The sequence below is a fragment of the Microcebus murinus genome, chromosome 1 (assembly GCF_040939455.1).
Source record: "Microcebus murinus isolate Inina chromosome 1, M.murinus_Inina_mat1.0, whole genome shotgun sequence".
Taxonomy (NCBI): Eukaryota; Metazoa; Chordata; class Mammalia; order Primates; family Cheirogaleidae; genus Microcebus; species Microcebus murinus.
Window position 1 is genome coordinate 99,347,554 of NC_134104.1, and position 288,358 is coordinate 99,635,911.

At 37.6% G+C, this 288,358-nt stretch overlaps 4 protein-coding genes, 2 non-coding genes and 1 pseudogene across 7 annotated transcripts; 4 read left to right on the forward strand and 3 right to left on the reverse strand.

Moving 5' to 3' along the window:
• The first annotated feature begins 15,435 nt into the window (after positions 1-15,435).
• On the forward strand, positions 15,436-15,499 carry LOC142875400 (U7 small nuclear RNA). Its single transcript, XR_012922758.1, has one exon. It is a non-coding gene; the product is annotated as a U7 small nuclear RNA (small nuclear RNA).
• Positions 15,500-33,021: 17,522 nt separating this feature from the next.
• TRIM59 (tripartite motif containing 59) lies at positions 33,022-47,415 on the forward strand. Its single transcript, XM_012782766.3, has 3 exons — positions 33,022-33,181; positions 34,161-34,238; positions 42,292-47,415. The coding sequence occupies exon 3, from the start codon at positions 42,295-42,297 to the stop codon at positions 43,504-43,506; it is 1,212 nt and encodes a 403-aa protein (XP_012638220.1). The 5' UTR covers positions 33,022-33,181; positions 34,161-34,238; positions 42,292-42,294; the 3' UTR covers positions 43,507-47,415.
• A 153-nt stretch (positions 47,416-47,568) lies between these two features.
• On the reverse strand, positions 47,569-82,934 carry SMC4 (structural maintenance of chromosomes 4). 2 transcript variants are annotated; one of them, XM_076004246.1, is made up of 24 exons: positions 82,605-82,934; positions 81,345-81,485; positions 80,241-80,419; positions 79,573-79,764; positions 77,898-78,074; positions 70,091-70,255; positions 69,722-69,849; positions 69,065-69,205; positions 68,227-68,377; positions 65,976-66,140; positions 64,482-64,715; positions 62,918-63,103; positions 61,332-61,493; positions 58,317-58,542; positions 58,157-58,236; positions 56,812-56,964; positions 54,863-54,989; positions 51,308-51,497; positions 50,158-50,302; positions 49,701-49,874; positions 49,344-49,526; positions 48,957-49,189; positions 48,271-48,454; positions 47,569-47,833 (listed from the first exon to the last, which is right to left on the reverse strand). In XM_076004246.1, the coding sequence occupies exons 2-24, from the start codon at positions 81,478-81,480 to the stop codon at positions 47,681-47,683; spliced, it is 3,864 nt and encodes a 1,287-aa protein (XP_075860361.1). In that variant the 5' UTR covers positions 81,481-81,485; positions 82,605-82,934; the 3' UTR covers positions 47,569-47,680. The 2 variants fall into 2 exon arrangements, with proteins under 2 accessions (XP_075860361.1, XP_075860364.1); XM_076004249.1 differs by lacking the exon at positions 81,345-81,485.
• Positions 82,935-83,085: 151 nt separating this feature from the next.
• IFT80 (intraflagellar transport 80) lies at positions 83,086-206,356 on the forward strand. The gene is made up of 20 exons (XM_076004253.1): positions 83,086-83,224; positions 97,999-98,080; positions 100,057-100,279; positions 109,561-109,671; positions 113,407-113,475; positions 127,290-127,399; positions 131,555-131,644; positions 132,389-132,526; positions 157,489-157,668; positions 168,153-168,271; positions 169,873-169,947; positions 174,113-174,276; positions 179,308-179,372; positions 182,820-182,955; positions 183,366-183,513; positions 184,665-184,836; positions 186,002-186,091; positions 186,197-186,369; positions 195,677-195,800; positions 204,773-206,356. Exons 2-20 carry the CDS (start codon positions 98,045-98,047, stop codon positions 204,881-204,883), a joined length of 2,334 nt encoding a protein of 777 aa, XP_075860368.1. The 5' UTR covers positions 83,086-83,224; positions 97,999-98,044; the 3' UTR covers positions 204,884-206,356.
• On the forward strand, positions 150,205-156,989 carry LOC142871500 (small EDRK-rich factor 2-like; annotated as a pseudogene).
• A 10,406-nt stretch (positions 206,357-216,762) lies between the features above and the next one.
• Positions 216,763-230,883, reverse strand: C1H3orf80 (chromosome 1 C3orf80 homolog). Its single transcript, XM_076004269.1, has 2 exons — positions 228,938-230,883; positions 216,763-217,014 (listed from the first exon to the last, which is right to left on the reverse strand). Exon 1 carries the CDS (start codon positions 229,824-229,826, stop codon positions 229,080-229,082), a length of 747 nt encoding a protein of 248 aa, XP_075860384.1. The 5' UTR covers positions 229,827-230,883; the 3' UTR covers positions 216,763-217,014; positions 228,938-229,079.
• A 17,760-nt stretch (positions 230,884-248,643) lies between these two features.
• LOC142875513 (small nucleolar RNA U13) lies at positions 248,644-248,748 on the reverse strand. Its single transcript, XR_012922874.1, has one exon. It is a non-coding gene; the product is annotated as a small nucleolar RNA U13 (small nucleolar RNA).
• Between the last annotated feature and the right edge of the window lie 39,610 nt (positions 248,749-288,358).

Genomic DNA, 288,358 nt, shown 5'->3' on the forward strand with positions numbered 1-288,358 from the left:
TTTTTTTTTTCAATTAAAAAAAAATATATATATATATATATTTAGAGATGGGGGTCTCACTATATTGCCCAGGCTGACCCCTGGGCTCAAGGGCTCCTCATGCCTCAGTTTCCTGAGTAGCTGGGGCTACAGGCGCATGCAACTGCACCTAGCCAGTAGTGTTTTTTTCCTGAGATTTATAATTTTGCACACAAAAAAGTGTACTCACTTTATCTTCAAATTTATCTAGCCTCTCGATACTGTTTATTGCATACTATCTCCAGTTTTTTCCAAGACATCCCTTCCCGAGCCTTCTAACTTCCATTCCAATGTACTCATTGCACAGCTGTAGTCCTGGGATTAATCAATTCCTTCTTGGGTCCCATGTTTTTTTCTTTCTTGTTTATTTCTTTTGTTTTATAGACATTTATCCCCAAGTGGCTTCCTCAGAAATACTTCATGAAGATAAATTTTTTCAAGTTTTATCTTTATTTTACCTTCACATTAATTTGTTCAGGAATAGAATTCTATATTCAAACCTAGAATTCTCAAAACCTTGAAGAAATTACTATCTTCTGGCACCTAATATTACTGATAATAATTCTTATGCCAATCAGTCTCTCATTCCCTCACTAGTGGTCTGTTTATCTCCCTTTCCCCTCTGAATCTTTTTATGATTTCTTTATATTTGGTCTTCTGAAACTTCAGGATGATATATCTACTGTGGATTTTGTTTCATTTATCATGTTTGGCAGACTCGTCTTTCTTCAGATCTTTTTTTTTTTAATTTCGGCATATTATGGGGGTACAGATTATAAGGTTTCAATAAATGCCCATTTCCCCCATTTCTTCAGATCTTTGAAGTGTTTTGTGCTTTCTTTGATAATTTCTTCTCCATTTCCTCTCTTCTCTCTTTTTGAAACATAAATGCTGAATCTCAGATGCAACTTTTCACCCCTTTGGCTTTTTTTTTTTTGCTCAACTTTCAGAGAGTTCTTTTCTTTCTTTCTTTCTTTCTTTTTTTTTTTTTTTTTTTTTTAGCTATCTACCAGCCTTTCTCTTGTTTTTACTTCAGCAATCATATATTTTTTTAATTTTTAGGAGCTTCATTTATATTTATGAACGTTCCTTTTTCATTGCATTCTATTCTTCCTTTATGGATTAGTAACTTCCTAAATCTCTTTAAAATATTAATTAGAAGCATATTTGTCCCTTTACTCCTTGCTCCTTGCCTTTCTTGTTTGTGATCAGGTGTTTTCTCATCTTGATCCTTTATCTTGCCACTGGTTTTCTTCATATATCCAGTGATCATTGGTTTTCTGTTCATCTTTAAGAATGAAGGACCAGTTTGATTATTTTACTTAGCTAATGTGAGTTTTCTCTGCTGTTGGATTGTTGGTTTATTTCCCCAAGGGACCTCCACCTAGACTGAGAAGACCTAGAATTATGTACCCTTTGGGCAGTGCTTGTTGACTGCAGACTTTGCTTTAAAGTGTGTGGACGGGGCCGGGCGCTGTGGCTCACGCCTGTAATCCTAGCTCTTGGGAGGCCGAGGCGGGCGGATTGCTCAAGGTCAGGAGTTCAAAACCAGCCTGAGCAAGAGCGAGACCCCGTCTCTACTATAAATAGAAAGAAATTAATTGGCCAACTGATATATATATAAAAAATTAGCCGGGCATGGTGGCGCATGCCTGTAGTCCCAGCTACTCGGGAGCCTGAGGCAGGAGGATTGCTCGAGCCCAGGAGTTTGAGGTTGCTGTGAGCTAGGCTGACGCCACGGCACTCACTCTAGCCTGGACAACAAAGCGAGACTCTGTCTCAAAAAAAAAATAAAAATAAAAATAAAGTGTGTGGACGGGATGCTGATCACCAGACTGGGAGCCTTAAAATGTCAGAATAAGGAGGGAGGAACCCTTAGTTCTCCCTGAGCAGGTCATTTTCTTTGGTAAGAGTCTACTTGCCTATTTGTTTCTTTTTCCTTTCACTTTTTTGCCCTCAAGATAAATGTCAATTGTTTTACATGCAGATATTTGTAGAGAGGGGAGTTCAAGGAGCCAAATGTTAACCTTCAGTATATTCTTATGCCCAGACCCCTTTCTCGTCTCTACCAGCCCTCTCTTGGCCTAGCGCCTCTTCAGCGTTCCACCACTAAGATAAGCTTTCTCCTCCGCTCAGTCTCTTCAGACTTGAGTTACGGGCTTCCCGCTTGCTGATCAACCTATCAACATGCTCCTATCTGCATCTCATCTTCCTGAAATCATTTGATACTTCTTGTCCAATGATTCTCCTCTTCACCTGTTCTCTTTACTGGTAAGTAAGGGTTTATTCCTTTTTGCTCTTCTGTATGGTCATTTTTATTTCAACATTTCAACAGGTTCTCCTAAGGGAATAGAGAAGACACACACGTTCCATCACCATATGGAACTGGAATCCTCTGGAGATGACTCTTATTTCTGCTTTTTTATTCCTTTTCCTCAGATCTTGTGGGTGTGTGTTTATAACAGTTTTTGATTTTCTGATTACATAAGGAATGCATTTTCATTGTATAAAATATGGAAATATGAAGAAATTAAAGATGTCTATAATCTGCCAAACAAATAATTACTGCTACTATTATGGTATATTTATTTTCAGTCTTTTCAATATGCCTATAGTGTATTTTTAAAAATGAATTTGATATTGTACCATATACAATTTTATATACTGCTCTTTTTTCACTTACATCATGAACAATTTTCCAAGGCAGAAAGTGGCCTTCTACAACATGATATTTAATAGCTACAAGTATTTCATTATATGAATAGACCACAATTTACTTACTAATTCTCCTGTTGGATATTTTGCTTGGTCCCAGTTTTGTTTGTTTGTTTCTTAGTTTGTTATTATAGATCACATCTAGCATCCCTGGCCTTTCTTGTGTGCTTATGATACCAGTCTTAATTGCAACTCAGAAATGTACTCTGTTTCATTTAAGCTGCAAAGGAATTTATTGAAAGGAAAGCAGGCAGCCCATAAAATCACCACAAAATTATACACACACAAGTTCAGGTAAGCGTTTTTCTTTTCTTATTCATTGAAAAGATTCCATCTTCCCAAGTGTGAAAGATCCACTTTTACCTTTGCATAGAGCTCACTTCATAGCATTTCTCCTAGCTGTTCTGTTCTGACCCCATACCAGTCCTTCTTCCCCTTCCCCATTTTTTCTGGTCAGGCCTGCACTTGTTGGGCATGGGGCAAAAGTACAAATTTGGGTCAATGTTGGTTATATCTAAATATTTTAGTGCTACAACTTAATCTAATAATTTTTAAAAGAAGATGTGCTGTATCTTCCTGTGTTGACCAGTATACCTTCATAACAGCCTGGAAGGCTGAGCTCTAATTTAGAATTCTTGTTCTGTGCCTGAATGTAGTAGTTCAGGAAAAGTCAGCCCCTGGCCTTCAGCCTCAGGCCCTCAGTCCACTCTGCTTCCTTTGTACCTTCTACTTAGTCCTCCCCCTGGCCATGGATGCCAGCAGAAGCTGCTTTGTACAGGCCCTTTGCCCAGAATTCTGGGGTCTCAGTACACAGAGTGTGGTCCAGAGGAGGACAGATCCAAGCTCTGGTGGGCATGTCTAAACAGACTCTTCACTTTTGTGCTAACCAGAAAAGGACCAGAGTGGGGCCCTCTAAGCAGGGGTTCAAGGTAGAGCTCTTTCTGGTCTGGCTCAGACTCCACTTCTTCTTGACACCTCTTTTGTCTCTTACAGTTTACAGTGACATCACCTTTGCCTTTCGTGTTCCCAGAGCATTCACCATTGATGTCACTCATTTGAACATCTTAATTATATATTCACTCTATTGTTACTAAGCTGTTTCCTAAAGGTATAGGCTTCCTGGCTTCTCAGGAAGGGACAGACTTATGTGTCAAATATTTCAGTTATCACAATTGATACTTCATGAATACTTGATAAATTGAATGGCATCAAAATAATATAGTAGACTAAACTGAACTGATAACTCTGTTCTCAAATTAATGCCTTATTTAATACTTGCTATGTGTTTTTGCCATAATTGTGGGATTACATCTTTTGATTATGCAAAAAAACACCCTATAAAAGCACCTTTTAATGAGTGGAACTAGCATTGTGATAAAAAATTGTTATATATCTAAAGTATAGCTCCAAAATTTAACTACTATATGGAAAAATTTAAGTAAACCAATTCACTATAGCATTATTATCTTCAACACAGGATATGCTGATAAAAAAGTTTCAACATAGTGCGCCATTTATAAAATAATCAGTTAATCAGGCCACAGGCATTTCTTGAGCACCTTCTATTTACTGAATACTGTGTTAGGCCCTAGATCCTAGGAATATTCAGCAGTAAATAAAATAAGAAAAAGTTCTTCCTCTCATGGAACTTACATTCAAGCTGATTATAACAGAGATCTACAGATACATTTACCATTAGGCATTTCAGTTGCAATGCTAAGTCTAGGCCAATGACTGTGCAAGGGCCGGAGGAAGAACTTGACATGGTCAGCATATCCTCATTGTTTCCACTGGCAGCTGCAGTCCTTCCTGATGTTCTGAATTTGCCATAAATATCAAGAGGATAACGTGAAGAGTAGCACCATTTCAAGGATCACCTGCTGGCCTCTCTTCACATCCCATCTTCTTATTCCTGTAGACATTTTATTGCAACTGCAGTTCTGTTTTGTTTTTTTTTTCTCCAATTACTATTAGGATTTCTCCATCAAGTCCTGTGGTGTCTTGGACTTGATCTTGAAGGCACTAATTAAGGCTCCTTAACATTCCTCCCTAGCAATTTGCCTAAAGGCTGTTTAGGGACAACAGCCTTGGTGGAGAACATAGATAGTCTACTGGCTGCTCTAAATGGTCTTTATTATTCCTGATTTTTCCTAAATCCTTCAAGTGAAAACAGAAAGGAACTAGAAAGGGAGAAGAGGATGGACACGAAACTTTGTTCAGGCTCTTAGAGAGCACCTCCCCTCTCAGGCTCCCACCAACGTGGGAGCTGAGCTGCCATGCCAGTTGAGTGATGTAACGTGGCTTGACAGAAGAAGGCCTTCATGTTTAGCTTTCCTGATCCACCCACAGCTCCCAAGCTTTGCAATATTGGATTAGTAGCAGCATGTCTGCCCTGAGGCCCAGTGAGGCAGAGCAAGGCAACTTACATTTAGTCAAGGAGGAGAGACTGGAGAGAGAATGTGGCAGAAACTCAGGGGCCTGCAAGCAGCAGGAGTAAGAGGAAAGCCAGGAGAGCATTGCCCAAGGTGAGGGATCCAGGTCTCCACTCACACCAGCCTCAGACTTCAGCCTCGAATACCAGCAGCACAGGGAGGAACTAAGTGGACAGTGGATTTTGTGCAGCCTCTAGGTATAAAACAAAAACAAAAACTCAACGTTTTTCCAAGGACTTTGCCTTTCCCCCAGCAAGTTACAGAAAGTCACAGAAGACCATCTCTCTCCCTATCATCCAAACTCATTTTAGGGAGAGAATGAGCCTCTGCAATTGTTTCCACAAGAGACTGATCACTACCTAAAGAGACTACGTAGGCCCGGCGTGGTGACTCATGCCTGTAATCCTAGCATTCTGGGAGGCCAAGGCGAAAGGATCGCTCAAAGTCAGGAGTTCAAAACCACCCAGAGCAAGAGCAAGACCCTGTCTGTACTAAAAATAGAAAGAAATCAATCAGCCAACTAAATATATATAGAAAAAATTAGCCAGGCATGGTGGCGCATGCCTGTAGTCCCAGCTACTTGGGAGGCTGAGGCAGCAGGATCGTCTGAGCCCAGGAGTTTGAGGTTGCTGTGAACTGGGCTGATGCCACGGCACTCTAGCCCAGGCAACTGAGTGAGACTCTGTCTCAAAAAAAAAAAAAAAAAAGACTATGTAAATTGCGAGATTGAGCTAAGCTTTAAATTGGAGTGACATTTAGTTTTAAAAATTGTTTTTGTATGAACTAGTGAGTAGAAACTCATTGGGAAGATCACCAGATTTACTAGCTCAGCTAGAAATTAAAGTAAAGAAAGTATATTTTCTCTGCACATCTAAGTTGTAGGATGCATTAATGTTTTTTAACCCTGTGACAGGGAAGCATCCACTTTGTGGTCCTTCCCCTGCCTCTCTCGCCCTCCCAATCACAAAGCTGGCCAAGCCTCAATGTTGACATACTAATGAGAGAGATGAAAGATTTTTAGATGCTTTTTTCCTCAATGCAGTGGCATAGCATGTCTTACAAGTCTATTATCTTGTTTCAGAATTTAATTTTGAATATCAGAGGCTGATATTACTAGTAATGTTCCTAATTTTCCTTCCAGGCAGATGGATGCCCAGGGCCAACTATAATGGTCATGTATTTATAAAGGCAAGGTATAATGCACATTAGTAATTTTAAAAATATATTTCAAGTGAAAATGTATGTTCTTACTTATACAGACTTCTTTTGCAGCAATTTTTGCCTTCAACAATCCTTACTCATAAACAATATTACAATGCACTCTTGAGCTGAAGGCAGAATTCTTACAAAGTATTATAGGTTGTGGAAAGAAAAGAGAGAGCATCTAAAAAAGTAGGGATTGTCCACCAAACCCCATGTACTTGCAGTCACTCAGACTCTTTGATTGCCTCCGTAGGCCTTAGTGTGGTGGAAAGAACATGGGCTTCTGTCTCCAGTAGGCCTGAGCTTTAATATCACCTATATTGTATTTATTAGATGAGAACAAATCAAAGCCTCAGTTTCCCCACCTGAGAAAAATGCATATGTTCTGTGTCCTGGGAGGATTAAATTAGGTGATAAATATCTAGAAAGTGCCAAGCACACATATTCTGGAACATAAAAGAGGCAAAAGACAAAGAGGAGAAGGAGGAGAGAAAAAAAGAAAAGATAAAAAAAAACATGAGGTGGTTACCAATAATGACCATGGTTATTCATCTCACAAAATCCTTCTGAGCAAATTATGTCTCCTTTATGTATCAAATATTATTGCTGAACTTATCTCTATATTTGCCATTTGACTTTTCTTCTTAAAACCTTCTACCCCTTTTCAATAGCATGGACCTTATGGTTTTTGGGAAATTGGATTGGGGAAGAATTATTTGGCTTAAAAATCTTCTGCCTATACAGTTGCTGAAAAATAAAATACTCCTACATAGTTCAATTAATTTTTAATTTTTTTACCAGCTTAAAGCAACATATATTTATCTCACAGTTTCTGTGGGTGAGGAGTCCGGGCATGGTTTAGTGAGTTCTCTGCTTCAGGCTGCCACAGTGTTGCTGGGCTGCAGTCTCATCCCAAAGTTGGACGGGGCAACGGTCCACTTCAAGGTCCACTCAGACTGTTGGCAGACTTCAGCCCGTTGGGCTCTAGGCCCTCAGTCCCTGCTGGCTCTCTGCAGCATCTTGACTCTTAGGTCCCTCCACAGGCAGTTCTTCAAAGCCAGCAGGAGAGCGAGAGCAAGACTGCTGGCGAGCCAGAGTCCTATAAACATCATGCAGTCACGAGAGCGACATCCCATCACCTTTACCATAACGTATTGCATGGAAGCAAGTCACAGGTCCCGCCCACACTCGGGAGGCGACGACACATGGGGGTGAACACCAGAGGCAGGGAAGAGAGGGGTTACTAAACAGTTCAACTTTTTAAATTGTTTTCACAGATAATTTCCTTCATCACTTATGGATTTTTCAAGAATCAGTTTTTAAATCATGAGTTAAGAATGGTGGTTTGCCTTAAATCCTCTGTGAAATAAGACAGGATGTCAATATAAATGAAAAGAAACAAAATAATTTGTTCTTCATATACTGAGGCACCTGAGACCATTTCCTCAAGAGGATGTGTACTTGGAGTTATTTCTCAGTCACTTTCATGCTTTTTACCACTGGCTTCCCTTGATCACAGGCACATATTTCTACAGCAACGATTTGACAGTGCTATGGCTATAAAAACAAACAAAAATGTTTCTGTGTAATAAGCATCAAGTAGATATCAAACCCCTGGCCTTGGTCTTTTAGCACCAGCTAATATTGGGCTGGTTTATCCAAAATTAAGCTGGCCACTATTCATTAGGAAAATTAAAATCCATTTGTAAAAATTTATCTAACTTATACCTTCTTCAATATTCTCAAATAGTATACAGACAGGAATATTAGAATTATTCATTTAATTATTTCCTTCAAATAAAACTACATATAATGACTCCCAAATCAACCTTGGATTCAATTTCATGAGGAATCTAATCACTGCTTATACTTAAAATATACTTTTGTATGATAGAATATGAAGAATAAACCTTTACCTGGTAAGCCCATGTGCAGGCATTAAATAACTACAATGATAAACACCATACTGGTTTAATTTTTCTAAATGTTATTATTTGTAATAACTCTTATCCATTCATAGCAGGCCTGTAATAAAAACTGCAAATTGAGTCACATAAGGTAGATGAGTGTGTCTATTCCTACTACTATATATTTGGCCTAAAAGCTTAGGTTTTAATTATAAATAATGCATGATCATTTACGAGACATGGAACAACTTTGAATACTTGCCTTTGAAATAAAGTTAATTTTAGAAAAAAATTTTAAATAAAAGTGATTTCATTAAAAAAGCTTCCTCTGTTCATTGAAAACCCAGCTCATTTTAAATGGATCTAGGGTGCAAAAAGCTTTCCCAAGGGCACTATGTGGCCACATAGATTAGAAGAAGCTCAAGGAATGCCCAAGTTCTATGTACAAAAATAGAGGTTACCTCCCTCTAGAGAGAGTTAAAATGTGGTGATAGAGATATTTTTGTAGCCTGAATTGGAAAGTTTCTTTCTAAAAAAGTGAGACTTCTATTGCACCCTGAAGAAGATGGGTAAATTAGGGAGGCTGTTCATATATAAAGAAGATTCTGGGCAATGTGTGGGTCTAGGGAAGGGATTCTGTATCCAGTTTTACCACACTGGAAATTAGAGTGGTGACTGTGGATTGCACATGCAGTGGTGACGAAGGGACACAAACCTGAGCTGTGAAAGGCTTTTGTATGAAACCAGATGGTCACACACTGTCTCAAGGTGGAGCTGGCTATGGGGCCTCCATGCAGGGTCATTAGTCAGGAAAGTAATTAAGTTGTTCTGTGCTTGGTGACCTGCTCTGAGAACTGCTTATCTCTCACCCTTCTATTATTTCTTTTCCTCAAATTGTGTAGCAGGAAATTGTTAATCCTAATTTGTTCTTATACCTAGAAACCCACTTTTTTTAAATGAGATTTTTCTTCCTCATTTCTCTATTTCTTGCTACATCCGTGGTAAAATATATTTTGATTTCCAAATAATTTAAAAGCAAACATCTGAAATATAACCAATTTAAAACATGATAATTTTCTCCTTAGGCTCAAGGAATTCATATTCTTATTTATCTTAATATATCTTTAGTCATCTTTTTATACCTATACTTAGTAGGTGTTCAGTACATGAAATAATAAAAAGAAGTAATCTGTTTCCTAGGAAATACACATGTATTATACTTTTTTTCTTTTTTTTTTTTTTGAGACAGAGTCTTAGCTCTGTTGCCCAGGCTAGAGTGAGTGCTGTGGCATCATCCTAGCTCACAGCAACCTCAAACTCCTGGGCTTAAGTGATCCTCCTGCCTCAGCCTCCCGAGTAGCTGGGACTACAGGCATGCGCCACCATGCCCAGCTAATTTTTTCTATATATATTTTTTTAGTTGGCCAATTAATTTCTTTCTATTTTTAGTAGAGACGGGGTCTCGCTCTTGCTCAGGCTGGTCTCGAACTCCTGAGCTCAAATGATCCTCCCACCCCAGCCTCCCAGAGTGCTAGGATTATAGATGTAGCCACGACGCCCAGCCACATGAATTATTCTTATTTTGCCATGGGGTTATACACTCCATGAGGGCAATCACCTCACAGCTATAATATCAAGTACCCAGTTGAAATTTTTAAAGAATTATGTTAATTGAAGTAGCACTCTAATATTACTATTACAATTACTTGCTCTTACTATAATAATTAAACATACCCCGCTCTAAAAAGGGGAGGGCATGGAAACAAGTAGAAATTCAGGGTAATGTTTTATTGGCTGCAATGTTTATGTCTTTGTTATAGTGAGTTGTTTCATTGGGACTTAATCACAGGCTTTAGGGAGGAGATTTCACCAGAGGGAGAGAAGGTGAAGGAGAGACAACCCCCGCTAGCCAACACAAGGCTCATGTGGCTCCAGGATTCTCTTCAGAGTTCTTATCCTTTTTTTCTTTTTCTTTTTAAAAAACAGAGAATGGTATTTATCTATGATAAAATGCAAAAAGTAACACCAGACTGCTTCATCTCCAAAGTCACCTTCGCCATCAACCCTACACCAAGATTTGCCACAGACTTTTGACATTTCAAATAAGTTGTTTGCTGTGTGACAGCAAGAAGTATCTGAGATCTTTAAAAACAAAACTCTCTAAATGCCTGAAGATGGGCTTGCCCATAAACCAAAGGATTTTAAAGTGCATAATTTCCCCAAAACCTCAGGGCCTACCCTGTTTAAAAGGATGCGGTCAGCCGACTGCCACCTCAAGCCAGAAAAACAATCATGTCCAATCAGTCCAATGCTGGCAATGCTGCCTTTGTGTCCCTGTGGCGTTCAGTGTCATTTTCAAGGCTGGTCCTCCATTGCCATCAACAGTTGCTGTAGCCCCCTGAGAGATGATGCCCCACAGACCCAGGTGGGGCACCAGAGTGGTGCTTTGAGGCAGGACACTTCCTCCCTCAATGCTGGGCTTAGCCTAGGAAGGCCTCGCTGGGGGTGAGCGCCCAGGGTGCCAGCCCAGGGGCCTCATCTCTGCCGATGCCTGCCAGGTCACTCCCCACCTTGGGAGCTCTGCATCATGGCCGGTTCTGGCATTCACTCCTGGAGGACCAAAACTACTGTCCTGCTCTCTTGAGTTTCTCAGCTTTTCCTTTTCAACTCTTGAAAACCAGAGGACTGATGACCCCACTTCCCAGCAAATAGAGTTGCGGGCCCAGCCTCCTGCAGGCAGCCACCCTCAGGAGGCCATGCCTGCAGCGATTCACCCACCCAGATAACTGTTGCTCTAAAGCCAGAAGATAAGTCATTCTCTTTAAGGAGCACACATGGCAAAATGATCAGCTCCTGAGGCAGGAACTCATTTTACCTTTCACTCCTCTGTCATCTGTGCTTCTCCCTCTCTCCCCTCACACTCACCTCCCACCCACGGTAATTGACATATTTCTAAAGTTTCTCCGGCCATTAACTCTGGATACCATCTGCTACTCTACCAGCTGTATTAGAAAAAAACAAATGTGAGTGAAGGTGAAATATGACAATAAGAAATAATACCTACAAAAGTAAAAGAACCATAGAAATACAAAACATTGGTCTATAGATTTAGCCTCTATACAAGCGGGGCTAGTTATGTGTATATTAATATATGTGTGTGTGTATATGTATATATGGTTACTATAGTGATAGTTTCCCTCAAACTACAGAACAAATATATAGATGAAAAAGAATACTATGCATAGGCTTCAGTTTGCCCACAATGGATACAATAACTCGATGGTTCAGCATTTGATGTCTAACATTATTAACATTATTAATATCAGCTATTAGTGAGGCCTTTGAATAGTAAATTGTCTACCTGCAGAAACCCTAATAGGAGCAATCACTTTGGTTTGAGGCTTTGTTTCAATCCTAAACACACCAGCAGAATTTCAGGATGAAAGGTCCTTGACAATGACTGAGTTTCTTATGTTCTTTTCCATGGAAAGGTTGATGTTTCTCTTTCTTCTTGAATTGGTTCATTTATTAGCATCATTTTAGAGTCACCACCCAATATAAAATGTAGCATCAATGTAACTCATTTTCCTCGTGATGACTAAAGCTTTTTGTCTGGTGACTATGGCTTGGGAAGATCAGTACAATCTTGAAAAGACTTACTGAAGAGCCTGCCTCAGACTTTGTGTTACCTCTCCACCTCCTTCACTTGGACACTGTTTCATAGGCAGCCTTGAAGCAAACAGTGTGTCTGTTCTTTCTTGGAATCAAATGACTAGGGCAGAGGAGGGAGGAGAGGGAAGAAAGGCAGGAACAGGGAATGCACAGGAACTCCGAACCCTCCCTCCTCTGCAGTCACGCGCCTTACCCCCTTATGCCAAGCGCTGGGAGAGGGATAATTCAAGATTTGCTGTCTTCTGCAAAGTAATATTTAAAATATGCTCTTTACAATTGGTTACTTCCCTATTTCTGCTGATGCAGAAATTTGTAGCAATTGTTAGAAAGGTAAACATTCACTCATTTCCAAAAGTGAAGAATTGTATAACTGCAGAGCTTCTGTGATACCAGAGCCTGGGGAGTACAGGCCTTTGGTGCTGGGAGGGATTTCAGAGGTGAGCCTCTCATTTGATGGGTAAGGAGACTGTGGCCCAGACAGAGGTGTCCAGAGTGTGTTAGCCAGTTATTGGCCAAGCAAGGATCCAAGTTTCTCCTCCCTGATGTAGTGCTCAGTCACAAAAGCTCATGTATTCATTCATTCACTCACTCTTCAAAAAATGTCTGGATTCCCATTATGCACCAGGCATGGTTCTGGGCACAGGCCCTGCCTTGAGTGAATGTATGTGTTATGCAGGGGCGAGTGCAGCCTCGGGGTGGGAAAGGGTGCTGCAGGAGGTGTAGTCCAGAGGCGAGAGCTGACAGGCCTGGGTGGGTAACAATGGCAAGTCATTCAGGTGTGACTGGAACATGGGGAAGGTGGTGCAAGGAGAAGGCAGGAGGGAGTGAGGAGGCTGGACCGGGAGGCGAGTCAGATCTTGAGGAGGTACCCAAGCTGGTGGGGAGCCACAGAAGGATTCTTACAGTGACCTGGTAAGGTCTGCACTCCAGAAAGATCGCTCTGGCTGCAGAGTGGTGAAGAAATGAGAGCAGAGTTTGCCAGTGTGGCTTTGAGCCAAGACAATGAACCCCTTAGCCTCTGGGGCAGTAGGCAGAACCAGGGTACTTCCCCCAGGAGCCTCAAGTGGTTATCCCAGTGTGCTCTACCAAAGCTGTGTGTGCTCTCGTGAGAAACAGTTGAGAAGTCACCGTCTTGGCAGCAAATAGAACTCTACGAGGGGAGACCAGTTTGATAGGAGATCCAAGTGGAAGCCACAATGACCTGAGCCAAGAGATCAGGACCTGATTCTGCACTTTGTAATTTGCTGGTTGTAGGTAGTGAAGGGGAAGTAGAGGTGAGAGCCCTAGTCTTAGACAATAGATGGGTGGTGGTGGCCATTCACTGAGATGGGGGACATAGGTGAAAATGTAATTTGTGGGAAAAGACCATGAGTTAAGATATGCTAATGATAAGGTACCTGGAGGACATCCGAGAACATTCTCTGTCCAGTGAGCAGGGGAATATGTGGCTCTGGCATGGAGAAAGAGGTCTGGGTAACAGCTATGGCTCTGGGAATGCTCAGCATTTCTAGTGACTGAAGTTACAAGGTCAGTGAGTAAGCCTGGCCAAGAGAAACGTGTGTAGTGAAAGGAAAATGGGGCTCAAGAGAGGAACATAAACATGTAGGTTTGGGCACAGAAAAAGAGCTCCAAAGAAGATGTGGCCAGAGAGGAAGGAGAAAGTTCAAAGGAGGTGGTGTCCTGAAAGCCAAAAATGAGAGCCTTTCTGAAAAAGAGAAGTGGCTAAAACCTTTCTAGAAGACAGAGGTGGTTAAGGGTGTAAAATGCTGTAGAGTGGCTGGGTGCAGTGCCTCATGCCTGTAATCCTAGCACCCTGGGAGGCCAATGCAGGAGAATAGTTGAGGTCAGGAGTTCAAGACCAGCCTAAGCAAGAGTAAGACCCCATCTCTACAAAAAATTAGCTGGGCGAGGTGGTGTACACCTGTAGTCCCAGCTGCTCAGGAGGCTGAGGCAGGAGGATCACGTGTGCCCAGGAGTTTGAGGTTACAGTGAGCTATGATGATGCCACTGCACTCTAGCCTGGGTGACTGAGACCCTGTCTCAAAAAAAAAAGAGGCCTGTTGGGTGGGACTGTAAATAACCCCAATCCTTGGCATCCATATGTATTCTTAATGTGCATGGATGGTGTTAACTGGTTTTTTTTGGCTTAAAAAGGAAAAAAATGTTTTTGCCTGGGTGTGTGGAAGAGAGAGATAGATGAAGGGATGGAGACCCCAGAAGGTTTAGGTAGAAGCTGTAAGGACTGGGTGCTGAGGGACCTTGTGAAACTTTGGAGTCTAAGGGATACAGGGCTGGAGAGAGGAGGCTCGCCTTTCTGCAATACCCAGGGCCACTGTCTGGCTAGCACAGGGGACAGCTGGGGCAGAGCCAAGACTAGCTTTTAGTGCTTGCAGAGGAATGAGCTCTGTCTAGGATCTTGGAAAAAAGAGCAAGAGTACATGTGAGTTATCGTCTGGGGCCACAAAACTTTGGAGGCGGAGAGTTTGCTTGTGTTGGGAACAAAGGACAAGTACAAATGTGGTCCCATGTGTGTCCACAGCTGGTGAGACTGGGTTATTCAGGTATCTGGGTGTAGGAGAAAGAGCAGCATTCTTGGAGAGAGCTGCGGGAGACATGGTTCCTCAGGGCATAGCCTGCATTCTGGATTTAGACGGAACTTGTAGTGAAAAGATGAAGTACATGGAGGAGTTTGTTTTCCCAGAAATAAAAGCTCCAAAGGCCATAGTTGAAAAGCAAGTTAGGAGGGAGTGGAATGGTAGAAGACTAGGTCAGGCAAAGAAAGATATAAGGGGTTGAAAGTGCATAGGAGGAAAGGTGACCAGAGATGGCAGTGACCAAAGATAATCAGGACTTCAGGGGTGGAAGAGAAGATAGGTTGTGAGGTGGGAGTGGGAAGGCACATTCAGATCTCCTAAAAAATCAGCTGTGCTTCCAAGAGGGCCTCAACCCACAGAAGTCCCAGGCCTCTTTCCATTCTTGGGAAAGAGCAGCAATCCTTGGGGAGGGTGTATGCCTTACTTCCGGGCAGAATTTATTCATGGCCTGGTCTGTGAGCTTCCAGGCAGGGTGGGAGCTGGGGTTGGGGTTGCTGCCATGCTGTTTCCTTTCCAGCATCCTGTCTGCTCCTCTGAGATAACTCAAAACCTTTAAGTTAATATCTGTTGGTGTAGGGGGAGTGCTTTTAACTTGTTCTACCTTTCAGCCTCTCATCTTGATGTTTGGTGTTCACCAGTTAATTCTATGAACACCTTCTCCTCACCTGCTGGTGCACGTGTGGGCCTATGTCCTATGGCAAATCCCTGCCTCTCAGACACCCGGAGGCTAGGCCCACCAGCTTACCCCAGAGTGGCTTGGCCACCCGGAGGATCAGGTTGTGGTCAAGAGGAGGGTCAGGTCTTGGCTCCCCCTCGGTGTTCAGTACCAAAGAAGGGAAGGTGTCTGAGCAGAGAGAAAGAGCAAGAGGAGCAAGAAGCAAATGTATTACAGTGGAGCGTTACAGCTCTTTTAGAATTTGTCTAGCAAGTTTTCTGATTTTTACTGAGGAAACCTCCCCATGGGGAAAATTGTATTAAATATTATAGTGGATTTGGAATATAGTGAGCTAGGGACATATATATTCTCTCAGGAGCTAGTGCAGAGATCCCTCTTTGTAGAAAGGGTGTGTCTCTGTTTGTAAAATTACTTCGAAGGCAAACATGGGGAAGAGTTTAAGCCCCGGGTGTGAGTGCAGAAGCTCTTAAACTTCACCATCAGACCCCTGGAGGACTTGTAAACACAGATTGACAGCCCAGCCCCTGAGTTTCTGATTCAGTAGACCTGGGGTAGGCCTGCCAGTGCGTTTAACATACTCCTGGGTGGTGCTGACACTGCAGGTGCAGAGACTACATGTTGAGGACTTCTGGCTTCCAAGAAAGAAGGCACTACCTGAATACCTGAGGGGAAGAATGTGGAGTTGGATGAAGGGGATCCAGAAGGGAAGGAGAAAAGGGGAGGCAATGCAGCCGGTGGCACGCGGGCTACCATGTGAGGCAATCCTCCCAACTTCGGTAAAGACTTCAAATGTAACATGCTTGAGGAAAAGAGATTTCTTGTGGAAACTGGAAATGGGGTTGAGCTCTGCATTCTGGGATGACAAGAGAGTAAAATAGAGACATCACCCATGAGGCCAAGAGGACTTGAAACTAAACCCATGGAAGTTTTCAGAAATCTTAAGGGAGCACTTGAAAATTTCCCCAGGTGGTACAAATTGAGGGGGATGGTAAAGAAGAATCAAGGGACAGGGGTGGCTCTGTGTACCTCTTCACTGCATATTATCTAGGAAGACATATTTGCCGGGGAGACAGAAAGATTCTGGGAGAAGAAAACATTATATATTATATATTCTGAGGAAGATGTTAAAAAGCCAAATGTTCAAAATCCATAAGATGTTAGCAATACACAGAAAAACTGGGGAAGATAGAAGGTCGTCCACTTATGAACAGGAAAGAATTCAAATGGCTTTTAGTAAGTCCATGTATTGATTAAGTCCAAGGTGACCAGACTATGCAAGGATCCACTAACTTCATCTGTTGGCAACTGGGAGAGACAATTTTTACTGTGGTGTAACTTTCCCCCGTATTTGTGAAAGTTCATAAGTAGAGGCAATTTCTCTACACACCACACTGTGAACAGTGGTTACTTCTAAAAGGTAGGATTATTACATTTTCCACTTCTTTTCTGAAGTGACAGTATCCTTTAAACAGAAAGTTTCATTCCTTTTGTAATTGGAAAATATTTTTAGAAAGCAGATTTTATTTCATACTTTACTTTTCAACTGTTTCATGAACCTAGAGGTTTTTTTATCACTTGTAAAGGGAAAAAGGATAAAACAGCTTTAGTATAAAGATAAAACAAAAATAAAAATTAACTTTACTGTGTTAATACTCCATTAGATAGAGATGATCACCATGTGTGTATTTGAAGTTGGACTGAACCAACCTGTCTTGCAATGAGTCTATTTTAACAAGCTTCCAACAGAAGCTTGTGATGAATGTGGCTGTGTGGGTTTATAGACTGCTCTTCCTGGTGGTGGTTTCACTCCACAGCCACATATGAACTTCAGCCCATCGGAACACAGGGCAGGACTGGCTGCTAACAAAGAACATGGTGCTTAAGGGAACTTGAAAACTATTTATATAGTTCTATCTAACTTCAGGCAGTTTGCATACACAAATCCAGTTCAAACAGGAATTAATGCTGAATTTGCTCTTTGTATTTCTAACACCTTTAAATCCAAGTTCTCAAAGTTGTCTTCTCAGTAATAAAATTGGTTTCATTACTTTGTTTCTTTATCAGAAGTCCAGGTAAAGTCTCATTCATAGAGTAAATAGCCCTCTTTCAAGAATCACTGTTATTTCCATTACATTGTAAGGTGTATTTTACATATATGAATTTTTAAAAATATCTTTGGCAGGGTTATCAGGACCCATCTCAGTCCTCTTGACCCCATTCTGGCTAAGAAGACATGCATAAAAGAGTGCTGAGGAGTTTCTGGAAACGCTTTTCTTTCCTGATAAAAGGGACATCCACAGCTGGTGCTGTCCCTTCTTCCCTTTTTCCTTTTCTAAACAGTAGGCTGGCCAAGCGAGGTGGCTCCTGCCTGTAATCCTAGCACTCTGGGAGGCTGAGGCGGGTGGATTGCTCAAGGTCAGGAGTTCGAGACCAGCCTGAGCAAGAGCGAAACCCCTATCTCTACTATAAATAGGAAGAAATTAATTGGCCAACTAAAATATATATATATATATATATATATATATATATATATATATATATATATATATATAAAATTAGCCAGGCATGATGGCACATGCCTGTAGTCCCAGCTACTCGGGAGGCTGAGGCAGGAGGATAACTTGAGCCCAGGAGTTTGAGGTTACTGTGAGCTAAGCTGATGCCATGGCACTCTAGCCCAGGAAACAGAAGTGAGGCTCTGTCTCAAAAAATAAATAAATAAAAATAAACGGTAGGCAGACATTATGTCTGGAGCAGGGGCACCTTCTTGCCATCATGAGGGAGAGGCCGAGAGAATTGCAGAGGTCCTGGTACTGCCAACACTGAGCTGATGAACTAAAATAGGTGACCACTTACCTGCAGATATCTTATGTGAGAAAATGAAACTCTTATTTGTCTACCTCTTGTTAACTCTTGCTTGTGAGCTGGGTGTTCAGTTTCTTGCAACCATAATTCCTAAATTATTTGGAGTCACATACGGATGTCATGGCAGACAGGCAAGCACAGTGAGAGTAGAAATGGGCAACAAATGCAGATCCAGGCAGGCAAGGAGTCGGAAGCAGAAAAGTTTAGTAGCAGGTATCAGTCACAGAATGAAAGTTCAAGGGTAATCAGCACAGTAGGAAGCACCCACTTCTCTGCAGAGCTACCATTGATGTGTTATCAAGCCAGGACCTCAGATAGGGTAAGGTAAGAACACAAGACTTGGGCTGAATCACAGGGATAAGGTGCTAGAGTGAGAACAAACAGAAAACTGAATTGGGGATAAGATCTTGAATTCTAGTTCTTTTTAAATTCTTCAGGACTTGGAGGAGGATCAGTAATACATCTCCAACTCTGGATCATGGAAAGAGTTTAGGAGTTGAGGGTCTTATTCATTAGTCAGCAGCTAGTTCAGGCCAAACATCTGATAATGTTCAACAAATTCTTCATTACATTGTAATAATCATGGCTTAATAATTTTCTTTAAGCTATTCTGCTTTCTGATGTTGCGTTACGCACATAGGTGGTATTTGAGTATAATGAAGACCATTTATGACATTTATTGCCCCACTGATTTTAGAGTTGTTTTGTGATCAGGACTCATTTGGTTGCAAGTGACAGAAACTCTACTCAGACCAGCTCAGGCAAAAAAGAAAAAATAAGTGAATTGATTGGTTCTTATAACTGAACATCCCGTAAGTAGATGCAGTTCCAGCACAGCTGGATCCAAAGATTCAAATGTTGGCATTTGTTATCTCTCCCCCATCGCCTTACTTCTTCTTTCCCCTGTAATGATTTGATTTTCAAGGACTCTCTCCAACAGAGGCAGAGAGGACACCAGTGGTGAGGAGGGGGATTTTTTCTTATGACTGACACAAGGGACAAAGGCTGAGAGAACTCAGTGAATTGATTTAGGTCTTGGGCCTACACTTGAACAAATTAGTATGGTCCCTGCTTGGGTCGGGCAGGCCTGGTTCTCGTAGCCATTCCTCTAGTACAGAGTAAGTAATCGTTTATATTGGCATTAGGAAAGAAAACAAAAACACAATTCATGAATTTACTTCTTATGCTATATTTAGTTATTAATTATCCATTTTATTTCATAGTGTTGTTCATCCTTTTTTATAGCTTTACTTTTTTTGGTTTTTGAGACAGAGTCTCGCTTGTTGCCCAGGCTAGAGTGAGTGCCGTGGCGTCAGCCTAGCTCACAGCAACCTCAAACTCCTGGGCTCAAGCAATCCTACTGCCTCAGCCTCCCGAGTAGCTGGGACTACAGGCATGCGCCACCATGCCCGGCTAATTTTATATATATATATTAGTTGGCCAATTAATTTCTTTCTATTTTTATAGTAGAGACAGGGTCTCGCTCAGGCTGGTTTTGAACTCCTGACCTTGAGCAATCCGCCTGCCTCGGCCTCCCAGAGTGCTAGGATTACAAGCGTGAGCCACCACGCCTGGCCTATAGCTTTACTTTTATAGTTAGCATGCAATAAGCAACATATATTTAAAGAATACAGTTTTTTTTTTTTTTTGAGACAGAGTCTCACTTTGTTGCCCAGGCTAGAGTGAGTGCCGTGGCGTCAGCCTGGCTCACAGCAACCTCAATCTCCGGGGCTCAGCGATCCTTCTGCCTCAGCCTCCCGAGTAGCTGGGACTACAGGCATGTGCCACCATGCCCAGCTAATTTTTTTTTTTTTTTGTATATATATTTTTAGTTGGTCAATTAATTTCTTTCTATTTTTGGTAGAGACGGGGTCTTGCTCAGGCTGGTTTCGAACTCCTGACCTTGAGCAATCCGCCCGCCTCGGCCTCCCAAAGTGCTAGGATTACAGGCGTGAGCCACCGCGCCCGGCCCAAGAATACAGTTTTAACATATAGGTAGCTCTGAAAACATCATTACCATCACCATAAAGAACAGCAAGTTGTCCTATCTTTTTAGTCTATCTGTTACAGTTCCTCGGTCTTTATTTCTCATGATGTTGACTTATTTTTTTAAGTTTTCTTTCTTTCTTTCTTTTTTTTTTAATTTAGAGATAGGGTTTCACCATGTTGTCCAGGCTGAAGTTCAGGGGCTATTCATAGGTGCTATCATAGCTCACTACAGCCTCAAACTCCAGGGCACAGCAACCCTTCTGCCTCAGCCTTCCAAGTGGCTAGGACTATAGATGTGTACCACCACACCTGGCTAATTTTTCAAAAAATTGTTTACCAAAGTTATTCAGATTAGTTCTATTCTTCCTTAATTCCTTCAGTTATTCATTTTATTCATTTGTTAGGTTATTCATTCAGTTAGATTTATGTGTTACATTTGTATTCCATTTTGAGTTTTACCCACATCTTAATTTTGTTTATTTATCTTTTGAATATGGGAAATACTAAAGTAGTTTTTTTGTGTTGTTTGTTTTTTTGAGACAGAGTCTCACTCTGTTGCCCTGGCTAGAGTGCTGTGACGTCAGCCCAGCTCACAGCAGCCTCAAACTCCTGGGCTCAAGCCATCCTCCTGCCTCAGCCTCCTGAGCAGCTGGGACTACAGGTGCATGCCACCATGCCCGGCTAATTTTTTCTATGTATATTTTTAATTGTCCAGCTAATTTCTTTCTATTTTTAGTAGAAACGGGGTCTTCCTCTTGCTCAGGCTGGTCTCAAACTCCTGAGCTCAAACAATCCATCCGCCTCGGCCTCCCAGAGTGCCAGGAGTACAGGCATGAACCACCATGCCCGGCGCTAAAGTAGTTTTAAAAGTCAAAACCACATGAAAAGATATATCCCCAAAAGTGTAACTCTCCCCATGTTTCCTATTCCTTCATTCTTTTCACCCCTTTTATACTCATCCCCTGGTGACAAGTCAACTGTTAGTTTTTGGATTATACTTAACTCTGTTTCTTTCTGTACAAATGTGAAGATTCATGTGTAGTCTTATATCCTCTTCATTCTTATATGAAAGGTAATATATTATAGATACTCTTTTTACTTCACTTTTTTCACTTAATATCATATCCTGGAAATCACTCCCTGTCAGTTCATAAAGATCTTCTTCTTTCTTTTTTATAGCTGCATGGTATTCCATTGCATGGACACGCCACCATTTATTCAGTCACTCTTCTGTGTATAGGCATGTAGGCTGTTCCCAACATTTTGCAAATACAAACAGCGCTGCAGCAAATAACCTTGTTGAAATGTATCTTTTAATTGTTGGAGGAGTATCTTCAGGGTAAATTTCTAGAAGGATTACTGGAGCAAAACGTAAGTGAATAAGTAGTTTTGTTAGATATTGCTATATTCTGCCCCCAAAGGGTTTGTATTCCCATAAGCATTGTATAAAAAGACCACCTGTTTCCCCAGAGCCTCACTGCAGAATGTGCTATCGTAATTTTTAATTTGCAATTTTCATCAATTTTTTAGGTAAGAAGTGCTATCTAGGGTGATGTTTTACTTTACATTCCCTAAGCATAAGTGAGTTTGAATATCTTTTTATATGTTTAAGAGCCATTTTTATATCTTTTTTGTGAATTATATGTGTCCTTTCCCCATTTTTCTGTTAGATTTGTGGTTCTTTGCCCCTCAATTTTTAAATTTTTTTATTTTAAAAATGAGATCTGTCTCTGTCCCCTGGGCTGGAGTGCAGTGACACAGCTACTCGCTGCAGCCTTGAACTACTAGGCTCCCGTGATCTTCCTGCCTCAGCCTCCTAAGTAGTTAGGACTACAGGTGTGTGCCACTACGCCTGTCTAATTTTTTTATTTTAATTTTTGTAGAGAAAGGTCTCCTATGTTGCCCAGCCTGGTCTCAAACTTCGCCCTCCAGTGATCCTCCTACCTCAGCCACTCAAAGTTCTGGGATTATAAGCATGAGCCACTGCGGCCCAGCTGTCCCTCAAGTTTTAAGAGTTATCTGTTAAAGATATCGGCCCTTTGTCTTTGACATATGTTGCAAATATTTTTTCCAAAATTTTTAGTTGTGTTTTGTCCTTGTTTATGTAGGTTTTGCTATGCAAATTTTTTTCATTTTTATGTAGCAAAATTTGTGAATGTTTTCTTTCATTGCCTTCAGATTTTGAGATGTAATTATAAAACTTTTCCCTTGCAGAGATTTAAGAGATATTCACTCATATTTTTGTGTAATATTTGTATGATTTATTTGTTTTATTTAGAACCTTGATCCATTTCGAATTTATTCTTGATATGTGTGTGAAATATAGATCTAATTTTATCTTTTTCCAAATGCCTAATTATCCCCCCATCATTTATTTTAAAAAAATCTATCTTTGTCATAGTAATTTGAGATGCCAACTTTATCATATGCTGAATTTTTATATGCATTTGAATCTATTTTAGGATGCTCAAGTTCAGGAATTGGCCAACTTTTTCATAAAGGGCTGTACAGTAAATATTTAGGATTGCAGGCCATGAAGTCTCTGCTATTATGGGCAACAGTAGCCATAGAAAATTTATAAATGGATGATCGTGGCTCTGTTCCGTTAGCACTTTATTTACCATGGGCCGTAGCTTGCTAACCCCCTGCTCTAGTTTATTCCACTCATCTATTTTTCACCAATAACTCATTGTTCTAATTACAGAGGATTTTTTAGTATGTTTTAATGTCTGGTAGGGCTAGTTTTCCCCCTTGTAATCTGTTCATTCTTTTTAAAAATAAATATAAGATAAAACCAGGAAATAATATGACTTTTAATTTTGTTAGCTTTTGCTTTTTGGTCTGGCTTGTAGACTAACCCTAAAAACAATTTCCAAAGAAGAGTTTCAGAAATGCTTTGAGCATGTTAGTGATTATTTTTTGTCTCCCAGTGTGTTACAACTTAGAGGGATGGCACTGATGTAAATGTATGAGTGTGGATTGTTATAAAGTTAAACCATACAAGTTACCTGATAGCTATGACTTTTACATGCATATTTTAAAAACTGAAGTGAATAAAAATTATGCTGAGGATATGTTTTTAAATGTTATAATAACCTTTGAGAAATTTAAAATATTTGTACTATTACATTCAGAGCCAGGAATGATTTAAGTAGGTAATTTTTTTCCTGTGGCAAATATCTTGTAACTTACAGATTATATGCAATTATGCACAGTCTAAGATCATAAAAGTTATTTTAAAATCCTGTCAATCATCTTTTATTTAGTAGACATTCTTCAGCTGAATAGTTTTAACCACTTTGGTACGAGCGTCAACTATAGTCGACAGCCACATATAAACGTGCACAGCGACTTTAGCTGACATGATATGAAGGCGCACAGCCAAGCGTTGACTTTAGCCGACAGCCATGATATGACTTTTCTAATTTTTCATTTATCAAAATAAAATTGTGAACATTTAAAAAATCGTAATGAAAACACATATGTATATGTTACCTATTCTGATTTACATTACAAGTAAAGCTGCCTGTAAAGTAAAACAAGCTTTCAGAGCTTTAAAGCTTTCCTCATCACACAAGAGCAAAACGGATTCGTCATCAATGCACAGCACAAACTATCGTGCGGACTAAGAGTGCCGGCTTTGGGCAAGGTTTCGTGGCCGGTGAACACCTTACCGAAATGGTTAAATAGTAGAAGTCGTCTCAGTTTTATGACATCCAGACCCTTGTCCTGTTGGAAATGACATCAAATCATTTTGAATAACCTGGTCACTAATTTGGCACTACTTACTTTGCTCAATCCTGCAATTGGCTTGAGTAGAATTTATGAATAAGAATTCAGAAGATGTGAGTAAATATGAAGCTTATGACTGACTCCCTAATAACCATTAGAAACCAAAAACACTGAACTGTAGCCAAGCAAAGTCACATCACACATATGAGTTTTATGGTTTTGACAGCTCTGCAATTTTTTCTGAAAAGGGAAGATTGTCTTTATGAATGTACGAAATCGGAAGCTCATTTTTGGTTACTATCGAGTGCGGTGGGGGATGAAAACACAGTGTCTGTCTCTTCAGTAGACATCAGAATTGCTGTTAGAGAAAGAATTATCATTCATTTTAGAAAAAACAGCTTGACCCTGTATGTATGGGGGTCAGAAGTTTATACAATGTGAAACAGCTAACCTGCCCTATATGGAAAAGTGAACAGACTGTGGTTTTTGGGTTTTTTTGGCATATTATGGGGGTACAGATTTTAAGGTTTCAATAAATGTCCTTTCCCCCTCAGACTGTGTTTTGCTCCTGGGAGAGCAATTGGAAAAGAGGTCCAGTGAGATTGAGGGAGGCAATGGTCGCGTGTGGTGAATAGTGACAGTCTGCTGAAGCCATCACAAGATGGGACCCATCTCTGCCAGCATTGTCCCACTGTAACAAACATCTTTTTGTTAAAGAGTAATAGATCTCCAATTGTTCATCAACAGGTGGTTGAGATTGTGCCTTTTGTTTTCAACACAGTGTATCTGGTAATTTTAACAAGAACATGTCAACTATGTAGCAAGTTTAATTTTGTTCTTCAACTGTCCTTTTAAAATTTATTCCCCAATGGGGAAAGTTCTTCCCCTGACCCTGGAGAGAAGAGATCAGCAGGTCCTTGACTTTTCTAGTCACTGTTTGGTAACACAAAATCCCGATGCCCCTTTAAATTGCAAAATAGTCTCATTTCAGAAATTGGTTCTATTGTCAAAGTTTGAAACTTCATTTGAAACTATAGTTACTCCCTTTCCCCTTAGATAAGGCCTACTCCAGGGGGTCGCTGACTCCTGGGAAAGATGCGGCCTTGACTTTCTAAATGACCTCCTCTCCACCCTTCCCACCTCCAGCTATTTCTCATCCCTCCTGCGCTGGAGCAGAGGGTGGAGGAAAGTAAAGAGGGACCGTTCTCACCTGACTGAGCTGTGGAAGCCCAGTTCATGTCCTCTGGACCTGCGTGATGTTAAAGCTGACTCTTTTCTTATGGGGGACCTTTTGTGGTTATTTGGAGGCTCTGAAGTTCTTTTGGGGGTTCTTTGGAGCATTTCACTAGGGATGTCTCATCTGCAGTTTGCCTGACCTAGTGCATATGCTCCCCTCAGGTTCACTACTTACTCTTTCTGCACCTCCTAGGAGAGCTATGATATGTCCAGTATTTCTCTGCTGAGGTCTATTGGCCCTGCTAGTTGGCACAATTGGGCAGGACCTTAGGAGCCCCATGCCTGCCCATGGGATCCTTGGGAACACTCAGCATCCACCGACTCTGGGAACGCAGCGGCAATGCTCCTTTACTCTGGCCTGCAGGGTGGTCAGCTGTGTCTCCCCTCTCAGATTGCCCAGGGATTTAGTAAATGCCAGTCTACTCAATCACTCCGATGCAGGGTAGATAGAGCCCTGTCTCTAGGCTTGAGGGGAGGTGCAGACCCTGGGGGAGAGGGTAGGCCTGGAAGCACCCCCATAGCTCTTTCCAGGGGAGTTCTCACAAATCCTCTCCCAACCTTTGCACACTCTGAGGGCGAGAGGTTAAGACTTTCCTTAAGACTTTCCTAAGGCTGGGGAAGTGGAGGAAGGGGAAGGATTGGTCTTATTGTTCCAGGGATGGCAGAGGCAGAAGAGGTGGAGGAGGTAGAATGGGAGGCAGGAGAGGCAGGCATACTTGATGTAACTTTATGGAAATACATTGTAATTTCTGTTGATTTTGCTTTTTCATTTCTCTAAAAATGTTTCTATGCAGTACCAATCCTTCCACTGTTTGCTTTAGTTTCAGTGCCAGTACCATAGAAGGGTCCATGTCTTAAAAGAAGTCAAAAGCAGTCTCCAATAATCAGAACCCTTCTTCCATATTGTCAAATGTCAATTAGTTTCCTGGTCCTGCTTCTCCTATGTCATCTTCCTCATGGTCTGGCACTGGTTTGGAAGCACTTATCTCCATCAAGTCATCTCATATCAAGTCCTCTGGTGTGGTGTCTATTAGCTCTTGAATTTCTCCAAGATCAATATCTTAAAACCCTTCACTCTCCACCACACCCCTTTTGCCATAACCACAATTTCTTTCACGATTTCCTTGATTGGCTCTGTTGTAAATCCTTGAAGTCATGCACAACATCTGGACACGGTTTTCTTCAGCAGAAATATATTGTTTCGAGCTTCATGACTTTCACAGTGTTTTCTGTACTGACAATGGCATCTTCAACAATGTAATCCTTCCAGAGTTTCATTATGTTCTCTATTGGGGTTCTTTTCCATAGTATTAACAATCCTTTCCATGGGGTACTGTGGATTATGAGCCTTAAAATTCCTTATAACCTCCTGATCTAGAGGCTGATTTAGAGACATTGTGTGGGGGCAAGTAGACCACTTTGACACCTTTGACGTTGAACTCATGGGGTTCTGGGTGGCCAGGGGTATTATCCAATATCAAAAGAACTTTAAAAGGCAGTTCCTTATTGGCAAAGTACTTCCTGACTTTAGTGACAAATCATTAAAGGAACCAATACAGAAAAACCGTTCTTGTTGTCCAGGCCTTCTTGCTGTACAACCAAAAGACTGGAAGCTGGTGTTTATCTTTTCCCTTCAATGCTCGGGGGTTAGCAGCTTTATAGGTAAGGGCAGTCCTGATCATAAACCTGACTGAATTTGCACAAAACAGTAGAGTTATCCTATCCCTTCCTATCTTAAATCCTGGTGCTTGCTTCTCTTCCTTACTAATAAATGTCCTTTGTGGCATTGTTTTTTTCAGAATAGGGCACTTTCATCTGCATTTGAAACCTGTTCAGCAATACTACTACTGGAGATTTACCCAAAGGAAAAAAAAGTCATTTTATCAAAAAGACACTTGCACTTGAACGTTTATTGCAACGCAATTCACAGTCACAAAGATGTGGAATCAACCCAAGTGCCCATCAATACATGAGTGTATTAATAAAACGTGGTATATGTATACCACGGAGTACTACTCAGTCATAAAAAATGGTGATATAATACCTTTGTAACAACCTGGATGAAACTGAGGACCATTCTTCTAAGTGTAGTATCAAACGAAAAAAAAGACCACATGTACCCACTATTAAATTGAAACTAATCATTGAATGCTCATGGGCACATACAGAGGTAAAACTCAACAGAAATCAAGCAATTGGGGTGGGGGAGGCAGCAGGTAAATTCACACCTAACAGGTATAATGCACACTATCTGGGTGATGAGCACACTTATAACTTTGGCTCAAATTTCACAAAAGCAATTCATGTAATCAAAACATTTTTACCCCCATAATATTCTGAAATAAAAAGAAAAAAAAATGAAACCTGTTCAGGCAGATATTCCTTCTCCTCAATGATTTTCTTAATGGTATTTGGGATCTCGTCTGCTGCCTCTTGGTTGACAGAAGCTGCTTCTCCTGTTATCTTGACATTTTTAGAAGCAAACTTCTTTCTAAAATTATCAAACCATCCTTTGCTGGTATCAAATTCTTCAACTTTAGATCTACTTTCCTTTTGTGTTAAGTTGTCATATAATAATTTTGCTTTTTCTTGAATTGTATTAAAGACTCTAAATATGCCTTTCTTATAGCAATCCTTTAACCACATAAAAGCTACATTTTTAATACAAGATAAAAAAGGTATTTTGCAAAAAGTGCAAGGTTTTTGTACCTATTGGCATAGCTACAGCAACAGCTTAATGAATTTCTTTTTCTTCTTTTACAATAGTCCTTAATTTGGATTTATTTATCTTGAAATGGCAGGCAGTCACAGCTGCAGACCTCAATCTAAGGTACATATCAAGCAATTCAACTTTTTCTTGTAATTGCATGATTTTTCTCTGCTTCTTGAGAGCACTTCCAGAATCACTAGTGGCACTTCATATGTGTCCCATGGTGTTATTCAAGGTTTATGGTATTTCACCAAACACAGTGCAAAATGTGCAAGAACCATGAGACATCACTTTTTACTGTGATAGGCAATTTACTGAAAAGAGGAACTATTCCTGCAGAGATGATTAATATCACACAGTGAAACGTACAACATGTTAGCTCACCATAATAGCAACAAGAGGTGGCAACAAAATTATTACAGCAGTACAATATGTACTACAGTTGATTCTATGCAGTTATGATTTATTACTGCACCTTTATGTTTGCTTACATTTCTCACAACTATGAATGGTGCCATGTATGGTCTGTAAGTGTTTTGGTGTGTAAGTTTTGATAAGTTTTAACTTTTATAAAAGATTTGTGTACATTTTATGGTAGTAAATGATAAAATAGACTAGCATCTACATATATTTTATACATTCATGACATATCTAACTTTTCCTTTTTTTGATATTTATAACCTTCTGTGGTTCATCTGTGAGTTTTTCAAATTGTCACAAATCTCCAAAATGTTTTCTAATATATTTACTGGAAAAAATCCACACATACACGGACCCACGTAATTCAAACCTGTGTTGTTCAAGTGTCAACTGTGTGTGTAATTGTCCACATGAACTGTTTCGAGTCCTTAGCACACACATATATTTGGTATTTTCTATTCTGAATATACATGATGACATGTATATACTGCTATGTTCCAGGTAAGAGGGTCATTGTAACTAGAAAAGTCCTAGTGCCTCTCCTTTAACGGAAAACAGGGCAGTGTCTCAGTAGAGGATTTAAACAACAGGGCTGTTCTATTCTCTCGAGTCTCCAAAATGTAAAAGGTAAATGTTTCTTTCCAGCTGTGATACCAACCGGTATTGGGTAGGTATTACCCACTCCCAGACTTGTCTTGCTGCCTGCAATCCAGCCATCCTGAATTGTAGGAAACAGAGACTATCACCATGGTGTAACACAGACATGACTAGTGGGGACCTAATTGTGAGGTGGGTAGCCACTCTGATTTGTATCAACCATAGAAATTCCTCTATGGATCTCAGAACAGGTGAAGACCACCTATGTGCATCTCCAGCTACGTGGTCATTAGTTACCAGCGATCTGAGGAATTCAGTGGCCTAAGACCTGGGCTGCTTGTCCCAGTTTGCTGTACAATCACTCTGATCTACAGGTAATCTGATATTATCATTTAACTATGCCTGTATGTTAGCTCACTTGAGTACAGGACCTGTGTTCTTTGAATCTTTAATGCTGTATATTTAGTGGGCAACTAACAAATAATTGGTTTGATGAAATGGACTAGAGAATCACACAAAACTGTATCAAAATCAAAATTCTATGAATGATCTATAAAAAAAACTTTTTGAAATTCAAGATGTTTGGATAATGAAAATAAATGTGATGCTTGCAGATCAGATCATATACACAGAACAGAATAATACAAACAGAATGTCCTAGAAAATTGGATATGAACTGCCTATAGTAAGAGATCCCCAAATTTATTTAAGATCACAGCCACCCATAACATTGAGCACTTAAAAAAAAGCTGGTGGCAAAAAGAAAAGTTAGTGGCATTTGAAATAAAATGACTCTTAATGATTGATAGTTAAGGAAAGGACAACTAGTTAGAAGGTAAAGTGTTATTGGACAGAACATCCTTATAGTCTTCCAAGTTGCCTTCAGAGATACAGTTGAAAAGGTCTGTGTGAAAATAAATTCTATATAATATGTTCTAGTTTTAAAAATTATGTAGTTTCTGTATTTTTAGGTACTAATGTGCAAATTTGGGCTCAAATTCATTTTAAGGCAACACTAATATGGTTGATAGGTTTTTCTTTTCTGGAAATAAGGTTTTTCTAGATTGCCTTCTCGATCCCTCCAAACTCCAAATTTCTGAGTCTATAAACTCCATTGTATCATATAGCTGTGTGCTGTCTTGGAAGCTTACCATTATCATAGAAGGTAAAATGACCTTCTATGAACTGTTTGGTAGATTTTCCTAGTAGCACATTGTCCCTGGTTCACTGCCACTGTAATCATGGTGTCAGTTGCTACTATGTTTTCTTTGAAGTTCTAGAAATGAGCCACAGGAACCTTCTAACTTTGGAGAAATCACATGTTCTCTTTATTATAATTATCTTGAGGCCAATGTGATGAGAGACAACAAAGGGATATTTAAAGTCTGTAGCTATTAACACCCCAAAATCAAAAACTGTTTTAGCTTGCCTAAGGCCACTCCTCTAAAGCCTCCTTTTTAGTACTTGAGACAGAAGATATCTAGAAGCGGGGAGTCTGACTTGAGCACCAAAAGGTTGTCTTAAAATTCATGTTTTATGGCCTCCTCTTCCTATATCTGGGAATTGCAAATATTTATCATCTTTTACCCTTTTCCAATATTCTATCAAAAGGAAATTAGTGGAAGTATATAAGCAAAGACCCAAAGCAGGGGAACTCTCCCCTTCCCCACCTTTTTTTGGATGGCTGAGCACCTTAGCACATGATTTTTAGGCTTATGGATTTTAGGCATGCACTTCTGCATTTGAGTATTAGTTCTGTTCCATGTTTCCAGGCCAACATTATCATCTGTAGAGTGCATGAATCGTAGGCCACAACCCACATATGCCAAGCTGACTGCCACTGCTGAGGCTGCCATTGTTTTTGTAGGGTTCTGTACTTCTCTGCCACTCTTCCCATGCCCTGTGCCCAGTCTTGCTGGGTTACAGAAATCTTTAATCTTTGTTAGGGTTGGGAACCCATGGGACTTTAAGGACCCAAATAATTTCTATTTTGGGGCTATCATACTTCTCTTTTTCTGCTTCTCTCGAGCATTCAGCCTCTTTCAAATGTTTTTCTCAACCGGCTCAGCCTTTTTGGAACTCAAAAGCCAGTAAATCTAGTGAGAGTTTCTTCCACTTGTTTTTTTGAGACAGTCTCACTCTGTCACCCTGACTAGAGTGCACTGGTGTCATCATGGCTCACTGCAACCTCAATTTCCTGGGTTCAAGTGATCCTCCTGCCTCAGCCTCTCAAGTAGCTGGGACAACAGGCACACACCACCATGCCCCACTAATTGTTTTTTTCTATTTTTAGTAGAGACTGGGTCTCCTTTTTGCTCAGGTTGGTGTCGAACTCCAGAGCTCAAGCAACCCTCCTGGCTTGGCCTCTCAAAGTGCTAGGATTATAGGAATGAGCCACCCTGCCTGGCTTTGCCTTCTTGCTATATACATAACTCTTTCGAGGTAAGGAAGCAGAGAGGGGAAAACACAGGTGGAAAAAGTCATAGTTCAAAACATTAATATTCAGCTATATTAATTCAATTCTAGAGGCAATCATACCTTAAGAAAATAATTTTATAGAAGTATAGTGCTTTTTTTTGCTATGGAAGATCTTCACAACATATTGTTTTGACAATGAGTTAAAAAGCTGTCTATCAGACACCTTCAATGTTTAAATAGAAAATATGTGTCTAAAAAAGTAGGAACAGCTATATATCACCATGAAACAGTGGGCATCTCTGGATATGGCTGGAATCCACACTTCGTAAGCAGCCTTTTAAGTAGCTGAATTGGTGAAAATATCTGAGATTGACTCAGGCCTCACTAATATTGCCTTACTTTCTGCTTTATATTCTTCTGTTTAATATTTTCTGTAATCTACTGAATAACATCTAAAGACCTGAATGTACTAAATATACAGAATATTAAGCCCATAGTTTTATTTAGCACATTAGTAAATAAAACGACCTTTAAGTATAGCTACATGAATTCAATATCTCAAACTTAAAGCTGTTGGATTTTACATTATTCTGAGGTTTGAGGAAGATTGCTATGTGGGCTGAGTCACTCTGTATGCTGCCGCAAATTCTGCCTTTTTGTCTGTAAATAATTAGGAAGACCAAAGGGTGCCAGAGATAAGACCCCCTCAGGTCACGGCCCCTCCTCAGGAAGTAATAAGGTAATCTTCCCTGGAATGTGGTAATCTGTAACCAAATGAATCCCTGGTCTCCCGTGAAAAATGTTGAGATCTTGCTACAATTTCTCTGCGTCTGCCTATCCAAGTGAAACTTCAGTATGGACCGCTGACCCCCATTCATTAGGAGACGGTGTCTCCTGGTGACTACTCTCAACTTTGTGCGCGAATAAACTCTATATTTAATTATACTTGCTGAACTGCATTATTTAAGGTTGACAGGAGGGCAAGCCGTGATTAGAAGCGAATGTATCTTGAGATACAGTTGCATGTTTTTCAGGAAAAAAAAAGGGAAAAGGACTACTGAACTGTATGTTTTCTGACTCCAAGGCGTTAGGAAGGTGAAGTAGGAACTTGGAGAAGTTGGGAAAAGTATTGAATCGTACGGCAGTCATCTCTAGGATAATTTCAGTCAGTGGATAAGTGCGGGGAGATGAGAGCGAGGAGGAGGGAAGCAGCAGAGATCGCGCCAGGGAGTCCTAAGGTTCCCACTAGCTCACAGTTATTAACACCGCCCCAGTTCTCCGGGTACAAGGGAGCAATAATGGCTTCCTGCCATGCCTAGCACTCTGATGAGTCCAGGTCTCCAGACGGTAAACAGAAGGAAACTCAGCTCCAGGGAGGGCGGAGCTTGCCCACGAGTGTGCGGGGGTCTCGAGGGCGGGTGGCGACTTCCCCGAGCAGGGCACCTGTGAGGTGAGACACTGCGCTTTTTTAAAGCCCAGCATCCGTCTCCACCCCGCCTGGCCCACAGACACCGTCGGCCGCCGGCGCTTCGGCTTGGCCCCAGCCAGGCCCCGCCTCTCTCGGGGCCATTGGCGCCATCCCGCTTCCCCAGGCAGGACCCCAGCCCACGAGGTAGCGCCAGCCAAGGCGCCCAGAGACTACAGGGCTGCCCCGGCTAAGCAGCTCCTCAAGCTTCGGAGAGGCGGTCAGCTCCCAGCGCGCAGGCGCAGAAATCGGGCGCCCGCCACGAACCGAACCCCGCCCCCACCTGCCATCCGCCGTTTACTTTCGAACAGCGGCCCCGCGTTCTTTCCCATTGGCTGACGCTACTCAGTTGAATGTTGCCTGGACACTGCGCCTGCGCCGCGAGGCTCCGCGAGGCCCCGCCCCGTCTGGGCACCTGAAGTCCTCTGGGGCGGAGGAGGGCGGGAGAGCTGAGTCGCTCTCAGCATCTGCTTAGAGCCTGTGGAGCTCAGTTTCGGCGCTGTGGAGTCGCATGGTCTCTCTCCTCCGCTCGGTGAGTCTGAGGACCTTCTTTTCGGATCTGACAAGGCGGGTCCCTTTTCTCTGGGTCCCTTTTCTTTCTCTTGTAGCACAGGCTACTATACTGGGTTTGTTTGGCGGGGAGTCGTGGGGGGCTGATGATGGAGTGGGGGGCTTTGGTCCTGCATTCTTTCCCTGTTGTCCCCGATGGAGAGTTTGGGGAACCACTTCCCCCTCCCTCTGGTATGGGACCGCATTTCTGGGAGGGAGAAGGCCCGTTGTGATGGCGAGGATGAGTTGAGTGGGACTCCACGAAACCAGTCAGCCCCAAGGGTGGTGGGAGGAGGTTAAGGGCAGGAGGGCGCCGAGGCGGTGGCGGTGGCGGTGGAGGATTATTAGGAGGGAGGCCTGGGAGATTGGTTAATAAACCTTCGAGAAAGGGAAGGGAAGAGTACTGCCATTTTGAGCTCCTTTGTGCGAGGTTCTCACAGGACTTTATTGGGGTAGGTGTCATTATGCCCATTTTACAGATGTGAAACCTCGGTTTTGAGATGTATTAGGTAAAACTGACCTAGGGTCCCACTACATTGAAATGGCAGAACTTAGATGAACAAACGTGTTTATGGGAATAACCTAACAATAGTTATAGTTTTGAGGTGGCAAAGTTTTTTACTCCCATAGATGTTTCTTGTTCAGTTAACTTTAAGCAATCTAAAGTGACCATGAACGTTTGTTCCGTCATCACCATTGTTGCTTAGTATTTTCCAGAGCTCATGAGATACTTGACGCTGTAAAAAGAGGTCCTTTGTGACTGTCTGTTTGGTCACAGGGTGGTTGGGATTTTCAAGCTACTGGTGATACATACTGCAACACCAACTGTTGGTATTTGTCATTACTTTCCTAAAAACACAATGAGGTATAGGGAAGGTAAACGTCAAAGACCATGAATAATCGTTTATATGATACGAGAAAATAAATCTGAAACATTTAAGATAAAATTATTGTGATTTTAGAATAAGAATAAAAGAATCTGGAAAAGTTGGAGAAGATAAAGTATATTCAGTCCCCAAGCCAGGAGATCGACAAAATAGGTAAGCTCTGGAAGATTAAGTAAATATGAGAAAATATTTGGTAAATTTTTAGGGTGTATGACTTAAATATAAAGTGAAATTTAAAAGTCTTTGGAAAAAGACATATGTTGGTTGTGTATAAAATTCTAGCCATCTAATGAAAAGAGCATAAAGTGAAAAGTAAACAGCTCCCTTATCTAACCTATATCTTAAAGCTAGTCACTGTACACAAACTCTTTTGTATACTCTTTCAGAAATTTTACATGTGTACATTTCAACACATACAAAGATGGTATTTTATACATACAGATTGGCAAATTGCATTTATTAAGTTTCCTGGATACTTTTTCATTATGCATTTACATATTGATCTTTTTTAATGAGCTAGTAGCTATTCATTGAAGGAAAGGTGAGATTTTGATTTTAGGTAAATGTTGCTTTTCACGTTGCCTTTCACCAAATGCATTGCTGAATGTTTTCTACCAAATGTATTTTTTTTTTTTTTTTTGAGAAGTAAAAGACTCAGTAACCAAATGTATTTTTATTTTGGAAAGTATAACGAGCAATTACATCCTTAACTTCTCAAATCAGTTCTTGGTTAAATTGTATCAATAGTTCTTTTTTTTTTTTGAGACAGAGTCTCGCTTTGTTGTCCAGGCTAGAGTGAGTGCCGTGGCGTCAGCCTAGCTCACAGCAACCTCAAACTCCTGGGCTTGAGTGATCCTTCTGCCTCAGCCTCCCGAGTAGCTGGGACTACAGGCATGCGCCACCATGCCCGGCTAATTTTTTATATATATATATATCAGTTGGCCAATTAATTTCTTTCTATTTATAGTAGAGACGGGGTCTCGCTCTTGCTCAGGCTGGTTTTGAACTCCTGACCTTGAGCAATCCGCCCGCCTCGGCCTCCCAAGAGCTAGGATTACAGGCGTGAGCCACAGCGCCCGGCCTCAATAGTTCTTTTTTAGTTTGGGGAAACAGGTTGGTACCAAAATGAAAGAAAACAGAACAGTTATACAGAGTTAAAATCAGATTTGACCATAGGATTTTTTTTTTTTTTTGAGACAGAGTCTCACTCTGTTGCCTGTGCTAGAGTGAGTGCCATGGCGACAGCCTACCTCACAGCAACCTCAAACCTCTGGGCTGAAGCAGTCCTTCTGCCTCAGCCTCCCGAGTAGCTGGGACTACAGGCATGCGCCACCATGCCTGGCTGATTTTTTTCTATATATTTTTTTAGTTGGCCAATTAATTTCTTTCTATTTTTAGTAGAAATGGGGGAGTCTCACTTTTGCTCAGGCTGGTTTCAAACTGCTGACCTTGAATGATCCTCCGCCTTGGCCTCCCAGAGTGCTAGGATTAGGATTTTTGTTTTTAATTTTAAAAAGTTATGATGATCTCTCATTTTTATGTATTTATGTGTTAAGTCTTGAATTGCATGAAATATATACTTCTTTATCAGGTAGGGCCACAAAGATGTGAGCACTAATCTGGGTGGTGACACCACTTGAATTTTCCCATACTTACAGCTGAGTCACTAGAAATCCTGAGGCAAGTCATCTAACTCTATAATGTAAATATAATTTCTTTTCAGAGGCTGTAAAGTGTAATGAATGTTTTTATAACCATTTATGTTTAGAGATGAAAGGCAGTAAAGCATATGTGAATTAAAGCTTAAAAAGTAGTTTACAGGGAGAATGAGCAATGATTTTTTTTTGTGCTACTTAATTCATCATCTATTATAATATCTGTTATCTAATATGCTGGTTAGACATTGTGGAGGCTTCATAGGGAATTGGTCCCCTGGGGAAAGACTTCATAAAAGGTTTGGAAGTTCAGAAGTGTAATTTGACCCTTAAACACAAGAAATTAGTGAAATAATTTATAGGTAGATGATAGCCTTAGGTTTCTTTCTGAGAAGACTTTTTATTTTATATTCATATGTCTTGGTGAAAAGGAAGCAGGAAATCTTGAACCAAGTACCAATTTTTACATGGGCTTTACTCACTGGAGGGAAATACATTTTACATGGGTTACTTTTATTTTACTTTTTTGCTTTTTAAAAGCATAGATAGTGCAAGTTGATTCTAAAATTCATTTGGCAGAGGAAAAGCTGGGATAATAGGCAAGACACAATTTTTTTAAAGTTTTTCTATTGTGTTAAAATATATGCAACATAAAATTTACCATTTTAATTATTTTTAAGTGTACGGTTCAGTAGCATCAAATACATTCAGATTTTGTAACCATTACCACCATCTATATCCAGAACTTTTTCATCTCCCCAAATAAACTGTACTCATTATAAACAATAACTCTGCATCCTCTCCTTGGTTTTGATAGTATGTGTGTTTTTCACATCTAGTGTGATTAGACATTTTTTTCTCCATTGACTTAAATGAGTTAATTATATTAATAGATTTTTTTGTTACTGGATTATAATAACTTTCTATTTCTGGAAAGAAACCTCACTCTCCTTTCTTTTTTTCAGAGCGACACTTTTCTAACTTGTAAATTTCTTCTATCATTTGCTTTATCTTCTTGGGTCAGTTTTGGTAATTTGAACTGACTTAGAGAATAATTTATTTCTTATAGATTTTCAAATATGTTAGCATAGAGTTATGCAAGAGATTATCTGTAATTTTGTCTTTTTCTGTATTTGGTTTATGTCCTTTTCTCAGTGCTAACTTTGTATATTTGCTACCTTTTTCCCCTCTTAATTGGATAGTATACTTGGATAGTGTATTAATCTAATGCTGTATAATGAATTATCCCCAAATTTAGCAGCTTAGAACAACAAATATTAAAACACAAATTCTATGGGTAAGGAATCTACTTCCTGGGTGGCTTAGCTCCAAGGTCTCATGTGAGTTTGCGCTGAAGCTGTTGGCAGAGGCTATAGTCATTGCAGGATTTCACTGGGCCTAAAATATCTGCTTCCAAGCTCACCTGTGTAGATGTTTGCAGGCTTACCTTCCTTGTGGGATGTTAAGACTTAAGAGCCTTAGTTCATCATACCAGATGGACCTTGGTCTGCCTACGGCATGGTAGCTTGCTTCCCTTGGTGAGAGTGTTCATGAGAAAGGGAGAGAAAGCCAGAGCACTCTAGACAGAAGGCATGGTCTTTTATTACAAAATCTTACAAGTGATACCCTGTTACTTCTGCTGTGTTCTTTGTGTTAGAAGGGAGTCACTGGGTCTACTCCACACTCAAGGGGGAGGGGATTACAAAAGTACTCAGGAGCTAGAGGATGTTGGGGGCCATTTTAGAGGCTATCACAGATAGCTAATTTATTTATTTAAAGAACCAACTCTTGGGTTTATCAATTCTAGCAATTTTAAGTTTTCTACTTCATTGTTGTCTTCCATTTCTTATTAATTCTTTTCTGCTTTTCCTAGGTTTTTTTCCCCCCTAACTTTTCTCTTTAGTTGAATCAGCATTTTATATTCCTTTTTGTTTGGTAATGAAAATATTTGGTGTCAGCGCTGCCCTATAGAATTTTTTTTAATTCTGTGGATTTTGCTGAGAGTATTTTTACTGTTTCACATGAATAGATTATGTCTTGGCTTCATACAGAATTGTCAGGCCCTATCCTGTTCCTTCCAGACCATGTGGACATTGCTACATTGTCTTCTGGCATTCCTTATTGCTGGAGATGTTCTGATTATCTCCTGCTGGGTAACAAACAGCTGAAAACTTGGCTGGCCAGATGTGTAAGATGGCTTTTTCACTTACATGTCTGGCACCTCATTGCTCCTCTAGTTGGCTTCTTTCTTCAGCAGAGTAGCTGAACTTCTTATATAGCAGTTTGTGGCTCCAAGAGGCAACAACGTGCCAGGCTAGTTAAGGGATATACCCAGAATTCACAGTGTCACACTTGTGCTGTATCCTATTGTCAAAGTAGTCACATGGCCTGCACAAATTATTCTGGGGAGGGAATAGATTTCATCTCTTGATGAGGGAGTGGGGAGTAGCAACAAAGTCACATTATAGAACAGCATATATGGCAGATAATTGTGGGCATTCTAGTTTTATTTGGAAATTACAGCCTCCCAGAGGAGAATTCTGGGACCAATATGTTTTTGTTTTCCTTTTTTCATTTTGCTTTTCTGCCTGAATGCTTTGTTTCTTCCTTTAAAATTTTATTATATTTTTAATTGCTTGTTAATAGTTAAAAGTGAAACCACTATTTATATTTGTAATGAAAAACAGATTTCTGCTGTCTAGAGGCAATCACTTTTATCTTTTTACTATTTCTTTTGGTAGTTTCTTTTATATTTCTAAACAATATGCTTTCATTTTTAAGTATGTATTGACCGTCTTAGAAGGATGTCACTCTTTTTGGCAAAATAAATATTAATATTTGATATTTATACTATTATGACTATGTTACTATGACAACTGAGCCATATAATATGGTATTTCTACTCTTTTCATTGTCACTTTTTCCTAAATTTAGTTTTCTCAGTACTTCTCAGTATGTTCAGATACATCAAGTATTCTGTCAGTTCCATTTATTTACTTAAAGACATCCCTCCTGGATCTGCTTCCTCTTCCAGACTGCTTGTTCTCTAGGCCTACACAGTTGTCCTGGGCTTTTTATTCACCATTATCCTGGTGAGAATTCTTGCTTTTCTTTTCTCCCTGCAGTAACTTCTTTAGAAAGAGTTGGCAGGGGATTGTTTAATTTTGAGACTGTTCACATCAAACTATCTTTATATCAAAATGGATTTTTTTTTCTGGATATAAGAATTTTAGGTTCCATTTAGGAAGTACATTTTTCCTGAGAATATCAAAGACATTGCTTCATTGTCCTCTGGTTTCCAGCATTGTTATTGATGTTTTCACTGTTTGGAAACTTTACAGGATAGCTAAGACCAAAATGTTCATCCTAGAAAATATACATAGGTAAAGTTCTTTGCTCGTTTTCTTCCTCTCAGGAGCCTGGGATGGTTATGGAAAGTTTCTGGTGCATAAAATTTCATACTGGTTTTTGAAAGAACTCGCTGGTAAGCATGATAGCCCCCTATAACTTCAGGAAGCAAACAGTCAGAAAGTTCCTCGACTTCCAAAGTTATTTTTCAACTAAGCTTGCTTCTTGTACCAGTTCTGATTTCTCTTGGATTTGTTGCCTGAAATCAGTGTTTATAATATTAAATCAGCAGGAAGGTAGTCTGAGAATAGAATTTGATTGCTGTGATCTTCAACTTATCCACAAATTTCTAGTTAAAAATTAATTTATTAAAAATTTTATATATGATAGCAGTTAAGTTTGATATTGTGATTTTCACTTTCAGGAGATGTCATTTTCTTTATGATATTATGGTGAATAGTCTCATTCTAAATAAAGTTGAATTTTTAGGCCCTTAATTGGATTCACAGAAATGTTGTTCCCTGGCTTTTTTACAAGGATAGAACAGGGCTTTGGGCTGTGTGTGGTGGCTCACACCTGTAATCCCAGCATTTTGGAAGGCCAAGGCAGCAGGATTCCTTGAGGCCAGAAGTTCAAGACCAGCCTGTGTAACATAGCAAGGCCCCATTGCTACTAAAAAAAAAAGGAAAGAAAGAAAGAGAGAAAGAAAAGACAAGAAAAGAAGAAAGGAGAGAGAGAAAGAAAAGAAAAAGAAAGGAAGGAAGGAAGGGAAGGAAAGGGAAAGGAAGAGGGAAAAGGAAAGGAACGAAAGAATGAATAGGGCTCTGGAGAGAAAAGTTAGATTCTGTTTTAGGGCTGGTTTTGCTACTTAATCATTAAATAGATCTAATTGTAGTATTAAATCTAGATTGAATGCTATAATTGAATGTCCACTGTTCAAACTTTATTCCTTGCAAAGTGCTATTTTGTTTATTTCTTCATTGTGAATTCTGACCCCACTGAAATACTTTTGAGAATTGCATTTGTTTTTCTTGGCTGGTTTTTATAATGACTTCAGAGCTGTCTGTAGGTGTAGGGCAGAGTTGTAAATTCTTCCCAGTGTGCAGTCACTTGAATTTATCTGCAGTGAATGTCATCTTCTGTAGTGTTGCTCAATTGCTTGGTTTCCTGGAATGCTTCATAGTTCAAGCTTAGTCTCTGTGACACATTTTGGCTCATTAGGGATCTGAATGAGTATTTTCTGATGGACTTTCGCATTACAGCTTTTCCTAAGCAAAGTAGAAATTTTGCTATTAAAAAAACAAACAAAAAAAACCCCTAAGATATGTGTTAACACTGGTCTCTTGAAAAATAGTTGTTCCTTGAACCAATAGTAAGTTAAATGCCTACTTATGTTAGGTTTTGTGTTTAGGTTATAGGAATATAACCACAGTTCAGACACAATTCCTGCCTTTATAGGTGGTTTACATTCTAATGTATACAAAAATGTCATAAAATTCTTTTAAATAAAATCCCTTTAAGTGGTATGAAGTAAAAGTGCAGTGTTAAACAAGGCTCACTGTGGAATCTGGGGAAGAGGCAGGCTTAAATTGAGAGTTGAATGGTAAGAGTTGGGCAGATGGTTAAAATTAAGAGCCAAGAGCTAAAAAGTCTACAGTGGTTTTATGTTTATTAAAAGTGCAATTTGCTGGGCAAAGTGGCTCACGCCTGTAATCCTAGCACTCTGGGAGGCCGAGGTGGGCAGATTGCTCAAGGTCAGGAATTCAAAACCAGCCTGAGCAAGAGCGAGACCCTGTCTCTACTAAAAATAGAAAGAAATTAATTGGCCAACTAATAGATACAGAAAAAATTAGCCGGGCATGGTGGCGCATGCCTGTAGTCCCAGCTACTTGGGAGACTGAGGTAGTAGGATTGCTTGAACCCAGGAGTTTGAGGTTGCTGTGAGTTAGGCTGACGCCACGGCACTCACTCTGGCCTGGGCAACAAAGTGAGACTCTGTCTCAGTAAAAACAAAAAACAAAAAGTGCATTTAGTTTTTTTTAGATGCTGTTTTCACAAATTTTAATTTTACAAGTTAGTTTTATAGAGGGTGACTTGGTAACTTTTATGTTTTACTTGAATGGCATTTGGGTTTGTTTTGTTTTAGGTTCTTTAAACAGTGGTGTAACTTTATTTTTCTCTATCAAAGGGTAAGTCAGTCCTTAGGATTGTGACATGCGTTGAGGATAGGTATGAAGGAAAAGTGTAAGAGGTGGTAGGGTGAAAAAAACTATCAGCCTTCTGTCAGAAATACAGTAATGGCTTGCCAAGTTACTGGTGTCTTGGGTGGTCTGGGAACTATTGCTGGGTTTCTTTTTCGGTCTCAGGGAAAATACTCGAGACTTTTTCATGAAGGAAAGATGACTAATGGTGTCCTTTATGTTCTTTACATTAGTGCTCAAGTTTTTCACTTAAAAATGAAGTCAGTATTCAAAGTTACCACAGTCAGACTCTTCATCTTTCATTTAATTTTTGTTGTAAGGACTAATCTACATTTTTTCCCTTTTTAAATCTTCAAGTTAGAATTGCTCTGGAAAACTATGTTATGCTGATTCTGGGCTTTAAGCATACTTGTCTTCTAATTCAAGAAGCTAAGAAATTTATAGTAACCTGCTTTAGAAACTATGATGGAGCTAACTGGGAGCATAGCATGTTTCCTTCTTTTGATTTAAAGAATATAATTTGTTAAGCCTAAATTGTGATGTTATGTAATAGAAATATTTAGTTTTGCCTATCCGTTGTATGTACATAGTTTTGATTTTGGTGCCTTAGAATGTTAAAAAGTTGCACAGACTAGTTGTAATCATTAAGATAATTTTAATAACAGACCACTTTGAATTTTACCTAGTTTTTATTATATGGAAATAAATTTAAATAACTTAAATTTGAAGCATTTTATTCGAAATTAATTGAAGCTGTTGTTTGGGATGACTTTTGTCCTAAAGGAATAAACTCTTAAAGATTACCAGTTATTCAATATTATATATATTAAGAATTGAATTACTAAGAAAGCTTCATTTAAAAAATCTTAGTAATAACCTTAGTTGTCCTAATGACAAGCATGGTATATTAACAATTTGGAGGTTAACGCCTAAAACTTTACAAAATATGTACAGATATCTTTTATATATACGTAAACTTAAAATACTTTTTTCTCTTGACAGGAAATGCACAATTTTGAGGATGAGTTAACGTGTCCCATTTGTTACAGTATTTTTGAAGATCCTCGTGTACTACCATGCTCTCATACATTTTGTAGAAATTGTTTGGAAAACGTTCTTCAGGCATCTGGTAACTTTTATATATGGAGACCTTTACGAATTCCACTCAAGTGCCCTAACTGCAGAAGTATTATTGAAATTGCTCCAACTGGTATTGAATCTTTACCTGTTAATTTTGCATTAAGGGCTATTATTGAAAAGTACCAGCAAGAAGACCATCCAGATATTGTCACCTGCCCTGAACATTATAGGCAACCATTAAATGTTTATTGCCTACTAGATAAAAAATTAGTTTGTGGTCATTGCCTTACCATTGGTCAACACCATGGTCATCCTATAGATGACCTTCAAAGTGCCTATCTGAAAGAAAAGGACACTCCACAAAAACTGCTTGAACAGTTAACTGACACACATTGGACAGATCTTACTCGTCTTATTGAAAAGCTGGAAGAGCAAAAATCTCATTCTGAGAAAATGGTCCAAGGTGATAAGGAAGTTGTTCTCCAGTATTTTAAGGAGCTTAGTGATACATTAGAACAGAAAAAAAAATTTTTCCTAACAGCTCTCTGTGATGTTGGCAATCTGATTAATCAAGAATATACTCCACAAATTGAAAGAATGAAAGAAATGAGAGAGCAGCAGCTTGAACTAATGACACTGACAACATCTTTACAAGAAGAGTCTCCACTTAAATTTCTTGAAAAAGTTGATGAGGTCCGCCAACGTGTGCAAATCTTAAAACAAAGACCACTTCCTGAAGTCCAACCTGTTGAAATTTATCCTCGAGTAAGCAAAGTATTAAAAGAAGAATGGAACAGAACAGAAATTGGACAAATTAAGAAAGTGCTCATTCCTGAAATGAAAATTTCTTCAAAAAGGATGCCATGTTCCTGGCCTGATAAGGATGAAAAAGAAGTTGAATTTTTTAAAATTTTAAACATTGTTATAGTTACACTGATTTCAGTGATACTGATGTTAATACTCTTTTTCAACCAACACATAATAACCTTTTTAAATGAAATCACTTCAATATGTTTTTCTGAAGTCTCTCTATCTGTTTACCAAAGTTTATCTAACAATGTGCATGATTTAAAGAATATACTATGTCATACTTTATATCTATTGAAGGAATTTATGTGGAAAATAGTTTCTCATTGAGAACTTACCATCTGAATTATTTAAATGGGCTTATTCTGTATAGCAGAGACTAACCATTGCTAAGTGGAGAAATAGGGGTAGCATGGACAGATAAGCAAACTAGAGCTTAACTCTGTATGGCAGAGACTAACCATTGCTATATGGACAAATAGGGGTAGCATAGACAAGTAGTAGCATACTAAGCTTTATTAGAGTTGTAACATAATATATGGAAAGTTATATGGTTTATACTTTCTGTAGGTTAGAAATATGTCAAAATTAGAAACAAGGCAGTGTCTGAAATATTCAAATCATTATTAGAAAACAAAATCTGCTAATTACTTGAATATTAATGTATTATCCCATTTTTATTGGCTTCATGGAGGTTGACTTATGTTGCTGTGACATCTAAACATTCTTGTACCAATATTTTACCATTATTATGTACTGCAGTAGGTTGGCTTTGGAGTTCTTTATGTAGTTTTTAGGTTAAAAGATGGTAAAATGCTGAAAGTGCGTATGCCTTTGACGTTGCTTGAAGCTTTTGAACGGGTGAAAAAGGATGGTAAGAGAGGTTTTAAAATCAAGCAGCAGAGCCTAAACATGATAAGGCATTATTTATTCAAAGATCTTTTGATCAAATATACCTGGACCATATTAGATAGATTCAAGAGCCCTAAAATGTTTATCAACATTCATTCAAATGAAGTGATTGCTTTTGGATAACATGTTAGGGAACAGTGGCATTTTCTAATACTTGTCATAGTCAATGATTTGTGTAAATTGATTTTAAGATTGTATTGTCCTATCAGTTTTTGGGGAAAAAAACCCAAACATACTTGAACAGAGTCATTATTGATGACATATTCTACTCTCGACAGGTTTTGATGGCATTATGTGAACTTTAGTCGTCTTAAAAACTTAAATTATCTGCCAAATTCCCTCATGCTAATGTGGAAGTACCAGCAATTTAATCTTACATTTCTTGAATTTAAGAACTTAAGTCAAAATTCTTTAGTTCCCTTTTTATTCTTTTTTGTTTTTAAATTGTATTTTAGCGTATTATGGGGGTACAAGTGTTAAGGTTACTAACATATATTGCCCATGCCCCACTCTCCCCTTGAGTAAGAGCTTCAAGCGTGTTTTAGTTCCCTTCTTAACAGAGATTGGAGTTCTGATACTTGTGGGTTTGGCCCATTCCATTGTCCATGCAACCCCAAGTATAAACTGACTTGCTTTCCAGAAATCTCAATTGGGCTGCTCTTGAATCACCATCAAAAAGACTTTCTAGGTCAGATTAGGGAATGCTCCTGGACCTACAGTAAGTAAACCATCATGAATAAATATAGTTGTATTTAGGGAACTAGTTCTAAAACTCTCCTATAATCTTATCTGCTGAGAGTTAAGTCTTAATTGTCAATTTATGATTAGAATTAGACTACCTAGCACAATTAACTATTATATGGACAAAGAACAATAGAAGGGTGTACTGGAGGTGAAGAGAGATATATTCAGCTATTAAAATAGAAATAAAATTAACTTTTGACTGGTTAGTGATTTAATTTACTTAAAATATTTGTCACACCAGGAAAGTACCCTGTACTTTTGAATAAGTGTAAATATTAGTAAGCACTGAAATGTCTGTTAGCTATTATCTGTCAAGCACTTAATCTCACATATCTGTTGTATTTTTAACCCCATTTTTTGTAGAAGAGGAAACAAAAGTAATTTGCCCAAGGCCATACACTAGTATGTGGGAGAGCCCATGCATTCTTTTTTTCCAAGGTAAAAAAACAGTTTACTTCACCTTATACTACTTACAAGGGGCATGATTATCAGAACTTTTTGAATACATGGGCAAGGTTTTTCACATTTGAATAGAGCATTTACTGTGCAATAACAAGTATGCCAGTTTTTAATTTTTATTTCAGGATATTATGAGAGCACAAACATTTTATGTCTGCTTCACCCAAGCGAGGATTAGAGGCATGCCCTTCCCCTCTATAATGTTCACCTTGTCCATTAGTTGTGAGTTTACCCCCTACAACCCCTTAATCCCTGGAGAATATTACTACTTTCTTTTCAGAGTTCATGCTGTCACACTGCCTTTAAAGGATCTAAGTAGGCCAAGATTAATATTCATAAATTAAGGTTTATAATTTGTATTCAGAATCAAGCATACACCTATTAACACCATTTTAGGCTTGACATTAATATTTTGTAACTTGCCAGTTTTTAGTAAACAAAACTTTTATTTTTTGATAAATTTTATGAAGTATGCATTAATAAAGTATCCAAGTAACTGATTCTTATACATGCTGTTCTTATGTATTTTTGCCAAAGGATGAGATTATACAGTTTAAAATATATAATCTTGAACTATTTCTAAGTTTTATGCATAACAAAAGTATATACTTTAATAAACTCATTTTGATATTTTATTTGCACTGAGTGGCTTAAGACACTCAAACTCAGGAGTTGTACCTTCGGAATTTTCATATGGGTTCTAGGTATTTTCTGTTTTAACTCTAAAACAGTACTGAACTCTATTTATTATTAATAAAAGTATTAAAAATTCCTTTCACTTCTCTCACCAATGAAAACGATAAAGGAAAAGTAAAAAATGCTATATTCTTGATTTAAAACAAAAGACCATGCTTGACTTTTCAGATCTTTATTTAAGTCCATGCTACTAACATATTTACATTTTTATGGCTGTATTATGACACACACTGTGTGGTACATTATTTTGGGGGGGAAACAGGGTATCTTGTCGCCCAGGCTGTAGTGCAGTGACATGATCATAGATAGTTCACTGTTACCTTGAACTTGAACTTGGGTCTCAAGCGATCCTCCTGTCTTGGGTTCTCAGAATGTTGGGAGCACAGGCATGAGCCATTGCACCCACCCCTGATGGATTTTTAATACTTAAAACAATGGTCCACTAAATAATGAAATAACTAGCTCTTTAATTCCTTAGGGGTAAGTATCTAGAAATGGGCAAAGAATTTTGATTCAATTACCAAAATCCCTATAGAAACCATATGGTGCCAACTTATTTTCCACCAGTAGCATTATAACATTTTTGAGGCAATACAGTGTGAAAAATCCTAACAATTCAATAGGCAAACACTCAAGACATCCTATTTTCCTAAGGAAGTTTAACCTCCATATACATATGCTTGATTTATAATGGGGCAATGTCCAGATAAAACTAAGTTAAGAACATCTACTTCATTCTTAAGAAGCAACTATAGGCTGGGCGTGGTGGCTCATGCCTATAATCCTAGCACTCTGGGAAGCCAAGGCAGGAGGATCACTTGAGGTCAGGAGTTCGAGACCAGCCTGAGCAAGAGCCAGACCCCGTCTCTACTAAAAATAGAAAAAAAATTAGCTGGACCACTAAAAATATATAGAAAGTTAGCTGTGCATGGTGGCACATGCCTGTAGTCCCAGCTTACTTGGGAGGCTGAGGCAGGATTGCTTGAGCTCAGGAGTTTGAGGTTGCTGTGAGCAAGGGTGAAGCCACAGCACCCGAGCATGGGCAACAGAGACTCTGCCTCAAAAAAAAGCAACTATATAGTGGGATAGTTTTCAAATTATGATACAGGCTAGTTATGTTCAGACATTGCTTCAGTTTAATGGCTCTATTGCAAGTAAGTTTCAAATGGTCAAACAAGTTTTAGAAAAGCATACGATATTTAAATTCACATTCCTATAACTCAGAATGACCCCGGTTTAGCAAAAAAGTTCCTTCCCATTATTTGGGTAATATAGTGATTGTCTAAATAAGCAAATAAAGCATAAGGCCTTAATAATTTATCGAGTATTAGTAGGCAGGCTTTTCTAGTTCCATGAAGGTATGCTGACCCTTGATAACAAAATCTAGTTTAGAAATTTGCCTCAGCAAACATACTTTTTGTTGGCAGGAAGTGAGAATCAAAGTCACCTGACCCTCCAGGTTATTTTATTTTTCTCATAGACTACCACTTACAAAATTATCAGATCCTTACAATCTCCTGAAGTACAGAGAATATTTTATTAGGCTTTATAAAAATGACTCTTAATATTATTTTGTGATCCAGTTTAGGAGTATGTATTTAATATAAGTCATCATCTTTTACAAATAGAAAAACCAATAATATGATACACAGAATCTATGCCATTCAATTCGAAGAGTCTTCAGTACAAAAGCTCAACAAAGTCCTTTAGATGCAATTTCTTTTGGGTTTACTGCAACACTTTTTGTTATATTGTATGTCTTGTAAATTCCAATAAGTCTATCTGAAATCTCAAACATATTATTTCGAAGAGAAATTATTATGAACTGGGCATTTTTTGTTTGTTCCTAAAAAAAAAAAAAAAAAAGTAAGTTAAAAACATTAAGTAATAATGGGAAATCACATAATAAACATGTAACCTCAAATATTTCTTGGACAATAAATTTAACATTACATTGATAATGTATAGGAATTATGGCATGGATAGTTCATAAAACAGTATTTGAGTTTGAGAGGAATTTGGTAATTTTTGGAAGTATGACTGCCTAGAAGTGTTCTAGTGGAAAAGATCTAGGAAGGAGACCTGAGATTCGACCTGTGATTCTGCTACGAATTTGCACTTTCAATTTATATTTTACTTCTCCATAGTGGAAATATTTAGTTCAAATAGAGAAGGATTTGGTCTCCATTGATACCAGAAGACATGCAGTTAGAGAATAGAGAAAATGCTCAATAGTAAGAAGTCAAAGAATTCCAGGATAAAAAATGCTAAATGATTACTTACGTATATATAAAATGCAACAATAGACACATTTTTAAAATCAAGGGCAGCATCAATCTCATCCATGAAGTAAAGGGGAGTAGGTTTGTAGTGGTGAAGAGCAAATACTAAAGCCAATGAACTAAGTGTTTTCTCTCCTCCTGAAAGATTAAAGATCTTCTTCCAACTTTTCTTAGGTGGTCGAACACTGAAATAATTAAGAAAACTCTTAGTTAAATTACTTGTAAAGCTAAAGTTAAGACTTTATGATTTGTTTTCCACACTTGACTTCTACCACCTTCCTCCTCGGGAATCTCTAATTTGCTTTTCACAAATTTCAACTATTTTTTCTGGTTATTTTATAAAAACATTGGAGGATGAACACATTTTAACACCCCCAAAATTTTAAGACTTAAACAGCAAACTAAGTATTTCTTGCTATTCCCCTTATCAAATGTAATTTTCAATCCTAATATTAAACTTGACATGGCTTTAAAACTAAAAATATTACCCAGACAAATATTCTATAAATGTTATTTGCTGTTTGCTCCTGTGAACTGTCAGCATAAATAGCATGTAAACAAAATAGCATTATTAAAACAAGCTGTAGATCTTGCCTTCCACCTCCCACCAGCCAAGAAATACTAAGAGTTTGGAGAATATATACAGATAGGTAAGAGGAGGAATAAAAACTTAGTATAATTACAAACCTGAACATGATTCCTTCAGAGAAAGGATCCAAACTGTCTACAAGCTCCAGTTCAGCATCCCCTCCCAAGGTAAGCATTTGGTAATTTTCCTTTAATTTATTTGTTATTATGTAAAACCCTGCCATAAATTCATTAAGCCTTTGTTTCCGAAGATCTTCATATGCCTGTCTAAAATTATCTCTCTCAGAAGTAATTTTGTCCAATTCTGCTACTCGTTGCAAATATAATTCTTCCTGTGAAAAGAATATTATGTTAGGAAAAAATCTACTCGGCTATAAATTTGACATGAAAATCAGCATTGCTAATTTATGTAAAACTTAAGGTCACAATTTAGGCTAAGGACTATAAAGAATTTCTGACTAAAATACATAAATAGTTCATTCATACCTTCTTTTTATACTCTGCAATGGCACCAAGGTTTGGTTTCATTTCATGACATTGAGCTTCCAAAAGTGCAATTTGATTTGTTATAGAATCTGGATTCTTGATTGCTTCGAGATCCTCTGGGTTTAGAACTGAAACCTCTTCAACAGGATTATCTTCTATGGGATGCAATGATATTTTTGAAATCTAAAAGTTTGATTTAGGTGACAGAGAAAGCACAATACTATAATTAATTGTTAAACCCAATACAACAAATCATACAGGTACAAAAACAACAGTTGTGACTAATTTGTAACTTTTTTTAATCCCCCTTTCCATAAAGAATATGTTAAAATCAAAGTTAATTGGTAACAATCTCACCTCTTTTTGCCAATATTTTATTTTTGAATTATGTTCAGCAATGTGACCATCTATCTGTTCAAGTTTCAACTTAATACTAAGTGCATCTTTTTGAAGAGCATGCTCACTTTCTTGAATAACTTTTAGTTCTTGAAGTAGATTACGATGTTCTTTCTGGATCTTCGGTAAGGATTCCTAAAGATCAAGAACTTACAAATATGATCTTCCCAAATAGAACAGGTATTTTCACATTTCAAAGAAGTTAGCAATTCTCCCAATGCTCCTTCCATTTTAAATTAGTTATAACATTCTAGTAGACAGAAAAGTTATAATATGGTACTCATATCTTTATTGTACAAATAAAAGTTTATAGTTAGAAGACATTTTTAACCTATTGAGTACTTAACTATATTCAAAGCACTGATGTCATATATCCAACTTATTAATTTCTTCAAATTTCATCCCCTCGAAGTCTTACCTTTGCAGCATTTGTGTTCTCTATGACTTCTGTTGCTCTTTCGTCAATCCTTTTTAGTTCTGCTGTTAAGTCATCTACTTCTTTCTTAGTATCTTTTATTTCTTTCTCTGTGCGAGAGACAGAGTCTTGTGCCTTTTTAAGGTTTCTAAAGAAACAAAATGACCCATGAAAAATGTAGTAATTCTACTTATGAAAATCCACAGAATTTTTCATGACATTTAATGTGAATTTTTTCCTAACAGATTTCTAAATTCATGATTTACTAAACCATTCTTAAATAAGTTTTTATAGGTTTATATAAACACTTGTGGGATAAGTTATATATTAAACTCAATATAAATGAATGAGTCTTCCTTATATAATACTAACTTCTAATATCAATCAACTCTAATGCAAAGTTGTCCAATAGATTATTCTTAAATTTCTACACATAAGAGGGTATACCTTCAAATAATTACCCCCCCCCCCCAGTTAAAGATAGGGCAAAAAGTACTTCCCAAAAGGGTGGGCCTTATTTTCCCCCTTAATAAAGTTATTTCTACTTTGACAAATATGTTTAAGCATACTTCTGGTAAAAACCAATAAAAATGATCTATTAGTTCCTAATCTTTAAGCAGAAGGCACTGAATTAACCTGATAATTTGTTATAATTTTAAGAAAAAACAAATAGCTGTTTAAATTTCCATGTTTTATACACATACCAAACTTTATTTCAGAAACACTTCAATAAACACTCTTAATTTTAAAACAAGGCGAATGGATACAATTTTTTTCAGTTTTGACAATGAAATCTTCTAGCTAACTAAAAATTAAGAGATCCCTTCCTTGACTCTTTTACTTATTCCCTTACAGCCTACATCTATTTAAATTAAGCACTAACTCCTCCCCTAAACCAGAGAAACAAAACTGATTTCTATGCCCTCCTAACAATGGAGGTGTTATATAGCATAACTGCACTTTCCCAAGGGATACCTGTTGACCAGTTTTTTAAATTGGCCATATGATAAAGTCCCACTAGATAATGTGTCAGATAGGTTTAACAATTAATAGTAAGAGAAACATTAATGGAACATTACATTTCAACATTAACCCTTTTACCATATGGAGGTAGGGAACAGAAAGACAAGTTAGGGTAGCACGTATACCCTACCTATCAGCAGTCTTGATTGCTACTTGAGCTTTAGTAATAGCAGAAGCACATTCATCTAATTGCTTATTTATTTTATCAAGTTTGTCTTGTTGGGCCTTGAGTTTATGGTTATTGATTTCTACGATGATATTATGTAAGCGTTTCACTTCAGCTTCTACTTTACCAGCTTTCTCAGCCACACCATCATATTCTGAAATTAAAAAATAAAGAACTTAATTTGTGTTTTTATGCTATTAAGCATCAGATGTTAGATGTAAATTTCTTCAATGACTTAACAGAATACATAAAAACCCATTTTAAAAATTTGGGGAAAAGCACTGTTAAAAAACCAGAATATCCTATGTCAGAACAATGTTGGAACACACAAAGTTAAATTCTCTGGCTTGGCTGTTAACACACCCATTTATTTCTTAATGGCTTCATGTTCTTAGCTTCTTTTCAAAGTTCTTTCCAACTTTTTCTTAGGGCATTTCCTGGACTATTGGCTGCATAATAATTTTTAGCCATAAATTATGTGCCTGACTCAATATTAATTTGCCCAGGGTGAAGAAATTGTGGTTATTTTCTTTTGCTAACCTAAATAAGCAGTCTACCATGTCATAACAAAATGGAGGAGATATGATGAACTGGTGCTCTTCCCTGTGACAAAGTTAACATCTTCCAGATTTCCATGTAGCTAGGGTTTAGACATGATCTGGGTCCATTCAATTAAAAATACTTGAATAATTTGGAAGGCATAAGTGATGAATTGGACTTTCTGTTGGCAAGCAAGCAGTCACACACAAGTCTGAATTTTCTGTGATGCAATTAGAGGTTCTGATGTCAAGTCGATAGCTTTGCGAGTATTGGCAGGCAGTGGCATCAACAATGATCATGTGAATTATAGTGGGTACAATGTGCTTCTGTTGTTGGTAGTGGTAGTAGACATTTTCCCAATTGCAGAGAATTCTATTTGGAGATAAGGCAATAGCTCCTTTGATGGTTCTGCAGAGCAGCTCTGGAAATTATTCTTAAATGTTCAATCTAGAAACTTTCTTTAGCTATCCCAATGATTCTGTAAACACTCTAATACCCTGTTTACACACATAACACACATGTGTGCATGCACCACACAAATCCTACTTACACCAGCCTGAGTGGTTTCTGTTCTCTCTACTTGAATCCGAATCACTATATAATATGGGAAGGATGAAGAGATGGCAAAAAGGTGGGGAATTCAAGCTATTAAGAATACCCACATCTAGAAAGGCAATCAGAATGGTGAGCTAACTGGTGGAAAGGGATTCCCACAAAGTTCCTGAAGGTATATGGGTATTTGGCACAGGAAGAGGGAAGTAGGATTTGTAGAGAGAAAAGGACTGGACAGATAAAACTACTGTTTCCTCTCTTCTGTCTTTTCTCTCATCAGGCAGATATTGGAATTTCAAGATCTCCCAAACCTCTTAACTTCCGATTTATCTTTTTGCACTACATTATCAGAGAATTCTTTAGGCTGATTTTTCAGCCCATCTATTGAGTTCAATTCCAACACTTTACTTAATTTCTGAGATCACTACCTGGGTCTTACAAACAAACAAACAAGCCTGCTTTTTTGGGTGGCTTACAGATTCTTTATTTTCCTAAGGATATTATTAATAAATATACACAAGTCCTAGTACATTGCTAACACTAATAATTGCTGTTTTTCAGGTTTACTTTATTGCATTTGTTGATGGAACTGTGTTGCTCACAGTGATGTTCTTTGAGGCTGAAATTCCATTAAGCTGTATGTGGGCTTGGCTAACCTGTGGGGTAGAACACCACCACTTACAATAATTAGAGAGTAGGTCAGGTATGCAGCTGGGAAGGCTTCTATCCTGAATATCCTCCCAAAGAGATTTAGAGCATTTTCCTTCTTGTTTTTAAGTACCCACCATATATCTATAGTAACATGTCTACCAGAAGTAGGAGGGAAAAACTGTGACACATATAGTCTGTAATTCTGAAGCCGCTATTCTATATTTAACAATTTATCTTCAAAATGTCTGTATAGATTTAGATAGAATTTACTATAGCCATTATTTAAAAATACAAATATGTTCAAGAGTTAAAAACTATACAGTCATCAGTCATTATGTTTTCCCTGAATTATTGCAATAGCACCCCAATTTCCCTGCTTTCACCCTGCCCCGCTTACTCTATTGTTTGCACATTAGCCAGAGAGATAACTTTTCAAATATAAGTTAATGTAAAAGGAAATATTTAATCTTAAAGATATGCTTGCACAAATGGGTCCTCAACAGTCTACTGATATTTAGCACTTCTATGAGAGGAGATATATAGAGTCCCTAATAAAGTCAAGGATTCCTTTTCAAATAAGAACACAGATACACACTTTTGGCCTTTCAATTGACCCTTACGTACCATCAAAACAGTCACAAAAAATACTGAGGTGATGTATAGGGAAAGCGGAATATGGGTCAAGGCCCCAGGGGATCTGGATTCCTCCATCCTTTATTCTAGCTAAAGCGGTCTCCTTTTGCTTCTAGCATACTCCTGGTTCAGAGATTTTGCATTTAATCCTCTAAATTCTTCTTGGAATGCTTTTCTCCCAAATATCCACATGGTTATTATAGCACTCACAGTTCCTCTAGGTCTCTACTCAAATATCTCTGCATCATATTAAATGCGTGCTCCTTGAAAGGAGACTTTATTTTGTTCACTCCTCTATCAACAGCACCTGAAACAAAGCTTGGCCAGTAGCAGATGCCTATTTGAGTGAATGCTTAAATACAAAAAGTGGAGACAAATATGGATACACACAAAAATGAACATGGGTATCCATTTATGATGTGCATTGTGGTCATCTGTCTACTTAACATCTTTTTACTCTTTCTTTTGAAAGAAAACTCCTCCATTATTGAAGCATTCAGACAATTGCTCCAATTCCACTCTAATTAGTTCTTTTGAATGGACAATCAGTATTTATTTTCCGTTGCTCACAAACTATAAAAACAGGGGTCCTTCTTAGAATATAATGAAGCCTCACTGTTGTTTTGGGGGGGGGGTCACTAGCTAAGATATAAGCCAGGAAGTGGCTTGTGGTATAACCCACATTTCCCCTCTCAAATAAGCAGCTTTTTTCATGTGCATACCATTTATTCTCTGTATCTACTATTTGAGTGATTTAGTTTCTCCAAATCCTCAGTTTTCTACATCTGTAACTACTATCTTGAAGGATTTTTGCAAAGATTAGGGCCAAAGTATACAAAGTATGAAATTAAGAGCATGAGCTCTGGAATCAGACCTACCACCTATTCCTATACTACCACTTGCTGTGTGACCTGAAGCAAAGTATATATATACACACACCACTCTGTGCCTCAGTTTCTTTATTTGTCAAATGAGGCTATCAACAGTACTTATTTTGTAGGCTTATGAGAATTAAGTAATAACAAAAATCATAAACTAGTGCAATGATTTGTATCTAAGATATATATATTATTATTCTACAAACTGCTATTAAACATTGGAAACTTTGACAATCTCAAAAAATGTTTCTATCTTTAAACATACCTGTTTTGAAGGCATTAACATTTTCTTCTAGCAATTTCTGCTTTTTTTTGTCAGGGGCTGTAGCAAGTACATTAGCTTCAAGCTCCTTAACTTGGATGTTCAAATACTCTTCTTGCTCTGTTAAACGCTACAGAAACATTTTAACATTTAAGGTCAATATTTTAACTTAGTAACAATATTTACTTTAAATATTTTGAATTTTAAAAAAGGGCATTTAAAATCTTTAAGAAAAAGATAAACACTAATAAGAGCAGAAAACATGAATATAAAAAATGAAAATGGCCAACAAATATGAAATGACGTATAAGCTCATTATGAAGACAAGTTAAAATGCCATTTTTAGATCACAAGGTAGCAAATTTACAACATTTTAAAGACTACTCTAGTGTTCAAAGACATGGAAAAATAATTATTTGCATATGCTACTAGTACTGCATTAAAAATTTATTTTTGAAAACAATTTGGCATTATGCAAAAAATGCCTTAAACAACTGTATGCTCACTATGTAATATATGTTATTTTAGAACTCTTTTCTAAGGAAATAATGGGATGAGTGTAAAAAGGCATACATACCTACAAGAAAGAAACATAATTTAGTAAGTGAAGAATAGTATGACATTTAAAAAGCCATATGAAGGCCGGGCGCTGTGGCTCACGCCTGTAATCCTAGCTCTTGGGAGGCCGAGGCGGGCGGATTGCTCAAGGTCAGGAGTTCAAAACCAGCCTGATACAACTCATTGAGCTGTCCAAAAAAAAAAAAAAACAAAAAAAAAAAAAAAAAAAAAACCAGCCTGAGCAAGAGCGAGACCCCGTCTCTACTATAAATAGAAAGAAATTAATTGGCCAACTGATATATATATAAAAAAAAAAATTAGCCGGGCATTGTGGCGCATGCCTGTAGTCCCAGCTACTCGAGAGGCTGAGGCAGTAGGGTCGCTGAGCCCAGGAGATTGAGGTTGCTGTGAGCCAGGCTGACGCCACGGCACTCACTCTAGCCTGGGCAACAAAGCGAGACTCTGTCTCAAAAAAAAAAAAAAAAAAAAAGCCATATGAGCCAGGCGCGGTGGCTCACGCCTGTAATCCTAGCACTCTGGGAGGCCAAGGCGGGCGGATTGCTCAAGGTCAGGAGTTCGAAACCAGCCTGAGCAAGAGCGAGACCCCCGTCTCTACTATAAATAGAAACAAATTAATTGGCCAACTAAGGGCATGGTGGCGCATGCCTGTAGTCCCAGCTACTCGGGAGGCTGAGGCAGGAGGATTGCTTGAGCCCAGGAGTTTGAGGTTGCTGTGAGCTAGGCTGACGCCATGGCACTCACTCTAGCATCAGTAGCAAAGCGAGACTCCGTCTCAAAAAAAAAAAAAAAGCCATATGTGACAGGACGAGGGGGCTCATGCTTGTAATCCTAGCACTCTGGGAGGCACAGGTGGACAGACTGCTCAAGGTCAGGAGTTCAAAACCAGCCTGAGCAAAAGCGAGACCCATGTCTCTACTAAACATAGAAAGAAATTAATTGGCCAACTAAAACTATATAGAAAAATATTAGCTGGGAATGGTGACACATGCCTGTAGTCTCAGCTACTTGGGAGGCTGAGGCAGAAGGATTGCTTGAGCCCAGGAGTTTGAGGTTGCTGTGAGCTAGGCTGATGCCACGGCACTCACTCCAGCCTGGGCAGCAAAGCGAGACTCTGTCTCAAAAAAAAAAAAGAAAAAAGAAAACATTCCATTTTGAAAAGAAGAAAAATAAAGGGTCATGTGGCTGCTAAATAAGTCATGTTTCTATGAAATACAAAACCAAGAATTAGACCTTCTGCTTTGAAACCCACCCTCCCTTCTCCCTTATATTTTAAAATTATAAGCAAAAAGCAAAGTGGTTCTGCTAAATTTCTGTCGAATTCCAATAGTTTCAGTTAATGTCTATACACAAAAATGCATGCACAAAGGGAATACCTGGATGCTTGCAGTAAATTTCTCTAGTGTATTCCTCATTTCTCGTTCACTATGCCGTAACTTGACTACTGCTTCTTCAAGTTGTACTTTTTGTTCTTGGATTTGCAATGATTTTTTAGAGTCTTTTTGCAACTGTAACTCCATTTTATTTACCTACAGAGAAATATCAGTAAAGCTTTCCCCATGAGTCATTTCAGATTGACAGCAAAGTCAATTTATGAAGAAAACTCAAACTTATGATCTTAAAGACTAGAATAAAAATAAAGAGTCCAGGCTGGGCGCTGTGGCTCATGCCTGTAATCCTAGCACTCCGGGAGGCCGAGGCGGGGGTGGGGTGGGGTGGGGTATTGCTCGAGATCAGGAGTTTGAAACCAGCCTGAGCAAGAGCAAGACCCCGTTCTCTACTATAAATAGCAAGAAATTAATTGGCCAACTAATATATATAGAAAAAATTAGCTGGGCACAGTGGCGCATACCTGTAGTCCCAGCTACTCAGAAAGCTGAGGCAGCAGGATTGCTTAAGCCCAGGAGTTTGAGGTTGCTATGAGCTAGGCTGACGCCACGGCACTCACTCTAGCCTGGGCAACAAAGCGAGACTCTGTCTCAAAAAAAAAAAAAAAAAAAAAAAAAAAAAATGGAGTCCAATTCCAATCCCTAATGCTAAAAATTCAGGAATGCTCAACTAATTTCTGTATCACCTAAACAGATGGAAAGACAACTTTAAGTGTTGTACAGTCACTTCTTATTCCAATGAAGGGATGACATTCATACACTTGAATGGAAGGATATAAACTTACATTTTGAAAATGGGGGGGAATGGGGGAAATGGGGGCTGGGGGAAATCAAGGTAAAGGAAAGTTAGATATCCAGGACATCTAAGAACATATTTTCAAGTCAAGTAAGAGAAAAGTACATATAGTTTTCTGAGGGCAATACTGGAATAGGAATATAGCAGTTTTTTTTTGACATTTTGTGAAAATATAAAGTAAGCACAAAAATAAAATATTTTGAAATTAAGATCTGGAAATTAAGATCAGAAGTGTTTACTAAACTTACACCTTGAAGAATTATTTTAAAAATGGCCACGTAAATTGTGAAATATCCTTACAATTCAAGTGAAATAAATTTTTAAAATGTTGAACAAATACTTTCCAGTTAATGTTTTATTTTTCAAACTTTAAAGGTGTTTATAAGCCCCCCAATCACTTTTAAAAAATACAATCTATTAATTTAAAATGTGAGTACATTAAACTTAAAATGGCCAAATTTTGTAATATGTATGCTATACTTCAATAAAGCTGTTTATAAAAAAAATGGGTCTGACTATAATTTTAGATATGCTGACCTCCTCTTCAGAGATTTCAACGACAACTGATGAACCCATTCTTCCTTTCATTACTTTGCTTCCACCACCAGTCATTGTACCTGTAAAACAGGAGAGAAGTCAGTCTTAGATGTCTCCCCCAACAAGATAAAATAAATTCAATGCCAGGAAAAACCATTACCTGATTGTTCTATGATCTGCCCCTGTAAAGTTACCACTCTCCATCTTCTATCTTTTTGATATGCTACTCTTGTGGCTTGATCCAAGTTGTCAGCTACTAAGGTATCCCGTAAAGCAAAGTAAAAAGCTTGGCGAATTTCCTCATCTTTTACTTTTACTAAATCAAATAACCGAGGAGTGTTTTCAGGAGTTTGAATTTTGGTCATTTTTTTTGCCCATACAGCCATCTAAAAGTAAAACCATATATATAATAAAGAACATGTAGTTTCTTCTAGGTATGATCTTATCTATTAAAAATCCTAAGTAATCACACACAAAAAAGCTATTAAAACTAATAAATGAGTTCAGCAAGGTTATAGGATCAAGATCAATATGCAAAATTATACTGTTGTACAAGAGCAATGAACAGTCAGAAAATGAAATTAAGAATTCCATTTATACTATCATAAAGAAAATCCCAAAAACATGGGAATAAATATAATGAAAGAGACATAAGACTTGTATATTAAAAGTTATAAGAATCAGAGATTAATATTGTTAAGATAGCACTATTACCTAACTGATCTACAGATTCAATGCAACCTGCACTGAATGCAATCAAAATCCCAGTCACCGGCCTCCGATACCCCTCACTCTACTTTTGGGGCAGAAACCAACTAGCTGATCTAAAAAGTCATATGGAAATTCAAGGAACACAGAATATCTAAAACCATATCGATAAAGAACAAAATTTGAAGAATCACACTTCCTGATTTCCAAACTTACTAAAAAGCTATAATAATCAAAACAATGTGTTGTACCAGCACAATAAAATTTAGAGTCCAGAAGTAAACCCTTACATTTATACTTGGCTGATTTCAACAAGAGTGCCAAGAAAACTCAATGGAGAAAGAATAGTCTTTTCAACAAATGGTCCTAGAACAACTGGATAGCCACATGCAAAATGTAAAGTTGGATCCCCATTTTATACCATATATAAAAAGTAACTCAAAATAGATTAGAAACCTAAATGTAAAAGCTACCATAAAACTATTAGGGAGGCTGGGCGTGGTGGCTCACGCCTGTAATCCTAGCACTCTGAGAGGCCGAGGCAGGCGGATTGCTTGAGGTCAGAAGTTCAAAACCAGCCTGAGCAAGAGCGAGACCCAGTCTCTACCATAAATAGAAAGAAATTAACTGGCCAACTAATATGTATAGAAAAAATTAGCCGGGCATGGTGGTGCATGCATGTGGTCCCAGCTACTCGGGAGGCTGAGACAGAAAGATCACTTGAGCCCAGGAGTGTGAGGTTGCTGTGAGCTAGTCTGACGCCACAGCACTCACTCTAGCCTGGGCAATAAAGTGAGACTCTGTCTCAAAAAACAAAACAAAACAAACAAACAAACAAAAAAACTATTAGAGAATAGAGGCAGTAAATCACTGTGACCTTAAATTAGGCAGTGGTTTCTTAGAATTAAAAACTCTGTACTTCAAAGGACCACATCAAGAAAGTAAAAATACAGCCGGGCGTGGTGGCTCACGCCTGTAATCCTAGCACTTTGGGAGGCCGAGGCGTGCGGATTGCTCAAGGTCAGGAGTTCGAAACCAGCCTGAGCGAGACCCCGTCTCTACCAAAAATAGAAATAAATTAATTGACCAACTAAAAATATATATACAAAAAATTAGCCGGGCATGGTGGTGCATGCCTGTAGTCCCAGCTACTCGGGAGGCTGAGGCAGTAGGATCGCTGAGCCCCGGAGATTGAGGTTGCTGTGAGCCAGGCTGACGCCACGGCACTCACTCTAGCCTGGGCAACAAAGTGAGACTCTGTCTCAAAAAAAAAAGAAAGTAAAAATACAATCCAAAGAATGGACGAAAATATTTGTAAATCATATTATCTGACAAGAGATTTGTATCCAGAATAAAATACTCTTACAATAATAAAAAGATAACCAATTAAAAAATGAGCAAAGGATTCAGACATTTCTCCAAGGAAGATAAACAAATGGTCAAACACATTAAAAGATATTCAACATCATTCGTCATCAGGGAAATGCAAATCAAAACCACAATGACATACCACTTCACATCCACTAAGACAAATATAATCAAAAAGATGCAAAACAACAAGTGTTGGTGAGGATGTAAAGAAATTGGAACCCTTATATATGCTGGTGGGAAATGGTAACAACCACTGTGGAAACAGTATGGCAGTTTCCCAAAAAGATAAATAGAATTACCATATGACCTAGCAATTCCACCTCTACGTATATAACCAAGAGAACTGAAAACCCATGTTCACATAAAAACTTACACATGAATGGAGGTTCATGCAGCATTATTGTCAAAGCAGTCAAAAAGTGGAAACACCAATGTCCATTAAGTGACGAATGGTTATGCAAAATACAGTATTATCCATATAGTGAAATATCATTTGGCAACAAAAAGGAAGAATTAATACATAACACAACATAGATGAACCTGAAAACCTGTTAAGTAAATGTAACTATATACAAAAGGCAGCATATTATATGATTCCATTTATATATCTAGGACAGAAATCTATAGAGACAGAAAAGTAGATTCGTGGTTGCCGTGGGAGATGGAATATGAAGAGTGACTGCTAACACCTATAGAGTTTAATTTTGAAGTAGTAAAAAAAGTTCTGAAATTAGATAGTGGTCATTATTGAATAACCCTGTGAACATACTAAAGCCCACTGAACTGTGTACTTTAAAATGGTGAATTCTATCTCAATAAAGGCTTTCTTTTTTTTTTTTTAAAGTAGTCACTGATGATGAAGTTAGAAACAAACTACCAGTCACTCAAACATTGGCAGTCACTCTAACACTGGAATATATATTCCTTTAGTGCAGGCACTACAAAGGTTTTTTTTGTAACTGCAATCCCAGAACCTAAAATAATCCTCAAATCTTATCAGGTGTTCACTGACTGTGAAGAAAAAGCTAGAATCCAGAAACAAAAAACATTTAGCACTGAAAAAGTAAATTACAAGTAACTTATTAAGAATACCTACCTTATCTAAACCTATAAAGGTTGCAACTCCAATATTTTGTCTTTTAAGGAAGTTTACGCATTCTTGGGCTGTATCAATAGAATCAACAACAATGTAGTCTAATGCATGACAACAGGATGAAACAGCAACATCGTATTTTTCATCAATAGCTCCTAAGTCTCCCTAATAATTTAGAGGGGAGAAAAAGGAATTAGACAAAAGGCAGAGAGGATCATTTCATTACTATTCATACAGATTTTTAAAATTACTTTTAATTGAAAAATTATATAAATTTGGTTTATAAAAAGTACAAAAAAGTTACACAACAAAAAGTTTTAGGTGTCCTCACTCCCAATCCTCCCCTTCTGTAGAGGCAATCACCGCAAGTAGTTTTTAATCCACCTTTTAAAAAAAGTTTATAGATATGCAGTTTGAATTTTTAATGAGCACAGAAAGAAAGAACTGTATTCATTTCATGAAAACATATAATGTGAAGATATGAAACCTAAATGTACTATAAATAAAACAACTTATAAAACTTTGACTTATTGAAAGCCATCTAAAGTCCTGATGAAGCATCTATCAACCTACTAATTAGCTACTTAGCACCATTCACTGACTTTAGTTTTCCTTGAGAGAAAATAATAGGATACAGTGTAAATCTTCAAGAACATAAGGTGCAAGTCACTTGATATAAGACATAGCACAAAAACAACTTTGCTGGGTCATTTTCAATCACCCTTTCTGTTCTCCTCCTTGGAAGGCTAAGTAACTGCATCAGCCGGCTCCTTTGGCTATCAAGCTTTAGCCCAGGGGTCCTCAAACTTTTAAAACAGGGGGCCAGTTCACTCTCCCTCAGATGGTTGGAGAGTGCGCACTGTGGGCCTGGGACAAGTCAGCTGCTAAGCAGGACAGGCAGCGGTGGCAAAAACACCCGGAGGGCCCCGGATAAAAGTGCTAGGCACCTGCAGTTTGAGAACAATTGCTTTAGCCAATATAAGATATCAGCTGGAAGACTGGAGGACAGGAGATAAATGGGGCTGAGGTATTTATTTTCCCTTTTTCCTCCAGACCACAGTGCCCCTGCCTCTTGAGGCTCAGGAGCAATAATGATCCCCACTCTTGATATTCGTAGGTTTTTAAGATTATCCCTGTTGATTTCTCTAAATCCCAGCCAAAACTTTAAGTATAAGTGTATAAAAGCCAAAATATCAATTATAAAAAAAAATTTTTTTTAAGAGAGAGTCTCACTATGTTGCCTAAGCTAGAGAACTCCTTGGCTCAAATGATCCTCCCACCTTGGCTTCAAGTAGCTAGGACTACAGATGTGCTAAATTCTTAGTTTTAAAAAAAGGATAAAGTAGTTGTGTGCTTATCATTACTAGTTTTTTTCCTTGATATGTATAAAATGATCATTATTATCCAAAACTAAGTAAATAAAACCCAAAAAACTGTAAGAGTAAAATGTTAAAAAGAAATGCCTCTTAAAACAAATATGAATGTTATTTTATGTAGAGTGACAATATACAGCTCTTTAAGTCAAGGTAAGAAAACATTTAATGCCTTTCTTAAAAAAATATAGTCATTCTCCAATAAATCTACCTTACCAATCTTCCATATATTCCTGGGATCCTACCAGATTTTTTTTCTTGAATTATCGCATCAAGGACTTTCCCCCTACTTCGATTCATTGTTAAAGAGCTCTTTGCTTCTTCAACTTTTTGGAAAAGATCATGAACCAAACTTTTGATGTTTATTTCTTCTTGTGTAAGTTTCCGAAGTTCTTTTTCATTCTAAAAATTAGAAGTAAAGAAAACAAAACCCAGAAGCATTAGCTCCTAAATATACCCAGCCATAGCACTGAATTAGTTGTAATGCTTCAACAATAATAAAGGAAAAGACCAACAATAAACACTTGAAATAGAATTGAGTTACCTTATAGCAACAGCTGGTTTGGTTTTGAAAAATATGGAAGGCTCTCTTGTTTTAAAAGGACCATAAATTATTTGGGTCAATAAAAGGGAACTTAAGTATAATACAGTTCCAGGAACAGTCTCTCCTGATAGACAAAGCAGAGCGAGGGCTGTAGAAATCCTAGTTTGGCACCACATTGTCATGCATGAGTGTGCCCTAATAATTGCTAACTTCTGCCCTAATTAAAAACACACTCAGGAACAGGACCCCAGGTATGAGTGACTAGGTAGAACTATAGTTATACTGTGATTTGCTTTTTAGTTAAATAAAGGGAAAACAAAAGAACATCTCTGAAATGAAGGGGAGAAAGAATGACTGGGTAGTCCTATTGTTATACAAAAATGTCAACAAGAAACACACACAGCACACACAAACCCAAATGCTCAGTTTCTCAATCTCCAATTTAGCAGCAGCCATCTTTTTTAACTGATATTCTCCCCTATCTCCTGGCTTTAAATTATTTCTATTACTTGTTGCACTGGCATAAAGTAAAACTAGGTTATAGATATAACTTATCTAAAAATAAACTGAATCACCAGGAAGACAGACGTAGTCACTGGATATAATTCAATTTACATTTAAATTATACATGGTCATGTAATTCTCAGTATAATTTCTCTTCAAATAGCATTTTCTACTGCCATCTTGCTTAATGACTGAGGCTTTGGAGATTAAAGTTTATGAAATTCCTTAGATATCTAACTCATTCAAGGATGGGGGAGAACACTGATGAGCTAAGCGATAGATCTTGATTACTTTATAACATTTTGGAGTACCATCAGAGAAGAAATTACATTCATAAATTTAAAAACAGAAAAAGTACGCTAAGAGAGTTGGTTGTATATTCATGATACATATATATTTATGCTTTTCATTTAGCCTTACATGAGTTGCCTCTACTTAAGATTTGGGAAAACACAAACTTTCTTTTGTTTAAATTATTTCCATGGGGGGTGCGGTTAGTAATTTGCTGTGGTGATGTTTTTGGGGAGAATATATTAATAGTTTCTTGATGGTCTCAATTCATACCACATGCAATACTTAAGTGCTGACCACATTCTTTCAAGATTACACTACATGAAAAAAACATTTAATCTATATACCAGTCACTTTAGATGCTGAGATTAAAAACACCATCATAAATTTGTAAATCTAGCGTTGACAATGTTCATATGAAATACAGAAACAAAGATTTACCTTCTTTAATTCTTGTTCAGTTTGAGGGAGCTTTGCCTCGATATCTCCAATTGCAGCTTTCCTTTCTTTGAGAGTCTCAGAAGCTGCAATTAGAGCTTCTTTGGCCTTACTTAATTGAGACACTGCAGTGTTATGACGACTGAGATAGATATCAAGTTCTGACTGGGCTACCTCCATCTTTGAACGTGCTTCGTTTACTGATTTGTTGAAATCCATAAGTTCTTTCTCTCGACTCTGTTAAAATATAAGTCCATCAAATCTGAAATATATCTATTTTTAAAATCTAAACTGACATGGAATATGACATGGAAATTTAAAACTATACATTTTAAATTCAATTTAAGAAAGGAGAATCTACAAGCATAGTATATAGAAATAAAGAATTATTACAAGTGGGCTAGACTAACATTTTTTGCCTAGTTGTCAATGTTCACTTTTTCCAATTGATTTCCTAAGAGCTTTGTGAGGTAGATCTTAGTATGCTCACTTTAGATAATAAAACAAAAATGGATTAAAAAAGCAAACAAACTTGGGTTTAAACTCTAGATTCCACATGCTTTCTGCATTATCAGGTATAATAAGTATTCAGCAGAAAGTTTCCTCAAGTTTATGTTGAAAATCTTTACATTATGCTGAGGAATTTAAATTTAAGTCCTAGCTTGTCATTAACACAGTGAGAGGCACATAAGGAATACTCAATATATATTAAATGAACAAACAGTGAAAATCCACTACCCATAAAGTATTACATTGTGAAAGCTACTGCACTATCCACTGCCACTTTATCATATAGGTATCCCACTCATAAAGGTTTGTAGTGTGACATTACAACATGGCCATACTGCAAAGCAGAGCCTATTAGGCCCGGTGACCTTTTATGCAGTCAATTTAATTATCATTATTCAAATGTGCATTTAATATGCTCAGCAAGGTAAAAAAACAAAAACGCTGTGGTAAACATAGATAACTTCATGTTTATACTCTTGTTGAGTAGATGATACGTATCAGAGTGTGACAACTTCATGTTCTCTTGTTTTATTAATAAACTGCTAAAATAACATGATAGCTAACATTTATTAATTTCTTTCTGGGTACTTTATATAAACATATATACCTATGTTTAGTGTGGCCCCAGGTTTTATAGATGGCAACCTATTAGTTATGGCAAATAATTTAAGAGATGAAAAAGAAAATGTGGGTATTATTAAACAGGGTAAGAGTGGCACATATAATGATCAAAGTACTGTATTTGACAATATTACATTTTCTGTAACCGCTACAAATTCTCATTAACTTTTTTTAAAAACCAGGAAAGTAGAAAATAAGAGGAACAAATCTAAGTCTAGGCTGACTAATTTTAAAAATGTTATATACTAAAAGTCCAAACTTTTTAACAGTTTTTAGTATTACTGAAAAAAGTTAAAGAAAGTTACTTGCTTCAAGTTAAAGAAAATAAAAGGGCCACCAAAATAAACATCGATAAAAAAATCTTACTTCTTTTTCTTTCTGAAGATCTTGTGTTTCCTGTTTAAGGCTATCCATAACTTCTTTTAATTTTTTTTCTTCTTTCTCTTTTTCCTTCTCAAGTACATTGCTTCTAGTTGTTGTCTCAGTTATGATATTCTCACTCTTGGCAGGCACACCTTTAAATTCTTCAACCTGAGATCATAAAATAGATTAAAGTTACAGGCACATACACCTTTAGGCTATCCAATACTACCGTTTTTCCCCGAAAATAAGACAGGGTCTTATATTTATTTTTCCTCTAAAAGACACCCTAGGGCTTATTTTCAGGGGATGTATTATTTTTTTTAAGTATGGTACAACAATCTACATTTATTCAAATATAATTAAGTGGTCTTCTTCTGGAACATCATTAACTCTTCAAACCCCGAATTCCATCCTGAATTTCTTGCGACTCTATTTCCTTTAGAACCATTGGCCCCAATCTCTCATGTCGAGCAACAGAGCTCTCATGGAGCACATGAGAAGGGCTGCTCACCTTCTTTACCGCTCCGAGACAAAATGCATGGGTTGTGTAGATATGCTGCGTAGCCACGCCCATCACTAGGTCTTATTTTCAGGGTAGGGCCTATATTGTGCAAATGCTTAGAAATCCTGCTAGGGCTTATTTTATGGGTAGGTCTTATTTTTGGGGAAACATGGTATCAATATCTGACTTATTCTCAGGATCTTCTAGTTGTCTGTTGCTTTCTTTGTAATTAAATTTGAACTAGCTGGCTTTAACAAATATTTTCCTAACCATTCACTGTAATTTCTATACTCTCTCAGTCTAATGGTAAAACTAATTCTATAAACTCCTGATTTCTTATGAGAGAAAATTATCCCTGGTAGGGCTTCAGGGCTGTCTCCCTTCTCCCCCTGATTTCAGATTGTAATTATCCTTCTTTAGATATATCAGCATGCTCCGATCATATGGACTTTTCCAAGCTATCTTTCATACTATAACATAACTTACCATAAATTATCTTCACTTCGTCCCTGACCCTCTCAAATCCTAAAATCTTTCACAAAATTACCCTTCTAGACACCATATAGGACAAATTCTGTCCAATTTGGATTTGGTTACTCCCCAATCTTTGTCATTTTGTCTGCTTTGATCATCTAGTATCAGAGAAGTTCAACATTTCCCAAAATATAGTGTTCATCAAACATCTACTCAACATAGTATTAGCTTACTGAGCAGAAAGCATTTTGTAAACAAATATATCTGGAAAATGCTTGTAAGGTAAAGCAGAGCCTAAATTATAACTACTATGTAACTGTATGGAATGAAGCTTTTTTGGGGGGGTGGGTTTAGGTGTCATATCTATTAATATTATATAGGGCTATGATAGCTTAAAAGACTCCAAATTAATAGATCCTTAGAGTCTGACTCCTACCATGCTTCCCCGAAAGTAAGACCTACCCATAAAATAAGCCCTAGCAGGATTTCTAAGCATTTGCACAATATAAGCCCCACCCTGAAAATAAGACCTAGTGATGGGCGTGGCTACGCAGCATATCTACACAACCCATGCATTTTGTCTCGGAGCGGTAAAGAAGATGAGCAGCCCTTCTCATGTGCTCCATGAAAGCTCTATTGCTCAACATGAGAGATTGGGACCAATGGTTTTAAAGGAAATAAGAGTCGCAAGAAATTCAGGATGGAATTCAGGTTTGGAAAGTTATGATGATGTTCCAGAAGACCACTTAATTATATTTGAATAAATGTAGATTGTTATACCGCACCTAAAAAAATAACACATCCCCTGAAAATAAGCCCTAGGATGTCTTTTAGAGGAAAAATAAATATAAGACCTGTCTTATTTTTGGGGAAACATGGTAGTAAGTTAGGCTTTTCCATATTCTAGTATAAATTTCTTTTTTTAAATCCTAAGAATTGCTAATCAACCCTCTGTTGTAAATTATGATCATCATGCCTCTTTTAAAAAATTACACTCTGATCCTGTTAAGTTTGATTTTTGTAGAAGACAGGTAATATTTTAAAAAGTCTATAATACTTAATCAAAAGTAAGTTTTTAAAACCACTGCTCTGGAAAAATTAAAATTATCACCAAAATAGAATTCCTGATTTGGTAAATGCTTTCCCAGTATCATACTTAGCATTCAGAATCCTAACACATTCCCTTAGGCAACACGGGGCAAGCACATCCATGAGAAATAATAAAAAGTAGATATGATATTCAGACATGAAATTTTAAGGATTTTTCCGAAGACCTACCTTTTTTTTATCTTTTTGAAGTTGTTGCTCCAGTATTTTGGCTTTACTCTTAGCATCTTTTAATTTTTCCCTACTTTGAACATCTTCCAAATCTAGCTGTGTATATTTTTCTTTATTCTCCTCAATAAATTTTGTAATTTTATTCAGTTTCCTTGCAAAACAAGTAAATTATTGTCATTACTTTGCATATTATTTTAAAGCCATGTTATAGATCTTTCTTAGAACACTTCCTCTATAAACATCTGAAGCTCTCTTTAGGTAGGATCCTAAAATCTTCCTACTACAAGCTGATCCTCCCCATAGAAAAGAAGCTGTTAAAACTTGTGATTATGAAGTTACCTTGCCTTTCTAACCTGGACAGGAAATACATTTTCCAGTGACTAAAATGTCTAGGCATATAAAAATTTTATCATAAAAGTAAAAATTATTTTAAAGAAAAAGAAACTTACATAGATAAGAAGAGATACTGCTGTACTCGAATATTGGCACAGATATCCAAAAATTTTATTGTGACCCTACTATCTAGAAAAACTAAAATTCCACCTCTGAATCACATTTGTGGACCATGAAAAGGTTAACTGGTCAGGTCAAATTTTACTGTTTTGTTACTGTGTTCTGCCACTAGGGGGTAGCATGTCCCATTATTTTATTTATGACTTCTGGGTTGGGCATTCAGTCTATAACATTGAATTGAATGCTGAATAAAGATTTTTTTTTTCTGCAAAAGGAGACCATTTTATATGCTTGCAAATGTACTACACTCCTAATGTGCTGGCAGTAAGTTTATATATAGACACATGTCATAAAATTGACTCAATCTTTCTAGTACAGTACTTACTTCTCTACATCCTTTACATCTTTATTCTTAGCTTTCATTTCATTTGACAGTATATTGCTCTTCTCATTAATTTCTTTGGTATCTTCATTAATTTTTTCCTTCTGAGTTTCCATTTCAGCAATTCGTTTCTGCAGATCATAACTAGAGGAAGGAAAACAAAGAAACAGGAGATACTAAACCCGCCATTTCTAAAATTATGTAATTACTTTAGTAGAATCAGCTGTTTCTAAAATATTCTTAACTACACTCAATTTACTACTATAGTCAGCCTACTACTTAGGCTATAGAGGGGAAAAAAACCCCAGAGTCAAGGTTAGAATGTAAAAAGAAAATAAGTTCATCATAAACAAAAAATTTAGATCTTCTATTACATGAATTTAAAAACAATATATATGTATGTATATATATATAAAAGTATAAAATATGGTAGTAAGTATCTGTGAAACCACCTCCCGACTTAAAGCAGGACTAAAAGTTGACTAAAAAGTCAACTTCAATGATTTGGTAATTAACCCTAATTTAATGAATTCATCACATGTAACAATTTTTAGAGATTCTTTCACTTAAGTTTTCACATTTCTAATATAGGAAAAGAGAAAGGCTTTTTACTTAATGGTTAGAAAACTAATATAAAAATTCTTAAATGAAGGCACTTACATATAATACTGACAAACATGGCTCTTCTTTCTAAATATTTCATTTTCCAAGGTAAGAAATTCAATGGCTATGTTTTTTTCTCCTTCTAACGCATCCTTTTCCTTTTCTACCATCTTAACTCTGTTTAACTAAAAAATTAAAAGTTTAAACACATCCTTTATATACACAGTCAGAATTTAAAATATACCAACATTAGATAAAAGCTATTAACAAGGAGAATGCTCATCTTAAATAGTAACATAAAAATATAAATTTCGGTATAAGACAGTAAAAACATTTCATTATAAGCTATCATAACATGAATATCTATCCGACTCTAAAATGTGTTAATCCATTCTCATTTATAAGAAGAGTCTAAAGAAGATTCACCTTCTCTCCTCTGTGTTCATTTAATATTTCAACTCTTCGACACAAGACTTTAATTGGTTCATTTAGCCGTCCACAACCAATTATATCTTCTAAGTATTCAAGCATACCCTCGTCGTGCTCAGCCTGGCCTTTTGGTTTCATCATAGCAATCTGTTCAACTTCACCCTTTAAAAAAGTCATATTTCATACTCACTGTATATGTTTAGCTAAATCAATCTTAAGTGAGAATTGAGAGAAGTCAATTAACAAACCCAGTAGTAATGAATTAAATGATGTATATTAGGTAGCTTTAAGATTTAGTAAGATACAAATAAAAGTGTTCTCTCCACTGATATTCTGAAGTTTTAATTGTACAGAAGGGGATAAAGAATGTGAATTTATACTGTTACATAAATTATAAAATTATAATATATACATATACACATACACACATATCAAGCCAAAGGAAGATCTCACTATTTAGAATGTTCTTTCAATGTAAATAAATAACACTTAACATTACTAGTAAGCAAAATTGAGCAAAGCATTCATTTAATCTGTAATTCAATTATAGTGGCAACACTGTCAACTGTTAATAACATAATTGGAGCCCGTTCTAAAACAAAGAATTTTCAAAAAGAAATTGTACTAAGACTCAAGGTTTTGAGATCTTGGAGTCATTAGTATTACTATACTTTCTCTATAAAGCTGGTCATTATAAGTTGCTCAACAAGGGATGGGGTTCATAAGGATGCAAAAACTTGGCATTTAATTTTCTAAAAACAGGAGCCTTAAATGGAAAAGGAAATAACCTATTTCTCATGGTAATAACAGAAGAAATCTGATCATCTTGGCTAGAGAAAACTAATGGCACTAGTACATAAGACACTGGAAAACTTTTGCCTGTAATTACTAATATAACAACTGTAAACTGTAATTAAAACCTTAATTAAATTTATATATTTGTATTTATGCAGTTCAATTATGAAGAGAAAAACAGAAATAAAAATTCACAATCAGTAACTGTCAAGGCTGACTGCCAGGCAGCCATTTTAGTTTGATGATGGAGAAAATTTTGCGTGAACATGTTTGGGCAAAATGCTGATATTTTAATTCACAGCATCTATAGACTACTATAACAGAACAAACAAGTGGAAAAAAATATCTCTGTTTATAGCAAAATAACTAAGATGAAGTCAAGAAAAAGAATTACACATTTAAAAAAGTATATTCAAATATCTTAAAGTAAATGAGTGAACCTTAAAAATTTGGAGTAATACTTGTTAATGACAAAGCATCATATTTACCCAAAGTCTTATTATTATAAAAAGTAAAAAGATAACAGAACTAGATAAAAAGCTCATTTTAAAATCTACTCAATGAAAGGTGTAACTGTTAATATTTTACACATCACTTGATACTTTGAAAACCTATCAGCACATGACTATCAAATATAAAGTGAAATTCTTATCCAAGAAGCCTGTTATTTTATTCACCGTAACATTTATCACATTATGTACGAATCAGGGTATAAATTAAAATATGTAGATACTTGTTTTAGATAGGATCTAAGTCTGGAAAAATGTCCAAATCTTTGGGTTATAACAGGATAAACTTCAGTCACTGAAGCAGCCAAGAATGTTATTCAAAGTTTTTATCTAGGTAGGGTTTATCGACAGTGGCACTACTGACATTTTGAGCTGAGCATTATAGTATGCTTTTTTTTTTTGAGACAGAGTCTCGCTTTATTGCTCAGGCTAGAGTGAGTACTGTAGTGTCAGCCTAGCTCACAGCAACCTCAAACTCCTGGGCTCAAGCAATCCTACTGCCCCAGCCTTCCGAGTAGCTGGGACTACAGGCATGCACTACCATGCCCGGCTAATTTTTTCTATATATGTTAGTTGGCCAATTAATTTCTTCCTATTTATAGTAGAGACGGGGTCTCGATCTTGCTCAGGCTGGTTTCAAACTCCTGACCTCGAGCATTCCGCCCGCCTCGGCCTCCCAGAGTGCTAGGATTACAGGCATGAGCCACCATGCCCAGCCTATAGTACGCTTAATAGCATCTCCGACCTCTACCCACTAGATGCCAGCGGAGTCCCCCTTCCACCAGCTATCACAACCCAAACTGTCTCAAGACACAGCTATATGTCCTGGGCGGGGTATAGAACTACCTTATCTCTAGTTAAGAACCACTGATCTAGAGGTTATAGTTTAAATCTTATGGGTTACTGTTTATAATCCAAATAAACAGTATCTGATACCTAGTATACTACCTAAATTGAGTATCTGCACACCTATTTTAAAATGAATGAAAAACCATGCCAAGAGAAGTTATATTTCAGTGAAATGGCTATAAAGTATTAGTGAAGTATACATTTTTCAGATAACTGGAAGTTGGGATTCAGTTTAAAAGTTTATACTGATAGGGCCAGCTGTGGTGGCTTATGCCTGTAATTCTAGCACTCTGGGAAGGCAAGGCAGGCAGATTGCTAGAGGACAGGAGTTCAAAACCAGCCTGAGTGAGACCCCATCTCTACTAAAAATAGAAAGGAATTGACCAACTAAAAATATATATACAAAAAATTAGCCGGGCATGGTGGCGCATGCCTGAAGTCCCAGCTACTCGGAAGGCTGGGGCAGTAGGATTGCTTGAGTTCAGGAGATTGAGGTTGCTGAGGGCTAGGCTGATGCCATGGCAGTCTAGCCTGGGCAACAAAGTGAGACTCCGTCTCAAAAACAACAACAACGACAAAAACTGTTTATACTGATAAAAAAATAAAAACACCACTTTTTTCCTGGCCAAATTACTTGAAGAGATGGGAATACAGGTATTAAGGAACAGCCTTGCACCAGGTGTAGTGGTGTGCACTTGTAGTCCCTGCCCCTTGGAAGGCTGAGACCAGAAGATTGCTTAAGTGAGTTCAGGGGTTTGGGGCCTGGGAAACACAGCAAGACCCTGTCTCTCAAAACAAATGAACAAAAATATGAAACCGTCTAGCTTTGGGTAAAGCACAGTAGTTGCTTGTTTTTGGTTATTTGTTCCTCCTTCCCCAAATAAAATGAAGGATATACAGATATGATTTCCTCTCACTCTAATAAGGTTACCCAGTTAAAAAAGACAAGGACATTTATGAATCAAAATAGTTCCATCTCAAACCCCACATAACACTGTTTTCAACTGTTTCATCAATTGTTATATGCATTCTTCTTTTTTTTAACCTGTTACTATATTATTAGATTAGCATTATTGAAACCAACAGGATGTAATTACAGTAAGGCCTTTACTTGTCCTTTGACTATGGAATTCCAATGTCAACCTAGGACTTTTTTTGTGGCTCTGTTCCTCAATGTCCTTTGCCTGTTGTACCACTTGCTAACATCTGCTTTCTTCCCTTTTCCACTTCGTGCCATCTCCAATGTAATCTGTGGGTTGACAGTCTGTGCCTAGAGGACCACTTCTTATTTTTTCAGAAAACTTACCCAATCCATGTAAAATTAAAATATGGTTTTAATTTAGGGTAACAAATAAATTCAATATAGTTAAAAAGTAATTTAAAAGTATCAACTTGAATTAAAAGTCACCCTTCCATATTAAGGCTCCAAATTATAAATAGTGATTGGCACGATGACACACAAAAAAAGTTACAAGTTGTTATAATGTTAGTATCTGAAGTTGACAAAATTGCATAGCTCCCAAATTGTTTTCTCTACTTTCTGTAACTTGAAGCATACTAAACTAGGCTTTAAACACTTTTTCACTGTTATTTTACTATGGACTTTCTATGTTTTAAATTCTATTCATACTGTATCAGGGACATTAAGCAACTGTAAAAATATTCAGTATGACTTTTAAGAGTCACAAAAACAGCAAATATGCTTTAAAGGGACATTTATAATATCAAGGGCTTAAATCTTAATATATTGAAGGCTTTGTTGGGTGGCAAACAAGGATACTATGATCCAGTTCTAATACTCTTTGATAATCTAATTTTTAGAAATACGAATTAAGACTCTAAGAGGAATGAATAGGTAAAATGCCCTTTATCCTTATTCAAATGTAATCCAAATTTTAGCAAGCATGAAATACATAAAACTCAATCATCATATAGCTGTTAACAAAGCTTTTTTTCCTAATAAGGCTTCAATGATTCTTCAGATAAATATGTGTGTTTGCATCAAAATTAAATTGTCAGAATTACTAGTCTTTCAGTTTTTATTTTACCTTGATAATCCTTTTATTTTCTCCATCTTTTACTATTCTGTAAATCATTAATTGTTCTTTATCTTTCTCTAACAGTTAGTACTCTAATTTGCTCTTTGTAAGCTACCAGGTGCCAAGAAACTAAATCACCCAGATTAGTATCTATTTAAAATAAGTGCATAAATAGGATAATACTTTAGCAGTTGGACTTACTGATATCTGTTCTGGTTGATTAGGGGCACCTTCCTATTTTTCTCCTAGTTCAGGCTGCTGAATCAGACACTTTTGGAAAACAAGTATTATCGATAAAACTAAGCATTTTTTAAAAAAAACAGCATAGACTTATTTCTACAAACTAAAAGATTAGAACTCAAATAGTTTATATGCCATGACAAGCTTAGGAGAATACTGGAAAAAGGAAGAGATGGATAGGCAACAACTAAAACCTAGGTTAATCCAATCTCCAAATTACAAAAGTAAAAAAAAAAAAAAAAAACCTTGGTTCTTGTTTTTAATTTAGTCTTTGTAATATAAAGACAAAAAGCTAATGAAGTTGAAAACTTTGACAAAAATTAAAGTTGTACTAATAGTTGCAGCTTTTGAGTAGTTTACGAAAACACTCCTGAGATAGCAATCATTAATGCAACTTTGTAATACAAGCACTATTGTTCCTCTACCTTTGAAAAGAGCAAATGTAATAAAACTAATTAAACCTAATTTTTAAGTCATAGTTACCCTTGAAACGCTACACAGACCTAATAAAACTCTACTTGTTTGGAATAGTTATAATACGACAAAGGCTCCCAAATAAGGTATATATAAAAAGAAATGTACAAACATGAAAAATAAAATGGTCAATCATAATCTAATATTTTGAGGGCATGTATAAATCTCTTGAAAGACAAGAAACAATGTTTAATCATCTTTATATTATTTAGAGCATATTAGTATAGTGCCACATTAGGAACTCATTTGAATGGTCAACTAATGAAATCTTTAATGGATTCAAATATTAAAAATGCTTGCTTGAAAAACCTAAACCAATATACTAACATTGTATACAATTTTACTCTATTATAGACTCCTAAAATTTAGTCCTTTTTAATTTTAAAAATGAAGTTTTACTTGTACTAAACTTAGATTACTTAGGCTGTCACTACCAATGCCAAATAGCCTATATTCTATTCAAAATAATCACTTATATTGTAGACAGTGATACTATGATGTTGTGTCTGATTTCTCAGTCTCCCAAATCACAGATAGTTTTTAAAATAAATGTTATTCAGTGGGAGAGAAGGTTAATGAAAACCACATTCTTACTTACCTTTAAATCTCCAGTGTAAGAGTCTAAGATTGTGATAAAAAACTGGACAAAAAAAAAAAAATCCATAGAAAAAAAACACTGCCACTTTCCCTCAAACTTTTAGTTCTACCATTAGTTCTACCTAGTTCAATCACTGTTTCCTCCTAACAGGTGAGTTCCTAAGGCCCCTATCTATAAATTTAATCGTATAACTTGGAAAATTTACCTTGGTATTATTTAGGGAGAATTGCTTTAAACAATGTAATTGTAAAGATCACATCAAAAGTTTCACATTATTACGAGGACAAATGGCTTAGGCATCCTAGGCACATATTTAACATAAAGTTGACAATTTATAAGCTATTATTTACTCTTCTGGGTAGTTATTACGTTATTAGCTTACTTTATTATTGAATTATGTACAGAGAGGCTGCATGGGGAAAAAAAGTTATCTTTAGAAGGGTTAAAATGCAGTCCATTTTATTTTTTTTTTAATTCTTTTTTTGAGACAGTCTTGCTTTGTTGTCCAGGCTAGAGTGAGTGCCGTGGCATCAGCCTAGCTCACAGCAACCTCAAACTCCTGGGCTCAAGCAATCCTACTATCTCAGCCTCCCGAGTAGCTGGGACTACAGGCATGGGCCACCATGCCCAGCTAATATTTTCTATATATATTAGTTGGCCAATTAATTTCTTTCTACTTAGAGACAGGATCTCACTCTTGCTCAGGCTGGTTTCAAACTCCTGACCTTGAGCAATCCGCCTGCCTCAGCCTCCTAGAGTGCTAGGATGATAGGCGTGAGCTACTGTGCCCGGCCCAGTCCACTTTATTTTGATGAGTTTTTCCATAAGTATAAAACTTTATCCCAGGATGATAGTAAAGAAACAGCAAATAAAGAAAACATAAACACAAGTATAGTTTCCCATCAAATGGTACCATCAAATTTACTATTATAAAGGGGCATAAGTTTTTGTCCATAATTAACCAAATCCTAGCATATGAAAGTCCATAAAACAGTTCACCTTGATTTAAAAAAATGCTTTAATTTCACATTTAAATAAATTCAAATCTTGTTTAGAAATACACCTGCAACTGATTTCCCCCAACAATCATTTTTAAATGAGTTTGGGTCATAGAAGGATTACACATGTATTATGCCTGGTAATAAAATATATTATTAAAATTTACTCCAGAATGATAATAATTTACTTTGTATACTATGTATGTCTAAAAATAATTATTTTTTAAAAAACTAAAGAAAGATTAAAATGGAAATAGAAGCTAACATTTTGTAAGTTTGTTACTGTGAACAGTCAGTCATATTAACAAAACTTTTAGTATCAAATTGAAATTCCCACTTTATTTCAGCCATTGCTGTATCACAAAATAGTTTTGCTTTTATTATTATGTTCTTGGTGATTCTGGATAGAATACAGAATACCCTCAACCAAACTCACGAATTTTAAAATGCCTGACAAAGCCATGGTTTTACACTAAATTTTTTAAAAAACTTACAACAGGGGATTTTTCTTCCCAAGCCATGCTTGTAGAATATACATTTACTCAAAAAATATAGTTTCTAATAAAAATCAACTTATTATCAGGCACTTAATTTTTACACCCCTTTTAAAAGACTTTCATTTTTAAAAGTTGTGAAACTTAAGAATGTAATACCAAAGTTACTTTGTGATCTACCAACAGTAGTGGTTCAAAAAGCAAGGCCATTTTAAACAAAACAAAAGCCAATTTGAATAAACTTTTACTTAACCATTCTAAATGTTAACACGATTAAATTAAAATTAGTTAGATGCTCAGATAAATTCGTCAAGTACAGCCAAATGTACAGACTTTTTCAGTTTTTTGCTATATATTAGGAGAGATAAGAATGAAGAACAAAAACAAAGAAAAGGACAGACTATTAAAAGATAATGAATGTTATTTAAAATGTTGTCTTAACAGGAAATACAAACAGAAATGATAGTTGCTATATCCCTGTCACACTAAAGCAGCACAATAATATTGGTGTTTAATATTTATTTCACTACACCAATATTTACGTGCTGCTAGAGTGGAACAAGTATGTCAGTCCATCTAAACATAAAATGAACATCTGATGATAAAAATATAGTTTTGAATGAATTTCCTTAAATTTCTAAAGCAGCAAATAATGATTCGCATCTTGACTGTAGTATGTAAACCATGATGTGCTGCTACAGTACTTTAAGGCCTCAAAAATACAGGATGCACCCCAGGGAAAACCTCCTAGATTTATTGGGGGAAAAAGAAAAAGTAACAAGAACTCTGAAGTCTTTAATAAACTTACCTGTAAGATTAAAAATCTATTATGGTCCAAGTCAATTCCATGGCTCCGAAGAAGATTTCCAACATCCTTAAATGTCTTTTTCTTCCCACTTATGTGATAGACAGAAGTATTATCTCTGTAGGCCGTTCTGGATACATAGAAGTTACTGTTAGGAATGACTTCATAATCATCCCCTTCCTGTTTTGAGGAAAAACAAAACCAGAAAACAATTGTTGGTATTAAGTCACAGGCCTGCTTCAAATTTCACTTACTCCATACTGAAACTAATTCTATGGATTAAAAACTTCAATTGAACATGTACATATACTGGCCATGGTTCTAAGAAATAACCTTCTTAACAAAGAATAAATACTTTCCCCAAGGTGGTATCTTTCTCAAAAAGGTCACAAAAATCAAAAAGCCAAACCGACCAACCAACCAACCAAAAATCCATCTCCAAACAAACCTAAAAGCATAATTGAGAAGAGCTGATGAAGGCAGGCAAGAATCCCATCATATCCAAATCAAACCCACCCAAATTATTAAATCATGTTGACAGACTAGTCCATTTTTAAAAACTGCAGCAAGAGATGATTCAAGGAAAAAGAAAAGTAATAACGGGGTGATATGGTTTAGTTTTTTAGTAGGGGGTGGTAAGTATTGTGCCATTAATTTAAGGTAAAAAGAATCACAAAGAATTTACAACTGGATCCCCCTCATTTTTAAAAAACAAACAGATTAAAAAAAAATCAAGTGCAAATCTACTTTATAATTAAAACTCAGTTTCCCTTACCTTTAACTATGGCCTTAAAAATGTTCATGAATCTAATGTAATTAATAGGCAATGGAATAAAAGCTGATTTACTGGCAACCTATTTTCTAACGTGAATTATACAATAGAAGGCACTAAGAAACAAAATTAAAATAGATGCTTCTATGTAGTCAAAGCCCTTTATATCAAAAAACAAAACAAAACAAAAAAAACCCCCCAAACCCATTTCATTGTGTAATTAGTTTTCTGTATTTTTAGGCTCCATTCAGTCATTTTTGAATCACAAATTTTCTAATTATTAAACAGAAGAGAAAAAAAAAACAAAAACAACAGGATCATGTAAATAATCTAGACATTTTACCCATAATTGTCTCTATTTGTAGAAAAACACATTAGCTTGCCCTTCACCAGTTTCAAAAGGGCTTAATCATAATAGTTGAAACTGAGGCAAAGTTCTTTCATACCACAGATACTAAAGGCCACTAATAACATTACATTTAATGTATGTTGAAATAATGAAGATGCTAAAATCAGTCAATTGTTACATCTTCAAATTTAGGTAATTTATTCTACAGCAATAAAAATGTCACCTTAAAAAGGAACCCAAAATATATAGTAAAAGAATGCTTATTTAGCATTCAGGTTCTTAAAACTGCTCACCATTTTATTCCACAAAGGTGAGGATTACTATGAGCTGTTTGTAATTAATTTCTCTGGTGAAAAATTTTAATATTTGAACAGCTACCACCATTCCCCAAAAAGAAAGTATGGTAATGGAGGTGATGAAATCAGTATCTCTTCTGCTATAATTACACATGAATTTTTAAAAGCTGAGTTAAGCCAAAAATAATGAAATATGCAAAGTATTTAAGTCCTTTGTTTTCCTTACTTGATGTTGCAAACTAAACAGTAAAAATCCCTTACCTTATCAATTATCTTTTGAAAATGAACTTCTACAGTACAACTCTGAATATCCTTGTGTTCATCAGAATTATGTATTAATACAGAGAGTTTTTTAGACCTTATTTTTTGTGCTCGATAGCCAAACACAAAAAGCATAGAATCAATAACATTGGATTTGCCACTGCCATTTGGCCCAATAATACAGGAAAAGCGCTGCAGAAAAAAACAGAAAAAAAATTAAAAGTTTAAAAGATCACACTAAATCCTACTGATTTTAACTTATACTGCTTGATTTTTTACTTGCAATAAAAACTACAAGTGTTTAAAAGTTTTCACTGCTAGAAGATAACTTAAGTTTTCTTACATTATGTTCTCTTCGATCACAAGCTTCAGCACCTTAAATAAGACCATGTCCTAATTCTAACCCAGACTTTTTAACAAAACTCACTGTAATAGTTAAATTTTCTAAGGGAAAATACTCCCTTCAAACGAAAAAACACATCAACTTCATTCAATGGAAACTTTATAGCTAAAAATGTACCTAAGATCACCAGATAAACAAAAGGTAATTTCAGCTGTTATAATCATAGAAAACGTGTATGTGTGTGAGAAAGAAAATTAGGATAAATGATACAAAAATGAAACGTCTTGTGAAGACCTATTACCCTTACAATAATTATTTAAAATACCTTATGGAAAGGTCCCAGAATTTTTTCCCCAGCATAGGATTTGAAGTTCTGGTTTACAATATGAGTTATCATAAGCCGAGGAGCTCCAGCTTCATTGGTCATTGCTGGAGGTGGGGGAGGAGGAATGCTTTTCAATATCTCTTCTAAACTTCTATTATCAAGTTCCTCACTTGGAGTCTCTAAGTCAGTGAAAGAAAAGGAAAGAGAAGGCAAGGGGAGGGGGAAGCCTACATTAGTGCATTTAGTTCTGAGGACTACTAACTACATCCCCCTGGAGGAGATATTATTTATGAAACCTAGGAATCTATATTTTCCTCTTAAATATAGCATTATGGTAAATTAACGGGGATGGGAATCTAACCTTTCACCTTGGTTTTATTAAAAAAGAAATTATTGAAAGAAATGCCACCAGTCACAAAATTATACAGAACTACCTCTTGGAGCCAAAACACTACATCATAAAGCAAATACAGGAAAGCCACAACAAGCTGATTCCCTGCTCCCTTTCCTAAAGAGGAGTTTAAATCTCCGTATCGTTCGTTGAGTACCCGCCTTCACTTTAGAAACTCATGAGCTTCAAAGACACTGTTACAGAGGAGTTTCATAATGTCATCCAATTCCTGGACTCACAAAAGTTATAGTAGTTTCGAATAAATTGTCGTCTCTCACCTCTCTTTAAAGGCAAACTAATACCACGAAGGTGAGGTTAGGGTTAAGAAACTTTTTGTCACGTTCACATAGCCATGTTGATTCTGTCCGGGAAAAAGTCCACTAGCTCTTGGCTGACCATCTCAATTTCGGCGGAAATAAAGATGTCTATACCATTTCAAAAAGCCACAAACAGAAATTCACAACTGAAGCTATTTGCTCGCCCCATCCCCTCCAGCGTCTTTACACCGAATTGCTCGGGAGTCCCATTCTGAAAATCGTCAAATGGCTTTCCAGAGCTACTTGCTCTACCGGACGGACCTGGACCTTTAAACGTCAACGCCGCAGACCCCAGCCCCTGGCCCAGTAAACCCAGCTAGTCCCGCGCTGGGCGCGGCCGCACCGCACCCCCGTTCCCCAGCGCGCGTTCCCCACGAGTCGCGGCGGGTCACTCACCTGCCGCGGCCGCTGCGTTCTCGGCGCGGCCGGACGGCGGCTCGGGCTCCGTATAGCTGCTGGCGCCGTCCGGGGACGACGGCGGCCCTTCTTCTTTGCGTCGGGCCGTGGAGGGCTGGGTGCCTTTACGGGGCATGGTGGCTGGGGCCAAGGGAGAGCCGGAGCAAGTCAGCCCGCCGGCCGCAAGACCGCGCCCGCACCGCCCGCGCCGCGGGACCCGCTCAGCCCGCAAACCCAACTGTTACCGCCAGCCCCACTCGGGGAAAACTCCGTCCACTCGTTTCCGAGAGCCCCATTTTAAAAACCCTCCCAGGGGTGGAGGGTCCTCCGGAAAGGAGCCACCAAAACACGCGAGTGCCAAGAAGGTGAGTTTGGTTTTCTTAAGACCTATGTAAGTGGGAAAACCTAGACGTGCCTGGGAATCAGTCAAGGACTGATCAACTGCTTGGGTTTTTTCTATTTTTTAAGGCTCTCCCTCCGTTCGCCCACAGTGTAGTTGTGTAAGAATATTCTCTAACGTATTTTTAAACGAAGTAATTCCCAGAGACCGACATTTACTGACGTTCCCACGGTCTCGGGGCTAGGGATGCAAGCGCACTGACTCGGAGAGGTAAGTTCGTATTAGCTTCACGAAGTCTGCGTGGCTAGCAACTCTCCAGAGCAGAGGAGACTAACGGGCAACTCGCCGCCCACTTTCCCGTCCCCGCCATTTAGCTCTCGGCGTCGGAGACGGCCCGAGGGACTCGCGGTCTCTTCTCCGCAGTCCGACCGAAGGGCAGACGAAGGCTGGCACCGACCACCGGACGCCGGCAGCGCCTGCTCCGGCCCAGTCATTTTGGGGTGGCAGGGGTTTGTCCCTCCAGGGCCCGGGGCGGAGTCCCGTGGGATACTGAACCATGAAAGGTCACCGGTTAAGGCTCAGACCCGATGACTAGTCCCTTGGGAGATGAGAGACAGAGGGGGTACGGGGAGACGCCCTTTCCCCGATAGACACCGGGATTTTTGGGAAGAGATCCACGAGGCTTCGAGCCTCCCCGAGAGACGCTTGAACAGCTCAGAAAAGTGGAGCCCGGGAGAAGCGCGCGAGAGCCCCGGCCGCCGGGGAGCGGCCGAGGGGGGGAGGGGTGACAGCGAGAGAAATCTCCCGGCGGCAGCCTCAGCCCGGACTTCGCTGCTTCAGCTCAAGGCCTCTACTTTCCAGGCGACCGCGGATAGGGAAGGAAGAGTGTGACAACCTGACCAGGAAAAGAATTACTTTACCTGCGGGACAGTCCACTCAGGCCAAGGCTGGAAACGGTTGTATAATCTCCCCCTCCCCGCTCCTACCGGTGTTTCGGCTCCGGGTCCTTCACTCGAAAATGGCGCCTAAAATACAAACTCGAACGGAAATTCGTTACAAATGCGCGCAATGATTTCTGGGATTCACTTATTTGAAAAAAAGTGCGGCGATGACCACCGCCATCTTCTTGTCGCTCACGCGCATGCGCGAACTCCTGGCGGGACCCGAGTGGTAAGGGAAGTTTCTACTAAGTGAAAAGAACGAGGGGATGTTTTCCCTGAGGTCTACAGCAGCAGCACTATTATTAAAAATATTTGAAAAATATAATCTGGCAAGTTTCGAAAAAAGAGGAAAAAAAATGGAGTAGGGATCCTCCCACAGGCGTGGCTCAGTCGTCCAATAACGCCCTTTAAGAGAAGGGCGGCCTCGCTGAGGGGCGGAGTCTCGGGCCCGCTCAGATGACGCGCAGCGGGGAAGTATCGCGGGAAGAGTGGGGAGCGTAGCTTTTAGAAGTCACTATGGTGACGGGGAGGCAAGAAGGTGTGATAACTGGTCCTATCTGTCTGTGAGAGCAATCGCCACAACTTTCCTCGAATTTAAGGTAAATCTCTCCATCTCCAGATGATAAGGAAAGGGTTTGGAAGTTGTAGTCATCACTGGATCCCATCTTCCCTGCTTTAAGGGTGTGTACTTTGGTTATTTTCTGTTTCCCTGGGGGCAATGCGGCGCTGGGTTGCGAAGGAGGAGCCCTGAGTTTGAAAGGGAGTAGGGGGCACCAAGGAGAAGACCTTGGGTTAGTGAATGACCGTTTAGTCCACATGTCAATAGCAAAATAACAATTTTCGAGTTAATGCTTTTAGATGATTAATGTCATTAGTGAAAAGGGGTTCGGACTTATAAAATTATTTGACTAAAAGTCTTCATAATGGAAGAAACGATTTACTCGTGTCATTTGATTATCATTATGAGGAAATTATCGATCAGCAAATATTTCTTAAGTAGCTTTTGTCTACACTGCACTGTTCAAGGCATAATCAGGATTAATAAGCAAGTATGGCATTTCCTGTTCCCAGAGAATTTAGTTTTGTTAGAGGGTTTTTAACCTGGAGTCTGTGGATTTGGTGGTGATAGGTGATTGGGCTTCAGAATTTATAACTCTTCTGAAATTGTATACAAAATTCAGTGTTTGTGCATTTTTCTGGAGAGTTAGTTTTCCTGCAAATTTTATCAGATTCTTAAACTTTGTTTTATTTCCCACAGTGTTAAAAAGCCACCAGTTAATTTGACTATCTCCAGTATTTAATCAGCAACTCTTAGGTACTTGACGTTGAGAACTGCTAGCCTCTTTTTTATTTTTCTCTTTAAATTTTGCATACTGATGGTCTGGCATATTAAAGCACCAATAAATATGCTTTATGAATGAATTTATATTATGGCTCTTGCCCCAAGGATCATAAAATCAGGCTCACTGATTCTCAAAAAGGTGTGATGGAGAGGACATTCTTCCCAAGTGTAAGAATTTGGTGGCATTAGGAGACTGGTGTGGTTTGAATAAGCATAGACTCAATATTATAGTATACCTTTATATTTGAAGTTGAAAAAACAATTATTGTTTTCATAACACAAACTGTAGAAAACAAAGCTCAATGAAAATTTCTTTTTTGGCTGGTAGGCATACCAAGAAGATGTAGGGATTCCCTTTGAGGTCTTTTAGAATCTTTTGTATTTTCAAAGGTCATAAAAGACTACAAAAAACCTGACTTGGAGAGATAGCAACTATGAAAAAAGCACAGACTAGATCAAACTGAGTTGTGTATGTGAGGGACAGAGCACAATGTAGTAGAAAGTTGTAACATAGAAAACAGAATCTCAAATCTCATCATTTTTTTGCTTGGACAGTTTACTCAATTTATCAATCTCTCCGAGAACATTTATTTATAAAACCAGCATATAATACCTTGTAGGATTGTTTATGATTGTTCATCTATCACATAGTCTATATACTTTTGGCGTTGCTGTGTTTATGACATTGACCTTATTAGAGTAAATGCTAACGATGAATAATGGAATGTTCAGTTAGAGGAAGGGTAGCTTATGAAGGATCTTGAAAGCCAACTAACAGCTATTAGAAAAATTTTGAGCCAAGGAATGACTTGGTAAAAATAGGAAGAATAATTAACGGTACTTATGTGGGATGTGTTATAGGCGAAAGAGGTCAGTCATGACTTTAGTTAGATTGTTACTATACAATCTTCCATGTGGGAGGTGAGAAGTGCCTACACAGTAGAATGGAAAAAATATGGAGTCATTTTAGGGGGAAAAATCTATAGCTTTTGTAGAGTTTGATGGTTAAGAGTATAAACTCTTAAAATTAGTCAGATACTATTCTTTGTGAATCCTAAATTAGTGATAATGGAATAGGAAGAAAAATAAGTCACAGATAAATTCTAATTTAACTGTGTTGGATGATTGCTGTCAATATGGGAGGTCTTAATGACTGATGAGAAATGTGGTTTATAAATCAATAAACTGACAGATGGCCTTACATTTATTTGAACCTAACCATGCCCACTAAAAACAAGTATTTTCAAAACAGGCTTAAGCTAGGTTGTATAAGGAAGAGAAGACATTCATAACAAATAACTACAGAGTAGAGTTAAATCTGGAGATTAACATATGCTGTGAAAATAAGATACTCAGAATAAGTATAATTTTTGAGAAGATATTATGGTCCAAGAAATAAAGACTTTTGGTTGATCATTGCTAATACTTGGGGCACATCTCATGAAATTAACAGAGTTTAATTAGAAAGAGAAACTGGTCCACTTGGAAAGGACTGGATTATAATCATTTTGGAAAGTATAACCTGGTCTTCTCTTCTTACTCTAAAATCATCTACCAACAATCCTTATCTGCAATTTCAGGCAGTCCGAGGAGGAAAGCCTTACTTTTGACGTTAGAAAAGTAAAATTATACCCCATAGGAAGAAATAAGAATGAGTCCAGGCCAAGGTTGATGGCTCCCACCTGTAATCCCAGCACTTTGGGAGGCTGAAGTGGGAGGATTGCTTGAGCCCAGGAGTTGGAGACCAACCTGAACAACATAAGGAGACCTTAGCCAGGTATGGTAGTGGGCACCTGTAGTTGTAGCTATTCTGGAGGCTGAGAGGGGAGGATTACCTGAGCCCAGGAATTCAAGGTAACAGTGAGCTGTGATTGTGCCATTGTACTCTAGACTGGGTAACAAAGAGAAAAATCAGAATTAGAATTAAAGTCCTCATTTGCAATTCTTTTAAGTTCAAGGTTAAGTTTTGTCATCATAATTCTATGTGTTTTGTTTGTCTTCTAATGTGGTTACAACATTTCAGAACATTTGAAATTAGATTTATGAGTATATATTTTAAAAGATTAATGAAGTTTGTAATTGTAAATATTTAGATAAATTAGATATTACCTAATAAATAAAAATAAGCAAACAGGAATTGATATAAGTATTGTATATATATTTAGAGAGTATTATTCAAGATTAATAAATTAGATATAGACAAAGTACATATAGAATGAATATCTCTAGAAAATATAATCCCTACTATATTAGTCTTATTGAAACACCTAATTTATCATGAAAAAGCACAGGAAGGTAGGAAGTGAAACAGTTATTTTTTTTTTGAAATATCATTTAAGTATGTTTTTATTCCTGTAGGTTAGAATTATGGAATGATATATTCAGTGGGTAGTAGAGGTGGAAAATAAAGCTCAGGACAGAAAATAGAATGGGATAGTGTTATAAGAATAGTTGGAACACTAAAAATAGATTAGGTTTTTAAGGTTTTGAGTAGAGAGAAGATAGCACCAGGCCAAGGACATTGAAGAAATATCCATTTTTAGAATCTAGGAAGAAGAAATAATTACAGTAATGTCTAAGGCAGGACCCTCTATTACAAGTGACAGAAAACCCAATCTAAATTGTCTTGAGAAAAAAAAAAATATTGTCTCCCATAACTAAAAACTCAGGGGACTATAACTGGTTTAAGGGTTCGAACAAAGACACAACAAGGATTTGGTTTCTTTGCTTTGCATTCCATTGTCTTAGCATTATTGTCAGGTTCCACATGATGGTCTCTAGCACCTTTAGTCTCTCCCCTTGCTGTGGTAAGATAGCTACAGTAATTCCAGCCTCAAATCCTCTAAAATTAAAGATCAGGGATAAAGAGAGTTTTATTTTGTTTTAACATCATTTATTTGAATAAAAGTCCTGGGCTACCTGTGAAACACTCTGTTCAGAGGGAATGGAAGGAATGCTCTAATTGACTTAAGATCTCATGCTGCTCTACTCAAACCACACAGGCCAAGAGTAAGGAAGAGGTTGTTCCAAAGAGAAATTCTTTTTCATCTACAGCCAAACCACCTGAACGTGCAGATCTTGTCTGATCTCGGAAGTTAAACAGGGTCGTACCTGGTTAGTACTTGGATGGGAGAAATTCTTTTTAGCTAGGAAAAGAGTTAATATGTGCCGGGTAACAAAAACAACAATTTTTACTACAAATAACTAACAATTATTAAGTGCTTATTATGTGTCAGGCACTCTACTGGACATTTTACATACTTTATCTCATTTTATCATCATAACCAACTTCTGAAGTATTAGCCCCATTTTATATAAGAAAGAAAACTAAATGCAGTATCAGGAAAATAAGCTAGGTGAAAGGTTTCAATAAGAAAGGGGTCAAGTGCAGAGAATTGTGATCTTATAAAATTATCATTTATTAGGATTTTTAAAAAAATGAAATATAGGAAACTCACTTGACTCATAATCCTATCACTTAGATAATTTTATATTAAATATATAAATGGATAGATAAATAAAATATTATGAACATTGTTAAAAACTTTAAACAGTACAGAAACAATATAAAATGAGAATTAAAAACTTCCCTTCTCATCCCAGTGTCCACACCCTCCCAAAGGTCTCCATTATGAAGTGTCTTTTATATTACTATCTTTCTAGAAAAATGTTTTGTTATCTACCAACTTAAATATGTGTCACTTTTCATTTACCCAAAAGGAGATGAATTATATGGTACTGCTGTATATCTTGCTTTTATCATTTAATGTAGACATCTTTCTATATCAGCACATATAGATTTATCTCATTTTTTAAATAGTTGTACAGCATTCTAGTGTATCAGTTAAGTGTGCTTTTTTATGCTAGTTGAATTAAAAGCATGAATTAAAGGTGATTACATATTTTTAAGTTTGTGAATCACATGGTTTATTGGTTAGCATTTCTTAGGCTACCCTGCAAAAGAATTATAAATATAGCCAATAAGATTAATATTGAAGTATGGCTATTCATCATAGCTATTATAGAATTGCAAGGAAACATAAATACCACAGCTTACCCATGCACTTTAGCAAATGCATACAGTAATTGAGGTAAGATGGGAATGAAGATCTTTATTAACTGTATTTTTATTTGAATGCCTGTTTGCTTTGGTTGTTAAGTCTTTGAGTCTGGTGCCTAGAAATGGTGAGCCTGTCTCTCTCTTCTCCCTGCCATACAAGAGATCTCAGCTCTAGTTTGTAAGTTCTATTTATTATGGGACCAGTCTGAATAAAAGATCTGCTTCTCTCCTTTCTGTGTTGGAGTCTGGATCAGAGCTGGCAACTGTTGATAAAAACTATACTTCTTTTAATAGGGCCTTGGGTAGCAATAAACCAGTTATATCTCTATTAATATCAACACTTTAGTGCTAGCCAATATGTAAATGACCTAAAGAGAACTTGGTATAAATATGCTTGTGATCTAACTCTTGCGTTTCTTATCTATCCTGAACATTCTTGTTCACTACTTAAGATTTTTCTGCCACTTCTTATCTATAGGTACATTCGTGTTGAAAAGTCATGCCCTCCCTATTTCCTGCCTAAAATTTTTCTTGTTAGTGCTTTTACCTGTTAGTTTTATTTTTAAAATCTAATTCTTTTCTTTTTTAAAAAACCATCTTAACTATTTATAAGTGTACAATTAAGTGGCATTAAGTACATTCACTGTTTTGCTATTGTCACTTCCATCCATCCATCCACAGAACTCTTTTTATCTTGCAAAGTTGAAACTCTGTACCTGTTAAACAATAACTCCCTGTTCCTCCTCCTTCCAGCCCCTGGCAGCCACCATTCTACTTCTTGTCTGTGCATTTGACTACTCAAGGTACTTTAATAAAAGTATAATAATACAGTATTTGTCCTTTTGCGAATGGCTTATTTAAATTAGCATAATGCAAGGGTCCTCAAACTTTTTAAACAGGGGCCAGTTCACTGTCCCTCAGACCGTTGGAGGGCCGGACTATAGTTTAAAAAAAAACTATGAACAAATTTCTATGCACACTGTACATATCTTATTTTGAAGTAAAAAAACAAACGGGCAAAAACACCCGCATGTGACCTGAGGGCCATAGTTTGAGGACACCTGGATAATGCTTAGGTCTGATTCTTAATGCTAATTCTTAATTCTATTTTCTTGGCTCTAACTGTATTCTATATTATAAACACATATATCCACATGGGTGTATAATTTATAAACATTTAAATTTCTAATTTTTGATAATACTATACATAGTTCTGTAATGAATAGATTTGTCTATATAGTCCAGTCCCCAACTTACAATGGTTCAACATAAGCGTTTTGACTTTTTGATGGTGCAAAAGCGATATACATTCAACAGAACCTATACTTCAAATTTTAAATTTTGATTTTTTTCCAGGCTACTGATATGTGGTATGATACTGTCTTAGGATGCTGGGCACAGGGTCAACAGCCTATATTGTATAATGCATTGTGTTGCCAGATGATTTTTCCCAACTGTAGGCTAATGTTAAGTGTGCTGAGCATGTTTAAAGTAGGGTAGGCTAAGCTAATGATGTTTGGCAGGTTAGGTATATTAAATGAATTTTCAACTTAATGGGTTTATCAGATATAACCTCTTTGTAAGTTACTGAGGGACATCTGTATGACTTGGTGTGCATTTATACACATAGGATAAATACCTATGAGTAAAGAATTCTTCCCAGAGAAGATTTCTTATCTAATAAGGAATCTTTATTTGCATCAGTAGCTTCTAATTCAAAATATGGCACAGATATCAGATTGGCAGAGCCTAAGTTATTTGCCTGTGTCCCAGCTGTAAGGAAGGCTAGAGAGGAGATAATTTAGTTTTTATAATGAGAAGAAGGACTCATGGGGAATTCCCCAAACATAGGAAAGGCAGTGCCAATTTACCTGCCCTTTAATAATGTATAGGAATATCTATTTCTCTGTAAGCCCAGCACTGGGTTTTGGGTATTTTGCATTTGGCCACTCTGGTATCTAGTTGTTTTCATTTTCATTTCTTTAATTACAGTTGAGGCTAGGCATTGTTTCATGTTTTTGCTTGACCATTGACCATCTATATTTATGTTTCTATGAACTGTTGATCTGTAAATTTTGAAAAATGGAAGTACCCTATCATCATTGTCCTTGATCAAATGATTTTGAAGGGGACTGTGCATTGTTATCCTCTGTTTCTGTGGTATTGCTAATCCCTGTGCACTGGTTCTTTGTCCCTTGTTTCCAAACATACTGAGGTCTACCCTAATTTAAAAGGCCTTCCTAGCTATTGTTGTATTTCTTTCCTTTAACTGCTACACTTATGTACTTTATACATACTGCCAACTTGGGAGTATTGCTTGAGGCCAGGAGTTTGAGGCCAGCCTGAGATCCCGTCTCTATCAAAAAAATGCAGAACTTAGCCAGGTGTAGTGGTATATGCCTGTAGCTACTTGGGAGGCTGAGGAAGGAAGATCAGCTTGAGCCCAAGAGTTTGCAGTGAGCTATGATGATGACACTGTATTCTAGGCCAGGCCACAGAATGAGACTGTCAAAAAAAGAAAGGAAAGAAAGAAAGAAAGAAAAGGGAAGGGAAGGGAAGGGAAGGGAAGGGAAGGGAAGGGAGGGGAGGGGAGGGGAGGGGAGGGGAGGGGAGGAGAGGGGAGGGGAAGGAAGAAAGAAAAAAAGTTCTACCATGATAAGGAATTCAAAAAACTGAAAAGTAAATAAATGAATAAAAATATACATACAGAGACACACTATATCTATACCTATATCCACACATTGTGTCTATCAAGACTTATAGGCCGGGCGCGGTGGCTCACGCCTGTGATCCTAGCACTCTGAGGCCGAGGCAGGTGGATCGCTCAAGGTCAGGAGTTCAAAACCAGCCTGAGCAGGAGCGAGACCCCGTCTCTACTATAAATAGGAAGAAATTAATTGGCCAACTAATATTTATAGAAAAAATCAGCCGGGCATGGTGGTGCATGCCTGTAGTCCCAGCTACTCGGGAGGCTGAGGCAGTAGGATCGCTTGAGCCCAGGAGTTTGAGGTTGCTGTGAGCTAGGCTGATGCCACGGCACTCACTCTAGCCTGGGCAACAAGGCAAGACTCTGTCTCAAAAAAAAAAAAAAAAAAAAGACTTATATACCTTTGACTTCAACACTTATGAGTTATGCCTCCTGGCTCCATTTTTTCTCCATTGATTCATTGGACAACTATTTACTAAATATTTACTGTAAGCAAGGCATGGTTCCAGTTGCAAGGAATGTATGAAAACAGACAAAAATTCCTGCCCTCATAGACCTTACGTTTTAGAAAGGGGCAATAGTAAGTGAAATACCCAGTATGACAGATGGATGAAAATATGGTATACAGGGAAGGTTTTACTGAGAAGGTGACTTTTGGGCAAAGATATAAAGGAGGATAGGAGAGTAAGCCATTCAGCTATCTGGAGGAAAGGATTCCAGGCAGAGACTACAATACATAAGAAACCCTGAGGCAGAATCATGCTTAGTATGTTGGGAAAAGAAGCATAGATGCCAGTGTGGCTGGAGCTGTTTGTATGAAAGGGGAGAGAGGCAGGAAATGAACTTAGAGAATAATGGGTATATTGCACAGGGCTCTCCAGAGAAGCAGAACCAATATGAGATATACACAGGCTTACGTCAGGATATTGAGCATTTAACCTTTACACTTATATACTTTATATACGCACACACACACATATGTACACTCTCTCTCTATATATAAATAGTTCCAGCCCACTACAATAAAGCAAATATTGTGAATCACATGAATTTTGGGGGTTCCCACTGCATATAAAAGTTATGTTTACACTATATTGTAGTCTATTAAGTATGCAATACCGTTATGTCTAAAAAATGTACATACCATAATTCAAAAATACTTTATTGCTGAAAAATACTAGCAATCATCTGAGCCTTCAGCAGGTTGTAATCTTTTTGCTGGTAGAGATCTTGTCTCAATGTTGATGGTTGCTGACTGATCAGAGTGGTGGTTGCTGAAGGTGGGGTGACTGTGGCAATTTCCTAAAATAAGACAACAATGAAGTTTGCCACATAATTGACTCTTACTTGCACAAATGATTTCTCTGTAGCATGCAATGCTGTTTGATAGCATTTTACCCAAATTCTTAGAACTGCTTTCAAAATTGGAGTGAATCTTCTCCAACCCTGGTGCTTCTTTATCAGCTAAGTTTATATAATATTCTAATTATTTATTTAGTCTTGTTTTTAAATTTTTTACTCTTTATGGGGAAGAGATTTGCTAGAATATTCTAAATACTTTGTTGTCATTTCAACAGTGTTCACAGCATCTTCACCAGGAGTAGATTCCATCTCAAGAAACCACTTTCTTTGCCTATCCATAAGAATCAATTCTTTATTCATTCAGATTTTATCATGAGATAGCAGCAATTCAGTCACATCTTTAGGCTCTACTTCTAATTCTAGTTCTCATGCTATGTCTACCACATCTGCAGTTACTTCTTCCACTGAAGTCTTGAACCCCTCTCTAAGTCATCCATGAGGATTGGAATCAACTTCTTCCAAATTCCTGTTCACATTGATATTTTGGCCTCCCATGAATCACGAATGTTCTTAATGGCATCTTGAATAGTGAATCCTTTCCAGAAGGTTTTCAATTGACTTTGCCCAGATATATCAGAGGAATTATTCTCTGTGGCACTGCAGCCTTATGAAATGTATTCAATAATAAGACTTGAAAGTCCAAATTACTCTGATCCATGGGCTGCAGAATGGATGTTATGTTAGCAGGCATGAAAATTATATTCATCTCCTTATACATCTCCATTAGAGATCTTGAGTGACTAGGTGCATTGTTATTGAGTAGTAATATTTTGAAAGGAATCTTGGTTTTTTTGTGCAGTAATTTTCAACAGGTGTACTTAAAATACTAGTAAACCATGATGTGCACAGATATGCTGTCATCTAGGCTTTCTTGGGTCATCAATGGAGCACAGGCAGGGTAGATTTAGCATAATTTAGAAGGGCCCTAGGATTTTTGGAATGGGAAATAAGCATTGGCTTCAACTTAAAGTTACCAGCTGCATTAGTCTCTAACAAAAGAGTAAGCCTATCCTTTGAAGCCAGGTATTGACTTTTCCTCTCTAGTTATAAGTCCTAAATGGCATCTTCTTCCAATATAAGGCTATTTCATCTACATTGAAAATGTGTCATTTAGTGTAGCTACCTCCATCAATTATCTTATTAGCTAGATCTTCTGGATAACTTGCTGCAGTATCTACTTCAGCCAGGGGTCCTCAAACTTTTTAAACAGGGGGCCAGTTCACTGTCCCTCAGAGTGTTGGAGAGTGCGCACTGTGGGATGGTTTCGAACTCCCAACTTCGAGCAATCCTCCCGCCTCGGCCTCCCAGAGTGCTAGGATTACAGGCGTGAGCCACCGCGCCCAGCCTGGAAAATGACTTCTTTAGTAACTCATTTTTCACATTGTTACTCTGGGTAACTATTACTATTGGTCATTGTATCTACCCCTCACTGAATGTATTAATCACAGATTGAGTCACTAGGCTGATGATGGTGTAATATCTTCATGTGTGTTTCTAAATTGTTAATGCCCTGTGTGGCCACACCTAGTTTTGAGGGCAACTGGGCAACACAGTCTTTATTCTAGGCAATGAGGTGTACAGCAAAACTTCAGATTTTTATGCCACAGAAGCAAGGATGACTGCATATTGGAGGGCATCCAGCTGTTTCTACCATTTCCCACCATCTCAAACTCTTAGCTCTTCATCATTTAAATACTTCTGGAACTCTGTGTGTCATTAGTGAAGTTGGTGTCCTTAACCTTTACTCTAAATGATCCCTTTACTTTCATAGTCTAACTTAAATCTGGATGTTCCCAAGGAAATGACTTTTCCTATAGATCTTTTTTTTTTTTTTTTTGAGACAGAGTCTCGCTTTGTTGTCCAGGCTAGAGTGAGTGCCGTGGCGTCAGCCTAGCTCACAGCAACCTCAAATTCCTGGGCTCGAGTGATCCTTCTGTCTCAGCCTCCCGAGTAGCTGGGACTACAGGCATGCGCCACCATGCCCGGCTCATTTTTTATATATATATCAGTTGGCCAATTAATTTCTTTCTATTTATAGTAGAGACGGGGTCTCGCTCTTGCTCAGGCTGGTTTTGAACTCCTGACCTTGAGCAATCCGCCCGCCTCGGCCTCCCAAGAGCTAGGATTACAGGCGTGAGCCACAGCGCCCGGCCCCTATAGATCTTTTAAATAGAGGCTATTTTGCCTCCCAGATTCCCACGTGCCAAAGGGCCTTGTTTCTCATTTCTGTGTCTGGGCAATTGATTCTCTTTTTCCTTCTCTAAAATCTCCTCATCCTTTTGAAACAAGTCCTACCAGATTAAACCATTCTCTGCTCTGCTTTTTTGTAGTCATCTGCAGATATCTTTGCTATTACTGCATCCAATGAATATTTTAGCATATGGCTAATTTTTTCTATCTGCACCACTCTTCTTATCATTATTCTCAGTGATTTAAATATCCAAAAATCAATCTAGTCTATTCCCTGGCCTGTCAGTTCCTTGACCTCAGCCACTCACTTTCACAGTCATAACCTACCTTGTCATTACTTATATCTACACAGAGAAGTTGTTGAAATGCGATCGAAGGAACCGCTGAGCTAGGGCCAGCCCACTATACTCTTTCTAAAATCTATTTTAAGCATTCTATTGTCTGAATATCCTCACTTGTTTTTAGCTAGTTAACTTCCTCTTGAATTTTAATGCCAACAGTTCTTCAGACTTCAGCAGGACTTCCAGACCATTTAATTTACTACCTTTTCATGTTCTTGGTAATTTCATCTTATCCCTTGGCCTTTAATATGAACATTGTGCTGAAAACCCTCAAGCTAATATCTAATTGATATCTCTAACTCCAATCTCTCCCTTAACTCCATATTTACTATATTACATCCAGCTTCTCCTTGATGTTTCCATTGGGATCTCTAATAGCCACCTTAAACTTAACATATCCAAAATAGGCTTTTTGATATCACCCCTTCCAACCTGTTCCTCAGTTTTCCTCATTTCAGAAATTGGCAACTCCATTCTACCTGTTGGACCTTTAGAGTCATTTTTTATTACTCTTTCTCTTAAACTCAATTCATCAGCAAATCCTGTGGAATCTTTCTTCAAAATATATTTAGAATATGACAACTTCATACTACTTGTACTACTACCTTCCTTGTCCTTCATCATCCAAGCCACTTTCATTTCTTTTCTGGATTATTGAAATCCTAACAGTCTCCCTGCTTCTACTCTTATTCACATTTCCTCTTGATACTCTGTTTATTGCATACCATCCATAGTGACCATTTTAAAATGTGTCAGATCATATTGCTCCTTTACTCATAATTCCTCCACTGGCTTCTCAGTTCATTCAGAAGAAAAACCAAAGCTTTTATTGTGACTTTTTAAGGCCATACATTATCTGTGTCCCCCCTCTCCTTCCCTACTTTCCAGCCAGTCTCTTCATTCATTTTATTTTAGTCACACTGGCCTTCATGTTATGACTTAGCTTTAAAAGGATTATGGGCTGGTATATTTCGAAGAGTTTGAAGGGATATATAAAGGAATCGGAAGATCAGTTCTGGGACCACTGCAATAATTGAGGCAGGGGATGATAGTGGCTTTCAACTATGCTGGAGGTGCTGAGAAGTGACCAGATTTGGAGTATATTTTGGTGGTTGGATTGTCAGATTTTGCTAGGCACATTTTTTCCTCTCAAGCCTCAAAAATGTTGACCCACCTTGGACCAAAGGCAACTTATAAATGATTTTTAGTACAAGGCATAGTTGCTGCTACCTGCTCCTTATGTAAAGTTGCTGTTATCTATACCCTTAAAATTTCCTTTCTGTTATCTGTACGCCAGCCCCAGCCCCAATACCACTGGTTGGTCAGTCTGATCCTCAGTAACTAATGCCTTTAGCTAGGTAAAAATGCCTCAATGCAGCATTCAGGCAGTTCTGCACTTCCCTGAATTGGCTATGCTTTAATATTACCTTTCCCTTATTCTTTTATTGAATCCCACATCAAAGTGCACATACCACTCATGCAGATGATCTCAGTTAAATGAAATTCAAGGGGACCATCTTTCTGAGCAAGGGAGAATCTTCCCAATGTTAAGATGCCACTCTTATCTTTCTCTGATTCCTCTGTACCATGTTTCTGACTGGTTGGTGATTTCTTTCTTATAAAAAACATATTGCCTTTATAATTTATAGGGGATTATGATTTCTTCTGCTGAGAATTATCCTAATTATTATGGATTTCGGCAGTTTGAGGTTCTCTGATGTAGAATACATCATACCTTTGCCAAAGATCTTTTAAGTTTCTTATTGTAATAGTATATTCAGCTTTTGGATATATTTTCTTGTCTATTGTGTTGTCATTTCTAGAAGCAACAATTTGTTTGCCTTTCTTCTTTTAAAATCTTTATAAGCTGAGTAAATTTAAATTATTATGAAAAAGCAGCATTTTATAAAATGTTATCACTCTTTTTTCACCTTTCTAATTGGAGGAGGTCTGATGGAAGGGGGAGAAGGAGTTTTGAGGAAGATGGAGAACTCCTAAGGACCAAAAAAGTGAACCTGTGAAGTGTGCCTGGGAGAGACCGTATTTGAGCTCTGGCTATACCATACATAGTTTCATACTTTTGAAGTTCAACAGAAATCACATTAAAAGAACTGGAAGAGAGAGAAGTAGAAAGAGTGCTTTGAAACTCAACTTTATTTAGCACCTTGCTGATCTAAAAGTATTACTGGATTCAGAAGAATGAAGAAGTATCTAAGGGAGGCCTACTCAATTCTCTTTTTTTCCTGTTTGAAATAGGGTCTTGCTCTGTTGCCCAGGCTAGAGTGCAGTGGCGTCATCACTCACTGCAACCTCAAACTCCTGGATTCAAGTGATCCTTCTGCCTCAGCCTCTGTAGTAGCTGGGACTACAGGGAAATGCCACCATGCCCAGCTGACCTTTTATTTTGTAGACACTGGGTCTTGCTCTGTTACTCAGGCTGGTCTCCAATTCCTGGGCTTAAGTAATCCTCCTGCCCTTAGCCTCTGAAAGTGCTGGGATTATAGGTGTGAAATTCTACACCCAGCCCTAAATTCTTAAGTATAGTTAGCACTTCCTTTGATATAGTTAGCAGTAAAGAGGATTTTACTGGTAAAGAGGATTTTTTTCCTTTAATTATACTTTAATTTGATTCATATTTTCCTGTTTAGGTTAGTGCTATTACTCAGAATTCAAATGTAAATCAGATTCAGACAATTTAGCATTTTCTTTTGATGACATGATTATTTGGGGGAATGTTATTCTTCTTTTACCAAGCTTTTATTTGGCAGTTACACTATGACTTTTATATAATTTTTATGAGTAATTTATTACCTCTTCCTTAAATAATTCACTTATTTTTCACATTACCAGTGTCATAACTATAACTGTTGGGCAATATATCTACCCTGCTATAGAATGTAAACCCCAGATTGGGCCACTAGGTTGGTAATGCTGTGTTATTCCCAGATGGATTGTAGAATTAAAGCTTTTAAAAATGTAGTTTAGCCCTTGAACATACCTTAGAAATTTAATTTATATCCACTCAACAGGACCAAAATTGATCTGCAGTTGAAGACTTCCCAGTTTACAGAATCTTTCGATTTAATCTCAGGACATGGAAATCTTTACCTGATCAGATTTACTTAGTGGTGTTCTGGACACACAGGACTATCTCAGGCAGGTTGTAGAAGATCCCTGGGGTTCAACCCAATGCTCTCCATCAACCTTAGGCAGGACTAGCATATCCACTAGTTTTTTTCTTTTTCCATGTATTTGATGGCATAAGGATTGAAGGTGCTCCTTAGGTTATGAAGATGTTTTGTTTGCTTTTTTTGGTGCACATATTTGTTTTTAAAGCTGACTTTATATTTTCTCTGCTTTTATTTTTACAGTGGATACAATCAAGTGACATTTTAAAATTTTGCTGGAAGTGGAGGCATGAGACTGAAGATATCTCTTTTAAAAGAACCAAAGCATATCCTGTTAATATTTATAAACCTTACTGTGATCATCCTATTATATTCATAGTATTATTAAAAGTTTTCTTCTATTTTGAATTCTATAATAATCGGTAAATGGATTTTTTCTATTCCTTTAATGGTAGTTTAGCTAAATTGTTTTTGAAATATTGAAGATCATGTGTTGCCAGTAATTCTCCAAAGCAAACTATTAATATTTGCTCCAAATCTTACTTTCAAATTCTTATTGACATTTTTCTTACTTTACTTAACCATTGTACTTAAGTACTTAAAAAATAGTTTTTGTTTAGTCTAGTAGGATCTCAAAGAGAAGATTTTTCCCCCCTTCATGGGTGCAAAAATATAGTTAGAATGAACAATACTTGCTAGTACACCTGGCAGGAATGGGAAACCTGTGGCCTTAGTGCCACATGTCAACTTCTGGATTCTTGAGTGCCGCCTTTTGATTGAATCCAAATTTTACAGTACAGATCCTTTTAATAAAGGATACATTGTTAATTTTCAAGCTGAAGAGTAACATCTTTTTAGACTTTCTTGACCTGACAGTCATCCCATTCTTCCCATAATTTTAGTAGACCTATTAGTTTGAAGTTAACCTGATGGGCATCTGGTGTGTGTATGGTTGTGTGTGTGTGTGTGTGTGTGTGTGTGTATGTGTGTTTTCTTCCTTTCTAGGTTTTATCTACATTGTTTAGGTGACACCAATTATATTAGAACAGTTTTTTTTTCAGAAATGGTCTAGCGGTCCTTTTGTTTTGATTGTCTTTTGAGTTCTGAGTATTCTGGTGTTACTTTATTACCTATTTTTGTAGACTCTTAAGAGCTTTCTGTAATCTCTTTTTTATTTTTTAGGTTTTTGCTTGCTCTGTCATATTTTGAAGTATTAAAAAATCTTGGAACATCCTATAATAATTATGGCATATTTTCTCTTTCTATTTCCTTTGAAAAAGCAATCAAATGATTTGCTCAGATAAGCCAATAAAAGTATTGGTGAGAAAAGAAGGAAGTAAAACTATTATATAATAACAATAAGTGAACAAACAACCCAACCAGGAATGATCTGGCAATATAAAAATCCAGGTATATCAAGAGAAAACATCCTTTGTAAATAACAAACTGAAATGCTTTCTCTGGGTACACAATTCTGCTAGAGTAAGCAGCCTGTCCTGATGGAGGAAGTGAGGGCTACTTGAGCATTTCAACTTATATAGAAATCTTTCAGATAAATGGGTTAAATAAAGTAAGAATTTCAGGGATCCTATCTCATCCATCCAGCACTATGCATTTTGTAGGTGCAGTAATTATTATATAATTATTTCCTAATTTTAACATGCAAAATTTTGTATTATCAATTAAAAAAAATAAATAAAATGAAAAAAAAGTTTGGTAAGATTTTAGTTTCAGTTGTTAAGCCTTGGATTTTTTGTAGGTGAATTGTTACAATGTGATTCAAGGAGATTTTTACTGTTTGATTTCAGTCTTCTTTTAACACTGGTTTTTTTATTTACCAAAAGAATATATGATTATTTTAATAATTTAAATGGCGCATATATATATATATACATATATATATATGAAGTAAAAAGTATAGTTTCTTTTTCTTTCTACCTATTCTCCAACAGTTTAGTGTAGGTCCTTTCATACCTTTTGATCTATTAGGTTTCTTTGGTATATCTTTTGGCTTTCTTAATGGAATATTTTATAACACAAGTTGTAAATTTTCATGTTGTCAAATCTTTTTTCTCCTTCCTTTTGGCATTTGGATTTGTTTCTTGCTGTTCATTGTTATAACTGTTTTGATAGATGCTTATTTTTCTTTATATGGAAAAAATATCAAAATCATAAATGAAAAATGCATTTAGAAATTTGAAAATATTTGACTATTTTACTTCTTCTAATCTGCATCTATTAATTATTTTATTAAGATTTAAGACTTTTATATATGTTTTATGTCTCCTTAACATGGTGACACATCAAGAATTAGTAAGCTGTGTGGGCTGGACTACTGCTGAAGAGCTGTATTCATGTAGTGATGATCATCAGATAGTGAAGTGGAACTTGTTAACTAGTGAAACAAGTCAAATAGTAAAGCTTCCTGATGATATTTACCCTATAGATCTTCACTGGTTTCCAAAAAGTTTAGGCGTAAAGAAACAGACTCAAGCAGAAAGCTTTGTCCTCACAAGTTCTGATGGTAAGTTTTTAGTAAATTTTACATGCTCATCTTTGTATTTGAAAGATATATTAGTATGATTTATGCTTTGAGTTATTTTACAAAACTATTTATGGATCTGCATACCTTCATCCACATATTTTATTTCTGTACAGTCACTTAGTTTGTGTATATAAAAAGACTATCATGGAAGAAAGTGAATTAAAGTGGTATATACTGGGATTAAATCTGGGTCTTTGGCATAACTTTTTCAGTGCTCTTATGAGTCGAGTTAAGATATTATCAAAGTTTTAATTTCTAATTTCTTCAAATTTAACTTAATGACATAATCACACTAAAAAGATACGGATATACATACCCATTTAGTAAGTGATCTCTTGAATATATCCTTTATTTTCTAGTGCATATTGATTTCTAGTTACAGAGTCCAAAATTTATATAATTTGGCCATAGATTAAGTATTATTGAATAGAATGCATGATTTTTCTACTTTTTAAGAGAATATTTTTATTTTTGTTTTCTTACAAATACTTGAACTATTTTCATCTGTATTATACTTTATTGTGTCAATTAGGAGTACATTCATTAAAAGTAACAGAGACTTACTTGGCTAACTTATGCACAAATGAAATTTTTTGGTTCACTTAGGTCTAGGAGTATGTATATCAAGCATTAGCTGCACTAAGGCCTCTGTTCTTACCATCTCTTGCGTAAGAACATCATGTAGGTTCTCTCTACAAGGTGAGCATATTGGTGGCTAATAGCCTGAGGCTCATCATACTAGATAAGAAATGTGGCAGAGGCCAGACGGACAGGGTGGCTAATGCCTATAATCCTAGCACTCTGGGAGGCCGGGGCAGGAGGATTTCTTGAGTTCAGGAGTTAGAGACCAGTCTGAGCAAGAGCAAGACCCCCATCTCTACTATAAAATAGAAAGCAATTAGCCAAACAACTAAAAATAGAAAAAATTAGCCAGGCATGGTGGCCCGTGCTTGTAGTCCCAGCTACCCGGGAGGCTGAGGCAGGAGGATTGCTTGAGCCCAGGAGTTTGAGGTTGCTGTGAGCTAGGCTGACGCCACGGCACTCTAGCCCAGTCAAGAGAGTGAGACTCTGTCTCAAAAAAAAAAAAAAAGGAAAAGAAAAAGAAATGTGGCAGAAAGATTGCTTCTTCTTCAATAATTCTTGGAGTCAAGTTGCAGAGGGACCCTCAATGACCTTGGGTCATGTGCTCATCATTGAATGAATCACATTAGTCAAGGGAATGGGACATTCCCTTGAGAATGTCAAGCCTCAGGCCACCCACATGCAAAGGGCAGAGGGATCTTGCAAATCAGATGAGGGAAAAGGGATGTTACAGCAAACAGTAACATTAGGTTACACTTCATTTACAGACAGACTTGTGGTAGTTCTGGTTTTTTTTAACTTTTTTTTTTGAAACTTGATTAAATGAGATGTATGTATGAAAGCACTAGGAGCAGTACCTTGTGCTGAGAAGATTGGTTCTAAACCACAGCTAGAATTTAGTTTACCTCACATGATAAAGTAAAAGGTTGACTTTTAAAAAAAATTATCTTGAATATAATTTAACATTTACAGAAAAGTTGTAAGAATTGTACAAATAATTCCTGTGTGTCCTTTATCCAGATTCACTAGATTAATATTTTATCTTTTATACTTTACCATTGGCTCTCCTTTATTTCTATACACAAACACAATTTTTTTCTGAAAGATTTGAGAGTAATTTGCAGATATACATCTTTAACTGTAAGCACTTCAGTTGATTTCCTAAGAATAAGAATTTTCTGTTATATTGCCAAAATACATTGATCAAAATCAGAAAATCTAACACTGATGCAATACTATTATACAATCTACAGTTCATATTTAAGTTTTAACAATTGCCCTAATAATATCTTTTGTAGAAATTTGTTTTTGATAGTAAACGATAACATATTGCTTTTGTCACGTCTCTTTAGCTTCCTTTTATCTGGAACACCTCCTCAGTTTTACTTTTATGATCTTGATGGTTTTGAAGAATACAGGCTTGTTATTTTATAGAATGTCCCCCAATTTGTGTTTAATGTATCATCACAATTAGATTCAATTTACACAGTTTTAGCAGGAATACTCAGAGCATCAGATTGGGAGATTCATGATGTTGGTTTGACCCATTATTGGTTATGTTAACTTTAATTACTTGGTAAGTATTCATTAAATTAATCTACTATAAATTTACTATTTTTTTTCATAAATAATTTGTGAGAGGATACTTTGAGACTATGTAAAAATATTCTCTTCCTCATCAAATTTCCTCCCACTCTCTTAGCATCTATTGATGATTCTTGGCTGAAACATTTATAACTTAGATAGTTTGCCAAATGGTGATTTTTCTAAATCTATTGTTCCTTCCATATTGATTAGTTGATATTCTACTCTAAAAAGAGCTTCCTGTCCCATGCCTATTTACTTATTTGTTTGTTTGGTCAGATTAGACTCATAGATTCTTATTTTATTTCATGAATATTCTATTACTATCATTTTAAAATTTTGATTTAAAATTATCCCAGATTTGGCCAGTGTGTCCCCATTAAGCCAGCCAATGATTTTTTTTTTTCCTTTCATAGGTGTCTTCATCATTTTTTGAGTACTTCCTTATTGGCACAAGATGTTCTAGGCTTATTTTGTACTTTCTCAGTCCCAGCCCCCAAATCAGCCATTTTCCAAGGAGACCTGTTCTTTTTCTGTTGGTTAATGGTATTTAAAAAACAAGTTAACAGTGCTAGCTGTGCTCATTCCAATAGTGTGTATTTGCTTCAAGGCCATTTCAGCAGACAGAGCTAAGAACTATTACTATGAGTATGCATAAAAATTGCATATTTATAACTATGTCTCTATGTCTTTGTTTCTATTTGTATTAAAAGCCATGTGTTTATTCTGATACTATCAATTCCAATTCAGCACCACAGGGTCAATTCTAGTCTTTCCTTTTTCAGTACTTGGAAACAATAGGAAATCTGGTTCCCATTATTCTCAACATATTTGTTCATTTGTTTAATTCTATAATACACAGTAGTTTCAGAATTGCTAACCCATACTGCTGCAAAAATTAATCTAATTAGAGTTCAATATATGTTTACTATTGTTTCTATCTTTAGACTGAAGATATAGGGTCAAAGTCTTGTGTTCAAAAATTACTTGCATTGCCCCCCTGTTTAAATGTGTTTATGTTACTCATTTGAAATGTAGGTAATGTGTTTATGTTATTCATTTGATGCATTTCTATTTGTTTTCCACTTAAGATCTTTGATGATTTTCTAGATATGTAAAACATTAACATGGATGCTTCCACAAAGTCAAAACTATATTAAAAAAATATACTGACAGCAATGTCATTAACCTCACACACTCAATCCCATACAACCTGTTTCTTTGGATTCCCTGTATGTAACCAATCTGTTTGGTTCTGGTTTGTCCTTCCTATGTTTTTTTTGGCAGAAATAAACAGATAGATGTATATTTTCTCATTTCACCTTTTTTATTACAGAAGGTAGTATACCATATATTTTCTTTACATTTTTTTCATTTAAACTCAACAATATATGAAGATTGACTTTTATCTGGTAAATTTGGACAGTAAACATAATTAGTCCTGATAATTTCTGTTGTCCAAATATTTCCCTGAATTTTTAACATTATTTAATCACAAATAACTAAAGAATCATTTCTTGGGTATATGTTTCACATTGGCTTTTGACAAAACACTTTCTGATAAGAAAAAAAATCTAAAGTAAAACAAATGTAATTTGAAAGATAAACTTACAAGAGTAACAAGGGAAATATATTAAGACTTGAGAAACCATAACATGTAACTTTATTTTTAGGTTTACTAAACAAACAAAATAATAAGATAACATAACATATCACAACTAGATGTAAGGAGAAGAGAGAACCAAAGTAGAGTAGTTGAGTATTTTCTCCTTAGGCTAGGATGGGAGAATATCTGGGATCTTGTGAAAGTATGGGAAAAAATGATGATAAAGCAAAGAAAAGAAGTGGAAGAGTGAGACAGAAAACAGCATCCAGAAATTAAAAAATAAAGTTTAAAAGAAGGTAGATGCCATTGGTAGGTGATCAAGGTTTCTCTTACCACATAAACATCTGAGGAAATTTTATATATCAATGCTATGTTCTTTTTTTAACCAAATACTTTTTAAATTGTGGTTAAAAAAAAAACACATAACATGAGATCTATCCTCTTAACTTTCTAAATGTACTGTACAGTGGTATTAACTATAAGCACATTGTTGTATGCAGCTCTCTAGAACTTGTTCGTCTTGCATGATGTTAACCCAATACTTAAAAAAAAATTCCTTCAAGATTTAATTCATTGTTTAAGCATTTCCTTTTTCTCATTTTCTCCAACTTTATCTTCTTGGTTTTTCTCCTGCCAGGCTGACAGAAAAGGAAGTAACAGTTTTTGAATTTGTTCATCACTCTTCCAGTGTTCCCTTTGTCTGCCTCTCTCCCTCATCTGTATCTCTCCCTCCCTCTCTCTCCACTCTGTCTTCCAGGCTGGAGTGCAGTGGCACCATCGTAGCTCATTGCAGACTCAAACTCCTGGGCTTAAGCGATCCTCCTGCTTCAGCCTCCTAAGTACCTGGGACTGTAGGTGTGAGCCACCATGCCCACCTAATTTTAACATTTTTTGAGATGAGATCTTACTATGTTGCCCAGGCTGGTTTCGAACTCCTGAGGTGATCCTCCCACCTTGGCCTCCCAAAGTGCTAGGATTACAGACATGAGCTACCATGCCTGGCCAAAAACATAACTGAAATATTTAATATATACCAGGGGAACTTTCATGTAAAGGAGTTTTGGTATGAGACTTTTCGTAAAGCCATTAAACACTCCTTAAATTATATTTAGTGAAATTTAATTTTTTTACATTGTATTAGATATCTTAAAATAATTCACATATTCTCTTATTGGTTAATATGTCCATTTTAAAATTTGTATGTCACTTTTTTGTATCAGAAGTTTGCCATTACAATCTGTTTGTGACTTTTCACAGCCATTGCCAAAACATTTCTGCTATTAAGCAGTCTGCAAACATACATGTGTACTCTTTTTCCTAACACCCTGTTCCAAGTCTTCTCACATTCCCATGGACATTTCATAAGGCACTTTTAATTTTTAAATATGTATTTCATATATTTTAAAATCTACTTATTCTGTTCCTTTTCTCGTTTGTAACTTTTTCCTCTTTTTAGTTTGAATTCATTTTTCTTTTATTATATAACAAAAGATTAATTTTACTCCTCAGGGTTTAACTATCCATCTTTTTAATCCAAATCATCTATTGTTTGTTTAATAAATAGATAAATGAATCATCCTGGTTACATTTTCTTTCCAACTCCTAGCAAGTAATTGGAAATAAGTTAATTGATTTCAGCCAGGCTTGGTGGCTCACGCCTGTAATCCTAGCACTCTAGGAGGCCGAGGCGGGCGAATCGCTCGAGGTCAGGAGTTTGAAACCAGCCTGAGCAAGAGTGAAACCCCGTCTCTACTATAAATAGAAAGAAATTAATTGGCCAACTAATATATATAGAAAAAATCAGCCGGGCATGGTGGTGCTTGCCTGTAGTCCCAGCTACTTGGGAGGCTGAGGCGTAGGATTGCTTGAGCCCAGGAGTTTGAGGTTGCTGTGAGCTAGGCTGATGCCACAGCACTCACTCTAGCCTGGGCAATAAAGTGAGACTCTGTCTCAAAAAAAGAAAAAAATTAATTGATCTCTAGTTTTGGTCTTGCATTTTAAAACATTATAGAAAAGCTGGGAAAGTTATAGAGAAGAACGAAAATAGTTAAATGGATAATTATAGGCTTTAAATATTTGATTATAAATTTTATCTTTATACCTTACCTTGCTATTTAAGCAGTTTATAACAATCAGACAAAATACAGAGGCCAAAGATTTATTGAGTGCCAAATCTAATAAAAATGACCTCGGTTGTCCCAGGATACGTCTTCTGTTAGGTTATGGGAAGCAAGAGTAATTTTAGCACTTGTCAGAAAAAACAATATTAGGTATTTTAGAATAAGAAATATGAGTGAGGTAAATACATAAAATTTCTAAAAAATGGAATAGGTTGAAAGACAATTTCTGGATTCCACATTTCCGGTTAAGGGTTGTTCGGCTAATAATCTCTTTAGTGATAGATTCATTCACTATGTACAACAATTATGTGGATATTATGTGATAGACAGTATGCTAATATTTATTGAAGAAGACCTGTGTAAAGTAAATAATGGCCGCATGATTAGCTTTCCCCTTACTATATGTCTGTCATCTTTACAGTTTCCTTTTTTGAGAGTTTCCCCCCTTTTATTTTCTTTGTAAAGCAGTGCATTTAAAAAGTATATCCCAGGCCGGGTGCGGTGGCTCACGCCTGTAATCCTAGCTCTTGGGAGGCCGAGGCGGGCGGATTGCTCAAGGTCAGGAGTTCAAAACCAGCCTGAGCAAGAGCGAGACCCCGTCTCTACTATAAATAGAAAGAAATTAATTGGCCAACTGATATATATATATAAAAAATTAGCCGGGCATGGTGGCGCATGCCTGTAGTCCCAGCTACCCGGGAGGCTGAGGCAGAAGGATCACTTGAGCCCAGGAGTTGGAGGTTGCTGTGAGCTAGGCTGACGCCACGGCACTCACTCTAGCCTGGGCAACAAAGCGAGACTCTGTCTCAAAAAAAAAAAATAAATAAATAAAAAAAATAAAAAAAATAAAAAGTATATCCAAATTAATTTTAATTTAGTCTCATAAAAAGAGTAATAATAGCACAAATTCAAAGTAATCTTGTTACATTAGAATAATGACCCAGCAGTAAACGTAAAATTAAGAGGAAGATACGGTGAGAAGTAGATGGTGCTAGTGGGTGGTTAGATGAAAGAAAAGGATAGTGTATTGTTGCGAGCCTGGAAAATGAATAATGGGTAAAGAAAGCCATCAAAATGAATGAAAGAGTAAGGTAAGTCAAAGTAGGCTATTTTTTGGTTTCTGAGTTGGTTAAATTTAACAAATGCTGATTATGTAAATACATTACTCCAAATAAAAATATGACTAAGACATGGTCTCCTGTCCTGAAAGGAATCACAGCTCAATAAAAAATGCTACAACAGCACTACAAATAAAGCGTGCTGTGTATAGAAAAAAGAAATGGCTTTGTTGGTGGGAATGGATAGGTAGCATAGGGTGCTAGGTATTAAATCTTTTAAAGCTATCTTAGGCACCTGACTTAAATATATTTTTAATGAATTGTTAATATTAAGTTACAATCTTGAAAAGTAATAAGTGAAAAGTGATTTTAAACAAAATAAATTCTCTGAGCCAAAATTTAATGAGGCAGCTATATTATTCTTTTATTGTGAAAAAACATATATATTTTTTTGATTTGGGGAGAAGTTTTGCTGTATGTCTTAGCCCATTTTGTGCTGTTATAACAGAATACCTGAGATAGGGTAATTTATAATAAACAGATATTTATTTGGCCCACAGTTATGGGACCTGGGGTGTCCAAGGGTATGGTGCTGGCATCTGTCAGCATCTGGCGAGGGCCTTCTTGCTTGCACCATCCCATGGCAGAAAGCAAGAGGGTGACAGAGATTGAAAGAGCGAAGGGGACTGGACTCATGCTTTTATCAGGAACTCTCTCCTGTAATAACTAACCCACATCCTTGTTAACAGCATTAATTCATTCATGAGATGAGGGCAGAGCCCTCATGGCCTAATTACGTCTTAAGTGTCCTACCTCTTAACACTGTTGCATTCATTGGAGATTATGTTTCCAACACATGAACTTTGGGGGCCATATTCAAAATTCATTTGGGGGGACATATTCAAACCATAGCACTGTAATTTTATTATTTAATTATTAGCTACATAGTACTAGACTTAGTGATCATTCAAAAACCACACTGATTATATCTTCTGTTCCTTTATCACTTTTTTTTTTTTTTTTTTTTTTTTTGTAAATAGAGATAGAGTCTCTCTCTGTTGCCCTGGCTAGAGAGCAGTGGCAGGATCATAGCTCACTGCAATATCAAACTCCTGGACTCAAGTGATCCTCCTACCTCATCCTCTTGAGTAGCTGGGACTATAGGTGTGTGTCACCATGCTGGCTAATCTTTCTATTTTTTGTAGAGATGGGATCTCATTCTTGCTCAGGCTGGTCTCGAACTGCCTACCTCAAGCGTTCTTTCCACCTTGGCCTCTCAGAGTGCTAGGATTACAGGCATGAGCCACTATACCTAGCCTCTTTTATCACTTATTCTTTTTTTTTTTTTTTTTTTTTTTTTTGAGACAGAGTCTCGCTTTGTTGTCCAGGCTAGAGTGAGTGCCGTGGCGTCAGCCTAGCTCACAGCAACCTCAAACTCCTGGGCTCGAGTGATCCTTCTGCCTCAGCCTCCCGGGTAGCTGGGACTACAGGCATGCGCCACCATGCCCGGCTAATTTTTTATATATATATCAGTTGACCAATTAATTTCTTTCTATTTTTTTTTTATAGTAGAGACGGGGTCTCACTCTTGCTCAGGCTGGTTTTGAACTCCTGACCTTGAGCAATCCGCCCGCCTCGGCCTCCCAAGAGCTAGGATTACAGGCGTGAGCCACAGCGCCCGGCCTATCACTTATTCTTTGCACAGTTGATTTGTCCTGTTGACATCACATATAATTTGCTTATGGCCTTTAAAGTTATATGGTTTTTACTTTTTGCCTATGTATGTCCTTTTTGAGGATAGTAGCTAAGTGGCCTACTTTTTGTTTACCTGTTACCTAGCACAGTGTAAAATCATATAAGACAAGTATTTTAAAACCTGCGACTATTCATTTTACTCTTTTGGTTCTTCCTCTTTATACTTTTTTCAGCTTTTCTATAGCCTGTTTATAAAGTCATGACCATAAAACTCTGCTTAAATAGAAGGCTTTCTTGACGTTTCCCTTGATACTCCCTATCCCCCCACCATATAGATGACAGCAGAGTTTTATTGTCCCTCTGAACTATAATAGCACTACTTATGTCTAATATACTACCTGTTTCAAGGTTTAGAATTCTTTTTTAGTGTCTGTTTTCCAATAGATTTGTTTGTTCCTTGAGATTAAGAATAATTATATTATTTGCTCTTATGCCTCCAGTGCCTAATTTGCCTAGTTACTATATAACTGGTTTAGTAGTAGGTACTCAACTTATGTTTGTTGATTCAATAAATTAATTTAATAAAATAGATTTTTCAAATGTAATTTCTTTTAGGTAAATTTCATTTGATATCCAAGTTAGGAAGAGTAGAAAAAAGTGTAGAAGCTCACTGTGGAGCCGTACTTGCTGGAAGATGGAATTATGAAGGAACAGCATTAGTTACAGGTAAGTTATTTGCAAAAATGACATTTTACTTGAATTTTTTAAAGAAAAATTTCCAAAGAAACAGAATATTTTTGTTTAGTAATATTTTCTTTTACTGTCTAATAGCAAATAATTGACACAGTATTTATCTAGACCACTATATAAATGTTATCTAGATCACTATATATATAAATAACTCAGAATGTCATCTTAATTGTTAATTTTCTTATATTACTTTAAGAGACTATCCTATAAAAGAAGGCTTTAGGAGTGGTCAAATATGTGATAAATAAAAGTTATAATTATTTAAAATTATAAAATTTAAAATATTCTCATTTTATCCCCCTTCTGTCACTTTCCTATCCCTTGTCCTACTCCAAGGAGTCTTATATTCACCTATTGCATTAGTTATCTATTGCTGCATAACAATTACTCCAATGGTTAGTGACTTAAAATGTTAAACATATAGTATTTGACAGTTTCTGTGGGTCAGGAAGCAATTTAGGTGGGTGGTTCTGTCTAACTCAGATTCTCTCATGAGCACCCTGTGCTGCAGTCATATGAAGGTTTGACTGGGATTTGGATAATCCACTTCCAAGATGGCTTACTCACATGGCTGTTGGCAAGAGGCCTTAGTTCCTCTCTGGCTTTGGCAGGAGACCACAATTCCTTGCTACATGGCCTTCTCCATAGGGCTGCTTAAGTGTTTTTATTAATACAATATGGCAGCTGGCTTCTCCCAGTGAACAAGAAGAAAGCAAGATAGAAACCACAGTATGTTTTGTGACTCACACTCAGAAGTTATGTGCCATAATTTTCATTACATTCATTCGTTAGAAGAAAATAACTAAGTAGGGCCCATACTGAAAGAGAAGGAAATTAAACTGTACCTCTTGAAAGGAAGAATAATGAAGAATTTGTGGATATGTTTTAAAACTACCATAACATGCGTAGTTTAACATGGTGCTGGAAGTCCTAGCCAGAGCAATCAGGGAAGAGAAGGAAATAAAGGGTATCCAAATCAGGAAAGAGGAGGTCAAACTATCACTTTTTGCTGATGATACAATCTTGTATCTAGAAAAATCCCAAAGACTCCACCAAAAGACTCCTAGAGTTGATAAATAAATTCAGCAAAGTCTCGGTTACAAAATTGATGTACGTAAATCAGTAGCATTTCTATATACCAATAACAGTGAAGCTGAGAGTCATATCAAAGACTCAATACCATTCACAATAGCTACAAAGAAAATAAAATATTGGAATATACTTAACCAAGGAGGTGAAAGAGCTCTATAAGGAAAAGTATGAAATACTGATGAAAGAAATTGCAGATGACACAAGCAAATGGAAAAACATATTATGCTCATGGATCAGTAGAATCAACATTATTAAAATGTCCATACTGCCCAAAGTGATTTACATATTCAAGGCAATCCCCATCAAAATACCATGTCATATTTCACAGATCTAGAAAAAATAATTCTGTTTCATTTGCAACCAAAAAGATTCCGAATAGCCAAAGCAATCCTAGGCAAAAAGAAAAAGTCTGGAGGTATCACACTACCAGACTTCAAATTATACTACCAGACTTCAAATTATACTACAAATTATACTACTATACTTCAAATTATACTACAATTATACTACAAATTATACTACTACTATACTTCAAATTATACTGCAAATTATACTTCAAATTTTATACTGCAAATTATACTAAAAATTATACTTCAAATTATACTACAAGGCTATAGTAACCAAAACAGCATTGTATTGGTATAAAAGTAGGGACGTAGACCAATGGAATAGAACAGAGAACCCAAATATAAAATCATCTACCTACAACTAACTTATCTTCAGCAAAGCAGACAACAACATACACTGGGGAAAGAAAGCCCTACACAATAAATGGTGCTGGGAAAACTGTAGGGTACCTGCAGAAGAATGAAATAGTACCCCTATCTCTTGCCATATACAAAAATTAACTCAAGATGGATAAAAGACTTAAATGTAAGGCATAAAACCATAAAAATTCTAGAAGAAAGTGTAGGAAAACCTCTTCTAGACATTGGTTTAGGCAAAGAACTTATTACTAAGATCTCAAAGGTAATTTCAACAACAACAAAATAAATAAATGGGACTTGATTATATTAAAAAGTTTCTGCACAGCAAGGGAAATAATTAATACAGTAAATAGAATGGGAAAAAATATTCACAAATTATACATCCAATACAGGGCTAATATCCAGAATCTACAAAGTACTCAATTCAGCAAGAAAAAAAACAAACAGCCCCGTTAAAAATTGTGCAAAAGACATAATAGAAGTTTTCAAAAGTAATTAGACAAATGGCCAACAAAAATATGAAAAAAAACTCAACATCACTAAACATTAGGGAAATGCAAATTTATTCCATAATGAGATATCACCTTATCCCCGTCAGAATAACTGTTATTAAAAAGTAAAAAAAACAATAGATGCTGAAGTGAGTGCATGGAGAAAGGAATGCTTCTACACTGTCAGTGGGACTGCAAATTAGTACAACCGCTATGGAAAACAGTATGGGGATTCCTCAAAGAAATAAATATAGACTTACATTGGACCTAGCAATCCCACTACTGGGTATCTACCCAAAGGAAAAGAAGTCATTTTATCAAAAAGACACCTGTACTTGAATGTATATCGCAGTACAATTCACAATCACAAAGATGTGGAATTAAAATATGTGCCCATCAATTCATGAGTGTATTTACAAAATGTAGTGTATATATATGCCATGGAGTACTACTCAGTCATAAAAAGGAATGAATTAATGTCTTTTGCAGAAATGTGGATGGAACTGGAGACCATTATCTTAAGTGAAGTATTTCAGAAATGGAAAAACAAAAACCACATGTAGTCTGTCATAATTTGGAACTAATTGATGGGCACGTACAGGCACAGAGAGAAGTAAAAGTCATTGGAAATCAAGGAGGGGAGAAGGGGTAAAAAGTTACTTATTAGGTACAATGAACACTATTTTGATGATGGGCACACTAACAGCCCTGACTTAAGCATCATAAAAGCTATCCATTTAATGAAAAAATTCGTATCCCCTTAATATTTTGAAAACTAAACAAAACAAAACCATCATACCTATCCTTTGGGCCATCTCTAGGACTTTTCTCAGTGAATTGTCCCTTCTCTTACCTATATCTTTAACCTCTACTTTTCCAGTGGTTTCTTTGTAAGCATATAAATGTGTTCGTATATCACTCATCTTAAAAATTAAGAAGAAATAAAAATTCCTCTCTTAACAAACAACTTTCTCTAGCTACAACTTCCTCTTTCTTTCTTCCATTTTTAGCCTAGCTATTCAAAAGAGTAGTCTATTACTTCACCTTATTCAGTTCCCAACTCACTGAAAAATATGGCTACAGCTCTTCTTACTACACTGAAAACAATTTTCTTAGAATTCTATGATGGAGATTGGAGTGACAGTGGAAACATTATTTGAATAATATACTCATAAGTCTTCTAAGATTGAAGGAAAAAGTAAAAATTTTAGTCATGAAAGTTAGACTACTTTGATAAGATTGTTTCAAAATAATTTCTATTAAATTTAATGGTCATGAAGCACTTTGTCATTTAATTAAAGTTAATTATATCTGAATTTTAAATATGTAGTAATAATATAGATACTATTGATTTTGTATGGAAATTTAATGTTCAAATTTATTTTCTATAGATAAAAGTATTAATTTTTTTCCCTACACAGTTGGAGAAGATGGACAAATAAAAATTTGGTCAAAGACTGGGATGCTTAGATCAACTTTAGCTCAGCAAGGTATGTTTTACAATTTTATTTTTAACAATTGTAAAATACAAAAATGCCTTACCATGCAATATAGTAATTGAGAGTGACTTTGGTCAAGTTCAAAACCTGAAATCTCTTACTTCTATTTATACTTTTTCTTCTTACTTTCTGTGATGCCTTATGCCTGATGGACCACAGTAGCCATATTATTCAGGCTAAGAAATATAAGAAATACTAAAGGGCTTTTTCTTTACATTGGTGAATCTATATAAAGGTAGTTACAGGATAAATAGTTTTAAAAAATAATTCTGAAGCATTTGAAGCATATCTTATATAGAATAGAGTTTGGTGTCTAGTTAAATAAATCATAGAAAAGACATTGAATATCTCTCTTTACTTAAAAAGTCCCAGTAACTTCATGGTATTAGCACCCTTTACAAATTATATTGTATGTTTGATCTCTAGTCTGATGGAGGGGAATAGACATGTTGATGACCTGGAACTTGGTAAACCACACTATTTAGAGGGACATCTCTGTTTTCTGTATTAATAGAAAGAAGTGGCCATTTCTATTGGGATTAAGATTATATATGATTTTTTTGTGTGTGACAGATTAATTTTCCTAATTAGATGTTTTGTTTTGTTTGATGTCACCCTAACATTGCCCAAGCTGGTCTGAAACGCCTGAGCTCAAGTGATCCTGTCAACTCAGCTTCCCAAGTGGCTGGGACTATGAGTGTGCACCACTGTGCCCAGACTATCTAGGAACAGGAAAACAGTTTTAATGTTTACCTGAGCATGTATCAGCTGATCTTTAGAGACAGGTTGCCAAAAAACTTGCAAACTATTCTTCAGAATTATATGATAAAGTTATACTGTGAAGCATCTTTAATAATTGACTGCCAAAAGTTTCTAGATTACATTTTAAAAACCACATTTACCCTTAAGATAATGTTCAAATGATTTACATTTCTTTAACTATATATTGATGGAATGTTAGCAAAGTTAAACAAATACTAGAAGTTTTTCTTTTCTGAGATTAAATGTTTGCTATAGATTATATCCAAGTGATATTTATCCATGAGTAGAAAATTTAGAGTTCATAGAAGCATTCATGGGTGAATTTCAGTTAAAGAAAAAGTTAATTTATTATTACTTTTTTTTTTTTTTTTTTTTTGAGACAGAGTCTCGCTTTGTTGCCCAGGCTAGAGTGAGTGCCGTGGCGTCAGCCTAGCTCACAGCAACCTCAAACTCCTGGGCTCAAGCAATCCTCCTGCCTCAGCCTCCCAAGTAGCTGGGACTACAGGCATTCGCCACCATGTCCGGCTAATTTTTTGTATATATATTAGTTGGCCAATTATTTCTTTCTATTTATAGTAGAGACGGGGTCTTGCTCTTGCTCAGGCTGGTTTCGAACTCCTGACCTCGAGCAATCCGCCCGCCTCGGCCTCCCAGAGAGCTAGGATTACAGGCGTGAGCCACCGCGCCCGGCCCTATTATTACTTTTAATAAAATATACTTTTAGAAAATAAATCTTACTTTAATCTTCTAATAGATATGGGGATCTACTTTTGCTTTTGTAGATTTTTCTGTTAAGGCTAATTATTTGACATTCTCACTTAGTGATGAATGACTTTTTTTTTTTTTTTTTTTTTTTGAGACAGAGTCTCACTTTGTTGCCTAGGCTAGAGTGAGTGCCGTGGCATCAGCCTAGCTCACAGCAACCTCAAACTCCTGGCTCAAGCAATCCTTCTGCCTCAGCCTCCCAAGTAGCTGGGACTACAGGCATGCGCCACCATGCCTGGCTAATTTTTTCTATATGCATTAGTTGGCCAATTAATTTCTTTCTATTTATAGTAGAGACGGGGTCTCGCTCTTGCTCAGGCTGGTTTCGAACTCCTGACCTCGAGCAATCCGCCCGCCTCGGCCTCCCAGAGAGCTAGGATTACAGGCGTGAGCCACCACGCCCGGCCTGTGATGAATGACTTAATGAGCAATTGACAGAATTCTTCCAGAGACCACTGCCCTTTTGGAAGAACTGCAAGAAATTCAAGTTGTGGTACTGAGGCTGCAGTTCTTTTCAACTGTTGCTGCTGCTGAGACATACCCTTTTTTACTTTCTTCTTCTTATTATTTTTTATTTTTATTTTTTAGGTAAACAGGGTCTTACTCTGAACAGCCTAGGCTGGAGTGCAGTGGCACAACCATAGCTCACTGCAGCTTCAATCCCGTAGGTTCAAGGTATCCTCCTACTGCAAACTCCCAAGTAGCTAGGACTACAGGCATGTGCCACCATGCCTACCTAATTTTTTTTTTTTTATCATTTTGTAGATATAGGGTCTTGCTATGTTGTCCAGAATGGTCTCTAACTCCTGGCCTCAACTGATCCTCCTGCCTTGGCCTCCCAAAGTGCTGGGGTTATAGGCATGAGTCACCATACTCAACCATTTTTTCCTTTCCTTTCTCTTTTTTCTATTAATTTGTTGCTCACAGATGACAGATCTTCAGAGAAATTCTGAAAACTTATCCCACTAGATACCATAGAATATATTTTTTTCTTTCCTTTGTTTTTTTTTATTTTAATAGATTTAGCAGGTACAAGTTGAGTTCCATTACATGTATATATTGTATAGTGGTGAACTCTGGTCATCACCCAAATACTGTACTTTGTACCCCACAGGTGATTTTTCACCCCTCTCTCCCTCCCTTCTTTTGAGTCTCCAGTGTCCATTGTACCACTCTGTGTGTCCTTGTGTAGCCACAGTTTGGCTCCCCTATATAAGTGAGAACATGCAGGATTTATTTTTCTGTTCCTGAGTTACTTCACTTAGGATAATGGTCTCTAGTTCCATCCAAGTTGCTTCAGAAGACATTATTCATTCTTTTGTGTTCCTGAGTAGTACTCCATGGTATGTATACATACCACATTTTCTTTATTTACTGAGCACTTGGTTGATTTTGAATTGATGAGCACTTAATTTGATTTCATATCTTTGCAATTGTGAATTGTGCTGCTATAAATAGCATTACATCTTTTTGATAGCCAGTAGTGGGACTGCAGGAACAAATGGTACCTCTACTTTTAGTACTTTGAGAAATCTACATAGAGTTTATACTAGTTTACATTCCTACCAACAGTGTATAAGTGTTCCCTTTTCACTGCATCCAAGCCCACATTTATTGATTTTGATTTTTTTAATAATGGCTATTCTAATTTAAATAAGATGGTATCTTATTGTGGTTTTAATTTGCATTTCCCTGATGATTAGTGATGTGTTGAGCATTGTTTGGACATTTGTATATCTTCTTTTGAAAAATTCCTGTTCATGTCATTTATGTACTTTGAATGGGGTTCATTTTTTTCTTGCTGAGTTGTTTGAGCTTCTTGTAGATTCTGGATGTTAGTCCTTTGTTGGACACATAGTTTGCAAATATTTTCTCCCATTCTATAGGGTTTTTTTTTTTTACTCTTTTGATTATTTCTTTTACTGTGTAAAAGCTTTGTAGTTTAATTAAGTCCCATTTGACTATTTTTTTTTTTTTTTTTTTTTTTTTGAGACAGAGTCTCGCTTTGTTGCCCAGGCTAGAGTGAGTGCCGTGGCGTCAGCCTAGCTCACAGCAACCTCAAACTCCTGGGCTCGAGCGATCCTTCTGCCTCAGCCTCCCGAGTAGCTGGGACTACAGGCATGTGCCACCATGCCCGGCTAATTTTTTATATATATATCAGTTGGCCAATTGATTTCTTTCTATTTATAGTAGATACGGGGTCTCGCTCTTGCTCAGGCTGGTTTTGAACTCCTGACCTTGAGCAATCCACCCGCCTCGGCCTCCCAAGAGCTAGGATTACAGGCGTGAGCCACAGCGCCCGGCCTTATTTTTGTTTTTATTGCACTTATTTTTGGGGTCTCAGTCATAAATTCTTTGACTAGGCCAATGTCCAGCTAGGTTTTCTTCTAGAATTTTTATTATTTCAGGTCTTACATTTAAGCCTTTAATCTATTTTGAGTTAATTTTTGTATATGGTGAGAGATAGGCATCTACTTTCATTCTTCTACATACAGCTATCCAATTTTCTTAGCACTATTTATTGAATAGTATGTCCTTTCCCCAGTGCCTGTTTTTGTTTGCTTTGTCAAAAATGAGTTGATTGTAGATATATAGTTTTATTTCTGCATTCAGTATTCTGTTTTGTTGATCTATACATCTACTTTTATGCCAGTACTGTGTTGGTTTGGTTACTATAGCCTTGTAGTATAATTTGAACTCAGGTACTGTGATGCCTCTAATTCTGTTCTTTTTGCTTAGGTTTGTCTTGGCTTTTCAGGTTCTTTTTTGGTTCCATATGAATTTTAGAATTGTTTTTTTCTGATTCTGTGAAAAATAACATTTGTATTTTGATAGGAATTGCATTGAATTTAGATTACTTTGGGCAGTGTGATCATTTTCACAATATTAATTCTTTTTTTTCTTTCCTTTTTTTTAAATTTCAGTGTACTATGGGGGTATAAACGTTAAGGTTACATACATTGCCCTTGTCCCCCCTCCCCCCTCGAGTCAGAGCTTCAAGCATGTCCATCCCCCAGACGGTGTGCATCACACTATCTATGTTTGTATATACTCATCCCCTCCTCCCCCCTCCCACCTGCCCCACACCCGACAAATGTTTGTTTTTCTTTTTTTTTTAACATTTTGGTTACATTTTATATCTTTGCCTCTCCCTAGCAAGGGTTAGAGGTATGCCCTTCCCCTCCACAATGTTCACCACATCCCTCAGATGTGGGACTACCCCTTCAACCCCCAAATCCCTGGTGAACTCCACCACCCTTTGAGCACCATAGTGTTAATCAGTCAGTACCAATTTGATGGCGAGTACATGTGGAGCCCATTATTCTGATCTTGTGTCACCTCACTTTGGATAACGGGCTTAAGCTCAATCCAGGATAATATAAGCGGTACTAGCTCACTGTTGTTTCTTAGAATTGAGTAATATTCCATTGTAAACATATACCAAATTTTAATAATCCACTAATGAACTGACGGACACTTGGGTTGTTTCCACATCTTTGCAATAGTAAATTGTGCTGCCATAAACATTCAGGTGCAGATGTCTTTATAATAGAATGTCTTATGCTCTTTTGGGTAGATGCCTAATAATGCTATTGCTGGGTTGAATGGTATTTCTATTTTTAGCTCTTTGAGATATCTCCAAATTCTTTTCCACAAAGGTTGCACTAATTTGCAGTCCCACCAGCAGCATAAATGTTCCTGTCTCTCCACATCCTCGCCAGCATTTGTTGTTTTGGGATTTCTTCATACAGGCCAATCTCACTGGGATTAGATGATATCTCATTGTGATTTTGATTTGTATTTCTCTAATGATTAGCGATGTTGAGCATTTTTTAATATGTTTGCTGCCCATTATTCTGTCTTCTTTAAAAAAGTTTCTGTTCATTTCTGTTGCTCATTACTTGATGGGGTTGTTTGATTTTTTTCTTGTTAATTCTTTTGAGCTCTCTATAGATTCTTGTTATCAGACTTTTATCAGAGTGTAGAGAGCAAATATTTTCTCCCATTCTGTAGGTTGTCTATTTGCTGTAATGATAGTTTCCTTGGCTGTGCAGAAGCTTTTAAATTTGATCAGGTCCCATTTGTTTATTTTTGTTGCTGTGGTTATTGCTTTGGGGGTCTTCTTCAAGAATTCTTTACCTAGACCAATGTCTGAGAGGGTTTTCCCAACCTCTTCTTCTAGGATTCTTAAGGTTTCATGCCTTAGGTTTAAATCTGTTATCCATCTTGAGTGGATTTTTGTGAGAGGTGAGAGGGATCCTGATTCATTCTTCTGCATGTAGCTATCCAGTTTTCCCAGCACCATTACTCAAGTAATCTTTCCACTTTGGCCTCCCAGAGTGCTGGGAATACAAGTATGAGCTATTGTGTCCAGCCCAATTAGCATATGTTGAACCACCCTTGCATCCCTGGGATGAAACCCACTTCATTGTGGTCAATTATCCTTTTCATGTGCTGTTGGATGTAGTTTGGTAGTATTTTGTTGAGGATTTTTGCCTGTATGTTCATCAGAGATATTGGTAATTTTCTTTTCTTGTTGCATCTTTTCCTGGTTTTGGTATCAGTGTGATGTTGGCATCATAGTATGAGGTAGGGAGGATTCCCTCCTTCTTAGTTTTTTGGAGCAGTTTCAATAGGATTGGCACCAATTATTTTTGTATGTGTGATAGAATTTGGCTGTGAATATGTCTGCTTCTGTGCTTTTTTTCTTGGGAAGAATGGTCTGTGTGATGATGAAAAGAATGTATATTCTGTAGTTGTTGGGTGTAATGTTCTGTAAATGTTTGTTAAGTCCATTTGGTCCAAAGTCCAATTTAAGTCCAATTTTTTTTGTTCATTTTCTGTATTGATGATCTGTCTGTTGGTGTGAGTGAGGAGTGAGAGTTTAAGTCCCTTGCTATTATTGTGTTGCTATCTATCTCTTTCTTTAGGTCTAGTATATTTATTTTGTGAATCTGGGTGCTCTGATGTTGGGTACATATATGTTTAGAATTGTTATATCATTTTGCTGAATTGATCCATTTATCATTATATAATGACCTTCTTTGTCTTTTTTACTGTTTTATCTGCTATAAGATTAGCTACATGGATATCTTTTTCTACCCTCTTACTTTTAGTCTATATGTGTCTTTATGGGTGAGGTGAGTTTCTTTTTTTTTGAGACAGAGTCTCGCTTGTTGCCCAGGCTAGAGTGCCATGGCATCAGCCTAGCTTATAGCAACCTCAAACTCCTGAGCTCAAGCAATCCTGCTGCCTCAGCCTCTCGAGTAGCTGGGACTACAGGCACGTGCCACCATGCCCAATTTTTTCTATATATATTAGTTGGTCAATTAATTTCTTCCTATTTATAGTAGAGATGAGGTCTCGCTCTTGCTCAGGCTGGTTTTGAACTCCTGACCTAGAGCAATCCCCCTGCCTTGGCCTCTCAGAGTGCTAGGATTACAGATAGGCGCCTGGCTGAGGTGAGTTTCTTATAAGCAATATATAGTGGGATCATTTTTTAAAATCCATTCTGCCATTCTTTATTTTTTAAGTGGAGTATTTAATCCATTTTTTTTATGTTCAAGGTTAATATTGATAGGTGAGACTCTATTCTTGTCATATATTGTTAGTTGATTGCTAGTTGTTTTATTTATAACTTCTTTGTTTCTTTTTCTCTTTTTGTCTTCGTGTTTTCCTGAACTTATATCATATTTAATTCCTTTCTCCTTCCTTTGTGTGATTGCTTTATTAGATCTTTGAATTTTATCTTTTTTTATGTTTTCATGATGATGAATATTTACCTTTCATTTCCATGTTTAAGACATCTTTGAGTATTTCCTGTACTGCCAATCTAGTGGGGACAAATTCTTTCAGCATTTGCTTCTCAGGGAAAGACTTTATTTCTCCTTCACTTATGAAGCTTATTCTGCCAGGATATAAAAATTGTTGACTGGCTGTTTTTTTCTTTTAGCACTTTGAAATTGCCATCCCATTCTCTTATGGCCTATAAGGTTTCTGCTGAGAGGTCTGCTGTTAGTCTGATAGGGTTTATTTTATAGTTGACTAGACGATTTTTGTCTTGCTAATTTTAAAATTCTTTCACTTCACCTTTAGTCATTCTGATTATAATAAGCCGTGGTTAAGTCCTTTTTGCAATATATTTGCCTGGGTATTTTGGGGCCTTACTCATCTGAATGTCTAACTCTCTTGCTCATCCTGGGAAGTTTTCATTGATTATTTCCTTAAATAGGGTTTCTGAACTTTCTGATCTCTTTTCCCCCTTGGGAAAAGGTTGCTTTATGTAGCCCCAGACATCTTGAAGGCTTTGTTCATTCTTTCAAATTCTTTTTTACTTTTTTTTTGTCCGACTACATTATTTCAAAAGCTCTGTCTTCAAGTTCTGAGATTCTTTCATGCTTAATCTAGTCTATTTGTGAAGCTTTCATATGTGTTTTGTACTTCCTTCAGTGAATTTTTCAGCTCCAGAATTTCTGGGTTTTTTTTTAACAATATTTATCACCTTGGTAAATTTCTCATTCTTATCTTGAATTGATTTTCTGATTTCTTTGTATTGGCTTTCAGAGTTCTTTTGCATCTCATCAAGCTTCTTTGGAATCAATATTTGGAATTCTTTGTCTGGCATTATTATTATTATTATTCTTTTTGATTGGGATCCATTGCTGGACAATTGTTGTGGTCATTTGGTGGCATCATATTTTCTTGCTTTATCACATTTCCTGTGTTTTTCCATCAATATCTGCACATCTGATGTAGCGGTTGCTCATTCCAATTTTTTAAACTTGCTTTTGAAGGGGAAATTTTTTCCCTGAAGATGTTTATATGTTGTTGGTTGAGGAGAACACTTTGGCTTTGATTTTGGGTACCTGTAGTAGTGTGCTCTTTGTATGATTTCATAGGCAATACACAGGGTCAGTGGTATCTGTGATTTCCTTGGTGGCTTAGGGGATACCCTTATTACTTGAGGCTGTAGTGAAGTTTTTCTGGGGACTTGAATGCCAGTTTAACCAGTCTTTGGGCCCCAGTGGTAGAAGCAGCAGCTGAGTATGGCTGATTTTAGGGCCCAGGGCACATTATGCTGGCAGCAGTGTTAGTATGTCCTGAGGAGCCAATTCTTGGGCCTTCAGGTGGCTTGCTCAGAAGCTAGGAGTTTGTAGCAGGGGCCCCAGGTATATGGGTGGTTTCTCAGGCCCCTGAGTAGCTGGTATAATGTGGAAGGGGTGGCAGTAGCAGTGGCAAAGCCACCTACTGGGAGCCCTGGAGGCTTTACTCTTACTATTTCCCTGCATCTAGGAGCCTCTCCTGGCTCTTAGCCAGTCCCCAGCCGGGTAAGTTGCCTTAAACCCTTTCTTTATCTACTTTGGTGCTTCTGTCGCTTTAGTCGTGAATCCTAGCATTCTCTTATAGACGATCTGTTCAAATTGGAGTATCTGTTTACTGTTCTGGCTAAGACACCTACTACCTGTGTCTTGTCAAACATCTTGATCCTATGATCCTCCTCTATCATAGAAGATTTGAATTCTTTCCCAAGATCCTTCACCAGAGCCTCTTAGTATTCCTTCAATCTTTTAAAATTCTTCCCAATCATCTCCTTCCCCTTTACTACCCTTGGATTCACCATTTTGAACTTTCCAGAGTGTTAAGTGGAAACTTGGAATACGTTGTTTAATATAAACATTGTTAATCCTATAGACTAGGTGATAATAGTGCTATTAGCTTAGTGCTGCAGTTTATCTGTATAATGGGTCTGGAAACCAAATTGTTACTTCTTTTACTCTTATGGGGAAAATGCACTCAGAGTTCTCAAATTTGGAACGGCAGGTTGGAAGCCCATATTCATAAATGAGGGACTTTCTAGAAAATCAGAGGTTATAAACAGGGGACCTGTGGGCTGACTCTGGCTCACTAGCATGGTGCAGGCCCAACATTAACAATCAAGACATTTCACATACAAATGTGGATTCCCTGTTTTTTTCGAAAAATTAGAAGATCAACATCAATGAGTCTGCTTTCTGGCATAAATCTTGGTAGCAGTTGCAGTTACATAAAGGTGAAAGGTGAAGTTGAGACCCCCAAGGGAGAGGTGGTTGAGGATACAAACTAAAAACACAAATGCCTTTATTTATACTTTTTCTTGTTCTGACTGTGTGATGTATATAACCATGGAGCATGGAGTTGCTTTTTTTGGGAATAAATCCTACTTGATTACCTGTTGTTAGTACGTGTCTTCTACAAATAGAATGAAAGAGAAATCATTCTTGGTTTTTGAATTCCTAATGATTTCATCAAAAGAAAAAAAGAAAAAAAATTGGGTGCCTACTACCTTGAATAACATAGTCAGCAAGTGGTTGCTTATTGCATTACAAAGTAATTTCGGTAACAGTAGTAATAGCTAACAGATAGGCTTCTATAGTGCCAGACTCCAAGTAGTTTACTTATATTCACTCAATATAGACTTATATTGTATTCAAGGCAAAAATTGCTAAGTCTTCATTATCTTAGTGAACAGTTTGTTTCAAAGCATTCTTAAAAACATACGAAAACAACATTTTTAGGGGATACTTTTATAGTGTGAATGTGAAAAACATGGTATGTTTGACCATGTACTTCCTTAAAACAATTGAAATACATTTTTGTCTCCTCTTCTGTGGTTTAAAATGCCTTCAACAGGTTGAAAGAATTTAGATAATTTGTTTTACAGAGAGATAAGGGTCTGACATTTAACACAACCCCAGGTGCATGTGGTTTCTTAAAAAATGTCAAAAAGGTCACATGATTTTAGTGTACAAAGTCAGAAAAACAAGGTCTTTTTGAGTGTCTTAACTGAAATGGAAGTAGTATAAATAAAAATTCCTTATATAAAAAGCAAGAAATTATTTAATTATAAAACTATTTTTTGTTTTTTTGTCCATTTTTGTTAAGGATGAAATTAATATTAATAACATCTTGTTACATACTTTGCTAAACTCTTTGTTTTAGAGTAATTCACTCTGAAGGCTAAATTTGTTATTTCCATGCTGATTTTGCAAAGTGAAGTGTAGCACTGGGAATAATTCATGCTTTAATAAATATATTTTCTAGAACCATTTAAAATATTATAGATGTGTTTCAAATGCTTATGGGATGGATTTCCTCATGGTAAAAATTATTGTTTTCTTTCTGTAACTAATTTATCCACTTTAAATAATGATCTTCATCTGAACCACCCAAACTGGAAGTTATATAGCTATGTATTTAATAGTTTACCTCCTTTTAGAAAAGAAAATGTTCACATATATACTAGTTTCACACTTAATATTTTATTATAAATGTAAGGAATGAGTATAATGAAGACATCTCTTAGTTTTTGATATTATATCCATTAAAAAAATTTTTTTTTGCACAAAAACAGATTTATTGCTTTTAAAACAAAATAAGATGCTCTCAAAGAACTTTTTTTTTGCACCCCTGGGTGGGCATGAACGGAGAACTTTTTTAGTGAAGAAAATATTTTCAGAACTTTGAAACTTTTCTAACATACTTTGTCAGCTGATTAAGGAAGTATTCCAATATTGACAACTTTCCAGAGGCAAGTGCCAGGCTGGACCACACAGCACATGACTGTGTGGCCCCACAGCTGTCCATTTTAAATTTTTAGTTATTTTAGGGAGAGTTGAACTAATGAAACTTAGCTATTTATGTTACTTTTAGTTGCTTATTTACCATAAGGAAATCCATGTTTGTTTCATTTTTGTAATTTTATTGAAGGAATGTAGTTAAAAACCACATGTCATAACAAAGGAATTATTTAACTTTTCCTCTATAAGCTTGTTTTGTTTATACTATAAGTTATACCTGTTTCTTTGACATTATTATTTTTAAAAAATTGTTTGATAAGCAGGAGATAAATTGTATTCTCATCCCAACAGGGAAGATACGTATTCTGAAGAAAGATTTATAAACAAGGAAATGGTATCATAGCTGACTTAATGGGGCCACAAATTAAATGTTAAAAGTTAAGAGGAAAGTGTCCCTAGTTCCTCATTCTCTACCCCAGCTGTGCCTTTTACCACAACTAACGGCCTAAAGTCACATCCTGTATAACTCAATGGGAGTTGTATTTACTGAATTATTTCCTTGGGGGGAGATGTTTGTCATAGTTTTGTATACACTCCAGGAAAGTGTAATTGTACTGAATATATTCATGAAGATTTGATATATTAATTTACTTTTTTGCACAAAAATTATAATTATAATAATGGAAATAAAGAAAGCACCTATAATTCTACAACCCTAGCTAACAAGTAGCTCCCCTTTTGCAGTCCTTACCAAGAACCATATTTGAAATACTTGAAATTTTTACTTATATTTTTTAGGGAGTTTATTAAAGTTGTTCATTTGGAGATTTACTTTTGAAGCCCAGGTCAGTTCCTGGGTACTCCCAGAAAATATTCTCAGAGAATGTATTTTTTAAGTATAGAAGAAGGAGATTGCCTTCTGAATTTGGTCATCTTATTGGGAAGAATTTCCTTGGGTTCCTTTGATATGCAACAGTCCTAGATGTCATTGACAAAACATGGTATTTAGACATTTTATGATGTCTAACCAAAACTATGGAAAGGCATGCTTCCATTTTCTTTTTTTTTGAACTAGGTTTAACTTTCTAACCACTATAAACTGCTGGGACTTGTTTACAATTGAATTATGTTCTAATTAGGGAGAAAATGGCACAATGGAAGTAGGGTGCCACTTGAACAGAAGCATTTGTCTTACTGAAACTTACTCCCTGTTGATTATAGTATCAGGTGGGTTTTTCATTTAAGTAAACAATTAAATCTCTCAAACAGTACCTCATGCTAAAAAAAAAAAAATTAAATCTTATTGATTGCCCATAAATGCTCAAATTCAGATTTCATTTTACTGACAATGTAAATTCCTGAAAGATTTGTTCATTCATTCATTCATTCATTCATTCATGGAAAGTCAGCTAGTATTAATACAATACTCCAAATTTAGGAGTCCTAGATAATTTTTAAAAGCTTGGTTTTATAAATATAAATGGGTTAATATTTCATAGATTATTTATATAACTTTGATTCACTTGCCTAATGAATAGGTAGCTGAGCCAGGTGAGTGAGTGGATTATTACTATTCTATAACCAATGCTTTCAATTGATATGATAGTCATTTTTTTTGGGGGGGGTGGTTTTTATTTATTTATTTATTTTATTTCGGCATATTATGGGGGTACAGATTTTAAGGTTTCAATAAATGCCCATTTCCCTCCCTCCCCCCACAAGTCTGAGTCTCCATCATGACCATCCCCCAGATGGTGCACATCTCACTCATTATGTATGTATATACCCGCCCCCCTCCCCCCTTGATAGTCATTTTTTAAAACGAGGCTCTCATAAAGTATAGCCTTCAAGAAGATATTAGGTAACTTAGAAAGTAATCAAATTAAGAAATACTATCCTTAAATGTAATTGAATTTAAAAAAACTATCTTTAAATCCCTATTGGAAATTGAAAACAGTATCAAGTTTAATGTAGTTTATAGGGTGGTAGGTGACTCAAACTTATACTTTTCCCCTGGAAGTAGAGTCAACTTTATCCTGGTTATAAGACACTTGAGGTCATTTTATCTGAATTTTCAGGCTACAGCCAAACCTGATAGATAGCAAAACTTTCCCATATCTGATATTTAATTTGCCATTTATGAATTTATAGGAGGGAGGGATAAATCATTTGGGGATGAGATGATTTCTGTCCTAGTCTACTGCTTATGCAGCAGGTGAGAGGAAGTTCTATTGACTGAGCAACATCAGGAATGGGAATTAATCTGTAAGGTGAGGATATTATTTGTATTTTTATATGGAAGATTTAAGTTACCTTAGGCATTGAGTCAGTGTGAATACTAATGGCTGTTGATGAGAGGGGGAAATGATAAACCATGACTTTTCTGATATTTCTTTATATGCTAAAAAAAATGAAGTATATTTATTTTATTTTATATTTCAATAGCACAGTATCTGGAATGTCTAAAAACTCCATATTTTCTGAGCAAGATACAAATTAGTTAAAAATATAGTATGTCAGCTGCTCACAGTAGATTTTCAAAGCTAAATGTTAACCCTGTCTGTATTCAGGCTATACTGCAATTTGAAAGGTCCATTGGATAAAGTGGAAAGAAAATGACACCTCAAGTTGCTTTTTTGATCTTCTTAACAATCTCCCTTTTTATAAAGCATAATAATCGAAGTTTATCAGGGTTTTTTTTCTCTTTTTTTTTTTTTACAGGAATACCAGTGTATTCAGTAGCGTGGGGCCCTGATTCAGAAAAGGTTCTTTACACAGCAGGCAAACAGCTGATCATTAAACCTCTTCAACCAAATGCTAAAGTTTTACAGGTACTTCTCAGTCATTTGTAAATTATCTGGCTCTGCATGACTGCTAAGATAGAGGGCACTTGCTTAAGAGTCCCTTTCTTCTGGGTGGTCCTTTTACAGTCTGAGGCCTGTAAGTATGCGGTTTTATAGGCCTTTATTACAGAACTGGGAATATCTGTTTATGTTTCCAGCAAGGTTCATTTTCCCCCTGTTCCAATTCACGTTATACCAGTAAATCATAAAGATGTTTTGAGTTACTAGATTGTCACATGATTTGGCACAAGCATCTTTAAATTTAGCAGTCAGCCTCAAATGTATAGATTTGAGATAAAACAGAACTAAATCATAAAACTTTAAGAGCTTGCTAAGACTTTTTTAAAAATCATCATCATCTTCATCATCATCTGTTCAAACACTTGAGCTCTCTATAAGAGCCTAGGTTCTTTTAGTATCTTTAGAGTGGAGGAGGAGTCGATATAATACTTAGAACAAATTTTGTATATACAACTTTACTAATTATATGGAGAATATTTATCTTAAGGATAAATGTTGAGCTCACATCTTCTTTTGTACTATTCAGAAAGGAAGAAGAGTTAAGTTAGGAGCCGAATCTCAAAGGTGGGGAGGAAAGGTTGTTCTAAGCCCAGGAAACAGGAAAAATGATTGTTCAGAAATGTGAGAGAAAGGGCAGAGAACCACTCGAAAGCAGCAAAACAGTGGTGGCAGTTAATACAGGTCAGAGTGGAACCAGTGAATGGAAAACCTTAAAGCCTCTATCTAGGATTTTGTTATTTGATACCGGTGTTAAAAGATACTGATTTTCTTTATATTTTGATAATGACACTGTTTAGTTTCAGTAATAAGAACAGAGACTTTGGAATTAGTTACCTGAGTTCAAATCTTCACTTACTTACCTATATGTGTCCTTAGTCAAGTTTTGAAATATCTTTGAATGTCAACCTTCTTATCTCTTAGTTGGTGACAATTTCTAGGTGACTTATATACATATACATATATGTATTCTGCGTACAGAATTATATATTCTACTTAACAGAATTGTGAGGATTAAATGAGTTAAATTGCAAAGTGTATAGGACAGTGTCTGGCACATGGTAAGCACTCAGTATAGTTACTTGTTACTATTGAGGTTATTCTGCTGTTGTGAGTTATTATGCCATCCCTACCTTTTAATCAACCAAGGAGGCCAGAAAGAGGTTGTAGACTGATTAGGTCTTGGGTAAAGGATTTAATGGTGGAGATTAACACATTATAGCAGGTATAAAAGTGTTTTAAAAAGAAGCATCAGGTTTAACAGTTGCGTAGATGTAGATTTAGGGGAGTAAGGAAATATAGGTGACTCTGAGTTTCCATATTAGTGACTTCTGTATAGCTTATGCTATATATATTTTATATAGTCAACATGCATTTACATTTTACCATGTACAGAACACTCTGCTAAGAACTGTGGGGACAAACAAGAAATAGAAGATGCAAGTCCTTGCCCTTAGGTAACTAATGTAAAGAATTTGGGCAAAGGGAAGAAGCTGGGAAAGACAACTAGCTCTGACTACCTTTAGTCAAAATCCTTCCATACCATTCACTTACCCTGTGACAATTTGCTATGAAATTATAGAGCAAAAACAGGCAAGTTGAATCTTTTGGTTTATACTTTTAGTGTATAGTTATGTAAATTTGTTTAGATTGTAAGTAGGCTTATATAAATGAAATTGAGGAAGCTGCTTATATCACTATTGGTCAGTTAAAATATGGCTTAGTGGTTCAGTAGAACCTTCTGTCCAGGAGGTAGTAGAGAGAAGGAAATGTACCCAGTGCCAAAATTCAGCTAGAATGAAAGAAGAGTTAAAGTATAATTAGTAACTTAATGCAAATTATCTATTCCTTTTGGGAAACTAGAACAGCCGAAATTCTTTTTGGGCATAAACACATATTCAAATTTGGATTATCCATAAAAAGGAATGCTTAATTAATTCTTGCTTGTGGAATACAGTTCAGAAGTATGTACCTCATTTCCTTTAAGACCTTCTAGACACCCAGAACTTGGTTTTATTTATTTATTCATTCAGTAAAAATGTAGTGCATACCTGCTACGTGCCACACACTATGGTGAGATATTCAGAATGCAATAGAACATTTTTTCTGCCTTCAAGGAGTTTGTTATTCAAAGGAATTTTACAAAATGCTTAATAAATTGAGAAATAATTGAAAATTATCTCTGTATTATATGTAATATATAAATATGTATAGTATATAAATTGATATCCTAAGTTATAGTTTAAGGAAAACTTAAATAATATTTTATTCATAGATTTTGAGTATGCAAATATTTATTTTGTAGCTTTAAAATGAAACTCAAGAATTTGTGTATATGTGTGTATCTGTATATATTGTTGTATTTGTTCTTGCAGTGTATTTCAGGTTACTGGATTAATTTAGCAGTTAATTATGAGACTTCCTGCTTTTTATTTTTTTATTTTTTTGAAGCATGGATAGGTCTGGGAGACTTCCTGGTTTTTAACATGTATTATCAAAATTATTTATTTTTGAAAATGTATAATTTTATCAAATTGAATTAAAGCAAGATTTGAATTATTGCTTATTTTTAGAGCGTATTTGGTCCTTTAATATTTTATTCTGTATACATTAAAAATAATAGGTTGGGAAGGGTCAATAGAGAAAGCCCTTAAAATCTGTCACTCTTTGATGTGTAGTTAATTGTTTCAGACATTAAAATATATGTTGTAGTCTTCAAAGAAAGTTAATTCCTTTTAGTTACATTATTCTGCCTATGCTAGCTTTTAATTACATGTGGGATAATAGCTAAGTGGGCACATGAATTACATTTAAGAGCAAGACATCCTTGCCTACTTTCTAGATTGCCAATTTCTGGGTGACTTATATATACCCATATAAATGTATTCTATATGTAGTTGGCCCTCCATTACATGCATTCTACATCTATGGATTCTACCAACCAAGAATCAAAAATATTTGTGGAAAAATTTGCATCTGTACTGAACATGTACAGACTTTTCTTGTCATTATTCTCTAAACAATAAAATATATTAATAACAACTATTTACATAGCCTTTACGTTGTATTCGGCATCATAAGTAAACTAAAGGTGATTTAAAGTATATGCAAGGATGAACATAGGTTATGTGCAAATTCGGCACCATTTTATGTCAGGAACTTGAGATTTTGGTATCTGTGGGAGGTCCTGGAACCAATCCCCCATGGATACTGAGGGATGACTATATACTTGCAATACATGAAAAACATCTTTTTGTTATATTGTAAATGCAGCAAAAGGTTCTAAGAGTAGTAGTCTAGTTGTTAACCAGACACATGAAGTTAGAGAGAATGAAGCTTAGGGGAATATGCAGAAGAGAATGAAGAGAGTAGTACTAAAGATGATGTTTGTGCAGTAGAAGTTTAAAAAATAAAAAGAAAACAGAATTAGTAAACAAGCATGAAGACAGTATCATTAATGGGATCAACTCCACAAAGGAGACAGCAAGATTTGAATTCAACTGACATTTTTGAAGAACATAACATAGTCATTCTAGCGTTATCACACAAATGTCAAGCTTGAAATAGTTCAGCAGCAAGTGATTTTCCATCTGGAGTCCAGACAACTGAGAAAATTCATAAGAATATAAACTATATTGTAGATGTCATGGTCCTAGTTGCTTTCATTAGTGTAAACTGGAAATGAAACAAGCAAATGGGATATTGCAAAATGGCTATGAAAGGAAGATATGAATCCCTGAGATCATTAGAAAGAGTCAAATTGTCTTTTCTTTTGTTCTTCTTTTTTTGTAAAACAGAGTCTCGCTCTGTCGTCCGTGCTAGAGTATAGTGTGGTATCATCATAGCTCACTGCAACCTCAAACTCCTGGGCTCAGGTGATCTTCCTGCCTCAGCCTCCCAAGTAGCTGGGACTAATCTTTTTTATATATATAGAGAGAGATAGGGTCTCACTCTTGCTCAGGCTGGTCTTGAACTCCTGGCTTCAAGCAATCCTCCCACCTCAGCCTCCTAGAGTGCTAGGATTACAACAGACGTGCGCCACCATGCCTGGCCCAAAATGTATTTTCTTATAGAAAAAAACAGTGCTTTTGAAGTTATAATTAATATCTTATTTTTTCCTCATAGTGGAAAGCTCATGATGGCATTATTTTAAAAGTTGATTGGAACTCAGTCAATGATCTTATTTTATCTGCTGGTGAAGACTGTAAATATAAGGTATGTAATCTTTATATTTGTCAATTGGTTGAGAGAATGAAATTTAGATGAAAAATATTATATAAGAATATTCTTTTAGCCTTTTCCTTTAGTCATGTCTTTCAACTCTAATAATTTAACAAATTATTTTATAATTTTAAGTGGTATTTTAAAGTGTGTACTTTATAAAGACTATTTCATTGATTTATAGAATTTGATTTAATAAATAGCAATATCAGTATAGCCCCTAATTTTACTGTGACTCAATTTAAATCAATTCATTTAAGTTTTTAAAAATCAACCCTACTGATTTACTGAACATTGATCGGTTTCAGACCAAAATAATTTATGGAGAAGAATAAGGTTTTATATAACTAGAAGGGAGAGGAAATTTAATTGAAATAAATAACTTTTAGGGAAAGTTGATACAGCCTTTATTGGATAAAAAAAATTTAAGTAAAAATAATAAACATTCAAAAGTTTATTATTAAATTTAAAAGGACTTAAAATGGGTAGGTTTTATGTTTAATCAAAGATTTAGTAAAATCTGAAAATTATGACAATGTTATAAAATATTTCCTTTTTGAGATATTTAAGTTTCAAGGAACCCCCCCCCCCGCCTTGTGTAATAGTAAGGACATTTAATTGCTAATATTATATGATGATGACTTCTAAGTTTTTATTTGATACCTCACTGGAGAACAAACTTTTTTGTGATGATGTGGTAACTGTTATAAAAGACAAAAAAAATAATTGGTTTTGTAGGTGTGGGATAGTTATGGCCGCCTGCTGTATAATTCACAACCTCATGAACATCCTATTACCTCAGTTGCCTGGGCTCCAGATGGAGAATTATTTGCCGTTGGATCATTTCATACTTTACGCTTGTGTGATAAAACTGGGGTAAGTTACAGTGGTGAGCAATCACAGATGTGCTGTCATAAATGTGGTAATGCACAACACACATGGTTCTCAATCTTTAAAAACATTTTCAATGAATGCATTTGACTATATCTTTCTGATCTGTCTTCTTAATATGCTGATTCAATCACTGCTAGATTTATTGGACCAAACAATTTAAGTTTGAAGAATGGACATGTTCTCTACTATTTGTCTTACTGGAAGTATTAATACTTATTTTGAGCATGATTCTGAAGGGTGGTAAAGTAGTTAAGGTATTAAAATATATGCTTATTCAATGTGGAGAGTTCAGTTTTAAACTTTTTTTTGCTTGTCAGTATGTTTCATACAAAATTTTGATTGCATATTTTTCATAAGTAATTAATAGTAAATGTTTTCAATAGTCATTTTAAAACCATTTTCATGGTTTTCATATACTGCTCTGTGCAAAGAGGAATAAAACACATTTCTTTTTTTTTCTTTAAAGGAATAATTACCTAAGTTTCCATTTCCATTCTAGTACCTTACTGTCTGGGTGCTGGCCTGAGGGTAATGCCCTCTTATGGTGTAAATTACTTTGGTTTTGTGTGATAAATTTTGTTGGATATCCCATTCAATCATTATAATAATAAATCAAGTTATCTAAATTTCAGCATTCATAAGTATCACCTGGGCATTGCTAAAATACACATTTTTGAGCCCTATTTTTGCAATATGCTGAATGAAAATCTCAGGAGAATGGGGCCTGGGAAGTTGTATTTTTAAGAAGTTCCCTAGTTATCTTTATGCAGATGGTCCTTGAAGGAAGGACCACACTTGAAGGAAGACTTATATATAACATGTGAGGTGTTCAATATTCCTTCTGAGTTCTGAAAGGAGCAATGCTTACCCTACTGTGGAAAAAAGACTTTAATTTTGGAGTTGAAATAGTAAACTATAATGAAGGTAATACCAAATGAGGATAGTCTAATTGAAAAGATTTTTTTTTAATCATGTAATTTATTCTTCTGATTTATTCTTAGTATCCGCTTCATTTAAAATTACTTTTGATATATTTCTGTCATTTTGCTATAGGGAAAATGTTTATAGTATATGAATAATGTATGTGATGATATTGTCTCTTAATTTTCTAAACTAATTCTTTCAGAATTACTAGTTGTAAATACTATTTGAGCATTTACTTTCATTCACTGAATTATCAGTAGATTTTTTTGTTTTATTTTCTGACTTGTATATTTCCACAAAAAAATATTTGGAACTCTTTCATGCAGTCATTTTTTTCTTTTTGTAAGGTTTTTATTAGCCCTATAATATCTCCCTTTATACAATTATCATTAAGATTTTATGAATTAGACTAGATTCTATATATTCCTAAGACAGTTCCTAGAAATAAATAAACATATATATATTAATATATTTGTTCAAACCTTTCTGGAAGATAGTTTCACATTATGTATCAAAAGCTCAAGAAATATACATATACCTTAACCCAGCAATTCTAGTACTAGGAACTTATCCTAAGGAAATAATAGAATAAAAAATGCTCAGTGAAGTATTATTTATAACTTAACAAATGAAGAGGAATCTAAATATCTAACAATAGGACATTATTTAATTTAATTATGTAATATAATTTTTGTAATGAATTATTATATAGTTATTAAAAGTGATAATGTACTTTTATAATGCCATGCAAATATTTTTTAAGATATATGGTCAGAAGAAAAAAATAGTTATAAATTTTATATATAGGATGATCATATTTCTGTGTGTCTGTATAAATGAATAGAAAAATAATCTGACAGAATATAACAAACTTTAACAATGATTATTTCTGCAGTTTAGGGTCATAGGTGATTTTTCTTCTTTTGTGCATACCCTCATTCTAAAATTTTCAAATAAGTTTTTGAGTCAAAAACAAATTGTACAAGTACCTTCTGCATGTCTTTTAAAAAATACCAAGCAGATATTGCCCTGTGAAGTTTACTGTCTTGTTAAGACAGATATTAAATGATTAATTACACATTCAGTTATTTAATTACCATTGTAATAAATTTTACAAAGAGGTACAGGCTGCTCTTAGTAATGAGAACTAATCTATCTGGAGGGTCAGGGCAGGTTAGTGTGAGGAAAGATAAGGACAATGCTTATTGAGAAGCCTCACCTTTTCTACTTACCAATTAAGTGGGAGCAGTAACTGCTGGTGTCAATTTAGAGTAAGTTAAGTCAACTTACTCTAAGTGGTGTCAATTTAGAGCCAAAAATTCAAGTCAGCTCGTGTCAGCTGCTTTTCTCACACAACTGTTTTTTTCTCTCTCTCTTGAAAAAATTTGGTAAGGCTTGTTTTAAAAAGTAAATACCTGTTCTTTTGAATCTGGAAAATGTTACCCTTCAATGTAGGCCCTTGTTTCTTTTTGTTTTTCTCTTATTTTGTAACTTAAAGTGTAAAAATTAATGTATGTATAAATAATATAGTAATCATTTATCCAGAGCTAGATTTTGTGGAAGAATTTCAGTGTTAAATATTGTAAGAATCTAATTCTCCAGAAGTGTCCATAAATTTATCAAATTTTTATTTAGTGTTAGAGAGCTGTTCACAAATTTTTAGTTGAGTGCAATGTTTCTTAATCTACACTTTATTAAAAATTCTCATCTAGGCTTCCTTGACAGAAATTGGATAGTAATTTATAACATAAGCTTCAAAGAATGATATTGGTATTAATTCTCAGGTTATCTGTGAAAGTAAGTATTAAGCCTAGAAAAATGCATAAGCATTTTCTTTTAGTTTTTTTTTTTTAGAGATGAGGTCTTGCTCAGTCACCCAGGCTGGAGTGCAGTGGCCTAATCAGAGCTCCCTGTAACCTTGAATTCCTGGGCTCAAGTGATCCTCCTGCCTTAGCCTCCCAAGTAGCTGAGCCTACTGACATATGCCACCACACCCAGCTAATGTTTGAAAAAATTTTTTGGAGAGAAGGGTCTCACCATGTTGCCCAGGCTGATCTTGAACTCTTGGCCTCAAGTGATCCTCCTGGCTCAGCCTCCCAAAGTGCTGGGATTACAGGCATGAGCCACTGTGCCCAGCCTCTTTTAATATTTTTTAAGAAATATTTCCAGCAAGGAGAAAAAAGCTTGAATACTTATAGGCTGTTAATAATAGATTAGGTTTTGGTTTCAATGCATTTCTTAACATGAAAGTATATAACTACAATGATGACAGGAATATTTGAAAAAGCAAAAATTCTTATGTTTTTCTATTGGTGTATTACTCCAACTCCATTGTTATATAGTAAATCTAATTTTCCCATTAACTTACCCTAAAATTGGAATATATACATATATATGTATAGAGAGTCAAAAAAGACCTCATTAAGCTGATATGAGACTCTAGTTCCTATTTACATCTTCTGTTTGAGCAGGAATTTATCTGTATTGGTTCAGAACTCATGTCTTGGCTCACTTTTGTGGACTGTTCAAATATCACTTTAGCTCTCAAAGCTGTTGTAGTGCTATTCTGATCTGCCCTGCTTGTTTTCAACCCAGAGGCAAATTTGAAACCTAGGTGATCTTCCACACTGTAGTCTGTAGTTCATTCTTAGTTTTATTGCGTTGATTCCGGTTAGTTTCATGTATGGGCTGCTTGGTAGTGCTCTGAGGCCTTCATACATTGGTTTAAAAATTCCCTTTTGTTAACTCCTTCCTTTCCCTAATCCTTCCCCAACAGTCTTGTTGAGGCGGGAGGGGGGGTTGTGTGTTGCCTCTTTGCTGTAATTAGAGCAGACTGGGGATAGTAAACAGGGCTCATTGGGGAGGGCCGCTGCTTCATTATTACAGTGCTGAAATAGTCTGATGGGGCTCTACTTCATTGTCTCTGCAGTATCATGTGGGGAACAGGAGGGGTGCTACCTCTGAATTTTGGGTTGACAGGTTGTTTTATTTATGTTCTTTTTTCCTTTGTGTTTTCTTCAGCACTTTGAAGATGTTATCCCACTCTCTTTTGGGTTTTATTGTTTTTGATGAGAAGTCAGTGATTATCTGTGTCATTGTTATGAATGTAAAGTGGCATTTATCTTTGGCTGCTTTGCAGACTTTATCTTTGGTTTCTAAGAGTTTGGCAGTGTATACTTTTCTTTAAATTTGACTTATTTGGGGTTCTCTATACCTCTTGAAAATGTAAAATTATGATTTCACAAAACTTGGGAAATTTTTGGCCATTACTTTTTCAAATAATTTTATTGTCCCATTCCCTCTTTCCTCCCCTTCTGGAAGTTCAATTACAAAATTTTTAGACTTTTTAATATTGTCCCACAGGTCAACAAGGCTATATTCCCAAAAAGCCTATTTCCCAAAAACATTTTTTTTCCGTTTTTATAATTGGATAATTTTTATTGATTTATCTGTGAGTTTATTAATTATTTCTTTCATTGGTCATCTCTAATCTTCTCATAAGCCTATCCAGTAAATTTTAATTTCCATATATTGTATTTTTTAATCCTAGAATTTTCATTTGGTTATTTTTTTCATAGTTCATATTTTTCTGCTGAGATTTTCTCTGTTATTGTATGTTCAGAAATATATTTTTCACCAATGCCTTGGTTTTAATAGCTGCTTTAAAAATCATTGTCTGCTAATTCTGATACTTTCTGATTATTTGTTCCCTCGTGTTATTTTTCTTGTCTTTGTATGACTAGTAATTTTGGATTATATTCTGAACATTGTGAATAATACATAGTAGAGACTCTGGATTCTGTTATGTTTCTCTAAAGAGCACTGAAAGCACTAATTTTTTGTGTGTTAACAGGGAATTAATTTGTTTGAACTCAAACTTTCTTGTATGTTAGGAGCCAGACATAGGGCTCCTATGTGGTGGTCAGAAGATGAGATCAGGCTGGGCGCCGTGGTTCACGCTTGTATCCTTGCTCTCTGGGAGGCCGAGATGGGAGGAGTTCGGTCAGGAGTTCGAAACCAGCCTGAGCAAGAGCAAGACCCTGTCTCTAATAAAAATAGAAAGAAATTAATTGGCCAACTAAAAATATATAGAAAAAATTAGCTGGGTGTAGTGGTGCATGCCTGTAGTCCCAGCTACTCAGGAGGCTGAGGCAGAAGGATTGCTTGAGCCCAGGAGTTTGAGGTTGCTGTGAGCTAGGCTGATGCCACGGCAGTCTAGCCTGGGCAACAGAGTGAGACTCTGTCTCAAAAAAAAAAAAAAAAAAAAAAAGAAGATGAGATCACTGTGACTTCATTCTTTCTAGGGTCTTCCCCTCAATTTCTAGGTGTTGTGTTCATCCAGAACTCTGTCCTTTTGATTCCTCTACCAGTAACACTGCAGCTTTCTATTTGAGATTTAGCTATCATGCTTAGCACCAAACAGGATCTGCTCTCTGTTAAAAGGTTGTTTAAAAAATGAAAATTCATTCAATATTGTTTCCTTCTTTTAACCATTGACTCTTCTCAAGTTTCTAGCTACTTTAAAAAACTTTTTTGAGATATAACTCATAGACTATACATATTACCCATTTAAAATGTACAGTTCAATGTTTTTTAGTATATTCATAGGGTTGGTTATACAACCATTACCACACTCTAATTTTAGAACATTCTGCTCTCCTCTAAAAGGAGTTGGGTACTCATTTACTGTTGATCTCTATTTCTCCCTGCCCTACTCCCAGCTCCTTGCAACTACTAACCTTTATTTTTCTATGGATTTGTCTATTCTGAACATTTCATATAAATGAAATAATAGATTATTTGGCCTTTTGTGACTGGCTTCTTTCAGTTAGTATGTTTTCAAGGTTAACCTGTGTATCAGTCCTTTATTCCTTTTTATAGACAAATAATATTGCATTGTATGTTTATAACATTTTGTTGTCCATTATTTGATGGACATTTGGATTGTTTCAAGGTTTGGTTATTAGGAATAATGCTGCTATGAATACGTATAAGTTTTTGTGTGAATGTTTTCATTTCTCTTGGGTGTATACTTAGGAGTGGAATTGCTGGGACAAATAATGACTCTATTTTAAATTTTTGAGGATCTGCCAAACTGTTTTCCAAAGTAGCTGTCTGCTTGCTTTTGATTGTTCTCTGTTCTTCAAATAGTTGTTTTTGCATTTTGTCTGGAGTATATAGGTGTTATCTGTGAGAAGGCTGGTCTGGTAGCAGCTATTCTGCTATTGTCCATTCCTTACATGAGTTTTTTCAAATTAGCTCTGCCTGTTTGAGAGCTATGCTAAACTACTGTAGTGATTCTCAAGGTGGAGTGATTCTCAAGGGAAAGCTACATGTTTGAGATTCACTGTTCAAAAAAAATTATCTAGGAAAATAGCCAAAAGGCATGACTAGTCAGTTCACAGGTGAATGCAAATGGCCAATAAAAAGCATGGAAAAATGTTCAATTTAACTATTAATAATAAATAAATATAAAATAAGGAGATAAAGAAATGATGTATTTTACCTAATAGATTGAAAAGATTAATAATAATTTAAAAGCCTCTGTTTCACTTGAGCAGGAGGAAATGAATGCCCTCATTTACACACCATTAGTGGCAATGTAGATTGATTCAATTTTTTTTTTTTTTTTTTTTTTTTTTTTGAGACAGAGTCTCGCTTTGCTGCCCAGGCTAGAGTGAGTGCCGTGGCATCAGCCTTGCTCACAGCAACCTCAATCTCCTGGGCTCAAGCAATCCTGCCTCAGCCTCCAAGTGGCTGGGACTATAGGCATGCGCCACCATGCTCGGCTAATTTTTTATATATATATTAGTTGGCCAATTAATTTCTTTCTATTTATAGTAGAGCCGGGGTCTCGCTCTTGCTCAGGCTGGTTTGGAACACCTGACCTCGAGCAATCCGCCTGCCTGGGTCTCCCAGAGTGCTAGGATTACAGGTGTGAGCCACCGCCCCCCGCCGTGATTCAACTTTTTTTTTTTTTTTATTTCGGCATATTATGGGGGTACAGATTTTAAGGTTTCAATAAATGCCCGTTTCCCCCCTTCTCCCCAAAAGTCTGAGTCTCCATCATGACCATCCCCCAGATGGTGCACATCTCACTCATTATGTATGTATATACCCACCCCCCTCCCCCCTCCCACCTGCCCAATACCCTATTACTGTAGTACCTATGTGTCCACTTAGGTGCTACTCAGTTAATACCAGTTTGCTGGAGAATATATCTGGTGCTTGTTTTTCCATTCTTGGGATACTTCACTTAGTAGTATGGGTTCCAGCTCTAACCAGGAAAATATAAGATGTGCTATATCACCATTGTTTCTTAGAGCTGAATAGTACTCCATGGTATACATATACCACATTTTATTAATCCATTCTTGGATTGATGGGCACTTGGGCTGTTTCCACAGCCTTGCAATTATGTATTGTGCTGCTATAAACATTCGAGTGCAGGTGTCTTTTTTGTAGAGTGTCATTGGATCATTTGGGTAGATGCCCAGCAATGGGATTGCTGGATCAAATGGTAGATTCACTTGTATCACTTTAAGGTATCTCCATATTGCTTTCCACAGAGGTTGAACTAGTTTGCAGTCCCACCAGCAGTGTAGGAGTGTTCCTCTCTCTCCGCAACCACGCCAGCATTTATTGTTTGGAGATTTTTTGATAAAGGCCATTCTCACTGGGGTTAAGTGATATCTCATTGTGGTTTTGATTTGCATTTCCCTGATGATTAGAGATGTTGAGCATTTTTTCATATGTTTGTTGGCCATGTTGATTCAACTTTTTTGAAGAGTAGTTTGATAATACATATCCAGATGTCAGCTGTACAAATCCCTTGAACTAGCAATCCTACTTATAGGAAATTACTCTAAAGAGATCATTGTATGAGTACACAAAGATGTATACATAATAGTTTTCATCACAGTGTTGTTTTAATAGTAAAAATTAAAAATAAATGTCCATGAGTAGGAGATGGATTGGGTTATTATTCTATATACTTAAAATGTAGTGCCTTCAACTCATTAAAAATGAAGAAGGATTCTGTTTAATAACCTGGAAAGATACCCATGATAAGTTATTTAGTGCAAAGACCAGGTTATAGGGGCACATGTTTTTAAATGGTCCCACCTAAGTAAAATTGGCTAAAGGTATACCCATTGTTGCTGAATAGTATATTTGGGTCATCTCATCTTTTCTTTCTTCTTTATATGATTTTGTGTAGTGTTAGCCTTTCTTAATGACTTCATATGAATTGTACAGCTACAATAAAGGTCTTTAAAAATTTATTCAATAAAAATGAGCAAAGGAGGAGTGATGTCACAGAAAATGGTGGAGTGGTGGCTCTAAGAATTCGTACCCACAGTGAAGCAACCATTAAGCTGGCAAAAATGTCAGAATTAAGTTTTTTAGAACTCCGGAACTAATAAAAAAACTACTAGCAACCAGGGGAGTACTTAATAAAGAAAAATTCTGCTAAATTTTGGTAGGAAATTAGGTAGGAAATTGTCCTACTTTGCTTATCTGCCTACCATCCCCCATTCACAGCTTGGCAGAAGCTATAGTGATTACAGCCTGAGTTCTCGTGTTGCTTGCTGGTGCCAAGGGGGATGATATGAACAATGTGCTCAAAAAATTGTATTTCTCAAAAATTGTACTTTTTGAGCTGCCATGGTTCCCTGAAGGACTGGCATAGAGTTTTGTCTTGGTTTTGCCCCCTTTGGAAATCTCTCAGAGTTGGAATGGCTTCCTAGTTGACATCTGTTGAAAGAATGTAAAGAATTATATGAGATATCTTCCAAAAGTTCATGGAAATTGAGTATTATGAAAAACTATGCATAGATTTCAAATTTTTTTTACACCAAAATAAACTTCTACTAACTTATTATGTCTGAACAGGACAAACTATAGTTTGAGGCACTGAGAAGGATAAGACATCAGTTAGAAAAAAGCACCTATCAGAGCAACATGAATTCTGCTAAAATTGAAGCAAGAAAAAATATCAAATATATGGTAAAGCTTGGGTAGAAGAATGGTGAAATCATTGATGCTTTAAAAAAAGCTTATGGGGACAGTGCCCCAAAGAAATCAGCTGTTTACTAAAGGATAAGTCATTTTAAGAAGAGACAAAACAATGTTGAAGATGAAATCTGCAGCAGCAGACTATCCACATTAATTTGTAGAGAAGAAATTAATATTGTTCATGCCTAATTGAAGAAGACCAATTGATTAACAGCAGAAATAATGGCCAGCACCATAGACATTTCTATTGGTTCAGCTTACACAATTCTGATTGAAAAATTAAAGTTGAGCAAACTTTCCACTTGATGGATACCGAAACCATTGTGCCCAGATCAGCTGCAGACAAGAACAGAACTTTCAAACAAGTGGGATCAAGATCCTGAGGCATTTCTTCAAAGAGCTGTAATAGGAGATGAAACATGGCTTTACCAGTATGATCCTAAAGATAAAGCACAATCAAAGCAATGGTTACCAAGAGGTGGAAGTGGTCCAGTCAAAGCAAAAGTGATCTAAAGCAAAGGTCATGACAACAGTTTTTCGGGATGCTCAAGGTGTTTTGTTTGTTGACTTTCAGGAGGGCCAAAGAACAAGAACAGCTGTTTATTATGAGAGTGTTTTGAGAAACTTAGCCAAAGCTTTAACGAAAAAACACCCAGGAAAGCTTCACCAGGGAGTACTTCTCCAGTATGATAATGCCACCTCATTCCTCTCATCAAACAAGGGCAATTTTTTGAGAGTTTCAGTGGGAAATCATTAGGCATCCACCTTATGACTTGGCTCCTACTGACTTTTTTTTTCCTAATCTTAACCTTTTTTGTTTCCTAATCTTAATTCATCTTTAAAGGAAACCCATTTTTCTTCAGTTAATAATGTCAAAAAGACTGCATTGGACATGGTTAAATTCCTAGGAACCTCAGTTCTTTAGGGATGGACTAAATGGCTGGTATCATTGCTTACAAAAGTGTCTTGAACTTCATGGACTTACGTTGAGAAATAAAATTTATATTTTTATTTTTATCTTTTAGTTCCATTTTTCTACAAACATTTGAAAGTCCCCAGGTACCACCCACAGCCACTTGAGGCAAGGAGCAGTGGGTAGCATAAGCATCAGACATACTGAAAAGCCTGGGAAGGAGGAGGCTGAGAAGGAAGATGCATGGAAGAATAAGGACTTTAAGGGTTTTAGAGGGCTCTCACATATACTGAGGAATCCAGAGTGCAACATACATGCCCAGAGCCAGACGTGCAAGCTCTGAAAAGACCTCAGAGGATGCTATGCTTAACACATTGACTACAACACTAGAAAAAAAATTTCCTTGGGTCGATGGTGTTTTATGATGAAAATAGAATAAAAACTTCAAAAACAAAACGATCCTTTCTAATTTAATGAAAAACAAAATTTATTGACTTCTATTCATTTAATCCACATTTTTGGAATTAATTTGTCAATATTGTAAGACTACGAACATCAACAAGTAAGACTTTCACGAACCACTTGCAGTGTTTTGCCCAGGTTTTGCTTCATGAGGCCCCAGGCTCAAAACTAGCATGAATTAAATACAACTCACATGGCAGTAAATATGTTGAATCACTGGCAGAGGTTTGGGCTATGCACAAGCAAAGAGTGAAGGAAAGCAGGATTGTAGGTGTTCTAAGTGTTAAAGGAGTACCCAGGTCAGAACCAATTGGCAAAGAGTGGGAGAGGATGTTTCTCTTTCTTTCTTTTTGGCTCTGTCAGGCATACTGGCTGACCACCATGATAATGAAATGGAGACTTCAGTGACCACACACAAAAAAATAATTTAGAAAAGTCACTAAATAAACAGATGACTGCAGCCCTCAACAAGCAACAGCACAACCCTTGAGGGGGAGAAATCTGATTTCCAGAATTATCACATTATCATTTAAAAATGTCAAATTTTCAACAAAAAATTATAAGGCATAGAAGAAGGAAAGTATTGTCCATTCACAGAAAAAATAGATATTAACAGAAACTATCCCTGAGGAAGCCCAGCGTTTGGGCTTATTAGACAGACATTTGAAATAAATGATCTTAAATATGCTCGGAGAGCTAAAGAAAAACAGAAGAATAAGGTCTGAACAAATAGAGAATACCAATAAGGAGAGAAATTATAAAAAAGGAACCTAATAGAAATTCTGGAATTGAAAAAACTAAGAAAGGATAAAAGAAGTATAAATACCCCGAGAGCTCCAAAAGATTCATTCTCTATATTCTCTTTAATAATGAGTTTCATGCAAATAAAAATCACAATGAAATACCATTTCCTACTCATCAGAAAGTGAGAAAATGGTCTCTTGAGAAAGTATTAATTGGTACAACTTTTCTCAAGAATAATTTGGCAAAATCTATCAAGAGCCTTGAATCTTTTGATACTGCTATTATACCTTTAAGGAAGTGTAAAAATGCATTGCATATTCATTTGTTCATTTATTTTCATATTCATTAATTCCTTCACAAATATTTATTGAGTCTTCCGTACCATGTACTTGCCCTAGTTATTAAAGAAACATCAATAAATTAAATAAATTCTCTGTTCTTGAAAGTTTTTATTCCAGCACATGAAACACTATAAACAAATAAACAAAATTAATATATGTTAAATGGTAATGAGTGCTATAAAAGGTGGCATTATTTTAGGTGAGGTAATTAGGGACTATAACTGTAAATGTACAAACTAAATGTACATTACTGAATAGAAGGTGAAATAAATTATGGTACAAGCAAATTGCTTATTAAATAAAAATTAAAAGAAAATAGTACCGTAATTTTTTCCTAGCTTCAATAGTAAATTTTATTTTTACCTTTGATTTTTAAGAAATACATGATTCCAATATTTAAGGCACAAATGTTCAAATTAACATGGATATGGAGACTATATAAATGAATTACACTCTATTAATTCAAGAGAAAAGATCTGAATATATAAGATACTTTTGGCCTCATTTTTAATTAACTGACATTGTTGCTTTTATTTGTCAGCAGGTGGTGCTATTGCTTGTGTAAGAGAGAACTTTGTGCTCATTTTCTGTCTGCCTATTCAGTTAGTCATTACAATAAAAAGACTTCTCTGTTCTTTCATCTACTCAATTAAAATAATTGCAGTGATTAGTCATCTGCAATAATGAGTCTTACTGCCTTATGTAGCTTTTCATTGTCAATGACACATATAAATTAAAACAGTCTGTAGTTTGCTCATTCCTTGCATATGAGAGAGAATATTTATCTTAAAAATTGGGTAATAGTGAGACCCTGTCTCTACAAAAATAAAAAAAACTAGCCAGGCATGGTAGTGCACTCCTACCTCCTTGTGTGAGTCAGGAGGATTGCTTGAGCCCAGAAGTTGGAGGCTGATGTGAACTATGATGATACCACAGTATTCTACCCTAGGCAACAGAGCAAGATCCTATCTCAAAAAAGAAAAGAAAGAAAAATAATCAGTTAGCATGCTTTAAAAAAATATAAGAAGCCTTGCATCTGTTTTACTGTCCACTTAAACTTAATTTGCAAATATACAATTTTATGAATTGAATTCATTGAACTTGGCCAAAGATTATGCTTTTGAGGGTACTTTCAATGTAGTATATTTATACAGGAGTAATAAAGAGAAGGATAAGTTTGGCATTGGGGAGGTACTTTTAAAAGTCCTTATAGTTAAGTCATTTTTTTTAGTTTAAATGTTTATTTCCCTGTTGAGAAATAACCTGCATGCCTAAGCAATTTGAGAGAATACAGAAGAAAAAAATACAGCCTCTTATCTCGAAGGGCTGAATCATCCTTTGATATGCCAACCCTATATAGAAATTCTCAATTGTGCTGTGTAGTATGATTGCCTATTTTATTTTATTTTATTTTATTTTATTTTATTTTATTTTATTTTATTTTAATGTAGGAGTAGTATTAGCGTATTTGTAGAGCTCTGGAGTAAAGATTCCAGGGGTGAGTTTACAAAGTTGAAGGCCTCTTCTGGGCCTTTAGGTTCCTTACCTACGAAATAAATTGGCTGGGCTGAATGATCACCCCTTACCTTTCAACTCCAGAATTCTATGATACCTTTTCCATGGGTATTGGACATCCTGCTTGCTTCTTTTTATGAGTATTCATGTGTTATTTCTTTGGTTTTTAATATAAAGTTGTGATATAGGAAGAGACACTGCACATGGAACACTAGAAGTGGGCAAAACTCAAGTAATACTGGGGAAATGTGCTGATCCTATGACTTCAGACATACTCTATGTTTTATTATAGTTTGATGCAGGTAGAAACCAGTAAACAAAAAGGAGAATTGGTTATAAGGACTCAGGAATATCTTCTAGAAGCCAGGAAAGGATATAGCTAGGCCTCAGGAACCAGGAAATGGAGTGGTAGGAGAACACAGAAAGTATCCCCTTAATGTCTTTTGCCTCTGCTTCTGTCTGCATATCCCAGTCCTTTTTTTTCTTTCCTATCAGACTGACCTTTTTACCCCCCTCATTTATGCCCTAGAAATTGACCCGTGTTAACATCTCTCAAGTATACATCTTCTCTATTCAAGAGAGCTGAGACTGAGACAAGAATCTTAGTCCCAGTTTTAAACACCCCCCAGGGGAAGGTATCACTGGCCTAGCCTACATTAAGTACACATGCCTGGTCTAATCAGAAATTTCTAGGCAAGATGGGGTAGGTTTTATAAACATGGCTGCCAGGAATCTAACACAGTAACAGTATGTATTGCTGGTGAGGGCCAGGTCTTAGTAAATGAAGGAGGAAGAGGGGAAAGGCAGCCAACCTAAATGTTACCATTGTGTTTCAAAACCATTTTAGCCTAATTTACCAAAAGTCTTCAGTTTATTCATCAGAGATTTTCTTTTTACATGAATAAATTTCTGACTTTTTAAAGGCAATGAGAACATTAGAATTACATTTTCAGATTTTGTATAGAACCAACTTTGCTAGAAGCCATAAAGTATAAACCATAAGTAAACCGTGAGAACTGTGCTTCCTTTACAACAAGACCTTGCTGTCCAGAATTGAGAAATAAGCAAACAATATACAAAATCATATTTCTATTAAAGAATTTACTTTTATTACTTTTAACCTTTAAAAAATCAATACCTAACACATAGATGGTCTATAAATGTTGCATTTTTTAGTGGACTGTATATACAAAAGATATTCTTTAGTTTTTAATGACATATTGGTATAAACATATAAACAGATGGTTAAATAACATAGTTATTTTTAATGTTAAGGGTTATAATTGTTATAGAAGAACAGAGAAGGAATAGAATAACAGTAAATTTTCAGATAAGTCTGCATTTTTTTTTTTTCTTTTGAGACAGGGTCTCACTCTGTCACCCAGGCTAGAGTACAGTGGTGTGTCATAATAGTTCACTGCAGCCTCAAACTCCTGAGCTCAAGAGGTTCTCCTCCCTCAGCCTCCTGAGTAGCAGCAATATCATACCCTGCTAATTTTTCTATTTTTTGAGGAGACATGGTCTCGTTCTTGCTCAGGCTGGTCTCGAACTCCTGGCCTCAAATGATTCTCCCACCTTGCCCTCCCAAAGTGCTAGAATTATAGGCATGAGCCACTGTGCCTGCACATGGCCCAACACAAGTTTTTCAAAGCAGACAATCTTTACCAGCTGAGTTAGAGGATGAAGAAAGAAGAGAGATTCAAAGTAAGAGCAGCTGAACCTGCTGTTCCTGACTTTAAAGATTGAGGAAGGGACCACAAACCAAGTTATGCAGGTGGCCTCTAGAAGGTATGAATGGCCAGTAAGGAAATGGGGAGAACTTAGTCGTACAGTGTCAAGAAACTGAATTCTGCCAGCAACCTGAATGATCAATGAAATGGACCCATTCCCAGAGCCTCTGGAAAGGAATGCAGCTCTGCCAACATCATCTTGACTTTTGCTCAGTGAAACCTTGTTGGATTTATGATCTATCTGTAAGATAACAATTTGTGTTGTTTTTAGTCTCTTAAGTTCATGATAATTTGTTATACCTGTAATGGAATACTAATACAGTATCTTTGGAACTGCCGTTCAGGGCCAATCTTTGCAATGAGTTATGTGGGTGGAATATCCTGGGAAAGAATTTCATCCCCTTCTTATTGATATCTTGATTCCAAACTTTCTCCTATTAGTTTTATTGCTTTGACTTAAGAAATTGTTATTTCTTAAAATATAATAGTATCATGGGAGTAACACTTAAATTTATTCTTATCAGATCCTTTTCTAAGTAATTTGGCTAGCTAAGATTAGATTTTAGAGTGTGAAAAGAGAGGCATAGAATATTTTTTCCTGGAGAGATGGCCCTTTTGGGGAGATTTTGGCTAGTTGTAGAACACTGTCAAGGTCCTGGGTGTCTGGGGAGATGCCAGTGGTATTTACCCAGGGCCAAAACCAAATTGGTCAGCCTCACAATTTTTAAAGAGTGCCCTGCCTTTAGACAAAAATATATTGCTAAATTTCTCAAAAGCTAATGGCAACTAATTGTTGCATTCTTGTTCATTGACATAGTGATTCTTCATAAATGACTCAAACTAACATTGATGTTTTAGTTGGATATCATGTTGTGAACACAGATCACTTTTGTTTTCTATAAAGTTCTTTTATAATTACTGCTTTTTTTTCTATTTTTCTTCTATTTTTTGCTTATGCATTTTGTATTTTCAGAAATTATTTACACCAAAGCAACCCAAAAGTAATCTTTGTTAATTTTTTTCATATCCTATACCCTAAGAAAACTGTGTTAGTTGCAATTTGTTGTTTAGAATTAGGGAAAAAATAAGAAACTTCACCAGTATTGTGAAGGCACAAATACTAACTAGTATTAAATAGTTTAATTAGATATATGGGATAAATTTATATTTTGGAGAAATTTATGGCAAAAAGTAGTATAACAAAAATAATGAAAACAAAAAGTAGAAAAATAATACCCATATTCATATCAAAATCAAATATTTTCATTTTGTTGTGTGCCTTCCAAGTCTTTTGTCTCTGAGTAGATATTTTTACATGGTTATGATTATTATAAATATATTTTTTATATATCCTTTTACTTTTTAGTATTAAAATTATACACTTATTTTAACTCAGTATTATGTTAGTCTCAAAATATTCTTAAACTATGAAAGCAAGCCTATACTATAATTTCAATAAAAATAAGTTGAGAGGGAAAGATAATAGCTGAGACAGTGTGTTATTATTTTCTAATTGAGATATAACTTATATATAGTATCTTATGTGTACAGCTTATTAATCTTTTACATATATAAATATTCAAGAAACTAACACACATATTGATAAAAAACATTATCAATACCCCAAAAACATTCTTTGTGACTCCCCCAAGTCAGTTACCCCTTCGTAGTAACTCCTATTTTGACTTCTGTCACCATAGATTGGTTTTGCCTATTTTGACCCTTATTTAAACAGAATCATATGGTATTATACTTTGTGTCTGACTTTCTGCTCAATCATATGTCTGTGAGATTTATCCATGTTGGTAGGCACAGCGGCATAATTTTAATTTTTGAATCCTCCTAAATTTTTCATAAAACAGAATACAAGGAGACATAAACAAAAACTCACAGACAGCAACTCCAACAAAACTAGGTGGCATTCTATACCCACAAACCCCAAGATTTGTTTTGGGGGCTTCATACTAGAGTTATGAGTGGATTGCACACCACAATTATAGTATTAGAGTATTCCAGATTTGTCTGTGTACTTAATTTTACCCATGAATTTAAAACCTTCAAATGTTTTCTTTTTGCAAGTTAGTGTTTTTTTTTTTTCTTTCAGATTGAACTCCTTTTAGCATTTCTTATAAGATGGGTCTGGTGGTGGTGAATTCTCTCGGCTTTTGTTTTTCTAGGAAAGGTTTTCTTCATTATTGTAAGGGCAGTTTCTCTGGTTACAGTATTCTTGGATGACAAGGTTTTTTTGTTTTTTCTTTCAGCACTTTGAAAATACTCTACTTCTTCTTGGCCTGTATGGTTTCTGTTGAGAAGTCTGTTGCCAGACAAATTGGAGCTCCTTTATATGTTATTTATTTCTTTTTTCATGCTACTTTTAGGATCCTATCTTTGACCTTTGAGAGTTTGATTATTATATGCCTTGGGGTAGTCTTACTTGGGTTGAATCTGTTTGGTGTTCTTTGACCTTCCTGTATTTGGATATTTATACCTTTGTCAAGTTTTGGAAAGTTTCCTATTATTATTTCTTTGAATAAGCTACCTACTCCTTGCTCTTGTTCAGCTTCCTTTTGACCATCAATAATTTTTAGATTTGGTTTTTTGAGGTAACTTTTTATATCTTACAGGTGATCTTTGTTACTTTCTATTTTTTTCTCCTCTGACTGTGTATTTTCAAGTAGCCTGTCTTTAAGGTCACTGATTCTTTCCTCTTCTCAATCTGTTCTGCTGCTGAGAGTTTCTAAGGAATTTTTCAATTTAGCAATGTATTTCTCAGTTCCAAGATTCCTGTTTGATTCTTTTAAAATTTTAATCTTTCGGGCCGGGCGCTGTGGCTCACGCCTGTAATCCTAGCTCTTGGGAGGCCGAGGCGGGCGGATTGCTCAAGGTCAGGAGTTCAAAACCAGCCTGAGCGAGACCCCGTCTCTAAAAAAAAAAAAAGAAAAAAAAAAAAAATAAAAAAAAAAAAAATAAAATTTTAATCTTTCTGTTAGATTTCTCTAATAAATTTACTTTTTTTTACCCCCTGGTGTGAGGTGGAACTCTGATAAATCTGATAAATTGCTTTTCTGTGTTATCTTGGAAATGACTGAGTTTCCTTAAAACTGCTATTTTAAATTCCTTTTTTTTTTTTTTTTTGAGACAGAGTCTCACTCTGTTGCCCCGGCTAGAGTGCTGTGGCATCAGCTTAGCTCACAGCAACCTCAAAGTCCTGGGGGATCCTTCTGCCTCAGCCTCCTGAGTAGCTGAGACTATGCCACCATGCCCAGTTAAGTTTTTCTATTTTTGGTAGAAATTGGGTCTCACTCTTGCTCAGGCTGGTCTGGAACTCCTGAGCTCAAGATATCCACCTGCCTCGGCCTCCCAGAGTGCTAGCATTACAGGCATGAGCCACCGTGCCTGGCCTAAAACTGCTATTTTAAATTATTGGTTGGAGAATTCACATATTGCCTTCTTGTTAGTGTCAGTTACTGGTCCCTTGGTTGGTTGGTTTGGGGAGGTCACGTGTCCCTATTTGCTGTTGTTACTTGTGGATGTACATCTATGTCTTTACATTGAAGAATTATTTATTTATTCCAGTCTTCTTTGTCTGGCTTTTTTGGTGGTTTTTTGTTTGTTTTGTTTTTTGTTTTATTGGAAATTTTTTTTAGAGAGTCTTTGTAATTTACCTATTGATTGTCTTTCCTTTTTTCCCACTAGGTTGCTGCCTCCTTTTTACCACTAGATGGCGCCTTAAGTCCAGGTTTTCCTCGATTTTAATCAAGTGCTGCCCATCCTGAGTGGGGGAGGTCCTAAAAGGGATATCCCCATAGTAAGGGAAGGCTGGCTAGAAAGTTTCTGCTCAGAGGACTTTTGGAAAGAACCTTGTACAATGGGGTGCTGCTGAAGAGCCACTCTGATTTGGCATCTCCTTTGGCCAAGTTACAGAACTGAGTTTCTAGGGTAGGGAATGGTAGTCCTTCCTCCCTCCTTCGTCTCTGGCTGTCCTCAGGATATTTTTCCCTTGCAATGCTTCCCCTGAGTTGAGGCAGGGACAGGTCTCCTGCTGGGGAACCCAGCACAGTGGGGGAAACTGGTTGTCCGTGCTTTGATCTCACTTTTTCCAGTATCGAAACTGAGTTGGGGAAAATTTTCTGCTGGGCAGACTGAGGGGAGGGAACATCACAGTTATGGAAGTTCGATTCTCTTACCATCTGCTTAGAGTTTTTCACTTCCTTGAGGTTCTGATAACTGTTTCCTCCTCATATTGGAGTTCTGGGATATTACTGGTGATAATCTCAGTACTATATATGTGTTTTCTGTGAGGGGGCAATTAAAACCAGCTTGTGTCTACACTGCCATTTGGAATCTGAAGTTTCAAGATATAAAAACTTTTAACAAAAAGGATAGAGAAGATCCGAAGTATATATAATAGGCATGTTCAAAGGAGAAGCCCAAAACAATGAGCAGAACAAATACTAAAAGCTGCCATTCAAGAAAGATTTCCTCAAACAGAAAAAATTTGACATTGATACTGAAAAGGCATACCAGATAACTAGGAAAGTTGACCCAAATGGCTTACTCCCACAAATACGCAAATAAAACTCAGAGTTTAGAGGAAAAAAAAAATCACTGAACATCCAAGGAAAAGACCAAGTTACTCATAAAGAAGAAAACCAGAATGTCATTAGACTTTGCTAGCAACACTTCGTGCCTGAAGACCATAGGTTAACATAGAATGCTCAAAGAAAAGATCAGCCAAAGATTTTATATATAGCCATTTTTACCTTTAAGTATATAGGTTATAAGCAAACTATTATAAACATGTAAGAACTAAAGGAATGTTGCTCTCATGAGTGTTTTTGAGGAATGTACTGGAGAATTAGCTTCAGATGAACAATATGACTAGGGACATAGTAAAATAAAGATTGATTATGAGCGTTAGATATATATTTATCTGCAGAACTAGGGCAAAATGATGTCAATGAAGGATACAATCTAATATATACTGGCTATAGGCACCAACATTGCCAAATTGGGGGAATAAAGAGAAAAACTATGAAAAATAGAATAAACTTGCCAACTACCTTGTAGGTATTAATTGGTAATAAAAGGATATTATTTAAAATCAGATATGAGGAAAAGGGAAGGGGAAAGGCTGTCTCCTAATTTTCATATTGCATATAGTAGAACCAATAGAAAATTGCCCCCAAAAATGTATGGCATGGGGATAGAGTATTTTTATAAAAGTAATTAGTATAAAGATAATCATTAGATTAAAAATAGAAACTTTCCTGATTACTAAAATATATTTCAACAAAGAGGGAAAGCAAATAAAATAGACCACTTATAAAAGGCTATCAGAAAGCCACAGATGTATGCACATACATATTATGTGATAGGCCTAAGGTAAAACATATTGATTATACTATCAATAGCTATTATATGTAGGAATGTATATCTGCATGTACTACAACAGATGATCTCTGGGACATACTGTTAGAGATACATGCACACACTCATATTTTTTTGTCACTACCCCTTTCTTAGGTAAATGCAAGTGCATATATGAAAAAAGATGTAAGGATAAAACATAAAAAAAAGTTATCTATAGGGGGAGGGAATGAGTAGAGAATAGGGATAGAGGTTAGACTTATTTGGCTATACTTTGTTTTCTAGATTTTTTTTTGTATAAATTTGACTTGGAACCATTTAAATTTTTATATAATTATTAAAAAATTAAATTTTTAGAAAGTAATTCCTAAAACTCAAAATTAACTGAAACAAATGAATCTAAGTATCTATATTGCTGCTCTTGAGAGTTGAGATTTTTGGCTAAGTGAACGAGTTGCTGAGATAAGATTGGCTAAAATGGGACCAATTCAAGTACCATATTTATTGAAACACATCAAATATATTAAAAGATTGATGAGGGTAAGTAAAAATTCCCATAGTTCTTGGATTTGAATTGAAAGTATAAGTATGAATTCATGTTGTATTTACCTTGCAAAAATGTCCTTGTTTTGTCTACTATAAAGGCCTAGAAAAGCAATGATCAGCTCAGTAGCTGTGAGCATCCCAACACTTGGCAGCATACTCTTAACACCATGTTCTACATATTCATAAAATGAACCAGAGCTCCCTGAGAAAAGACTGATTCCTGGTGTAGGTCAGGAAATATAAAATATGAATCTGGATATTTTATCATACTAGAAAACAAGGGAAGTGATCAAAAACTGTGAGGTTCTGTCAAAAAGACTAAAAAAGTCAACTTGAAGGAGATCTCATTGGCAAAAATGGGGCCAATTCAAGTACCATATTTATTGAAACACATCAAATATATCAAAATTAATGAATTCATGATACTAAACAATATTTATTGGTAACATTTGGAGGTTATAAGGGGGACCAACTGGTATAATGAACCCCTATTTAACCATTACCTAGCTTCTGACAGTTATCAACTAATGGCTAATTCTCATCTCATCTGTACCCCCACCCACTTCTCCATGGGCTCAGATTATTTTGCAGCAAATCTCTGACATCTCATATCATTCTATCATTAAATATTTCAGTACATATCACTAAAAACCCAAAGTCTTTTTTAACTCTTAACCTCAATACCATTATTACATCTAAAAACAATAGTAATTTCTTTATTATCAAGTATCCAGTCACTATTCAAATTTATATATTTGAAAACTAACACAGTTATGCACCACACAATGTTTTGGTTCACAGTGGATCACATATACGATAGTGATCCCATAAAATTATAATGGAGCTGAAAAATTCCTATTGCCTAATGACATTGTAGCCATCCTAGCGTTGTAGCGCAACATGCTACTTATATGTTTGTGGTGATGCTGGTGTAAACAAATCTGCCAGTCCTATAAAAGTCCAGCCCATACAATTATGTACAATACATAATACTTAATAGTGGTAATAAACAACTATATTACTGGTTTATGTATTTACTATACTCTACTTTTTCCTATTATTTTAGTGTGTACTCCTAATTATTTTTTTAAAAAAGTTAACTGTAAAACAGCCCACAGGTAAGAAGATTTATAGAATAAGAACAAATCTGTCCGTGTAATTGTGAAGAAGGAAAAGAAATTCATGTGTAGTGTATGTAGGGTTCAGTACTATTTGTGGTTTCAGGCATCTACTGGGGGTCTTGGAATATAGCCCAATGGATAAGGGAGACTACTGTATACTGAAATATTTAGTGATGAAATGATATGATATTAGGGATTTGCTTCAAAATAATCTGGGCCATGGAGAAGTGTGTGGTGGTACCGATGAGACGGACATTAGCCATTAGTTGATACTTATTGGAAACTCAGTAACACATAAATGGGGGTTCATTATGCCACTCATTCTCAAAATGTGGTGACTGGCCCAGTAGCTTCAGCACCACCTGGGAACTTGTTAGAAATGCCAATTCTTTGCCTCCATGTCTACTAAATCAGATTCTCTGGGTTGGGACCCAGCAATCTATTTTAATAATCTTTCTAGGTAATTTTAATGTACACTAAAATTTGAGAACCACTGCTTTATGTTATTCTTCTTATTTAAGTGTGTTTAAAATTCTAGTAATAAAAAATGTAAAAGAAAAAAAATTAGGTTGATGAATGTAAGAAGATGAAGATAAGAAGCCAAATTTACACATAACTAGGAGAAGCCCATTTAGAGGCTTATATAATTATATAACAAGGTTATATAATTTTCATTTTTGTTGTCATTGTTGTTTGAGACAGGGTCTTGCTCTGTCTCCCAGGGTAGAGTGTGGTGGCATCACCATAGCTCACTGCAACCTCAAACTCCTGGGTTCCAGTAATCCTCCTGCCTCGGCTTCCCAAGCAGCTGGGACTAAGGGGCATGCCCCATGGCTGACTAATATTTCTACTTTTTGTAGAAATAGGGTGGGGTCTTGCTCTTGCTAAGGCTGGTCTTGAATTCCTGGCCTCAAGTGATTCTCCTGCCTTGGCCTCCCAAAGTGCTAAGATTACAGGCATAAGCTACCACACCCAGCCTAGATGAGTTGGCATGGTAGTATCAGATAGCCAGCTGCTAATGAGTTTTAAATCAAATCACAAAATTTGCTTTTCTCTTGAAACAGTGGCTTATCCCTAAAATCACCTACAAAACTTTTAAAAACATGTTGAGACCCTACCCCAATAGATTCTGGATTTAATTGGTTAGATTAGGGCCAGAGAGTATGTGTGGGGGGGTTGTTGTTATTGTTTTTAAGAGACAAAGTCTTATTCTATTGCCCAGGCTAGAGTGTAGTGGCACCATTATAATAGCTCACTGTAGCCTTAAACTCCTGGGCTCAGGTGATCCTCACACTTTAGTGTCCTGGTTAGCTAGGACTACAGGTTCATGCCACTACACCTGGCTAATGTTTTTATTTTTTGTAGAGACTGGGTCTCTTTATGTTGCCCAGGCTAGTCTTGAACTCCTGGCCTCAAGCAATCCTCCCACTTCAGCTTCCCAAAGTGCTGGGATTACGGGTGTTAGCCATTGCACCCAGCCATTTTGGTTTTTTAAAAAGCTTCCAAGATGATCTTAATGTGCAGCCCGCATTGAGAAGCAGGGTCCTAACTTTATGTGCATAAGAATTATTTTGTCAAGAGCTTGCTAAAAGCTTCCTGTCCCTTATCCCCAATCAGATTCAAGAGATTGGGGTAGGGTCCATGGATTTGTAGTTCCTATAAACTCACAGGTGATACAAATGCTGCTGGCCTTCACACACTTTAAGTAACATTATCTTAAAGTAAGCAATAGTTCAATTAAAGAAAGAGATAAGCCTAAGTGAGAGTGTAGGGGAGAAAAGGTAGTATCTTTTCTCCCTATCTTAGGTTCATGGATGAGACCCCTGTAACAAAAGATGGATTAACAAGAAAAAAAAAAGCATACAAGTTTATTTAATATAAATTTTACATGACACAGAAGCCTTCAGAAATGAAGATCCCCAAGAAACAGGGAATCTGTATATTTTTACACTTATGTTTGATAATGAGTAGACAGTAGAAAAGTATGATTGGAAAAAGGGAATGTGATCTAATGGTAGTAAATTTGGGGAAACTTAGCAAAGCCTGTTTGTTCAGATTCTTCTCTGTGTGGGAAGAAATCTCTCCCATGATGGTCTTATGACTTGCCTCAGGGGAGAAGGATGGGAGAAGGTCAGAGAATGACCTTCTTGCTTCTGCTGTGTTCTCAAATGCCAAGGTGTCATATTTTGGAGGTAGTGTGTTCTGAGCCCCAATGGAGAGGGATATTTAAAAATTGATCTTCAGGGTTCTTGCTGCCAGTACCACTAAATTACTCCTAGGGAGGCTGCCTCATTCCCTTCTAGAGGGTAGAGATACAAATGTGAATCAAGTATTCCATGGCATATTTAAGGAAAAGAAGAGCCTTAAGAATTAAAAGCAGAACGTTGGACAGAACGAGGGAACACAACGAAGGCAGGTGGGAGCCGCTGCCATTGCCATGGCCGGCAGTGACCAGTGTGAGCTCGCCTGCCAGAAGAATATGAAAAAGCAGAGCGACTTGGTTAAGGGAAAACGGCCGAAATGACGGACTTTCTGCTGCCGCCAGCAAGCAGAGGGACTCAAAGATCATGCAGCAGAAGCAGAAAAAGGCAAACGAGAAGAAGGAGGAACCCAAGTAGCTTTGTGGCTTCGTGTCCAATCTTCTTGCCTGTGTGCTTGGAGCCAGTCCCACCACGCTCGCGTTTCCTCCTGTAGTGCTCACAGGTCCCAGCACCCATGGCAGTCCCTTTGCCCAGAGTCTGCAGCGGGTCCCTTTTGTGCTTCCTTCCCTTGAGGTAGCCTCTCTCCCCCTGGGCCACTCCAGGGGTTGAGGGGGTTACCCCTTCCCAGTGTTTTTTATTCCTGTGGGGCTCACCCCAAAGTATTAAAAGTAGCTTTATAATTCACACACACACACACACACACACACACACACACACACAAGAATTAAAAGTAAGATGTCTTTGTTTTTTTCCTACAGCATCTTTATGTTTACCTGTGCAGTAGTATTATTAAAAGTAATAATGTAAATTGAAATGATGTGGGTTTTATGCAGTTCTTGAGAGATTTTATACACTGCTTTATCATATTATTCTGCTAGGTACTTTAAGAATTATGTCTGTATCTTCTGTTCTGTAAACTATATTTTAATTAAGAAAATTTTTTATGATTCCAGAATAAAGACACATTCTTTTAAAAATTATCTTATTATGTTATGTGCGCAATTTTAAATTTCTTTAACTTTTTGTCAATAAATCAATTTTTTGTTTTTTTTCTTCCCCAGTGGTCATATACTTTAGAAAAACCCAACACTGGCAGCATATTTAATATTGCTTGGTCAGTTGATGGCACTCAGATCGCTGGAGCCTGTGGAAATGGACATGTTGTTTTTGCACATGTGGTGGAACAACGTTGGGAGTGGAAAAATTTCCAAGTTACGCTAACTAAAAGAAGGACTATGCAGGTATAATTATGTTCCAAGTTTGATTAAAACTGCCTCTTTTCACATTAGTTCATTATACAGAATATGGAATTATCTTCAATAATTATATTTAGTCAACTTTTTAAAAAAATTCAGCCACATTAGAAATATTTTAACTATGCCATTAGTAACTTTTTCATAACATAAGACAAGAACTTTTCACTGAAATAGAACCTGAATGCCCTAAGGTACTTCGGTTATGGGTTTAGAACAGGGTTAGTGAAATTTGAAGCATTTTGAGAATAGGTGGATTCACTTAAGAAAGGACAGATGAAGCTGTGACAAATAGGAGCACATTAGATTTAACTCCTGAAGCTCACTCCAAGGCAGGCCTGACCTGCCAGTTATTGACAGGGTTCAATTGTTTTCCTCATTTATAATTGGATGAATTTATTTAATGTGATTTTTTAAAATTTTCCTTTTAAGAATTACTTAAGGCAAGTCAAAATGGGAAAATGGTAGGATGTTCTTATGGGGAGTTAGGAAGTGTAGAGTAGGAAAAATATCTTTTCTAATACTCATCCTTGAGTGGAAGGATGGCTGTAACAAAAGACAGATTAACAACAGAAAAACATATAAATTGATTTAATATAAGTGTTATGTGACACAGGAGCCTTCATTAGGAAATGAAGACCCTAAGGAACAGTTAAGCCTGTATACTTTTATGATAGGTTTGATGAAGAGTGGAGAAGTTGTGGAGAAATGTGATAGGGCAAAAAGGTACTATCTAATGGTAACGAGCTGGGGGAAACTCAGCAAGGCCTGTTTGTTTAGATTCTTCTTTGTGTCCCTGTGTCTTCAGAAATAAGAATGTTCTTTCCTCCAGGTATGGGGAGGGCACCATTCATATGAGGGTATTATGACCTGCTTAAGAGGAAGATCAGAAAATCCTTCCTAAGTTTTATGACCTGCTTTATGGGGGAAAGGGCAACAGAAGGCCAGAGTGACCTTCTTGCTTCTCTGTTTTCTTAAATTCCTTCAGCTTAAAATATTCAACATGCTATGGTGCCATATTTTGGAATAGTGTATCCTCAACGCCGTCAGAAGAAAAACAGGTCATTTTGAGGCAAAATACTTTCTAGGTTAATACAAAAAGGTTGGTATATGGCAATGGGAGATGGGGAAAATGTTTTACAGGTCAGAGAACATCAGCAGGAGGGGTCTACTCAGTTGTAAGCCTCTTAGGGGCACAGGGTACCCTCATTGCTCATCTTTGTCTCTCCTATAGGGCCTCTAGCCCAGCACCTTGCATATAATAAGTGCTTGACAAATCTATCAAAAATTAGTTGAGGAAAGGTACCTAGAGGAGGCTAAAGACAATGTGCCTTGAAAAGCCTCTGCCAAAGAAAGGGGGACTCTACCTTCCTCCTCCTCTTCTTTTATCTGTATTAGTTGCCTCTATCTTCAGTATTCTTAATTCATATTATTGTAATTACTATAAAAATTTGGAAGCATATAATCAGGTGATTTCTTGGGTGGATATATTCAAATGTTTTGTTAGCCCAAGTATCTAGATTTTTAAAATTTGGATATATGGTCACCATATTCATAATAATTAGGTACATTATACTTTTTCTTTGTTCTGTTTACTTATTTTATATTTTTAATACTTTTTATTTGGAGAATTTAAAACATATACAGAGTAGTATAATGAATCTCCATGTACTTATCATCTAGCCCCAATAATCATCAATTTATGATCAAGACTGCCCCATCCATGTCCATATTTAGTTCCCCTTCCCCAATTATTTTGTTTGTTTTCTCTTTTTCATCCCACCTATTCCTGAGAAGCCTTGCCAATTATTTTAAAGGAAATTCAGACACCGTCTTTTATCAGTAAAAATTTTAGTATATACAGTTAAAAGACAAGGACTCTGTTTTTATATAATTGCAATGCTATTATCATACCTAACGAATAATGATAATTCCTTAACATTATCAAGCATCCACTAAATGTTCAAATTTCCAGTTGTCTCCTTCGTGTCACAGTTTTAAAATTTTGTCTATTTGAATCAGGATCCAAAGTGGTTTACATGGTTACAATTGGTTGATGTGTCTTTTAAGTCTGTTTTAGTTTGTAGGTTTCCCTTCCACCTCTGTATCTTCCCCCTTGCAGTTTATTTGTTGAAGAAACCAAATTGTTTGTCCAGTAGAAGTTTCTCACAGTCTGGACTTTGCTGATTGTATTCGCTTGGCGTGGTTTGACATTCTTCTGTCTCTGTATTTCCTATAAATGAATGGTTGCATCTAGATGATGTTGTAACTATGTATTTCTCCTAATAAACCTAAGAATTAAAACATCATTTATATATAGCATTGTGTCTATGGTAAAGAATACATTGTAAGTTCTAATCATTTGATAATCATTATCATATTATGGGAGCTAGCCAATGTAGTATTGCTAAAATAAGTACCAGCCTTAATTACAAAAATGCCCCAAGATGAGAGTATATCTAGAAAGAAGAGTTTTTCTTTCATAATAAAAAAGAATAATCCTAGCAATTAGAGCAATTTTATTTAAGATAAAATGAACCATGGGAGTTTTTAAATGGCTTATCTAATCAAAATTATCTTTGTACTTAAAATAATTTTTGTAATTAATTTTTCAAAGTTTTAGAACTAGAACGCTATTTTTGTTTTTTTAAAGAGATTTTCCTCTCTTAGGAATTATAAGCATTTGATCGCATTTTTGCTAGTTGGGCATATTCAGTGTTTTTTCTTAGAATGATTTTACTCATTCGTTCAATGGATATTTATTGAGTGATCCTTACTTGCCAGGCATTGGGCTGAGCAATGGGGAATACAGAAGTGAATAAGACAGATTTGGTCCCTGTTGTCTCTGACTTCCTAGTTTAGTACCTTGAAAATCTTTTTTCTTTTTCTTTATAAATTTGACTCAAATTGATTTAAGGTGAAAAATGAAAGAAAAAAAGAAATGTATTGATTCATGTTCAGTCAGGAGAGAGACTGACATGAGGCATTGTTGTTTCAAGCTCAAATAATGTCAACAGGACTTAATCACGTCTCCTTCCTGGACTCTCCTCTTCTTTATTTTGACTCTCATTTTCTTGGTAATTAGTTTTGTCTTCAGAAAGGGTCTTTCCATTTTGTGTCCTTGTTAGCTCTTGGCTGATATTCTCTCAACTTTAAGTTCTTTAGAAAGAGTGCTTTTTTTCCCCTAGTGATTCCAGCAGAAGTCTCAGCCTTGGGTCTCATTTGCTAAGCTTGGGTCAAGTATATTTAGTCAGGGAAGAGGCTAGGTAAGATGAGACAACCCTATCTGAACTACTTACTCAGAGTAATGGAAGGGATGGTTTCCCAAAGGACAATCAATGTGTATTTACCAGAAAAGATATCATGTGATTTTGGACAGACAAAAAATGATACATATGCATTATAGTTCCTTTTTTTTTTTTTTTTTTTTTTGGCTGTTTAGCTGCCAGAGTAACAGTATTAGTTACTTATTGCTGCATAATTAATCGCCCCAAAACTTAGTGGCTTGAAATAGCAACATTTATTACCTCTCAGTTTCTGTGAGTCAGGAATACAGGCATAGCTTAGATGAGTCCTCTGTCTCACAGTCTCTTAAGGCTGCAGTCAAGGTGTTGGTCAGGGCTTTAGTTTCAACTAAAGGCTCAACTGAGGGAGGATTTGCTTTCAAGCTGATGTGGTTGTTGGTAGGATTCAGTTCACCAAGGTCTTTTGGACTGGAGGCCTGAGCTTCTTGTCGACTGGAAGCTCCCTTCAATTCCTTGTACATGGCCTTTCTATAGGGCAGCTCACAACTTGGCGGCTTTCTTTATCAGAGCAAGTAAGTGAGAAGGGCCAGAGAAAGTGCAGGCAAGTTTTTTATAACCTGAGCTCAGAAGTGACATCTCATCACTTTTGCCATATTCTATTCACTAGAAGCAAGTTACTAGGTCCAATCCACACTTATGGGGAGAGATTTATACAAGAGTATCAATACCAGGAGGTGAGGATCATTGGAAACTGCCTTCTAAGCTGCCTACCACACATACATATCCTTATTCCTATGTGTGTTATTTAGAAATGCACTACTTAACTCATGCAGCTATTCATATGCAATTGAAAACAGACTCTTCCCTCCCTAAAAGAAGATAACCTAGACTTGTCTAGTTATTGTATCTAGCTCCAACTCTCTGATCTGGAAAGCTATAAATAAATGTGAATTTTAATTCTCTCCTCTCTGCTTCCCCATTCCCAATTTACAATGATGAAGGAAAACCAGCATGGTTGCAATGAAAAGAGTTTAAAAAATGGGAGAAGGAAAAACAACACACAATGATTACCAGATCCATAACTAAAATCCAGCTGGCCAGGAATATCCTGAGAACTCTCTTTCTTAGCAATAGAGTTAATTGCTTGGCCAATTTGGCATGTCTAGTTTGCTTTTCTGGGAAGATTTCCCTAGACATTTGGGAGGATACTCTTTCTGAGAGTTGGGCTTTCTAGCAGCCACTTTCTTTTGTTGTGAGGTGGGGTCAGTAGGGACTGAACAATCGTGATTTTTTTGTTGTTGTTTACCTGGTTTAGATTTTATAATTTCCTTAGAAGCTTAGTTGGCTTTTGGTTGATTTGTGTTTCATTAGCCCGTAAACCAGAGATCATTTTGAGTCATGATTATTAAATCTACACTTTGACTTGGCAGTTGCTATTGCCCTACAGTCTCCCTGGATCTCAGCGACACAATTGTCGAGTGACTTCATCTGCCCCTTGCCTCCAGGATGCATCAAAGAGATGGTTGATGTCTTTGTTAGAGCAAGTGCCTAGATGAGTGCAAGTGCAAAGGATGAGGCATTTCTAGGGTCTAAAGCTTACCTTTTTTCTTTCCTGCCACTCTGACTTTAGCATGGTGTATAGATTTGGGTTTTAAAGTTCAAGAGTATCTGATTCTTAGTCACTTTACGTCTTGTAAAGATAAGCACTAATAATGGAGTAAGTTTGAAGATGAAATTAGCTAGTATGTATAAAATAAAATAAATGGTAGCTACTGCTGTGATTATGAGACTATAGCTATGTACAGGATTAAAATAGTGTTTTGGAAATGTGCAGATAATTTTTGTACTTACGTCAAACTAAAAGTCTAAATATTGTGCTCAGGTAGAAGTATTAGGTGATACAAGTTAGGATATTAATCCTGGAGTTACCCTGAATTGAAGAGAGTAATGGGTGAGTTTTAACATTCAACACAGAACATTTCTGAGTGGGATTCGCCATAGTTTTGAAACTATAACAGCAACTACCAGAGTGTCTTTAGTTTTGTTATTATGGCTGGACTGTTTCATTCTGGTTTGGTTCTAGTGTACCAGATTTACAAAAAAAAAAGGTGGGGGGGGGCATTCCTCCATGTGAAGCTTTAGACAAATGCAGATTTTAAGAAATCTATTTATAATTTGAATAATGATAGAGGCCTATACAATTGGATTTTTAAAAATTGAATTTTCCTAAACCTGTATTAATAGTTTGTTTGACTGGATGTCATGTTGCTATAAAGAAACTAACATGCAACTTTCCTTAAAAGTTTTATATCATTCCATTAGCTTTAAAATGTTTCTAGAAGAGGATGGCATTTTGAATCTTTAAAAAAAGACTCTGGGAGTTCACACCTCTGGTGAAGATGGTGTCATAAGTTCATATAGGGAAGGAAGAGACATACTTTTGGCTCCAAAAAGATCAATAATATATTAAATATGTTTTTTTTTTAAAAAAAGAGTTATCTGGACTTAAAAACAAGGTAAACATTTCTGTGGACCAGAAACAGAATAAAAATGCAAAGTGTGAAGTCTTCAGTTCTGGAAGCAGGTAGGCAAAGGCAATGAAGAGAGTAGCTCTTGCTAGCTAAGAGAACTAAAAGTACTTAAAGTGAGAAGAGAGACCAGATCCAGGTCTCTGCTTGAAAGCAAAGCATGGGGATGTGTAAGGTAGTTCCTTTCTCTCCTTCCTGAAAGGAGACCTAAAAAAGCCACAGCTGACTGCTTCATATGTGTAGTTGTAGGCCTAGGAAATTGGAGAGAGATTCACAAGGCAACCACCTACAATTGTGGCCTGCTCAATCCCAGAGACTCCATTCACAGAGACCTAGAGTTGCACAGTACACACCTGCAGTCATACAGCTGTGGCCTTGCAGACAAAGCCCAGCCCTTTCACTAAAATCATGCTTTACATTCTTGTTCTAATTAGAAACAGTGGATTCCTGAGATGAAGGTTTCTCCTACAGCCTTCTCAAATAGGGGTGTTTTTCTTCTAGATGCCACATATCACTGGGGCTGGAAGTAGGTTAGATATCTCCTTACTCCCCATTGCTGATTCATAGTGGTCATAGACCACATGACCTCTTCCCTAAAAAACTCCAGCTCTTTTGAAACACTTGTCATCAGACTACTCCCCTCTTTACAATCAATTCCCACCCTCTTTGAAGAGGTAAGCAAGCATATTAGTGTCTTTTTCTTCACCACTAGTCCTCTTATTGCTCTTTTTAAAGACTTTTTAAAAAAATGTCTAAAAAGAACTATTTTCATTTTAACTTAACCATAGTAATATTTCACATTTCCCCAGTTGTCTCCTAATGTCTTTCTGTAGTAACAAGTCACATTTTTCCAATTATTTTCTAAATATATTTTTTGTAGTTGGTTGGTTTGTATCAGGAAATAAAGTCCCACATTGCATTTAGTTAATTTGGCTCAAGTTTTTTAAAGTCTGAAACAATTTTTCCTTCTTTCTTTCTTTCTTTCTTTCTTTCTTTCTTTCTTTCTTTCTTTCTTTCTTTCTTTATTTATTTATTTATAGTTTACTTGTTAAGGAAACCAGGTCATTTGTTCTGTTGAATTTCCCACATTCTGCATTTACTTGATTGCATCCTTGTGGTATTTAACACGTCTCATTTAACATGTCCATCTATCCTGTGTTTCCTATAGACTAGATATTAGGTTTAGAACCTTGGTAGGATTTTAGAGTCTTGATAAATATAAAGAATATTTTGTAGGTGATGCTGTACACTTCCTATTGCATCATATCAGGAGGCACATATGTTTGCTTGTTCCTCTTTTAGTCATGTTAAGATTGATCAGTGTTTTGGGATGTTGTAAACCTGATTCATCTATCATATAGTTTCCCATTAGGCTTTTTGCCTTAATATTTTTAGCTGCCATTGATGATAGTTGTCTGTATCCATTTTTCATTGGGGGTTATAAAATGATAATATTATAATTCTATCATTCCTTCTGCATTTATTATTAATAGCTAGAATTCTTCTATAAAAGACTTTGCCTGGCCAGTTCGGTGGCTCACGCCTGTAATCCTAGCACTCTGGGAGGCCGAGTTGGGAGGATTGCTTGAGCTCAAGAGTTCGAGACCAGCCTGAGCAAGAGTGAGACCCTGTCTCTACAATAAATAGAAAGAAATTAGCCAAACAACAAAAAATAGAAAAAGTTATCGAGGCATGGTGTGTGCCTGTAGTCCTAGCTTCCCGGGAGGCTGAGGGAGTAGGATTGCTTGAGCCCAGGAGTTTGAGGTTGCTGTGAGCTAGGCTGATGCCACAGCACTCTAGCCTAGGCAAAAGAGTGAGACTCTATCTCAAAACAAACAAACAAAAAAAGACTTTGCTCATCAACCATTTGGTTACCCTGAAGTGAGACAAATGCTGAATTATTTTCATTTATTTACCAGTTTTCAAATAATGAATTAGTTTCCTAGCATGCCCAATGAGTTTCTTTTTTGTTGTTATTCATGTTATCATTATAAACTTGTAGATTTAAAAAAATTGTGATGCATTTCAACCCACATTATTCTCTTTAATGCTCAAATTGTCCCATCTTTGACCACTTGACCTCCCATATTATTTTGACATGATTTAAATTAGCTTCCTTGCTTTCTGATGTGATAAGATGGTCCAGGCTTCCTTTGTACATTTCCTATCAAGACTTAGAATCAGCCATTTTTTCAAGAAGGCCTTGTTTCTATTGGAGGGAAGTGTTATTTAGAGACCACAATCAGGTACTTTGTGTGGCCATTGCTACTGATTGGCTCATTACTTTGCTACTGATTGGCTCATTACTTCTAAATGTTATGTTTTTGACAGATAATACATCATGAGTTTATATTGAGATTTCTAATTTAAATTTAAGGTTATAGAGTTTTACTCTTAAATTTTACATGTTATTTATATCTGACAAGAAAATTTTGGTTCCTAAAGGTATTATATTCTAAAATATAGTTTAAAAATAACAATATTAATATTATTCTAATAATATGTTACTGAATGCAGTTTGGGATTTCTTGTTTTTCTTAAAAAATAAGCAAATCCATACACCTTCATATTCTTCCCTTTCTTAGGTAAAAGGTATACTATGCACACTGTTCTGTATCTTGCATTTTTTACTTTGTAATGTACCTTGACGAATCACTCTGTAGATCATTCTTATTCCTTTTTTGCAATTGTATAGTATTCCCCTGTGTGAATGTACCATAGTTCATTCAACTTATCCCCTATTGATAGACATTTGGGCTATTTCCAGTCTTTTGCTATTACCAATAGTGCTGTAATTAATAGCCTGTACATATGTTATTTCATAGTTTTGCTTGTTTATCTTTGGGATGGAATTCTAGAAATGAGAATGCTGGTCAAATAGTATATATACATGTATGTAATTTTGCTGTGTCTTGTCATGGTAATAATATTTTGGTGGAATGGGAGTTGGGAAGCTGATAGTAAAAATATGATATACCTGTTTTAGTCTGTTTGGACTGCTATAACAAAATACCATAATCTGCATAGCTTATAAACAACAGAAATTTATTTCTCACAGTATGGGAGGCTGAGAAGTCCAAGATCAAGGTGCTGGCAGATTTGGTGTCTGGTGAGGGCCCACTTTCTGTTCATATATGGTGCCTTCTTGCTGTATCCTCATTTAGCGGAAGGGGCAAGGCAGCTCTCTGGGGCCTTTTTTATAAGGGCATGAATTCATACATGAGAGTTCTGCCTTCATGTCCTAATCACCTCCCAAAGGCCCCCACCTGCCAATGCCATTACATTGGTGATTAAGTTTCAACATTGAATTTTGAGGACACAAACATTAAGACCATGGCAATGCCTGGTAGGTATAAATACTTTGAAGAAGTACTTATAAGAAGTTTGACTTTATCTTCCTATCTTTCTTTCTATAACCTTTCATTGTTCATTAATGCTGTAATTGACACATTGTATTTAGAAAAATGATAACATTTTGAGGAACATTTAAAGAAATATTAAGTGGTAGGTATAATTACGTTTTTTTTTTTTCAATTTTTCGCTTCTTACTATACAGCCTTGCCCATTGTGGTAATAACCAGAAATTAGGTAAGTTTAACTTGCCCAACATTTTTCTGAATTTTTTGCATTTTATTCATCAACTTCAAGATTTTTGGCCAATACTGCCAAATGCCAAAATCCTTGCAAACTAGTCTTACAAATTTTATAACAATTTTGACTATCATCGGCAAATCTCCCGTTTTTAGCATTTAGCTTTCTTATATATTTTCTCTGTGTTTTTGCATATGGTAAATACTTTGCCCCCTCTATGTAGCTTGGCTTCTTCACTATGCAGTTTATTTGTTTACCAATCCCTCCTACTCCACTTTTGATTTTTTTTTTTTTTTTTTTTTTTTTTTTTTTTTTGAGACAGAGTCTCACTTTGTTGCCCAGGCTAGAGTGAGTGCCATGGCGTCAGCCTAGCTCACAGCAACCTCAAACTCCTGGCTCAAGCAATCCTCCTGCCTCAGCCTCCCAAGTAGCTGGGACTACAGGCATGTGCCACCATGCCCGGCTTTTTTTTTTTTTTCTATATGTATTAGTTGGCCAATTAATTTCTTTCTATTTATAGTAGAGACGGGGTCTCGCTCTTGCTCAGGCTGGTTTCGAACTCCTGACCTCGAGCAATCCACCCGCCACGGCCTCCCAGAGAGCTAGGATTACAGGCGTGAGCCACCGCGCCCAGCCTCCACTTTTGATTTTTAAAGCAATTATGTGGGGTGTATTTTTAGAACTTACATTTTAAAGTAAAAGCAAAAGCTAACCCTAAAAAGAGATATTCCTACTGTTTGGGGCAGAAGTCATACAGTTTCTTTCCAAACTCTGTATGCCACCCTCCTTTGACTATACCTCAGTGTTAGAATATTTTTCCTATTATCACTCCATTGCTACATCATTCAGTTTTACTTTCAGGTTAGAAATCTCTATACATCTTTTTTTACTTATTTCTATGGGATTTTCTGTATCTGTACTTTGTTGATTGATTTTTATACCCAAGTATACCATCTTATGCCTCATTCTTACTGAATTCTTTGTTTTTATATGGTTAAATAATCAATAATGCATTGGATTTTTTGTTTCAAAATTTTGCTAACTTATACAATTAAAATTTTGATATATTTTAATGTTGTTTGTTGGTATTTCATTTTTCCTTGTTTAGGTTCGTAATGTTCTTAATGATGCAGTGGATTTACTGGAATTCCGTGATAGAGTCATTAAAGCATCTTTGAACTATGCACACTTAGTTGTTTCAACGTCTCTTCAGTGTTATGTGTTCTCGTAAGCATCTTCCATTTTTCCATATTTATAACATGTGATCATAGACTATATGTGTCGTATGCACCACTGTGTGTCTGGTACCTAGCACAGTGGCCGACATGTAGTAGGGACTTAATAAATATTTTGACTGAATAAATGAATTGAAATACATAAAATATAGTGTCGTTTTAGTATTCTAAAGCACAGTAACACACAATACAAAGGTATCTGGTTTCATTAACAACTGCTACCACTATATATTAAAAAATTTCCACTTATTGTGTATAAATCTGCTACTAATTGGAACCTACAACTCAGGAAAACAGCCATGTCTGGAGCAATGAAATAGGAGCAGCAGAGGAGAGTACGTAAAGAAACATGCAGCTCAATTTTATGTGAATTTTTTTTCTTACATGAGAGGGAAGGAGGAATAGTAAGAATTTGGAAAAATTCACATTGGTATCAAGAAATATAACAAGTTAAACAGTTGAGATATGGGGAAAGGATTATAGACTGTGAGAAAATCAATGCAGATAGATATTTGAATAACTAATTTTCATGGGGTTGAGGAAAATAGATATCTCTTCAGTATAGAGTTTGTTTGAAGAAAAGTAGAGCTCTTAATTGCCCCAAATGAGGGATTTAGTTTGCTAATTGTAGTGATAAGGACATAATGTTTGAATCTGTAGGATTAGTATCCCTAGGTGCTACTATATAAGTTGCTTTTTAAAATACCAAAAGTTTAGGAGCTGCTATTTAATTTTTTTTTTTTTTTTTGTCACTCTACTTTTTTCATGACAGTTAATGTGTGGCAAAATATAAAATTGCTTTTCTTCTTTTCTGTATGAACCTTGCCTCCCCTCTCTGGTTGTCAAGACATTTATTAAGGTACAAAACATTTATTAAAATGAAATAGCAGGGAATAGTAGTGAGAATGAAATAGTGCTGAGAACTATCATCACTGAAACATAGTTCATTTTAAATTTAAAAACCTAGTGTCTTAGATTATAATGACTATCATTTATTGAGCAATTGTTATAGTATCTTTTCTGTTTATTATTATTATTCCCATTTTACAAGATGAAGAAGCTAAAGTGTGCCAGATACTTGATTTAAGTCATCCTTATCACCATTTTGCAAATAAGGAAAGTAATGCTTAGAGCATAAACCTGCTAATATCATATGGTTGGAAGTTGGTGAAACCATATTTCTAATCTAGATCTGTCTTGCAGAAACCTATCCTCTTTTCACTATGCCATGCTGCTACTAGTTTTCAGATGAGAAACATTAGATGACTTGCCCAAAATCACAGAGCTAATAAATAGCAGAATGGGACTTTTATACTTAGGATTCCTCGATTAACATATTATAATACCTACAATAAACATTTATTGAATGCCTACTATGTGCTAGTTGCTGGGAACACAGTCTCTGCTTTTTAGTGAAGAATGCAGACATGTAAGTGAATAATTTAAGAACAGTCCACCAAGTGGTATAATAGAAGTACATATACAATTACTGTGAAACTAAAGTCAATTTATTTAAAATGAGTACATATCTACTTATTAAAAAGTATTTGGCATTTTAAATGTTAATAAATATCCATTTTATTTGTCTTTTAGTACAAAGAACTGGAATACACCACTTATATTTGACCTCAAAGAAGGAACTGTTAGTTTAATTCTGCAGGCCGAAAGGTAATTTATTATGTTTAACTATTGTATTTGGGGTTACAAATAGCAATAAAGAACTGTTTAGAGCATCCCATTTACAGAATGTTACACTAATCATTTGGAATCAATCTGTTTGTATTATGTGTTTTAGAAGAAGAGAATAAGCTCTTTAGGTCAGTGGTTCTGAAACTTTTTAGTCTCAGAAATTTTTTACATTCTTAAATAATTATTGAAGGTTATTTGTGGGGTACATATGCCAGTATTTACTATATTAGAAATTAAAAATGAAAAATTTGGAAGGTATGAATTTATTTAAAATGATAAGAATAAACTCATTATAAATAAACATCAGAGTAGTGACATGAGAAAATGAGAATAGCACATGGAAACTACTATGAAATAGTTTTTAACTCACAGTTGCCGTATTTTCTATTTTGTTCTGTTTCTGTTTTTATTTTTAAATATTGGTTCAAACTCATTGGTCTTGTGAGCCACTACTGGCCTGTGACCTGAAGTTTGAAAAATAATAATCTCTATCAAGACCTTTGTGTTTTATTGTGTTTTATTTATTTATTTATTTATTTATTTATTTATTTATTTATTTATTTATTTATTTTTTGAGACAGAGTCTAACTTTGTTGCTCAGGCTAGAGTGAGTGCCGTGGCGTCAGCCTGGCTCACAGCAACCTCAAACTCCTGGGCTCAGCAATCCTACTGCCTCAGCCTCCCAAGTAGCTGGGACTACAGGCATGCACCACCATGCCCGGCTAATTTTTTGTATATATATATTTTTAGTTGACCAATTAATTTCTTTCTATTTTTGGTAGAGACGGGGTCTCGCTCAGGCTGGTTTCGAACTCCTGACCTTGAGCAATCCGCCCGTCTCGGCCTCCCAAAGTGCTAGGATTACAGGCGTGAGCCACCGTGCCCGGCCTATATTTATTTATTTTTGAGACAGAATATCACTCTGTCCCTGGGCTAGAGTGCTGTGGCATCAGCCTAGCTCACAGCAACTTCAAACTCCTGGGCTCAAGCAATACTTCTGTCTCAGCCTCCCAGGTAGCTGGGACTACAGGCATGTGCCACCATGCGCAGCTAATTTTTTCTATATATTTTTAGTTGTTTGGCTGATTTCTTTCTATTTTTTTTTTTTCTTTTTAGTAGAGATGGGGTTCTTGCTCTTGCTCAGGCTGGTCTCGAACTCCTGAGCTCAAACGATCTGCCCGCCTCAGCCTCCCAGAGTGCTAGGATTATAGGCGTGAGCTATCTCACCTGGCCTATCAAGACCTTTAGTTTATCTGCACATTTATATTGTTTTCTCATTACCTCTAATTCAAATGAATAAACAATGATAGGATATCTGAAATATGTTTAACTAAATTGATCTAAAAAATGGAACAGAGGTTAAAAAAATGGTACCTGAATAAACTACCTTCTCATTTAGTCTCTTCCAAGCCTTCTAAAATGTTCCATTTTCCCATAGACTGCCATCACTTCGAGGTGACAATGAAATAAAGGCATCTATACTGGTTTCAGAGAGATGTTCAGATTGAGATTATATAATATCACCATCATCTTCCAGTGTCTTGAGTGGGAATTTATCAATTTTTGTCAGTTTATCAAGTTTCTGTCTTCTTTTGAAAAGTGCACCGATTCCTCCTTGTGGAATAAAAATAATCAGAAAAATATATATTGTCTCAAATAGAATATCAGGTTTATTTCTCTGGGCAGAGAACCAAAGGATCCAGTGATAGATACATGTTAGAAGTAGGAGGAAGTCATAGTAGATGTCCAAAAATGTAAAAGCTCAGTTTCCAGCATGGTCCATATGTATTTCCTTGGTTCTGACTACCTCACCAGTTATAACTGGTTTGGGGCAGGCAGGTAGAACAGGAAAGTTTGCACTTGAGTAACTAAGAATGGTTCAAAAAAAACGACCTTTAGTGTATACAGGACTAAGAAACTCCAGGCAATTAGCTGGAGTAAATTAGGAATAGCTATTATTCAAGAACCTACACTTTTTCATGAAAACTGTCAATTAGTTTCTCAAGTACAGTGATACCATACTGAATCAGAGGACAGACTTAGAAAGCTACAACCCAATAAAACCTGGAATAAAGTTTGAAAATATAATCGACAGTTGCCTAAAATAGCTGCCCATAAAACATTTGCACTAAAACCAAATTCTTTATTCCTCATCCCTTTACTCATCACCTAGGCAGCTCTTAATAGTGTTTGTTATCAGGTTTTCTAGCCCACAGTTTTTTATAAATAGCAAACTAGAAGAGGAATGGTGCTGTTGGGCTGTTAGAGGCTGGCACAATGACAGGAAGAAAAGTGACTGCCTGGCAAGGAAGCGTGGAGGAAACTAAAAGCACAGAACTGTGTAGCTGAGTAGTATAATTATTCTGAGCACCAACAGATTCTCATGAGTATCAAAGCTATAAGTTAAATAGTTACTAAAGAGTTTGATCATCATGATCAAGAAAATGTTATGTCAAATTTTAAATCACTATTTAATGAAATTGAAATGTATGATTTTATTTAGTTATATCATAAATTTTTAAAACAAAAGTCATTTTTGCTATTTAAAAGGTATTTGAAAGATTTTGCTATTTAAAAGATGTCAGCTATCTAAAAAAAAACATAGTTCTGAAGTACTTTTTACTCTGGCAGTTCCAAATAAATTTATTTATTTATGTATTATTTATAAATGTATTTATTGAATATGCTCTTAATAAAACTCATGTTAATGGCATAAATAACTAGATAATTAAAGAATATTTTAGTTACTGCCTATGACTGGTCATACTTATATAGTTAGAGATGTTTGCCCTTGAAACAGGGTATTTACTCACAAGTAGGTTAAAAGCTATACTATCTTGTTTGGAAGAGAAAATCCTTTTAATACTGAAACAAAGAAAGAATATAAATTAATATGTGTTGCTTTGTCAAGATTAGCAAATATTATTTCCATAAACTAGTATGTATGGCCATATACTAATGTGTAAGGGCCAAACCCTTCAACTAAAAAAACTACCTACCAATCCTCAAGTATTAATTTAATTGATTTCTGTGTATTTGGTACTCATTCAATACATATTTTTCATTGATTTTGGTGTTCATTTATTTCCTTTTTGTTTCCTTAGAAAAAAAGAACAATTAGCAACTCCTAAATCAAGAAATAGTTCTGAATCAAGGATATTAAGACCTTAAACATAAGATTTTTAAAAAGTAATAATGTCTTCAGCATTGAGGAAACAGGCTTACCAATATAGCCATAGTATGTGTATAAAACAATACAACATTTTGAAGGGCAGTCTAACGATATATATTAAAAATTTTAAAGTGTATGGCCTTTGATCCAATAATTATGCTTCTAGAAGTTATACTAAGGACATAAGTAGAGTAGGCATACAGAGATGTATATATATTGTAGATATTCTTTAAAACAGTGAATAATTCAAAATATAATGAATGTCCATCAGGAATAAGTTAATTAAATAAAGTTATGATACATTCATCCTTTGTTTGCTATAGTTATCTCTAGAGGTAGGATCACAAGAGGTCTTTTGTTTTGTCTGTATTGTTTGAATTATTTTGTACAATATTCATAAATTTTCAAAGGGAAAATATAACCATAAAATATTTATGTTTTGAATTATTTAAAAAATTAACTACACAGAGCCCTATGCCTTAAATGTAGCTATCAGCATAGCCAATAAACCTGACCCTGCTGCAAAAAATGTCTGAGTTTTTAGAGATGAATACATGCTGATGATCGCCATATGATTTTAAATTCAGAAGCATCTTGTTCTAATAAATGCTGGCCCTAATATTAATTTGGTGGTCATTCTCACCACCTGAGATTTTAACCTGTATTTAATCTTTAATTATCTTTAGTATAATTTTAAATTGTGAAATATATATTAATTGTATTTCATGAAAATATAGCATCTGGCATTAAAATCACTGAATTGTAAATTGTAAAATTTTCTAATTGCCTTTGTATAGAAATTCTTCTTTAGGAAAGGAAATGAATTGTGGATATAATGTAAAAGAAGTCAGAATTTTATTGTATAGGGTGGTGATTATGGACATTTTCATTTTTCTTCCCCGGCCTCAGCAAAAAGTAAAAAAATGTAGTATACTCCTATTTGAGAATATATTTTTATTTTTTATTTTTTAGACATTTTCTTCTTGTAGATGGTGGTGGTATCTATTTATATTCTTATGAAGGGCGCTTTATTTCTTCTCCAAAATTTCCTGGAATGAGAACAGATATTCTGAATGCACAGACTGTGTCTCTGAGTAATGATACTGTAGCAATAAAAAACAAAGCTGATGAAAAAAGTAAGTATATTTTTATAATTTTTCATGTTAAATTTCCATGAAGTTTGTTAATACTGTGAAATTTTCATAAATTAACTTTCATTTTGTTTATTTGTTAACTTTTTATGAAACAATTATGAGCTTCCTAACTTATTTTATTTTATATTTATTTATTTTGTTGTGTTATTTATTTTTTCTTTTTTATTTCAGCATATTATGGGGGTTCAAATGTTTAGGTTAGGTATATTGCCCTTGCCCCACCCAAGTTAGAGCTTCAAGTGTGCCCATCCCCTAGATGGTGCCCACCGTACCCATTAGGTGTGAATGTATTCATCCTCTCATTCCCCCTCCCATCTGCCTGACACTCTAACTTATTTAAGCAGGAACTAAAGAACTAAAGTTGTCATTCCATATCCAATTAATAGAACAAATACAAATTGTCACAACTTCGATGGTAAGGAATAAAAGACCAGTGGTAAGGAATAAATCTTTGTATTTTCAGTAGCTATTGGTTCAAGATTGTGGTCCTAAAATATATATTAATTTTTTAAAGTTTTTGATCTTTTTAAATATTCCATTTCTTAATTTGGTAACATATTAAATATTGTACTTCATTATAGTAGTTATTTTGTTTATATATTATAAATTTAAAATTAATATTTTAAGTTAATGAAGTGAAATAAAAGTATGAATAACTTAAATTTTCTAGTGAAAAATCTAGGCTACATTAGTATTTATAAATAAGTATGTCAGGTATTTTGGAATTTCATAGTACAATAAAACCATTTTATTAAGAAATTGCTGTATCACAGTTTCATTTATCGAGTGTTTACTGTGTGCCAAGTACTTTACTAGAAGTTGAAGATACAGTGGTTAACAAGATAGACAATCTAGCTAATAAAAATAAACAAATAATCAAATGTATAATAAATTGTCAGGTGATGATGCATGCTATGAAGAAGACTAATGCAGGATGAAGGAATAGAGAGTTGTGAAGATGGGGCAGGGACTGTTAAACAAGCAAGTGTAAGGATTCTGAGGTGGGAATGACTGGCATGTTAAAGGAACTGCCAAAAGGCCATGTGACTAGGACAGCATGAGCTTGGTAGAGAGTGGTAGGTGAGGAGGACAGAGAGGCGGGAAGACCATGTAAAGACTTGGCTATGGTGAGGATGTGGGCATGTGGAAAGAGTGGGAACAGCATATTATCCTAGGTTTTTCTCCATATTATCCTAGGTTTTTATCCTAGGTTATTATCCTAGGATAAATGAGATGGAAGACAGGGAAGGAGGATATTTGGAGAGGATCTGCAAACCCAGAGCTTGATTTTGGTCATGGTATGTTTAAATGCTTTTCAGACATCCAAGCAGGGATGAGAGTAAATAACAGGATAAATGAGTCTAGGACTCAGAAGAGGGGTTGGGCCTAGAGATACAAATTTGGAAGTCATTGGCATACTGGTAGTGCTTAAAGCCATGGTACTGAATGAAATCACTTGGGAATTGAGTGTAGACAGAGAAGCGGGGACCAAAGACTGAGCACATCAGTATTTAAAGATGTGTAAGAGGAGGAGAAGCCAGTGAGATAAGAGGACAACCGAGAGAATGAGCGATCCTTGAAGCCTAGTAAAAAATACTAAATAGTAAATAATTGTTTCTCTCTGTTAGTACATGTTGTGAAACATTGTACATTACTGTTAAGCAAAATATCTGACTTGAGTGTTAATTTTGTTAGTTCACACCCTGGAATACCTAATTCAGGAAGTAGGAAAGTGTCCTACTTTTTAATTTTCACTTCTTTGAGATAGTATCACATCTCATTACTCTCATAAATAGAGCTATTCTATGTCTTCATGCCTTAGGTCTTCTCCAAGAGAGGACATTTGGTAATTGTTTTATTTTTAAAAGACTTCCTTCTAGGCTAAAAAATAGGGAAACAGAATGAAATAAAATAGTGTCTAGATAGCAGACATAATCAAGATGACTATGTAATTGCTAATACTAATGATTTGGAGGTCAGATTTTTTTCTTCATAAACTTAATATTGAAAATCCCAGTGATCACTATGAGTTGTATATACTTTTCTTATTCAATACCACATGTTTTATTTTATTTTTTAAATTTATTTATTTTGAGAAAAGGTCTCTCTTTGTTGCCTTGGCTAGAGTGCAGTGGCATCATCTTAGCTGACTACAACCTCAAACTACTGGCCTCAAGTGATCCTCCTGCCTCAGCCTCCCAAAGTGCAATACCACATATTTTAGACTGAAGCTTTAATAAAATATACTCATGTACCATATAACATTTCAGCAAATAATTGACTGCATATATGATAATAGGCCCCTAAGATTATAACAGAGTTGAAAAATTCCTATTGCTTAGTGACATCATAGCAGTTAGTCATAATGTCGTAGTGCAATGCATTACCTTTTCTATGTTTAGGTATATTTAAACATGCAAATACATTGTGTTACAGTTGTCTACAGTATTCCTATGTAACACCCTCTACAGGTTTGTAGCCTATAAGCAATAGGCTACACCATATAGCCTAGATGCTTAGTAAGGTATACCATCTAGGTTTGTATAAGTGTGCTCTTTGTTCACACAATGACAAATTGCCTAATGACACATTTCTCAGAACATATACCCATTGTTAAGCAAGGGATAACTGTATGTGTGTTTCCAACTGAATATACCTTATTATGAACTTTCTTTCTTTTTTTGAGACAGTGTCTCACTCTGTTGCCCTGGCTAGAGTGCTATGGCATCAGCCTAGCTCACAGCAACCTCAAACTCCTGGGCTCAAGCAATCCTTCTGCCTCAGCCTCCTGAGTAGCTGGGACTAAAGGCATGCACCACCATGCCCGGCTGATTTTTTCTATATATTTTTAGTTGGCCAATTAATTTCTTTCTATTTTTAGTAGAGACAGGATCTTGCTCTTGCTCAGGCTGGTTTCCAACTCTTGACCTTGAGTGATCCTCCTGCCTCGGCCTCCCAGAGTGCTAGGATTACAGGTGTGAGCCACTACACCCAGCCTATGAACTTTCTATAGTTAATTGATATCTAGAACATATTTCATTATTTTTAATCCTTGGATAATCTATAAAATTTTAGAGCAAGAAAGAATTATGAGCAATAATTCAGACTAGCCATTTCTTGGCTCATCTTTTACTTTCATTTTAGCTATTATAGAGAGCAGTGACCAAGGAATTGTATATTTCTCTTTTATTTTGCATTTTCATATGCATTTAGTGAGTCAGTCAGTTCCACTGGAGTTGTATTCATCATCTCTAAATTCCATAGGTAACTTTTACCTCCAATAACTGATTGCAGTATATCTGCCATTTCATACCGTAGGTGACTCTGTGGCCACCGAGGAATCAAAAGTTCTTCATCCCCTGCCCTTTCATCCTTTCCTTTCTCGAACCATGTTTCATTGAGTCAGGGTCATTCTAATGAACCCCACATTTCCTTATACCAACTATTCCATTTCCATTTCAACTGGGTATACTCAATTCATTTCTGACACTACCTGGAATTAGCACAGACCCCAAAGCTTAAGGGCAGAATTTTCCATGAGATTGTCTTCTCTTCAGATGTCAGCTGTGAGTCCCAGAGGGCCCCCAGGCCACCTTCTTTTCTGACGAACTGACTACAAATTCAGGGATTCCCGTGACTCACTCAAGTTTGATAATTTGATGAAATGACTAACAGAACACAGGAAAGCTATACTTATTATTACAGTTTTATTATAAAGGGTACACATGGTTTGAGGCCTGGGAAGGAACACAGAACTTCTGTGCCTTCTCCTCTCTGGACATCAGTGTGTCCTTCCACCACATCAGTGTGTTCACCAACCAGAACGCTCCACTGAGCTTTCGCATCCAGAGTTTTTATGGCATTTTATTACATAGGCATCATTGATTAGATCATTGGCCACACTACTGAACTCAATCTCCAGCCTGATTCCCATCTACAAAGGTCAGGAATCTGAAAGGTCCAACCTTCTAATCACATGCTTGGTCTTTCTGATGATCATCTCCTATCCTGAAGCTATCTAGGGGCCCAAGAGTCTCCTCATTAGCATAATAAAGATACACCTATCACTCAGGAAATTCTAAGGGTTTTGAAGCTGCCTGCAAAGAACCCAGTACAAAGACCAGACAAATTATTTATTATATTACAGTAGTATATTCACAACAGAAAGTTCAACAGCACATAACATAACACATTACCTGGCATTATAGTAGGCCCTCAATACAGTTTTCCTTTGTAGAATATGATTGTTGGGGCTCAGAAACTGATACTCCGAAATATGATGCTTTCACATGTTGAACTGAAGAAGCCTCAAGGTCTCTCTACAAAGTCTCACTACTGACCTCCACTATCTCTCAATCCTGTTTCTCCCAAAGAATAGAATGAAGTTGTTCTCTGAAGATCTCTTATCTACCTAAAGTTTGGACCCACCAAACAAGAAAACAATCATCTCTGGTCCCTTCCCTGAATTTTCACTAACTGAACTTATATTTCAGGAAGAAAGACTGAAGTCCATCACGATACACCTGGGCAGACTTTTGTCACAAACTATTGTCTACTCTTCAGGCCCAAAAGACTTTGTCCCAGGCCATTGCATGTCCTCTATGCACGTTAATAAATCTGTATGCCTTTTTTCCTATTAATCTGCCTTTTGTCAACTGATTTTCAATAAACCTTCAGAGGACAATTGGTCTAAATCAAAGTTGTCAGAATTATAAATTACATTGATATATGGACTTAAACATTGTTGAGCCATGGAGCATGATGCCATACCATTAATAACAATTTTATTAGGGAATTTATTTTAGGAAGAAATGTTTAGTTCTGCTGTTTTCATAAGCAATGTGACTCCATTAATAAATAGGAATTTGATGCTGCTGGTCTTCTGTGCTGATAGATAATCTGTAGTCCAGAGAATTAAATAATTTCTCATGAGAATTATGATAATTCACTGAAATTTACCAATAAAAATTCTAATTTAACACATTAATTAATACTTTCCTTTTGTTTGTCAAGTAATCTTCCTCTTTGAGGCATCAACTGGAAAACCATTAGGTGATGGGAAGTTTCTTTCTCATAAGGTAATGAACATTAACTATTTCTAATGTCAATAGCCACTATTTATTCACTTCCTTTTTTAAATTGATATTTTCATTTTAAGGAGGAAGTCATAAAAATTAGTTTTATAGTGCATTCTACATAGAGTGATTTGCCTAAAAATTGTCACAAGACTAAGCACTGGTAGGTAACTTGTGTAACAGGAAGCTATGCATGCAAATTAATTACATAAAAGGATCTGACTTATACATCTGTTGACTAAGCTCTTCACTGCTTTTCAGTGACATTTTATTTTGATTAAACTTTTACCACCTATCAGTAAATAAAAATGTATTTATGTTTCTAAACATCTTGCAGTTTTCTCATTGACCTGTCCTTAGCCATCATTTTCTTTAGGTTTTAAGACTATAGTTAAACTTAAAAAAAATTATTCTCTATAGAAGCACAAAAAGACCCTGAATTGTGAATTGATTATTTTTATTAAAAAAAAACAAAGGAGCACATTGTATTGAGTCATTCTTCTAAATTGGTAATATGTTAGGGTCTAAAGATGCTTTTAACTTATTGCTTAATATAATACTTCTAGTGAAGTATTACTCTAAATTGTCTTTTCTTCTTTTTGTAATTATTAGTTTTAAATTTAAATAACAAATATATTCATATGGTTCAGAAATCAAAAACATTAAAAGTATACAGTAAAAAAGTCTTCCACATCTGTAACTTGTTGATACAATTCCTCTCCACCAAATAAGTAACCACTTTTATTAATCTCTTATATATTCTTCAGAGTTTTTAGTGTATGTACAAACAAATCTGATGCATATTCTTTCCTCTTCTTTTACAAAAATGTAACACACAGTTCTGTACCTTGCTTTTTTCATACAACATTTTATTTCTGGAAATCTTTCCATATCTGTACATAAAGTACTTTCCCAACCCTTTCTCCCTTCACTGTATAGTATAACATTTTATAAATGTATCAGAATTTATTTAATCTTTGCCCAGATGGTGAACATTTAAGTTGTTTCTTGTCTTTTGCTATTACAATATTGCCAACATGAATTACTTTGCATATAAATCTTCCTGCACATGTGCTAATGTAACTGTGGGATTCATTCTTGAAATGTTGTTGCTGGGTCAAAGAATATCAGCATTTTTGATTTTAATAAGTATTTTCAAGTTATCTTCCAAAGAGATTGTATCAGTTCACCTTCCCACTAATAATATATGAGGTGCCCTTTTCCCTACAACCTCTCCATTATAGTTATTTTAAACATGACTATGTAAGCAGAATTTTTCCTCTTTAGTATGATTAAGCATACTAAAGGAGTAAATTTCTCAGCTTTTCAAGATATGGTCAGTCATTTTTTAGTAGGATTGAAATGAGTCATTTAATAAGGTTAAATAAACATTTATTTTAATGTAATAACTCTAGAATACTTTTCCTAAATGTAAGAATTTCCAAAAGATAAGAAATCTATAATTTTCTGATTATATGAATGGAAGTAACTTATTCCGTATCTCATACTTCACTCAATTACACAGTACATTTTTATATAATATAAAGAATAAATATAATACCAAGGATTTTAAAATTTTACATTTTATATAATATAAAGAATATAATACCAAGGATTTTAAAATTTTACATTCTATAAAATAATAGAAAAATCACTGTCTATGTTTGAAAATAATCTATTTTATTTATATATGAAGAAACTAAGACCCAAGGCCTTCCCAAATAATAACAGAGCCCAAACTAGAATTCAAGTCTATTTATTATTTATTTATTTATTTTTAGAGACGAGGTCTTGCTCTGTCATCCAGGCTTAAGTGCATTGGCATGGTCATAGCTCTCTGCAACCTCAAATGTCTGGGCTCAGGCAACCCTGCCTCCTCAGCCTCCTGAGTACCTGAGGCTACAGACGTGTGCTACTGTGCAGAGCTAATTTTTTTATATTTTGTAGAGACAGAGTCTCTGTGTTGCTCAGGCTGGTCTCAAACTCCTGGCTTCAAGCAGTCCTCCCATCTAAGCCTCCCAAAGTGCTGGGATTACTGGTGTGAGCCACTGTGCCCAGCCCAAGTCTGTGTATTATTAAATGAATATTAATTAGTTTAGGGCAAGGGAGAAGTTTCTAATAAACACAAAACTGCTTTTGTATTCTACTACAAAGAGTGACCCAGGAGGAATAAATCAGAAGTGGAGATAGTAGAACTGGACAAGAAGAAAATGGGGAAGCCCTGCTGAAGGGCTACTTCCTTTGTGTACCTAGGCATTATTCTCATTATTATCTGCCTTTGATTTTACATGTCTTAGGAGAATTATATCTGTTTTACAGATATGAGTATTTAAAAAAATACTAGGTTTTGATATGGCAATGATAAGCAATTCTTTGTGTTAATGAAAGGTTTCCATTTTGAAAATACCTGAAGTTATATTTCATGCATACCATGATATACATGAAACAAAATTTTTTTCTTCTTTAAAATATAAATTTTAAGGAAGTATTCCAGAGAAGAGCTAAATTTTCAAAAATGTATGTTGAACAGGTATATATGACTGATTCATCAATCTGGATAAAGGCATATGTGTGTTTTATTTTAATAGGTGTTCTTTATGGTACACTTAGATAAAATGCCTTGATGTGATCATTATTCTTGTTGAATTTATAATTCCTAGCAAAGTTTTCAGACATAGAAGGCAGTAAATAAACCCTTCTTGAAATGAATTGAAATGAATCCATATGAAACCATTTCCTAGTTATAAAAAAACTCATCTCACTAACTAGAGTATAATAGAAAGCAGTGATCTTGGAGTCAGAAGTCTGGATTGTAAGTTTTAGATATGCTTGATACAATCTTTTTCTGAGCAGAATCACTTAATGACTATGGGTCTCATTTTTCTGATTTGCAAAGTATACTAATACCTACATCACAAGTTTGTTTCCTATTTCACAGGAAATGAATATGAAAGTATCTGTAAAATTTAGGGCTCTGAACACACAATATATTTCCACATATTTCAAGAATTTATTTTTACAAATCTTTAAAATATAGGTATTAGGCAATCTATTTAGAATAAATTTTAGTATGAGGAACTTACTAATCAAAATAGACCTCTCGTGTGATACTCAGACTTGCCTCACCCTTTTACCCTGTATATTAAAGATAGAACACAAGGACAGATGAGAATGTTTCTTAGCTTACAGAGTATCAAAATGTACATTATTTTATTGTATTTTAAGGAGCTTTGCCTTGGATTTCAGGCAGAGTATCCACATTTTAGTGCAGCTTTTGAATTATTATTATGTTGGCAGTTTAAAATTATTTAACAGGGACATTTATCATTATAAGAAGGTGAATGATATTAATTAATATTAAAAAGAAATATCATTATAATTAAGTAATTTGAGTGATCGTATGTTAAGCACTAAAACTAACCCAGAATTTACATTTTTAAAAAATTTTAGAATGAAATCTTGGAAATTGCTCTGGATCAAAAAGGACTTACCAATGATAGAAAAGTTGCTTTCATTGATAAAAATAGAGATCTCTATATCACCTCAGTGAAACGATTTGGGAAGGAAGAACAAATTATCAAACTCGGTAAAATAATTTTGACACATTTTACATTTTAATTATTGTCAATTTTCTTAGATCTGCTCTTTCATATATTAAATAATTTACTTGCTTGAAGGAATCTGTGGAAATGCTTTGGTCTCACAACATTTCTTAGCTGCTTAATTCCACTTTAATAGCAAGTCGTTAGCTGCTGCAGCTAAGTTGGCATTGAAAGAAAGACTGGCAAATTAAAATATAATGGTTTGAGGTAGAGCATTCAAATATTTCCAAAAATTCTTATGTGATTTTTTGCATGTGTTTTCACCACAATGCAATGAGGAAATAAAGTCACACCTATCAGAAAATAGATAGAATCTTGTCAACTGCTTTTAAAGTATAGTTTTTAAACTTTTATTTTGAAACTAATAGCACATTAACATTCTTTTTAAATTAAGGAACAATGGTGCATACTTTGGCGTGGAGTGATACATGCAATATTCTTTGTGGACTTCAAGATACTCGATTTACAGTGTGGTATTACCCCAACACGGTTTATGTAGACAGAGACATTTTGACTAAAACATTATATGAAAGGGATGCAAGGTAACATTTTACTGCATATAATTTTGTATTGTGGTAAATAAAACTCTTAATACAGTGTCATGTTTTTCCCTTTGTTTTCAGTCCTCTAAGGTATCTTTCACTTTAATCAGATTCAGCTAAATAAATTGGTCAGCTAAAGCTAGCTTAATGAGAATTAAGTGAGGAAATCCATTGAAAGTATTTATAAAATGTGAACTTTTTATTTGTCCTTTAATGCATATAGTTTTCAAGCTTAGTGTGTAATATTAGCTCAGGTTGTTTTTTCAATGCAATTGAGTGATTTTGATATGGGCACTCTTAAGATTTTTCAGGATGTACAACCCTGTGATAATAATCCAACTCTTTACTCTGTCACAGATTATCATTGGCTTTAAGACTTTCAAGAATATATGTGTCTCTAGAATTGAGTTTTCTGGTTGATATTAAAAGTAGAAAAAAAAACAAGGTTACTGAAAAATTTTTTTAATTTGTATGCTTCAGTAAACCAAACACATTTATAATATATTCTTAAATTCTCCTAAAAAGAAATTGCAAGATCTCTTACACTTAAGAAAATATTAATAGGAATACAAAGACTCTAAACCTTAGCTTAGCCTTCAAATCTGGTTTGAGTTCATTTTTAATATTCAAGTTCACAACCCTAGCAAAACCATAGAGGCATCAAAATAAAACAGCATATTTTAAAAGTATTTAAAGTAATGAAAAGGAGTTAGTATATTTAAAGTTTACTTCTCTTTTATTGTGACAAATTAATCTTGGAGTTCGGCTTGATTTTTTTCCCTTTCATGTGCCCTCATCTTAATTTTTATCAGTTTACTCTTTAATACTTTTAAAAGCTAAAGCTGTTATTTAATCATTTTCATGATGTATCTTAAGGCTCGGGGAAAAAAGGTCAATTCAAATGCTTTTAGGAATTGCTCTCAAATATGTAATAACTTTTTCCAACTGTATATTTTTCCTCAAGTGTATATAGCAAGTTTGTATCACATGTTTATTTGAATATATACATTCTCCATGGATTTAACTTTTTTGGGGATACATTTTGGAGATTGGAGACTATATATGTCAGGAATCCAATCCCCAGATTTAATATATATGAAAAGTTTTGTTCAGAATATAACTCTAAATTCCATTTTGCTTTTATTCAACAGTGAATTCAGTAAAAATCCCCATATTGTGAGTTTTGCTGGAAACCAGGTAACTATAAGAAGAGCTGATGGCTCCCTGGTTCACATAAGCATATCACCGTATCCTGCTATTCTCCATGAGTATGTAAGCAGTTCGAAATGGGAAGATGCTGTAAGACTTTGTCGCTTTGTTAAGGTAAGTTACATTTCGTTTTCATAGTTGTGTATAATGTATTAGTTACTTTTGTGAAAGATGAGTAATGACAATAGCTAAGGGCTGGAAAAATTGTGAATAGGACCATGTCTTTTGCAAATGAAGATATGAGCAATATAGATGGATACATGTTGCCATGTGAGTTATTCTCTGAAGAAGCTATAATTTAGATCAGTAGTTTGTCCATACTAGTACATATAAAAATCTTCTTTGAAACTTTTTTGAAAGTCAGGTTCCCAAGTTCTACCTCCACAGAGATTCTAATTCATTAGATCTGGGTTGAGGCCTCAGATAATTCTTTTGTACAGCTAAAATTAATCTCTGCTTTAGATCAGCCTTTCCCTTTGGTTGAATCTAGTATTTCCAAACATTTTTGACCATAGGCCTCTTTTATTGAACATAAGTTAAAATCCCTCAGAATATACATTTGTGAAATGACTTTTAGATGTTTTTTCTTACAAGTCATGAGTGGCAATTTGCCATAATAACATTATCTCAGAACCTCTGGTTCTCTGTAAATTACGTTCTTTGACACCTTGTCAAAAAGACTGGAAGGTTTATAACCCTGAGTTATTTTAAATTCAGAAATAGATCCTTGATAACTAGAAATAAAAATTTTCAGAAAATTTTTTCCAAAAAGAAATTCACTATGTCTTATTAATATATTTTAAGAGCTGAATAGAAAAATAAGCACCACATGTACTCACCAGCAAATTGGTATTAACTGATCAACACCTAAATGGACATATAGGAATAACATTTATTGGGCATTGGGCAGATAGGAGTGGGGAGGAGGGGATGGGTACATACATACATAATGTGTGCAATGCACACCATCTAAGAGATGGACATGCTTGAAGCTCTGACTCCCGGGGGGAAAGGGGGAGAAAGGCAACACATGTAACCTAAACATGTGTACCCCCATAATATGCTGAAATAAAAAAAATTAAAAAAATATATACTTTAATAAAATAGCCATCATGAAATTTCCACATTATTAATTTATTAAATTATTAGGTTTTTCATGCTTAGTTATTTTTTATTTTTTTAATTAAAATATAATTTTCTTGTGAGCATTTAAATCACTGTTTATTTTAAGACAGTTTAGCCATGTAGTTGAGATAATTGTTCTTACATTTCACTTTAGGAGCAAACCTTGTGGGCTTGCCTAGCTGCTATGGCAGTTGCTAATCGAGATATGACAACTGCGGAAATAGCCTATGCAGCAATTGGTGAAGTAAGTAAATAATGTTTACTTATGTGTATGCATGTGAGTTTTTTAAACCATAATTTGTTATATTTCTGTTATTATCTACTGTAATATTTTTCTTTTCTTTTTTAGATTGATAAGGTTCAATACATCAGTTCTATAAAAAATCTTCCATCTAAAGAATCAAAAATGGCCCACATACTAATGTTTAGTGGGAACATACAGGAAGCTGAAATTGTACTTCTTCAGGCTGGCCTTGTTTATCAAGCAATCCAGATCAATATTAATCTGTACAACTGGGAAAGGTAATAAAAATGCTTTTTAACAACTCCAAAATCTAGTTGACCTTAATGTATTCTTCCATCTATCACTTAGCAAATTACATTTTCCCCTGTACTTAATAGTTTCCTAACACTACAGAAGAATTAATTCATATTTATATTTGTGAGTAATTTGCAATTAAAGATTTATGCCTTCTCTGAACTTGTGACTGACTAGAAGTTGGGTATGAAGAAGAAAAGAGAGTCTAGGATGTCTCCCAAATTTCTGGTTTCAGTTATTGGAGAGATGGTGGTACCATTAGTGGATTTGGTAGGGAAGATAGTAAGTTGCATTTTAGCCAAGTTGAATTTGTGAAGGGATATGTGATAATAATTGATTAAATGGACTTCGAGCTCATGAGAAAGATTTGAGCTGGAGCTGAAGATTTAGGAGTCATTAGAAAACGAACAGTAGTTGAAGCCAAAGAATTGGATGCAATTGCCTGGGGAATGTGTGGAGTAAAAAGACATCACCTACATTTATGGGATGGATGAAAGAAGAGAAAGACACCAAACGTTATCCCATAAAGCAGTCAGACAGGCAGAGAAGAGCCAAGAGAGATTTGTGGTGCTAAGGAAGAAAGAGGAAAGCATTTATAAGGAGTGATCAGCAGCAACCATTACCCTTACATTAGGCTTTAGAACAGATTGCTTTTCAAGACAGAGTGGCATGCTGCTCTTCTCCATCACATATTAGGTTCCTCCTATTCATTCTCTCAAGTATATGTCTCTCAGTGAATATTAATAAAATTATATTGCTTATATATTCCTAAAGTTACTATGTTATGAAATTGGCATACTTTTCTAGGTTCAAAATTTCTTTCACGATCTTTGTTTCTCTCTGGACTCAAAAAACGACCCATATATCAGTCAACTAACAACCTTTACTTAAAACTCCCTTAGATTAGAACTTTTGTAGATATTCTACATCTATCTTTCTCTTGAATAGAAGTAACAAAAATGACAGATGATTAAGTCTGTGATCGACTACTACAGTCTCTTTATAATTTATGCATAATAATCTATTCGTATAATTATTCAGCCACTTTGTTTCTGTCCTTTAAGCAAATTCATTGTCATTGTTTAGCTGTACAAAGGATCATGAAAAATGGTTTTTGTTCTACAAAAATGAATAGGCCCTTATCCTTGTCCTGAATTTATTCATAATTCATAAAGTTTGAGGTAATTAGTTTGGAAAGAGAGTGTGAATAATATTTTTAAAAATCTATATTAAATAACTGATAGAAAATTTTATATACCATTACCAAGCTAATAGAGTTCTATGAGAAATCAGGAAAAATAGCATCTGTAACATTCTTTCAACCAATGTTTCTGAACACTATACAATTTAACAAAAAAAAATTTTTTTAGAGACAAGGTCTTGCTCTGTCACCCAGGCTGAAGTGCAGTGGCATGATCATAGCTCACCGTAACCTTGAACTCCTAGGTTCAAGTGGTCCTCCTACCTTAGCCTCCCAAGTACCAAGGACTATAGTTGCACACCAGCTCTTCAGTCTAATTTTTTATTAAAAAAAATTTTTTTGTAGATACAGGGTCTTGCTATGTTGCCCAGGTTGGTCTCAAACTCTTGGCCTCAAGTGATCTGCCAGCCTGCCAAAGTGCTGGGATTGCAGGTGTGAACCACTGCACCCAGCCCCTCCAAATTTTTTAATGGTCCTTATCTTAAAGAATATACAACCTCATTAGGAATTCCCTTTTATTGTCATTAATAATAGTAAAGCCCTCACTTATTGAGTGCTTATGATGTGCCAGGAATTAGTTGTGCTAAACACTTTCTATATATTGTTTCATTAGGTTATCTCTACAACTCTAGGAGATTAGTTATTACTGTCCCCATTTTACAAATGAGGAAATTGAGGCTCACTTATAAGTAAGTGGAAAATCTAGAACTTAAACTCTAGTCTTCTGATATCAAAGAGAAGCTCAATTTATCACCAAGCAATTAAATATGTACTGCTGGTATCATTGCTTATGTTGTTTTATTGGATTGCTGTTTATCTCTTTAATTATTTGTCTTTGTGGAGATTTATGTAATTTTTCCCCTTTTAGATTATATACTTCTTGAAGAAAAGAAACATTTTATATTGTTTATATATAGTATATGTTTAATATTCATGTTCTTAATCTCTATGCAATACTCTTTTTTTTTTTTTTTTTTTTTTTTTTTTTTTTGAGACAGAGTTTCGCTTTGTTGTCCAGGCTAGAGTGAGTGCCGTGGCGTCAGCCTAGCTCACAGCAACCTCAAACTCCTGGGCTCAAGCGATCCTCCTGCCTCAGCCTCCCGAGTAGCTGGGACTACAGGCATGTGCCACCATGCCCGGCTAATTTTTTATATATATATCAGTTGGCCAATTAATTTCTTTCTATTTATAGTAGAGACGGGGTCTCACTCTTGCTCAGGCTGGTTTTGAACTCCTGACCTTGAGCAATCCGCCCGCCTCGGCCTCCCAAGAGCTAGGATTACAGGCGTGAGCCACAGCGCCCGGCCTCTATGCAATACTCTTGATCATTTTGCAGCACTCCTCCTCTTCAAATATTTATTGGGTATAGATATATGCAGTGAATGCATAGGTATTATAGCAGGAAGATGAGGAAATTTGCCTCTGATGACCTATAATATAACCCTCTGAACATTTCTTGTACCTCCTTGACCTAAGGTGAACTTACCTCTTCCCAAAGAACACTGCTTCTCTAGCAGCCCTTTCAAATGGAATCAATTTATTCTAACTCTACATTCCTTAGGATCTAGATGTGAATGGAGTTGGTGTCCTTTTTGCCCCCTTCTTCTTTACTTTCCTATCTTAAAAAATCTGCAATCCTTTGAGGCTTATGTCATGTAGCCATACCTATTCTTCTCTGCTGAGGCTTCAGACTTTCCCTACTATCCCTGTATCCTGCTCCCTGCACACTCCTTCTTTCCCACTTCCAATTCTCAGCAGGTGACCCTACCGTAGGATTATTAGATCTCAGGGAGAAGGAAAACAAGAGAGGGAAAGAAGATGTAATGCGGAAAGAGAATACATCCTAGGTGCTCCTCCATTCCTCCTGTCTACCTGGCACCTCCTTTTCTTGTGCTTCTTGCTTTTATCTAACTATAAGCCATGGGTTGGTCAAGTGGTAGTAGACTTCTGAGTCTACCTGATAAAATGATAAAGCTCCAGGAGCATTGTTCCAGGATTCTGATTACTGTTTATATACTTAACACTCCATATATGTATCTCTCTTCTAGCCCTCTGTTTTGCCATATTTCCTTTCAGAATCCAATTATCCAACTGTCCACTCAATATTTCCATCAGATATCTCACGTTTGAGTTCAAATTTATATTTATTACCTCATAAACCTGGCCGTCTTCCAGTATGATCTGTCTCTTACTGTCCTTTCAGTTGCACAAAGCTGGAAATTAAGGAGCTATTTTGACGTTTTCCTCTCCTCCCCTCTCTATTATCAACCATGTCCCTCCCAAATACCTCAGACCCTCTCCACTCATCCACTTCATTATCAGCACCCCTTATCTAAATTGATCCACATTTTTCTGTTTAATGTCATTATTGATCTCCCTACATGTATTCTATCCCTTTCCTACCCAATTCTTCACATTACAGTCATAATGATCTTTTCACAATGGAAATCTAATCATATCATTCTTGACCTCTGACTCACTTCAATGAAATGTAGTATCTATTGCTTTCAGCATAAATATCAAGATTGGATGAGAAATGACTTCAAATCAGCAAAAGTAATTAAGATAAGAAACTCTTAAGATACTTATGTATTGTCTTCAGTTCTAAATTCTACAGATAATTCTGAAACCATTTGGAATGTCTGTTTCAATTGTACATTCATTTATTCAGCAGATATTTATTGAGTGTCTACCATATTACACATACAGTCATCCCTCGGTATCCTTGAGGAGTATGGGGATTGGTTCCAGGACCTGAGAGGGATACCAAAATCTGGGATACTCAGATCTGTTATATAAAATTATGTAGTATTTGGATATAACCTACACATATCCACCCATACACTTTAAATCATCTCTAGATTACTTATAATACCTAATACAATGTAAATGCTGTGTACATAGTTGTTGTACTATATTGTTTAGGGAATGATAACAAGTAAAAAATCTGTACATGATCAGTACAGATGCAACCATCCATTTTTTTTCAAATACAGTATTTCTGATCCAAGATTGATTGAACCAAGGATGAGGAACCCAAGGGTACAGAAGAATGACTGTATTTAGATAGTACATGGAGATCTTCTTTTGAAAAAATCAACTGTCTTTGGTAAAATGTCTAGTTATTTTAAACATGCTTGTTGGAAAGGGCTATTGCATGGTGAAAGGGCAAATGTTATGATTAGGAATAAAGCCTTGGAATCAGATCTGGGTTTGATTTCTGGTTCTGTGCTTACTCGCTAGCTATGTGAGCTGGGACAAATTACTGAGGTTCTATAACCTCAATTTCCTTATGTTTAAAATAATGATAATAACAACCTCACATTTATTGTCAGGAGGTGCATGAAAATCTCTTAGCATACTGTGTGATACATAGTAAGCCCTCCATAAATGACAGCTATTATTTATTTATTTTTAAAATATTTATTGAGCACTTCCAGTGTGCCAGGTTTTAGGTGTTGGGATATAGCAGCAAATAAAACCAACAAAGTTCTGTGACAACAATTTTTTTTTTTTTTTTTTTTTTTGAGACAGAGTCTCACTTTGTTGTCCAGGCTAGAGTGAGTGCCGTGGCGTCAGCCTAGCTCACAGCAACCTCAAACTCCTGGGCTCGAGTGATCCTTCTGCCTCAGCCTCCCGAGTAGCTGGGACTACAGGCATGTGCCACTATGCCCGGCTAATTTTTTATATATATATATCAGTTGGCCAATTAATTTCTTTCTGTTTATAGTAGAGACGGGGTCTCGCTCTTGCTCAGGCTGGTTTTGAACTCCTGACCTTGAGCAATCCGCCCGCCTCGGCCTCCCAAGAGCTAGGATTACAGGCGTGAGCCACAGCGCCCGGCCTTGTGACAACAATTTTGATTGTACAACTCTAAGTGGTATGGCTAAGATAAAAAGATAGAAGTAAAAAAAGATGTATATTTGGATTCAATATAAGAATCAGCATAATCCAAAGAATGGCCTGCTTAGAGTGTAAAATCATCTGCAAAGATATTCAAACATAGCATGAATGATAAAATTGTGTGATTGACTAATGAATAGATTTTTGCATATCTATCTATATAGATTATGGTCTTCTTAAAAAAGATCTTCTTAAAAAAGTTCTTATTTTTTTCTTCATATATATTCCCTTTTTCTGGATTGAGTAAGTGATCATTTTCATAAACTAGGATTTCCAGAACTGGCTTGTATTGTCAAAGAGTGTTTTTAAAAAAATGTTTTGGTATTGTATATATACCAGGAAAGGCTGACAGGGCTTGAATTTGTGTACTTTAGTAGCAGGGAAAGCCCACACTTGGTATATGTGTAGACCAAAGCTGTACTTAGATAAATTTTTTTTTTGTGGGAAGTGTGGGGCAGTGGTTAAGCTATCCAACAATTTATATTAATATTTGTTTAACTTTAATTGTCTTGATTTATGCAGTCTATGAGGACCAGCAGAGAGTGGGATATACAAGTGTGAAGTTCAGGAGAGGTTTTAGACATTGAGGGAAAGTGGCTGAAGAAATTATCAGCCTATAGAGAGTAGTCCAGGCCATGAGTATGGCTAAGATTAACCATGAAGCCTTAAAGAATGAAAAGAGGGAAGCAGGAAGACCTCTGCTGAAGACCAACATTTAAGGATTTGGTTTAAGAAAAGGATTCAGCAATAGAAATCAGGAGGGACCAAAAAGGTGGAATTTTGTAAACCTTTTATTATGGAAAATTTCAAACATATACGAAAGTAGAGAGACTAGTGTAAGGAGTCAAAATGGAGCCATCACTCAGCTTCAATAATTATCAATTTGTGGATGATTTCTACCCCTCCCCGAATCTTTTCCCTACCACTTATTTTGAAGTAGACCTCAATCGTCATGTAATTTTATATGTAAATATTTCAGTATGCATCCCTAAAAGTTTTTTTTAACACAGTCACAATATTAATACTATGAACATACCTTAAAAAGTTAACAATCATTATATTCAGTGTTCTTATTTCTCTGTTTATCTCATAAATGTTTTGCTTTGTTTTGTTTTATGGTTTGTTTGAGTCAGGATCTAAAAAAAAGATCCATACTTTGTGGTTGGTTGATATATTTTTAAGTTTCTTTTAATCTATAGATTCTCATATTCTTTTTTGTGTTTTCTTATAATTTTCCCAGTGAAGAAACTAGACCTATAGAATTTTCATAGTCTGGACATCATTGGTTACATCTTTGTGGTGTCATTTTAACACGTTCCTCTGTCCCCTGAATTAGCTGCAAATTGGTTGTTGAATCTAGAAACTTGATTAGATTTAGGTTTTATTTATTTATTTGTTTAGTTAGTAAGGCTTCATTATAGGTGGTGGTGTATATATTTCCATAATGACTGGTCATTTGTTTTGGTGATGTTAGCAGCCATCGATTATCTTTGACCAAATCTATTAATTAGGGCTTACATAAATGATGATTTCATTCCAGAAGGATAGAATTTATGTATTAGATAATAAATTTATTAGATTGCTTTTAACATCCCCAAATTTCTATATTTGTTCCAATCCTCTAGAAGGGAACAGATTTTATTTTGTTCATATGTGTTATTCCATTTGATAAACATTGTCTTGCTAGTTTGTGCCTCTTTCATATTTGAATTTGAAAATTGCCTGTAACCTAATAAGGTACAGCTCTTAAAAAGTTGTAGGTAAGCACATTTTATGCTTGTAATCTACTTTGGACATTTGGTGGCAGCCTGCTCTCAAAAAAAGTTAAAAGAGGTAGAAACTAGAAGCTCCAGATATCCATATTGATCCTTTATGTAAGTATTAATAAAAATAATTTCTAATCTTCCATTATACAAAGTTATTTTGCTTCATTCAAGTTATGCAAAGATCACATTTTGAAGTTACAACATCTCTTTATATAACTTCTATTTAAAATATGTGGATTTATTCCAGCCTTAGAATCTAATGTCACATTTGTTTGGTTGCCAAATAACCATTTTAAAACTAGAGACATACTGTTCCCAAAACCCTTACATAATTTGGAGTAAGTTCCCTCCTAAATGTGGTAAGGAAACAATTTTTACCCAGTGTGTGCTTTTAGAGAACATCCAAAATAGCACATATCATTTGCATGTTTACCTTTAGCCATTGCTTTTCAATCAGATAATTGATGCATATTTTATTATAATAACAATGACAATGATGATAGATAATACTTAGGATTTAGCATCTAAATGCAAGATTAGATATCATATTCTATTCTTTCTACATAATTAAAGACATTGATGTTCTACACCAAAGTATCTCTTTTGGAATTTTTGAAAAACCTCAACCCAGAATTGATGCTTACGTGCTCTCCATTTAGAACACTTTCAGTTTTACATAATTAAGATCTCCTTCCCCCATCATATACAATTATAAAGAAAGAATGGGAAATGGAGCTTCTAAAGGTGCTATCCACTCATGTACACCACTGGAATCAGAGGCTTAGGGATAAATTATATGGAAGAAGGTTAGAAGAATTGAGGCATCTTTACTTCCATTTCTTCTCTTTTGAGCCTCGGTGAATTGCTTTTTACCTTCTTTTACCTTCCACTTTTGTTCCTCTATATTCTAGGACCTTCATATTCCCTTCTGCCTATCTTCTTTCTCTTTGAAAGACTTAAAGTCACAGAGAAATAAGGAAACTTTGTAAGAGTCCGTGATGGGTAGCAAATACTGACCCTTGGATTTCACAATATAGCATATGTCAATATATATTTATAAGAAATCATTTTGCTTAATTTTGACATTATCATTTGTAGTATATATAACTTAAATTCATATTTTTTCATATTAAATCCTTAATGTCTGTTTCAAATGTCTATCAATACACATAGCATATCTAAAACAGTTTTTTAAGTGACTACTTATTTTGATCAACAGCAAGGCAAACCAAAGCATACTAAAAATGAACTGGATTTTCCTACTGAAGACTCTCAAGTCGCAAAAAATCTAAGCACTAGTCAGTCTTGTCTAAAACAACAGATTTATAATGTTGGATATGATAAATCATGATTAGAATATTCATAAGTCCCATGTCATATTAGAAAGCAAGAGAACTTGAGAAATAATATATTTTTTACTGTTATGATGACTGTTATCCATATTTTAAAACAAGATGACAGTGAACCGTGTAGGAAAGCTGTAGTCCACTGGGTTGTCCCTGACTCAAGTTATATGAGTTATGCACAGGATTGCAGTGGCTAAGGTGCTGTCCAAAACCCACTTATGAAAGTATGCCTGGAACTGAGGATTAATCTTTTTATTTTCCTGCAAATTGTTATCAGTGTGTAGATTTGTGTCTTTGGTGTTTTATCACTGTTTTCAGCTGTCCTTTTAGTTCTTATCTGCTATTTAAATAAAATATTACTTTAAAAATAATTGAGTTGCATAGATAAATAAATATTGATTGAATTACAGAGTTCAAATGGCTATTGGCTTTTTCTGAGACTTAAGTGCCAAAAGGCTTTTTGTTGGACATCTTAGCTTCAATTTGTTATTTTCATAAGATTGTTAATTTGCTGTAGTAATAACATAAGGATATCAGTTTTTAATTTTATAAACTCATTATAGACTTATCAAAATGGTCAAGATAATTGAACCATTTACATTGTGGGGAAGTTCATTCACTTGAATTATATGATGTTTCAAAAATTTTTCAATGAATATTTACCATATTGCACTCTGTAGTATTCACCAAAAAGAAATGAAACCCAGATCTCCCTTCAGTAAATGTATAGGCTAGTAGAGGACACAGACTCATAAATTATATAATTATAATCATAAACAATAGTTACAATACACTATAAGCAGTGCTATAATAATAATATGTGTAAATGGTAGGGACTATAGATAAGATAGTGGTCATTTATTTCTACAAGGAGAGCTGGTCAGGGAGAAGAAATCATGTTTGATCTGGGCCTTTAAGTATAAATAGGAATTTGCAAAATGGATAAGGTAAGAAATGACATTTCATATTATGAAATAAGCAGAGGGAACACCTAGTTACTCTCTGCCCCTTAACTCCACTCTCCATGGAGTCTAACACAAGCAATGTTGATAATCTATTTTATTTCTCATTATAGGGCACTGGAATTGGCCGTGAAATACAAAACACATGTTGATACAGTTCTTGCTTACCGTCAGAAGTTTTTGGAGACATTTGGTAAACAGGAAACTAATAAACGATACTTGCAATATGCAGAAGGTGTAAGTATTAAATAATATTTTATAATAATGTGTGTGCTTTTAAATATGTACCATATTCATCTCAACAACACAAAAATTGAATGGCTCATGCCATAATCTTTAAAAGAATTACTTTTTGCCTTACAATTTTTTTCTGGAATCTTATAGCCATGTTTTCATAACTTTTAATTCGTGTTAAGTTTGGGTGCTATTTGATATTTTTAAATAAATAATATAGATGGCTGGGATAAAAGCTTCTAACTCCTGAATTTTATCTGCCACCAGCTGCTCCTTCTGCTGCAGGGGAAATACATAAGCACAGAGGGCACTCGCCAGAATATTCATACTTGGTCACTTTGTAAAATTTTGGGGAGCTAGGTTGCATCCCATAGAGGTGCTGATGCTACGTAAGTCTTTACTGCCTAGAATCAAAGAAGACTCACCCTTTGCTTCCCATTTGAAAGAATCTACCAGAATCTCAGATTTTATTGCTCAAATTAGAAAAGTCATTCCAGGGCATGGTGGCATATGCCTATAGTCCCAGCTGCTTGGGAGGCTGAAACAGGAGATCACTTGAGCCCAGGAGTTCAAGGCCAGGCTGGGCAACATAGTGAGGCCCTGTCTCTGAAATAAATAAATATTTTTAAAAAGAAAAAATATAAAGAGGAAAGTTATTCTAGTATATATCAGCCCACAAGGAAAACCAGAACAAGAGAGTTTGCTCCATTGCCTTGAGCATAATTGATTTGTGGCCACTTACCCAGATCCTTCTAGGCTCAGATAGCAGAAATAGAGCTCATGTCACTAGTCATGTAGATCCAAGAGGCTTAACTCCTAAGAAATATGATTCCAAGACAGAGCTGACCTTGCTTCCAGCTCTGTAAACAACTTTATTTAGCCTTTTATTCATTCATTTATTCAGAAAATGTTTATGAGATCTCACTCTGGGCTAGGCACTATGCTAGGTGCTGAATCAGATATAGCCTCTGTCTTCATGGAGCTTATAGACTATTTGGGAGCACTCCTTCTTGGGATAGAATAAAATGTAATGTTCTGATCCACCCCTGAGGCAGAGTGGATTAGAGGAGCCTGGAGAAGAGAAGATAGTGAGAAGGTACTTATAATTTCTACTAACGCCAACATTATCTACTTATCATGTTTAGAATATTGTGTGTCTTGGTCTACATTTCTGCACTTCAGAAAAGTTTTCAGGGTAGTGAGGCCTTTGGAGTCATTCTTAGAGTTTAGCAGTGCAAATTCAACATCTAGATCCAGGGTAGCTACAATTATAAATTTTATGGTAGAAAAGGGGATGTGTTTTATAGAAGCACCACATACTATTTTTATTTTCATTGGAACCTGCTTAGTGCTGAAGTGAACCCTAGAGTTTGGGCTTGCTCTACTGCTAGGACAAATTCAGGGTCCCTGGGATCTCTGCGGCTATACGCTAATTCACAGACTATGACAGGAGCCACCACCAATGCAGTGCTAAGCAGCCCAGAGAATCACCAGATTGTCTGATCTATTTGTCAGTTTTGAAAATATGGCCATATGTTAAAACTGAGCACCCATCTTAAATTTATTTATTGCATAATTTTAAACCAGCTTAATGCTACTCTGCTTCCTCTCCTCCTCATCATCAATATTTTTTCTATATTTTCACATGAGGTACTTTTGAGAACATAGAAAATATAGTCTTACCCTAAAGGAAATTTTATTTTAGATAGCAAAAACTTAACATTCATATCTTCTTTTTCATTATATATGTATTCAGCTATTACCAAAATGTAATACTTTGATCACAAGAGTAACAGAAATTTCCAAAGTGGGATAACCAGAACAACATGGCTTTCTTAGGTATTTTGGGTTTTTTTCATCCTGAAACTATATAGGTTACTTTGACTCCCTATGGCACCATGTTCTAGTTTCCTACTTTTCTTGTTCATAAATGTCTTTTGGAGTTAACTAAAAATCATAAAACAGTATTTTAACACATTAACTGCCATGTGAGTTGTATTTAACTCATGCTAGTTCTGAGCCCAGGGCTTTGTGAAGCATATGATGAGTCAATTCTCTGAGACAAATACAATAAGTATGTTATGACTAACATATAACTCAACTGCATGTAACTCACATACAGAAAACAATAAAAAATAACAAATTTTTCATTAAATTAGAAAGGATCATTTTGTTTTCAAAAACACGGTGGCTCAGGGAAAAAGTTTTTTTTCTTATAGTGGCAGTCAGTGTGTTAAGATGAAAATTATTTTTTGACATAAAAACTTCCTACTAATGGAATAAAATTTAACCCTAGGAAAATAGCTTTGGGGGATATCTGCACTGCTTGCTGACCTTTTGGTTTCATTTAGTCTGTAATCTAGTCATAATCTATTACCCATCCTTAACTATCTTGGCCAGAATCGTGATTACATAAACTTTTTATTTTAGAACTAAGAGTTGAATAGAAAAGGGTCATTTAAAAATAACATTGAGAAATTTATTCTAGATATCTGGTGGATTCTGGTGGGCTAACAATGCATACCATGTAAAAGTTTATAAGTGAATGGAATCTATCACAAGGGAACAAGTGAGAAGTTTGATATATACGTAGTTTATGACCCCTGAAACATTTTTTGACCATTTCTAATTTGAAATATGGCATCTGGTATTCATACAAAGCATTCTGTTTTCCAAGAACCCTATTATTTAGAGTAGTTTTACTTGATCTCCAATGTTTAGCAAATATTTGTAAAATAAATTTTAAGTCTGGCAGATAAAATCTACTCAAAGAATGCATTTAATTTATTGAATGCATACTCTGTGCAAGAAGTAGAAGATCCAAGAAATGCTTAAAACATTATGCTAGGAAAAAGAAAAAGAGTGAAAAAATCATTCATTAGCAGAATTTCAGAAAGTATAGAATTTTGAAGAAGGTCATAAAGAGTCAGCACTCTACTTTGGACAAAGCACTTTAAACTTAGCTATTAATACTACTTAAGCTGCCTTGCAGGTTTTAAGACCTTGCAATATTGTTAGGTTATTATCACTTATTTGCTGGGTATTTATTTACCTTTTATTCATTCAGTATTTATTGAGTGCCTTCTGTGGAAAATGTTCTCTCCTTGGTGCCTGGGATATAATAGTGAAATGTGACAGACACTGGCCCTGGCCTCTTGAAGTTTATATTCAAATAGAGGTGACAGTTAATTATATAGTTAGTTGTTGATTTGATCTCTGATACTTGCCTTGAAGGAGGTATAAGTGGTGCTATAAGACTTTATGAATGAAAGACCTGACTTTGGGTAGGGGAATAAGCATAGACTTTTCATATATACATATGTATATGTATATATACACACACATATATATATATACATATATATATTTTTTTTGACACAGAGTCACACTTATTTTTCTATTTTTAGAGATGGTGCTCTTCTCGCTCTTGCTCAGGCTGGTCTCGAAATCCTGAGCTCAAGTGATCTTCCTACCTTGACCTCCTAGAATGCTAGGACTACAGGCATGAGCCATTGCGCCCTGCCACCACTCCTGGCCCCAGCAGAGCCTTTTCTAAGCCAATCAAATGATATTTGAGCTGAGCTCTAAAGGTTGAACAGTAAGAGCTGACTGGGGTTGGGTGGGTGGCCATGGGGATGGACTTGTTCCAGGCAAGTGAAGGCTCTGAAGTGAAAAAGAGTGAAAGCAACAGAGAGATTGACTTGAGGATCTAATAGGGCAAATAATGGGAAGCCATTGAAGGGAAGTAATAAGATCATTTTTCCCTCTTAAAATCCTGATTCATAAAAATAAATGGAAACTTAAAATTTTCTACAAAATTATCGTATGATTTCGTCTGTCAGTAAAAAGACATGATATTAAATAATAAGAGGAAATCTATGGGGTCCCAAAAGAATGGGGAGAAATCCTGAGTGACCACTCTGGGTGCTGAGTGGTTAGAATACTGGTTGAGACAAGACATTCAAGAGTCTTAATCACATGTTAAGAAAATGGACTTCATAATGAAGGCAATGAGAGAATTTGGAGGTTTGTAATCAAGAGAAGGACTTGAAAGATAACTTCAAATGTGAAAGGTAGATTAGAGGCAAGGGTGGTGACTAGGAGACCAGTTAGGAAGTTACTATAATAACCCTACTAGGAGATGGAAAGGGGAAGATTAATGTAAGAAAAAGTTCAGTGGTAAAATTAAGAGAACAGTTAAGGTTGGGAGTGGGAGGAGAGGTACCAAGGCAAGGCAAGGAATTTGAGAATGGCTTCAACATTTCTGGTGTGGGTAACTAGTGGATGAGGATGCCATTAATCTAGATACAGAATACATGAGAATATATAAGTTTTGGACCTTTGAGTTTGAATACATGAATATATACAATGTTTTTTTGAGTTTGAAGAGTCTGTGGGGTGTCCAGGTGGAGATATCTAATAGGCAATTATAAATGTAAATGTGAACACCAAAGGATATTGGCAAAGAAGAAATCAAGGCTAGATAACTACATTTATTGTCATAACCATAGAGGTATATAGTTGAAGCATAGAGGTATATAGTTGAAGCTATATGAGTTGAGTATATCTCCTAGGGAAAGCATGATAAAGCTATGGTTGGAACCCTCGTGAATATTAGCAGTTAATATTGAAGGAAACCAGAATGTGATACCCCAAAATATGCCTCTTTGACATAAATATTTTTGAGCTAAAGGCAATTAAGAAGGAGAAAATGGAAGAAGAGCTCTCTTTATCCTTCCCCTTTTCCACCTAAACACAAGATATGAATTCTTCTTTACTGGAGACTACTTTTATCAGCTCAGAGATCACACCAGAGGAATCACAAACAAACTTACTCTGTTTGATTCTTCCCATATATTTACCTCCCCACAGTTGCCTACCTCTGCAAGCCTAAAACTGCCTTCCATTATCTTATCACTTCTCTGATATTGTTCTTTGTTGAAGATGATATATAAACCAAGAGTTCCAAGACATTGCTTTGGGTTTCCTTTCATTAATGTTTCTCCTACATGATGTGCAATACGGGTATTAATAAACTTGCTTGTTTTTCTCTTTTTAATCTGTCTCTTGTCACAGAGGTCTACAGAAAACAGTGCAAATGTTAGATTATTTGAAAGACTCATTTTTCAATCATGCCAAAACTTGATTTTTTTTTCTTTTTTTTGAGACAGAGTCTCGCTCTATTGCCCAGGCTAGAGTGCCCTGGCATCAGCCTCGCTCATAGCGACCTCAAACTCCTGGGCTCAAGTGATCTTCTTGCTTCAGCCTCCCGAGTAGCTGGGACTATAGGCACAAGCCACCATGCCCGGCTAATTTTTTCTATTTTTAGTACAGACAGGGTCTCACTCTTACTCAGGCTGATCTTGAACTCCTGAGCTCAAGAGATCCTCCTGCCTCAGTCTCCCAGGGTGCTAGGATTACAGGGATGAACCACCACAACTGGCCGAAAGTTGGTATTTTTATAATGGGAAAACACTCATTTCCATGTCTAACAAAACATTTTACAAGTCCCAACTATGAACTTATTAGGGTTGAGAAGAAATATTTCCTCCCTGACATTGTCTAGGGGAAGAATATAGGAGGAAAAGAGAAGGAGAGCAAAAGAAAGAAGTATTTAGAAAGGAGAGCAGAAATCAGAAGACAGTGGTATTATACAGTCTAGTATTATACAGTGGTATTATACAATCTAATCTAGGAGATTTTTCAAAGAGCAGTGGTCTAGAGAATGCTCCTATCTCAGGTCTAGAGAATGCTCCTATCTCAGGCCTTGTTCTTTCCCACATCACCATGCCCTTCCCCAGATACACACTTGGGTTCACTCACTCATCTCCTTCAGGTCTTAATGTCAACTTTTCAGACACATCAGCTTCTTTGATCGCTCTATTTGTAATACAACCAAAAGTCTAGCAAGTAAATTGATGACACTCAAACTTCCTATTCCACCCCTGGTGCTCACTATCTCCTTTCCCTATATTCAAAACACCACTTCTGACATACTCTCTATATATGTTTTTATTTTATTTATTATCTGTCTCTTCCATTATTATCTGTCAGAGTTTATTATCTCTCTATGAAGACAGTGATTATTATCTTTTTGTTCACTGCTGAATCCTTGTAGTTAGGACAGTCCTTGGCAGATACTAAGCAATAAATATTTAGTAAATGAATAATTGAATCATGCAGAGAAAGCGTATAGGACAAGGACTGAAAACAGATGATGGCAGCTATAATGAAACGTTTCTGAAGTGTGGCAGGAACACAGTCATATTACAGTGGTCTGGAGAGAGGATGAGAGTCAGGAATGGGAAGAATGAGAGTATTACCTTGTAGGGAGACAGAATAGAGAGACAAAGATGATGACAAGGTCCTAGTGAAAAGAAGGAAATTGAATGTGTGAGTAATAATTGAAGGCAGATGCTCTAGACGTGTCAGAGAAGATGAGATCAGGGACTTATGTGAGGAGGTTGGCCTGAGACAGAAGGAAAAGAGGTAAGGATGGGTACAGATGTAGGTAAGTTCATGCTTGATGGCCACTATATTCTTTGTAAAGTGGGAAGCTGATTTTTGCTGAGAGAGAGATGAGGTAGAGGATGGAGAGCCATTTGTTATGATTTTGAAATTGCTTCTATGTGACTAAGAATTGACTAGGGACTAGAATAAGAAGTACAAAATAACATCGGCACTCCCTATACTAGAAAAGGATGGGTTTTAGTGTAGAAGTCACTTGGCAGCTGTCAGAGAACAGCCTTATCTAAAGCTTACTATTATAAATATTCTAATCCAAGAACTAAATTATCTGTAGAACACTGTTCTAAAACTGGATAAATGCCAAAGTGAAAGTGAAATATTTATTTTCAGTAGGATAGCTATAAACTGACACCCTCATTTGTATTATAACAAGTAACTGATATAGGTGTCATCAATTTACTTGATGGACTTCTGGTGTAACAGAGCAACAGTTGTTCACTGTACCATCAATATATGGTTTTATTGAAATTGATTTGAGAAACATATGTAAGCCAGTTTAAGGCTGGAAGAAAGCCAAGACATTCATCAAGTTTTGTTGTCTTTGTAAATATTTTGTTAGACATGGAAATGAGTGTTTTGCCATTTAAAAAATATCAAGTTTGGGCCTGATTGAAAAATGAGCCTTTCAAATAATCTAACATTTGCTCTGCTTTTCAACAAGCTATCATTTGTATCTTAGCAAAGATATTTGTCTTCTATGAGTAAGAGGAACTGTAATTAATCTATTTTCTGTATTATAGATAAGTATGTGGAATTATTATTTTGAGAGGCTATTTGGAGGTTCTAGCAGGGGAGCACAGCTACTACTATACCATTGACCAAAGAGGGGTCCTCCTCCATGACTGACTTGCAGCTTCGGGAGGGACACACATGGAGCAGTGAGGAGACATCCACCTAGCCAGCGAGATCAGCTGAATAAACCCTGGTTATCAGTGGGATGACAGATGTCACAGCCAGATCACTCTCATATCCTGAATTATTATTTTAAACAAAAGTGACCCAAAATATTTATAAATTACTTCACACGAGAAATTTAGATATAGGATATTGAAATAAAAAGAACCAAATACTTAATTTCATCAACTTCTAGCACAAAGTAAAAGAAGCATGAAGTCCTATTAAGGTTAAATTAATCTCTTAGTTACTTAAGATGGATCTGTTCAAGCAGCAAGTGTTACCTGAATCTGAGTTAATACTACTTATTCCATTCACCTCCCTCACATGGAGGTAAAAACCTATTCACTTTTGGCTCAGTCTCAGAGATTTGGGTTTATTTCATTGTACATCAGAGTTAGTTTAACCTAGGACCCAGTTTTTCCCATATCTTACCTCAAAGAGTACATACCTTCCTAAATTAGTGATTTCTAAACTTTGTTAAATGGTATAATGTATTTTCCTAATGAAGTTGTTTATAAGGTTGGACACGGTGGCTCATGCTTGTAATCCTAGCACTCTGGGAGGCCAAGACAGGAGGATCGCTTGAGGTCAGGAGTTCGAGACCAGCCTGAGCAAGAGTGAGATCCTGTCTCTACTTAAAATAGAAAAAATCAGCTGGGTGCGGTCACACATTCCTGAAGTCCCAGCTTCTTGGGAGGCTGAGGTAGGAGGATCGCTTGAGCCCAGAAGTTTGAAGTTGCTGTGAGCGAGGCTGACGCCACAGCACTCTAACCCAGGCAACAGAGTGAGGCTCTGTCTCAAAAAAGAAAAAAAAAAATTGTTCATAGAACTCAGGCGGAGTCCATTCCTAATATCAAGTCTAATGAACTTAGAAGAGGGATAGGGCTGAACTAGGCAAGGGGAGACTGCATCAGGGATAGAGGGGAAGCAAATAGATAAAAATGTTATCACTTTTTAATTATTCTTTTTAGGTGTTTCCTAATCTTTCTTTCCTTCTGCTTCCTCTAATATTCTTTCCTCATTGTCAATGACTACTATGTCTTTATGTCACTTTACAAATTGTTGCAAAGGAGCCCCTTTTGCAAAATATGCTTAGAGGAAGCTAATGATCCCCTAGCTTTCCTCATAACCAGGCTTTTAATGTAAATGTCAATATGTAAGATATAAAGGACTGGCCTATTTGAAAAATGGCTCAGTGACCAGAACCTGTCCATTTTTCCTCTTATTTGAAGGAGAACAGTCCATCTTCTCCCCTATCTTGTCCCTGAGCACCTGTTTAGATGCTCCTTTTATAAATAGCTACAACTAGATTTCTGTCTTTTGAGTCACAGAATGTTTGCTTTATATTATATAATTGTTCTGTTGGGTCTTATTCTTAAGGCTGTTTCATGTTTTTTGAGCATTATTTCTTCTTATTAACTTTTCTTTGATGCCTCCTTTTCTTTTAATGTTTTAGAAGCCATACATTCTATTTTTACTCCTGATTACTTTGGATCAAACAAAAATATCTTATGCTATATAAGCATATCTCTTCTTTTTTTCCATTGCAGCTCCAAATAGATTGGGAGAAAATCAAAGCCAAAATTGAGATGGAAATTACTAAAGAACAAGAGCGATCATCAAGCAGTCAGTCCAGTAAGAGTCTGGGTCTACTGCACTAACTGCTATGCTTACCTGTAAGAAGTTTTATCTTTTGAAATGAATTCTGATTAACCAAGGATAACATGTTTTGGTTGCCAAAGAAAAAGGCATCATCTTTAAGTATAAGCATTTGCTATGTATTTAATACTAAAAGTACATTAAAAAAGATGAAACAAAATAATTGATTTAATTCCATCTTTCATATTTTCTAGCCGTATAATTAGCAAAATATCACTATATACTTATGATATGCTTGTATAGTGTTGATTACATTCCAGTTTTTTTCCTATTACTTCATCCCTGAATCTTCAGCATGAACAAATATTAAAGCAGATAATAAAACATTGGACTCTTTAAAGTGTATGTTATGTTATCATTAATTTCTATTTGACTTCTAAATTGTAAAGTGCTTCCAAAAGTTTATTTATACAACAAAAATACATGAGGATGGATCTGTGAAAATGTGTAACAATGCAGATGCCTGTACACCAAAGTTCATAGCAGCATTATTTGAATAGCAAAAGGTGGAAACAACTCAAATGTCCATCAACAGATGAATAAATTATTGTGATATATACATATAATGGAATATTATTCAGCCTTGAAAAAGAATGAAATTCTGATACCTGCTACAACATAGATGAACCTTGAAAACATTATGCTAAGTGAAATAAGCCAGATACAAAAGGTTAAATATTGTATGATCCCACTTATATGAAGTACCTAGAATAGGAAAGTTCATAGAGACAAAAAGGAGAATAGTGGTTACCAGGGACTGGGGGCAAGAAGAAATGGGGAGGTGTTTAATGGGTACCTAGCTTCAGTTTGGGAGGAACAGATTCTGGAAATGGATAGTGGTGAGGGTTGCTCAACATTGTGAATGCTAATGCCACTCAATTGTACCCTTAAAAATGGTTAAAATGGTAAATTTTGCTATGTATATTTTATCATAACTTTAAAAATTTGTCTAGAATGGACAAGAAATGTTTTCCTCATTCCTGTCCTTGACTTGAGAATATTCAGGCAGTAGGCCCTGGAGTCTGACTTTGTGAAAATCTCCTTAGGTGATAAACCTGTTTGACTAGGCTTAATTTATTATGTTCCCAAATTATTATTACCACAAAAGTTCTATAACAATAGCACAAATACCCTTAGAAAATCTTTCATGAACCCATTTTTACATATATATGGGAAAGGGATTATATCTCTTATCCCCATTTTAATTACTATATCTAGATTTATTTTATAGAAATGTGTTCTTTTCAACTTGCTTCTTTTCTTTTCTGGAATGTTAGAATATTCTGTTCTTGAGCAGATGCTGGGTACAAGGGTGTGTTCAGTTTTTGAAATCTGAGCAGTTTACTTATAAGTTGTACTGTTTATATGTGTTCTATATTGTTATATTTCAATAAGAAGTTTAAAAAGAAAAACAGGCTAAAAGGGTACATTTTATGTAATATGTATTATACCACAATAAAAAATCTTTTAAAAAAGAAAGAAAAGAAATATGTCTGTGTTCTAACAACAATTCTCTGGTATCCTACAATTCAAATCTGACATTAACTACCTCAAGTCAGCATCAAATTCCACAAGTTAAAGAGCAAGGTCCCCAACAAGATGGCCCAAACCTCAGACTCTAGCTGCAAATGGAGACCCCAGGCTACCCACACTTGTGTCTCACTTGGCTACAGATTTGGGAGTTCCCTTGACCACCCCTTCAGGTCTGATAATTTGTTAGAATGATTCATAGAACTCACTGAAACTCTTTGCTTACAATTACAGTTTTATTAAAGGATACAACTCAGGCACAGCCACATGGAACAGATGCACAGGGCAAGGTCTGAGAAGAAGAAGAGGTCTAGGGGGAAAATGTCTCCCAGGACATGGTCACTCAGATTTGCACGCCTGCATTCGATCTTGTTCCAAAAGGAGGCCTCAGCAATACATGGCTTCACCCTTTTAGGTGTCTGGTATAATTGAGCTAAGAGACAATATCATCTTTCTCTGAGCCTCTTTTGAAGCATTAATGTACTACTGGAATTCCCTCACTACATAATCCGCTTATTTATTCCTGAGGAAAAAAAAGAAACTTTTTATCTGAGGAATTCGAGCCCCTTTAAATTACCAGGCCCAACTAAAATGTGATAGCAGTCACATCTCACTCTCCCCTCCCCCGAGCTAAATAATTACCCCTTGAAGCCACCTGCTATGTGGGCTCTAGACTAACTGATGCCAAGTAGCCATGAAATGCTATACTCTGGACACCATAACTATAACATACCCTCTAGTTCAACAATGTATAGCAATCACTAATCAATGTTGCTTCTGTACAACAATGAGAACTGTCAAACAACTTTGTATCAGTCCACTCTTTGTCCCTTTTTGCTTTTTTTTTTCTTTTTCCAGAACATTTTTCCTTTTTGCTTTTAAAAACTGCTTGTAACAGAGGCTGAGCAGAGTACTCCCCAAGGTAACTTGGAAGTGTGTCCTGGCCAGCTATTCTCACTTTGCTCAAATAAACTTTTTAACATTATATTTGGTGCCTCAACTTCTTTCTTTTAGGTTAACATTCTTTTGCACTTAGCTACTACTCCTACTTCTCTGTATTTATACCCAAACTTTTCCACCATTGGAAGGGACATTAGCTTTGGCCACCATGCTGGTCTAGATTGCAGGCCGCAATGGTTGTCTAGCAAGTACCTCCCCTCAGTCCACTTCATATAGGGTAGGATTACGTAAGTACAGAATTAGGAGGCTATTTCTACCAATAGGCAATATATCTGCATTCACTGTTAGCCTCCATTTTGCCAGTGGGTAAAGGCACTTAGGTTTAAAAGTATAGTTATACTTCCTTAGGAATCATTCCTGCTTCTAGCACTTATAATTGTGGCCCTGGTCCAGGAGCCGCTGCATAAAGTAAGAAAAAGAAAGTTCAAATATAGTCATCATACCAGCACATGGGAAGAATTGTGTATCACACCAGCATCCTCCCCAAGCCCTCTTCCCAGATCTGCCAGAAGAGCGCAGGAATCTATCTAATGCAGACACTTCCTCAGTCCCCAACCTGTGGAGTCCTTAGCGCACACACACATTAAGGTGTGTAAGCCAGCCCTTCATGCCCATATCTCCCCGTTTTAGACAACCAATATTTCAAATGCTTATCCCCATTCTCTATCAAACTATTAGTCTGCCCATTGCTGGATATTACGGACTGAAAAGTATGTTCCTTGGTCTGAAGAAATGTGACTTGGCGGTCAAATTGGTACAATATCTTCTCTTCTGGTTTTTTTGTTTTTTTGTTTGTTTGTTTTGAGACAGAGTCTCACTCTGTTACCCAGGCTAGAGTGAGTGCTGTGGCATCAGTCTAGCTCACAGCAACCTCAAACTCCTGGGCTCAAGCAATCCTTCTGCCTCAGCCTCCGGAATAGTTGGGACTACAGGCATGTGCCGGCTAATTTTTTTCTATATATTTTTAGTTGTCTAGCTAAATAGTTTCTTTCTATTTTTAGTAGAAACGGGGTCTTGCTCTTCATCAGGCTGCTCTCGAACTCTGGAGCTCAAATGATCCGCCCGCCTCGGCCTCCCAGAGTGCTAGGATTACAGGCGTGAGCCACTGCACCCGGCCTCTTCTGGTTCTCTTATAGTATTATAAGTGTTTGTATCTATCCCTAGGTAAGCAATGCCCAGTCCAGCGTGTCTATTCCTGTCAGGACACATTTGTACTCCCTAGGGTCCAACTTGCTAGCTGTGTGTGGGGCCTTGCCCCTGAGGAATCTGCCCCATAGCCATCTCTTTGCAGTCTCTGTCTCTCTTATTGGCAGACACAACAGCTTTTATTGGTATTTTTGCCCTCAGAAGATGCAAGAGGAGCATGTCTATTCAGTCCATCTCTGCTTTGCTGCAGCTCCGTAGATACATTAATTTTATGAACTCATGTGGCTATGTCAAGTGAACACACTGGGATATCTGCTCATCACCTACAACCACATTTTGATGCTGGAAGGGGGGGGGTGTCTTCTCATAGGCACTGACATATCCTGCTTTAATGCACCTCTTAAACTCCCATACCGATTTCCACAGGTCTGTGCCTCAGAAGGGCATCCCTTTAATAGGCCGATCTTCCATCGCCCTTCTGCCAGACCATACGGCCAGGCCACTGGCCACCACCGACAAGAAGGTAAAAACCCAAATACGGGAGTAAAAACAGCATGCGATGCAGCCCGTCAAGCTAGTCTGTTTTTAATGTTGGAGGATCAGCAAGGTCCTCCTGGTCCCCCCAACCTTCACAGTGTTATACTGAGATTTCTGTTTCAGCCAGTCAATGTCCCTTTATTCATCGCCCTCCCCCCTTTTTTGAGAAATAGTCCTGCTCTGTCACCCAGGCTAGAGCACAGTGGCATCATCATAGCTCACCGCAATCTCAAACTCCTGGGCTCTAGCAAGCCTCCTGCCTCAGCCTCCCAAGTAACCGAGCTATAGGTGCGTACCACCACTCCCGTCTAATTTTTTCTAACTTTAGTAGAGATAGGGTCTGTCTCTTGCTCGGCCTGGTCAAACTCCTGACCTCAAGCTATCCTCCCACTTCGGCCTCCCAGGGTGCTAGGATTACAGGGGTGAGCCACCGCATCTAGCCTGTCCCATTTCTTAATAACCATCTAAAGATTTCCACCAGGGAATCTTTTAGATGAGTCCCTGGGATGAGTCCTCTGATTCTCTCATCTGTCTCTCCCATTTTCTTGTAAATTGCTTTACTATTGCTTTACTTACAGATACTTGGTATCTGTAAGACCCATATCAGGAAGCTGAGACAGCAAATCTAGTGGGGCTACTCAGACCACTGTTGAATGCTGCAGGAGTAAGGTTACATGGATGCCCATGCAAAACGGGCGCTTTAATCACAGCATTTACTATGACCTGGGTAATGAGCATATTCAGTGGATGAATGTCCTGCTCATCATAAAGCCAGTTCTGGATGGTTTGCATACAAAGCATATCAGCTGCTTTGTCTGGGGCATTCCTCTTGGCAGTTATGAGGGGAATCAGATACTCCTTCCTTCTCACACTTTTATAGTGGCTATTATCCGGTACACCCGGCTGGCTATTCCCTCTGGAATAACATGCTGCGTGTCTGGACCATGTGCAGCCATCTGTGATTGTTCCATGGTGAGCTGTGCGTCCTGAATCAACCCAAACATGTTCTTCCACGCTGCAGCATTTAAAACCAAAGGTACTGCCCCTCAATTAGATACTCTCACTCTCCATTTTAGTTAAGATTCTCCAGGGAGCTGACAGTAACTACCCATATTATCAAACCAAACTGGAGTCCACTCACCCAGTGCAGCAAAACCAGACACTGAAGCTGAGAGCTGCAATGGGAGAAAGAGGCATTTTAATTGCAGGGTGCCACACAAGGAGAATGGGCTGCTAACACTTAACACCCGAACTCCCTGATGGCTTATAAACAAGGGTTTTTAAAGGCAGGGGTACATTTTAGGCAGGCAAAATCATAAATCAATACATGGAATATGTTGGCCAGACTGAAAAAGGTGGGATATCCTGAAGTGGGTTGAGGGAGGGCACAGTTGGAGTCAGAGGTGCTTGGACTAGTAGAAAGGAATTTTTTTTTTCAGTATTAAAGGAAGGGTTCTTTATTTTTATCACATTTTTGGTGAGTTAGTCAGAATTAAACTCAGTGCACCTATTTATTTTGTATTGGGATAAGGAATGAAGTATAATTAACCTAAACATTTTTATTTGATTAATTTTTTATTTTTATTAATAATACATTGTTTTTGCTTTTTAAAAATTTTAACAGATTAGGGGGTACAAGTTGAATTGTGTTACATGTATATGCTGTATAGTGATGGAGTCTAGGCTTTTGGTGTACCCATCACCCAGTGTCCATTGTACCCCATAGGTAATTTTTCATCCCTCACACCTTCCCATCTTCCTCCTTTTGAGTCTCTAGTGTCCATTGTACCACTCTGTGTGCCCTGTGTGCCATAGTTTAGCTCTTACTTATAAGGGAGAACATGCAGCATTTATTTTTCTGCTCCTGGGTTACTTCACTTAAGATAATGGCCTCCAGTTCCATCCAAGTTGCTGCAAAAGCGATTAGATTATTTCATTCTTTCTTATCACTGAGAAGTACTCCATGCTGTATACATACATACATATATATATACATATATATGTACATATATATATGTATATACACCACATTTTTTTTATCCACTCATCAGTTCAAGAACAGAATCTTCCAAAAGGGGACAGACAGGACAGATGCAACCTTGCTTGACCACACCAAGGGGTCACTTCTTTCTGGGCAGTGAGGAAACTCCTGCTGGAAGCTGGAGACATAGGTACCAGGCCACATTCCCTTACCCAGTGCCCCTTGCAGCCCTAGGTTTAGAACTTGGTCCACTACCACAAGAGTGAAATCATGCCTTTGAACTAAAATAAAATCCTAAGCCCCTCTTCCTACTGAACGAACCCCCTCCTGGTCCAGTGGATTCCAGAAAAACCTTAAAACTGACTTCCAAAAATGAGGGTTGGACATCCCTCATTATATTCCCTCCCTTTTGGAGTTTAGATACAGCAATTAGCTAGCATTAAAGTTAAAACAGAGATCATAAGAGTCTGTGACAAAACAGATTCTTTATGATAATAAGATACTAAATTATTAACAGGACCTAAACCCATGCAAGGCAAAGGTTAAATCACACCTGTAGGCCATAAATTTGCTCAACAGATCATCTGAGTCTCTATATTGGGACTTGTCTCTGCTTAACAGACTTCCTTAGCCTATGTTAAAACATTCCAAGCCTTTAGACAAAACTTTATTTATTTAACCAATTAAAAATCAAAGAATCTTTAAACCCACCTATAACTTGTAACCCCACCCCATCAAGATGTCCCACCTTTTGGGGCCAAATCAATGTATATACCTTTCATGTATTGATTTATGATTTTACCTGGAATTCATGTCTCCCTAAAATGTATAAAACCAAACCCACTCAGGACACTTACTCAAGGCTTCTTGGGTGTGGCTCCCTGGGCTGACAGTTACACATGTTTGGCACAGAATAAACCTCCTTAAATTATTTTATAGAGTTCGGGCCTTTTTCTGTTAATATACCTGAAGTTAGAAGCAGATCCCACAAGTTAAAGGGCAAGGACCCCAACAAGACTGCCCTTACTTCAAATACCAGCCAAGTTCGGTCCCCGGGCTACCAGCACTTCTGTCCAACTTGGCTACAAATTTGGGGGCTGTCAACCCTCCTTCAGGTTTGATAATGTGCTAGCATGACTCACAGAACTCGTTAAAATGCTATCCTTACAATTACAGTTTTATTATGAAGGATACAACTCAGGAACAACCAAATGTAAGAAAAGCATTGGACAAGGTTGGGGGGCAGGTGGGAGGGGATTCAGTGCTTCCGTGCCCTCCTCTCCTTGTGGAATCCGGGCATCTCATCTTCCCAGCACATCAACGTGCTCACCAACCACAAAGCCCTTCCCAGCTTCTGTGTCCCAAGGTCTTTTTTTTTTTTTAAATCAGGATTTCATTTCATAGGCATGATTGATTAACTCATTGGCCATATGATTGAACTTGATCTCCAACCCCTGTCCACTCCCTGGAGGCTGGGTGGTTGAAAGTTCTAGCCCCCTAATCAAGTAGCTGTTTTTCCTAGTGACCAGCCCTAATCCTGAAGCTATCTAGAAGCCCTGTAAGCACCTCTTTAGCAGAACAAAGACATTCCCATCACTCTGGACAATCCAAGCATTTTGTAAGCTCTGTGTCATGAACCAGATTTGTTCTTTATTACAAAGAACACTTCCTCAATCACTTCCTCAATCATATTTTTTTTTTTTTTTTTTTTGAGACAGAGTCTCGCTTTGTTGCCCAGGCTAGAGTGAGTGCCGTGGCGTCAGCCTAGCTCACAGCAACCTCAAACTCCTGGGCTCGAGTGATCCTTCTGCCTCAGCCTCCCGGGTAGCTGGGACTACAGGCATGCGCCACCACGCCCGGCTAATTTTTTTATATATATATATCAGTTGGCCAATTAATTTCTTTCTATTTTTAGTAGAGACGGGGTCTCGCTCTTGCTCAGGCTGGTTTCGAACTCCTGACCTTGAGCAATCCGCCCGCCTCGGCCTCCCAAGAGCTAGGATTACAGGCGTGAGCCACAGCGCCCGGCCTCCTCAATCATATTGAATGTTGTAGTTATATGTTCTCTTGTTTTATACTTTAAAAACTATCTATCATGGAAGTGTCTCGGTTTAGCACTAATAATTTTATACAGTTTGATATAATTTAGTGATTTTGTTACTTTATTATTTATTTATTTATTTTTGAGACAGAGTCTCGCTTTGTTGCCCAGGCCAGAGTGAGTGCCGTGGCGTCAGCCAAGTTCACAGCAATCTCAAACTCCTGGGCTCAAGCAATTCTTTTGCCTCAGCTTCCCAAGTAGCTGGGACTACAGGCATGCACCACCATGCCTGGCTAATTTTTTCTATATATATTAGTTGGCCAATCAATTTCTTTCTATTTATAGTAGAGACAGGGTCTCATTTTGCTCAGGCTGGTTTCGAACTCCTGACCTTGAGCGATCCACCCACCTCGGCCTCCCAGAGTGCCAGTAATTTAGTGATTTTGTGTGCATGGGTAAACATTTTGTGTATTTCATAAACATATCAAATAGAGAAGATTGTTTAACCAGAATGCTTGGGACCTGGCCCTGTTACAGATTAATATTTCTGGAGTATCATGATTCAAAAAAGTGTTTTGGTACAGAGGGGGGTATGGTATGTAATATGGAACATAAGTTACACTAAGTTTTAAACAAGAGTTAAACCAAACATATTTTAGGAAAAGGTTTACTATAGTAAAAAATTAGCATGAATAATTATTCATGTTTTTTACTAAGAAATCCTTGTTGATCTCCAGATAGTATTGTGGGACAATCACTTGTCAAGATTTCTTGTAACACCATCTGCAGAAACTAAAGAGAAGGCGATACAGCAGCTGTTTTTGAAAAACCCATCATTATCTTCTTGCAGTCCTCAGCTTGTATATCTTCAGTATCTTCTGCTTGGTGGTAAATGACCTTTGGGCCAGAAAATTTATGAGATTCTCACAACCTTTTATAGCCTCTAACAAAGTCATTTTTTATTCTGGCTGCTTTGCTCTCAAGCCACTCTGTCCCTGTGACTTGGCTTGAGCTGCTGGAACATCACCACCTGACCATTTGCAACCCAGAGGATCATAAACTCACTATGCAGTGTTCATATTTCTTTAAATGTAGTAATTTCTAAAATAGACCATTTCAAAACAACCATTTCAATAGAATTTAGAGCAATTTAACTTTTCAGATATTTCCAGATGTTCTACATTACCTAAAACTCTCTTTTACTCTAACAATCTTCTATGGTGAAGCAAATTTGATGTTAAAATTCTTAGTATTATTTTCTTTCTTTCTTTTTTTTTTTTTTTTTTTTTTTGAGACAGAGTCTCGTTTTATTGCCCAGGCTAAAGTGAGTGCCATGGCGTCAGCCTAGCTCACAGCAACCTCAAACTCCTGGGCTCAAGGGATCCTGCTGCCTCAGCCTCCCGAGTAGCTGGGACTACAGGCATGCACCACCATGCCCAGCTAATTTTTTTTCTATATATATTAGTTGGCCAATTAATTTCTTTCTATTTGTAGTAGAGACGAAGTCTCGCTCTTGCTCAGGCTAGTTTCGAACTCCTGACCTCAAGCAATCTGCCCGCCTTGGCCTCCCAGAGTGCTAGGATTACAGGTGTGAGCCACCTCGCCCGGCCAAAATTCTTAGTATTTTTAATTAGAAGAACACATTATAATTCAATGGTAATGATTATAGCATATTATTTTTTTCTAGTAAGGTGATATAAAGTGGCTTTAACCTTATTTTCATTTTGGGGAGGATTATCATCAAAATGGAGAGAATCACCCAGAAGCAATAAAACATCTTCCTAAAGTGTATTTTCTTGTTCTCAAGCACTATATCAGAGAGGCTACTCATTTAGCTAGTATATGAGTAAACAGATAACGTTTACTTCTATAAGAAATTATTATAATAAAGTTTGCAAACCCAGACCCTCCAAATGTTCGGCATTAAATGCTAGAATGTAATTTCAGGAAAATCATTAAATAAAATTCCTATGAGATGAGCTTATGTTATTCCTCTTTGATCTAATTTAAATGTGCTAATCTATAAAAGTAATTCTGCATGGTTTTGACATTAATGGTAATCATCATACGTAACATGACTTACCTGTGTATAGAATCTATTTATAGTCATAATAATGTAAATACTGAGTGTTTATATAACCAAATTATAACTGTTCAGGTCCACAATCCCACATATAAAACCCCTGGTTCAAATCTGCTTCAGAATTCAAATCTGTTTAAGAAAAACCATGTTATTCCAAAGTTTTTGGTAATACTGTACATTTGTTTCAGAATATTCCCAGCAGGGTCGCAGCTATAATTCCCCAATCAAACCCAATATTTCACCAGTATAACATATGAATATTTATATTAAGTGATATAAATAAATATTGTAGCTTCTCATCAGGTTTTGTTGTTTTTCTTCAGGTTTTGCTGCCAAATGAACTCAAGTTGGCAGCAAAATATGAAAAATATGAAAAATCTTTTTGGAGTTCATAAATTCACAATTCATAAATTGTGAGTATGGGACTATAGGTTTGTTTTGGAGAAATTGGGGTAAAGATTGGGATGCAAATGTGGGGTAGGAATAGGAGAAAGGGTAAAAAAAGATTAAATCTTCATTTTTTATAGTGGAAAGGCAATAGATATTGCCCTCTGTCCCCTGGTTGGGAAATAATAAGCATGTTATGTGTAGATGTAGGGGTAACGCCCAAAGAGCCAGCCAACAGAGCTGAAAGTGATTGCTTCTGGGGAGATGGATTAAGGAGAGAGACCCAGTACCACTGCTTTTCACAATAAGGCTGATAGAACTATTTGCCTATTTAAATATGTGCATGTATAACTTTGATAAAAACAAACACTGACCCTTTAAGAAACAGTGACTAAGAGTTGGAGAAAATATGCAAACCACATATCTGACAAAGGACCTGCATCCAAAATATATTATGAACTATCAGATCTCAACAGTGACAAACAAACAGGCAATCCAGTGAGAAAATGGTCAGGAGACATGGACAGACATTTTACTGCAGGAAATATATAGATGACAAATACACACACGAAGATGTTCAACATCTTAGCCATTAGGGAAATGCAAAATCAAACCATGCCAATCAGAACAACTAAAATAACTAGTAATAACCAAATGCTGGTAAGGATGCAGAGAAACTGGATCACTTGTAAATCGCTGGTGGGAATATAAAATGACATCACTACTACAGAAAGGAGTATGGCAGTTTCTTGCAAAACTATGCATGCAATTATCATATGACCCAGCAATTGCACTCTTGGGCATTTATCCCAGAGAAATGAACATTTACATGCATATAAAAAGCTGTATACAAATGTTTGGAGCAGCTCAATTCATAAAACCAAGAACTGAAAACAATCCAAATATGGGTGGGTGGGTAAGCAAACTGTAGTACATCTATATCATAGAACATTATTTAGTAGTAAAAAGAAAACTATTGATATGACAACTTGAGTGGATCAGTAGGGAATTATGCTAAGGGAAAAAAGCCAACCTCAAAAGGTTACATACTGTATGAGTCCATTTATATAACATTCTTGAAATGACAAAGTATAGAGATGGCAAACAGATAAGTGGTTGCCAGAGGTTAAGGGCTCGTGCAAGGGAGAGAGTAGATATGACTATAAGGCTATCGAGGGTGGCACACAAAAGCCCTGTGGTGATGGAACTGTTCTGTATCTTAATTGTGGTTTGCACAAAAACAAAAACCGTAGGTGCAAGACAGTACTATATTGTATATATTTACTGTGAGTACATCTAAATGGAATAAAAATATATAGAAAAAATTCTGGAAGGATACTCACCACATAGTAGTTAAATCTTGAGTTGGAGGAGTGGAAAAGAATTGAGGATTGAAGTGTTAGAGGGCACTTTGTTGTAATGCTTGCTTTCTTTCTTTCTGTCTTTCTTCTTGCTTTCTCTTTCTTTTCTTTTAAAAAAGAAGATGTATTTGTTATTACTTGAGCAGTTGAAAATGTAAACAAAAAAGACTGGAAGTTTATATACATTTGCTGAAGTATTTCAGTGTAGTGGGATATAAAGGATGAATTTTAAAATGGAATTTTCTCTAGTGTGTGTTTAAATATCACTTTCATAACTTAAAAAAGCAATGAAAATGACTTTTAAAAAGCTTAAATGTGAGAAATAACATTTATAGAGAGTAATTTGAAAGTTATATAGTCTCCTAGAATAAAATCTCTAGAATAAAACCTGTGTGGGGATTGGGCCAAAGCATGCAGAGTTAGAGTTCCTCTGCTACAGTATTTAGACCTCTTGAAAAATTGCTTCCCCTGTAGTGAGTGTCAGTGTTTTGCCATTGGCCTATACTGAGTATCTCATTTTTAGAAGCTCTATGGAACATTTTTAGTGCAGAAACAGTTACATATGTTATTCTTGACCTTATAGAGTGTTCTTTGTGACAATCCGCAGGAAAAGCTTCTCCAAGATCTCAGTTTCAGGAAGATTTATGCTTTTCTGAAGCAACTGGTCTGTTGTTTACTTATTAAACATTGTGAGTCCTTTCATGGATCTGCCTCTTTCTTTGCATTTCCTGCTATAAAGCTCAGAACCAAGGCACGGCTTTATCTTTCCAACTGCTTTTCCCTTTGCCCTGGTTTTTCATCTGCTTTTGAAGGGTCTCATTTTATAAGCTACAGAATGGCTAGGTGAATAATAGGTGGCTGGATGAGTGAATGGACAGATAAGATAATCAATGAATTTGTAGTTTGATTTTCTTTTTAACCTTTAAGTTCTATCTTCTAAAGCCCTGCAAAATAAGATTAACTCCATTTCTACAGATTTTCCCTCTAAATATTGGAAGATGATCATTTTCCCTTAGTTGTCTCTGCTTCAGGTTAAAAATCAGAGATGTTTATATAAAAGCCTTAATGTCAGACTCCAGCTCCACCTTATCCAACGTGGGTTCCAACACCCATTGGGCTGATCCATTTGCCCTCACTACTGAACTTGCCCTCTTCGATTTGCCCTAATCTTTATTCCTCCTCGAATCTGTAGCCTCCTCTGATCCTTCAGCCTTGATGTCCCTTCATTCAGGACCCACTTCTGAGGCCACTGCTATGACTCTGTTCTCCCACAGAGCTTTTCTGTGTGGAGCCTCTCATTGCAGTATGCCACTGGACTCCATGGCCAATCTGTCTAGCACCCACTAACTCTCTCCCACTATACTTGCTCTGCACCAGCAAGGCATCCACACTCTCAATCCTTCCAATTTTATTTAGTCTGTCACTTCCAGTCCTGCCTTGCCTGCTCCAACTCCATTTCTCTGTTTCTACTCAATCTGATACCCACAATGTATCACTTCAACCAAAATCAGTTATCAAGATCATCTTGTAGGGTTTTTTTTTAAGAAAGTGAAGTTAATTACTTTTTGTTTTTTGTCAATGTTTCTATTCTTATTTCGAATCATTAATGCCGATGATTCAATGGAAAATTTTGAAATTTCCACAAATGTATTTGAATTTCCCATCAAGAACCCAGTGTCAACCAAGAGGTACTGTATACTGGCACTAGAAATACATTTTTATGTCCCAGGCACCATGTTAAGTGCTTTCTACACGTTACCTTAATCTTCCTAACAACATTTGAGAGTTCCCCACTTCACAGATAAGAAAGTAGGTTTAGAGAAATTAAGTAACTTGCTTATAGTGATATAACTAGGAAACCTAGAGTCCGGAGATTTACCCAGGCAGGCAGACTCCACAGACCAACTCTAAACCACTATGTTCTTCTATATGAAGTCTTCACAATCATATTCTACCATGAAAATATAAACAGAGCCCTAATTTAGGAATGTGCCAATTTTGCCCTTGCTTTGGTCTTAGCTGGCACTGGGTATTTAGTTATGTCAGACTCGATGGTTTTCATTTTTATGCTGAGCACACAAAAACCCTTCTGTTTCTTTTTAAAAATATTGGATAAGATTTACCAACTATTTTAAAGAAATGTTTTTCAATTTTTAAAGTTAATTCAGCCAGACTGAGAAGGAAGCACACTTGGCACTGAAGGAATTAATCAAATGATATAGAAAACAAAATCTAAATCATTTTTGTCAAACATTTCAGATTTTATCCATCAAACATTTTTCCATGCCTACAAGTAATTTTGAGTCATTATTATAGATACCAAGTACAGATCCTATCATATTTTAAAATTTATTTTTATTTATTTATATTTTCTTAGAGATAGAGTCTCACTCTGTCACTGTGTGTAGAGTGCAGTGGTGCCATCGTAGCTCACTGTAACCTCAATCTCCTGGGCCCACGCAATTTTCCTGTAGCCTCCCAAGTAGCTGTGACCACAGGTACGCACCACCACATCTGCTAATTTTTCTATGTCTGGTAAAAACTGGGTCTCTCTCTTGCTAAGACTGGTCTCAAACTCCTGAGCTCAAGCAATCTTCTCACCTTGGCCTTCTAGACTGCTAGGATTACTGGCGTGAGCCACCATGCCCATCCTGTATTTTTGTTTTTATTTTTTTATTTCATTTTATTTTATTTTGAAAGACAAAGTCTCACTCTGTCACCCCTAAGTAGAGTGCAGTGATGTCATCATAGCGCACTGCAGCCTTGACCTCCTGAGCTCAAGTGAACAATACTCCTGCCTCAGCATCCTCAGTAGCTGGGACTACAGGTGCACACACACACACACACAAAAAAACGAGTTTGTTTTGTTTTGTTTTGTTTTGTACAGACAAGGTCTCACTATGTTGCTCAGGCTGGTCTATAACTCATGGCCTCAACTGAGCCTCCTGCCTCAACCTCCCATAGTGCTGGAATTAGAAGCATGAGCCACTTCCTTCCCCCAACTCCTCTTGTATTTTTATAGCTGTTGGTTTAAACAGCAAATAACAAATAATAGCTACCTTATTTTGTTTGTGAAAAAAATAAAATGATGCTAATGTGATGTTATTAACTACAACCACAGTTCTAATGATAGAATATTCTGCAAGGTTAAATTAATTGCATGTTCAGTGGTTAAGAGCCAGAGAGGCAGGATCTGTTTCAGGATCTTCTGCTTATCAGCCATGTGACTTTGGGCATACTACTCAACCTCTCTGGACTGTAATTTTCCTCATCTATAAAATGAAGTTAATCTTCAGTTTGTCCTAATGTAAATTGTAAATGAAATAATATATGTCAAATGCCTAGCACAGTACTTTTTTTTTTTTTTTTTGAGACACAGTCTTGCTTTGTTTCCCAGGCTGGAGTGAGTGCCGTAGCATCAGCCTAGCTCACAGCAACCTCAAACTCCTGGGCTCAAGCAATCCTTCTGCCTCAGCCTCCTAAGTAGCTGGGACTACAGGCATGCACCACCATGCCCAGCTAATTTTTTTTCTATATATATTAGTTGGCCAATTAATTTCTTTTTTTTTTTTTAATTTATAGTAGAGACAGGATCTCGCTCTTGCTCAGGCTGGTTTCGAACTCCTGACCTCGAGCAATCCGCCCGCCTCGGCCTCCCAGAATGCTAGGATTATAGGCGTGAGCTACAGCGCCCAGCCCTAGCACAGTACTTGACATATGTAAGCATTCAGTGAATTATAGTTATGATCGTTATTGTCATCATGATAAAAAAAAAGTGTTACCTGCACAGCAAGTGCTGAGCTTATATCTAAAATTGTGTGCACACCTATATTATATTCTTTGGAAGAAAGGCTAAAATGTAAACTGCTACCAAATTTTAAATCAGAGCAAGCTAGAAATCATGATATTTAACTTATCAAAGTGAATTGCCAGAGTTCAAACACATTAACTATGGATTTTAAGAATTCCCTAACAACATTATTAATTATAAGGAGACCACAGATGTTTACTAAAATTTGTTGTCCACAAAAATCTTAGGAACACTCCAAAGCATAATCCAGAACCTGCAGAAACGCTAACATTTCTCAGGATACTGCTGAAAACATCTGAAGAAAAGGCAGACCTCATGGAAGACCTGGCAGGTATTGTAGAGCTCCTGCAATCACCAAAATAATCAGAGGAACAAATAAATGGTGATAATGCCCACACAGATCTTTGAGCACTCCAAAGCACAAAATAGACCTAGCAAAAACTCTAAGAATCGTCATGAAAATACTGAAGACACCTAAAATAAAACCAATAACCCATAGAAGACTTGGCAGCTATCAGAGAGCTCCTGTAAACACCAAAGGAACCAGAGGAACGAAAAATGATGGTGTCTGCAGAAAGCTTAGGAACACTATAAAGCAGAATCCAGAACCAGTAGAAAGTTTAGCAAACATCAGGAGACTGCTAAGAATACCTAAAGTAAAACCAGAACCCCTGCAAGACCTGGTAGCTGTCAGAGAGTCCCCATGAACCTCAAAAGAGCCAGAAGAACAAATAAATGACAATAATGTCCAAAAAAAGATTAGGAACATCCTAATGCACAAACCAAAACTGGTAGAAAATCTGAGAATATTCAGGAGACTGTTGAGGACAAATGAGATAAATGCAGTCAGGAGGAAGGAAGATGCCACAGGTATCAAAGAGCTAGGAAAAGGTCAAAGCAAGCAAGATAACCAGAGAGTAAAAGCAACAGGAACCCCACATCTGCTAAGTGGAAATGTGGAGAAGGCAAAACCTCACAGGTATCAAGAGATTGTTTAGGATGTCTAAAGAAAGAAAAGGCAGAACTGGGGGAAGACCCAGCAGAAACCAAGAGCCTTAGGAAAAATCCACAGCTAATTGTGGACCCAGAAGATAAGACAATCACCAAGAAACTTGTGATAGTTCCCAGGGAGAAATGTGAATCACCTGAACCTCAGACAACACTTAAGAAACTTCTGAGAACTTCTATGGAGAAGACTGAACCCGGAGAAGATCTAACAGGCACCAAACAACAAAACTCCTAGAGAAATATATTACGTAGTTTCAAATAGCTAGAAGCAGGGCATTGAATGCTCCCAACACAAAGAAATAATAAATGTTTGAGATAATGAATATGCTAATTACTCTGATCTGATCACTGTAGATTATATGCATTGAAACATCACAATATACCCCATAAATAGGTATAATTATTATATGTCAATTAAAAAATAAAATGTATAAAAGGAAAAAAAAGTAAACAGTGCCTTGTACTTAGTATGTTCTCAAAAAATATTTGTAAAAGGATAAAAACAAAATATAAAATAAAGCCCAGTTGGGGTCTGTTTCCACTGGAAAAAAAGAAGAGGGAAACCAAGGAGACAGACTTGACAGGTGTCAAGAACCTCACGACAACTCCAACATGGAGATGTGAATCATTAGAAAATCTGACAGACATCAAGAGACTTACGAAAATTTCTAAGGTACATCCAGTAGAAGTTCTGGTAGACATTCCAATGCTTATGGAAACTCCAAATTCCAAAAATTTCCTCATAGGAAACCCTTAGCACAGATTCAGATACATCAGAGAAAACAAGAAAAGCAATTGCCTAACACACCTATAACAAAAGATATGAAAAATACTACTTAAGAAGGTCAAGTACTAGGAAAAAATATTTAGAACATATAGAGTTCTTATATTCTATTAGAGTTCAAGGTTGATTGTACAAGTTTTCAATTAAAAGAAAATGTGGAAGACCATACAAAACTTTTTAAAACACCAAAGAACACCATGAACCAAGCAAGCATTATCAGTAATTTATTGAAACCACCAAAGAAAAAGAAAAGTGTAGTCAAAGACTTCTTGGAATGCGAACACTTATGGCAGAACCCAAACAAAAACCATGTTTGGAAGTTGACTATAACGGATTTGAAGAAATGTTTGATTCAGCAAACAGAAATAAGAACGGACTAAGGGATCTCAGTCAAGAAAACTCTGGTAGTACTTGTGTATATAAATATAAAATTAATGCCTCTGAAACTGGAGACTGATGGCCAAAGAACATGCAAGATAGAGTTAGTCAAAGAAGAAAAAAAAAAAAAAAAAAAAGATTTTCAAGAATCTAAACCTTTGCCTAGTCAAACAGATAATGTGGAAACAAAAATGAATGTAAAGAAATATGAGCTTAATTTTCAAAAAAAGCTGAATCAGGGTGTATCTCTATGTCCCAGACACAAATACAGAGCTGATAACAACTGCAAAAGTCTCGGTTGCTTACATCAGCAGAAAAGATTCAAATAAAGATTAAAAGAATACTGTGAAGAGCTTCCAAGAGAAAACTTGGAAGATGGAGCTATGAAATAAAAGACAGGGAGTATAACATAGGGTAGGGAGAGGTAGAACTGGTATAAATCTGCAAGGATCTGATAGTTTGGCTAGTTCCACAGGGATTTTGCACATGGGGAAGGATGATAAGCCAACAAAGAATTTGCAACAAAAACTTAAACTACAAAATGAAGAGAAGATACTTTTACCACCTAGAAAAATAGTCAAAATTAATTTTTATCTGGTAACATCTTTGGTCAATACAGAAGAGAAAATTCATACAAACCAAAATAAAGCAGGAGTAAATCTGGAAGGTTCTAACACTTTGTCTGATGAAACAAATGTAGCCAACAAAGAGACGGATGATAAAACTATTGATAGTTCTTCAGATAAAATCTTAATACAGTGGGGGTTCAAGGCATTATAACTTTAGAACATGTGGAAGCACTAAAAGAAATGTAGATTTAGAGGTACCATCTAGTCTACCCAGTAAAACAGATACACCACAATACAGAGGAAGTTGAAGAGGAGCCCATGCAGAAAAATCCAAAAGAATGTAAAAGATAGAGCAATCAATCTGAAATCAAGTTATCTTTGAGGTCAAGAGGCTTAAATAAGGTCTTTTCTACAAAGATAGAGGATATAATCTTTCATCTACTACAACAAATAGAATGTCTGCAAGCCAGGGTGGGGAGAAAACAGTTGATCATTATTCAAATAAAATGACACGGACAGGGAAAACCACAAACATGCCTGTGAGAAAAATCTAGCGGAAAGAGCAGCCCATGAAAAAACAATGTGCTTGAGGTTTGGAAGCCAAAATAAGGTCCCCGTCACTACTAAAACTCAAGAGTCTAATTCTTTGCCTTAATATAGAGAAGAACACATTTTTGGGGAAAGGGAGAAAAATGCTTGACAATCCCACCAGGAAAATCCAGGTGAGGAAGCAGAAAGATAAAGAGGTAGTGGCAAATCAGGATTTAGTGTATTTGATATTTAGAAAAATTAAAATCCTTGCTGGAGACATATAAAGATTTGATCGTTTGCCCAGCATGACAGAGATAAGAACAAATAGAAAAATGGTTCTTTAATGGATAAAGATGAGAAACCACCTGGCACAAAATAGAAAAGCTACAGAAGTCAAATGCAAATATAAAGGAAATACCTTGGAAAATATCATTTCACCAAAGGCAAACACTGTGTGCAAAGGGTGAAGCCATACGCAGAGTGATATGAAATCACAGTAAAGAGTAATATGGACTTCTAAGAGATGTGTTTCTGAGGAAATATCTACTGAAAATCCAAAGCAGGATAAGAACAACACACAAAGAAAATAAGAACTGCTAGATATCAAGACAATGAAGGTATTTAGCTAAGAAGCTTTAGAGGGAAAAAAAGTGATACTGTTTAGTTTGGTAACAAACATAAGTAATCCCCAAAGTATAATTTTTGCCATAAAAGTAAAAGTGTAAGTAAAAATAAATAAAACACATCAAATTAGGTTCTGTGTGCATTTAAGTATAACCAAAGTACTGGTTTTACTTGACATCTGATTATTTTTATAGGCAAAATAAAAAAAGAAATACTGTAACTTTTCTGGTATGAACCATATGGAAGAAAAGATGACTTAATTTCTTTGCCATTAGCTGGCTGCTGATTCATACTTTAGTTGATAAAATACCTTCCCTTAGTCTACCAGTTATTACAGAGTTTTCATCAGTAGATGAAAGGAGAATGAAAAATTAAATTGTAAGCTACTAAGGCAGACATAAACTTGCCAAATAATCTGTTATTGATTGGTTTATGAAACTAACACTTTTGGAGAGGTGACTAATGCTTGTTGTTCAAAATAAAACTCAGCATACATCATAATTTCTCTCAACCTGGAATCCAAACTAATTACAATTCATGACATTTTATAAGACAATGCAAAATACTGCAAAAATCTGAACATGATATTCATGTTTATAACATCAGTTTCAGCATTGAATTGTTTCCTTTATTAATTCCACTTGAGAGAAACTGTATACATAAAGTACAAGATTAAAGCACTTATCATATTGCCTTTTAAACTGTTAGGTGAGCCCATTTCCTTAATATTCCCTTTGGCCTTTACAATTGAATTTTGTTTTCCTAATATAGTACCCCTTATGCCCTTTGGCATAATTGCCAATGCCATTTTCCATGGTTGAAGCACACTCACATTTGCAGAATATAGCAATTAATGGCCTCTTAAAAGTATCATTCCATCTTAAGAAGGCATTTTTTCCTGGTTATGATATTGAACACCCATAACAAATTGCTTTTAAGCAACTGGTGAATACACACACGTACACACTCATATGTGTGTTGTATATGTATATATACATTTATATATGTGTGTGTGTGTATATATATATATATATATATACACACACACACACAGGCGCATACACAGTCATCCTTAGGTATTGGTTTCAGGACTCTCTGTGGGTATCAAAATCTGCATATGCTCAAGTCCCTGATATAAAATGGTGTAGTATTTGCATATAACCTATGTACATCCGCCCATACACTTTAAATCATTTCTAGGTAACTTAGAATAGCTAATACAATGTGAATGCTATGTAAATAGCTGTTGTACTGTATTTTTTATTTGTATTATATTTTATCGTTTTTTAAAAAACGTTTTCGACCTGTGGTTGGTTGAATCTGTGGATGCAGAACTCGCAGATACTAGGGGACTGAGTGTACATATACATATATGCATATATATTATACATATTTCTTTATCTAGTACATACATTTAGAAAATCAATCATCATTTCTCACATCCCAGATGGATTACCATATGCAAGCTCATTATTTCTCTACTCATGAGAAGTCAGTGAAAAGAAAATGTACTTGAAATGTTTTGGTATTTGAATTACTTTGATAACTGAAAACCAGGAGGAAAGACTCAGTTGGTACAGGAGAACACTGCGCTCCCAGGTGGGTTTGGTTTTAATATATATGCTATAATATTAATGTTCCACATTAATTCCATTAATATTTCATGCCATAATACATATAGTTGAAGAACAGTGTTCTGTGTTCCACTTTTAATATAGAAGAATATTAAACATAAGTAAAATCAGCATTTCATCATGAATTCTTTTCAGGTGATAGAATAACTATTTTTTATATAATTAAACACTTGTAATTATATATAATAGGTTCTATGTAATAAATAATTTCCAGGTGAAATCTATAAAACTAAACAACCAGATACTGCCCTTAGTAATTTTAAAATGTTTTCTATCCAGTAACCTAAACATTTGTACCCCTATAATATGCTAAAAAAAAGTTGGTTCTTGGAAAATATCAATAAAATTGAAAAACTCCTTTAAAAAGTTTCTATCCAGGTATTCCATCATTATGAACACACATGTTCTGTGTTTGTTAACATGGTCTGTTATACATGTGTTATCATGAAACATGCTCATTTATCACTAATAAAAAGTTTTAAAAGATTTTTTCCACAAAATAACAAAATTATACTTGGTAAATTAATGAACTGCAAGGAAAAAAACCACAGGAGAGTCAAATTCATTTCTATTGAACTGAGGGATGTGAATAAAAGGAAAAAAGCAAGTGAAAACTTGTAATTTTAAAATTCAGTAGAACCTCACTGCATGATTGTTATCAAGTGGAATTACCACTTTATACATTCCAGATTTTAGGGAGAAAATGTCACATAGTTGATAAAATATAAACATATTTGATCCATAGTATATAAGTGTATTTTAAAAATAGAATTTTGTTGTAAATTTCTTTAAGATGTTATAGAAACAACATATAGGCTATGCTTCATATACTGGTACAGGTCCTTGGATGTTTAGGTCGATGTTTCAGATGCAGATGAATTTTCAGAAATGTCTAAAACAGTGTGCCTTCAAAGAATAAATCATTTTTAAAAATGGCAACTTCCCAGTTTGTTTGAATGGTGAGTAGGATTGATAGCCACACATAACAAAAATTTATAATACTTGAGTACATTACCATATAGTCACATCTGATAAAATATGCACAAAGATCTTAACGTTTTTCTGTTTTAATATAGTCATGATTTTTCTTTAATGATAGGGTCATTAGCTTTTAGAAGTTTAAAGTAAACCACGCTCTTTTATTATAATTCAGACATTTAAAAATTTCTCAGAACTGTCAGGTTTTCTCACTCAGCCTTTAAAAGTTTAAAGTAATCAAATAATTTTTTTCTAATACAAGTCATATATTTTAAGATTTCACAGGATTGTCAGACTTTTTCAATCATAAGAATAATGTTCTAGATACATGAGATCTATGCGTGTAATCTTTCTTGATGTAATAGTTACCTTTTCCCAGCGAAACCTTTTATGTTTTCCTTCTTTTCCTTTCATGACAATCATAAACTGTAATACCTATATTGTATGTAATGTGCATACAGTACATAGACAATATGTATATGTACATTATACACAAGGCATTAAAATGTTATATTACCTTTTGCTTAAAGAACATTTCAAAGAATGGTAGAACCGATACAATGACACTTTTTCTTTTAAAGAAAATAGATTCAATCCTTCTGTAGCATATTACTGCACAATTACCTTTGAGCAAAAGTTACAAGTTCTTACATTTGTATCATGTTGTGTAAAGTATTCCAAAGGAAAAATGGGGAGAAAGTGCATGACATCATGCTTCACGGTATGGCGCATATATATATATACACACATATCAATTAGTTTTACATATAACTGTTGATGAATGATACAATGAAGACCTAGACTACACAATGTATACAGTTATAAAAAGTTATATATTATGCCACAGTACTAAAAATAAAATATATTCTTCTCAAATAGTGAAAATAAGATATCCTTCATGTTTTCTCTATGTCACATGTTTCCTCCTTTGACCATGCCTCTTTTTTCATTTTAAATAATGTCCAACATTTTATTAAACAACGATGACAGAATATGGGCAATTTCCTGACCAGAGACGGCCTACAAAAAGTGGTAAGATGATAACCTTGTCATTAATTCGCTGAAATACACTGCTGTTGCGTTCGGTATGTGGTAAAAATACAAAAATAAAAGACAAATAAATACAAGTACCTTCTCAGTTACTGAAAAACCAAAGGTCCAACCGTACTGTATTAGGAATAACGGTCTTGGATACAGACGCTGCACCCTGAAGTACAGCAACTAACCGTCTGCCATGGGTGCCCCCACCTAATTGTGAGCCCTCAGCTGTGCCTTTTTGCTTGGCCAGGAAGACACGGAAGGGTTTTGTGGGTCCACCGCAAGGGAAGGGTTCCACCGTACCCTCGCACGGCAGCGACGGGTTGCGGCTGGTCCCCACGGGCTCCTCGCCCTCCGCCCACCTGGCGGCCCGACCTGTCCCGGGGGGAAGGCCAGGAGCGGAGCTGCACCCCTTTCCCCCCAGCCCCAAAGAACACTGCCCTTCTCCCGACTCCGCGGCGGGCTCCCGTGCGCTGTGGCCCGGGAAGCAGGCACTTACGAGTGAACACAACACAAGGCAAGGCAGAGGGCGGGGACGTCTTCGAAGTTGCGCTCGGGGCTCGTCTGCGGCAGCCGCCCCCGCCGCGCTTGCCGGGCGTTTCTTTGAACCAAAGGAAACGTAGGGAAACAGGGGATCCCGGGGCAGCGCGAGGGAGAGGGGTGACCCCAACCTACTCGCAGGGTGACGGGCGGTTAGGCCGGGGTGCCAGATGGGGTCTGAGGCAGTTGGGGGCGGCTGAGGGTGCCCTCGTCTTGAGTGCCACCCGCAGCCCCCAGCTCTGCACCGTCCGCGTGGTCCCCGCGCGGCCCAGGGCGCTCAGATGAGCGGGAAGCGGCCCTCGCCGCCGTCGGGCTCCCCGGCGCTGCCACCTCGCGGGCGGCCGAGCACCGACACGGGCAGCACGACCTCCCCGGGGCTGAGCTGCTGCAGTCGCATGGACTCCTCGTAGGTGGGCAGGTACTTGACCTCCTCGTAGCTGGGCAGCTGCAGGAAGACCGGCGAGACTACGCGCAGCTCGTGCTCCGAGGCGCAGGAGGGGGCTGAGCGCGCGCCGCCTCCCCGGCCCCGGCCACTGCCACCACTGTCCAACAGTGAGTCCTGCGAACCGGCCGCTGCCTCGTCCCGCAGCAGACTTGGCGAGTCGTCGTCGTCGTCGGGCGGGCCCGCGCCCCCCAGCTGCCCGGCGCCCCCCGGAGGCCCCGGCCGCGCCTGCCCGGGTCGCGCCTGGCCGCGCGGGTACCTGCGTGGGCTGGGGCAGATAATGCGCTGCAGGAAGTAGCCGATGGCGAAGAGCACGAGCAGGATGAGCAGCCCCGAGAGCTTGCGGACGAACCAGCCCACGTTGTCCAGGAAGGCGTGCAGCGGTAGCTTGCAGCAGCGCACCGCCGTGGCGTTGGTCGCGTCGCAGCAGCGCTCCCGCTCGCCACACGCCAGCTCCGCGCAGCCCCCGCCGCCCCGCGAGGGCGCCACCAGCGCCAGCGCCAGCAGCAGCAGCAACGGCAGCAGAGGCGGCGGCGCCGGCGCCACCGACAGGCCCTCGGCCGTGACCCCGGGTCCCCACATGGCCCGCGCAGACCTCTGCTAACGTCCGGGACGTGAGGCTAGGGAGTCCGTCTGTCTGCGTGTCGGTCGGCCCCTCCCCGGCGCTCCGATCCGGACTCGCGCGCGCCGCCTCCCGCGCCTCCGCTACCTGCGGCCGGAGCAGTCCTCACTTGGCCACGCTTGGGCGGGAGGAGGAGCCCGAGGCGCGCCGAGGCTGCGGGAGGCGGCTGCTTCTCGCAGCCCGAGCAGCCTCGGGCGCTTCTGACCTTAACCTCGCGCGCACGGTCGCCCGGGCCGGGCGCGAGGCATCCGGAACCGCCCCAAGTGGCAGAGGCGGCCTGCGCGGGGCTGCCGTGGGCATCTTGGCCCTGGCCCGCCGCGCGTTTCCTCCCCCGCCGTGTCGCTCTCCGGGACTGGAAGGGTTAATGCTCTGCTCTCAGCCCGGGAGCCCCTTGATCTTGATTAATTCAGCCTTCGCGCTCTGCCCCGCCAGACGGGCGGGAGCTCTCGCTCCTGTAGGTGTCTCAGTTTTAAGTGATTGGATTTCCCCCGGAATGTTATTTAAATTGACTTGCGACTGGGATTCGCTTGTCATCTCTCTTGTGATCTTTCTGATTAAAAATAGATGATGGCCATTAATGACTAGTGCAGCCCCACGGACGTCCTGGAGTTTAGGAGGTGGGGGCCGGCGGATAGTTCTGCTTTCAGGCAGATCCAGGGCGTAGGGAAGCAGGGATTCCCAGGAAACCTCCAGAACACGTAGAGAATTTTTCCGAGAAGCGTTGATCGGGACACCACAGAAGAAGTGGCCCCAGAGGGACAGGTAGGCGCTGTGTCAAGATGACCCGAGTTGACCAAGGAGAGAAGAGGGGGCGCATATTTCCCCAGCGGCTCATCCGACAAGCCCCCACTCCAACAGTGGCGCAGAGCTGGGACTTGGGTCACAAGGGTGAAAGGAGGTCCCTCCTGGAGCATAGATAATATGTCTGTGAATTGTCGAAGGGGAGTTGTAAGTGGTTGGCAAGGTTCCTGAGCATTGATCTGTGTCTAAAGGGTCCTTTTCAAGGTCATTCTTGTTTGCAAAGTTCGACTTTAAAGGAAGTCTGCGCTCCCACTTAGCACTTGGGACAGAGTTTACCTTGCCTTGATGCCACCAGTCCTTGGGGAAGCAACTTAGCGGCACACCACACACCAGAGGGACTCTCGTGGTCCCTGACCCCCAGGCACGTCTGCTTGGTAGTGGAATTAAGGCCCCTTTAGAGCCACACCCTGGGGAAGCCAAGGAGCTTGCCGGGTTTATTAAGGCAGACAGAAAGAGACAATCATCCCCTCACTCCTTAAATACTAGGAGTTCTTGAAGAGAAACCAAAGGGAAAACTCCATAGTCATTGAAAGGAAAAAAAAAAAAAAGAAAAAGAAAAAGCAGAGGAAAAAATATAGAAACAGACTAGATTTAACTGTGGGTTAGATAAAAGCAAAGATTTCTCCCAGGGCAAGCCACCCTGTGTCTCCTTAACACAGTAAAGGACCAAGAAGGTTGGGGATGGTGGTTTGATTGGGACAGGTCATTGGTCAGCCTAATGAAAACATTTTTAATATGTCTGTTGCTGTGAACACCTTACTTTGCCTCACTCCAAAATAATCCTTTCTACTCATGGAGAAGTGTAACTCGGACAAGATATTTTATGTGAAGCTTACTTGAGCACAGGTCCTTCTTTTCCTAAGCTTTTCTAAAGCTACATTCTCTGCTCCATGATCTGTTTCCCTGTCCGGAGGCCTTAAATCTATTTTGTAAAGCCTGATGGACAATGGGCCTGACAGTGATATGGAAATGATTCGTATTAATACAGTGAAAATTGTATGCTTTTTCATTCATCCATTCTTTTGCTAAATTTACATTGAACATTTTCTATGTTCAAGGAACTCTGCTAGTTGCTCACCATAACAGAGAAAAAAACCTGACTCCTCCCCAGCACAGAGTACACCCAGATCTGCACTCCCACCCTCAACTAAAAGGAGTAAGGGGGAGAGTCCACAGGGGGAAACAAAAAGAAGTTTCCTCTTTGACCATGACTTGTTCTTACTTTCCCGAAGGAAAAATAATATTATTGAATTTCACACAATTTCTCAGGGATGAAGGCAGTTCATAGGTTGAGATAGCTTGAAATTGAAAAAATAGAAAGACCTCTTTGGTTTCATATTACCTGATTTTTTAGGATCTCTGCCAGGAATATAATAGGAGCAACAGTAAAAGTGAAAGGTAGTTGTTTGGCTGATGAGCCACAAGAGAAAGTGCCCTGCTTGTTGTTATTTTGAAATTATTAAATGTGAAGCATTTAAATTGTTTTGTTTCTGTCTGCTAAGTAGTTAGAATTTGTTTGCAGAATATTAGGACACAGTAGAAGAACAGCATAGATCTTATATAAAATAAAACATTGAACAGAGTTACTTACATGAAAACAAAAGGATGAGGTCTGCAAAATGAGTATGAAATGGATTTGTATTTGATTTCTTTTTTCTTTCCAAATTGATAGTCCCAAAGCATCATCTGTTAAAGACCCTCTACAGACAATAGCGCCTCTTTATTTCTTCTCTGATCTCTCAGTTTCACTTAATTCATTTTGATCTGCAATGTAATTTAGTGTGTACAACCTTTCGAAGGAGAGAAAAGAAACCCTCTAGCTTTAAGGCCCAGAGAAGACATGATCTTCATTACTCAGCATCCTTATCCTTTTCTTCAGTTTTAACATACAAATAAATGGGGTAGATTTAGCTCCCAGAAAGTCGGAAATTCAAGCCACTTAGTGGGAAGATGAGATTTAATTATATGTTCCATAGAATGATCACCGTGTAAAAATTAAAATGAAACCTCATTTAGTTAAAAATTGCGTCAAACTGTGTTAAGTGAGTACAAGAGAAAAAAACTCCATATGGTGGGAGGAGATTAACCTTTATCCAAAAAGCATAGTCTCTGAGTATAGCTTGATAGAGATTAAGAACTTTAACTGCTTTATCTTGCTGTAGTGCTTGAATGTTATTTTTTGAAAATTTTCTCTTCCTGATTTATTTACATTCACATGAATGAATGCCAAATTGGCCATACTTTTCAACTTCCTAGAATAGAAGAAAGTAAATAGAACATAACAAAACTGGCTGCTATTTTACCTGTGTCCATGAGAGCTGTCCTGACACTTTCAGAAAGACTGAGTGGCTCCATCATGCAACCTTCTGTTCCAGAACATGACACTAGTCCAGAAGGAAATTTCTCTGTGATGTCTGCTGACTGTGGTTGGTGCTTTCAAGCTTGAGAAGTGAAAGCTCTGCCTTCTTCGAAACATCTAGACATGGGCATCTGGGACCATCCAGTCCATAAAGACTCCTTATTCAGGAAGCACAGCATATTTTCTTACTACTAAATTATTATTATAATTGATTTATTAACCTCCCCCATTTTAAGATTTCCATCCATTTGCAATATGTCCTCCCTGAGCAACAGTAAATTAAGGGGTTTTCATGTAAATAACACTTGCATAAATATATCTACCCAGAAATGATTTTTGAGCTGAAATAATCTGCTTTGCAGTTCTTTTCATATATTTATTTCATCACTCATTCAATAAATATTTCATGAAGGTCCACTGCTCCACTCTGGAGAGACTATGAAATCAAACTGTTCCCTGTCCTCAGGGAGCTTACTGGGAGATCAGGGAAAGAACAACATTTGAACAGTCAAAATAATGAACTGATAATTCCAATGATCAATGCTTAGGATGGAGAAGTGCAGTATGCTCTGAATTTTTACACTGGAAATGATCTGGATTGGATAAGGCATAGTATTGGCTGGGAAGACCCCCCCCTAAGAAATATCTTAAAAAAGGACAAAAAGATGAAGCAGGAAGGAGTCTTTCAGACAGAGGAAACTTCACGGAGACAAGTCCCCAATGTGGGAACATCCTTTACATGATCTCTCTCTCTCTCTTTTTTTTTTTTTTTTTTTTTTTGAGACAGGGTCTCCCTCTATTCCCCAGGCTAGAGTGCAGTGGTGTCATCATAGCTCACTGCAACCTCAAATTCCTAGCCTCAAGCAATCCTCCTGCCTCAGCCTCCCAGAGTGCTAGGATTACAGGTATGAGTGACCAGACCAGCCATCACATGTTATCTTTTATGATTGGGGAAAAACTTGTGTACTTTCTGCCTCAATAGTTTCAACTCTGCTATGAAATTAGCTTTATGTAAAGTCAGGCCACCCCTGCTGCCATCCAATTTTAAACCAAACCTGGTTCTCTTCAGGAGTCTAACAGGTTGTGTGATTGTAGTTATCTTTGTATTTGGTCCTGCTTGGTTTCCCCTTGGAGACCAGGCAAGTTCCAGTGACATTTCCTGTTCTTTCCACCTCCACACCCCTGACTTGCAGCGGAGTTTGGATTTCCTCTATCAACTTTAGGAGTTGGATGCTTGCCGACAAAAGGCTTCTGCAAGCCAAATGCTTCAAATAGGAGCAAAGTCTAAGTGAAATGCTTTGTATCTTTTGTTTAAATTAGGAGCAAAAGGAAATAGAAAACTTTCTTTCAAGCTTGAAGTTAGAAACAAAAGGTTGAGTAATTTCAGACCTTTATGAAAAGAATATTATCTACATTTATACTTGGCTTTTCAGCTTTTCAAAGAACTTCCACATACATTTTTTTTCTCCTTACTGTATTTCTGTGAGATGGGTTACAGTTATTATCCCTTTTCACAGTTGAAGATAGGTTAAGGCACCTGAATCACAGAGCCAATTAGTGACAGTACTAAACCTGGAATCCAAGGCTTGTGAATCTAAATGTAGTTAAAAATGGTGGGCAGGCATCTCACTCCCTTGCTGACTCGGGCCAGGCCATCAGGACCACGGTGGCAGGAGGCACTTGTCTTCTCTTTGACAACTCCTCATGCATTAAGAGGCCAAGGCTAAGGAAAATGACTGAGAATCAAGATAATGAATATGATCTAGAATATGGTATGAATATGAAAATGAGATTCTTCTGGGGAAACAAAGTTTTTATTTCTGTCATTTTGTGGCCACTTTTGGTAACCTATTAATAATGGTTTAGGTGATAACATGACAGGCCAGCTATTTTTGTATGCACTTCTGCAAACAAAATATAAATTCCCTTCCTTCATTACATTTGATCTTTACCCATGAGCTAAGTCATCTAATGCTAATCAACATAAAATGGCATATGCTTGAGAAAATAAGGATCTATTGGGATCTGAAACACAAATGAATATACAATATTATTTATCAGTGACTTAAACTTCCATGTTTAAATTTTTTATTTGCAACAATTTATCAGTTAATTTCTTGTGGCAACAATGTAGAAGAGATTGACAACTTTTACTTTATTGCTGATGATATGAAAACTAAACCATAAATATTCTGAGAAATATTTAGTGAGGCCATGAAGATCTGAAATTAGAATTCCAGTTATGTCAGCTGAATGAATTTCTTTCTCACTCGTGCTTTTTAAAAAATGGTCAGATTGTTTAAGTTAAAATATATTTGTCAGTAGGCTGATGTATCAGCTCACATTGGCAGAAAACTTATATAGCATGAAATTATTTCATAAGATGAAATTATTTCATAAGGTGAAATATTTTTATGCTCCATTATTTTAACTTGAAACTAGTAATGTACTCTTTGCCTCCCTTTTATTATAAGGAAGAATTGCTTGTCAATACCTTCTTCTGAATATTCTCTGTAAACCCAGATGGAGTGTGAGGTGACTGTTCATGCTTGGCACCCTGCCCTGACTTTACAGTTGCAGGGAAACAGGACTAGTGGCATTGACTCTGAGCTTGCCATTAGTCCCTGGGCAGCAGGGCTGTGGTCTGTCTACCCAGAATCCTGCTTCTAATGTTAAATGGGATGAAATAACTGTCTTCCAAGACATATGTCTTAAAAGATTTTGAATATACCCCAATGTCCAAATTTACCGCAACAATTTTCATTGTAGATTTATCCATCCATGAATTTTAAAAGGCCTTTTGGGATATAATCTTAATCTTTGTTTTCACTTTTCTTTCCTAACCCTTCCTTCCTACATCCTTTGCCTTGAAAAGTGACTACTTGATACAGCTGTTTATGTCCCCTGCTTTAGAGATGTTGTTCTTCCCTTTTGCTATGTCCTCCACCAGGAATTATCTTTTCACATCTTTAGATGCAGATCCAATGACACCTCCTGTCCAAAATTTTATATACCCATCCATCCCCAAATTTCCCAGCAAGAAGTCATGTTTCTTTCTTCTCAGAATCTCCTTGACACCGTCTCCTGTTAGTGGCAATTCTCGTTTTTTACCTCAACGTTTCAGGTGGTCATGTACACATCTTAGCCTTAGGATTTTTAGAAACAAGCTTATGGCTGCAGGCTTGGTGTGTGTACTTCTGTAGCACAGTGGTTTTCCATTTTTCTGTGTACTGGCATCCTTCTGAATACTAGACTTTGGGAGGCTCACTTGAAGAGTTCACCTAGGCCAGGTGTGGTAGTTCATACCTATAATCCCAGCACTTTGTTAGGCCAGGGCAGGAGGATCACTTGAGCCCAGGAGTTCAGGACCATCCTGGGCAACATAGTAAGGCCTTGTCTCTACAAAAAATACAAACATTAGCCAGGCACGGTGGCACATGCCTGTAGTCCCAGCTACTCAGAAGGCTGAGGCAGAAGGATTGCTTGAGCCCAGGAGTTTGAGGTTGCTGTGAGCTATGATGATGCCATAGTACTCTAGCCCCAGCAATAGAGTGGGGCCCTGTCACAAAAAGAAAAAAAAAAAAAAAAAAGAATTCACCTCCTCTTACCCATTGCTATGTTGTTGTTTGACTGCAACTCCTCATTGCCTGGCTGCGTCCTATTAGAAATTCATGAGGCACAGCTCTCAAATGTTCCTGTGAGCATGCCGTCCTTCTTTAACCCCACCTACCGTTAGAACGCTCTCCGTAACTCCTGCAGCAAGTTTTATCCTGCTGAACACAAGTCACAAGACCTGCAATATTCATCATTCCATCTGATGCACTTCACTTACATTTGTGGGACTCAGCTGGTACAAAACGAACGACTGGCGATTTAGGGGATGCGCCTTTATTTACCCTGTGATGTGCCTCCTGAGGCCCACGTGCTGCAGCTGCTTGAAGACAGAATTTTCACTTTTATGCTGTCGGTACCTGAGCTGCTCTTGAGTGTTTTTGCTTTCAGATCTCTTCCTCAACTTTGTACAGTTCTGCCCTGTGTCATAGAAGGGCTGACACCTGGAGGGTGCATTTCCCTGTTAGTGGAGTTCTGGCAGAGTTCAGTCAGGGGGAGTTTGGAAGGGGGAGGAAGCGAGAAGCCAGGGTGTGGCTCTGGCAGCACCTCCAAGGGGCCCACTGAGGCCTGCTGTGGATCCAGCCTCTGCAGGTGAACCCACCCAGGCTCCTATACGACCATCTCCTTCCCGCTGTTGCCAATCTCCATGCCGCCTCGGCATTTCTTGAGGGATTCTCACCACTTATCATGTAACCAGTTTCTTACATTAAATTCCTCTCTATTTCAAGAACTCAGAATGGTTTGTTTTGCTGGTTGGACCCTGACTGACACAATGTCCCTGAACCACCTTCTCCAGCTCTAGGGTGCAAAAATAACAAATTACTGGTCCTACTGATCATACAGATTGAACAGAGTAGTGTTTACCCCCTTTATGGCTGAAGACTAGTCCCATTTCTCCCACCTATTGACATGAAAAATTGACCTTAATTGCCAGTAACAGTAAATAGTGTTAGTCCTTGCTATGTGACCTTGGGCACTTAATCCTTGGGTCTCCGTTTTCTCATCCATAAAATAAAGGGTATAATAATACCTTATAGAGTTGTGGTGAGGATTAAATAAATGAATACATATAGAGTGCTTAGAACATTGCAGGGCACATAGTGAGCTCTACATAAATGTTAGGTATAATTATTCTTTAACCACAAAAAGTGCATTATCTTTTCTTGCCTGTTAGTTTGATTCCAAAAAATGGTGAAGTACAATGCTAACTTTTCTTAAGGTTATCATGACTTAATTAGATTTGTAACTTGTCTTCCTGAGTCAGCCATAGACAAATGGAATCCATTAACTTTGTAAAATTTAATATTTGGCTCTCAACTTTATCATTGGCAATACTATAAGAATTAGCCACATGAAATTGTTATAGCATTTGGAAAATGGTTAAAGGCATTATGCCTCCCATGAATTCTCCCTTTTGAATGATTTCTTTTAGAATTCAATCCAAAAAAGCCATGTTTTCCTTACACCTGTTAAAGCTTTCTTCTTTTTCATCATGCTAATTTTGTAAATAATCATGGCTCCATTTTTGCTTTGGTTGCCGGGGAGCTCAGAACTAAATTTAAAGTATAGTAAGTATAGGGGTGGGGGAGGGTGGGGAGAAAAAAAGAGTAAAAAAATAAATAAATATAGTTATAACATCTATGTTGGCCCCTCCTTTTTCTCACATTTAAGTTTCTACTTTAATATGACCTTTGTGCTCTAATTCAATTTATTTGCTGTTTGATTCCCTATTCCTATTTTGCCATTTATATTTATGCTATAAGTTACAGTATAATTCTTGGTGGAATTGGATGTGATATAAATAAACAACACTAAATTTGTAGAGTTTTTAGAGCGTTTGTGACTTTTCTTATTTCCTAACTGAGTATTTTGTGTCACCAAACTCCTTTTAGTATTTTGTATTTCTTTCTTTCTTTCTTTTTTTTTCTATTTTCAGTTGGCCAATTAACTTTTTTTTTTTTTATTTTTAGTAGAGACGGGGTCTCGCTCTTGCTCAGGCTGGTCTTGAACTCCTGAGCTCAAACGATTCGCCTGCCTTGGCCTCCCAGAGAGTTAGGATTACAGGCATGAGCCACCGCGCCTGGCCAGTATTTTGTGTAATCATGCACTGTATAATGATGTTTCAGTCAATGAGGAACTGCGTATATGATGGTGGTCCTGTAAGATTATAATACCGTGTTTTTACCATATCTTTTTTATGTTTAGATACAGAAATACTTACGACTATGTATTGCCTACGGTATTCATACAATTGTTATTGCTACAGGTTTGTAGCCTAGGAGCAATAGGCTAGACTATGTAGGTGTTCGCACGATGACAAAATCGCTTAACAACATATTTCTCAGAATGTATCCCTGTCGTTAAGTGATGCATGGCTGCAATCTCAATGTGAAAAATAATATTTTTAGATAGTTATATTTTCTCAGCATGGCATGTCTTGGGAAGTCCATGTGGTTTGGTCACATGCCTCAATCATTTTTACTTCAGAATCGATTATAATAGCCTTTACTAAATTCTTACAGAGCATGAATTCTGTGGGATGTTATTGTTACTTAGAAAAATGGTTTTTTGGTCAAGTAGGTTTGGGAAATGAATGCCAAGAGGGCTTCATTACTTCAGGATTTTTCAGAACTTCTAATTTGTTAAGGTATACAGTTGGCCCTCTATATCCTTGGATCCTGCATCTGCTGCTTCAACCAAACTCAGATTGAAAATATTTGGGGAAAAAACCCTCTAGTATAGGCTAATTTTCTATTAGGTTTTGCCTACATAAGTAAGTGTCACTTTTTTAATAAATCCACAGGAAAATCTGAAAGGGCTGTTTACTACCAATTAAGAGCATTCCTTAGCATTACGAATCTTAAAGATGCCTTAATTTTTAAGAATCATCTTATTGTAATAATAAAAGCAGGTTATTTGGCAGTAAACATACATTTTTAGTCCTGGACCTTCACTGCTTTTGCTAAAATCTACTGGAAATATAAAATCAATGACCGTGTCACTAATGAGACATTTAAGCTGTCAATATCACAGAGCCATGATTTAGCTTTAGACAGAGTCAGATTAGAAATGAGTTTAAGAATAGAGTTAAAGGGATCAGGCTGTGAATAGAAGAATTTTTTAAATGACATGCTTAGGAAATAAAAGTAATTACTTTTGAGCACTTTTCCATATATATAAACCTCAAACACAAGGCATAATTTTATTGAGATTGACAAGGCTAATCCATAATTAAAGCAGCTCAGAAAGACATTTTGACAATGATTTACTTTTTCTTGAAGGGGAACAGAATGGACACTGCTAAATGGAATCACCTAATGACAAAGCCTTCTGGCTGCCTGTGGTTCCAGAAAGCATCAGGTGCCGACTCCAGAATTCTAGATTCCTCTATGTAGGTGGACATTTATTCCCAGACAGTGGATACCTTCTTCAAGCACAGTTTTCCTATCATAATCAGAATCATAATAGCTAACATTTGTTTCACTCTTAACATTTACAAAAGTGCTCGCGTGTGTATCATCTAGTTTGTTTTAACAACAAAATGAATCAGGAAAGTATTAATAATGACAATTATGCCTGATGGTTAGGAGTTCAAGCCACAGAGTCAGACAGACATGTGTTTAAATCCTGTTCTACCAGTAGCTCTGTAACCTTGGGCAGGCCACCTAATCGCTCTAAACCTCAGTTTCTTCCTCTATAAAATGGGAGTAATACTAGAATCTAACTTACAAGATTTTTTGTAGGATTAAATGAGATAATCCAGAGTGCTTGGTACATAGTAAATGCTCAGTAACTATATTATTTTAGAGAATTTAGAAGAAAATGAGATTCAAGAAGAGTGAATTGAACAATTCCTTCTGTTGCAGAAACAGGAAGAACTAGGATTTGAACTCTGATCCTCTTATTCTTTGTAGAGAAATCCTATGAGTATTATTCTGGGGGACAGCTGCCTGCTTGGTGAGCATGCTGCTGACACTGCCTGACATGGTCCTTGCACAAGTCCTAGCATAGCATCAGGAGAGAGGGTGTGTGGAGTGGTCTAAAGTGCAGGAGTTTTAGAATTAAGCGCAGATGAGTCAAATCCAAATGTGTCACTTTTTAGCTAGCTCTTCGAGACTGGGATAATGATTCAGCATCATTATGAAATTCAACGAGATAATGTTTGTGTAGTGACCAGGTAGATGTTGGTTATTGTTGAGAAGCCACGTGGGATAGGAGGCATTTCCTCTGTCTCAGTCTGGAGAAAACAAAGGTTTGGAAAGGAAAGGTTTGGCCCCAGTCCTCACCCAATAGGGTGGACTCATTGCATTTTATTCCCTCTCCCCAGATATAAAGAAGGAAATAGAAAGGCTTTTTCATCCCCATTATTTTTTAACAACCTTGTTTATAAACTTTATCTGCATAATCCAAAATAAAATATTTAAGCTCCTTAATAGGCTCTTAGAAGCAGCATTTTGGCAAGCTCTTCTGAGCATGTTTACTGCATCTTGGGCTTGTAGTTACAGTAAGTCAATATGCACTTTTAGATATAATTTGAAGTTTACACTTAAATCTTAGATGCATAAAAGAACATCAGAGAATAGAATATTCAAATAATGCCCCACCGACATTTGATATTAACTACCATTGATTGGGAGTAATATAAGCATTCAAGTGTTACAAAAATGAAACCTTGAATTCTGAGAGCCTGGGGAGCACTGAGGGTGAGGAGCAGAGCAGGCAGCAGCCTTGGGAGGAGGGAGTGGCTGTGCCAAGGAGTGGGAAATGTGAACTGAAGCTCAAGGGAGGAGTCGGGACAGGAAAAGACACTGAGACTTGTGGGCCTTTGTAACATAAAGTGTGTACAACAGATCCTATGGGCTAAAGCAGGGGTCTGAGAATACATATAAACATAAAATTGAGTAGGGTCATTCAATATCCCCAAATCTATGGCAAAAACCATAATTCCCTGCTACTTGCTCCCCCACCCAGCCTGGTATAAAGTAGGACCATCTCTTACATATCTCACCCCACCTGCTCTTCCAGTTTAACATTAACATGCCTCCATCAAGAACTAGGGTTTTTACCAGCATATGATCACTAGTAAAAAAAAAAAAAAAAAAAAAGAACTAGGGTTTAGGCTTCCTCCCCTTGAGCCTGAAGAACACAACAGAAGTGACTCAGGGTGACCTCCACTGGTGGGTCATAATAGGCAATATGGCTTCCACCTTGCTCTCTCTCAGGACTTGTGCCCTTGGAACCATGTTGTGAAGAAGTTCAGGCCACATGGAGAGTCCTCATGTGGATACTGCAGCTGACAGCCCCAGCTGGGTCCCCTAGCCCATAGCCAGCACCCACCACCAGGTTGAATGAGCTTTCGGAGGGTTCTTGTTCCCTGCCTTTGAGTCTTCCAGCCCCGGCGCCGGACACTGAGAAGAGCCAATTCAGCCTTGCTGGGCCCCATTTGAATCCCTGACCTGCAGGAACTGTGGGAGATAATAAATGATTATTGTCATTTTAAGCCTCTAAGTTTTGGGTGACTTACTACACAACTGCAGTAATCAGAGCAAGCTCTCTCCCTGGGGGAGTCACAAATGTGTCTCATGAATGGTCTCTCCGTGCTGTTCAGCTTTGTTTCCTGTGTGGTCATCGCTGCTCAAGAAGCCATGCAAAGTGCAATGCCTCACTGCTTGCTATCACTTCTGCAAGGTGACTGGTGTGATTAGAACCAGGCAGGGCATGTTTGGGAAAATTCATATGTAGCTGGAGAATTTTGATTAGTTATTTGGAATAAGCTGAAAGACCATTGCCCGAAAGAGGACTAACATGTGCCACGATTTGGCAGTTTAGGTGAGTGTATATAAGTGCTGTTCTGTGTCCTTTGTACACATAGTTGGCCGCATGCTGGGAGTAAAGTAGTGGAGTTTGGATGCAGAGGGAGGGTGGGGGAGTTCCATAGAGGGGTGCAAACCACAGGTTCCCATTCAGTTGTAGGCTCTCAGCCTGCACACCCCATGGTCACTATCCTTCCAGGGACCCTAGAGGATGTGAGTTCTAGGCAGGAGGAATAAAGAAGGGAAAAATATAAAAAGTATATGACAATTTTTTAAAAAGTGTATTCTAGCTGTGTCTACCATTGTCTTAAGGCGCTTTGCTAGAAGCTGTACCTAAACAATTCTATTTGTTCCACATTGGCTAGGATGAATCATGCACTTGGTTACAAGGAATCTGGGATATATAGTTTAGTTGGTGGGTACATTCTACCCAAACTTAATTGGGGGTATGCTGGTAAAAACAAGTAGCATCTATCACATAGAGTTTGGAGTTCCCTGAGTATGGTTTCTGGGGCTGGTTTTAGAGAGGCTATAAGATATGCTAGAAGAAAAACATGGGCTTTGAAATCAGAAAGAGAAAGGTCACTCACTATTATATGATGTTGGGTTATATGATGTTGAGAAAGACTCACTTTCTCTGTGTTTTATTTTCTCCAATTATAAGGATTGCATTACATCAAATTTAAAAATATCCAGCATAGCACTTGGACATAGGACACTTGCAAAACACTTAGCTCCTCTTTCTTACAAGGATCTCTAAAAGATCTTAGCTAGGATCTTCAGAGCCCAGACCAAGTAGACTCTCCCCAGTCTCCTGAACCTTTCTGCACAAGCAGGAAGTAAACTTCCCAACCCTGTCCTCAGCAGAATGAGCACCTCAGGGAATCTGAACTCCTTAATGTCAGGAGAGAAAGTGAACTCATGCAGAACTCATATAGGTTTGCAGGATTTGGGGGCACTCACGCCTCTGAAACCCTTTTCCTGAAGGAGTCCAGGCACTTTCTGTGTATAAAGAATTGGTTAACTTAGATGGTTAGCATCTTTCTTTAGTTATAGAATGTGGGTTTCGTGGAATACAAGGTAAAAGACTTCAATTGGTGGCAGGCTTAAAGGCCTCGATGAGTTACTTAATATGACAATGGAGGAAGAGACCACCACAGATGCCATTTCCCCAGGCTAGGCACTTGCGGGCTTGGAGCTGTGTCTGTGGGATTATTTAGGTAAGCTAATGTTAGCTGCTAGGACAGTTAGATGCCAAATCTCAGTGAATTTGTACAACAGAAGCTTAGTTCTCACCCTTATAAACTTCGAAACAGGCCCTGATTGGGGCAGTTCTCTTTCAAGGAGTGCTTTGGAAACCCAGGCTCCTTTCATCTCATGGATCCTGCATCATCATTTTATCATCATTTTATCTACTCATATGCCTAACAACAACAGAGGGGGAAAAAGAGCAGGGAGGAATCTGCGTGGTGGTTTCATAAGCCAGTCCTGGAAGCGATGTGCATTGTATTTGCTAGAAACCAGTCACATGACAACATCTCTTACTGCAAGAAAGGCTGGGAAATGCAACCGTTCTGTGCACCCAGGGACAGGGAAAATGGGTGTAGTGAACAGCTAGCACATGGGGACGAGAGCAAAGGCCAAGTCAAGGATGTAGCCTTTGAATAATAAAATCTTAGGGACAGAGTGGATTTTTAAAGTCATTTAGTCTATCCTCTATATTTTGAATTTAGTTCCATTTCAAATTAAGGCAACAGGCTTTGTAGACACTGTGCTAGGTTTTATGGGAGATCCTTGTCTTGTTCCAGTTCTTAGGGGGAGTACTTTCAACTTTTCCACATTCACCGTGAGACCTGAAACTATAAAATCTCTAGAAGGAAACCTAGGGAAAACTCTTCTGGACCACGACGTGGTCAAAGAATTTATGTCTAAGACCCCAAAAGCAAATGTAGCAAATACAGAAATAAACAAATACGACTTACACTAAAAGGCTTCTTCACAGCAAAAGAAATAATCAACAGACTAAATGGACAACCTAAAGAATGGGAGAAAATATTCACAAACTATGCATCCAACCAAGGGTTAATATCCAAAGTCTCTGAGGAACTAAAAAAACGTAACAAGCAAAAAAACAACTGCATTAAAAAGTAGGCAAACAACCTGAACATTTTTCAAAAGAAGACATACAAATGGCCAACAAACATACGAAAAAAATGCTCAACATCACTAATCATCAGAGAAATGCAAATTAAAACCAGGAGATATCATCTTACCCTAATCAAAATGGTCATTATTAAAAAGTCAAAACACAATAGATGTTGGTGAGGATGCAGAGAATAGGGAACACTTATAAGCTATTGATGGGAATGTAAATTAGTACAACCTCTATGGAAAACAGTATGGAGATTTATCAAAGAACCCAAAATAGATCTACCATTTGATTCATTAATCCCACTACTGGGTATCTACCGAAAGGAAAAGAAATCATTCTATCAAAAAGATACCTGCACGCATATGTTTATTGTAGCATTATTCACAATAGAAAGTACATGGAATCTGGCCGGGCATGGTGGCTCACGCCTGTAATCCTAGCACTCTAGGAGGCCAAGGCGGGCAGATCCTTTGAGCTCAGGAGTTTGAGACCAGCCTGAGCAAGTATAAGACCTCGTCTCTACTAAAAGAATAGAAAGAAATTAGCTGGACAACTAAAAAATACATATATAAAAAATTAGCCAGGCATGGTGGCACATGCCTATAGTCCCTGCTGCCCAGGAGGCTGAGACGGAAGGATCACTTGAGCCCAGGCTGACACCAGGGCACTCTAGCCCGGGCAACAGAGTGAGACTGTGTCTCAAAAAAAACCCCAAAAAGTTGGTGGAATATATAAGTGTGAAGACGGTACCATAAAGTTATTAATAGTAGCAATTCATAAACATTATGCAAGTGATTCTCAAAGTGTGATCCTTGGACTAGCATCAACAGGCTCATTTGGTGACTTGTTAGAATTGCCAAAAATTCAGGCCCCATCCCAGATCTACTGAATGAGAAATTCAAGGGTAGGGCCCAGCAATCTGTGTTTTAGCAAGCCCTTCAGCAGATGCTAATGTATAAAGTGTGAGAACCTCTGCCTCAGAATGTATTAGCTCTGCAGGTTTTCATTTTCAGATGTTCAGGCCTATAAGACATCTTAGACTATAAAGGTTTCACCTGTTCTCATATTTATTCTAAGATTGTAAGATTACTTCATCATCAAATATCAATAATATCTGAAACCTAAAGAAATTGCAAAAAGTTACATGGGTGTGTTTTCAACAGTTATTCACACTACGATTTGTTGTTAGTATGATATTCTTTGGGATCATAAAAGCATTTAGAGCTAAAGACAAGTGCTTCATTGCATAGTTGGTTCTTAATGGCGTTGTACACTTGCTATTTTGTTTTAGAACTAGAGTTTTTATAAGCCATGGCTCATAGATTCCTCACCATACTCAATATCAGTGGTACCAGAGAAGCAACAACTATCCACAACCTTTCAGTCACTGTTTGAAGTCAGAGGGCCCATTTCTCTTTGGATTTCACTGCATATAAGACCCTCCCCCCAATTTGTCAGAACAGATATCAAAGGGTGGTGACATGAGGGTTATTGATGCTTCAGGAGGGGGTGCTAACAATGGCTTAAGGTTAGGGGAAGCAGCAGCATTTCTGGGGGCAGGAGGCTCTGGGAAGTCTGACAACCTTGTTTCTAAATCCCAGCTCTGCTACCACTGCCTCTACTCTATGAGACTCTTTCAGTTTCCATTTCTGTAATATGAAAGACCTGGGCTTGTCTGTGGTTCTTACCTTCTTTGAAGTCATGGTCCCCTGAGGAATCTTGGGAGTCTAGGACTCCTGTCCCCTGAATATGTGCATTGCACATATATCCTCAGTCCACTGCCCTGGATTCCATGGTCTCTGTGAGCCATTCTAGCAGCCCCGGCCTCACCAAAAGTCATGATGCTTTTATGAAACATCGTGGAAAGAAAAAGTCCACTATGGATGTTCTGGAAATAAATGTTGCCATCCTTCATGACCCTGTGAGTGGGCAAGTCTCATGTGTGTTGTAAAAAGCACTTTCAATCTAGTTTAATCTAATTAATCTAGTTATTTAAGTCCCGGATTTGTAAATGGCTGATTTCAAGGTAGGAAAAAAGGGCAACTCATTCTCAGCATTAAGGGAGGAAAAAAATGCCAAGAGTTCATACTTTATTTACAAAGGAGAAATAAAAGTTTTACATTTTATTTAAGTTTTCATTTTTGACAACATTAGACAAGAAGTGGCCAATCATAACCCGAGCTATTTGGTAGCAATTATCCTTCATCTGCTAATTTCTAGGCAGGAAAAATATGATTAAAATGAGTTTCCGCACAGCTGTTGATTAGGCATAATGGCAAAGTAATCATCATAAAGCTAATAATCAGAGCAGAGCTAAAATTTGGAAAGTTATTGTTGAGTAACCAGAAAGCTCTAAAAGCCAAAAACAATGTCCAACTAACTAGAATATTACCACCCCCCACATTTTTTGTCTGCCCTTCAACATCAATTAAACAGAGCAAACTAAAACCAGTTAATTACATCAATTTTGAGGTCGACTTTTGACAACTCAAACCTTCATGATAAACAAACCACAATATTGAAAGCTTTTTTGAAAAATCAATAAACAAATAGCCATCATACTAGGAAAAGCAGGAACACATTTAACAACACATCAATAAATTTTCAACAAGCCTGTGCTTGGATTAGCTCAAGCCCCCGTGCCTGCCTCTGCCCCTACTATGCAGCCCATCACTCAGGCTGCTGAGCCTGCAGCCCAGGGCGCACAGCTGGGCAGCTGTTAGGGATTAGCCACCGCTTAGCTCTTCGTAATTTCACGGCTCCCCTGCAACACAGAGCTCACAAATGGGACAGCACATAATTTCAGATCTTGGTGATGGTAAAAAGGAGCCCTTTGGGGTGGCTTTATGAAAAAAATCACTTTCTTACATTTGTCATCTAGAAGTCCAAAGTCAGGGACATTAATGGAAAGTTGGGCTAATGTGGAGTTACTCCAAATACAGTGAGAGTGAATGGGGTTCCTGGCTTGTCTCTCATTGTAATCATGATCAAAGACCACTGGACAAGGTCTGTTAGGGCTGTAACCACCATCCCCTGGAAATCACTGGAGAGCCAAAGATGAGCGAGGATGAATGCATAACTAGGGATAGGAGGTTAGATGCCCAGTAGTAGATAAAATTATAATCCAAGGGCATATTTGCTTGGGGTCTTGGCATCCTCTGGTGTTTTCTGTCTACTTTTGCCTCCGCTTCTTTTTTTTCTTTTTATACGTTTAAATTTCTTGGAAATCCCTCCCACCACCTTGGGTAGAAGCACTGGACTCCCTCTATCCAATGAATGAGGATATTTCCCATGATGTCAGGTCAATCTAGAGAAATTTTCTCAACATAAGCATCTCTACATTCCTACAGTCCTTTTTTCATGTTGCCTTTAAGAATAAATGTGCCCTTTTTCTCAAAAGCCACAGAGCCCCATATTCTGGCCAACCACTGCTTTTAGAGCCTCCGGATGCTCTGACATGAGATTTTTTTTTTTTTTTTTTTTTTTGAGACAGAGTCTTGCTTGTTGACCAGGCTAGAGTGAGTGCCGTGGCATCAGCCTAGCTCACAGCAACCTCAAACTCCTGGGCTCAAGCAATCCTTCTGCCTCAGCCTCCCGAGTAGCTGGGACTACAGGCATGCGCTGCCATGCCCGGCTAATTTTCTATATATATTAGTTGGCCAATTAATTTCTTTCTATTTATAGTAGAGACGGGGTCTCGATCTTGCTCAGGCTGGTTTCGAACTCCCGACCTCGAGCAATCCGCCCGCCTCAGCCTCCCAGAGTGCTAGGATTACAGGCGTGAGCCACCGCGCCCGGCTGACATGAGATTTTATATTTCAGTAGAAGGTGTCTGAGTACAGATTGCAAAATCACCTATCCCTTTTCCCATCATAAGAATATGACAACTCATAAATCTCAATTCCTCAATAAATAGCAGTCTTTTCATACAGGCAAAAAATTCCATAATGTTAAAGTCATTGCTTTGCAAAGATACTGTCATAAGACTCTACTTCCAGGGAAACTACGAATTTCTTTCTTTCTTCTTTTTTTTTCCTTCATATCAGATGGGTAACATGCCAATGTGAATGTTGTAACAAGATTTGAGGGAGACACATCTCATGCACGCATGTGAAAATCATCACACTTATGAACTTTAAAAAGATCAAAACTCCAAATTTCTAATGGTACAAGTGTTGGTCACTTCGACAGGAGAAGAGGCACAGTCAAATATTTGAAAACTGCATTGAAAATTAAGGAGTTATTTAGATTTTTTTTCTCTGGGATCACTTTGAGGAAAAGGAAGAAGATTTAGAAGCTCTGACATAGGGGACTTGGAGGATGGACTGCAGTGGAAGAAGCATGAACAAGAGGGAAAAGATGATGGGAATTATGGTGGGGCACTGAGTTAGCAGGGGATAGGAAAGGAGTCCTCTTGAACAACATTGGTCAGTCTTGTTTTTCAACTCTGCACACAAAATTGTAGGCCTGGTTGTCTACTTTCCGGGTTACGATTGAAGCCAAGAACTATGGTTCTCCAGGACGAGCATGGGCCCCTCCTCATTCTTGGTTGCAGGAGGATGGTGCACAGTTCCAGCTTACCCCCACTTTGGAGAGGGCTCTGCTTCCCTGCCTGGCGTGGGATTCCTGGCAGTGTGCCAGGAGGTATTCCTGGAGAATTTTATGGGATCTAAACTAAGGAAAAGTTTCTGTAGTTTCTCCCCAACCCCCTACACTCCCATTCCCATTAGGGCATCTCTATTAATGTCATGTGTAGAATGATTCGAAGCCAACTAAGATAAAGTTAAAATAATCTTGAGATAAGATTCATGTTTCTCCTATAAGTCTTGTAGAGTCACTGGAAGCTCTGAAGTGCCAAAGGATATCCAGAGACCTTAGAACTACTTATTAAGTATTTGCTTTTTTCAGTCGCCATATTTCAGGATCTGGGTGGCTTCATTTTGACTTCATTGAATTTCTCAAATTTTACCTGGTGTAGCCCAAATTAGACTCTGTGCTTCTCCTTCTCTTGCCATCCCTAGGGGAGGGTAGCAATGGGTGATGCTGAGGTGTAGGGGAGAAATTAGAGAAACTTACTTTGATAACATAAGGAAATGACTCCATGCTCATTCTCTGCATGAGTTGGTATCATACAATTAAGACAGTTTGATAGATTGACCAGATTTCATAACCTAGGCCAAGGAGGTCATTATACCCTTCATCACAAGCCTGCTGGTAAGCCATAGTCAAGGCTGGCCCAGGGAGAAGAAAAGGAAGAGGAAGAGAGTCATGATGGGCCAACACCTGCTTTTCCTTCTCTACCTTCCACACCCTCACCTGTACTGTTATTCTCGCTGAGGCTCTCACTTTCTATGTTATTGAGAAAATGGAAGTCAGATGTACAGGTCTACTGGCTTAGGGCCTGTCCTCTGTCCTCTGTCCTGTTTGAGTAGAGGAAGTGCTCCTCCTCCTCCAGGGCCACCCCTCCAGTTGTGCCTCAATTCGGGTCCCCTTTCACCTTCTCAAGGACTTTGTCCCTTTGTTTTTCTCCTCTCTCTCTTTTGAATCTTCAGTGTCTCTCTCTTTGCCCGATCACTGCCATCAGCAGGCAGACATGTCCTTATAAGCAAAACATCACCCCCTCCACCCTTAGGTCCCTCCTGCTGCTTTCCTAGTTCTCTTTTTACCACCAGCCCCAAGATATGCGTGGGAATGACAGTCGGGAGACCTGGAAAAGGTAGCAAGAAAAGAGAACATAACTTAGTAAGTAGAACAGGCTAGATATCTCAGTGTACAGGAAGGGAGCGTGGTGGTGGGTATGTGCAGGTGAGTGTGAGGACCAGGGCGCCTACTACCTGCCAGGTACTCTGCTAGGTGCAGGGGACGTAAGGCTGGCCAGCACTTTGTCTCTTCCCTGTGAGTGCAGAAGTGTGGGTGCAGAAAGGATACTTGGAGGGGAAGGAAGGAAGTCATGGCAGTAAGGGAAGCTAACTACCTCCAGCCCTCACTCCCGCCTCCACCCCTGGCACACAGAATCTAGGGGAGAATTATAAATGACTTCTAGGATGGTGTCCTCTGGGATAACATCTTCTTTAGAAAGTCCCTGAAATTTATTGAATGCTTTTTCGTTACAACTCTGCTTTTAGCTTCCTAGCCTTTTGTTCTTGTGCACACTAGGCCTTTTAGCCAGCCTAGCAGGAGCGATAGGGCTGAGGTCAGGATGGTAGTTGGTGCAGTTTTGCAAGAGCCGTAACCTTAACCAAGTAGCTGGGTTAAGGTCTGTCAAAGCGTAGGCCCTCTGGGGAGCCTTCTGCAGCAATCAGAAACATGGCTCTCCTGGTTTAAGTGTAAATGTGTTTTAGATATAATGGCCACTTTTAAACTAAGGAAATTATCTCTCACTCTGGGTCTATGCTACAAGGTTGGGGTGACCTTGAGAAGGTGAAGCCTTTCTTGTTAACACCTTTCATGTTCTGTATCATTTAAAGATGATGCTGGGCTGAATGCAAGAGGAAATGGGACTGGCAGGGGCTGTAATAAGTAAGGAGATTATTTATGTGCTGCATCAAAGAGTTCAGGGTTGGCAGCAGGGCAGATACTGCCGGTCATAATGACCCCAAGGACCAAGGCCCTTTTCTCTTCATGCTCCCCAATCTTCAGACTTGTGCTTGGCACTTGTCCACGGCGGCTGCAGCTCCTGCCATCCATGTCACGGCAGGCAGAAAACAGAAGGCAAAGGACAGCAGGCCACAGGGCATGACAGCCAAGTCAGTCTCCTTTCAAGCGCTCCCCTGGGACCTCCACCCAGTGAGGTCCACATTCATCTCACTGGGCAGAACTGGATCATGTGGCCTTCTTAGCTACAAAGAAGTCTGGGGAGGTATGAGTATAAGTTTTCTAGCTTTCTTTCTGAGAAGACAAGGGAAAATTGGGCAGTGAGTGACTTTTGGGTAGCTCACAGTGTGTGCCACATGTCACTTTCTCCCTGAAGTGGGGGGCGTCTCAGCCAGGATGGCCATTGGTATTCCTATAGAGCTTTTAAAATGAAAGCCCAAGAACCCTCAGACCAATTAAATTAGCATCTCTGGGTGGGACATTACATCAGTAATTTTTAAAGATCCTCAGATGATTCTTTTTTTTTTTTTTTTAAAGGTTGGTCAAGCAAAGCAGTGGGGTTGGAGAAGGAACAGGGGAATCTGTAACTGGTTGTGATCAATTAGTTGTAAACACCACTGCACTTGGACCAGCCCTCAGATGATTCTAACGTGCAGCCAAGATCTGAAATCACTGCTCTAAATGTTGCCCTGAGAGTTAATTTTGAGCTGATTCTCATTAGGAACAAGTGATGGATTATAAAATGTTAGAGTTGAGCATGACCTTACTGATCATAGAACAAGGTTCGCTCAAGGTCAAATTTGAAATCAGCAAAAACTTTGGGGTGGGAGAGCCAGATCCCCCACCCCGACCCCTGCAAATAGTAGTAGCCCCTGCTCAAGTTTCCCTGCATCCAGGACAATGCGCTGGGAAGTACACGGCTGTTTGGGAGAATGAAACCTTGATCCAATTAGTACTGAAGGTTGAGGCGGGCAGTTACCCTTGGACTGCAGCTGTCTCTCCTCCACTCCAGTAATGACGCTCAGCCTGAAATCCAATTTGGGATGAGTGTATAATTTAAATGTTTATTTAATCCAGAGCCACTTCTCAGTAAATAGGATGCTCAGAGGCTTGAATTACCAAGGCTCTCTTTACCAAGGCTCCCTTTCTAATCTGCTCCCAGCATTATTCCCTGTGTGCGCAGCTGCCAAAAGCCCAATGCTAAGTGCCCTCATTCATTTGGAGGTTTTGTCTTCTGAAGCCAAACAGCTGGTTTTTCTGAGTCCCTGGTGGTGGTGATTAACATGGGGCTTTCCATACTGTTAGCATTGAAGACAGCTTTATAGATTATCCATCCAAACTGAAGCTCAGGGAGGCAGGAGTGACTTGCCCAAGGTCACCTAGACTATTCGGCCATTCTTTGCAGCATTGGGACAGTAGTGTCAGCCTTTAGGTTAAATTGATTGGATGTTTTAACAAAGCAGAAACCTAACACATTTGACCAAAGGTGCAACGGTGCCTAATTATTGCCCTCCAAATTTTCAGCATAGATATTTGAATAAATCAGGACTCAAAACAAACCCATGTTGCAGGAATAACTGAGATAGCAGAGGGAAAAGCAAATAATCCCGTGCTTTTCCTGAATTGGTTGGGGCCCTGCTCAGTTACACTGGAAAGCCCTGTCAGCACCTAGCACACTCCTGGCCCCCGTGGGCTCTCTCTAGATGCTTGCTGGTCTGGATTGATCCCTGCAAGCCCTTTACTTTGCTACCCATTACTTAGAACGCCTCTGCAGGACCGCATTATTACCAGCTATTACATCTAGAGCAAAGCGACAAGAAATCAACTATCTTTGGGATTTATGTGAAAAAGACTGTGGTGGCTGAAGTCAAGCACAGACTGATGAGTGTTTTACGGTAATGTGCTCTCAAAGTTCAATTTCTTAAGTTCTCTAGGTGACGCAAAATGATTGATTCTGAGAATGAACGCTGAAGAAATAAATTGATTCCTTTGAAGTAAGCGGACCATTAATTCTTGACCTTAAAATCTCTAAAATGTTTTAAAAGGAGTTGACTTAGCAGTTACTGCATCTTATGGAATTAACTCTTTTTTTCTTCTTTTGTTATATTATCTTGCTGGGGTCTATCCACAAGCTTCATAGTTCCTAGAAAAATAGGATGGATCCTGCTATAACGTTCATAATGTTCCTTAATGCCGTACTTTAAACACACATGCAGTCAATGCTTGAAGGCATGGCAGGGGGAGTTAGACCCATGGAAAAGCTCAAAGCGGCCCTCTAGGCCCCCTTAGGAAACGGCTGGCTGTTTTGGCTACAGTGCTAATTAGATGTCATTACCGAGGCTGACTCGGCCCTGCAGCAGTTCCCAGGGTGGCCAGCTGACTTGATCCCCCCACACTAGCCCCCACTCGGGCGGTAGGTGTGCATACTGAGAGTCTCTGCTTCCCTCTCTTTGGAAACTTCCCCTGGCTGCCACTCTGGAAGCTCTCATGTACGGGCTTAGACTTTATTCATTCATTTGTTCATTTCTTCATTCATTTATGCCTTTATTTAGCCAATACTTAGTGGTTGTCTGCTATATGCTAGCAGCCCCGCCCCTAACACTGGTCAGGCTCTGGGCTAGACAACAATTCGAGGCCCACGTGCCATATGTGTAAATTTTAAGTTAGGAATCAAACTAACACACTTTAATCATACACTGTCATAAAGGCCTGGGAGGCTGGGTTCAAACGTATGATGGTAGGGCCCCTTGGAGTTCTGCAAGAAAACTCGGTAGCATGTGGAGAGTTTCCCCGCCCCAACCCCTATATGAAACCCCCCTCCCTCTCCTTCCCACCCACTCCACCCTGTCTGCCCAGCGCCCTGAAAGGTCCCACCCTTTGGTGGCCCATCAGGCCTTGGGGGCTCACAGTGCTGAGGGTAAGAGGCCTATGCAGACCCTGGAAGTGAGTTTAGGGCCATTTGGTCAGGAAATTCACAGCTTATGGGTACCCATAGTACCATCTAGAAGGGGAGGCAGTGGGCTCTGGTGGGCACATCCCCTGAGCCTTATGGACCCCTCACCCCATGGGGAGGGCACAGCTGAAGGAGCCCAGAGCAGGCCCTCTGGGCATTAGTTCAGGGCCCCAAGCAAGGGCTGCAGCTGCCCATCTGAGGACAAGGTTGTGTGCCAACAGCTGCGAGGCAGCAGTGAACAAGACTCCTGAGACTCTTGCCTTAACAAGGCAGACAAACACAAACAAATCAGGATGACTAGGATAAGGGGCATGAAGACATTAAACCAGGTGATAGGACACAGAGTGACTGGGGGATGCTACCCTCGAGTGACCACCTCTTGGAGATGGCAACATCTCTGCTGGGACCCAAAGATACAGAAGCACTTTGCCAGCCGAGGGCTCACAGGGGGTGCCACGGCCCACAGGCAGGAAAGGACTGGCCGGCAGCCCCGGTGAAGGGGGTGGGGCAGTGTAAAGTGGGCTGTAGTTGTCCGCAGGAGCTAAGTGATCGGGGCCTGGAGGGAAGAACTATAGCCTGAGACTTGAAAAAACTGGACTTGAGGCTCAGGTTCTCTGTTTAGTAACTGGATTTCCCTGAGCAAAGGACAGCCCCTGGCCTTAGTCACTTCCCCCATAAAATTGAGATGCTTCCTAAGTATCCTGTGTCCTTCACAGGGCGGCAGCAGGACCAGATGGGACACAGGGCGGCAGCAGGACCAGATGGGGCACTGCTGCTCCAGATACTGGACACGAAGCAACTGAGCAGTGGTGAGCAGCGATGAGCTGCCTCGAGCTCTTCCAGGGGCTGCTACTGGGAATCGTTTACTAGTCATGGGGAGTGTCTGGTTGCGGCTCTAATGGAGGATTGTTTTCCAGGGCAGACCTACCCACTTCCTGACCCCACTTACAGATGGGCTTTGACACCCTTCTTGTGGCCTACTGTCCTGGGGTAGAGCTCTTTAATGGAGCAAAGGATGCCTGGCAGGCCTTGGAGTCAACAGAGTCTGGACAAAGCGGCTACTCTGCAGTCCTTCTCCCCATCAGCAAGTAAATCCCAACCTCGCCCAGGCTGGTCCCTGACCACGAGCTTGAGCAAGGACTAAGACTCAGCCCCGGGGTCTCCAAGCCAAGACGTTGACAGGCCGCATGGCACAAGAGCAGCATGAGCCCATCAACCCCAATTTGCTGCGGCCAGCAGTGGGACTGTTCACCCAACCACTCCCCGTCAAGGCTGCTACTTAGTAAGAGGAAACAGAGACCACGTTAGACTCATGGTATTTCTTTTATAAGTCATTGTCCACACTGCCTCGTGAGTTGTCTTTTATCTTCAGGACACAGTGTGAACTCAAACATTTCTAAAGATCATTTTGACATCTCTGCAAGATCCCAAGTGAAAGAATCCCTTCAGTTATTGTGTAACAGTGATGATTCCAACAATGACAATGGCTATCAGTTGTTGACCACTTACTAGATGCCAGGACCCGCACTGGGTACTCTAATCTCACAAGCACCTTATGAGGGAGGCAGTATTGTGCCATTTTACACATGAAGAAAATAAACCTTAATGATATTGAGTAACTTCTCTAAGGTCATACTGGGATTTGAATCTTTGTTTGAGTCCGAAGTGACACTCTTACTAACAGTGCTATAAAATCGTCACTGTCATCATCATTATTATCGTTCTAATACATTTTTAGTAGAGCTTTGCACACATGAAATCATTTAATCCTCACACCACAAGGAGATAGGTATTATAGTTATTATTATCACTCCCATTTTACAAATGAGAAAACTGGGATATAGATATTTTAAATAACTTCAGTCTCATTGCTTATAGATAGTTTTTTTTTAAATAAACATCTATCACCCAGAGAGGTCAGCTGAGGCTTGGTGAGATGAAACAGCTAAGATCACACAACCAGTAAGCGGCAAAGCAGGGACTGAGGCTGAATTTGCCTCACTCTAGACCCGAGCCTCTCGTGAACTTGCACCGAGCCGCCTGCATGAGGACCCCCACGTTCCAGAGCCTGAAGCAGAAGAGCCGGAGTGGGGGCGCCAGAGTTATATTCACGAGCTCCTGCCTGTCCACCTGTGCCGCGCGTGGCACGCTGGGGAATGGAAGGTTCTGTGGTCATCATCCAGGCCCACCTGGGGCAGAAGTTTTAACCCTGAAGGACAGATGGTGAGAGAAGAAAGGAAAGCACAGGGGCTGAATGATCTGCAAAATGGATAATTAGACTTTTACTAAGTCAAAATTGACCCTATTGGAGAACTACATGGGAAGGGCTCCTTCCTGGCTACATCCTCAGAATTCAGAGTTGGACCCGAAGGTTAAGTGGCTCACAATTCCAATGCTTGGATGAAGCCATTTTTCTTTAAAAAAAGTTTTCCCAAGAGAAGTGACAAACTTAGCATTTTTCTTCCAGCAAATTTGAATAATTTAGCTGGTACAACTGAAGAATTTGGTCCATTAATAATAACAATAACAATGATAATAATGTTTCACTTTAACTAAAATTGACAGCCATAATGAAAGGCATGGGGGTAAATAAGGTTTAGATTAAGTGTATATGATATGTCAAGCCCTGGGTTAAGCAGGGAAAACCCAGAACTTGTCTGAATATGCTTTATATTCCAATGAGGAAGTAGACATCAACCAAGTAACTTTCAAACTTTCAAGTATCACCCAAGTAACTTTCAAAATATCAAGTCAGTGCAAAGATAGTCTTTTCAACAAATGATCTGGAACAATTGGATAGCCACATGCAAAAAAACAAAAATCTAGACACAGACCTTATATCTTTTATAAAAATTAGCTCAAAATGGATTGTAGACCTAAATGCAAGATGCAAAACTATAAAATTCCTAAAAGATAACATAAGAGAAAACTTAGATCATCTTGGCTTTGAGTTTGGTGATAACTTATTAGATACAACATCAAAGACTTGATCCATGAAAGAAAGAATTGTTAAGCTTGACTTTGTCAAGATTAAAAACTTTGCTCTGCGAAAGACAGTGTCAACATAATGAGAAGACAAGCCACAGACTGGGAGAAAATATTTGCAAAAGACATATCTGACAAAGGACTCTTATCCCAAATATATACAGAACTGTTAAAACTCAACAATAAGAAAGCAAACAATTTGATTAAAAAATGGGCCAAAGACCTTAAAAGACACCTCACCAAAAAAAGATGTACAGATGGCAAATAAGCATCTAAAAAGATGATCCACATCATATATGTCGTCAGGGAAATGCAAATTAAAACGACAATGAGATATCATTGCACATCTATTAGCATGGGCAAAGTCAGGAACACAGACAACACCAAATGCTGGTGAAAATGTGGAGTAACAGGAACACTCATCCACTGCTGGTAGAAATGCAAAATGGTACAGCCACTTTGGAAAAACAGTGTGGCAATTTCTTATAAAATTAAACATTCTCTTACTGTATAATCTAGCAATGGTACTCTTTGGTATTCACCCAAAGGAACTGAAAACTTACATCCACACAAAAACCTATCCGTGGATGTTTATAGCAGTTTTATCCATAATTGCCAGTACTTAAGCAAGATGTCCTTCGGAGGTGAATGGATAAATGAACGGTGGTACATTCAGACAATGGAATTTTTATTTAATGCTAAAAAGAAATGAACTATCAAGTAATGAAAAAACATGAAGAAACCTTAAACGCATATTGCTAAGTGAAAAAAGCTAATCCCAAAATGCTGCATACTGTATGATTCCAACTGGATGACGTTCTGGAATAGGCAAAACTATGAAAATAGTAACGAGAGCAGTGGTTGCCAGGGGTTGGATGGGGGGAGCACAGAGGATTTTTAGGGCAGTGAAAATATTCTGTATGACACTAACATGGTGGATTTATGTCATTATATATTTGTCTAAATACATAAAATGGACAATAACAAGAATGAACCTTAATGTAAACTATGGACTTTGGGCAACTATGATGTGCCAAGGTAGGTTCATCAATTGCGACAAATGTACCATTCTGGTGGGGAACGTTGATAATGAGGGAGGCTATGTGTGTATGAATGTAGGGGGTATATGGGAAATCTTGCTATCTTCCTTGCAATTTTGCTATGAACCTAAAATAACTCTAAAAAAAATATAAAGTCTTTAAAAAAAATCAAGTGTCGGCCGGGCCTAGTGGCTCACGCCTGTAATCCTAGCACTCTGGGAGGCGGAGGTGGGTAGATTGCTCAAGGTCAGGAGTTCAAAACCAGCCTGAGCAAGAGTGAGACCCTGTCTCTACTATAAATAGAAAGAAATTAATTGGCCAACTAAAAATATATAGAAAAAATTAGCCGGGCATGGTGGCGCATGCCTGTAGTCCAAGCTACTTGGGAGGCTGAAGCAGTAGGATTGCTTGAGCCCAGGAGTTTGAGGTTGCTGTGAGCTAGGCTGAGGCCACAGCACTCTAGCCAGGGCAACAAAGTGAGACTGTCTCAAAAAAAAAAAAAATCAAGTGTCATAAGAGCTAGGCAGGACACCTTAGTCTCTGAGGTGGACCTTACGTAGAATAGAGGGTCAGGAATACCACTCTGTTGAGATAAAGGAATAAAAGGAATTGGCAAGAGGAGGGAGGTGTGGGGGGGTGCGCATTAGTTGGGGCCATGTTTGCAAGGCCCTGAGACAAGGCACTTGGGGTGTGGAAGGGCAGAGAGAAGGGCAGTGTGGCCAGAATGAGGTGAGCAAGGGGCAAAGGCCTGGAGGTCAGTAAGGGCTGTGATGGGCAGGGTAAAGCTCTTGAACTTGGGCCTAGAAATAAAGCCTGAACATCAGAACTGTGTTATCAGCAGGACCAATCAGGTGCAAAGGCAAAGCAGGGGATACTGTGGGTGACCGGGATGTCTCTAGCACTCTTTCCTCAGCTCCCCTGTCCCCAGTATCTGAAAGTCCACCATTAGTGGCAATCACTTTATTCCCCCAGAATTCCCTCCTGATGTGCTGACAATACTCCAGCTCCCCCGGGGAGGGCTGCCAATGTGGAAGTGATTGCAGCTATGACAGAGGGCCTTGAGAGCAGGCCCCGTGGCGCATGCAGAGGGCAGGACGGCACTGGGTGTCCAAGGACAGGCCTGGGCAGGAAGCTGGATTGGCCCTGGACCTGAAGGGGCAGGGCTCTGGGTCTGTTGTGCTCCCCAGGGCGGCTCTTGACTGACAGCTGCACTAATTGCAGATTACATTGCTGATACATTATCCATATGGCTGGATTGATAATGTTTTGGCAGGTAAATGTTTTATGACTAAAGACTCCCAAGGTGAAGGCAACCAATTATGAAGCATGATGGAGAATCTGTGGAAGCACACACCCCCGCTCTCTGTGGGCACGGACGTGTGAGGGTCACGTCTGCGCTTGGCCCTGCTTCCCGCACTTCGAGAAACCCCTCCCAGCCCCCGGCTCATCCCGGCTCTGACCTGCCCCCCCCACCCCCCACCCCCCGGGGTCTCTCGGTTAAGTTTTTCTTCCTGCTTGCCCTCAAAGCCCTGTACACTCTGCCCTAAAATCATTGACAATCCTGTTTTAAAGGCTTTATTTGCAATAAACACTTTTTTTTTTTACTTCAAATGTATACATTACTTCAAATTTATACGGTGGCACTAAAGTGTCATTCATTCATTCACTTATTTATGCTAATAAATAACATTTATCAAATGCCCACTATATCTACTAAAGCTAAACACATACCTACCCTATGATCCATCAGTTTCACTCCTAGGTATTTGCCCAAGAGAACGGAGTACCTGTGTTTGCAAAAGCACATGTATGTGAATGCAGAGAGCAGCTTCACTCATAATTGCCAAAAATTGTAAACAAACTCAAAAAGACTATCAAGGTAAATGAATACACACATTGTAGTATATGCAATAGAATACCACTCAGCAATTAAAAGGCCTGATACACACAGCATGGATGAATCTCCAAGACATTATGTTGTGCTAAGTTAGATACTAAAGACTACACACGATAGGATTCTGTGTATGTATAAGAAGTTCAAAAGCATTTGAAACAAATCTATGGCCTTAAAAGTTTACCTTGAGGGAGGAGATTATTAACTGTGAGGGGCATGAGCAAAATGAGTTACTGAGCATGGGGAAGGCTTTTGGGGGGATGTAATTTTTCTAAATCTTGGCCTGGGTAATTGGTTTACATGGCTACATCCACATGTAAAAATTCATCAAGCTGTACATTAAGACTTGTACACTTTACTATGGATAAGTTTTTTGAGCAGTGTCTGTCACCAGGGCACTGTGCACTGGGCTGAGTCCAGCTGTTCTGGGCTACCATTGTTGAGAAGAGCCAGTGGCCCGGATGAAGGTCTGGGGAAGTCCTCTCCCAGGGCCCTAGGGGACATGGGTGGTCCTTGGGCAGGAGCACTAGCTTGGGCTCGGGGTACTCAAGGGAAAGAGAAAAAGATGTTGAGGCAGGAAGAAGATGCATCTGGTGGGCCCTGCTGAGGGGCTGTAGGAAAAGCTGATCCCATGTGGACCCGCAGGCAGGAAAGAACCTCACCTCATTAGTGGGCAGTGAGTCGGGAGCTGGAGGACCCGCAGGGCTGTGGACAGGCGGGAGGTGGCGACCCAGCGAACTGCGAGGCAGGAGGTCTTCTTACCAGGAAGAGGACACAGGGAGAGGCCAAAAAAGAGAAATACTGCTAGTAAAAGCAGCTCCTTTCTGTTTTTGAATGTGCACAGACATTATTCCATTTAAACCTCACAACCGTGTGACATAGAACAATGTTAGCCCCAGTTTACTTACGGGAAACTGAGAACGAAGTGAGTTCACATGATATGCCGAAGGACAGGCAGCCGGTCAGTGCCACTTGCAAACCCAGGGCCTGGGACCCAGAACTTGCAGCCCAACCACTGCACTTTCTGCCAGATGCTAAGTGTGTAACCAGGTTGATGGCAGGTTATCAACCCAGGGTGGGAAGTGCATTCACAAATCAGCTGTTCTTTCTGTTCCTCCCTGTCTATGCTCTGCTGTTGGGCCGACATCTCCAACTCTACAACTCTGTGTCATTTCAGTTATTAAAACAGCGTCATCCAGGCATTAAAATTCAGTCCCATTCATCTTATAATTCTAGTTTTATATATTTTTTAAAGTTTTATTTTGATCTTCATTGATGCTTAATAATTGTGCATCTTTATGGGGTACAGCGGGATGTTTCGATCTATGTATACATTGCATGTGATCGAATCAGGGTAATTAGCACACCCCTCACCTTAGGCACTTGTGGTTCAAACCTCTCTTCCTTCTCTAAGCTCAGGCTAATGCTGAGGTTCTAGGACTCCGGAGTGTGGGAGGCGGTGCAGGCTGCTGATCCCACACCTTTCCCATGCTGAGGAGGAGGGAAGCCTGGTCCTTAAGCAAGAGCTGCATTAGTTGAGGCTTTGATTTCTGATGGTTGTTACCACTGATTCATTGCTGGAGCCCCTCACACCCATGGCGCCCCCATCACGGCTTTGGTGGCACCTCTGAGACACACCTGACCTTCACTTGGGGCCTCTCCCTCTGCTGCACTGGCGGACTTCCTGTGCAGCCATGTCCTGGATTTCTTCATACTGGGCTTGTCCTGTTTCACCCAGCCCCAACTCCTTCTCCATTTCTTTTCGACTCTGATAACCTCTGCCCTTTCCTTGGTGCCCAACATTTCCCAACCTGAAATCTGCAGGGTGAGCCCTGCTCTGACCACAGGCCCACGGTGACAGATGGTCGCAGTGGTATTACCCGCACTCAGAGACCAAGATCTGTGCCCGTGAGTGCCCCCACTGCTTCCCTTGTATTCAGTTTTAGTGGCTCCGGACCCCTCCTTGCTAATGAGAAAGTTCTGGGCTGTCAGCGACATTGCCTTCTTCTCTACCCAGGTTCTCAGAGGCAGCTAGCCACCTGCAATCAGATGGATTAAGTAGCTGCCCTGTAAACATGCAGTAGCTGGAGAAAGTCCTTTCTAACCATGCTTCCTGTGGACTTTGAAATTCAAGGTCTATTATGTACTCCAACGATCCCAGCAATGTGATAACATTTCTATAGCAACCTCCTCAGGTTCATGCAAGTCAAGCACTTGGGCACCTTGATTCCACCTCTGAGGCATAAGTGCAGTGGTTATCTCCCGACTTTTAAACACCTATCAGCTGTCTCCACACTTGTTTAAATTTGCCCATTTGTTACTAGCCCAGGAGGAGAACTTAGCTTAGGAAGTCGTGGGAAACTGCCCAAATGAATAACTCAGTTTATGCTGGTATCAAAATTAATTTAGATGATAATAAGTCTTCATGCCAATTAAAGGCCCATGGACTTCGAGTAAGAGATTTCCCATCTTAGTGGAGAGCAAACATGACATTTTGCTCCAGCATCAGATTTGTGGCTCCTGATCTATTCATGTGGGCGTCTGCTCGTACTTACCTGCTTGTCCGGCTTTCAGATCTTTGTGTGCTTGGCTTCTAGTATCTACTTTCCCTTTAAACTATGGTTAACTACATGGATTTCTGATCTCCTGTATTACCTGGCCTTTCATAGCTGCATGCTTTTTTATGTGTTAACAGAAAAAAAAGCCAAACTCTGTAAAATAATTTCAAAGAGATTTATTCTGAGCCAAATTTGAGGACCATCACCGGGGGCCACATCTCGTCCAAGAAGCCCTGAGCAAGTGGACTCACTATGGCTGGGTTACTGTTTGGTTTTATACATTTTAGGGAGACAGGGGTTACAGGTAAATCATAAATCAGGACACGGAGGCATACATTGGTTTGGTGCCAAAAGGTGGCCCATCTGGATGGGGGAATGGCTTAGAGGTTATAGGTGGGTTTAAAGATTCTTTGACTTGTAATTGGTTAAAGACTTGGAGCTTTGTCTAAAGGCTTGGAATATTTTAAGATAAGGAGGTCTGTTTATCAGAGACAAGCCACCAGACATATTTGTTGTGTAAATTGAGGACCTGCAGGTTTGTCTTGCATATCCTAGGCCTATTAATGGGTTACAAAAGATGTCTCCAAGAAGGGAGGGGGCATGATAAGCCATGTCTGACCTCCCTCCTAGGGCAGGCAGTTTAGCTTTAGGATATCCCCTTGGCCAAGAGGAAAACCATTCGATCAGCTGGTGTGTGTGGGTGAGCCTTAATATTTTATTTTAGTTCATGTATGCCTATGTACTTGTATCTCTGCACTCTTGCATATTGTAGCTCTGATCATTTACATTTGGGGTTTTTTGTTTGTTTGTTTGCTTGCTAACATTACCCTGGAGTAGCCCTATAATGCGTTACCCAAGATAAAAGCCACATATATATTTTGGGAAATGTTCAATAATAGATTGATAAATATTGGTTAACATTTCAGAATACAATATAAACTTTCCATTAACTCAAACACAAGGTAACTAGCTTTCCTTTAGCTTCAGTTAATTAACTCAATCTTGAAGACTAGAAAACCAAACTAGAAGTCCCTTCACACTTTAAAGGAACCCTCTCAGCTCTTTCTTATCCCCTTCCCTGCAGCCAACAGTGTCTCCTATAGACATAGTATTGCTAACATTCTCAGACCATCTGTATGAAGAGGTGGAGTTATTTATCAACACTGAGCATGATTATATGATTGTTAGAATAACTCCTGTGGAGTCTTCAAATGGATGCTTAAGTCTTGCTAAATATATCTGCTGGAAACTTTTAAAAATTTAAAACATAGTTACACAATTGGCTCTTGAGGTTCACATTCTGAAAAGGCACAAAGACCAAGGGAGTTTCTTTCTGGCTTGGAAACCTCCCATCTCTGGCTCTGAGACCATTTTAGAAGCAAGATGACTCTGCAAGTTGGGACCAAACAAAAGAGATGTGAAACATTCTGCTGTGAGCAAGTATTTCCTTTTAAGCTATGAAGAAAGGCAGTTTCAGTACTTACAGGAGATTGTGATATTTTCCCTTCCCAGATTAGGTTATTTCTTCTGCTAACAAGTTGGACAATGTCCAAAAGCAAACTAAATTACTTAACTTCATTAAATTTTGAAAAATATTACAACAAAATCACATCAATGTCATGGCCATTGTCAAAGTTGCCAGATTCTGACCTTGGGTATGCCATTTAAAGTCTTTATTAGTGTGTGAGAAGAATAATCATGATGATAATGTGAATCTAATAATGTTTTTCTTGTCAAGACAAGAACTGGTTAATGTGTAAAATAATAAACATGTCCTCCACACTTAACTGCAAAAAAATAGTGAAAATCCACATCAACCCAGAGCAACACACCAAATGACAGACTGAGCCGCTCTTCCTAATACATGATGCATATTTAAAAACATACATCCTGAATCACTGAAATGTATGAAACCAATGATTACATTTGTAAGCCTGGAAAAATCCAGGACAGTGATAATAAAAAAAGCATTTATTTTACAATAGACAGGTTTTTCAAACCAAAGTTTTAAGTAGTGACATTTCTCAGGCAGCAGTAATGCTATTGCCATGGATTTTCCAGAGAACATTTCACTTCACTGTTATTTATAACTTAGCTCAGCCTCTTTCTATTATTTATATTTAAATGTAGAAAGAAATCTTTTCCTGTTCCTATTTCTTTGAATTTTTCTTTTCAACACCCACACAAATCCATGAGTCACAAATGAGACTATGAAAATGAATGGTACTCATCACACAAGAACACTCTTTGGCTACCCATGTGAATTTAGATGTTATCAAAATTCTAGATAGGTTCAAACTGCAAGTAAAATGATGTTTATGTGAATTCTATTCAGAAAAAAACAGAAATTATGAAGGTGGTTCATTGTCCTTATGTTCTAATTTACAAAACAGGTTTTATATACAAACACCCTTTTCTGACCTCTCCTGTATATACTGTAAAATATGTATAACTAGTAGAATGGGATAGTGGGAAGCCAGCTTTTAATTTTAGCTTCCCACTTCCTGATTAGGTGATCTAATTGTGACCATCTGTAACACAGACGTAATACTGTCTGTCTTGCCTCCACCCCAGTATTGCTAAGAGGGTTTAATGCAACAAAATACGTAAGTGTTTTGTGAACTATAATGTGCCATCATAATTTTAAGATACGTTTATTACTGTTTCTTCAGCTAAATTAATTGTATGGACAGAAGAATGACTAGGCAATGGCATGAATTGACAGGCAGATTATGAATTTGTCTGCTGCTGCAAATATAGTCAATGTTAAACTTAGTCCCCAAGGATCTGATAATAAATTTTGTCCTGTAATACAAAACGACATAATTGATCACCATAAGTCAAGTCCAATTCAACCTGAATGATCCAATGATGAGTAAGTAACAAACATCCAGCACAGAGAGATCTATTGCTTTTTGCAGTTGAACTTAGTTTACTTGTATCCCAGAGTGAGCTGCTGCTGCAAAACCCCAAAGATTTGGGACTTGAGTTATGTACAAAGTCTTACAAGTGTTATTCATCAGTCTTCATAATAGTACCTCTATTTTAGAGATGAAAAAATTGAAATCTTAAAATAGCGTTCCTATTAAACTATGTATTAAAATTTGGTCAGAGTTGTTATATATTATTATTATTGCATTTGGAAAAAAGTTGTTAGTGTATTTGAATTGCATTTTTTAAAACTAATTAACTGAGTTAGGTTTACCAAATGTACCAAGAGGTATAAAATATGAAAAAAATTTCAATGAATGATAATGTAAATGTTAAACATTCCAACAATACTGAAGAATATATAATGAAAAATTAGTTTCTTTACCAGGGTAAACACCCGTCACTCAATTTACTTCCCTCGGAAAGCATACTCTTACCTATCTGGCACTTAAGCATACACAAGCATTTATGTATCTATTCTTTTAAAAATAAAATACAAAGGGTAACATAATATGCTTGCAACTCCACATCTTTTGTTACTTAACAATATATCTTGGAGGTAGTTCCATGACAACTTCTCTAGATTTTGTTCCATATTTTTAATAGGTGCATAGTAATTTATTCCATATTTCGATGTACAATAATTTATTAACCAGGTCCCTATTTGTGAACAATATTTTGCAGTTACTAACAAAGTTAAAATACTTGTACATGCATCTACACACTATTTTATTTTATTTTATTTATTTTTTGAGAGAGTGTCTCACTCTGCTGCCCAGGCTGGAGTGCAGTGATATCATCATATCTCACTACAATCTCAAACTCCTGGTCTCAAGCAATCTTACTTCAGTTTCCCAAGTAGTTAGGACTATAGGCAAGTGCCAGTATAGGCGAGTGCCTAATTTTTTTTTATTTTTATTGCATAATATTTTAAAAGGAAAGAATGAATTGATACTCTCAGATTTTTTGAAATAAAAGTACATTTTGAGTAAAATAGAAAAAAGGGGTCATCCACAACTTTTTTAAGTCTAAAAAATCCTCCAAATTACTTTTCAACCAAATTAAAAAAAAAAACAGAATTGAATGCCACAGTTTAAGTAAATTTGACCCCATGCTGATTAACATTTGGATGTTGGATCTGACCACCCCAATGTAAATTATTCTGCAGCCAACTTCAAGTGAAACTCTAGTGTTTAGACAATAGCCAACTTCCTATAAAAAATAAACAAACCAAAATTACCTTCGACAAGCAGAGGGGAAGTATGTAAGAAGATGATAGCTTTGCTAAATAAAAAAAATTGGAATTTTGCTATTTGTTTTTTTTTTTTTTTTTTTTTTTTTTTTGAGACAGAGTCTCACTTTGTTGCCCAGGCTAGAGTGAGTGCCGTGGCGTCAGCCTAGCTCACAGCAACCTCAAACTCCTGGGCTCAAGCGATCCTCCTGCCTCAGCCTCCCGAGTAGCTGGGACTACAGGCATGCGCCACCATGCCCGGCTAATTTTTTTTTTATATATATATCAGTTGGCCAATTAATTTCTTTCTATTTATAGTAGAGACGGGGTCTCGCTCTTGCTCAGGCTGGTTTTGAACTCCTGACCTTGAGCAATCCGCCCGCCTCGGCCTCCCAAGAGCTAGGATTACAGGCGTGAGCCACAGCGCCCGGCCTGGAATTTTGCTATTTGGACTTGCTTTGGGGGGTAGTTTGTGGCAAGTCTCGGGGCAATCATGTCCTTTTCTCTGAGGCTTCCAGGAAAGGAGGATGCTGCCCTCCAAATGGGAGCTTCTTTCCCAGGCACTGCACGTTGGGACTTTGGTGGTACCATGCCTAACATGAGCTGGTTTGGAGACAGAAGAGAGAAGGGATCATACCGTGTGCCCACAGAATGGAGACCTTCCAGAGCACCGTCACCACACTCAAATCTACTCTGAATAACTCCCTGAGATCCAGGGGAAGACAGACTGACAAATGTTTCCCCTCACTTATGACTTCATTCCTGGCCTCAGTTTCCCTTGCATTTTCCGCATTGTTCATCTAATATTAGTCTTTTTTTTTTTTCTATAATGGATAATTGTTGATCTAGCTTTTTAGGAAGAGATACATTTGCTTAGAAATGAATTGTACTCCTTATTATCCTAGTTAATTCCAGGATGATATCAAAACCAACCCTCTTTGCTGGTGGGCGTGAGAAATCCTGCATTCCTTCTCCTCATATGTCACTTACCAACGGCCTCCTCCTCGGCCTCCTCCTCATCTGAAAAACCTGTTTCCTAGAGTTTTTGGAAAGGCCAGACATGCAATGTGGTGTAAAATGGATGTGAACTGACTCTGAAATTTGCGGATCACTGTAAAAATGTCGGCCATCCTAGTGATTATTTATCTTATCTCTGTTGTTTTTATGACTCTGGTCCCGAGGCCTGATGGGAAAGGAGTTTTCTAAAGATGAATTGCACTTAACGCCTCTCATTTTCGCTGCAGCCAAAACCAGTGTGATCGCATAATGATCCTAATTCCTTTCATTGGCTTAATGGCTACATTTCCTACCCTGGATAGAGATTTGGGGATGGGTGTTTTTTATGGATTTTTCCCGTTGGCCATATTTCCACGTTGCAATGCCTCCTGGGGTTTTGTTAAAATTCTCTCAAGGAAGATTTCTAATGTCCTTGCTTGCCAATGTCCTGTTGGCAGGAGGATGCATCGAGAGCCAGCCAGTCATAAAACTCTGCTGCCAGGAAATGAGGCAGCAGTTAACAGATGGGGGAAGAGAGCCGCACTCCAGCCTGCATCCTTCTCTGCTCCATTTCTGACGGGCTTTGCCCCTTCTGCCTACTTAAACAATATATTGTTTTCCTCTCATATCAGAAGTGAGTAAGTGCTTGTAAATAATTCAAACAATCCAGAAAATGTATAATTTAGGAATTCAAAGTCATCTATTATTCCTTTCTCATAACTACTGCTAACAGTGTGTTTATTGTTTCTCTAGATTTCTTACTATGCATATACCAACATACTCACTGATTTTCAAAAGTAGAATCATATTAGACATACAGCTCTGCATCTCGATTTTTCACTTAACATTACATGTGAGACTTTTTTTCTCATCTTTAAATGTATCTCAATCTTGTGAAAGCTGTACAGTACTGTGTGAATGTACCACACTTTAATTACAATCTCACTAAAGGCTATTTGGTTTGTTTCCAATATTTCAACATTATAAAAGGGAGTAAAATAAACTTTTGTGTTTGTATTACTTTGCAGGCCTGTGCAAGTGTTTTGGTTGGATATGTTTCTAGACATTTCTGCCTGCTCTTAAATAATGTTACATTTTTAACTGCAAAATAAGACAAAATAGGTTGCATTTTATTGTTAGAGTAATAACTGGTGAGTGAAGAAAATGTGATCAAATCAAAGCATGTTGAGAAATTGAGTTGTCATTGTAACAGTAATAAGAGGTGAGGCCTTTAAGAGGTGACTAGGGCCTGAGGCCTCTGTCCTCATGAATAGATTAATGCCATTATCACAGGAGTGGGTTTGTTGTCTTGGGTGTGGGTTCCTTATAAAAGGAGGAGTTTGGGCCCCTTTCATCTCTCTTTTGCCCTCTTTGCCCTTCTACCTTGTTATGATGCTGCAGGAAGGCCCTTGCCAGATACCCGGACCTTGATGTTGGACTTCCCAGCCTCCAGAACTGTGAGACAATATATTTCTGTTTATTCTAAAGTCTAGTCTCAGGTATTCTATTATAGCAACACAAACCAAACTAAGATATGCACTCTCTTTAGGTGTTCATTATTCTCTTCTGTCCACTTTCCTATAAATGTGAAAAATATCCAGCTAAAAAGTTGGAAAAGATTAAGATAATTACCCAAAACTGTATAGTAAGTCCTCATTTAATGTAGTTGAATGGTTCTCGTGACTTTAAGCAAAATGACTATAACAAAACCTCATCGACATTACAATGAGATGACATAGAATGAAAGGATATTACTGGAGGACTTGCTATACATTGTTTCACTTAAAGTCACAGTGAAGGGAAAATTTACTATATATTGCTTTAATTTGCATTTCTGTAGTGAGTGAGGTTGAATATTTTTCTTTATGTTGATTTGCTAATTCCATTTTAATTACTTGACTGGTCTGATATGCCTTTTTACTCATCAATGGGGTCTTAATTGTTTCTTATATAAGCTCTTTGTATATATAGATGTTAAAATCCTGAACCATATTACTGCCAATATATTTTTCTCAAGCTGTTTTCCTATAATATTGGAGAGCCTAGGTCAAGCCTGGACCACTTTTCTCTGCCCTCCTCCCTAAGTCCCATAACTTAATAGATCATCTATATGCCGATGATTTCCAATTTTAGATCTATAACTATGACCTCTCTCTCATGTCTTGCAGCAACATCTCAGAGGCAATGACCAGCTAGTGCCAGACATTGATTTCTAAATATCATTCCCAAGTAAAAGGATCTAGGGATCCTCAGAGAAATGGCTGATTTCACCGCAGAAGCAGAAAAGATAAAAGATAAACCTAGAACAACTTGTTGTACCAGAAAGTGAGGATGGGTTCAGAGAATGATGAAAACTTGTCAAGGACACAGAAGCCAGCTTGAAGGGGCTTCTAATGGCCAAATATAGGACAATTTGAGCATCAAAATAAATAATGATAGTAATGGGATAAAATAAGAACCCATGAGTTCATACGTTATAAATCAGGAGTTGACTTTTCCTATAAGGGGCCTGATGATAAATAACTTAGGCTTTACAAGGCATGCAGTTTCTGTCACAACTATGCATCTCTGCCATTGTAGCACAAAAGCAGCCATTTATGTAAATAAATGAATGGCTGTCTTCCAATGAAACTTACAAAAACAGGCTGGATTTGGCCTATGGGGTCATAGTTTGCCTTTTCCTGCATTTAAGTAAACAAATGAATAAATATGCAGAGAGAAGAGAAAGCTCTTTATCACAGTAGAATGCCAACTAATAAACACTGAGAAATGTTGGAGTTAAAAAAAATCACAATATGATAACCACTGTAGTAATTACTAAGTTCAGGTGAGAGACATCAATGCATGCTAAAAATAGTGTGTGAAAGAAGGATGAGGAATGAGTTTATTTATATAGTTGCAAAGTAACTTCATATCAAATACTTATTAATTGCAAAGTAAGGAAAATATTTTTATGGGGGGAATCCTGCAGACACTATTTTAATCAAATGATCAACAGAACACCACAAATAACGGGACAGAGCAACATCATCTGCCTCTCGATAGGAGGCGATGAGAAAACATTGTGGTGTTCCTGCCAAAGACGTATAACCTGGGTCTAAACATGAGGGACAGTTCTGGTGAGTTTGAGGGATTTTAGGGATTGATCAAGGAAAAAGATATGGTCACGAGGTGGTCGTCGCACACACAAGCTTTACTGGACAACACCTGGCAGGTTTTCATGTAGGAGAAAGTCCCTTCCAGGACGAGAGACTACAGTGTGGGGCCAGTAGAAGGGGAGAAACTCCCAGGGGAGCAGGGGACTAGAGAGGGGCTTAGGTGTCCGGGCAATGCCACTGAGCAGCACCGTAGGGAGTCTCTGGGCCGGAGAGTTCTGGAGGGCAGCAGAGGTTTGGGGGCTCTTAAATCTACAGGGTTTATCTTATTTATGGTTAGCAGATATTGGGTGCAGTTTCTTGGGATGTGCAAAGCAAGTGGGGTCGAAATGGCTAAAATCCTGCTTTGGGCTATTTTGAAAACAATTGAATGTGTATAACTTTGAGTTTGGTACCAGGAGGGTTTTGAGCTAACCAGTCCCAGCCTGCTGAGAAGAAACAACCTCTAGCGGCCTATATACAGAAGCCACCTTTGGCTTATTTATAAAACAGACACTCTACAAAGTGACTTTCCCATAATCTTCAGAATGTCAGTGGTGTGAGACTCAAGGAAGACTGAAGAATGCTCCTCGATTAAAGGTGCCTAAAGAGGTGTGACAGCTGCAATTCTGGATTGGACCCGCTTGTCATAAAAGATATCGCTGGGGCGACTGGCCAACTTGAAAGGAATCTCTAGGTAAATGACTATTTTGGACTTTTTTTGTTCTGCTTCAAAATAAAAATTCTAAAAACAGTTTATAAAACCTATTCACATGGGTGCTTCTGCCACTTGGGACCCACTGTTTATAGCTGGCACAGCACAACCTGCAACCTTAAGCTTAGACTCTGGCAATTAACCCTTTGTCAAGGTAAGGGGATAGAACATAGTTTATTTTGAAGTTTGTCATCTTGATTTATGCTTTGAATTATTTAGATGTATGGAATGTGGGCCTCCATTTGTTTTCCTGACTCAGGTCCCAACAATGCGTGGGGCTGGCCTGGGCTGGGAAACACCTGTATTCCAGGGACTTCAGAGAAGCAAGGACTGAAAGTACAAAGGAGAACACAACTGATGCCCTGACATTCTGAGAGGCAGAAGAGATGAGATCGAGTATGCTAGGAGAATTATTTACCTGACAAAGGAATAGAGAAAAGTCTTCTTTTGAGGCAGGCAGCAGATGTAGAAAGGATAATTACAGGTGTGTTTGAGGATGTAGATGATGAAAGTAGAAGTTCATTCCTGAGGAGAGATGTGGTTTCTATTTTGTGGGAAATGTTACAAGTTGAAAATGCCAGACACCTATTTCCCAGCCTTCTTTGCAGCCAGGTTCTAGGACATATACTGGGCTCTGCCCATCAGACTCACCTCCTGGGACTCCTCTTAGAGCCAGGCCTTTTGCCTCAGGGGGTCCCGATTTTGGAGTGACTTCCTCAAAATTTTCTAAGTCCTTCTCTGCTCCCTGTGACTGGTCAGGGCTGGCAGTGCAATTCAGGCAGAGTGTCCTGAGTCCAGACTGGGACCTTCGCGGGTGCCATTCCCATTCATTCCTTTTGGGGTATTCTCCACCCTTTACTTCATACTTGTGATTGACAAGACCCCATGAAGAGCCATAAGCACCAGGAGCCGTGTCCAGTGAAGGGTGTACGTGGGATCAGGGGCGATCCCAGCATCTGTGGCAGTGGGGTCTGTGGACTTAGAGTGTGACTTGGGTGTTGCAGGGCTGGCTTCATGGGCCTGTGGCCTGTCCAGTCCCAAGGGCCCCACACTTAGAAGGGCCTCACACTTGGTTTAATGCTACACTTTTGCTATCTCAAAATCCTTAATAATTTTGAACAAGTGACTCACAGATCATGTTAACTGATTTTGGGGCATTGATCTGACTGTGGCTTTGGCTGTTGGTCCTGACTGAGGAATCTAAACTTGGTCCTGCAACCCTTTTATTAGAGATTTGGTGAGTTACCCAAAACCGGTGGCATGCCAGCAAATGTTTAATAACCAGCTCTTTGAGGAAAAAAAACAACACAAACCACCTCACTTGCAGTGTTTGCCACTTTCCAAAGGTGAATACTCTCACCTTTGGCTGAGCTCAAGCTACCAGCATGTCACCCAACACGGAGTTGGGAAGAGACGCGCAAGAGCACGCTGCTGCACAGTACTGCCTCCATACAGACAGGGTAAGTGTGATGCCCTCAAGGGTACAGATGATAATGAAATGTGGAAAAACAACTAGGAAGTGGCGAATTTTGAGTGTTTACTACCTTTGAATTTTTTTTTATTTCAGCATATTATGGGGGTACAAATTTTAAGGTTTCAAATAATGCCCTTGTGCCCCTACCTTTGATTTTTTGATATAATTCATTTCATTGTAAGCTTATATAATTTAGTTTTAATAATGGCTGTGTTTAACAACTAGCTTGAAAAATTCTTAAAAATTTCACAATTATCTCTCATGAGCCAGTACAAGCTAGCTTAAGCACACTACTCCTCACTCGCCACTTGTAATGAATTAAAGTTCAATTTAAGTCAGCCAGCGTTGGTTTCTGCTGATTGCAATGAAGAAGGCTGAATGATGGAAGCAAGAATTATCAAGGTGTGTGCAAGGCAGAGCCAAGGAATTATCTCACTTGAAACAGGAAATAGGTGGCAAAGCAGGAGACTGACATGTCAAACTATGATACCCTACAATGTGGGGCCTGCTCATAATCCCATGGACACAGGGACAGCTGAGGAAGAATGAGTGGAGGTTATCACCAAATGAGGGTGGTCCCAGCGCTGAGTACTACGTGGTTGTATGGGTCTTTTAGAATCTTTTATTTTATTTTTTTAAATTTTTATTTATTTAGTTTTTGAGACAGAGTCTCACTCTATTGCCCTGAGTAGAGTGTCGTGGCATCAGCCTAGCTCACAGCAACCTCAAACTCCTGGGCTCAAGCGATCCTTCTGCCTCAGCCTCCCGAGTAGCTGCCTCAGCCTCCTGAGTAGATTACAGGTGCACACCACAATGCCTGGCTAATTTTTTATATTTTAAGTAGAGACGGGGTCTCAGTCTTGCTCAGGCTGGTCTCTGAACTCCTGAACTTAAGCAATCCTTCCACCTCAGACTCCTAGAGTGCTGGGATTATAGGTGTAAGCCACCACACCCGGCCTAACGTAGTTATGTGTTGAATTCCAGGGTCCACACTCTAACTGCTCTAGAACTTAGGAGGCAGAAGTAACAGTTGTGGGTGGGGTAGTCCAGAAGAGCTTGAGAGAAGAGTTTGGATTTGAGCTGGTTTTGAAAGAGTGACAGGATTTGATAAATATTTGACTTCTCTTTCTAAATATGAGAACATCTTGGAACCCAGCTGCCCTAAAAAAGGATATTTTTATTAACTAATAAGCATTCTTTTTGGTCATAGAAACCTCAGGAATATAAAAATGTGGGTGAGAAAAGTTGGAAAACTCCAAATTTGTCCTTTTCTATGAAGACTCTGTTACATCAGCCAAATAATCTAGGCTAAAAGTTTTGATACCCAATAATAAACTCCCTTGTGCAGCAGTCCTGTGAGACAGGGTTTGTTGTTATCCCCACTTTACAATGAGGAAGCTGAAGACAGAGAGGTAAATAATGTGCCCAGGTCACACAGCTAGAAAGTGGTAGAACTGGGATTTGAACCCAGGCAGACTGGCTCTATAGTTAATGCCCTTAACCAATATGTTCCACTACTTTTCCAAATGTCAGTTTTCTCATCTATAAAATGGGAATAATAACACCTGCCTACTGTATGTCACAGAATTATGTAAGGGTCAGATGAGATAAGATATACAAAAGTGCCTCAATAAGGCCATGAACAGATTAAAGACCATGGTCACAGTCATCCACGTTTAAATGTGAATGGAAGGAAAAGCAGGAGCTTCCTGTTGTTCTGTTTACAGCTTTCATTTTGCCTCTTGACATCTGAGTGATGAGCTTCCTGCAAACTGTTTTGTTCACACCATAACCCAACTTAATTAATTAATTATTTCAGAAATCAAGTCTCACTCTGTTGCCCAGGCTGGAGTGCAGTGGTGCAATCACAGCTCACAGCAACCTCAAACTCCTGGGCTCAAGCGATCCTCCTGCCCCAGCCTCCTGAGTAGCTAGGACTACAGGTGTGTGCCACCCTGCCCGGCTAATTTATTATTATTATTACTTTTTGTTGAGAAGGGGTCTTACTAGGTTGCCTAAGCTGGTGCCAAACTCCTAAGCTCAAATGATAAAGTTATCCTCCTGCCTCAACCTCTCAAAGTGTTGGGATTACAGGCATGAGCCACCACACCTGGCCCCAACTTAAACTTTAACTTGCCAATTAAGGTATCACGATAATTCCCATTGAAAATAACCTCCTTTGGAAAACACTGTCTTCTTCAGATAGGTATGTAGTGGTCTTTCTGATTGCCTCTTGTTTTAAAATGTACCTAGGATTTGTTTAATGAGGTATGGTAAGGTGACAAGTATAGAAACAACCGCCTTGAAAGAAGAGTTTACTAGTTTTCAGTCCCCTTTTCTCTGCATCCATGGCAGCTTCTATTGTTTTTTGACTTTTAGCGAAGTATTCTCTGGAATAGAAAAACAAACACCACACGTTGTCACTAGTAAGTGGGAGCGAAGTGATGGGTACACAGGAGCACAAAGAGATGTAAAGGACATTGGAAACCAAGAAGGGGGGAGGGCAGGGGCAGAGGTGAGGGAGAAAAACTTACCTGTCGTGTACAGTGAAGGTGACAGGCACACTAAAAGCCCCGTCTTAAGCATTATACAATGTGTACACGTAGCAAAAATATTTGTATTCTCTTAGTATTTTGAAATTAAAAAAAGAAGAAAGGAGAGCTTACTACCTACACCTCCCAAGAGGAGGCGCTGCCATGCCGTGCAGGGCCGTGTGGGGGAGCACAGGGCTGGCAAAGAGGCGAAGGAGTGAGAGGAAAGCAGGGGCCAGATCTTTATCGTGGTTTGTGCATACAGTAGATACATACGATAGGTATTCTGAGCAAGTTTAGGACTGGATAGTTAAAAAAACAAGTACTTCTTCCCATCCCCAGACTCCTCTCCGAGATGATATCTGGGAATATAGATGATTCTAGATTCACAAGTGTCCCCTGTATCCTTAGTGGTCTCTGTTGCTGACTGTCTGCCCTGGACGGGCCCCTAAGCCAATGCACGGATAGGCCCCAAGCAGATGCACCTGAGGAGCCGCTGGCCCCATCGGGCCTTCTGGTGCATGGTGCTGGCACTTGCTTGAAGCCTCTAGCTCAACCCTTTGCCCTTGGCCATGAAGGCCCCAAATGTGGCTTTTCTCCCAATCCCAACCTTTGCCAGGGACTATGGAAAATCTCTATGCTCTCAATAAACCAGGTGTGCTATGTAGATATGACCAAGAATGAGAATATATTGGTTTGATTTCCAGAATATTATTTGCCTTTGGGTCCTTCCCCTTCAGTGTGGGTATGTTCAAGGGTAGGCACATGCCATCAAAAGGGTGAGCTGGGATTTGGCTTCATGAGGACCAAATGACTTGCCTCATTTGCAAAAGGAAGGTATAATGTGGATACCAATTGTGGAAAAGCATTGTCTGGAGTCTCTGGAGAGATGAATGTCAAAAAGAATGAGAAGATACATTACCTGAGATCATTCTTAATGGAGCAAGGTATTAATTTGGTCCAACTGAAGTTCTTAAAGTCAAAATGAAATTATGGCCAGACCACATTGATTGGCCCCCAGCCAAATGACACCTCACTAGGGATCCTGCTGTTCCGGAAGACACCAATTTGCTAAGGTCACCTGTTTCAGTAGAAAGCAGGAAAAGGATGTGGTAGCAGCATACTAGAATCTCATTTTATGAGGTTCAGGTTTAAATCCCTGATAGGGAGGAAAAAGTATTTATTGTTCCTACAGCTGTAACTGATTTTAAGAAGAAATAAATGGAAAGGGAATGATTTATTTTCTGTTTATAGCTTGTGTAATGGACATCTGTTTTTGTTTGCCTACTCGGCCTCTCCATCCCCTGTTCTGGTAGCATCACCTTCATTTCCTCTTGGGACACTCACTCTCCATGGAGCACGTCCTCAGAGAGACTGGTAACGAAGCCGTCCTACTCTCCCCGGCCAAGGGTAGGGACAGGCGGTAGGGGGCAGGCAGCGGGTCAGCTGTGGAGAAAAATACAGCAGGGCAAGGGGTGGAGAGTGCTGGGGTGGCAGCACAATTTAAAACAGGGTGACCAAGAATGGTCTCTCACTGAGATTTAAGATTTACCAGAGACTGTCTCCCAAAATAAGTCCTACTCCACCCACAATCTTTCTCATCTCAGTTGAAGTCTTTACCATCCTCTCACTTGCATTAGCAAAAAAGTAAACAAACAAAAATGAACAACATGGAATTCTCACACCCCACGCCCAGTCATCACATCCTGTTTACCTTTGAAATAGATCCAGAATCAGAATATTCCTCAGCATGTGCACAGCTCTCAGTGTGCAAGCCAAGCCACCACTCCTAAATGGTCTCTTTGCCTGCCCTGTATCCTGTCATTCATCCTCAACACCATAGCCAGAGACCTCTGCAGGCAGAAGTCCATTGATGTCACTCCTTTCAAAACCTTCTGATGGCTCCCCACCTCACTCAGAGAAAGGCAGACTTTACCAGGCCTACAAAGTCCTAGATGAGCTGGTTACCTACTCACTTCCATGAACACATGTTCAGTTAAGTTCCACCTTCACTAATTCTGCTCCGCTGTTTGGCCTTGTTTTATTCTTCAATGTCTCTGTGCACTCAATGCCTCAGGGCCTTTGCACATGCTGATCTCAGTTTCCGGGCTACTTTCCCCCCAGATGCCATATGGCTCACCCGCTCAACTGCTTGCAATTTTGGGTGTTTTCTCTGGACTTGTTAAGTTGTGTGGGCACAGGCAGAGTAGGCAAAGAGTTGGGGTTGACCATGGGATTTGAACTGGATAAACAGAGAAGTGAGGAGAAGAGGGGGCTGAGGGACAATTGGTAGTACAACAGATGAATTATCAATTCAGTTGAGGTACTGGGAAGAGTGAGCTGTGTTGGGGCTCAGATTATTACACTCCAAAGTATGGCACTTTGGCATGTTAAGTACTTTGAACTAAAGGGCATTGGAAGGCCTCAGAAGCAAGGTCTCTCTGACCTTCTCCTGCCCTCCCGGGTGTCACCCCTCTATCTCCCCTGGGTGAGTCATAGGAACCATAATTCTCCTTCCTCAAGGCAGGTCATAGAGTCTAGAACTCTTCTCCCTTAAAGCAAGTTGTAAAACCTAGAAAGGTCACTCTCTCCCTTGTCCCTTCTCCCTAGAGGCTCCTCATTCCAGAGGGGTCCTGCCCCCCCATACCCAATATGAAGGAATGCCACACAGAGAGGCCAAGAGGAATCTGAGCAGACAGGCCTTGCTGGGTTTCCCCTCTGTCTATTACCGTTAGATCACACCCTTCTGTCCCATCACATTTCTACAAGGCTGTCCGGTCTTCATCGAACCTGAGCATAAAACTAGACTGTTTTCCCTGGGTCTTCATTTCTGAAGTTTCCCTTGTCACATAGTAATAGAATTTTGATTAAATAAATATTATGCTTTTCTCTTATCAACCTGTCTTTTGTTATAGGAGCTTCAGCTGTGACCCTTATGAGGGGCGAGGAAAGGTATCACACCTCTCCACCTCCACAGATGGAGAGATAGAGGGTGGTGTCAGAGAATAGAATGCTCGAAATTAAAATTAGGGAGGGGTTGTCATTGAAAATGGCAGGACTAAGATAGGACTCTGGAGGTGAGGAGAGCTGAGATTGGGTGGAGGACAGGAGCGCTGGATGGCCAGGAACCAAGAGGCCAGGGCCTTGGGAGGACCATGTGTGTGGATGTCGAATTCCCCATGGAGCAAGGCAGGGACAGGGTTGGAAGGAGTGACGGTGAGCCGGTAGCTAGAATCATCCAGGTCTGGAGTGTGTCCTAACAGGTGGTAGGTGGCTGCAACAGGGAGAGTTGTGGGTGGACCTGCCTGATGACCTGACGTTCAGAGATGCTGCATGGTGCAGTGAGTGAGAAAGGAGGGTGGCGAGAGGAACCCCCACACACCAGGACCAGTGGGGTGAGGCCTGGGAGGGCCCCACAGGGAAGCAGCGTCCTCAGGACAGTTAGAGTACGAAGGTGAGGACTGCACTCAGACAAGAGGTTGGGGATGGACGGAGTTTTTGCCCATGACTGTGAGTTTCCTGAAGACCCAGGGCACGGTTTCAGGAGTTTGGGAATGGGGGAGTAGGTCAGGAAGGGACGGGCTTCTGGGATTCAGAGTGTGGGGAAGGGAGGTGACCTAGAGTACTGGGATAAAAGGCATAATGAGATGAGTAACAGCGGTAAAACCCAAGATTTTTCCCCTAGTTGAGACTTGAGAAAATGATTTTTTTTTTAATATCCTGCAGCTGGGATGACTCAGCAAATTAATTGGTAGCCTGCTATTTACAGCAAAAGTAACTTTTTAAAAGTATAAAAGTAATATATGCTCATGTTAAAAAATAATTTGAATAATTTAGAAGAGTATAAATTAGAAAATAAAAATTCACCTCCCCCTCCCGGTCTTACTCCCAAGAGGTAACCACTGTTGACAATTTCCTTGGCATTCTTGCAGCCATTTTCTATGCATGAACAAGCACAAATATATAGATGGAATCATTTTATACATATAGCTTTACAGCTCGGTTTAATCCATTAACAATACACTTGATATCTTTTTAAATACATATACAAATTATCCCATTCTGCTGCATAGTATTTTATGGTATACAATCTATTTAACCAGTCTCCTATTGTTGGCCATGTAGGTCATTTCCATTATTGTGCCTTACAAACAGTGCTTCAGTGAACATCCTTAAAAGCATAAATCTTTTGCTTTCCCATTTATTTATTTGTCACTGAGCATGTATATATATATATATATATATATATAGTTATATTTATTACATTGTAACATATTCATAATGTTAAAATAACAAAACATTTCTAACATTAGAAAGTACAGAACAGATATAATACAAAACTCTTGGATTGAATATGTGTTAATGTTTTACCATAATTGTTTTATTTTTATTTTTTTTTATTTTATTTATTTATTTATTTTTTTGAGACAGAGTCTCGCTTGTTGACCAGTGTAGAGTGAGTGCCGTGGCGTCAGCCTAGCTCACAGCAACCTCAAACTCCTGGGCTCAAGCAATCCTTCTGCCTCAGCCTCCCGAGTAGCTGGGACTACAGGCATGCGCCACCATGTCCGGCTAATTTTCTATATATATTAGTTGGCCAAATAATTTCTTTCTATTTATAGTAGAGACGGGGTCTTGCTCTTGCTCAGGCTGGTTTCGAATTCCTGACCTCGAGCAATCCACCCGCCTCAGCCTCCCAGAGTGCTAGGATTACAGGCGTGAGCCACCGCGCCCGGCTCATAATTGTTTTAAATCTTCAATTTTACTAGGTATGGCCACTTTGCTCTTTTTTTTTTTTTTTTTAGACAGAGTCCCATTCTGTTGCCCTGGCTAGAGTGCTGTGGCATCAGCCTAGCTCACAGCAACCTCAAACTCCTGGGCTCAAGCGATCCTCCTGCCTCAGCCTCTGGAGTAGCTGGGACTATAGGTATGCACCACCATGCCCAGCTAATTTTTTCTATATGTTTTCAGTTGGCCAATTAATTTCTTTCTAGTTTTAGTAGAGACGGGGTCCTGCTCTTGCTCAGGCTAGTTTCGAACTCCTGACCTTGAGCGATCTTCCTGCCTCAGCCTCCCAGAGTGCTAGGATTACAGGTGTGAACCACCACACCTGGCCTGGCCACTTTGCTCTTTAAAACAGTTGTACTAATTTATACTCCCACTGGCAATTATAAGTATTCCCATCATCCCACATCTTTGACAAAACATGATGTTGTCAAAGTTTTGTTTTGCCAGTCTGTTGGGTGAAAAATTATATTGCATTGCTTTATTTTAATTTTCCTATTTCAAAAACCCTTCATATGTTTCTTGGCCATTTGAATATCTATCCTTATGAATAACTTACCCTTCAAATTTGCCCAGGTTCTTCTTGGCAATATGTTCTTCCACACGGATGTAGAATTACTTTGACAAGTTCTACAAAAACTTTTGTTGGGCTTTTTAGCTATAGCTCTTTGCAATTTTTATTTGTTTGTTTGGTTTAGTTGCTCCTCTAAAGATTGCATGTTCTTTATCTTTTTTACGGACTTTTTAGGGTTAATATTGTATCACTTTGTATGTTAAAATTATTAAAAATAAATGTAAAACTTTTACAATCATAGAAGTCTATTTACTCTCCTCCCTGCTTTTGTACTAGTTATTATATATATTGTATCTATATACTTATAAACCCATATAATTATAATAAAGATTATCATTTTTGCTTTAAGTATTACTGTGTATTTTAAAGGAACTAAGTAATGAAAAGGAAAAAATAATCATTTATATTGACCCATATACTTAGTATTCCATTGCCATTTTTCCTTCCTGGAAATCATAGTTACCATCTGGTACCATTTTCCCTTAGTCAGAAGAGATTCCTTTAGCTTTTTTTGCAGTGCAAGTCTACTGGTGACAAATTATCTTGTTGTTGTTCTGTTTTCTAACCCAAAACTATACTTTGCCTTCATTCTTGAAGGATATTTTTCTTGCCTATAGAATTCTAGGTTGATAGATTTTATTTTTTTCAACACTCTAGAGGGATTATTTCATTGCCTTCTGGACCTCATAATTTATCATTCCAATCATCAGAAGCTTGAATCATCCTTCTCTTGTAATGTACTGCTTTTAAATATATTTAGCAGTTTCACTGTGATGTGCCTAGGTATAGTTTTCTTCATATTTACCTTGTGTGAGAGTCACTGAAATGATTGAATCTGTTAATTTATGTTTTTCACCAAATCTGGGAATTTTTCATCCATTATATCTTCAAATATTATTGTGCCCCATTCTCTCCTTTCCATCTGAAACCCCCAAGACATTTTCCTTTAATTTTTTTTTTTTTCTGAGACAGAGTCTCACTCTGTTGTCTGGGCTAAAGTGTCAAGGCGTCAGCAACCTCAAACTCCTTGGCTCCAGCAATCCTTCTGCTCAGTCTCCTGAGTAGCTGGGACTACAGGCATGCACCACCATGCAAGACTAATTTTTTCTATATAATTTTAGTTGGCCAATTAATTTCTTTCTATTTTTAGTAGAGATGGGGTCTCACTCTTGCTCGGGCTGGTTTCGAACTCCTGACCTTGAGCGATCCTCCCGCCTCAGCCTCCCAGAGTGCTAGGATTATAGACGTGAGCCACCGCGCCCAGCCTCCTTTAACTTCTGATATTACCACAGAGTCCTAAGATTCTGTGAATTTTTTTCATATTTTTTCTCTTCTTGAGATTGAATGAATGATTTCTATTGATTTATATCCAAGTTTTATTGATTTTTCATTGTCATCATCATTCTCCTATGGAATTTTAATTTTAATATAAAATTTTATTTCTGTCAGTGATTTTAAAATTTCAGATATTATTGTTTTGAATTTCCATTGCTTCTTTTCTGAAGTTTCTATTTCTCTATTGGGATTTCTTAGTTTTTCATTTATTGGGAAGCTGTCTTCCTTTATTTTCTTGAGCATAATTAACATAATACTTCCAAATCTTTGCTAACTCCAAACTTTGGATAATATGGGTGTTAGTCTCCATTGGCTGCCTTTTTTCTTGAGACTAGATCACATTTTTCTCATTCTCCGTATGTCCAGTAATCTTAGACTGTGTCTTGTACATTGTGTTTGTTATACAGACTCTGAAATTTGCTATATTCTTCCAAGATTTTGATGTTTTTGTGTTTGGAGGCAATTAACTTGACTGGACTCAAGCTGCAAGCTGTCTTTGCTTGGCAGCTCAAATCTTAGTACACTGCTCGGTCTTTACGTGGGCTGCTCTGAGTGTGCCCCTTGCATGCAGAGGCTAGTACAATTTAAACGTAGAATCTGGGGCCTCCTTTCTGGGAGTGTCTGCTCATTTCCCAGTGTATGCAGCTGCTCCAAACTCTGTCCTCTGGTTCTTCAGCCCACAAAGACTGTGTTTTTTTCTGTCAGAGTTTTAGTACTGGTAACATTGACTTTAGCCTGACCTCAGGCTAAAAACCTCAGAAACAGGTAACTCACTTTTTGTTACTTCCTTCCAAGTTTTAACTTTCCTTCAGAATAGATCAGCTGTTTTGTTCCCTGTCCAGTGTCTTCCGGTCATTATGGATGTGTGTGATATTTTTTCCAGAGTTTATATCAATAGTTGCCGGTGGGAAGGTTGGGTCCAGAAAAAGCTTACTTGCTTACTTGGGCAAACTGGAAGTAGAAGCCTTCATTCTTGTTTTATTTTGCATTTTTAAAGTTAGAATGTGGTGGAGCATCTTTTTTTGTGTTTATATTTGTATTTCTTTTTTAAATCAACTATCTATTGGCTATTTTTTTATTGCTTTTCTTTTTCAGTCTTTGGATTCATAGTTCTTGCTAAAAGATACATATGTATATAACACATATATGTTATATTAGCTTTGTAATACTTGTCACAGTTATTTTTGCCCATATGTTTTTTTTTTTTTTTTTTTTTTTGAGACAGAGTCTCGCTTTGTTGTCCAGGCTAGAGTGAGTGCCGTGGCGTCAGCCTAGCTCACAGCAACCTCACACTCCTGGGCTCAAGTGATCCTACTGCCTCAGCCTCCCGAGTAGCTGGGACTACAGGCATGCGCCACCATGCCCGGCTAATTTTTTTATATACATATCAGTTGGCCAATTAATTTCTTTCTATTTATAGTAGAGACGGGGTCTCGCTCTTGCTCAGGCTGGTTTTGAACTCCTGACCTTGAGCAATCCGCCCGCCTCGGCCTCCCAGAGAGCTAGGATTACAGGCGTGAGCCACCGCGCCCGGCCTGACTATTTATTTTTAACTATTAGGAAGCTTAAATATGTAGTCAAATTTACCAGTCTTTGTCCTTCATGATTTCTGGACTTTTGGATCATGCTTAGAAAACTTTTCTCCAACAAAGAAATATAGATATGAATATTTTTATAGCTATTTTAAAATATTTTAACACTCACCTATTTGATCTATTTATAATTTATTTTAGTGTAAGGACTTAGTTTTCTAAATATGTAGCTAATTGTCCCAATGTGATTTATTTAGGTAATTCATCTTTTCTTCACTGATTTTGCAATGCAAACTATTTTACTTATTAATTTCTTAATTTTTTTGATCTTTTTATAAATTTAATTCTGTCTATTCCTGGGATAGTATAAAAATTAACTTGGCATTACAATATCTTTACATGTACTCAATATGTCAGACTATTCATACTTTGGCTTCTTCACTTTTGAATACTTAATTTAAATCATGCTTTAATTTGTTGAATTTCATCACCAAATAGTTTTTTCTTTGAGACTCCATGGGTGCTATTTTCCTTGAGTTTCTGCCTATTGGAGAGTGTCTGGTTTTTGCCTTTTCAGTGTGAATGACATATGCATTATATTTAATATTCATAGGTCACATTTTCACTCAGAATTCTGTAAACATTGCTCCATTGTCTTCTGACGTTATATTTTGCAGGACAGTGTGGAGAAGTCTGAGGCCAACTTAACTTACCTCTTTTTGGGTGGTATGTCAGTCTGTTTTGTGCTGCTCTAAACAGATGCCTGAGGCTGGGTATTTTATAATGAAAATAGGTTCTTTTTGCTCACTGTTCTGCAGGGTGTACAAGAAGCATGGCACCAGCATCTGCTTCTGGTGAGGGCTTCGGGGAGCTTCCACTCAAGGCGAGAGGCGAAGGGGAAGCAGGCGTGTCACGTGGCAAGAGAAGGAGCAAAAAGAGAGGAGGAGGTGCCAGGCTCTTTTAAACAATCAGCTCTTGCATGAACTAATACAGTGAGAACTCACTCATTGTCGTGGGGAGGGCACCAAGCCACACATGAGGGATTTGCCTGCCTGACCCAAACACCTCCCACCAGGCCTCTGCACTGGGGATCGAATTTCAACATGGTATTTGGAGGGGCCAAATATCCAAACCATATGGGGTGGCTTGCTTTGTCTGCCTGGATGTTTGTAAAGTTCTCATTTTATCCTTTATTTCAGAAAATTTCTTGTTTATATTTCTGTCATCTTACTGCAAATCATTAATTTTCTCTCTTTTTTGTTTTTCTTTGAGAGACAGAGTCTCACTGTGTTGCCTGGGCTAGAGTGCTGTGGCGTCAGCCTAGCTCATGTAACCTCAAACTCCTAGGCTCAAGCAATCCTTCTGCCTCAGCCTCCCAAGTAGCTGGGACTACAGGCATGTGCCACCATGCCTAGCTAATTTTTTCTACATATATTTTTAGTTGGCCAATTCATTTCTTTCTATTTTTAGTAGAGACGGGGTCTCGCTGAGGCTGGTTTCGAACTCCTGACCTTGAGCTATCCTCCCACCTCGGCCTCCCAGAGTGCTAGGATTACAAGTGTGAGCTACCGCGCCCGGCCTAATTTTCTCTTAAAAATTTTTTTCCTCTTTCATTAGTGTCCATTCTATAGACTTCTTGCTTCTTTTAATATGGATTTTTGGTTTTGTAATGTTTATATCTTTATTTTCCTTTTATTGCCCTAAACTCTGCCATCTCGCCTTTAACTAATTATATCATCTTATCTGATCTTTGATCTCTTATGTCTGTCCTTTGAATTTTTATTTTTCCCAGGGTCCATATCTTTTCTAATTTCTTTGAGAGCATGGAGAAGTATTTGTCTGACATTTTCTTTTGTTTCTGAGATGATTCTTCTGCTGTGAACCTTTAGTCTGTATTTTGCTTATTATATTCCTTCCCCCGCCCCTGCCAGGCTGGAACCTCTCTGTTTATCTGACATCAAATCCCAAGTTGCGCTGAAGCAGGCTGTACTACAGTGGGTGAGTGCAGACCTGGAACCACCCGGGCTGGGGCGGAATCCCAGCTCCACCACTTACGGTTCTGTGACCCTGGACAACTAAATTGCTATCAGATCGCCTGTTTCACAGGGCTGCTGTAAGGACTGAAGTGTTTACTACAGTACCTGGTACATAGTGGCCAATATATATTAAAGAAATGTAATTCTGGTTATTACTTGAGTAGGAAAGCAATAATATTTACCTTGTGTCATTTCAGTGTTATCTAATTAATATGTGGACACAAGAATGCGAATTTGATTTGTCTTTTTGATCCATCCTAAAAAGCTACAAAATAGGTTATTTGTGATATTTGTTATTATACACCAATAAAGAACTATCCCCATCTGCTGGCCACATTCAAGAATTAAAAATAAAAGTCTGAACAAATGTTGAAGAAATATTTCATTGTGTAGCAACTATGACTTATCACAGTCTTTCAGCATGGAGCACCCACCTCTTTTCCTCTTTCACCTACACACTCACACACTCATGCAAACAAATCAGCATCTTGTCACACAGCGCTGGCTGATTGTTGACACATTTATTTAGTTGGCGGCAAATGTTTATTTTCATCTTGGAATTTAGATTTGTCTTAGATGCAGGTTGTTTGGGTTTCCCTTCTTGCTTGGCTTGGCTATTTCTTTTCTTTTCTTTTTTTGAGACAGAGTCTCACTCTGTTGTCCGGGCTAGAGTGCATGGTGTCAGCCTAGCTCACAGCAACCTCAAACTCCTGGGCTCAAGCGATCCTCCCGCCTTAGCCTCCCAAGTAGCTGGAACTACAGGCATGCGCCACCATGCCTGGCTGATTTTTTTCTATACATTTTTTAGTTGTCCAGCTAATTTTCATTCTAGTTTTAGTAGAGATGGGGTCTCACTCTTGCTCAGAGCTGGTCTCAAACTTCTGAGTTCAAACGATCCACCCATGTTGGCCTCCCAGAGTGCTAGGATTACTCCAGTGTGCCGGGCCTTGGCTTGGCTATTTCATAGCATAGCTTTCCATGTCCTGAATCTTTGTCCCAAGAAAGGGACTAACCCTAATGTTTTTTTCCTTTTTCCTTCTTAAGACTCACTATAGTTACCTACAAGAACCATTAAGAGTAGTGTGTAACCAACACACAGAGTATTCCTAACTACCTTCAGTATTTCACAGAAAAGAAATATTTCTTAATTAGCCATTCCTTTTTACTTTTGTTTTTTTTGACATATTGTAAGAAGAGCTGATAAGTGAGTTGCTAGGGAGAATTCTAGATAAGTTCTGCCTGGAACAAAGTCATTTAGACTGAATGATAAGGACAAATTAGGTCTTGGCCTTTGAGTTTTGGCCTTTGTGAGATCCATGCATTTTATCGGAGCTCTCCTTGGGGTAGAGAAAAGTGGCGACCCAGACCCAGCCCTTAGGGAGCCCCATTGCTGTGGGTTGCAGGGCTGGCTCAGCGCCTGATTCAAGTCGGTGTGGCTGGAGGAGGAGCCAGCCCCAACCCCAGCTGCGGATGCTGAGAACCACCGAGACCCTGCCTTGGCTCTTCTCCATAGCCAGTGTCAGCCTGTTTGCACCCCTGGCCTTCTTGTTACCAAGGCAACACTGGGTGGATTCTGAGCTGGCTAATGGGTCGCTATCCTCCTCCGCCTTCCAAGAAGCTATCATTTCCCACCCTCACGTTCACTGTGGCCTCACTCATGGTGTGCCTGCTCCCAAGGACCTCGGGCTCTGCCTCTGTCTGGATTCCCAGGGGCTCCTTCCTGAGCCCAGCCACACAACCGAGAAACTCACTTCCTCATTCCAGCAGAGAAAGCTCTTACTATTTCACTTTCACTGTCCGCCCCAATCACAGAGGTCTCTTGCTGCTTATGAGCCCTCTCCAGCATCTTCTCTCCAATGGCCCCCACAGCTGGCTGCTGATCCCTTGTCAGCCCCCTGCATCTCTTCCCACCCTGCCCTGCCCTCCGTGTCTCCCTGACCGCCCTCCTGGTGGCTCATTCTACCCCTCCACAGGATCTTTCTTTCCTGCTCTTTTGTAATGTCTCAGGCTGCTTCGTGCCCATCTATGATACACCCTCTCTGTTCCCAGGACACTCAGTTCATGCTTCTAATGTAGCCCTCGTCACAACATCCTCTCGTTTTTGTGTCAGGATCCTTCTAGTCCAGACCAAGTTCTCATAGATATCAGGGACTGTCTTCTTCCTCGTTGTATCCCCTGCTTAAACAACAGCCCCTGACACATAGTAGACCCCTTTCGTTAAATGAATGCATATTTCTGTCATTCCAAATCTTCATTTGTTTATCGAGTTTGCTCCAGTGTTTATTTTCTCCTGATTTTATTGGTGTTCAGAGATTTTTAAACTTTCATTTTGAAGCACTTTCAGTCTTTCAAAAAAGTTGCAAAAATACTATAAAAAATTCCCACATATTCTTCAACCAGATTCCACAAACATTAGCATTTAACATAATCACAGTATGACTATCAAAACCAGGACAT

Coding starts and splice junctions, on each gene's coding strand:
- TRIM59 (XM_012782766.3), top strand. CDS start 42,295: ATGCACAATTTTGAGGATGAGTTAACGTGTCCCATTTGTTACAGTATT.
- SMC4 (XM_076004246.1), bottom strand. CDS start 81,480: ATGCCCCGTAAAGGCACCCAGCCCTCCACGGCCCGACGCAAAGAAGAA. Junction 66,141..68,226: donor TTCAAAAAGATAAAAAAAAG/GTAGGTCTTCGG, acceptor TTATGATCTCAG/GTTGAAGAATTTAAAGGTGT. Junction 48,455..48,956: donor TCTGAAGGAATCATGTTCAG/GTTTGTAATTAT, acceptor TAATTATTTCAG/TGTTCGACCACCTAAGAAAA.
- IFT80 (XM_076004253.1), top strand. CDS start 98,045: ATGAGACTGAAGATATCTCTTTTAAAAGAACCAAAG. Junction 131,645..132,388: donor GTGAAGACTGTAAATATAAG/GTATGTAATCTT, acceptor TTGGTTTTGTAG/GTGTGGGATAGTTATGGCCG. Junction 168,272..169,872: donor CTTCAGTGTTATGTGTTCTC/GTAAGCATCTTC, acceptor TTTGTCTTTTAG/TACAAAGAACTGGAATACAC.
- C1H3orf80 (XM_076004269.1), bottom strand. CDS start 229,826: ATGTGGGGACCCGGGGTCACGGCCGAGGGCCTGTCGGTGGCGCCGGCG.